Source organism: Pteronotus mesoamericanus, unplaced genomic scaffold (assembly GCF_021234165.1).
Source record: "Pteronotus mesoamericanus isolate MK-2021 breed Mesoamerican mustached bat unplaced genomic scaffold, CSHL_Meso_final contig_74, whole genome shotgun sequence".
Classification (NCBI taxonomy): domain Eukaryota; kingdom Metazoa; phylum Chordata; class Mammalia; order Chiroptera; family Mormoopidae; genus Pteronotus; species Pteronotus mesoamericanus.
Window position 1 is genome coordinate 44,153,024 of NW_026555247.1, and position 275,841 is coordinate 44,428,864.

A 275,841-nucleotide genomic window follows, 5' to 3' on the forward strand; every position below is an offset into this window, starting at 1 on the left:
GTTTCCTTATTTTTTATTTATTTTTAGAGAGAGGGGAAGGGAGGGAGGAAGAGAAACACCAATGTGTGGTTGCCTCTCACGCGCCCCCTGCTGGGGACCTGGCCCACAACCCAGGCCTGTGCCCTGACTGGGAATCGAACCGACTACCCTTTGGTTCGCAGGCTGGCGCTCCGTCCACAGAGCCACACCAGCCAGGGCAGAAGCGGTATTTCAACAAGCATTTCCGACACTGTCCAGTCGGGCTGTCTGGGAACTCTGACCTACGACAGAGAGAGGCTGGGGCGGGGCCTCTCATCCAAAACCCTGAAGAAGAGCCAGGCTTGGGCGCCGCTCCCCGAGGGCTGGGGCCACGCGTGACCCTCAGGGCCCTTTTCTCCTGTTGATTTTCTGTCAAGAAACAGCACAGAAAATAAAACAAAACACAAGCCACGCAGCCCCCTTCCTCCGGTGGCCCGACGGGCTGAGGCTGACGTCGTGGGGGCGTGAAGTTGCTCCTCATGGCCGTCCCTGCCCGAGTCGCCTCCTTGCGGAGCCACCGATGGCAGGTCCCTTCCCGACGGACGACTCTCTGTGCCCAGCCCGTTCGGCTTCTAAGGGAAAGAAAGGGAGCCCCGCAGCTGGAGGGCGGAGGAGCTCGGCCACCGCGGCACCTCGGAGCTCCTCTCAGGAAGCCAGGCCTTCCACTGCCCTCGTTCCTCCCGCCCAAGACGTGCCCCTGGCCGAGCTGCCGTCCACCGGGCCCTCCCCCACCCCGCGCTCCAGCCCCGTCGCCTGCCCCAATGGGGGGGCTGCAGACGGTCGCAGGAGGTGGGGGTCCAAAGGCGGGGGTCCCCAGCGAAGGCGCCACGCTTGGTTCACGGTTTCATTCGGCTCACGGGGTTGCTGCTTGTCCTAGTTGCTGCCTGGCACAGTTAGGGTCTTCACGGTCCCTGCCACAGTAAATAACTAAGGGGTTAAGTAGCTGTTTTGACTGATAAGAAACACACTTCCATGGCTGAACACGCACATTTTAAGGCAGCGTGTGAGCGAGGCACCGGGAGCCCCAGCGGGCAAGTGCTCAGGAAGGCAGGCCAGACCAGGGCCCTGTGCCCGGGGCGCCCCCGCGTGCCCCGCCTCCCTCCTCTGCCGCCCCAGGAAGGAGGCCAGCGGGCTGCGGGGCCTGGACGCGGGGCCCAGGAGCAGAGTCACACGCTGTCCTTTCCTGAGGTGAGAACAGGGACGTGCTCCCCTTTACAGAGGCGGACACGGAAGGACCTCCCTGGCTGCCAGGTCAAAAGGCCGAGGCTGGAAGTCCTTGGCGGAGCCCTGGGGACGTGCACGGTGCAGACGGGTCCCTGCCGCCCGGAGGGACAAGTCAGCGCGACCTCAGGCAGCAGCGGGGCGGCCCCCCGGGCTCTGCCTGCCGCCGCCAGCCCCCCACCCCCCGCCCGCCGGGCTTCCCGAGTTGGGCCGCGCCGCCGCGTCTGTCCCGCAGAGCGCCGGGGCTGCGGGCGCGTCCTCCGACCCAGCCCCTCGCCGGCCGTCTCCAGTGTCCGAGATCTCCAGACGGACGTGCAGGTGGGCGGCTCTGGGGCTCAGGTTCAAGGCCAGGGGCCCCCAAGTCACCACTCTCCGAGAAGGGTCCGCCTGGGCCCGCTGCGGAGACCGATCCCAGACCCAGCACGCGGGGGTCTCTGCTGGGAGGGGCCAGAGTGCCTGCCGCCGCGCACGCATGTGTCTCCTCGGGACAGGCAGACCTGGACTTTGTCACCGTGGCCAGCGAGGAAGGCAGAGGGCTGTGCTGTGCACCGCATGTCCCGTTCTCACTGGGATCCCATGTCGATTCGGGGCCCGGTCATCATCCCTGCCCAGTTCCGGCTCAAGGGTGCACCTGGGGAGCCCGAGAGCCGTCCTCGCGCGGTCGTGTCGGGGGGCGGGCTCCCCGGACCACGCCCTCTGTGCCTTTTCCCGGGGCCCGCGTCGGAGCCCCCGCGACTCGGCGGCTGCCGGCGCCCGCTGGGGACGCCCAGGCCAGGAAGGACGTGGGTCCCGGGCGTCTCTGGGTTTGCCGAGTCCTGGCGGGGACGGGCGGATGTGAGCCGTGGGGCCGCAGCGGCGCTGGCCACTCTGAGGCACCGTGACGCCGCCGGGGGCACCGTGAGGGCGGTGCGTTCCCTGGACCCTATCGGCTCGTCGCTCTGTTGTTCCTCCCCTTTCAGCTCCCGCCCTGGCCACTTGCAAAGACCTGCCGCCCGGCTGCGGGGCGTGGAGCCGCCACCCGGTGCGCGTCCTGGGCCAGGCCTCTCCCAGCTTCCCAGCGGGCGCAGCAGGAAGTGGCGCGGGGCTCCGCAGGAAGCCGCTGGGGCGCCCTCCTCCGCGAGCTCCCGCAGCCCCGCAGTCACAGCCGGGCTCGGGCGGCCCTCGCGGGGGCCGGCGCTGCTTCCGGCCCGGAAGCCAACGCAGTGGTTCTCTCGGGCCGCGTGGCCGACGGTCACCTCGCGGCGGTCAGCACGCTCCTCGGTGTCCCCGGTGCGGGGTGGCTGTCGCCGCGAGGCCTTCGCCAGGTGCCGCCCTAGTCGGGCACCGCCAGCCACGCTGTGTCCGCTTCCCGAGGAGAAAACCGCAGGAAAACGGATGTGGCCCCGCACGCAGCTCAGACGCGCACTCGCGTCCCCTGGGCCGCCGGTCGCCTTGTTTGCGTGGACGACGCGTGAGTCCACGTGACGCCCCGCGCGTGTCCGTGCGGGGGAAGTGCTGTCCCCTCCACCCGGACGCCTGGGGCGAGCGTGGGGACACCCAGGTGCCGACACAGGCGTTTGCAGCTGAGGTGGCCACGTGGTCTCGGGCGGTTGCTGCCGCTTCAGCCCACAGGTCCCTCACACGCCCCTGCGGGTCACGGGCGGGAGGGGCGCCGACCCGAGGTGTCGCGGCCGCGCTCCCTGCGCACGGGGGTTCCCCTGAGAAGGAGCGTTTCAGGGCACAAGTGTCTGCTTCCAGCGCCGTTAACAGTGGGGGGCGGACACCGTGCCTGTGGTGTTGCTACCAGAACGCTCTGCAAACACCCGGGAGAGGGGACGGAAGTCCCTGCCGCTGAAGTTTGAGGGCGCCTGCCGCCCCGCGGAGACTCGGGGGTCCCCTTCCCGGACGTGGCGTCACGGGGAGGCGACTCCCGGGAGAGGGGGGCAGCCCGAGGTTTCACCCAGAGGCGTGGGGCCCGGCTGGGGTGGTTTCCCCGCGGACGTGGCCGGTTCCCGTGACTCCTGCCGCCACGCTGGTGCTGTCCCCAAGGGACGAGTCCCGCGAGGCCCTTCTCCCGGGGCTTGGAGAAGCGGTGCCGCGCCCACCCCCATGTGCATACGCTCGTGTCCACTCAAGTCCGCCATTCGCTTCCCTGCTTTTCCTTGACGTTCGTTTCCCTAAGGGTCTCTCGCAGCCCCAGGACCCCCTGGACCCCTCAGGACAGTAGCTGTCGGGCAGGCAGGAAGCCCGTCCCCCACGCCCACGGGGCGTCTGGGCTGAGACGCGGGGGTGGGCCAGAGGGAGAGGAAGGCCCAGAACCAGCGGGAATCGAGACCCAGCCCGCGCCCCGATGCCTCCGAAGACGCTGCTGGGTGTGGTTGGAGATGCGTTTGGACGTAACCTAGCGTGGCCTAAATATCTCCGACCTGTTGACACGAGCAAGAAGGTTGAACAAGCTTAATCCGAGGAGGAGGATAAAGGGCCATTGGCTGAGACCTATCCCCTGTAGGACCAAGGACCAGCGAACAAGGGACACGTGGGAGCAGAGGTGTGGGGACCCGCTCGGGGAGCCGGGGAGCTCCCACAGGGGCCTGGGGGGCACACCGCCCAGAGGCTTGGGTCGGAAAGGCCGGGGCCCCCGCCGGCTCGGGGTTGTTGACACAGGCCGTGTGATGCAGCCCCGGCTCCGTGCGCCCCCAGAGAAGTCCTGCTCGGGGAGCACCCGCGCCGGCCTCTCCCTCGGCGCTAGGCTGCTGGTTTCTGAATTGTCACCGTGCAAAATAAAAGGCTTAGGGCCCCGCGCGCTGCCTTTAATTAAATTGCCAAGCTTCCCATGGGGGGTTATCTGCCAATTATGCTGCTTTCTCTTTTATGTGAGATGAGCATTGTTCCGTGGGAAACGCCGTGAAATCCGGGGCCTGGTAAGAATCACACGTGTCCCTGCTGCTGAGACTCCGCGCCCGCGGCAGCGCAGGCAGGCCGGCCACCAGGCAAGGGGGCCGCTGTCATCGGGGCGCGCGGGCGCCGTGGAAACGGGGCGCTGTGGCGGCGGCCCCGTCGCCGGGGGAGGCAGAGGGGCAGGACAGCGATCTGCTGTCCCCGGGGGTGGGACGTGCTCTGAACGCCCGAGGGGGTCTGCCTCCTCCTGGGTGGCAAACGTGACACGAGCTAAAGCGAAGTTACAACATTTTCAGGATGCAACGTGTGTGCACGCACTCACGTGTGTGCGCGCATCTGTCTGCGTGCGCTCCGGTGTGACTCACTGCTAGAGCCTGCGACTGAGGCCCCCAGGCACCCCTGCGGGCGCGGGCAGCGTGGGCGGTGGCCCTTCACTCAAGTGCAAAACACCCCTCCGAACGAGCGCACGGAGGGATGGTCCACGTCCGCGGGTCACAAAGGCGCCGTCTCGCTAACATTGGCCTGCAGGCCCCGGCTGCGCCGGTCGGACGCAGCGGGCTGTGTCGCAGGGCCGGGAGCGGAGCCCAAGGCCGGCCCGGGCGGCCGGCCCGCTCCAGCCACGAGGGCCTGAGTGTCGTGTGGACGCAGCCGGCGCACCCAGGCTCCGCCCGCGAGTTTCTGAACTATCGCCACATTCTGGGCGTCAGCACGATCAACGTCACCGCCCCGGCTTCGCTGCCACTCGTCCCAAATCTTTCTCTGCTAAACTCTGTGCAGGTAACCAGGTAAGCACAGGGCGAGCACATGGGGCCGTCCCACACGGTCCAGAATTCCGTTATGGCCACAGGTTTGTGGTCAGAGGTCAGCCTTTCTGTCTTGGGCGGATTCCATCCTCTAGGAACGCACCCCCAGCCCTGGCCTGGGCCGCCGCCCTGGGGTGACGCTGGGCTGCTTCCTGGGCGGCCCTTTCTCTCCTCGCCCTGCGCTCGCAACGGCCCGTTTGGGGTCACGTGTGTTTCCCCACAAGCGTATCTGAAGTTTAAACTTTATTTTTAAATGTGTAGTTAAAAAAGCAGAACTTCCCCCTCAATGGAATTCCATTTGTAAAAGTCTTTTCCTTCAGTTTTCAACATCATGCCTGTTCGTAACAGAAAATGTGGCAGCTATAAATATGCACGTACAAAGGGAAATTCTCTCCAACTCCCGTTACGGTTGATTGTTTTCGGTGACGTTTCGCACACTTCCTGGCTGTCTCTCGGCGTGCACACCTTGCGCCCACCAACAGGCACGTGCGGACGAGCCCGGTCTCCGCCGGGCCTGCAGCTCGGGCCTCTGGTGCTGAAGTGCAGGCGGCCGCCTGGCCGTAGCGACGCAAAGGTCCCCGTGGCGTCTGCGGAGGCCTAGGCATCGACCGGGACGCAACCTGCCCCCCCGGCTCCCGTGGTCACCCCGAAGGTCCTGGTTTGTGTGGGATCCGGGATGAGGTGACTGAACCCCTGAAGTTAAAATCACACGGTGTGAGTGCCGCGTGGCCCAGCGGTCCCCCTTCTGGGGCTTTATCCGCAACACCCAAAACACTAAGTCGAAAGAACATACGCACCCTCTGTTCCTTGCAGCGTTATTTACAGTCGCCCAGGGGTGGAAGCAGCCCAAGTGCCCACCAGGAGATGAGCGGAGAAAACAACTCCGGGACAGCCACACAGTGGGATTCTACCCGGCCGCCAAAACGAAGAAAAGTTTACCCTTCGCAGCTGCGTGGAAGGACCGGAGAACGTCAGGCTAAGTGACCGGCCAGGCAGAGGAGGACAGTCCCCTGCGGTCTCACGCGTAGGCGGGCTCTCGCGAACACGCTGAACTAACAAGCAAATGAGAGTCATACCCAAAAAATGGAGAGCAGGCTGACTACCCTGGTGGTGGAGGGGTTGAGCGAAAAAGAAAAAAAGAAGGGAGGGAGGGAGGGTCCCCCAGACACGGACCACAGAGTGGGGGTGCGCGGGGGAAGGGCGAGCGGGAAGCACAGGGACCAGTCGGCCAGGACTGAGGCCGAGGGAGCGGCCCTCTGGCGGCGCTTTGTGCTCCAGCTGCTCTCGCGAGAAAAACTCTGTGCTTTAAATACTTAATAGAAAGTCGCACCTACGGCCATAGGTGCATTTTTTCCAACTTTTATAAACATGTCTAATGATAGACGTTCGGTCCACAGGTGTTTGAGTCAGTCCGTGCCGTCACGGGCTGTGAGGTGCACGTCGCGTTTTAATCACAAGGGAAATCGCTGGGCCCAGCAGGGCCTCTCGCGCCGCGCGGGGAGCGCGCCGGCCGGAGCCCGCGGGTCGATTTGCTCATCGGGGTCGCTTCACACCGTCGTTCCTTTTCTCCTGGGAAGGGAAGCACGATCAGGATGGGACAGTGGGTTCAGCGTCGCACCAACATGTCCCCGGGGTGCCTGCCCACGTCCTGCGGGCGTCCCGGCTGGGACTGGGGGCCGGTGGCCCTCCCTCCGGGGGGCTGCCCCGGGCAAGCCCGGCCGGGGGCCGCACCCCCCGTTTAATGGCGCGGCCCTTCATACATCTCAGTGGACAGAATCAAAGGCTAATGTGGATTTATTCCAGGCAATTGCTCCCTTTGTTTTTCTTAATTCATGAGCATTAATATTCTTTAATGAGGGATGTTTTATTGTTGTTGGTTTTTTTTTGAAGGAGCTGTGCTTTGCTCCTTTCTGGAGTGTCGAGCATTAACAGGCTCTGAGTCGCGGAATATCCACAAAGCGTGCGCGCAGCTCCCTGTACCGGGAAGAGGCGGGGAAGGCGCGGCCAGGACTCTCCTGTGAGGGCTGTTCCTGTAGTTCTAAGGCTCCGCGAATGTCAGTGCGGTCCCGCGATTACATCGGTGTGAGGCCTGTCTTGCGATCTCTGTCTCTCGACAGGCAGACCTGGTGGGCGCGCGATTCTCAGCCTCCAAAGTCTGAGCCAACGGAGGGAAAGACAAGCAGAGACACCGGCTCTAAGGCCGAGTCGGATGTTGTGAAAATCTCTTCTATTAGGTCTGTGCGAAGTGCTTTGTAGGGTTCTCTGCATTAACTCTCACATAATTCTTTTGGCGCTGATACTATTATCATTCCCATTCCTCAGGGAAGTTGAAAACTTGCCCAAGGTCATAGGTAGGTGACGGAGAGAAGACGTTACAACCCGATGTCCTGGGACAGAGCATCAGACACTGAGCTGCTTCCACTCTTAAAAGTTAACGAAGTTATCACCACAGCTTAACCTACATTGGGCAATAATTTGGCCACACTGTAGGATGGGTGTTAAATTTCTACAGTCAAAAACCTCTGCCAGATATTGGAAGTAGGAAGAGATGTTAATAAAAATATAACGAATGTGTAATCACGATAAGCATCTGTGTCATGCGCTTTTACAAAACGAAGTTGCCCTGATGGAAATGTGGGCGTCGCCAGTGCTTCTTCCCGTGAGGAGGGCCGGAGAGAAAGAAGGACAGGCCTGCAGGGCGTGCTTCCACGCTGGGAACTTTGGACACGCCCTGAGCTCCACGAAGACACGAGCGGCCTGTCGGCTCAGTCTCGCGCAGCCCTCCCTGGTCACGGCGTCCACGGTGCCGGCTGCCGCAGGCCGTGGGGGAGCAAGGCGTGGGCCATGACCGTGACCCCGGGCTGGAGCAAGCGCTGGGCCACAGGACAGCCCGCCTGCCAACGAGGCGCGGCTTTGCTCAGCCCAGGGTCCAGCACTCTGGCCATGTCCCCACGCGCGGCCCGGCCAAAACAGGAGAATTGGCGCACGAACCGACCTGAGGCCATTCAGAGCCATCGACCTAGAGACAGAAGGTGACGCACAGTCACAGTGGAAAGTTAGACTCTAGCCCGTGTTTTCCTTACGTGAGCGTCGTACACGCAGAGAGCATCTGGAACGTTTTCTCGTGAAATACCCGAATGTGACACAGCAGGCCTTTTAGTTCTAAGACATGAAAGCCGGCGAAACATGTCTGCGTCCCGACGTGAGGGTGATGTTCATGTGTCTGTGCGCTCTCGTGCACACTCAATGCGAGCGTTTAACATCTCCCGTAAACTTGCTCCGCGGTGAACAAACAAACCATCAGGGAGATGGCAGCAGATACTCCGCTCGCTGGCGGGCCGCTGGTAAATAATGACATCAAAGGAAACCAGAGCCCCAGATGGCGGGCAGAAGGGAGCCTTCCCCCGTCTCCGCCGAGGTATAGATTACACACGGAAGAACTCGCTCCCTGAAAGTGTACAATTCGGGGGTTTTAACCGAGCCCCAGAGTCAGGCAGCATCGCCACGATCTAGTTTGAGGAGATTTTCTCCCCCCGGCCCAGGAAGCCTGGCCCACCAGCGCCCCCACCGCAGCCCAGGGCCACCGCCTTGTGCCGCCCGGGGATTTGCTAGCGCCGGACGTTCCACATAAATGGAAGCAGACGTGTGGTCTAGGAAAGATTCTTTTTCACTGTAATGTTAATTGCTGCAGACCCATCTTAGGAACTGTTACACATCGCAACTTAAGTTGCTGCTCCCAGTGAGGAGCCGGAACGCAGCCCTGGTGGAAGGGTCGCGCTGCCCGAACAAGGCCCTGGCAGGAGCTCCTGTGGCTGTTGCAGCGAGAACGTCCATGTCCCAAGGCAGGACGCTCACAGGCCACCTCCCCGGCGCCCACGGCGGGGACAGGGGGACGCCATCCGGCTCCTCAGAGAGTGATTCACGCCTCGGTCAGCGGCCGCAGGTTCCCACAGTCCCGCGTCGCTCGGCACACCCTGAGCGCGTTTTCTAGGTGAAGGCTGGCGCTTTCCATTTTGTGTGTGTGGCATGCTCACACTCGCTCTCTCTCTCACACACACACACACACACACACACACACATCCCTTCAGTGCCTTGGTTCCCGCCGCACCCGTGTCTGTGATAGGGTGTCCTCCACGGAGCCTGCTGCATCGGCCTCGTCTCAAAGATGTTCTGCGTCTTTTATGACATGAAACTTGAGCTCCAGAATTAACCGAGCTAATAAAGTTACCACGGGCGCCTCCTGCTGCTCCGCTCCTGCTCGCGCCACGAGCTCGGGTGGGAGGCCAGGCCGTCGGGAACAGGCGGCGCCCGCGGGTTCTGAGTCAGGGGACAGCGGAGGCAGCGCCGCCCGTCTCCATGGAGGTCGGCGGCGGCTTCCAAAGAGCAGTGGCATCGGTTATGAGACCGCACGCACTGCTGACTCCGAGATCGGGCGGGACGGGCCAGACGCGCAGCCTTCAGTGCGTTGCAAGGTCTCCGAGGGCCCGCCGCTCGCAGCCCAGGCCGCGGGAGGGACTGGGACGGGCGCTGGCACGGGCTGGAGGCGGGAACGCGGCGCCTTCGGGTGCGAAGGGGGAGGCCGGCCGTCTACAGTGGGGGGGGGGGGAGCCGTGCCTCAGGGTGACCTGGAGGGCCGCTCGTTCCAGCAGCATTTGCTGAGAGCCTGGTCCGTGTCCACACCGCTGAGACTCCGGCCGCTCATCCCCAGTAACCAGGGCCGGACGGGAAGGCGGCCGTGGCAGAGGGAGGAGAGGCCCGGCCGCGGGTCCGGGGCGCGGCCAGGAGGGGAGCCTTGTTCGGGGACAGGGTGCCGGGTGCCGCGTTGACGCCGGCGGCGGAGGCCCAGCGGAGAGTGGCCCCGAGCGCAGGGACGAGGGGTGGTCAGAGGCGGCTCCAGCTCCCGAGGGCTCGTGTCCTGTGGACGGGGCCCCTCAATGCGGGGCCTTGGCACGGAGCAGGGAGACAGGCCCGCCGGGGACCAGAGGGGCTCCAGGAGGTGTCCCAGAAGCTGGCCGTGGACACAGGCGGCAGCCCGGGGCAGGGCTGCGGGACCGAGGGCAGCAGGCCAGGACCGGCCAAGGGGCAGGGCCGTGGAAGGGCGGGCACAGCCACGGCGCGAGGAGCAGAGGGGGCCTGGCCCCGCCGTGGGGCCTGCAGGTCCGCAGCAGGGCTGGTGTGCACCCTCGCGCCCGCGTGCAGGCTCGGTCTGGGGGCCTCCACGGGGATCAGTCTCCCCCTTTTTTCTGTGCAGTCGCCGTGTCACAGGCAGGGCCCCTGCAACGCGGGAGCGTGACGGCCCAGCGAGCTGGGCGCCAGGCCCCAGGAGGACTCAGCCAGGCCTTGAAAGGAGTCGCGCCTCAGAAGGGGAAGGGGCTGCCGCGTGCATCTCTGTCGGACGCGGGACGAGGCGGGGGAAGGGTCCCCTTTCTCAGGGTGCGCGAGAGCCGGAGGCTGAGACTCAGCAGTGCGCACGCGTGGCGACCGTCAGGCTCGCAGCAGGGACGCCGCGGGACTCCCGCCGGCGGGGTCTCTCCGGGTCCCGGAGTGCAAACGGCTCCCCCGAGGTTAAACGCCCCAGGGCCCAGGGAGAGAGGCCCCTCTCCCCCTTTCACGGGGACAGGCACAACTTCCCTTCCCCCAACCTCTCCTGAAGGGAGGACGGGCGGGGCACCTCCCCGGCACCTGCCCCGGGAAAGCCTTCGGTCTGCGAGGCCGGCCTGCAGCCCCCCTCCGCGGACACGGCCGTGTGCCCGGAACAGCTTCCGACGCCTTGTTTCCCGTGCTTTTCTTAATGCAAGTGCTAGTTTTACAAAAGGAGCTATTTGCCTTGTTCCAAAATAGTTTATACACTGTATATATGTCTTTATGGAGTATGTAAAATATTTTAGATACAGAAATTTCTGTGCAGAATTTTCTGAGGATAAAGTTATACGTGGTGGTACTTGGTATTATACTGTCTCAGGAATTTTCAAAGTTTTTTTTTTTTTTACATCATTATAGAAAATATCCCACATTATAACTTGTGGACTTCGACAGTTTGCGATAAATATAGTGAGCACAAACAATTTTATTTCAAGAAGTTTGAAGGATTTTGAAGCGATCCGCCGCACCTGCCCAAAGTGGTCGACACACAAGCGAGACGTCGGCAGAAGATCGCAGGGCCTCCGAAGCTGCGTCGGGGGCCTTGCCCTCGGCCGCCGCCGGGACGACGGCCCCGAGCCCGGAGGCCGTGCTCCGGTGTTGGAATGGCAGCTGGAGGACTTCCGGCCGCACGGCTGTCGCCAGAACAGCCTTCGGGACTCCACACCCCATCCAGCCATCACGAGGCCCCAGTGGGTGCAGTCGGATTCCAGTTTGGTGGGTCATTAGGCGACGCTCCGCGACTCTCCGTGAGAAGCTGTTAATGACACGTTTCCACTTCGAGAGAAGAGTCGCGACAGCCGTGCTTCCTTACAAAGCAGTAACTGAACGAATGGTTTAAAGAAAACTTTGACTCCTCCAAAGACATTGCTCTTAATGCACCGCAGCCCGATCCTAAGCAACAGAAAACTCTTCCTCAACTTCTGGGGCTTTCTAGGGGTCTGACTTAGGTTGCACGTGTCACGTAGATTCCATGTGTCCAATGCACCCACTCACAACATGCACGCACACATGCTCACATGCACGCGAAATTTTGTATTTGGCTTAAATTTATAAAATGAGAACTCAGAATAAATTACTGCAGAAGTATAATTTGTTTGTAAATGATGAACTTGCTCTAATGAACGTGGGAATATTGTGTCACCAATTGACTAAAAACCTCATTCTATTGCAGTTACATTTTTCTCCTTTATAAACAATTCAGGCATCATAAACCTGGAAGGTACTTCATCTTTCCCTTTTCATTATTCTTTCTTAAAATCCTCACCACAAAGTATGCTAATTGATTTTTAGAGAGAGGAGGGGAGAGACAGAGAGAAAGTGATGTGAGGGATAAACATTGACCGGCTGCTTCTCGTATGAGCCCTGACTAGGGATCAAACCCACAACCTAGGCATGTGCCCCGACTGGAAAGCCAACCCCACACCCTTTGGCGTACCAGATGATGCTCCAACCGACCGAGCGACCCAGCCCGGGCAATCTCTCCCCTTTTGAATATGCTGCTATTCAAGGAGTAAAATATGATGTTGGGCATCTTGTATTTGTGTCCATGCTATGATGTTTTTGAGTTCAGATATATGGAAGACAGCAGTAGGGATAAAGATAATTTCTAGTTAACAACATACAACAAAGACATAGCATCTGCCCCATGGGAGATTTTACCAGCAGAGACAGACACATTTGCAAACTGCGATGTCTTTGTCATATTCCTATCCCCACAACACCTGTGCCTCACCTGGGCACAAAATCGGAAGGAAGACTCTTTGCTACACTAAATTAGCAACGCAGAGAATAAGAGGTCCGAGTGTGGAAAAGACGTGAGGTTTTTTGTTTTTTGTTTTTAGTGGACAGACTGTGAAAGAGAATTGTCCGAGGGAGAGGGCGTTCACAAAGGAGGAGAGGGGATGACTAGTCTCCAGCTTGGCACCCAGGGGAAGATGACAAGCCCCTGATGTTACAGTGTCAGCTGTCGAGTGAGGTGAGGAGCTCGGTGACAACGTCAGCGTTGAATGACTTTAAGTTGCTACAGCGTCTGCTGCTGAGCCGGGTGAGGAGCTGGGTCACAAGGTCAGCTGCCACCAGGGGTATGAGAGAGGGAAAGGATGGGCAAAGCTCCTTTCGCGATTCGGTCCCTGTGTCCTTTGAGACCAGTGTCCATGGAGTGGCCTCTGTTCAAGCCACATAAACAGCATCTCAGTAGCCAACTGACAACCCGAATGTGGAAGCAACCACCTAAGAATATTATTTCAATGAGTAAGTTTTTAAGTGAAAAGAAAGTACTCTATGAAGATATTTAGATGTTTAGACTCCACAAATTTAGGCAGAACACGTTGTTCAAGCACAGCGATCATGGATATATACATTATACAAACATAAAATAAAAAAGACAGAGCGGGGCTTAAAAACAACGAAGTTACTGGACTAGAAACAGGGGCCAGTGACTGCAGTCCACAGGCTCCCCACCTGGGAGTCAGCAGCCGCCGCGCCCACCAACCACCAGCCGCGCCGCTGCTGCCAGCTGCCCGCGCAGTCTGGGGACCTTCCCCACGACCTGTGAGGGGCGCCAGCCCATTTGGCCAGCTGCTTCCTAGAGCAAGTGGGGTGACTGGGGCGCCTAGAGGACGCGCCCTCAGGAGACGCGGCTGCATCCCGCGCGGTGTCTCACCACAGACCGCACGCACGTCTTTCCGAGTCCCCGTGGAACATCTGGAAAAGGACCGGCCGCTGGGGTGGGCGGAGGGAAAACTCATGAACACCCCTGAACCTTTAGCATTTTAGATCTTGGCATAGAAGCCTATTCACTGAATATGTAGTTTGGAAATCTGACCACGTATTTGGCCAGGAAGAAAGCCCCCAATGGGGAAAAAAAAAAGTTATCCATTCGGACCAAATTCCTGAGCTATAAATCAGTAATTCTTACATTACTATCGTGATAGCAGAGTTCAGAACTCGGAAGCCTAGACCACTCATTGAAGGCAACTTAGATGGAAATAATGAAATCTTAATAAATAATGCAATGTAGGGAAAACTTTTTACGTATAGGAGAAACCTAAACGTATTTGCATACAGAAGACTGAGTGAGGAAGTAGGAATTAACTCTACCAGACGTTTGAAGAATGGTGGAGCAAGGACTCTGTAGAAATGAGCCCCGGGGATCGATTGCTTCACTCCCCCGGGAGGAGGGAAGAGGACCCCGGAGCAGGGGAGGGAGGACTCCGTCCCGGGAGGAAAGTGGGAGCCAGCCGATACAATTGTAAAAAGTGAAATGAACGCATGTGTGCAGAAGCTTTGCAGGACCGCACGGATCACGGCGCACTCAGGGCGAAGCCGAGGCTTTCCTTCCAGGGCAGCTGCTCAGGCCGGAACAGCTGAGGACGCCGAACGGAGGCGGCCTTCGCCGAGCGAGGGGGCGGGGCCCCGCCCCGGAGGGATGCAGGTCGCCGCCGGCTTCCCTAACCTCGGCTTTCTCACCTGCGCGCACTCTGACCGCGCAGCCTCGCACGGGCGCGGGCGCGGAGCCGCGTCTGCGGGCTCCCTGCGGCGCAAAACCGCCCAGCCCGGAGCCACGTGCGGCCGCCCGCCGCTTGGCCTCCACCTCCTGAAAGCTGGGCGGACGTGCGGAGCGCGCGTCGCGCGGGGACCCCAGGCGCCCGGGCACGACGCTGGGACCCAGGGGAACGGGGCCCCCATGACACGCCCCCACCAGCTTTAGAGAGGCTTCGGGGCGGGCGCGCAGGCCCTTCCGCACCGGACCCGCTACCAGCACGCGCTCCATGGAGGCCTGCGCGCGGCGCGTGCGCATCCCGCCCACACCGCCTCCGCCGGCACCCTTGCCACGCGGTGACGTCACCAGCCCCGCGGAGCGGGGGCGGAGCCTCGGGACCTCCCCCTTCCGCCCTCGCGCGCTGTCGTCATCGGTCCCGGACGCGCGGTGACGCCATCTGGCGCCGACTCGCGGAGGGCCGGGAAGAACCCGCGGGCGGAGCCTCAGCCGGGTGGCAGCTGAGCGGCGAGGGCGGGGAAAGGCGGCTAGTGGAGGGGGGCGAGGAGGGACGGGGAGGCGGCGGCCCGGACATGGCGGACCAGATCCCTCTGCACCCGGTGCGCAGCGCGGCCGCGGCAGCCGTGGCCAGTCGCAAACGCGCGGCCTACTACAGTGCGGCTGGGTCCGGGCCGGGCGCCGAGCGGCCCAGCAGGTAACGACGGCCCGCCCCTCCTCCCGCCCTGCCCAGCGGGGGCCCTACCCAGGTGGGTGCGGTACGCCTGCCTGGGAGGGCACCGCCCTCCTGGAGCGGCCCGGGGCAGTGTCCGGGCTAGGCGGGGCCGCCCCAGTCCTGAACCCGCGCCCCGGGCTGCCCTGGACGCCCGGTCCATCCGGAGAGGTGGCTGCGTCCGATCGGGGAGCTGCTTTCCGAGGCGACGCGCGCGAGAAGCCCCGCGCCCTGGCCACAGGGACTGCCAGTGTCCGAGACTTAGCCGGGGTGCGGGCCGGGAGCGCTCGCTTGCCGACGGGGAGAGCACGTGCGGGCGCGTCCTCAGCCTCCGAAGCGCGCCTGCCGGCTCTGTCCTGTCGCCGACAGCGCCTGCCGCTGGGAACGAGGAGCCGAGACTTGGGTGGACTGGCTCGGCGGGCCAGCGTTGGATTAGAGTTCAAACGTGCGGCCCGTTGACTGCACATGAAAGGCTCACCCCCTGCCTGGTCTTACTTAGCTCTTTTATTTCTCACCACAAGAGAAGAACCCTGCAGTCCTTAAATGAGACAATAACTTGAAACAGAAACTTAGAAGAAGGGAAAATACCGCCTTTTGGACAGTAGTGACCGAGGTTTTATTCCCGAGTCTCCGTAGAAGCAGCTCACACACAGGGAGGAGCCGCAGCTTTCGGGTCCACTCCCGAGGCGAGTGGTGGCCTCGCTGCCGCTCCGGCACAGGGGATCCCAGGCCACCCACTCACGCCGTCCTATCTCAGACCTTGTTTGGCAGGGACACTGGCTTCCTCAGCGGTGTATGTGTGGGGGGAGGGGGTAGTAATTTTCCTCGTGAGGTTGCCGGGGGTCAGGGGACAACCTAGGAAGCTGCCCGGGGCCCGCGCTGGGCCACTCGTGCCACTTCTGCCGGCCTCCCTCTATCCCCGACCTGAGCACGGCGTCCGTCGTGGAGGGGCCGCCTTTGCGAGGCTGTCGTCTGGAAAGACGCCGCCTGGTTGGCCTTGCGTTTCCGGAACAGGAACAGTTTGGGTCTGTCGGTCTTTGCCTCCCATTTCCGAGCTGTGTCGTGTGGTGGATACACGTTTAGGGCCCTTATGTCCTCCAGGTGGGTGTCTTTTGTTGTGCAAGTCCCTCGTCTCTGTAGTTTTCTTCGCTCCGGAGCCCACTGAAGGCTGCTGTCAGAGCAGTGGAGCCACCCCCGCTTTTGGGGGGTCACGGTGGCGCGGTGTTGGACTGGAAGCGAAATTGTTGTGGTATCGTGTTCTTCCAGCGCGCATTCCGTCGGTCCCTGTCTTTCGATTGGTGTATTTAAACCATTTACATTTAAGGTAATTACGAGGGGGGACGCCAAAAAACCAGAATTGATTTATAAAAATTGTGTATTTACTCTTACACGTTTAAACTTCAGTCCCCTGCGAAGCGCGCTCCCTTATGCAGTGCAGCTGTCGAGACGTTTTTCCCACTGCTCAGTGTTTGGACACGTCGATTTTGATGCTTTTTAGTGCTTCTGCCTTTTTTTTTGTTTTACTTCTTCCACATCAGCAAAACGCCTCCCTTTGAGGACTTTTTTCCGTCTGAGGAAACACACAAAAAATAAAGTATATCTGGGCAAGATCGAGTGACTAGGGAGGGTGGCGTCCGGGGCTCACGCCTTTTTAGTCAAAAACTGCTGAACACGCAGCGCGGTGTGGACAGGTGCGCTGGTAAGTCACCTGTCATGAAATGGGCACACGTCTCTAAAAAAATTCACTGAAGCCGAACGCAGCCCCTCACAACGACGCCCGCTGGTCACTGATGCAGGTGGGTTCCCAGAGCACCCCCGTAGCGGGGGAAGCCTGGACTACAAGGGGCCCGCCCTCAGGAGGTAATTCTGGTTTTGGGGGGGGTTCCCCCTCGTATAGATAAGTTAGAGCGTAAGTGGTGTGCCGTTTTCTTGTGTTCTGTTATTTATTCTTTTCCGGTTCTGTTTTTATGCCGCCCCTTTGGATTGCTCGAGCTTATTTTGTTGCCTCTGCAGTGTTTCTGAGTGTAGGTCTTTGTGTGGCTTTTGTGGCGTTTGCTCTGGGCGCACGTGTGAGCTCCTGGCGTGGAGGCTGGTGTCAGCGTTTTCGGTGTGGGGCCGAGCGTGGAACCCTGACTTCCATTCCGGTCCCTTTGCCCACCTTTTGCCTCCACACCTTAAAATTACGCTGGGGATCAGATGGTGTCACTACTTCTTGTTGAAACCAGCAAATGTGACATGGAACTCTCACTGGTGAGCCGATGCGCGCGCCCCTGCTTAGCTCTTCCTGTCCTGCCCTTCCTTCCCGACGCTCCAGGGCGCGCGCTCAGGTTTCCTTTCCATCGGAAGACCTTCCTGGAGCCAGTCCTGAAATCTCTCTTAGAGTGTCTTCATTCCATTCCGGGGTGGGGGGGGGTGGCGGAAGTAGGCTTCCTGGCTGCCGAGGCGCGGCTGCTGCGGGCTTGTCTCACGTCTCCCCTCCTCCGCGGCTCCAGCCAGGAGTCGGCTGTCACTCTCCCCCAGCTGCCGCCTCCGCGCGCTTCAGGCAGCTTTCAGGTGTTGTCTGTGTCATCAGTTGTCAAAAGTTTGAGTGTGGCTTTCTTTAGGCTGGTCGTGTTTGGCGTTCATTAAGCTTCCTGAATCTGTCGGTTTTTGTTTCCCCGCATTGAGGTAGTTTTTAGCCATTATTTGACCCACTGCTCCTTCATTTATTCCCACCTCCGAGCTCCGGCGCCGCAAAGCGGGGTCTGCATCTCCGCTGCTCGGTCGCCGGCCTCCCTCCTCTCCGTCTCTTTCCACCCGCCCTTGAGGGTGTGCAGGTTCTGCCTGCTTGTTCTCAAGCGCCCGAATTCCGTCTGCTGGCACCTCCACTCTGCTGTGGATTCCACCCCGCAATGTTTGATTTTTACTATTTTATTTTTCAGTTTTATAATCCCGGCTTGTTTCAAGAGAATGTGTAACTGATCGTTAAAGCGTTTCTGTGTTTTCTGCGCAACATGCTGCAGCGCCGCCTCGGTGTCTGAGTGAACCTTCGCTCTGGCGCCAGGGATGGCCTTTCCCGATTCACGCTGTCGGGGTCCTGGTTCTTGGTGTGACGGATGCTTTTTGCTTGAATCCTGGACCCTTTCTCTATACTGTTAGGAGAACGTGGGTCTTATTTGTATCTTTTCTAGTGGGATTCTGCTGTGGTTGATGAACCTACTTCATATGATTATATTTAAATTTGGTGCAGTTTGTTTTGTGATTGAAAATACAGTCTATACTGGGGAGGATTCAAAGGCCCCCGAAAAGAAAGCGTGCCACGTTGGTGCTGGGGGAAACGCCCTGACGCGCGGGCTCGATCCTGTCGGTTAACGGTGTCGAGCCGCCTCCGTTTGGCTGGTTTCCTGTCCGGTTGTTCCTGTCCGGTGGTTCTCCCGGCTGTTTGGAGTACGGTGGTGAGGACTCTGTAATCGACTGTAACCGTGCATTTGCCTGTTTCTCCTTTTAGTTTATTAGTCTGTGCTTTGCTGGTTTTGCAGGTCTGCCATTTGGTGCGTACACATTTGGGATGGCTTTGCGTTCTTGATGGGCTGACACTGGTGTCATTACGTAATTTCCCTGTTTCTAGTAATTTTTTTGCTCTAAAGTTTACTTTTTCTGACATTATTATAACCACTCCAGCTCTCTTTTGATTAATGTTTGCCTAGCATATAATTTTCGATCCTTTTACTTGTAACCTATTTATCTTAGAAGTGAACTTCTCGCAGTCGATGTATGGTTGATTTATATTTTTTCCCACTCTGCCAATGTTGGTCTCAGGATTGACATATTTCGAACGTTTACATTTGGTGTATGATTGGTGAATTGGGGTTTATTCAGCCCTTTTACTTTTTTTGTCGTCTGTGTGTTTTGTTTCTCTTTTCTCCACCTTCTTACGGGTTACGGGAACTTTTTGGGGGGAGTTCCATTTTGATTGCTGTGTGGTGTTTTCAGTGTGTCTCTGTGTAGATAGTTAGCGGCGTGTCTGGGTATCCTTCATACATGAGTTGTCACAGCACAGTGGCCTCGATATTTTATCAGTTTGAGTGAAGGGCAGAATCCTTACCTTTTTATGTCCTCCAGGGCTCCCTGTTGGTGATGTGACTGTCATGTAAAAGTATACGTAGACCCGGCCGAGTGGCTCCATTCGCTGGACCATTGTCTTGTAAGCAAAAGGTTTTGGGTTCTGCCCCCGGGCAGGACACGTCCCTAGGCTGCGGCTGTGGCCCCCAGATCGGGCCCCGGAACGGCAGCCGATCGTGTCTGTCTCACATCAGTGCTTCTGTCTCCCTCCCCTTCCTCTCTCTACATCAGTGGGCGTCTCAACGGCGAGGATCTGAGTATACGTAAATTTTACATACATAAAAGTGCATGAATGTTTCTCTTACATACAATTAGAACCAAAGAACAATGTTATAATTTTTGTTTCATCTTTCAAACATAACTTATAAAATTCAAGAGGAGAAGGAAAGTCTATTGTATTGACCCATATTTTTTGCTCTTTCTGTTCTCTTATTTCCTGATTTCCCACAATTCTTTATTTTATCATTTGTGTTCTGTTTTAACAATTTCTTAGCTATTCTTTTAAGGTAGGTCTGCTAGAAACAAATTCTCTTTATTTTTCTTCATCTGAAAACATCTCATTTCCCCTCTATTCCTGAAGGATAATTTCAGCAGACATTTGGGGGTTGATGGCGCTTCTTTCAGCCCTTGAAAAACGCTGTGTCCCCTTCCGCAGCTACCCCCGCCTTCTAACCCTGAGGCCCTGAGGCCGGGGCCTGGGGAGCATGCGGTTTGGCTGGGACGGGCAGGTGCCGTCTAAAGGTGCCCTTCCTGCCGGCTGCTCCCCCCACCTCCCACCCCTGCCCTTGGCTGGAGGGACTGGCTGTTCGCGGGCAGTGCCCCTGGTTTTCCCTGGCTGCTGCCTCTGGCACATGTGGTGGCAGTGGCTCCGAGGCCGCAACAGAACCTGACCCTGGGAGCTCCTGAGGGCTGGCTCCTGGGCACTGCTGCCCTACCGGCCGGCCGGCTTCCCTCTCTGCCCTGTGTGGCCCGCCGCAGGGGGCGGTGCTGAGTGGGGGGTGGGGAGGCACCTGCTCAGCCTGGTCTGCAGCTGACTGACCCTTGTTCGTTCTTCCTCTCCTCTCTCTATTCTGAAGTCTTGTTCGCTCACTCGCTCACAGTTCTGACACAGTTCACATAGCACACAAGCCTTTCAGTGAAAGCAAAAGAGGCAGCGTCTTCGTGCCGCTCTCACGGGCAAGTGTGGCCGTGACCTGTGACCTGTCCGCGGTGGCAACACTTCTGTCTTCGCCAGGAGCCACCTGCCCCTTGTAGCTGCCTCAGAGATTTCCTTTACTGTGGTAAAATGTACATAACAAGACTAGCCAGTTTAAAGTGCACTTTTGACTCGTTTCAAACTTCACAGCTGCAAAGTGAATAAACTTTTATATAAAAAGTACGACTGTTAAAATATTTATATTTTGAGAAATGTGTGCTGTATATTAGAATACAACTAAAAATGCAAAGTAGAAGGTAGAGTAGTTTTTGTTTTTTATTAAATTTATTGGGGGTGGCATTGGTTAATAATACACAGTGCAGTCTTATGTGTCCAAAAACAAAAGTGTGCCTCCTGAGGCCTCTCCCCTCGCTGGCGGAGGAGAGCGGACGCGCGGTCAGGAGGCCGGCTCTGCCCCGCGCGCCCACAGCCTCTCCGCGGCGGCAGGAGCTGGCGTGCCGTGCTCGCTGCACGCGGGAGCCGTGGCCGTGTGTCGCAAAGGTTCTCGGGTTTCCCTCGAAGTGAAATTATTTTTGTTCCATTGTTATCATGCCAGGTTAGGGCACCGTATGTTGAGAATGTAACGTCGGTGAACGGTGAATGGTTACGGTCTGTGAAAGTTTTCAGCCCTGGGTTTGTAGGTTAGGAAGATACCCGGCCGAGGATTCGATGTGATTCGAGAACAGTTCGATAGGTGTCAGAAGCTCAGTGTCACGGTGTCCCTCTCTCGCGGGGGCGGGGGGGTCCTGGGCACGCGCGCGCGTGCGCCCTCGGGGCAGTGAGGTGCCGCGTGCCCCACGCAGCCTCTCCAAGCCCCCGGGGGTGCCGTCGCTCATGGGGGTCGCCTTCTGCAGGGCTCTGACGCGGCGCCAGCCTCCCGCCTGCCCCGGCGGCCCGCGGAGGGGTAGGGCGCCCGGGCGCCTGGCGGTGCTGGTTCTGTCCTTCCGTCGGTACCGGTGTCGCCCGCACGTCTTCCCCGTGGCGGGGGAGGGGGGCTGCACGGGCTCTCCTGCCTCTCCCCTCCTCTCGTCGCCCGCCCGCCCGCCCGCCCGCCCGGGTGTGGGCAGTGGCACCGAGTGTGCTCTTCGTGCTGCGGGCGGGTGGCTCGTGTCTGGTTATCTCTCAGAGGTTTCTTGGTCGAGGCAACACAGGCTGTTGGATGCTAGTTTTCTCATTCTGAGTGTCTAGGTACAGTTCTCTTTGAATCTTAAAGATTTTGTAACTGTGGTGAGGACCTGGAAGCACGTTTCCAGCTGTGGCGACGGGGCTCGCTCTGCTGGGATGGCCTGCTGGCGGCAGGAGGGTCCCGGAGGCCGCAGCCACTGGAGCGCCCGGCCCGGGTTCCTGGGCGCCGGGACGCGCTCCTGAGCGCGCTCCCTTGGCGTGGCCTGCAGGTCGCCCAGGCCTGCTGCGTGGAGACGTTTCACCCAATTTTCTGCGGCTGACGGTGGGTCCACATGGACTGGTCGTGGGCCGCTGTCCTGGGGTTTCTGGACTGGCACTGACACCACACTGGGTTCTGTGCCATTAACTCCAGGTTAGAGGTTTGTCTCAACTTACATGGAGCGTGGGTGTTCCGTCCTGGGTCCAGAAGTGGGTGCTGAAGTTTCTTACAGAGTGTGCACACAGGCCCCTCGAGGCTGGAGGCACCGCTGGGCCCCCGTCCCCTGCGTGGCGTGCCTGCCGAGGGCCGGGGTGCATGCCCGCCTGCCTGGCCCTCAGCCGCCACCGCGGGACGGGAAGCCTGGTCCCTGCGGCCGGAGTGGCCTCGCTGCTTCCTGAGGGCGCCTCGCGCCCGGCTGCACTTGGAGGCTGCGTTTGATGAAGGAGATGCTCGTTTCTCCACCGGACGGTGTTTCCTCTTCACTAACACGCAGGCAGAGGGGAAGATGTTTACTTTTCTTCAAGAAGGCTTAAGCATTGGCATATTTTAAATGTATTCTTCCCTTAAATATCAGTTGATTTCTCAGAAATGTTTCTCATCAAAATGGAAACAATAAAGCTGTTACACTTAAGATAAAAATGGGAGTTTAACCTAGTTCTTGTATTGACCTATTTTTACCTAGATACATGGGAATAATGCATCTCCCGGTACTTGAGTGTTTTGTTCACACTTCCTAATTTTTTTAAACCTTTTTAGGCGGCAGTTAAGACAGCTGTCTTTTCTTATACAGCAGGACCCTTGGGTTTGGTATCATCCATTTTGTCGTCTTTGTTCACATTGTTTTTACTCGTTTTAAAAATATGATTCCAGAATTATACTTAATTGCTGGAACGCTGGTTTTTCTTGAGTGACAAACCAGTCAAGTTTGTATGACACCGGGCAACAAAGACACTTAATATTCTCTGCTTAGCCCGTCTCTGGAAAAATCCATTATTCATCGTCGCATTGTTTTCAGATGCCGAGGTGAGATCTTCGGCACAATAGGAAAGCCGCTGCGGGAGCAGGAAGGTGCTCTCCAGGCGGAGGCCCCCCCGCCCCCCGCACCCCCGCGCTGAGGCCCGCGCCTTGCAGTCTCACTGCGCCGGACACACTGTTCCCAGCCGGCCCCTGCCCCGCTGTCCCGGTGACAGCGGGAGGGATGTCCACTTCGGCATCCAGCCACGCCTGACCGCCGGCAGGCTTCCCGCGCCTGTCGGGCGCGCGCTCACGCGGCGCGGCGGCGGTCGTCTCTGTAGATGAGCCTTGCATGTATTTTTAATGTTTGTGGGACCGTCGGACCCTGTGGTCAGAGTTTAAAAGGAAAAAAGGCATCTGCTGTGTCCTCACACGCTCTCCTCTGGTCTCTTCTCGCCTGTAACCAGGTTCCAGCTGGAAGACGAGCCTGCCCACCTGGACGAGGTGCCGCTCATGATGTCTGAGGACGGCGGCGAGAACGACGAGAGCGACTACCACACGCTGCCCCGCGCCAGGGCCACGCGGCGGCGGCGGCGCGGGCTGCGGGCGCTGCCGGGGCTCCTCTGCGGGGGCTGCGCGGCCCTGTGCTCCAGGTGCGTGGCCCGTGGCGCCGGCCCTCCTGGCGCGCGGGGCAGGCGCCGGCCGCAGCGCGCTCGCTTCCGGGCAGGCTGCCGGGGCGGCCGCCGGCCGGTGTCCCGGAGGTCCCGGGAGGCTCGGGGAGCCAAAGCCGCCTGTTCACGTTCCTCCTCATTCTGTGTGAGTGTCAGGCGCACGGCCTGGTGGGCAGAAAATCACGCACTGTACAGACGCGTTAATGTTGGAAAACGGAGACGACCTGTGGTTTTGTCATTCGCGCGTGGTGAAATGAGCTCCGTTCCCGAGTCGGCATTTACGAACTGTCTTCTCTTCCGAAGCACAGGCAGGGGCCTGTGGGGTGCCGCGGGTTGCGCGTGGCTGTGCGCTTGTCTGGCTCTGTGCTTCGCCAGGAGGAGCGTCCTCTGTTGATTTAACCGCAAAGAAATGAAGAGAAGAACTTCTCATGTTCTAGACAAGGTCACGGGTGGTTGGGATGAACTGACCTTGTATGTGGCACGTGTGAAGCCGGCTCGCCTTTGGCCGTCGCGTTTGGTGCGTGGGCGCAGGCCGTCCGTCCATCCGTCAGGGACGCGGGGCGGGCAGGCTCGGCTGACCGGGCCGTGACGACGTCGGCGGGGGCGTCGCAGGAGGCCCTGTGTTCGCCGTCTCCCCGCTGCTCCAGCCGTGTGGTCAGTGCCTTTACTACCCGGGTGAACCTACATCCCTCCGCTCAGAAAAGGAGTGGAAATAACTGTAGAAAAATACCCTGTTCCTTGTCCTTTGCACGGACGTTTCCACGCCGGTCCCGATTTCCGGGCCGGCCCTTGGAGCGCTGCGAGCGCCGTGTTCGGCGGCCTGCCGGGACCGAGGCCCTCGGGGTCAGCGGAGGAAGGGGAGCCGGGGTTGAGGCCGCGTGAGCTGTGGGCTCGTCGCCCCGTCCGCGGCCAGCGCAGCGGCCCCAACCCAGGTCTTTATCTGTGTGTGAGCTGCTCAGACGAAGGAGTTTCATGGCTAAATAGCATTTTAGAAGTTGCTGGCCTGTGATGCTAACCTAAAACTTCCTTTGTCTTTTAGAAAACGATTTTGTAGGTTAGACAGCCAATATTCCGGGAGTGCTCTCCGTGGGTGCAGGTTCAAGCCCGGGGTCACCTCTCTTCGGTCCTGGCGGGCCCGCGCGGAGAGGGCCCAGCAGTTCCCTGTGGGCGGCACGGGCTCCGAAAGGGCAGAGCGGGGCCTGCCCGCACGGCCGGAGGGTGGCCAGGAGCTGTGGGCTTGGGGTGTCTCCTGCCTCTTCACCGTGCTGAGCACGTTGTTAGGTGGCTGCTTTGGGTCTTTTTCAGGGTTCTGTTTGCACCAAATGGAACATAACCAAATTCTGGTTTTCACTTACAATATATTTCTTTTCTTATGGAGAATATTAAGAACATTTGACAATGTAGATGTTCGCAGAAACACCCATGTTTGGGGGATGTTAAAATAGCGCAATAAAATACACAAGGCACATATAAAGACTTAAGAAGTTGTGATTGTGCGGAAAAGCTAACTGCACCCCCGCGCAGGTGCTAGTCAGTCCACCTGGCCCTGGTGACCCAGACGAGGCCACAGCCTTGCTCGGCAGTGTCTGCGGCACCGAGAAAGTGCCACGCAGTGAACGCCGCGTCTCCCAGACCAAACTGTCCTTAGTAACCGGGATTGCTCTTCCTCTCTTTACTTCTTACACAGTTTCAGTCTTGAATGTTTGTCGCTTTTTAATACCCTAAACACCAGGCGTGATAAAATTTGATGTCACTGATATTATTAGGGATGGATCAAAGAGTGGAAGACACTTGAAATCGTGGGGTTCAATGGTAGGAGGCCCGTTGGCGGACGCCGTGGGGCGCGGGTGGGCAGCACGCAGGCAGCGAGCTGTGAGCGCAGCCGTGGGGCTCCTTGGCACGCCCTGCAAGGAACCGGGCTCAGGCAGAACCGCAGACGCGTCGGGGGTCTGGCAGGCTCTGACTTCCTCACGGCTTAGGAACTGCTTTCTCGATTTTATTATTGGGCAAAAAAATCCCAGCTCTTACACATCGAAACTCTGCTTCTGCTGTCTCTCTGCTGAGACTCTGACTGTCCTTCCTGTGTGTGACGCTGAAGCCTGGGACGTGCGTGGTTCTGGGGCACGTGGGCCTTCTCACGAGATTCACGTTTCACTCTCTTCAGAAACCACTGTGTCCCCAGGCAAGCGAGGCCTGGCTGGCATCTCCCCGGGCGGGGCGGGTGTCGAGTGCGGGCGTGTTCCGGGTTCTGAGTGGCTGCACACGGGTGGTGGATGTGCCCCGGGGAGGGAGCCGCAGCGGGGGTGGGAAGTGCGGCTTTTCACGGGGCCGAGCGCTGTGCTGCCTTCGGCTGGGAGCCAGAGGGCCTGCTGGGTGTGGGGACTGTCTGATTATTTTTACAGTTGGCTCTCGATTTGGGGCGTTATTTAATTATGGCTAGGTAAAATTTTAGAAGACAGGACTTGGGGGTATGTAGTTACAGGTGCGTTAGGGAATATTAGAGCACCACTGTGATGATGGAGGCATTCGTGGCAAGCTGCTAACCCTGAAGTCGTTTAAGAAAAAGTACAATTTGTGTACTGTTGGATTCAGGTTCCATTTATGAACGGTGATTTCCGTGTAGATGGGAGTCTTCTGAATCATCGACACTTCGGGGACTTCTGAGCAGCAGAGAGAAGCCGGCACAGGCAGCCCTGGCTCTGCGCTTCCGGAGACGCGCGTCCCGCCTCGCTCCCCGCGCTGGGCCGCCGTCCCTCCTGCCCTGCCGCCCCGCACGGCCGCCCCCTGGTGGTGCCGAGGGTTTGTCCCGGGCTCAGCGCCAACGGCTGTCAGCGCTGACGTCGTCGCCTGCCCTCCTTCCGGTCACGTTTAACGTCTCAGTCCTGTGGCCGCTGTAGGGGAGGGTCAGGCTTCTGAATCTGCAGCCTGTATATTCACTTGGTGGGATTGTTTAAAGATTTTTAAAATTTATTTTTAGAGAAGGGGGAGTGAAGGAGAAAGAGGGAGAGAGACATTCCTGCGTGGCAGCCTCTCGCACGCCCCCTGCTGGGGACCTGGCCGGCAACCCAGGCCTGGGCCCTGACTGGGCATCGCACCGGCGACCCTTTGGCTCGCAGGCCGGCGCTCGGTCTGCTGAGCTGTACCAGCCGGGGCTCATTTAATTTTTTGAAGTGGTGTGTGATTTGGCTGTGGCTCTCTGACCACTACTTGTTTCTGTTTTTACATAAGGAAATAATCAGAAATAACAGTTTTATTTGTTAATAGTTATTAGTAGTCTTGTATTATGGATAATTTAGTGACATCTTGGAAGTCCAGGGATCTTTGTTGCATAGGAGTCACAGTAAGGAGTTAATCAGCCATGGAACGTGCGCTTTGGGCCCTTGCGCGACCTTGACTTCAGAGGGCGGGGCCTCGGGAGCAGCCGGAGGGAAGGCGTTTGCTCCTCAGACCCCTCGGCAGCCGCTGCTGTGGAGCGGCTGAAGCCGCACAGGGCACTCCCGTGGGGCAGACCCGGCCTCATGCTGCCGGAGCCTTCCGCCCGAGAGGCTGCGATGGGACCGCGACCGTGAACTCTGTCAAATCCATGTTCCTAAGTTTTGTGGTTTTTCAGACACGTATTTTGCCTGTCATCTTTATCATCTTAGATTTGTCTGACTTTCATACATGAAACCACCCAGTTAGGCAGTTGTGTGTCTCAGAAGAAAGACTCACGTCTGAACGCAGTGCCGGAGGCTCTTGCCGTGTTGGAGGCGCTCGGGGAGGCATGCTGCGCCTGCCAGCGTGTGCGCCCTGGGCTCCCGCCCGGCTCGGCAGCCCTCCCTGTGACGGCGGCCGCACTCTCCACCGAGGGGCCGGGGGGCGGGGGGGTGGCCTCTAGCCCAGGTGGCTGCTGGCGCGAGCCGTGTGGCTCGTGTGGCTGAGGAGCTGGACTTCCCGTGTCACTCACTGTTCATCACTGAAACAGCCGTCCGTGCCCGTGGCTGCTCCTGGGGCCGTGGGGGGATGTGTGCAGAGCTGGCGCGGGAGGCTGGGGACCTGTGGGCTGCGGCGCGGCAGGCGGACCGTGACCGCCGCGCCCCTGAGCGCTGGCGGCGGCGGGGCAGGGCCCTCCCAGCATGACTCCAAAACATGACTTCCAAGTCCATACAGTTTCCGGGAGCCTGGTTCCTGCTCGTGACTGTCTTTCGTGTCTGTCGTCTGTTGCCTCGCGGCTGCCCTGTGGCCGAGACCGAGGCTGGCAGCCTAGGCACGAGAGGAGCTGCCCGACTGCCGTTGGGGATGGGGGGCGGGCTCTGGTGTCCGCTCTGCCACCGCTCCGGGCCCCCTGGGGTGACTCGGGCCCTCCGGCCTCCAGTTTCACGGGGGGGGGCGGCGCCCGGCACGGAGCGCAGCGCCCTGTGTCTGGGCGGCGCTGGGGCAGCTGGCGGAGTCGCCGGGGCAGCTGGCAGGGTAGGGCCGAGCCCCCAGAGCTGGGGCGTGCCGCCGCTGCGGGGTCCTCGCGCCCAGGAGCCCACGCGGCCGCTGGGCAGGAGGTCACAGTTTGGAGCTGCTGCCGTGCACCCTGGCAGGGGCCGCCCTGGCGCTTGGCGGGGGTCGCCCCAGGGGAGCGGCGGCGGCGCTCAGCGCGGTTTGCCCACGTGTTGGAAAGTGGCTGAGGACAGGGAGGCGAGGGGCTAAGGGGAGGTGGAAGCTTATTTTATTTGAAGCCTTATTTAGTTTTTGCTTGATTTAAGCATAAACAAGATAAATATCATTAACCTTCTACCAAAATGTACTCGGCCAGTGCCTTCCCACCTGACCCAGCAGTGGGGGCGGGGGGTACTGCTTTGGCAGCCCCAGGCCCTTCACTCGCGCTGTGCCCGATGCTGCTGGGGGCTGGGCGCGCCCTGCGGGTAGGGAGGCCGTCCGCTCTAACTCGCCGCAGAGCGGTAGCAGGCTGCGGCGGGACGCTGCTGTGCGTGCGGAGCCGGGTCTCTCCATGCTCGGCTACGCTGGAGACGGGCCAGCCGACTGGGAGCTCCCCCAGGGCAGAGCCCGTCCCTCCCGGCGGGAGATGCTCTGGGCACAGCCGGAGCTGCGAGGACGGGAGGCGGGGCGTGCCCTCCTGCTCGGGGGCGCCGCCGTGGGCGGGGGCGGAGGAGCTCCCTGCACTCAGTCTCCGCGGGTCTGGGGAGCGGCATGGGTGTGGCTGCAGAGGCTGGGCCGTGCCCCTCAGGCAGGTGTCACGCTAGCTGTCGAGCCTCCCTGTCACCGCGGGAGGTGAGGATGTCTGTCCTGGGCGCTGGCTGTCGGCCCAGTCCTGGCTACAGTCAGAAGATGAGGTCTAACAGCTTCTCTTAATGAACCATTCTGAGTGTTTACATTCCAGAAATTCACATGAAACCAAATCCTTACTGCTGACATTTAAGTTCACAGTTATTTTATTCTTAACCATGAATTTGTTACCTTTCCTCATTGTCTGGAGTATTTTAAGAAAAGTAACCTGCTGGGAACCGGGTGCCCTCTCGCCCGAACGCACAGCTGGGTCGCCCCGGCCTGGCCGCGGAGGCACCGGGCCGGGACCGACAGGGTCTGCGCATCGGCCGCGGAAACGTGGGCAGGTGGGCGACGCCGAACCATCTCCGGCGCGTTAAGTGCGGCCTCGAGCCCTCACCTCAGGGTTCCGCTAGGTCAGTGCTCCTGGAGCACCGTCTTCTGAGAGAGGAGCGGGGGCTCCGTGGCGGGCGGAGCCGCGCGGAACCACTGAGCGGGGCCCTGGGAGCCGCCCTTCCCCAGCGAGCCTTCCTCCGTTAGTGACATTTATCTTGTTTATGCCAAGCTCTGCCTGCTCCGGAGGCCGGTCCTTTTGTCGTGCCAAGACGGGGCCCACGCAGGGAAGGTCGCTTCCTCGGCCCCAGCGTCTCCCGTCAGGTGGCGCTGCTGTGACCGACCTGTTGTGGGGACGCCGGCGGCCGGCATGGGATGCGCGCCCGGGCCTGCTGAGTGCCGACGCTGCCATCGTCGGCCTGATGTCGGTAGAGTTAATTAAAAAAGAAGACCCACTGTGTGTCTTTCACGTCTCGCAGTTGCAGCGACTGGCTGGTAAGCGTTTGCCGGAGGAAGAGGGAGCTGAAAGCGCGCACCGTGTGGCTCGGACACCCAGAGAAGTGCGAAGAGAAACACCCCAGAAACGCCATCAAAAATCAGAAATACAGCGTCTTCACTTTCCTGCCCGGGGTGAGGCTCTTAAGTTCCTGAATGTGGGTTGCCCGTCATACCGCCAGCTTCACTGTTGTCGTTTTTTACTTTTTAATTTTTTTTCCTTCTTAATTGCGTCATATTTTTTTTAGCCATGTTTATATTATTATAAAATAATTCATATGCATTTTTGATGGACATATAGAATTCAATGGATGAAAATTTATAAATAGTTTATTACTTTCAGTTCTAGATAAACATATTTGTATTATTGTGGAGTTAATCAAGTGAAGCTAAGTAAAATGATCAGAAAATAAGTGTATATTCTGTTTTTCCGTTGGAAATTTGTTCGCAGGGAAAAGTGGAAGGTACTGTTGAAGGCCTGCCCAGGAACTTCACAGTTGAAGTGTCACGGTGTTTCAAATTCATGGCTCAGTAACAAAATGTTCGTTAGTGTGTGTGACAATTTTTTATTCACGTAAATAAATTTTACTCCTTGTGTGGTTATTGCAGTCCTCTTTAAATAGGTATTATCCTAATTTTAAGTTAGTTTAAATGTTTTATTTTTTATTACAATACTACATAGCTGAACACCTTTTGCTTTTGGTGTGTCATGCCCTGTTTTAATGACAGACTTATTTACCTTTCTGAAGTCAGAGGGAAGCTGGTACTGATTATATCCCCACGTCAGAGCTCCTGACACGTTCGAGGTGTTGGCTCTGGTGCTGGCCCGCCAGGCAGTGTCCTGGTGACGCCACGTGAGGGTGGCTTTGTCCTTCGTGTTTCGTTTCCGTTGTCATGCTGCCTCTACGCGGGCACCGTGTCCCCCACCCGTCGGTCCGCCCTCCCGTCCGTCCAGTGGTCGGCAAGTGCTTGGTCAGCACTATGATCCTTACTAAAACACACAGGACTAATGTCTCCGGTTAGGAGTGTGATCTTCTGCCAGGACAGTAAAGGGCAGAGTGCCTCTCAGACGGGTACGTGTCCCATCGTTGATGAACTGTTGTCTCCTTAGGTTTCTTACTAAATACCCCCGGATTGGCTGAGCGTCGTACACGGCCCTGAGGTCGCCAGCCCCTGCAGTGCGCAGCAGAGCACCGATCACTGCGGCTCGCAGCCGCGGAGCGGCCTCCCGGCCCGGCAGAGCCCGCCGCGCCCGCCGGCTGCGCCCCGGGTGCCTGTCGGTGTGTCTGCACAACTCTCACCGTGTGGAGGGTTTTTTTCTTAGGTTGTCTCTTAAATTAGTCTTTTCATCTAAAACGTAGTATTTTAGAAACATTTGGTAATTGCACAGTAGGAATTCTATTCCGTTTTTAGCATGAATGGCAATTTCTGAATTGCTAATAGGTATAATTTATGCTAACTGAGATTTTAAAGAAATCACTGAAGACAGAGAGGGCTTTCTGTCCCGCTGAGATTAATTTATGAAATGATTCCAGACATTTTCAGGCAATAGTTGAAAATGACGAGGAACATAAACGTGTTACCATGTAACCGGCTTTCCAGTCACACGCACGGCAGTGCGGCGGTGCGGGTGACTCACGGCGCGCGGCTGGCGGCTGCCGACTCGCTCAGTCCGCGCGAGCTCTTCGCCACGGCCCCCCCGGCTGCAGGGACAGTGGCATCCAAGGGGCTTGCATGTGCGAGTTGCAAGTTTTAACAAGTTTCATTGTAATTGTTATGTGCTGTGTTTGTGAATTATTCTCATCTTTAAACATGAGTTTTGTTCCATTTGATTTTCAATTTAAATCTATTAATTTGAGAATTTGTAAATAGAAGTCTATTAATATACTACATCTTGTTTTTCTACCTTAAAAATAATTCTGTTTGAATTAAGCAAAAACAAAAAGTTACAGAATTTTATTTCTAACATCTTATTGAATTATAGTAATTTTATATCTGGAACTATTGTTGAAGATCAAATACCAGGGGACTGTAAAGAATACGTAGGTGGCTGTCTTCCTGAAAATCGGTCTGTAATTTACGCATCGTCGTGCTCTGTCGTTTCGTACACGTGGAGGGAAGCGAGTCCTCTGAGGAGCTTAGGGCCGCGCTGGAGAGGCTCGCCCCGCACGCGCTGCCGCGCCCTCGGCCTTCGAGAGGCTGAGCAGGCGCCCGCGCTCCGAAGGAGCGGCTGTCGCATTTTATCTCTTGTCACTGCACGAACAGAAGGGTGGCACGGCTTTTCCAGCCCCGTGTGTCTCTGCTGACCGCTCAGCCCTGGGGAGGCCCGGGCGCCCGCCTGCTCGGCCGTGCGGCCGAAGGGCCACAGGGCGGACGAGGAGTTGAACGCGGGAAGCTGCGCGCAGGAGAATCAACAGCTTTTCGAGGACGCTCTTAATGTAGTTGAGTGTTCTGATGGCCTTCTTTTAAATACAGTTTGGGAGCAATATCGCTTTCTGTATATATGGTTTACTTATTGGAAAACTAATGTCAAAACTATTACGTTGATTCGGACTTAGGGTGTGTGTTTACTATTTCATGGAAGTGCAGCTTATTAGGTGTTATGCTGATTTTAATTATTCAATGAGGTATTGCAGATTTTCTTTGGAGAGACTTAATTTTTTTCTTTTCCTTTTTAGGTTTTGTATGAACAATTCAAGTTTTTCTTGAATCTCTATTTTCTGGTCGTCTCCTGCTCCCAGTTCGTGCCGGCGTTGAAAATCGGCTATCTCTACACCTACTGGGCCCCTTTGGTAAAGACCTTTGAAATTAACTGAATTACAGAACATTTAGGATATAGTTTGAAGAGTTGAACTGGATGATAGATCAATTGGCCAGGTTTTTAAAAACCTGACATCGTCACTGTGTGTCATTGAGCCTTTTTTTGAAAGACGTTAAGGGTTCTGTCGCCGAGAGCTTCGCAGCCCTTAGCCGCACGCTCCTTGGCGGGGCGGGGCCGTTCCAGAGCCCCTGCTGGCGCGGCCAGGGCGGCCCCGGCCGCGGGCCTCTCCCCAGCGCCCCTCCCCGCCCGCTCCCTCCTGGGCCCACGGAGCAGCTGGGGATGACAGGACGTGGGGGGCCCGCGCCCCAGCTCCTGACGCCCTGACTGGGGGGCAGTTTTTACCTTTAGCTGAAGTGACAGTCAGCCCTGAAAGTGCCCAGTGAGTCCAGGCGGCTTCCGGTTGACAGCTCCGTGTGTGCGAATGCTTGGAAGGCAAGCAAGGCTTACAGATACTCCCCTGTGAGACCTGCTGTCTTGCTAGTTTAATGCCATTTGCAGATAACTGTGTGCCTTCTTCCTTTTGCCTTGAAGGACGTACTGCTTCCGCTTGCCGGTTCCTTTGGGGCAGATCCGCAGTGCAGGTGGGCAGGGCCCGCGTGGGCGGGAGCGAGCACGCCCTCTGGGGAGGAGCCGTGCAGAGGGCCTGGGTCCAGGTCTCCGGAGACCCTGCGGCCCGAAGAGCGGGAACCCCCGCTGGTGCGCGGGGGCTTGCCTGCCGGGGTCTCCGGGCCACGCCTCACAGAGGGGGATGGGCGCGGGGGTCTGGTTTGTGGGCAGGTGGAGCTGAGACAGCCCCCACCCCCCACCGCCGCCGTGGCAGGCCATTCCCGTAGACAGGTGACTGGGAGCAGCGGAAGTCCCTGTGCAGGGAACATCAGTGCGGAGTGACAGAGCGGCTCCGCTCTCCTCGTTAGATCGGCGAGACTGAAGGGGACGTCGGTGCTGACGGCGCAGGCGTCAGTCTGTCCTGCGGGGGGCGGGGGGGGGGGGCGGGGGGGCGGGGAGAGTCCCAGGGGCCGCAGAGACGGGCGCAGAGCCTGCACTTGAGGGCTGTGTCCCGAAAAATAGTGATTTACCATCCAGTCTAAAGAATGCCTGTTGTTACTTTAGATGAAAAGATTATTTAAAGAGTCATGTCTGACAGTGGACGTTTTACCTCTGCTATATGCAGAAGTAAACATGTTGAAATACTGTCTTACTGTGCAGCTTTAAAAGTGATGTTTAGGAGAAGTGTTTAATAACATTAAAGGGACGCACGTTAGGTAAATGGGGAAACGTGGGTCAAAACGTGGACAGAAGGAACTGCACGATTCTTGGGTCAGCGGGCGGCGGGGGTCTGCGCCCCCTGCGGCTCCGAGCAGCGCCGACGCCGCCCCGCGTGAGGCCGGGCGCTTCCGGCCGGAGCGCAGGCCCGGGGGCGGCGAGCGGGATGCGGCGACCCGCGGCCGAGAGGACGCCAGGGAGGACCGCGCGGGCCGGGGGGCGGGGGGCGGCGGGCGCGGGGCGGCGAGGGCGGGGCAGGGCCCGCGCGCAGGGCGAGGGCGCGGGCGCGGGGGCGGCGGGGGCGCGCCGAGCGCTCGGTTTCCTCCTGAGCGGAGCCGGGAGCGGTGTGTGTGAGGGGGCATTGCATGTGCCAGGAAGGGGGACACTCATACTTACACCCCAGTTTTAAAAGCGGGGGTTGACGCCCCATACCGGGCCGAGGGGGTTCCTCCTCCTCCTCTTCGCTGCCTGTCTTCCCGCTGCGGGCGGCCTCTGCTCGGAGCTGGAGGTCATGTTTGCTGCGTCTCTTGGTGATTTTTGTCCGCACATTTGTATCATTAAACAATGTGCAGTAGTGTTTTGCATGCTTTAGGGATTTTACATAAAGTTTATCTTAACTCTCTGTATCTTTTTGCAATATGCTGTCTTAGCTTAACATTGGTTTATAAAATTGATCCACATCAACACATACAGATCTAGTTCTTTTTTTTAAAAATCCTCACATGAGGACATTTTTTCATTGCTTTTAGAGAGAGGGGAAGGGGAGGAGGGAGCGAGAGACGGAGAGAGGAACATGGATCTGTTGCCTCTCGTGCGGATCCTGCCCGGGAATCGAACCCTCGACCTCTCGGTGCAGGGACCACACCCCACCTGAGCCGCACCGGCCCGGGCTGGTCCGCTAAGCTTCCCTCCTCTGAGGTTCTCCACCACGAGTCCGTCACAAGGGTTCTTCCCTCCCCCGGCAAAGGGGAGTGTAAGGTGGCTGCTGATGGTCCGCAGTCGCAGGCTGGGCTGCGGCGACCGTCCCCGCCGCGCGGGCCCGGAAGGTGCGCGTCCGAGCGCCGTCCGTGTTTTCCTCTCTCGGGAGCAGGGAGTCTCTGCACAGGGACTGCGCCGTGAGCCCCCGCGCTCTTGCTCCCCATCCACCTGCGTGCGGTCACTGCAGTCCCGTGTCCAGGGCCTGTGGTGGCCTGTGGTCTCACGCGCGCGGGGGTTGTGCATCTTCTCACCGGCTCCCCCTCCCCCCCATTTCTGTAAGGTTGCTCCCCAAAAAGGAGCCCGTCAGCATTTCCGTGGCTCTCCCGGCTGGGCCCGGCCTCCTGCAGCCGCCGGCTGTGAGATCGCACGTCCAGCCTCTCCTGATGAGACAGCAGACGGGTGACCTCAGGCGTCCCTTTGCTCTGGCCAGCATGGGGGTGCTTCTGGGAACACCGAGAGCTGAATTAATCCTTTTCCTGTCACGCCGGCTGTGTTATTTACCAGCTTCCTCTCCGCACCACTCTCTGCTGTATTTCCTGGGTAAAGAGGAGTGGACTGAAAATAAAGGGACTTGGATGCACTGCTGGGTCGGAGCGATTGCCCTCCCTGCAGCCCAGTGCTCCGAGCCGCCCTCCAAGGCAAGGCCGGGTCCTCAGAGCCCCAGGGTCCAGGGTAAGGAGGGGCCGGCCCTGTCCGTGCCAGAGGCTCCGAAGGGAAGGAAGCGGGGCTTTGCATCTGCGCCTCCGTGGAAGCTCCCGCTGGTGCGCTGCGACGGCCCGGCGCTGACCTGGAGCTGTGGGCCGCCCGCGGGGCCTCCCTCGCCGCCGCGCCCCCCCCCCCCGATCACGCACGTCTGCCCCCCGTGCCCCTCCGCCCAGGGAGGGGGTACAGCCATGCGACAGGAAGGTCGCTCGTTCCAGCCGCACAGAGAAGTGCCTGGCGGGCAACAGCCCCTCCGAGGGGAACTGGCGCCGGGACGCGCCGACAGAACTTGCTCCCTGTCCCCACAAGGACGCACGCTGTCGGGAGCCTAGCTCGCGTGCCCCTGGAGACCGGGGGGAACAGGAGGAGAGGCTGCCCCGCGGGACTCGGGTTTAGTCACTGGCCGTGGGCAGGGTGCGTGAGAGGAGCCTGTCCCGCCGTCTGACTCAGATCACGCCTGCTGCCAGCGTCACTCTCGGACGCCCTGCGCGCAGCCCTGCGGCTCCTGTCCCCAGCCTGGCTGGCGCCGAGTCCTGGACGGCCCGGCCGCCCCTCTGCCCTGCGGGGAGACTGGCCCACCCACGTCAGGGCCCAGGTGACACGGCACAGGACTGGGGTCCCGCGGTTCAGAAGCGGGCGGTGGCATCCGCTCGGCTGTCCCCTCGCCTGCCCCGTGGCTGCAGGCTGGCTGGCAGGAGCTTCCCAGGACAGCACGCTGGCCACGGGCATGCGGCCTGGGCGGTGCCTTGGGGCTGTGGCTGGCCCCACGACCCTGGGAGCCGCGGCCCCGTGCGTGCCCAGGAGGTTTCCCCACGTGTGTCGGCCTCTGGTTTTCCGGGTGGAGCCGCTGGTCTCTGGGGCGTCTGCTCGGACGGTCCTGCCCGGTCCGTGGGCCCTTGCTTCCGCTCCCTGACTTGCTGGAAACGCTGGGAACCAGCGCTGCGTTGTGGGTCGTTGTTACTGAGGAATTCACACCCAAGGTTTGCTCTGCTGGTTTGTTTTTTGTTTTTTTTTAAGATTTTATTTATTTTTAGAGAGGGGGAAGGGAGGGAGAAAGAGCAGAGAGAAACATCAATGTGCGGTTGCTTCGCACACCCGCTGCTGGGGACCTGGCCTGCGACCCAGGCCTGTGCCCCGACTGGGAATTGAACTGATGACCCTTTTGTTTGGAGGCCGGCGCTCAATCTGCAGAGCCACACTGGCCAGGGCGGCCATAGGTTTAAAGGGGTAAAGATTAGATTCGTCTGGCAAGTTCAGCTGCCATGTACGGGCCTCCGGCCTGACCCCTGAGGTCAGTTGTGAGGACGCACCTTCCAGGCAGGGCCTGAGACCCTCTGTGTCCCCTGATGAACAGCCACTCCTTTAAAAATACAGTGGCGTGTCAGGGCGGGGAGTTGCTGGAGCCCTTCCCTGGAGGAGGCTATGGCTTTGTATTTGCCAAGTTTATATTGTAGGAGACGCTCTGGAGACGTGGGAAGGATGATTTTCAGGAGGATGAGGCTGGAGGCGGGAGACCGGTCCTGTGGGTGAGCCCTGCGGAGGGTCTGAGCCAGGCCCCATGGGGCGGGGCCGTGGTCCACAGTGGGGGGTGAGCGGCCCCGGGCAGGCGAGGACTGGGCCTCGACGGCCCCGCCTGTGTCGGCTGGCGGGTGAGTGGGCGCTGGGCCGGGGCGCGCGCAGCGCTCTGGGGCGCACGCAGTGCTCGGGGGCGCACGCAGCCGGGCCCCAGCGGCCCGCTTCATTCAGCCAGTCGGGTGCACAGAAAAATCTAGAACGAAAGACAGTGGTCCCTCCGTAGAAGCTGCGCCATCACGTTCAGTGCAGACAGGGCCCGGCTGTGGGGAGAGGCTCCGCGCGTCCTGCAGTGGCTGGGCTCTCCAGGCACGTGTGTCCGAAGAGGCATGGGTCACGGGCGGCACTGGGGCAGTTCGCGACAGGTGACAAGCACAGACAAGCTGCACTGAGGCTTCCACCCGAAAAAAGAGAGCCAAGGCGGCCGCAGCGGCGCTCTCTGGGGCCGCGCCCGTGCGGGCTCTGGAGGGCCCGGCAGCGGCACCCCAGGCGCTTCCGCTCGCTCGGTCGCCTGAGGCTGAGGCTCCAGGGCGGGATGGCGGGGAGGGCCGTCTTTGACAGTTGGACGTTTGGCTGCTTGAGTGTTCCAGGTCTGACATCAGGAAGTTCGCTGCAGATTGTTTTTCCTTTGGGTTACTGAGTATTTTCTGATAATTAGCTTGAAGTACCTAGTATGTGAATTTTCAAATTCTCTTGGGATAGTGAGAACTGTGAATCTATTACTGTATTTTATTCCTTCTACAGTGTTTCATTGTTATTTTTGTGTTTTTTCCTTTGTTTTCATTTATTTTATATTTTAGAAGTAATACACAGGTGACCCCTGAACAGCATCGGGGTTTGGCCCCCACGGAATCAAAACTCTGCATGTAGCTCTTGACTGCCCCAACTTCGGTGGCCCGTAGGCGCCAGAAGGCACGGTGCTCAGACCCCCCTGGACTGGCCGAGATGTGTGCATGCCCCCCGACCCCGTTCCCACCCACAGACCAGAACCAGCGCAGGTGTTTACTGAAAAAGCCTGCACCTGCGTGGACCCGTTCAGGCCGTGCGCGGGTCATTCAGGGGTCAACTGTAAATTGAGGGGAAAAGCGTAAAACTAAATAGTAAAATAATTTTTCTTACTTTTTTGTTAAAAGTCAAGTTCCCTCAGATTCCTGCCTTCATTTTGTTTTGTAGGGATTTGTCCTGGCCGTCACCATCATGAGGGAAGCGATCGATGAGCTGCGGCGGTTCCGACGAGACAAGGAGGTGAACTCGCAGCTGTACAGCAGGCTCACAGCGAGAGGTCAGCAGGGCGCTGTCAGTCCCGCCTGTCGATGGTTCGGTGGGGCCGTCACTTAGAGTTCACCTGCATGAGCAAAAACCTGTCTCAGTTCCGTTGCTGCGGGTTGGAGTATGTGATTGCATGAATTCATTTTAATTTTCTTACTATAATAGGTGCATATAATTTCAGGGTAGAGTTTCATTTATTTTCTAGACACGTGGAGGTATGCGTGTGACAGTAAATACACATGCACACTGCATGCGCACGTGCATGCACACACGGGTCAGTAATTGCCCCGTGTGCTCTGTCCCGTTTGTGTCCTTAGACATGTGAAGCTGCCCCGTGTGTACATGTTTTCCGTGAAGCGTCACGTCACTGCATTTAAGCCTCTGCATGTCGCACTTGACACACACAGTCGTGGGGCCTGACGTCCAGGCCCGCGGCTGTCCTGGGGGGACCGTGAGCACCCAGAGTAAGCGTCGGACCACGGCCGGGGCCGATGAGGGCGTCTGTCCTGGGCCTGCACCCGGGCCTTCACCTCGGCTCGGTGCATGCTTTCCAGCAGCTTGTTCGTGTGGATTTTAAGTCCCAGTGAAACAAAGCTCCGGGCTGGGAAGGGCCTGGGTGAGGCTGCTCCCAACAGGCACCGAGACAGGAGGCCACGGCCGGCGAGCCCGCCGCCAGGGGTGCGCGGCGGGACGGGCACGCAGAGCGCGCGGTGTCCTCTGTTTGTGGGCGGACGTCGGCACAGAGAATTATTAATGTGAAATGATCCTGTCCCCAACAATCCCTTTTTATACCTTACGGGGGTTTATTTCGTATGACGTACAGTCCTCTGTTTCGAGTGTACAGGGCAGTGGTTTTGGGTACGTTCACGGAGCTATGAAACCATGGCCGCCGTAACTGTCGAGCATTTTTAACATCCTAGGAGGAGCCTACGGCTGTGTCAGCAGTCAGTGCCCGCTCTGCTCCTTCCCGCCCGGGCCCGGCCCCCGGCCCTCGGCGCCGCTGACGCACGGCTGCGTCTGCGAGGGGCTCCTGGGGCCGCTCCGCGGAAGTGGGGCGCTGCAGCGCGCGGCCTTTCGTCACCTCGGCCGCCGGCCCTCGGCAGGACCGTCCACAACCCCCCCTGCGGTGGTGCGCGCGCTTCACTTCTCTGCGTTGCCGGGCAGGGCTCCGTGGAGGGGGACACCTGGGCGTTTCCCACGTGCAGGCTGTTGGAGACAGTGCTGCCACAAATGTCCGTGCGCGCGTTTTTGTGACCGTTGTTTTCACTTTTTTTATATATTCCCAGCAGTGAAGTCGCTAGATGAGGTAGTAGCTCCATTTTCGATGATGCGCGGAATGGTTGTGCCAACGGGCCTTGCTCTTCGCCTCCTCGCCCGCGTCTCCCCGTCCTCACCGGCACGGCTGTCGTCCGCCTCTAGCACAGGAGCCGTCCGGTGGGGCGCGCGGGGGCGCTGGCTGCGCTCTCGGTTTGCATCTCTGACGGCTCACGATGGGGAGCCCCTGGTAACGTGCTTATTGGTCAGTTGAGTATCTTCTTTAGAGAAATATTTGTTCAGATTCTTGGTCTTCTTCTTAACTGGGTTATTTGTCTTTTAATTGTTGAGTTGTACAAGTTCTTTATGTATTCTGTATTTAGGTCTCTTGTTAGATACAGGATTTGGAAATATTTTGTCTCCTGTGGGTTGTAGTTTCTCCTTCTTGGTGGTGTCCTCTGATGCACAGAAGTTTTCAATTTTAATGAAGTCCAACTCATCTCTTTTTTCTTTTGTTGCATGTGCTTTTGGAGTTGTATCTAAGAATTAATCTTCCAACCCAAGATTACAAAGGTTTACTTCTGTATCTCTTAGGCGCTTTATAGTCTTAGTTGCTTCATTCAGCTTTATTATCTATCATAACTTCATATTTTGTCTGTGGTGAGTCCACATTCTTTTGCGTGTGACTCTTTAAGTTGTCCTGGTACCATTTGTTAAAAGGTTACTCTTGATTGAACTGAAAAAAATTATTAAAAAGCTTTGATGCTTCAGGTAGTGGCATGGTAGAGGACAGGCATGTAGTGGAAAAGAAGGTTCGTTTTGGGAAAAAGAATTCCCAGAATGGCCAGGCAAATTAGGTGTAAGTTTGATTGTGTTTTTTAGTATACGATCTAAATCCTGGCTAATTTTAACAGTTGTGTCAGTTGTAGTATTTGGGCAGAACAGAAATTTTTTTCTGTGCATCAACTGTGTCATTCAGAAATGAACGGCGCAGCGATGCCCGCGAATGTGGCAGAGTGTGTGGGGCCCCCCCACCCCCCGTCCTTCCTGCCTCGGGAGCCGTGACCGGGTGGCCGGCGCTGTGAGCACGCGCTTCATCCGGCTCTGGAAAATGGTCGGAGGTCTCCTGCGCCCACGGGCCATTGAGCCCGGGGAAGGGCAGGCGGCGCGGAGCAGAAGGTGTGCCCGTGCCGTGCTGTGCTTGCCCTGCCCCGGCGCCCCGCTTCTCAGCCCCGGACGCTGCGCCAGGCCCCGAAGTGGGCAGAGCAGGACTCGCTTACGGAGCCCGGCGCCGTCCACCCAGCCTGTCTGAGGGCCGCTCGGAGGACTGGTGCACGGTGCTCGTCTTTTTTTACCTTCTTGGAACCCACGCAAGGCAGAAAAGCCAAAAAGCAGCCGGCGTTTCTCACACAGGTGCAACTCTGGCACCCGGAGCGGAAGAAGCCGTCGAGGCCGACAGTGGCGCCAAGTGCTGGCAGAAAGGGTGGGCGAGAGAATTTCTTCGGGAAATCAGGGCATTCACAGGTGCCCGCGCTTACAGGGGAATTTTGAAACAGTTTTCAAGGCTGGAGCTGGACGCATGCTCTGAAAAGCCCCGGGAGGCCTCAGCCTCTGGCCGGCCCCTGGGCCCGTGGCGAGCAGGGGGCAGGCTGGGCAGGCACCGCAGCCGTCGCCCCCGAGGCCGTCCGCACGGGCCCTCCTCTCTTCCCTCCTCTCTTCCCTCCTCCCCGCCTTCATTCCTCTCCCTCTCTTCCTCCTTTCTCCCCGCAGCGCCCTCCCTCCTTCCCTCCTCTTACATGCAAGGAAATCTCTTTCAGAGACCCCAGATGACAGAGAATACACACGTTATAAAGTGAGTCTAGAGAAGTGACTGCACATACGGCTACCACATGTGCCACAAAGTGCGGCCCATTCCCAGGAGGCACCCTGAGGACCCATTAGGCAAGGACTCCCATCGGCCACCTTAAATAAGCTCCCGGAGCTAAAGGAAACGAATTGATGAAAGGTGTCAGGAGAATGATGTAAGAACAAGTAGAGAATGTCAGTAAATGATAGAAATTATTTGGAAAAAAACAAAAGAAAAATCTGGAGATGAGAAGTACAATAAATTAAAAGGAAAAAAAAATCACCAGTGCATTTCAGCAGCATATGAGAGTCAACAGAAGAACTGGCGGTGAACTTGAGCCTGGGTCCCAGGAAATGTCCCATCTGCAGAGCCAGGAGGAAGAGTTAGAAAAATAAATACACGGTCTGGCACAAATAATGCCCCCGTGTCATTACATAAAAATGTTTTATTACAAAATCACAACCATGTAATTCTGTAAGATAACAATATCACACTGAAGTACAGCATCCGACACTTTAGGTGAAACGTTCAAGATGCTGTCCATCTTGGGCGAGACCCTCGCGTGCCCCCCAGCCGCGCGTGGGGCACTCCTGCGGGCCCGTCGACCGAGCAGGCTTGCAGGGGGGGCAGGCCCCCGAGGGCGCACGGGCTGGGACGCTGGAGCCGAGGAGGAGGAAGGGCGGGCAGACCTGAGGGAGTGATGGCTGTTGGCCTCCTGCACCCCACAAGGGGCGTGAACCTGCAGAGTCAGGGAGCCCAGGGAGCTCCCGGAAAAGCAGGTGCAGCGGGAGCCGCCCGGGGTGCACGGCCGTCGGGCCGAGGTGCAGCCCAAGGGCCGAGGGAGCAGTGGGCGCAGCCGTGCGCCCCGGGGAGGGTCTGCGACGCGAGGACGGGACGCGCGCAGGAGAAGCACAGCGGCGTTTCACAAACAGTGAAAGAAGCCCCCGTCCGGCAGGAGTTCCGTAGCCAGTGGAGCTGTCACGCAAGCCCTGTAGCCGAAAGGCAGTGGGTCCGGTGCCTGGTCAGGGCGCGGGCCTGGAGCTGGCGTTTGGGAGCCGCAGTCTGGCCGCTCACCAGCACCGGTCCAGATGTGCACGGGAGGCAGCCAGCCAGTGTTTCCCTGTCCCTTCCCCTCTCTCTAAAAGCAGTGATGATATGTCCTTGGATGAGGATTAGGAAAACAAAAAACTACTGTTCAGAAATGAAGGAGAAACTAAAGCAGCCACAGATAAACTTAGAACTGGAAACAGGGACGCAAGCGGCGCCGCACATGTCTGGGCTCGCCGCAGCGCCACTGACAGCGGCCGGAGGCAGCAGCCACCCCAGCGCCCGCCCAGGGAGAAGCAGGTAAACAGAACTGTGGTCCGTCCGCGCGCTGGGCTGTCGTTCAGCCAGAACGTGTAATGGACACAGCGCGGCGTGGGCGGACCTCGAAAACACGGCGCTCGGCTGAGCCAAGGGAGGGGGGCACGGAAGGCCGCCCACCGTGCGGTCACTGAGAGGCGTGCAGGGCCGGCGAGGTGACGGGAGAGCGGGCCGTGGCCGCGGGGGCAGGGCGAGGGCCCCTCCGGGGGACGGCGCCAGCGGTGCTGTGCGTGGCTCTGTGGCACCGGGCACGTGCTGGGTGCCCTGGAATCGATTCATTTTAGGGTGGCTGGCTTCACCTCCTGTCGATTCCCCCTGAAAATGGTGTGAGATGTTGAGGAAGACATACTGATGGTATGTCCTTTCACTTGTGTGCTATTTGAACTAAAAATACTTTAAGAAAAAACATTTTGTGCTGGTGATCTATGAAATGATTGTTTACACGCAGTTGGAAATCTTTACTGTTTGTGAATTCTCGTGTGCGTCAGATGACACTCGTAACACACATCTGCGTCACCGCCACCCCAGGCGGGCTGGCGGCGTTGCCACGTTACGGAGGAGACGCCTGAGGGACACGCTGAATAGCCCACCCTCAGTCACATGTCTGGGGGATCCCAGGCTGCACCCTGGACAGTCTGACCCCGCTTCCGCCTGGGGCGCCTGGCCTGCGGCAGGTGCTTCGGATGCAAGCCGGGGACGAGGGAAGCCTGGCATAGAGGCGGATCCAGGCCTGCGCTTACCGGGCACGGTTCAAACTCTGTTGTGCTGTTGCTGCTGCTCAGCGCTGGTTTCCAGCGTTCCCGACGCCCGCTCCTCGGGGGCGTGGAGGCCGTGCCCTGTGTGGCTCCTTGCGTCCTTGTCACGGCGCTTGGGAGTTCCCTGCTTGGCTTCTGCGGCCCGCCCCGCAGAGGCTCCCTGGGAAAGCGGTCTGTGGTTTGCTTCTCGGGCTTTTTCTTTCTTTCTTTTTTTTTGAAAGCCGCTTCCTCTTTCAAGTTTGCTAAAGGCACTTTGTTTGGAAGTGGAGGATATTTTGACTGATACATGATCTCGCTGAACACCGGACGGGTTTAGTTAGCTCTTTGTTTTGCTGCCTGAGCAGCTTCTTTCTTGTGTGGGCATCTTTCACGTCTGCTGCCGCTCCTTTCCTCCCTGTCTCTGAGCTTAGGCCCAGTGGTGTCCTTCGCTGTCTCCTCGTGGGCAGTGGGGGGCGGAGGCGGGGGGCGGGGTGCAGCGCTTCGGCGGGGTGCAGCGCTCCGGCAAGGTGCCCGCCCCGGGAGGAGGCATTGGGACTGCGCGGCATTCTGTTTTCAGGTTCCTGGAATCAATCCTGAGTTTTTCTCCTATTTCTACAGAGAGGTGTATAAATTGTATGCCTTGGTAATTATCCAGTTGGCTAGTTCACAATTCAATTCCACAAATATTTACTAAGTACTCACTGTGTGTTAGGCACTGTGATAACCTCATGGGATTCAAACAGGAGTAAGTTTTGAACTGGGCTTCCAAAGAGCTCATGCAGCATCCATTCTAACAGGACGAACTTGGAGGTCTTTGTTTATTTGTTTTTATTTGGATCCTCCACCAGATCTCAGCCGTGCTGCCACGTCCGCCACTGTGTGTGTCTTGCCCCGTTAAACCCGAAGCCGCCATGAAACGTTGTATTTAGAAATGAAATTTAATTAGAAGTGGAATTCTGTTCTGTGGTTTTTTGTGATAGATGTTATTTTCCAGTACATCTTAGGTATTTCTCTGAAGAGTTCTGGCATTTTCTCGTTTATTCTTTGTCAAGTATTGAAACGTAGGGGAGAGAGAAGAAGATCTGCTGTCTTGAACCTGACGTGGATCCAGTGTGTGGGAGGGAACGTGGGAGAACTTCCCGCAGTCGCCTGTCCCTGGCGCTGCAGTTTCCTGGTGCGAAAGGTGCCTTCCCCACGGGCAGCACCGAGTGGGGCTCTGCCCCGCACTCCTGTGTGGCCGCGCGTCCTCCGCCTGTGCGGCCGGCCCTGTGTTGTTGCGTGTTTGTGATCCTCTCTGTTGTTTCTCAGTGAAAAATTTATAAAATGTCTCTGAAATGCTGTCATCTTTGCGTAAAATTTACTTCGTTTGTGAGCCGTAACTATTCCTTTAAAAACGAGGAGATTTTTAAACCCCCCTTCAGAGCCTTCCATGGATTTTCTGTGCATCGCACGCACTTTCACAGTGGAAACGGTGCACGTAGCCGGCTCCGTGAGCGAGTCTCTCCTTCTGGGCAAGGAGGGTCTGCGACAGCCGTGCCCCCAGACGGCCCCGCCGCCCGCGTGCCAGTGCGCGGCACCTCCCGCCGGCGGGGCCGACAGCCGATAGCTGCGCCTCGTGCGCACAAGCCGGGCTGACGCGCTGTTGTCTCCGGTCCGCCCGCGTGTGGCAGCGTGGGGAACTGCCGTCCTGGGCATGTGGAGTCACCTGTGGGCGTTTGCGTCATGTGGGCAGAGCAGGCATTTGGGGCACCTGCCCGGCTTTCACGTGTCCATCTCCAGTCGCCCCTGTTCCGAAGCCGACGGAAGCCCTCTTTCTTGCCTGTGGTCTCAGCAGCATTTGACGAGAGTCCATTCCAGTGTCCGTTTAGGAATGTCCAGCATATGTTACTGTGTTCCTACTACACGGTGGCGCTCATTGCCTGTCATACACGCCAGGCACGGCACACGCTTTAGATTTCTCATTTCACCTGTTCCGCCCTTAGGACCGGGTGCACGTCCTCAGGACCGGACGCCTGCGTGTAGGCGTCCAGGGGTAAACCCAGTGCCCACGTGGCGCATGTCCTCTCAGTCACCCTGAGAGGGCTTCTGAATTCGTTTCCTCATGGTGTTTGTACAGCTGGTGCCTTTTGTCACATTGTTTGGGGGTGACAGCCTGGAGCACGTGAAATAGGACTGAAAGCCGGCTGGCCGACCCGGGCCCTCTCCGTACACACAGGAGAGTCGTGCGTGTGTGCACGCACGCACGCGCGTGTGGGGCAGTGCCCGGCCTTCCCCTCAGGGCGCTCGATGCCTCTGGGGTGCCGTCGGCCACGGGGCGGCGGGCTCCGCGCTCCGGGCCCTGCTGTGCCCAGGCTCAGCAGCGCTGGCTCACGGAGGCACCGGGCCGGCGCAGAGAGCGAGGCGGCGAGGAGCTCAAGGGGCGGGTGCGAGCCCTTGTCGGCCTGCGGGCCGCGGTCAGAGAGCAGCCAGCTAAGGCCCCGTGGCGGGCGCCCGCGCCTCTGCTCCCCACCCCGGCCGCTCAGGAGGCAGCGGTGTCGACTCGCCAGCCTGGCCAGGGGAGCCGTGCCCGCTGTGGGTCGCTTTGCTGCTCACCCAGCAGCCTTGCTGCTGGCCTGGCGGGCTGCTCATGCCGTCCGGGGGGTGGAGGGGGAGATGCCTTTTGAGTCAGGGTTTGTGTGGGGAGAAGGTGCGGGTGTGAGTGCTTTTCTTGCATGTGGGCACCCAGGTGTTTCTGGCACCAGTTTTGGAACTAGTAATCCTTCCCCCTGCATTGCCGTACACTTTTGTCAGAAATCAGTTGTTTTTCACGTGTGGGTTGAATTCTGGATCCTCTTTCGTCCCTCTGGCCTGTTTGCCTGTCTTTCTGCTCATTCCATGCTCTTCTGATCACTGCTGTTTTGTACTAGTCCTGGAATCAGGAATTGTTCTCCGCTTCCGGGGTCGTCTTGGGTAGTCCAGGGCCTTTGCGTTTCCCTGTGACCTAGAATTCATTTCCATAACAGAGCCGCTGGGCTTGGGATTGGGATTGCACTGAATCTGTAGATAAATTTGGAGGAGAATTGACATCTCAGTAATTATCTGGCCCATAAATGAGACATCTTTCCCTTTATTTAGGTCTTTTAATTCCTCTTAGCGATATTTTGTTTTTCCTTCAGAGTATAGATCTCTTTTTAAATAGCTTATTTGTGTATGTAAATGAATGTACTCATCACTCATTTCCTAACTCTCCATTTTGCATCATCATCTGTGTTAAATTGGGCTCCTCCCTCCACGCCCACGTCAAGAGTGGGGGGGGGGGGCCGCTCCTGCCCGCGTGACAAAGGTCAGCCAGGCAGCCAGCGGGCGTGGGGCTGGGCAGTGAGAAATCCCTACGTTTCCATCCCACTCGGTGAACCTTCGTGCAGTCAGGTGTGTCCCGCAGGGTATGTTCTCACCGCCGGAGCCGACCCCGGGCGGCGTGGGCCCGGCACCTCCTGCCGCTCTGACGTGGCCGCGTTGGGGTGTGCGCCGGGGGCTGCAGACCGACGTCCTCCAAGCACGTCCAGCTGTGCCCCCTGATGAGGTGCCGGCGATGAGAGCCGGGCCCCGTCTCAGGCGGTCGGCGGTCCTCGTGCTTCGCTTTGCGTGGAGGGGCGCGTGCCGTGCTGCCCGCGGGGCGCCCTGGGGCACCATTCGCTGTGCGATCCACGAGGCCTGGGGAGGGTGCGGTCTCAGGGAAAGGGGGGCGTCTCGCGTGTAGGGGTTGCCTGCCGTGCGGTGGGGGGCTGGCGGCTGGGCGCAGCTGCGGCAGGGACGGGAAGCGCAGACGGCCAGTGCAGCTGGCCGGCTCCTCGGGGCCGCTGCGACGAGCCTGCACGCAGCGAAGCAAGTCTGAGCGATCTTCTACGTAAGGGTCCCATTGCGAAGGCTTCTGGTGGGGAGACTCGCCATCCGTAGTCTTTTCAACCAGTTAGTTTGAAATCCGCGTTGAAGGAGGGAAATGTTCAGGCTGGAGACCACCTTGTGGTGCGTCCTCTTTGTCCAGGCGCCCAGCCAGAGTCACAGTGAGCGAGGCGCAGGCAGCGCTGGTCCGGGGAGGGTCCCCTGCACCTCGGCCCCCACGACGGGGGACGTGAGCGCTTCCTTTCTGTGGGAAGAAGCTGCCAGGCCCGCCCGCGGTGGCCGGGAGCCCTGACGCTGGGTCAGGAGCTGATGGAGAGGCTTCTCTGGGGCAGGTTCGGGAGGGGCCTGCTGCCGCCTCACTCGGTGGCACTCACCCTTCACGGTTGTATCCGAAAGGACAAGGCTGGCGATGCGTGACCTCCTGGGAGGGTGCTTGGCAGTGAGCTGTATTGGATGTGTTTAAGAAGCAGTTAGGGGTTTAAACACTGGCATATGTGTCAAAGTGTGATTGTTACTATATTTAGAACTTGCTTCTAAATGTTGTTAAATTTTATGTGCCCATTTCATGAACACTTGGGGTTGGTGGCCCTGTTGCTTGGTGGCGGTTGTGTTTCATATATGCTGCGACTCGTCACACGTAGGACTTTCTGTTGTTGCCAGTGTCCCCCAACTCTGGTACCGGGGTTTCACCGGGACCAGCGGGTGGCTCGGCTCACGCAGCGCTTGTGGCGGTGTGGCCGCTCAGCGCGGGTGGAGGAGGGCGGCGGGCGGCGCGCGGGCGTCCCTGTGGGCTGCTGCGCGAGGGCGGGCGGTTCTCCTCCTGTTCCCCGCCCAGTGCCCCGGTCCTGGGGAGACAGAGGGAAGGTCCGTGCGCCCTTGCGACAAAGGCCGTGAAGGACACAGGCCCCCCTGAACGCAGGGTAAGTCGTTTTAGGAGCGCGTGCTCCGAGCGCCTGTGTGAAGCTGACGGTTGAGCTGGCCGGCCTCCACACTGTGTGGCCTTCTGTCTCAGTCACGGGACGGCATTAGCAGGGAGGCCTTTCCGCAGTGCGCTTTCCCGCGAGCTGTTTTCCTTACCGGAGAATTGCAAGTGAGTGGCATTGAAATGAATAGCAATCACTACCTAATGCCTGAAATTGAAGGCTAGTAAGTATAAATTTTGTTATCACGTGAGGATAATAACTTTCAGAAATGTAAAATCTCGATTAAGAAGTCAAAAAAGGATATGTTTTCTGTTTCAAAATACTATTTAAAAAGTCATGGCTGCTTCTTTGGTACTTGTCTGTCTCAGGCAGTGGAAGAAGCAGGAGGGGCAGCGGGGCGGGGGCAGGAGCAGAGGAGAGGCGAATGGCCAGAGGGGCTCTGCGGGCGCGAGGCGCGGTCTCTGCTGCCCCGCGCTGCACCCTGAGCGCGCGGGGCGGGGGCAGACAGGAGGCTTGAAGTGGCCCAGGGAAAAATGAGTAAAACAGGTAGTCTTTCGTGGCTGTTTTCTGCCTGTTAATAGAGACCTGCTTATCAGTTGCGGACTTAAGACTTGCTGCACACACAGTCCTGAAGAACATCGCTGTGCTGTGACTGGAAGGAGCTCCAGCCCTTCGGTGTTTGTCCTGTCATTGAGGAGCAGGACAAATATGGCAGTATTTACAAGGCACATCGAGCGATGCCTTCAGACAGACTTTAGGACAGTTGGATGTCGCTGCGGTTCAGCTCCTGGAGGCGGCATTCGGGAGACCAGGCTTCCTGACACGAGAGTGGTCTGTCTGAAGGCCCCTGGGGGGGCCGTGACGCCAGGTGTCCAGGGTGCCGCGAGCCCCTCGACCCCCCCCCTCCCCATTAGCTCTCCGGGCACACTGAACATCAAAGACACGGGCCCCTGCTGCTACTGAAGCAGCAGGGACGAGAATGTGAAGACCCACGAGGCTGTTGCTGGTCCCGGAAGGGAGCCGGGCAGGAGCAGGGACGGAGGGACAGGACGCAGGGAGCGGGAACCTGGGGTCCGGCCGGCCCAGCGACGCGCCGTCCGCTCTGCGAGACGGGGCCCGTCTCCCCAGCAGGCACTAGACATAGGTGGAGAGCGCGGTCAGTGCGTGCGGGGCGGCACCCGCGCAGCAGGTCAGGCGGGGGACCTCCGTCGGCCGGGAAGCCGCAGCCTCGCCTGCATCCCGCCCGTCTGTGATGCTCCTGGGGAGGGCGGCCCCGTCTGGCTCCCTTCGTCCCTCTGTCCTGTGAGCTCTCTGCCAGTCGGGGCCGTTCAGTGTTGATGTCGCGACCTTCAACTCCCTGCGACTGGCTGTTAGTCCTCAGATTGTTGCCCTGAGCTGTGTTTCTCATCCCTGTAGCTTGGCTCACACCTGCAAGGGTGGCAGGTTGGTAAGAACCTTCCGGGTGGAATCCCCTTCCGCATTCCCAGGGGGGTTTCTGTGGGGTCGTTACTTGTATTTGGGAGCTAAGGGAAGTTCACTGTTAGTGACTTGCCTATCTGAAATAATTTATTTTGAAAGTATAGGTAGAGATAAATATCTAAAGTTTTTTCCCCCCAAAAGTTATTTCTAAAATATTGTTTATCGATTGAAAGTTTAACTCTGGTGCTGTTGTTTCCTTAAGTTGATTGTACTTCTTCTTTTTTTTTTTAAGGTAAAGTGCAAGTTAAGAGTTCAGACATACAAGTTGGAGACCTCATCATAGTGGAAAAGGTTGATGCATTTTTAATATATTTTCGACATGTATATGCCAATTACTGCCTTTCAGTGTCATTGCAAGTAACTTGTGAAGATGAAGGAAATGGTGTATCTGTTTTAAATCTTAACATTGTTGCGTAAGATTTGCTGTACATGAAAAATAATCAAGAGTTTTTGGTATGATCTTATTTTGCTAAAGTACATTTCAGTGTGTGTAGGTGAAGTTATGTTTTGTCTAGAAAATAAGACGTGTTAACCACTTAATGTTGCATTATCAGAATTCATTGATTTTACCAAAAAATTGTATTAGACTTTATAGTAAGCAGTATTATTTTTACTGTAATAGTATAGTAAATAGTATCTATAGTAAAATACAGTTCAGCTTTTAGAACTTCCTTTTACAGACAGCAACATTACACAAAAGTATTGGGTAGTAATTCTTACGGTTAATAAGAGTTAATTTTTATAGTTAGTAATGTGTAGAGAAGGAAAGGTAAACGGAAGTAAAAGAGGATCAGAAAAAGAAAGGGTAGGTCAGAGTGGGAAGAAACCATCAGAAAACGCTCACAGCAGCCAGAGGGGAGGCCCTGCCGTGGCTCAGGGCGGGGCAGCCGGGGCCGGGGGCGGGGCAGCCGGGGCCGGGGGCGGGGCCCTGCCGGGGGCGGGGCTGGGCGGGGCTGCGCGGGCCGCTGGGGGCCGGCTCGCCTCTGCACAGTCTTCCCTGAGGAGCAGCGACCCGCGGGGCAACCGCTCCCTCATTGTTAAGGCTCAAGTACAACTTTGTGAAGTTATTAAACGGCACGTTTTATCAAGGCCTCCTGCCGAGCCGCTGAGCCCTTGGTGCCAGCTGGCGTGCGGGTCCCGGGGGCGCGAGGGCCGCGCTCGCTCTCACGGAACTGGGTGGAAGTAAACGCTGGCCCGCAGCGCACGTCGCCGGCCTCGGCCCTTCCCGGCCACCGCTGCCTCCGCGGGCGCTTTCGGGCCGCGGCCGCACGGGCTGGGGCGGCTTTCCTCAGGCCCGGCCCGCCGGCTCTCTCGCAGCCTCTGCGGTCGCGGCCCCGGGCGCCGCCGCCCCGCTCCGGGCGCCGTCGGCCGCGGGCCCCACGGGGCCGTTGGCAGCACGCGGGCCTGAGGCGCAGGGCTTCGGGCCGAGGCCTCCGCACCCCGGGCCGGCGCGTGGACGCTGTCTGAGCGGCTGCCGCGCGCCGTGTGGGGCTGGAGGCCAGGGTGGAAGCCGCGCGGCAGCCCCAGGCCGCGGCGCCACCCGCGGTGAGATCGCGGGGTCCCTGCGGGGCGCACCGCGGGGCCGGGCCGCTCCCTGCGCAAGCCGGGCGCCCGTGGCGCGGAGCAGCGGCCTCGGCGGCCGCCGGCGGGACCGCCCTAGAGCCGGCCTGCAGGCCATGCGCTGCTGTCAAAAGCGCGAGGGGGTGGTTTTGTGAACAAAATAAGCGCGTTCTAAGGCCGGTTTGGCCAGGCCCAGGCCCTACGTGGCGGAAGCGGCCTGGGCGGGCGCGTGAAGGGAGAAGGCTCTGTCTTCCCCAGGCCACGGCCGCTCCGTGGAGACGTGCGCAGCGCGGGGGAGGAGGACGGAGCCGCAGCGGGACCCGCCCAGGCGCGCCCCCGGGGTGTGACCCCGCGGAGCGGTTCCGCGGGGTGCGGGGCCGCCTCTGGCGGCTGGGCCGCCCGCGCGGGGCCTCGTCAGTTCAGCCGCAGCAGGTCTCGGATGTGCACGTAAACCACAGAACTGTGAACATTCTAGAAAAATCTAGGAAAAAATGCTCGGCCTCTAGGCCAGGAAATTAGCCGTTAGACTTCACACCAAAAGCACAATGCATCAAAGACTGAAAAAGTTTGATACATTGCATCTCATTAAAATTAAAATCTCCGCTTCGTGAAATACATGTCAATATAACGGAGGAACAAACGACAAAATAGAAGAGAATATTTGTAAACTATGTATCTGATGAGGATTTGTCTATAGAATATATAAAAACTGTTAAAAGTCAACAGTAATAAAAAATCTAATTAGAAAATGGTCAAAAGATATAAAGCGAATTTCACCAAGGAACATACACAAGTAGAAAATAAGCACATGAAAAGATATTCTGTGTCGTTGATCTCCTGGAAATGTAAATCAAATACAATGAAACGTCACACGGAGCAGAATGACTGCAATGAAAACCGGTGCCAACACCAAATACCAGCAGTGATGTGAAAGAAGAGGGGTCGCTACATTTCTTGTGGGAGTATCAAGTATTACAGTTCTGGAAAATTATTAGTCCTTTTAAAAGCTAAATATGTAAATAGCAGGTCACCCAGCAATTGAACTCTTTAAGTCTTCATCACAGAGAGATGTTACTTTGAGTTGGCACAAAGCCTTTGCGTGACTGTTTGTACCTTCATTATTCAAAATAGCCAAAAATCAGAAACAGTCCAGGTATCCCAGCTGGTGATGGTTGAAGAAAGTCTTGCACCTCAGACCCCAGTCTGTCGCGTCCGGAATCCTCTCAGGTTGTCCACAGCCTCGAGAGGAGGGCAAGTAAAGGCATCCAATGATTATTTAAAGTCACCTCGTTTATTTATGAGTGCCTCATAGAAAGTAAAACATGATAAGAGGATAAAGAGTAATGGTTCGAACGTGAAATTAAGAGAAGAATTTCATTTACAATGGCATAAAAAATACTTACAAATAAAATAGAAGTATTTTTCAAGAATAAACAAAAGAAGTACAAACCTTGTATTTGAAAGCTGTAAGTATTGAAATGCATTAAAGAGGTTGTAAGTAAATGGAAAGACGTCCCACGTTCATGGACTGGAAGTGTTGCTGTTGTCACAACGTCCTCCGAAGCTGGCCTGCAGGTTCAGTGACAGCTGTCCGGCCCCCCACCAGCCCCTGCCCCATTCAACTACCCAGCTGACCTCTTTGCAGAAATTGGCAAGGTGCTTCTAAAGTTTATATGGAAATACAAGGGACTCAGCAGTAAATATAATTTTTTAAAACTGAGCAAAATTGGAATATTGGCATTTCTCCATCTCAAACCCTCATGCAGAGTCCTGGTGATCCAGAGTCGAATGTCCAGAAGGAAAGCCGTCGACTTAACAGTTAATGGGTTTTTGACCTGGGCGCCCAGAAAACCCCATGGACTGGGGGTGTGAGTGGTGGGTGCTCTTCTGTCCCACAGCCTTTAATGAGGTCCTCGCGTTCTGTTGTGCGCAGCTGCACATCATTGCTTCGTGGTCCCATAGTCCCCCTTGTCGGGTCTGCTGTTGACAGGCATCTGGGCTGCTGCTGCGTTAGCCATTAGGGCTCCCTCCTGTGCGCCCACAGCTGCCGCATCGGCACCTGTGTGGGGTTGGGGCTTGGGGGGTGCACGTGTTCCACGCCACTGGATACTCTGCCCAGCCGTGTGTAAGATCCCCATTGCTCCCTCTGTCTGCCAGCGTGTCCGATCTGTGCACAGCAGGTGGGGCTTTGTTGTGCGTTTCCTCGAAGTGGATGCAGTTGGACGTCTGTCTTACGTAGGAAGGGCCGGTCGCTGTCGCTTGCCGTCTGTCCCCTGAGTCAGCCCCCCTTCCCTTGCCAGCTCGCGGGTCTGTGTCCTGGGCGCGGGTCCTTCCTGTCGCAAGCGTCTTTCCCTTCCTGATATGCTTTGCTGAACAGAAATCCTTAATTTTAATGAGGTCTACTTTGGTAATTTTTTTATTTATAGTTTTTAAAAATATTTTTGATGGTGGGGAAGGAGTCGTCTTCTTCCCTTCCAAAGTGTGAACATATTCTTTATTATTGTTTAGGATTTTTGTTATTTGGACTTAGACATTTAGAAATAGAATTCATATAGAATTGATTTTTGTTTTTAGATTGAAGCAGAGGTCAGATACCCTTTCCCCTACCCACCGTGAGCATCTAGTTTTCTCAGCACCACTTCTTGAGAAGGCCACCCGCTCCTCACTGGTCTGCGGGCTCGTCTTCCTCACAAATCGAGTCCTTATGGAGCCTCTGCTTCACTTGGATGGAACGAACGCATTCTCTTCCTCAGGGAGACCCGGCCTTGTCTTCCTCGCCCTGAAGTGGTCCTTTCATTTTGCTGTGTTGTCAGTTCAGCTCTCCATGTTTCTTGTATTTGTCTTGGTTGTTCTTGGCCTTTGTATTTCCCTGTAAATAGTAGCAACACCTTGTCAATTCCCACCAGAAAACATGGCAAGATTTTATTGAATATATAGGTCAATTTACGGACACTTGACATTTTTGCAATACCGTATATTCTAGTTTCAGAACATGATACATTGTATATTTTTAGGTTTTATTTAATTTATCTCAGTAATATTTTACAGTTTTTTAGAAGGCTTGCCCAACTTTTATTAGTTTATTTTATCATTAGTTTTTTCTTATTACTCAATTGGGCATATTTGAGAAATATTTTCTTTCTGTGTCATTAATTTTTGTGCTTGTATTTGCTTATATCTGGTACTTTCTCTGGCTCATTGGCTGCTTTTTTTTTTTTCTTTCCTGCTTTCAAATGGATATATTGTTCTTTGATTTCTGTATTTTTAGCCTCCCTTTTCTAGTGTGTGCATTTTCCTCTTGGCGTTTTCCTGGCTTTGGCTGTGTTCCACATATTTCGATGTGTTGAGGTTCTATTACTAGGTAGTTAACAGTATTTTCTGATTTCCTTTGTGACTTCTTCCCTGCCTCGGAGCGGGCTGTTCTTTCTTCATGTTAGAAACAAGTAGCTTTGTCCCTTTACAACTTATACTTGATTTTTATTGCTTGCTGACTAGACAGTCCGTTTAGTTTCCTTTTTATGGAACTAATTGGGGTGACATGGGGTGACGGAATCATACAGGTTTGGGGCGCACAGTGGCACAGCCCGTCACCTGTGTGCCGTGCGGTGCGTTCGCCCGAAGTCAGGCCTCCGTCCGCCACGGTTTACCCCGCTTCTGGCCCCCGCCCCGCCCCGCTGCTGTCCGTGCCCATGAGGTTCTTCTTTCTGCTCAGTCCGTCCGGCCTCCCCCTCCACAGCTGTCGGCCTGCTCTCTCTCTCTCAACCTTTGCCACAGCCTGGGTGAGCGTGGGGAGCGCTATGCTAAGTGGCATGAGTCAGTCCGAGAAAGACAAGCACCACGTGATCGCACTCACAGGTGGCCTCTGAGGCACAAACGGAGCCAACCGGCAGAACAGACAGACAGTCCATTTCTTACATCGTGTGTAGGTAAATCTTCGTGGAGGTCTCAGAAAGTATAAATGATCCATGAACTTATGTGAGATATCTTTAATTATGTACTTTTCTTCAGTTTGATGCAGCTTTCCCACTTGATAGGTTATTAATAATAATGATTAAATAAATGTTTTTACATGCCATACAGTATGTTTGAGTTATTTTTCCTTTTCTGCTTTATAAAAGACTGCCTCCTCAATTTGGGGGAATGTATCCTTGGTTGCTCAGTTGAACATTCATTCTTTCAAAATTTATTAAGTGTTTTATTTATGATAGGCTCTGTTTCGTATGAGGCATTGGAATAATGTGGTCCTCACTGTCTACGGTCATTTAGTGTAACAGGGAGGAGGCAATTTTTTATAAGGTAGTAGGTGCTATATTATGAGTTAAGGTACAACCGAGGCCACCGAAATGGCAACATTTAACATTTCTCAGAAATGGAGCAGTTTTTAAGCCATCACTGAATACCATTCCCCTGGTTCATTAGTGGGGAAAAATCTTAAAGGTCCAACTAACACATGAATCAAAATATTCATTTTTAGTATGTTATAAATGTGAATTGCTTCAATATAAATTTTAACATTTTAGATGTTTTTATTAGCTATTTCTGCTTGGGAATGAAATAGTGTAAATTTATAAACATTCATATAGATAATTAACATTTTCTGTTCTCTACAGAATCAAAGAATTCCATCGGACATGGTGTTTCTTAGGACGTCAGAAAAAGCAGGTATCTTTATTTTCATTTACATTGTTGGTGACTTGGTATTTTGACATCTTAATTTTCATTTTGAAAGGAAAAATATAAAAAGTTTTCTTTGGTAAATCATTAAGTTCATTAACTTCTAAATTACACTTAACTGTTGATATTTAAAAGAGTGATGTTACTATGTGTTTGTTTAAAAAATAGACTCTTTTCAGAACCTATGTATCAGATGAGTGCTTTCATTCATATCCCTGTCGCTATCTAAGTACTTAAGTGATGTTACTGGAAATTTGATTGCTATTCTGCATTTGCAATTTTATTCATTCATTCAGTCCCCATTTATTTACCACTTACCACGCACCAGGCACCATGTGGCGCTGAGGGCACGAGAGGGGGCAGAGCCCAGTGCAGCCGGCAGAGCCCCTGAGCGGCGTGTCCGTGGGGGTGCGTGCGGGGGCGGCGGCCGTGCTGTGCCGTGCAGACACCGGGGAGTGAAAAGACATGTGAGGGAGGCGGGCGGGGCCCAGTGGTTTGCCCAGGGGAGCTGGAGTGGGCTCCCCAGGAAAAGGGACGTTTTCCTGACCCGAGCTTTAACAGGTGGGTGGAAAAGGGGAAGTAAGAGGTAGTGAGACGGAAGCCTCATATGGTCAGAAAACTGTTGCTGGAGATCGAAAACCCCGCAGGCCAGTCTGCCGTGGCCCGTCTTCATTACAGGACCTCGCCAGGAGGTCACACATTCCATCGTCCCTAAGGTGACTGGAGCCTTAGCAGCCGCTGTCCAAAGTTCTCCCTGCCCTACGTTTCCCACTGTGTTGAATAAATGAACAATATTTTTATAGGAAGCTCAGCGTATGTATTATTATTAGCAGCATGAGACTCTACAAAGGACATGGTTGCATTTTCACGCGGTCGGTTCCCTTTTTCCTTGTGGTGTATGGACGGTGCTCCAGCCAACGGAGCCACTCGGCCAGGGCTAAGTGGCAGGTTTTGAAGTGACATTTCAAGTCACGAGAAAGAGGGAAAGTGCCTCTCCGTTTCACCACCTGTAGTGATGGTTATCCACGCTGGTGGGTGAGGCTGCCAGCAACGGCCCAGCTGCGCTGACTCCCCGGGCAGCCTGCGTGCGCTGGCCCGCGTGCTCCCTCACGCGATGGTTCACGGGAGGTTTCGTCTCCCCGTGGGGCACAGGCCAGAGGGCTGCATTTCCCCTCGGTTTCCCTTTAACCCTGTCCCGGCAGGCGGTGCCGGGCCCTGCAGGCTGGCTGTAGGGGCGGCCGGCAGCCGTGCGGCCCATTCCTGGCCGTGCCGTTACCCTGGCAGCCCCCTGCCCTCTCTCCCCTGTGCGGCCGGGCCCACGCCCCAGGTGTGAGGGCACCTGGGGAGCTGCCTGTTGAAATGGCAGAGCCCCTCTGCGTCTGGTGCCGGATGGACTGTGTGTGCGAGAGAAACACCCTCGAGGGACCCGCGCGGCAGGGCTTCTCTCCCCAGACAGCCAGTGTCCTCCTGCCGCAGGCCGCCCGCCCCCGCCTCCCCTTCCTGCGCCCGCGCACAGCCTCCAGGCTGGCCAGGGCCCCCGGGCGCGGGCAGCGCTGCCCAGGCCCTCGGCCCTCGGGGCTGCCGGCACCGGGCAGGCGCTTTCCACAGCCCCTCTGTCTCTCGGTGCCCCAGCTCTTCCAACGTTTCTGTTGGGCTTGTCGTTTGCCCTGGCGGTATGACCGCCTGGGGCAGCTCCAGCACTAAGCAGTGGCCACTGATTGTTCTGACAAACATCCCAGGGGAAAGCCCGGCTGTTCTCGGTGGATGACCTCTGCATCCGGTCAAGTCTAGGCAAGTCCTGCCCGTTGAGGGGCCACAGCTCCCTGTCGCGGGGTTTGGGGCCCTCAGTGGCTGCTGGACTGTTGGTTCTCTCCGTGGGGCGGAGCCCTGGGAACGGGGCGAGTCAACGCACAGCCACCCGACCCCCCTCCCCCGGAGCTGCGTTTGTTGCTTTTCTGCAATAACTGCACCTGGGACTGTCAGGCATCTCTACCATATCCCAGAATGACTTGCTTTTGGCAGTTCTTGCTAATGTTCTCATAGAGTGATGGGGAAACGGATTTTCAGAGATTTCCTTACACTGCCATCCCTGCTGATATTACATACTTAAGATTTGCCTTTATTTCTCCATCCAATATATTCATTATAATGAGTAACAAAAATGTGTCCATTTGGACGGTGCTTTTATATTCATTGCCCTTTTAATGATTGTCCTGAAAATATACATAAGATAAGAATATTATCCTACATATGGAAATAGTTTTAGATAATTAAAAAAGACATTATATAGATTGTGTTAAGACATAAGAGATGAAGGAAGTTCAGCATTCTAAAGCTGGAAGGTGAACGTGTCCGCTTTTCAGGGGAGGAAGCTGAGGGCCAGAGAAGCTGAACGCTGTGCAGAAGGTAGTACGATGGTCGCAGTTTTGGAGGTTCTCCTTTGGCCTCTTACTGGTCTTTCCACTGTGCCATTGTTACGCTGTTGTTAAGAGAGCAAGACAGGAACGGAATAGAGCACATAGGGCAAGTGAGACACTCTGTTGCGTTAACTCCAGGTTCATCATAGTGTTCTGTCTGAATTGATCGTGTTTCAAAGACGTCTTCTTTTTCTTCTTTCCCCTATAATTTTGCTTTGTGCTCTGTTTTGTGGGGACAGTTACTGGGCAGGGTGATGATGCTTATTAGTATCTCCTTGAGAATCTTAGAATTATCTCTTTTTTACCCACAAACATGTACATAGTATACATATATGCTAAATTTTTTATTTAATGTATTTTTGGAAGGTTTAGGACTTTACTGTAGTCTGTTTAACCTATGATTCTATTATATTTCTCAGGTTTTTTTCCTATCAAGTTACACAAAATAACTACTAGTTACTCATATTAAAATGTCAGATACCTGTTTCATGCCAATTTTTTTTTTTTTTTTTTTTTTAAATAGACCAAAAGCTCCCCCCGTATAATATTTGTGCCATAATATTGCTTTTAGTTACGGATTCTTAACTTTGGAAATTCTATTTGTATGACTTTAAGTAATTGTGTTTTATTTGCCTAGTTTTCAGAAGTGCACATAGTCAGGATTTTTGGTGTGTCTACCTACACTGTTCCCATTATTCTATGACTGCTTTTCAATTTGAGGTCAGAAGACCCCGGCAGCCTGCTCTCTGCCGTAGCAGAACTGTTGAAGCCCTAGCAGCGTGAGGGGCCGAGACCTGCGCAGGCTGTTCGAGCTCAGGCAGTAGCTGCCGGCGCCTGTCCCTGCGGCTCAGGGAGGCGCTTCGTGGCGCCATATTGACTGTGTATTAATACAGGATATTCTATTGGGCCGTCAGCTGATTGTTTAGAATGTAAATGAAGCTGTTGATGGATCTGGTGACTGATGGCTTAAATTCCAATTAATCAATTGCTTCATCAGTTTCTTAATTCAGATCAAATATCTCCTGAATGTGCACAGTTCTTTTAGTGGTATTAAGAGAAATTAATGCTTGAGAACCAATTTTCATCAATCTCTTATAAATGCCAATATCTTTTTCACTTGCCTCCTAAGTGATGGCATTATAGTTTAAGTGTTTGGGCCGTATCACAATAGCTCAGCTGTCACTTGTTAGTGGGGCGAGGGCAGGGACGACACCACTCATCCCCATTCCCTCCGTGGTGCTATTCATCTTGCCACCGGCTTAAAAATTTCATGCAGAGTCATTAAGTCATATAAATGATTTAGAAATTAAGTTTGATGGCGCACGATCTGGTATTATACATGCACAGTCAATGTCTATTTTTCTTTTGTTGGGCGCACACTGTGGCCCACTCCTTCCAGAGCTTTTGGCTTCGGGAGCTCTTGCAGGCTGCGAGCTGCTATCACGGGGAGACTCAGTACAGGGAAGGGCAGGCCCACGCGCTGCGTCCCATGGCGTCCGCGCAGCCCCTGGATCAGCGTCTGCTGCGGCTCTCCTCCGCCAGACACACGCTGCTCGATCTCGGTTTGATTGTCATTAGACCTGTCCTTTCCTGTCAACTCTTGTCAATTATACAAAATAAAATCCAGTATTCATAAGGAGCCCGTAATAGGATATGAGCGGACCGATTTAATAATTCATCCTTGCCGAGCCCTGGCTGGCGTCAGCTGAAGCTCATGGCTCACTGTTAAAAAATTAGTAGCTACAGTTTGTGTAAGACAAGTCCAGGTGGCCATGTTGTGATCACTGCCGCTCCGTCTCTCGCTCTCCGAATCCTATCAGTCACTGCAATGGCAGCAATGCTTCCTGTAATCGAAGATAGATAGCACGTCAATTTCTTGTAAATTTTTAAACTAGCACATAATTATTTAACGTGAGGCAAGTCCTTTTCTTGAAGAAAGGCAACTATATTGTTTCCCTGTTTCATAAGTTACAGCGATCTAGAGAGATCGGCTTTCTCCTTTAGAAACACAAGAGTGTCTGAGATGGAGGCGCCTGTAGAGACGCTCACATCATCCGGAGCCACCGCCCTGGGCCACGTTAGAAAGCGGGTCCGAGCAGGGCGAGGCGCCGACCTTCCAGGGTGCCTGTCAGGCAGAGCCTGGCCCCGCCCTTTTGCCAGCTTTCAGGGCTCGCATCGGGACACACAGGGACGTAGGATGATCACACGCATGTGCATTGACAGCCGCACAGAGATGTCTCGGGCAACAAACGAGGCGATCGCACAGTCGGTGCTGCCCGGCCTGGGAAGGGGGCCTGGCCGCGGCGAGCCTCCTGGGTCCCGGGGGCAGAGGAGACGCCCGTGGCGGAGGCTGGTTTACGTGGAAAGGTGCAGCTGGTGAGGGCTCGGGCGCGGCACGCTTCCGGCACAGCTGCGGCCGTGTGAGGGGTCGGGAGGACGCTGGTTGGCGGAGCGCAGCGTCTGGTACTTGGCACGTAGGAGAGCAGAGCGTGCCGGCGGCGCACAGTGGCCCCTTCTGCAGTCCCGACATCCACGGGGTGGGAGGGGCAGGGATTGGCGCGTCCGTGTCAGCGTCAGGATGCGCACAGGGTGCTGGCTAAGCCACGTGACCGTTTCTTGTGACTCTGCCCTGTGTGTTTCTCCGAGTGAGAACCACCATCGCCCCAGTCAGGGCCCCCCGGGGGGGTCAGGCCGTGCCTGTGGCATGTGCTGTCCTCTGAGGGGGGTTCCAGGAGTGGTCCCGTCGCACCGCCCGGGGGTCAGAGGGCTGTTGGAGTGGACACCTCTTCCTGCCCCCGGTTGCAGAGGGGTGTCACCATGGCAGTGGCTGTGGTGCTAGCATTTTACCGGCGCCTCTGTTACTGACCCTGTGCCGGTGCCCTGGACGTTTTATTAACAGTCATATCTCACATTACTCAATATTTTTTATTACTTGCTTATTGTTTTGTTATCAAAACATGAATCAAAAATAGAAATGATCAGTGTAGTTTTTCTAAAATAAAGCACAATTAATACTAAACCTTGATAAGAACACCAAATAGGAGATAAGGATTAAATCGTTAATGACCTGTATCTCTTCAGCAAACTCGTTTTGTGAATCAGATAAATAAAGGCTTTTAAAGGATTTTGTGTATGGGACTCTCTAGGTATATGGTTTCGGGGTCTGACTATGCTGTGTGATTTTGGTTTTTAAGCACCTCTAACTCAGGAACTTTTCTTCTCCACTTCCAAGGCTCGTGTTTCATTCGCACCGATCAGCTCGACGGCGAGACGGACTGGAAGCTGCGAGTGGCCGTGAGCTGCACGCAGAGGCTGCCGGCGCTGGGGGTGAGCGTGCCGCACGGCCTGCCCGTTGTATGGCTGTGACTTGCTGTGTGTTCCAACCGACTTACCAAGTGCACTGATAATTTTTAAAATACATTATTTTTTACTAAAGAAGGACCATTGAAAATTATGCCAAAATAACTTCTGTGCTGTCTTAGCACATAACCTGTTTTGGGTGTAGTTTTGAATGTTCCTACTGGCCTGACACTGAGGTTTCCTTTGTTTTCTTACCCTTTCTGTTTTTACTTGTAAACCCTCTCCATCGAGTAATCTTTACAACACAGAACGCTGATGAGGGTTCGACGGGTCTGTCTACTGCTGACTGACCGCTGCCGCCCCCGCCCCCGCCCTGGTCTGGCTCGGACCCTGCTCTGCATGGGTCTCAGCCCCTGGCCCTGCGGCCCCGCTGGCGCACTCAGCACGTCCTCTGCGGGGGCGGGGGCATCCTCTTTGGTTTGGAGGAAGAGGAGTGGCCGTGTCTCTGAGGGAGAGGAGGACACGCTCAGACTCGCCTGGGCCTCTGTCCCCGGAGAACGGCAGGGGTGGGATTAGGCAGAACAGGACTTGGGGTTTGGGTGTTTTCAGCAATGTCTGCTACAGATCTCTCACAAAGGCTAAGAATCTCCCCCACTGGTAGACGTCTGTTTTTATTTTTTTTAACAAAACCACAGTTGCGGTCATTTGGTGTTTATTTTGTGTTACATGTAGTATTTATCTGAATGAGGGAAGCTTCATTTTCTGTGATTGGCTGACGTTCAGCGGACGGTGAAGAAGGGTTGAGAGCCTCTGAGAAGGCCCCTCTGCTCGGGTCCACGTGGGTCGGGAGGGAGCCGGGCGCCGCGGGTCTGACTGACCCCTTGGCCCCGGCAGGCGGCTTTGGGTGGGAAAGCCTGCTTGTGCCGCGTGCACCGCAGGCGGGGCCGCCCTCGGCGTCCGGGTCCCGGGGTGGGACTCGGGGGCGCTGGGGTTCGGCGGGCGTGTGGGGCTGCCTGCGCGTTAGGCGGCCGGACCGTGTCCGGTCGTGCCCGTTGTCCTCTGCGCAGGGTCGGCGTCTGGCTGGCTTGTGTTTGCGGGGGCTTTGGGGCCTGTGCACGGGAGGGGCGCTTGTCCCCGCTGCGTCGGTCACGGGGCCTTCACCGCCAGGCGGGTCGCGCGGCCACACTGACTGGGTGGGGGCGGCTGTTCGTCTCCTGTGCTTTGTTGAAGGACTCGGGATAAGAGCAGTGTTATTTCTTTTTTAGATACTGAACAAAGTCACCCTTAAACTATCCGGGCTAAGAGCTTATTTGTGAGAAAGTGTTTAATTGTTGGATTAACTTTCTGGAGTTAGTCAGATTTTCTGTTCACTGGAAATTTGTGCTTTTCAGTGAATTAATTTGTTTTATATAAGTTGCCCAATTTAATGGCACAAAATTCATACTGTTGTTTTTGGTGTTTGCAGGTCTCAACACTTCTTTCATTCTTAATATTGGTAACTCACATCTTTTTTCTTGGTGAGTCTAGCCAAAGGTTCATCAGTTTCAGTGGTCCTTTCAAAGAACTGCTTTTGGTTTCATTGATTATTATCTCTTCATTTTCACTGTTACTGATTTCTGTTCATTTCCTTCATTCTACTTAGTTTGGGTTTAATTTTCTTGCTTAATTTTTTAAAAAAGTCACAGAAAATAATAGCTATTTCTCTCATGGAAAGGCAAGCTGCAGTTTTAGTGTGGATCCAGGCAGGGCAGTTTGGTGCTCATCTAAAGCGGTCACGCCCGTAGCTGTCCCTCCTGGGGACCCCTCCCGGGGGCGTTGGCTGTCGGTCCCATCACCAGCGAGCGCCGTGCCCCCAGCGTGGACCCCAGCCGTGAGGACGCCCACACACGTTAGGGCTTTTCTTCGTGAACGGAGGACCCGCCAAGAGGAGCCTCCCGGGGGCTGCGGCCCGCAGAGCGGGAGGGCCCTGCAGGCCTGTGGCGCCCGCTCGCTGCAGCCCGGCCGGGAAGGCTTGCGCCTCGGGCGCCCTGCACTCCAGGAAACGTGTTTCTGGCTTTTGTGATCCGGCAAATTTATTAACAACAATGAGTCACAGTAATTTTCAATAAATCATGACTTGCTGATTTATTTCAAAAGATCCATATAGCAGTAAACAATACCATTTACATTTAATGAGTTTTATTGAACGAAAGGCAATTTTATTTGTAATGAACCACATGTTATGATTAAGGATGTATTTTAATGACCTTTAAGTAATGCGAACAAATGTTGCCCTTGACCTAATAGCAGAGGCTTTTCCACATGATGGAAAACTTCAGAATGGTTTTTAAATTATCATGAAAAGCTTCGACTCGCATCCTCATTATTGTGCCATTACTCCGTCATTTGATGTCTAATATACCAGATGAAGCGCCTTCCCCTAAACGTCCACGCACTTGTCGGTGTGAGGTGGCTGCCAGCCTGTTCTTTATTTCCATGTCTCTGAAGGTGGTGTGTTAGGTGGGCGTTGTATTTTTTGAAAATTGCAGTGACGGTGTAGTACTTGAACGGTGCATGATTCTCAGACTTGCCTTATGCTGGGCGCTAGCCGTTGGCTGCTTGTTCAGCATTCTAGTCATATTGCATAGGTCTAAAATTATTATACAGCGCATTTCTTCTTGTGTCAACTGGCGTGACTCAGTTACCTTGGAAATACGTTGTATTGTTAGCACAGAGGCCAGGCCACGGTTGGAGACCCGCAGCGTTGCGCTGGTGGGTCCCCCGTTGCCTGGCACGGCGACCCCGTTCCCTGGGAGCCCAAGAAGCCATCTCTGTGCGTCTTCCTACGTGGCCTCCCTGAGGCGTGGGAGGAGCCCTCGTGGGGTGAGCGGGCTCTCCGTGGGCGCCCACGGCAGGAAGGGGATGTGCTCCCCTTCTGCCAGCAGCAGCGGCTTGGCGGCAGGCGCCTCACGGGAGGGGCTCCCGGCCTGCGGCCCCGCTGCGCTGCCGGGTCTTGAGTCGACCGTGGCGGTGCTGTTGTCGGTGGAGGGTCGTTTTGCTTTGCTCTGCAAGTACTTTCTGGAGGTGGGCCGGGACCCCCTGCCCGCGGTTCCGGAAGCGCCTCGCCTCACGTGCGCAGCCCCGAGGGCTCTAAGGCCCCGAGTGGTTTCTGTTTCCTGTGCTGATCCACCCCAGCCTCTAGGGGGGCGGGGGGCACGGGAGCATGTCCCAGGCTGAGCAGGCAGCTCTCTCACCCCCCATCTGTGACTCTCCACTGTCGCACGTGTTTGCTTCTGGCCAGCCAGGCCCGTGGGAGGGGAAGGGGCAGGGCACGCAGGGCAGGCACCCTTTGCTGCTCGCCCCACCTCCCCGCCAGGTGAGCCCCCAGGTGGGCGGGGGCTCTGCGGGGACCACGCCTGTCTGGTGCTCCCAAGTTCTGTCCTGGAGGACGCGAGAGGCGGTGGACAGTGACCTGCGTCCTCCCGCCCCTCATTCTGTCGTCTGCGGGGCTTGCTCTGATGTCCTCCCACGGTTTTCACAGGGGGCACTGGGACTCCAGGACGCTCTTGTGGCGGATTGCACGGCCCTCAGGGTGGGGCACCCCCTCTAGGGTCTTGTCTTGATCACCGTTTGCCCTAGAGGCCATTGTTTCTCACTTGCTCTTGAAGGAACGCTCAGCAACGTGAAAACTTGACTATTCTTCAGCAGCCTGGATTAAAGCAGGAACTCAAATGTAAACAGATGTCACCTGCTTCCTGTGAACAAGGACGGGAGCGGCAGCCAGGCTCCTGCTCGCGGAGGAGCCGCGGGGAGGCTGCGCGCGCAGCCGGGAGCCCGCTGAGGGCTGCGTCCATGGGAGCTCCGCAGCAGGAGCAGAGGGACCCAGTACAGCTCTCCCGTGTGGTCTCACGGTGTCAGAGGACCGGCGCCGAGGGAGGGTGCGGCGGACATGCAGCCTCCTCGACAGATGTGACTGTGGGAACAGAGCCCAGACCCCGGCTGCGGACACCGGCACTGCTGCCGGGAGACAGCAGGTGTCGGCAGGAGCCCACTGCCCGTGTGGCCAGCAGGCCCTGTGAGCTGCTCTCCTCTGGCATTGGCGGGAACCCCCAAATCCCCGCCCGGACCCTGGCCCAGGCATCTTCGCGGCAGAGGCCTGGCGTTGTCCTAGGCCCTCACCCAGTGGCGGGGAGATGCCCACTCTGCTGGTCTCAGGGACACCCCGGGGGGCCCTGGCTGCAGCAGGCAGTGGATGGCGCCCATTCACCCTATAGCCCACACAAGAAACGCCAGCCACCCCTTGGAGTTTTGGGCCCTACATGCTGGTAGCCACTCTCCAGGCAGCAGGAGAGGCGTTTGCAGGCCATCCTGAGGGGCCAGGGTGGCCTCGCCCCCTCCCTCTGCCCACAGGGACCCTTCTGGTCATAGCAGCATTGTCGGGGTCAGGCAGCCATCCCGACGCCCAGCCCTTCAGTTGCCCCCTGAACAGATGCCTCCCTCCCGGGAACAGCGGCACTCGGTAATTCAGCCACCCGAGCGAGGCCCGTGTCCCCAGGGATGAGGGGCACAGGTCAGGCGCTGTCCCCTGCTGGGGCTGGGCTGCTGCGGCTCTGGGGTGCCAGCCACCAGAGGGCAGCAGTGAGACACCCGGCGATGCGCCTGCCGGCAGGGGTCACTTGTCGGCCCTTGTTGGGGCTCCATTTCAGGTGGCCCATCAGGCCCGGGCAGGTGTGCTCTCTCCTCCGTGTGTGAGGGCTGACGCCAGCCTTCCCAGTCAGGCTCCGCCCTCTGGTCAAGGCGGGTAATTCTAAGTTGCATTGGATTCACCAGCTTCTGGTAGCCAGTTAGAAGTGTTTAAAAAGAGAAAACTAAAACAAACGAGTTAAAAGACTCTTAAACCTTTACCCCAGGAAAAGCTCCAGTGCGGGCAACCCCCATGTGCGGTCGTGTTGGGCGCAGTATTGGGTCCCTGTGAGTCAGTCTGACAAGGGCACTGGCACGTGCAGGTCGTTGCTGCTTCCCGTCGTGGCCTCGCCCGCAGCCTCGGTCTGAACTCGGGTGAGCCCACACCGCGCGCCAAGCGTTTGTCTCTCTACGCCGAGCAAGTGTGAGGCTGGAGTGCAAGGTCGCCCTTCCCAGGTTGGGCCCATGCGGACGTGTGTTTGTCAGGGTCCAGGCAGACGAGGAGCTTTGTGTTGTGAATTCTTGGTGATCTAGTGAAAGTCATCATGCGTTGTTTAAAAATTAAGACATTTTATATACATGGCTTACAATACTATAACTTCTACTATTTCAATAAAACTAACTAAACCTTCTGGACCAGCGAGCATACTTCTATAATTATCTTAAAGTTCTTGAGACCTCTTCCCTGGAGACTTGCCGTGTAGCCCTCAGGTGTGGCCGGGCTTGGTGATCTGCGGCGCGTGTCTGTTCTGCTTCCCTGCTGCCCCGGAAGGGGTCGCGTTCCCTGAGGTCAGGCCAGGCTCCGGAGGCCTGCACCCTCGGCTCAGCTTCGAGGGCGGCGGCAGCTCAGAGCGAGTGCGGCAGCCGCAGACGTCTGCACAGATCTGGGCGTTTACCAAGCGATCTCACAAAGCGTAAATACCGCGGAACACTGAGGGCTCTGGTGCTCCTGGAGCTTCTAAGCCCTCAGACACAGCCTCCCCTGACGCGGGAGGCCCGGGGCGCCCAGGCCACACGCACCTGGCCCCCCCTTCCCAAGGCTTTGGACACACACCTGTCGTCAGGTAGCAGTTGTCCGTCAGCATCAGGAGAACTCACCACACCTCCGTTGAGCTTAACAGTTGTTGCTTTTAGTTTTTGTCCATCCTGATTCAACTGTTGGCACCCAAAATGTAAGAAAGTCAGCCACGACTTCGGGGAAACAATATATAAACGTAATAAGTGGTAAATGAAAGGTTTTCAGGGCACCCTGCTGCCTCGCAGCGTCACTAACGCGGTGGCTCTGCGTTCCAGGACCTCTTCTCGATCCGCGCCCACGTCCACGCCCAGAAGCCGCAGCTGGACATCCACAGCTTCGAGGGCACCTTCACCAGGGTGAGTCACGCCTCGGCCTCGTACAGATGTGTGTGTTGCGTGTGCAGGTTAGACGTGGCCAGCCTTTATTTGGAAGGAGTAAGTAAATAAAAAATAAATTGATAGAAGTTTTGAACTAAAATGAGAATGCCTCGAAAATGCTTCACATTTTTGAATTTTATAGTGCAGCCAGTGCACTATAATCAGCATTTCTTTGGGATACATTCGGTACATTTTTTTTAAGCATATTTACTCTTTATAAGATCTTTGTCCCTTAAAGCATTATGAGTCAGTAAAATGAAGTAATTTAGCTATTTCAATTCTGACTTTGAAGAACAGGTAATATACCACGACATCCACATCATTTCTTTATTTCTGTGGACTGGCTGGAGGGGCGTGTGTGCGCGTGTCTCTTCCCTTGCGCACACACGTGCCCATCGGATGCTACGTTCTTCTCATTAGTGTGGTGGGAAGTCCCCTCTCCTCCCGACTTATTTCTGGCACCTGGACAAAGAACTTGATTCCAGCAGCTTACTCTGATGTTGTAAATGCTGGGTGACACCGGGGGGTCTGAATGTGTGACTGTAGTTCATTGTTAGTTGCTGCCGTTAGTTTGGAAAGATTTCTGTTGGTGCGGCCGCTTTATCTCACCCTGGGTCACATGCAAGGTGTGGCGAGCAGTTGTCCCTTGAGAAAGCGTGCGCGAGGTGTCCGCTCCTTGCCAGGCAGTGAGAAACCCCAGACAGCAGGAGGAGCTGTGGGGGATGGGCGTCACTCGGCGCCTTTGGCAGGAGGGCCGCAGGGACAGCGTGGGCGGGTGCCGGTGGAGAGGGCGGACAGCGCTGTGGGGAGTGCCCGCCACGGGTTCGGGGGACAGCGGGTCTTTCGTGCTGTGCAAAAGTGTTTCTGGAAAAAGCAAGATTTTGTCAAAGACTGTTTGGCATAGTGAGAAAAAGTCTCACAAAAAGGCACACTTAGTACAGTGAACGAAAAGTTATTACTTTACCCATTAATATTTTGGAACATTCTTTGCTGCTTCTCCCGGTTCCCCAGATTTTATGGCCTGTCCCTTGCTGAAGGCTGGCAGGGTTTGCCAGGCAGCACGTGAAGGCACAGGGATCCAGGCTGCAGGCCGTGTGGGGTGTGCGGGCCGTGCGGGTGCCTGAGCCTGAGCCTGAGCCTCGGAGTGCATGTCGCTGAGCCTGCAGGTATGCGGGGACCTGAAGGTCTTACCAAGAGAAGGGAGAAGCCCTTTAAGGGTTTTCGGCCTAGGAGAGAAATGATCGTACTGGTGTCCAGGGAAGATTTCTCTAGGCTCCGCGGCTCCCTTCAGGTGATGGCCGGGACCGGGTTCAGGTCCCTGTCTCCCCAGGCGCTGTAGGCCAGGGCCGCACTCAGCGCACGGCCCCAGAGGGAGTGACGGGCCAGCCAGGGGCTGGGCACCAGCGTCCACGGGGAAGGGCAGTCCTGCTGCCCCGCCGCCTGCCCACAGTGGGGATGCCCGGCCCGCGCGGAGCCGGTCGGCCGCCACCCCTTTCCCTGTAGGCGTTTTGCAGCGCACGTGGCCCGTGCCGGTCTCTGTGCCATTTCGTGCTTCTCCCTAGGCTTTGTTTCGCTCGTTTTAAACATATAAAGCTTGTGTTCTGAATTACTTACATGATAAATCTTCATTTGTGTGTGTGTTTTAAAAAGGAAGAAAAACTGCTAAATAACTAGTTTTGTCACTAGAAAATGGAATTCAGTTTAATTACTGAAATATTAACTGAACATTTAAAGAAGTGATATTTGCTGATGTTCTTTTTTATAGTATAAAGTATATGGTATATAAGAGACAAAATATGTGCTTCCTTTGTGTTAAATAAGAGTCAGAGCAAATCACGTCGAGTGTCCCAGGCGATAGGCGCAGCGCAGCATAGGCTGCCCGCGCAGGGCAGTGCACGCAGGCCTGGCAGCTGAGACCGCGCCGGGGGCCTGCCTGGCCAACTGTACGACCTGTCCTGTTACACAAACAAGTCGCATTTTTATTGCTGCGTTAGGCTCGTGCTGTTGAAGCCCTAGCGGCTCTCGCTGAAGCTTGGGCGGGACCCCTGGCCGCCTCCACCGCCCTCTGACGTCACGCCCCCGTTTCCCTGGCCTCTGCCTTGCCTGCTGTCATCTCTCCTGCAAACCGCTGCACACAGACCGCCGTGCACATCTTTTCCAATCAGAGGCTCTCCTTTTGAAAAACAAATCTCTGTTGTGGGCTAAATAGGGCACACTGCTGAGAAAACAGCTTGGAATCGTAACATTTTGCATTCTCCCTCCCCAAAGCAAATTCTGTCTTTTCAAACTCTATAACATTAAGGAGAGGAAACCCAAGGAGAGAGTTACTTGGAGATAATTTCTTTCCCATTTTAATGGCAGCCCAGAAACATTTTTGTAAATGTTTCTATGAATGTAACTATGTCCTTGTTAGAGTTTTCATGCTTCCCAAGTCTTTATTCTGTACTGTATGAGATTGGTAAAGAAAATGCTTTTACAACAATTTTCTCAATAGAAGTAAAATGTTTAATGTCTGAAGTCCATCACTGTTATTACAGAATTGAAAGGAAATGGCATCATGTGTGTTCTTCAACACACAGTTGTGTTAGAAACAGACAAAAAGCGTTCACACTATCCAATGGCTGTGGAAGAGTCATGGGAGACCTGGCTTAAATTTCTGAAACTAAACAGGGTAGAGCCTATTATTTCCAGTTCAGAAGGCCTTAAAAATGTTCACACTTTGTCATGCCGTCAGTTCTCTGGGAGTTTGACACGGTGAAAATACTCTCCTGAGGACACGACCGTGTCAGTCAGTTCAAATCTCCATACTAAGGGGCTGCGGGAGGGTTTTAAATGAAAGGGATCGCGCTCACCGGCGGGCCACGGCCAGGTGGGGAAGGGCGCTGCCCTCGGCCGGGCCTCCCGCTCCCGCGAGCGCGGCCGCGGCCCCAGGGGCGCCCTCGGGGCCTCCCGTGCACCGGGTGCAGAAGAGCGCTGCTCTGTGTGGGGTGCCCACAGCTCGCAGTGCGGAGACAGGTGGACGCGTGACGCGTGTGCCGCGGCGGAAAGACTTCAGGGTGCACGTCAGAGAGGAGTGTCTGTTGGTTCTCTTCCTTAAAGGGTGACTGTGGGAATCAGCAGTTGGCAGGGTTGATCCCAGTTGTGCAGTGCGTTTGCCCGGCCATGGCCAAAAGTCCCCGCACAGTGGTGGGCATGCCCCAGGGCGCCCGCCCTGGAGGGCAGCAGCGCTGACCCCGGGTGGCCAGTCTCTCCAGCAACATGTTTAACATGTGCCTGCGTGACAGTCTTCCTGGCGGCAGAGCAGGAGAGCAGAGGCCCCGCCTCCCTCGGGGGGCAGGGGTCTGCCTTCCGGGCTCCGAGAGGCGGGAGGCGGGGCGGTTCCTCAGAGCTTCGCCCCAAGTCTCGTGCTGCAAACACAAGGGGCCCGCTCAGCGCTGGGCTTTCTGTCGGAGGCGCACGAGGCAGCTGAGAGCCAGACCTTTTCCCCGAACTAAATTTAACCCACAACACTGTGTTTATACGCATTTTCAACACCAGGAGAAATATTTTCAGAAACTGTTAGGGCGGGTTCAGATTTTGTGACTCACAAATCAGACAGTGAAATATATTAGGGAATCAAATGTCTAGCAAATATCTTAACAAGTAGTTAGCAAAACAGCCAGAATTTATATCATTTGAAAACAGCGAAGAAAAATATCAGCACAAAGGTCTATTTCTTACATGCATTTTTGAAAATGTTTTCAGTTTTTTTCCTCCCCAAATTATTTGATTTCTTTGTTACTTTAAAATATATCCTGATAGCAGGTTATCAATTTTTAATGCACTCTGATTCTGCATGGAGGTGACATTGTCTTAACGGAGACTCGTACCAGTCAGGAGAGAGCCTGGTTTGTCATCCGCACAGAGACACAGAGGTAGTTTCTACCCTGCTTGATATTTTTCCCGTGTGTCTTGCAGACTCAGTTCTGTGGGTTTTTGTGACCCTCTGGCCTAGAAAGTTCTTCCTAACCAGATTTGCAAGGGATGCTGTATGGTCTGTGACTTCAGATTAAGACAGAACATTCTCTGCTTTTACGTAGTTATTTCTGTCTGAGCATAAACATTGTGAATGTAAAGATCAATGTAGAGTGCACTTTATTTGTGTTGTGATAGTTTGATGTATGGCCATGTTTGATACCTGTACACATAATTGGCAACATACCACTTATATTTGAATTTTTGCTTAATAAAAAGTACCCAATATAATAGTAAGATATTGTAAAGAGAAATTTAAGACACATGCCGCCTTTATAGACAGATGTAAACACAGGTACCTGTTAGTTTTAAAATATTACCCTGGGGAGCATTTCCACTCAGGAGCACACGCATATTTGAAAAGCACACCCCTCGGCCTCAGCGGCAGGTGGGTGGCGGCAGTCGATGCCCTTGCCTGCGGAGGGTCAACGCGCGGCCTGTCCTTTGTGGGTGCCCGCATTTCACACGCCCCGAGGTCACTGCGCCGGTGTCGGTGCACATGCTGGATGGGCTGTTCCACTGTGCTGAGCCGGAGCGGCAGTAATGCTGGCTTCTAGAAGGATGATTTTCCTTGCCTTTTGCTTTAAATGTATTCATCTGTTAAATCTCAGGTAGTTTCACACCAGTGTTTCACGGACGCCCACCTTTGCAGGCGTCAGCGTGTTTACCGGGGTTGAGACCTCCGTTTCCCCGGCTGCTGTCCGGGCCCCTCGCCCCCGACAGGATACCCTGAGGGCCCCGTGCAGGCGGGTCTCGTGCTCACAAGCAGCTTGTGTTGGGCTTGCGGTGCTTTGGTTTCTTTCTTACTTCGGGAGGATGGTTTTGCTGGATGTAAGATTCTCTTTCTTTTAGCCTCTGGCCGTCATGGTTTCTGAAGAGAGGAGAAGCCTTCAGGATGTGCGTGGAGGCTCTTCGCTCTCTGCTGCCAGGACCGCGCGCTCGGTCTCTGTCGAAGCTTTGATCGTGCTGCGTCTCTCCTGGGTCTCTGAGTTCATGGCACTCAGGTGGTCTTAGCTTTGGGATATTTACATTTGCGTCTTTCATCAGGCAGGGGAGATTTCAGCCATTATTTCTCCAAACACCCCCCAACTCCCCCCCGCCCCGCCTGTGTCCCCTTTTCCTTCCCAGGCTCCCACACGCAGTGTCGCGATTGGCTCCTGCTGTCCCGCGGGCCGCCGGGTCCCTTCGCTTCCTCCATCCTTTCCTTCTGTTCCACAGACGAGATCGTTTCCATGGTCCTGTTTTTAAGCTCACTGATTCTTTCTTCTGGCTGCTCAAATCTGCCTTGAATCCCTTTGGTGAATGTTTTTATTTCAGTTACTGTACTTTCATATTTTCATCTCTTGCTTTTTTGGGGGGGAGGGGTTTCTGTTTAGGTTTTCTATCTCTTTATTCGTAGATCACGTTTTTAAATTTTCTCCACATCTTTATTTCTTCAAACATGTTTAATTTTTTACCTTTGAAAGTCTTCTTCTAGTAGATCTGCTATCAGGTCCTTCTCAGGGATGGTTTCTGTTGATTTCTATTTTTCTTTTAAATGGGCAATACTTTTCTTTTTTTTTTATGGCTTTCTTTTTGTTGAATGCTGGAGATTTGACTGTAAAAACATGGTGAGCCTAGAGGTCAAGCTCTTCCCGGTCCTCAGGTTTTGCTGCCTTCGCAGGCTGGCTCTGCCAGGGATCAGCCTGCCGCGGAAACGGGATGTCTTCCCACCTCTCTCCTGCGCGCTCCTGCCAAGCGCCGCGACTTTGTTTTTTCTCGTATGTTTTGCTGGCCTCGTCTTTAATGTCTGGCTCGCAGGAGTGAAAAACTGGAAAAATGAAGGTGTGGGAGAGCCCTTGCCTTTCCATTTCCTGAAGTCACTGGAGTTGGGGGCGCGACACAGCAGCCACCTCCTCCCTGTCTGCAGCCTGTGCCCAGGGGCCAGGCGGGCCGTGGCAGAGCGGGTGGCGTCGCAGTGCGGGACGGGCCCTGTGGCCGGTCGACCCCTGCGCGCTGTAAGCTGCTGCTTCAGGACACCTGCCGTGAAGCAGGCAGGGGAGAGGCAGCCGGGCCTGTGCCGAGACCGCCCGCCCCCACGCTGCAGGCCTCCGACGGACTGCGGCCCCAACACAACTGCATCGCCCGCCCTGCCCGTGGTGGCGGCCGGTGGGGAGCGGCTCCGGGCGTGTCTGCTCGGAGTCTCTCCTCTTGGTCCCCGGTCCCCGGTCCCATCCCGTTTGTGGGCCTCTCGCCGCCGGACGTGCCGGGAATGCAGGGAGCCTGACTGCTGTCCTCTTCTCTCCCCGGGCAGGAGGACAGCGACCCGCCTGTGCACGAGAGCCTCAGCATAGAAAACACGCTCTGGGCCAGCACCGTGGTGGCCTCAGGTAAGAAGGGGTCGAGCCTGTTCTGGCAGGTCGTTCTCGGGGCAGGGTGGGGGGTGCGGGGGAGGGCCTTGGTTTTTCCGAGTGACTCGGAGCGAGCAGTGCCCCCAGCGCCTCACGCCCATGGGCACTTCCCCGGGCGCACCCCGCGGGTCAGGGCCGGCTGGGGCCGCGTATGGCCAGACACGGCACCTGAGACACAGAAAATGGGAACAAACGCCTACATGGCTCCAGCTGTGCGTGAGGCCATTTACTGGTCGAAAGGGTGGGGGCATATCTTTTTTGTTTTTATGTTGTTTCTCTCGTTAATTTGTTGTTGCGGTATTTTACAAAACTAGCCCTCACGACGCAGTATTGATTTAAAAATCAGAAGTGGCCCTCTGTCAGGCCCCACTGCGGGCTGGCCCACGGCACAGGGTCAGTCCGGGAAGTGACCCCAGGAGGCCGCCCCAGGGCCTGGAGCTGACGGGGAGCGGCCCCCAGGGCAGCACGTGCTGCGCGCCCGTCTCCCAGGCAACTGTGGGGACAAGGGCAGGGTGCTGCTGGGGGCGGGGCGCAGAGCCAGCTGCCTGAGGCTGTAGTGGGTTTGAGGCTGGTCCGAGGCTGGTTCGCAGCTCCCGCTGGGGCACTTGGCTGTGCGGGGTGCTGTGTCGTGCGGGGTGCTGTGTCGTGCTCGCGGGTTCCCTGTCCCTGCCGTGTCTCCGCACTGCTCAGCACTCTGTTTCTGCCCCCCTCCCCGGGGCACGAGTGCGGAGGCTCTGCCCTTCTGCCCTTGCCAGGCTCCTGCTGGGGAGAGGGAGGGGGGCAGCCTGGGCCCATACCTGGGATCAGGAAGACTGGTGGCTTGACAGCTCTCTCGGTCTGTCTGTCTGTCTCTGTCTGACATCATGTCTTTCTCATACACAGTCTTTCCTTAGCCTGATGAATGTGTTACATTTTGTTGCCTCATGTCTCATTTTTCAAATTAACAGGTAACCCCCTTCCGTATTTCTTTTTGCCATATATACAGGCTTACTCAATTTTTCAGCCTATAAATGCATGCCCTTTGTCAGATATAATGGAGAATATTTCAAATATGCTGTACTGACTCTAGTAATTTTAGTAATTAAAATGCATGAGAGACTCAGGAAAAAACGCATTATTCCGACTCCAGCAAGCACTCACTTTTTAGTAAGAATCAAATGAGAACACCGGAGCGCCTTTGCCAAACATTAATAGGTTACACACCCAGAACTGCCGAGGCAGCCTGCCCACTACTGACCTGATGCGTGTTCTGGGTAACAGGCAGGTACTGGTTTTAGTCCACGTCCATCGCAGGAGGCGCCTCCTGGCAGCCTCATCGACTTCTCAGCGTGCACCTGGGACCCGGGGCAGCGTCTCGCTGCTGAGGGGCCAGCACGGCTCGTCAGCCACCTGCACGTCAGACGCTGGCGTCCAGCGGATTGATTTTAAAGTCTTCTCTGAGACTTGTTCTTCTAATGTTGAAAATACACTAATTCTGCAGTTTACCTTGTTCTATTTTTATGCTTATTTCACGTTAGTGACGCTTCTGCATTTCGATGAAGTTAAACTTGATTGGCCAATTAGGAAAGATTTTAAACAAATCATTACGTATTTAATATTCTGCATGCGGAGTGCAGAGAGGGCCCTGGGCGTTCACTGGGATGACGGCGAGGGCCCTGGCGTGGGCAGGACACCGGTGCGGACGGGGCCACTCTGCTCTCAGGAGCACTGGAGAGTCAGGCCTCACAGCTTCCCCAGGGACACACATTCTTCAAAGGTTGGGGGGACAGCTTAGTCTGAAAAAGATAAAAATATGTGGCTCCTGCAAATAGTACTGCTGAGCAGGACCCTGCGCATCCAGGACCCTGTGGCCACACTTCCTCACTGCGTCCTGGCTAACAACTCCCTAAGGACCACTGTGAATTATTGTGGCGTTGGAATTTAATTGTCACTCATTCCGCACTGGCCGCGGACTGTCCCCCTCGCCTTTATCACAGCGCTCTCCGTCCCAGCTCGCACAGTGGGGCTGCGGGCGACGCCCAGCCGCCGCTCTGGGACCAGACGTCCCCTCCTCCCCTCGTCCCCTGAGCCCTTCAGAGCTGAAGCCTCTGGGCCTGTGTCGTTTGTGGGTTATTCTCGGGGTGTTTGGCAGTTCTTTTGTCTGCAGTTTAATAGTCCAGAGGATTATCATTTTTCTTGGCATGTTCAATTAGGAAACCAAACTTTCAGGAGACAGGACTAGAAGAGACTAATCACATCTAAATTCTAAATCAAATACCCTTGGATACTGCTTCTCTTACTGTTTTAATTGTGCGTGTGCTGACCCATCCACAGAGGCATTTGTGCCTTAGGACTTGAATCTTCGCAGTGAAAATGTGCTGGTAAACCCTTGTTCAGAGAAGCTGGTGCAGTGGGGGGTTTCAAGGTCACATGGTGACTTTGACAGGTGAAGAAGGCGGCCTCTCGTAACTTAACTTCGGTGTTAGAGTTGCCACCGTAGCAGACACGGACTAACGGACGAGCCACCCTTTCTGTCTTCAGAAAACATTCACACGTATTCTAATGGTGCGTGGGGGTAACTTTGTGTTGCTGTAGAAACCATCGGAGTATCTCGAAGTTTATTTTAAAAGTTGAGATCAGGTTTTAAGTCAAATTAAATATGCTGTTAGATAAATTTATATAAAATTAAACGGTTTATTAATATTTTCTATCCAAAGTTTTAATTAGAAAGTATTACCTGTGCTTACCTTTTAAAGTATCTCTGTAAGGACCGCTTTCGTGTTTTTGCAGGTACTGTAATAGGTGTTGTCATTTATACTGGAAAAGAGACTCGAAGTGTAATGAACACATCCAATCCAAAAAATAAGGTAGGCTAGATAAGGAACCACTGCTTTCCTGAACTTGCTTTTCCTTCCCGCGAGAAAGTGCATGTAGTTCTGGACGGCCCGCTCGCTTTAGCTCCTCGCGCAGCATCAGTCGGACGTTCAAAACTGCGGGCGGCTGGGACACGGGTTCTCGGGCCGCGTAACAGCGCGCTTGTGCAGAAGGGCTTCCGAGCGTTTCTTTTCTGATAAATCAGAATGTTACGTCTTTAAAGTTTCATTGTTGGATATATGATTTGCCCATGATTTGACAGTTAATTGTAGGTCTCTTGATTTCAATCTATTTACAATTTGCAGTCTTTATGTTGATTCATTTTAAAAGAAGAATCTGTATTAATGTTTTTAGAGTATCTAATCTGATAGCGTTACATTGTTTAACCTAGTTTTGTATAAGTTATTTCCATTTTAGAAGTACATTAAAAACCAGATTTTAGTTTTAAAGACCGCTTGAACCTATTTCTAAGTTGGTTATAGTCCTGTTGCCGTGCAAACACTGCGTCTGCCCGGTCGCGGGTGTGCGAGGTAAGCACCCCGAGTTCTCAGGCGCCGGCCCAGGTAAGGACCCGGGCCCTGGAGCTGGACGCCTGGCCGCCGTCTGGGCGCCGCCGCGGCGTTCTCGGTCCCGCTGCTCGCGGGGCGTCGCCCAGCGTCCCCCTCCCTCCGTAGAAGGAATCGGGAAGCGGGCGAGCGCCGCGGGGTGAACCAGCGCCCCTGTCGGCGGGAAGGCAGCTCTGAGCAGGTCGGGCGGGGAGGTGCCGGGCGGCAGCTGTCGCCCCGCACTGCCCGCCGCCCGGTCGAACACGGCCTCTGGGTTTGCGTGGCGCTGGCCTCAGCGCCTCCCGCGGGACGGGCGCAGCCGCGCTGAACCCCGCCCTGGGCCACCAGCCCGTCGCACACGGGGAGCGCCCATGCCCCTCCGGGGCCCGCCCGGCCAGCCCCTGCTCCGGGGCCTGCTGGGCTCGTGGGGGCGAAGGCAGGCTGCGCGCGCGGGGGCTGAGCGCTCCGTGCGTGGGGTCACGTGTCTGCACGACGCCGGAAGGGCAAGTGCCGCGTCCCAGCTGCAGGGCCGGGCTCCCATGTTTTCAGTTTCATAAAACATATTTTTACACTTGGCATTTTACTCGGCCGATGTCTCAAGTCTTATTATCTCCAGTTCTCTTTTTTATCTTCATTTTGTTCTCTTTCAGCTGCCTTTAAGGATTTTACTTATTTGTTTCTAGAGAGAGGGGAAGGGAGGGAGGAAGAGGGAGAGAAACATCCGTTTGCAGTTGCCTCTCACGCGCCCCCTCCTGGGGACCTGGCCCGCGACCTAGGCCTGTGCCCCGACTGGGAATCGAACCGGCGGACCTTTGATTCGCAGGCCGGTGCTCAGTCCACGGACCACGCCAACCATGGCTTTAGCTGCCTTTTGAAAGAAAGCCTCAAACAGGAAAGTGTGGTCACTCCTAGACCTGGAGCCTGGGGTGAAGAGCTGTTGTTCCACTTTTTTTCCCAGGGCGCGTTTTTCTCTAGCTGCTGCTGCAGCCGCCTGTCTCATTCCGTGACCAAGGTGGCCCTCGGCTGGTGGCTTCAACGTCACAGCTGCCTGCACAGCCCACCCCCAGCGCCCACCCGAGTCGGGCTGAGGATGGGGTTTCTGACGTACACTAGACGCAGAGCCACTCTCGCCACTCAGGTCACAACAGCCTGGGGCGCACAAAGGGTCAGAATTCATCTCTTTGGACCAGCCTTTGAAACTGGACCTTGAAACCCAACTTGCTCATCGTAGACCCTCAGAATACACAGCATTCTGCATACGGCCGAGGTGCATCAGTCGAGGGCGGTTTCGTCGGACCCGGGGTTAAGAACACGCCCTGGCGCTGTTAGGCAGGAGGGCCATTCTGAGGGGAGGAAGTGCGTCGAGCCGCATCTCCAGGGGAGCCAGCTTCCCCTCCAGTGTCCCCACGGCGGCCGTAAAGTGTGGGGACAGGTCGAGACAAGTGTGAAGGGGTTCCTTTAAAGCTTTGAACAAATCAAAAGTTTTTATTACTAAGCAATTACTTGTACAGTAATATTTGGTGGAAGTTTAAATTATAAGGAGTGCAACCTGAGTAATGGACTGCTTTATAAAACCGAGCTTGAGCTATATTTAATAAGATGACACTTGATTACATTTAAGAGGGAAGATATTCTTGCAGGAGGCTAAGACGAATCCACTGTGACAGGCTGCCATTTTCACGCCCTTCATGACAGGACGTGGCTCAGAGCAGCAGCACCGGGATGAAAGGATAATGCAAACCGCCGCAGGCGGTTACTGTCGTCCCTTGGGCATATTGATCTGTGCCCCTAATAAAAAGATGCTTTCAGACGTCCCCCTGACAGACAGACGGGCGACGGGCGCCATTGTGTGGGCCGAGGCTGGGCGGCGAGGGCGCGCCAGAGAGCAGGGCGCCCGAGGGCCCGCGGCGGGCGCGGCGCTGGTTGAAATGTCAGGGCTGTTCGGAGGCGAGCTGCTTACTCTGGAAACGACAGTCTATTAATGTTTCTTAAGTTGTGTTGATTTCTATTAAAACACTGCAGTGGAAAAACTTTCTTTTCTCTTTGCTGGGGTTGCATTCAGGCAGAGCAGCCCTTCGTCCTTTAAATAGTTGCTTTTTGAATAATATTTTCAGATTTCAGAGCTGGTTTAAAAATGGGAGCACGTGCTTCCAAAAGAGCTGCGTGCTGGAGAGCACAGCGTTGCGCCATCCGCGTAGAGAAGGGGCTTTGGGAAGGCGTTTTTAGGTAACGCGTTAACATTAACAGGCCTTGCCGGGAAGACTGACCAGGGCAGCCGCCGCACAGTGAGGTGCACTTTGTATCGCAGCTGCTCGCGGTTCCTCAGCAGTGTGACTAGACGTGAACGGGTAACCTCAGGAGAGCGATGAAGAGGCACGGGGGCTGAGGGTTGCAGAGGCAGAGGTCCGGGCGCCGGCCAGCGGTGGCCCGTGTCAGACCCAGGAAGTGGACGCAGCCCCAGACGCCTGCGCGTGTGTGTTTGCAGAGAGGCATTCTGGGCCGGAGCGCCTGTGTGTTTATGACTGGAAAGTTGGCACCTCGAATCGAGAGACTGAGAGCTTCACGTGAGGTTCCGAATAAGAGGGGCCCAAAGGTCGTTTCTTGCGCAGTAAACAAGAGCGGTTTGGTAGCGAGTCATCAGCCCTGGTCAGTATGGCTGATTTCTCTGTAATCAAAACTCTTTAACAGTGAAGTATGATTTATTTAAGGAGCAAGTAATTATTTCAGTAATTGTCTTTGTTTTTGGAATTCTTGATCCCTTCCCCCGAGGCCATAGAAACTGTTAGAGACCGGTGGGACTTGGGATGACTTATCTGTCGTGGACACTTTTATCCTCGCTGGTACGCTTAGAGCCGAGCCTCCATGGTAAACAGAGCTCCGAGGCGTTTCCGATGACAGCCTCCTTGGGGGGCGAGAGCTGCGGCCTCCGGAGTCTCGCAAGATCGGGGTGAGGAGGGCCCGCCTCACGGCCCCAGGTGGGGCCGGCCGAAGGCGGGCTCGGGTGGGCGCAGACGCTGTGGGTGAGGGTGGGGACAGGGGAGGGCGAGGCTTGCCTGTCGTTTGAGATTCTCAGAGCAAGCACTGTCTTCCCGGGCGGGCGCTGTGAGTCACTGGTGGGCCGGGTCTCCGTGCTGCCAACGCCAGGTTCGCGCGCTGTGTGGCCCAGCGCAGACCCGGCTCGGGGGTCCCAGGCTGGAGGGTGGCAGCAACGGGACAGCCTCTGGGTCCCCTTGCCGCGCCGGGGAAGGCCGCATTGGCGAGCCCTGGGGACCCGCCCTGGCTCCTCTTCCCCAGACAGGAAGCCGGGCCCCTCGCAGCACCTGGAGGGCATGTGGGGGCTTCTGCTGGGGCTGCGGCCTGGCCGAGGACACCAGGGCGGCGGGAGGCCCGCTGGGGAGAGGGGCGCCCGGCCCCAGACCGCCGGCCGCCTGCGCGGGGAGCCCCCAGCTCCCGGGCCGCAGGCCCCGCTCAACGGATTCTGGTCCTGGCCTCTCACACAGGCCTGCCTCGCTTTTCAGCAATTAAATTGTTTTCCTTAAGGGGCAGCTCGCATTTTTAACCCTCCATAGGTACTTTTTTGTAAGCAATAATTAAAAAAAAAAAAAAATTCCTCAGAAACAAATCTTAACCATCTGCTTTCCACTTACTTCTCCTGTCCCACATCTAAAATCTATTCTGGGGGCTCGCTCTTGTATATCATTTGTTGACAGAGTAGCAACTGCACCAAACTTTCTTTTTTCAGAACTGCATTGAAACATGTGTATAATAAATTTAACATGAGATTCGGTAGCTTTCCTTCCCCATGTAATTAGCATTGTCAGCTAATAATTACCTTTTGCGAATCATTCAGCCGTGTCACGTGCGCATGAACTTGCCTCGAGGGTCGGCCGGGGCCCCCTTCTGGGGGCAGCAGCCCTGGAAAGGCTCTTTCCTGCTGCCTGGCATGGCCCCCGACACTGCCCCTCGGTCCGTGAGCTCTTCGAGCTCGGCCGCCGGGCACGGTGAGGACGCGGAGTCGTCTGGGACGCTGGCCCCAGAGGCACCCACGCCGCCGTGCAGGGCAGGCTGGGGTTGGGGCACCAGGAAAAGTTCCAGACAAGCCAGACGTGTCCATGAAGGCGCATCACCCATTGCCCGTCTGGCGCCTTCCGGTCAGAAAGCCCCGGGGCATTCGCTGCAGTGTTGACTGTTATCACTCGGCGTGGGGGGCGGCGTGGAAGGAGCTCCGAGGCGGGTGGTGCGCCGTGTCCCTGCGGCGCCTGCGCGCCCCCCATCCCCGCGCTGAGAGCTGCGCCACTGGGGGTGGGAGTGCAGGGTGGCAGGCACTCCCCTGTCCCGAGGGCCCCCCCGTTCACCAGCACGCAACCCCCGTGGCTGTGGCCTGCGGCACACGCCGGCCGGGGAGCCCCGCAGCCCGGAGGGCGGGCGCCCCGTGTGCCCGTCCGAATCTGCGGAGGCGAGGCCCGATGAGAATCCCCTTGCGGAGCCCAGCGTCTGTCCTGCTGCAGGCTCGTTCTTTCCACTGACCAGGGCTGACGAAGCGCGACCAGACTGCTCTTGTTTACCGCGCAGGGTTGGGGGGCGAGGCCTGCTGGCGTTCTGTTTGGACGGCGCGGGGACGGGGTGGCGGTGCCGCGCGGGGCGGGGCGCAGTGGCTGGCGGCACCCGGGCCCCTGTGTTTGCTGGAGCCTGGAAGCCGTGCGTTTGCGAAGCAGGCAGGGGGACACTGTCACAGACCGGCAACGAACAGTCCTTTCGGGTTTATCTGTATTTTTTAAAATAAACCTATTAGGCCACAAAAATGTACACTTTGAAAACGTAAAGCAGAGGAATTATTTATAGTGAAAGTGTATAAGCTTACTGAAAAGGGCTCACCTTGGCCCTCGTAAGGAAGCGTTCCACGTCCATCTCACGTGGACCCGCGGAAGTGGCGGCTGCTTTGGCAGAAGCGCGGATCTCACACAGTTCGGGTCCCTGAAAATGTCCGCCTGTGTGTACCGTCGCTCCGAGTGGCCAGCTCCCCGGGCACCGCGTACTGGGAGCGCTGGCTGGGCGGACGCGCGCTGTCACGGGGACGCTGCACCCGCCCTCCACTGCCAGCCTGCTCGCCGGACGGGGTCGGGCAGGGGCGAGGGTCCTGTGGCTGCGGACGGTCCTTAGCCTATGGCCACAGGCAGCTTCTGCGCAGCGCAGCCCAGAAGGGGGTTGGTTTGGTTTGGGTTGATATTTAGTCATTCAAGCAACAATTTTCTTAAGTTAAAGTCCATAATGTTTTTTTATTACAATTACAAAAATTGTTTCATAGCCTTAAGATACAGACGGTCTGAAACACACAGTAGAGAACAGAATTTTCATAATGGATCAATTTAATATGTTTTTAATTCCAAACAATATAAAGAAAAATGACTGCTCTCAAGGTTTCATTTTGACGGGAGATGAGGCGCGTGCCCACGCTGCGGGGGGAGGGACGTAGCCGGGGCACCACAGTGGCCTCGGTCCAGGAGTAGCATGGGCGCCTAGTCGGGACCGAGGAGGAGAGCCACCCCACCGGCCTCCCTGCCGCCCCCAACCGGCAGCCAGCCCTGGTCGGAGATGCCTGCGGGCCACAGCGCTCCTGGCGTCGGGTCCTAACGGGTTTAAAAACGGTTGTGGTTGCTAAGGAACCAAAGCCAGAAAGGTGGGTAAGTGGGTTCTTGGACCTTTTGAAGCATCCATGGTTTTTCGCAGCATTTCATTCACTACACGTTTGGATCGCGTGGGGCTGTGAGGGCCCAGGGCGGTGACCCCAGGTGCTGCTTCTGTGCGGGCCCTGCGGCGGGGTGTGTAGGGAGGGAGGCCTGCGACCCGGCGCACTTCCGCTGAGCCAGGCTCGCCTGCTTTGGAACGCCACTCCGCGTCTCAGTTTTTGGAGTAAATAGGGCAGTTTAATTATCTCCCCCCCCCCGCCCCGCTTAAAATGTACACAAGCCACTCAAGAAGTGTGGAAGTGAGCGCGCGGTGATTGTGCAAATGCCCCAGTGGCAGGCGTCCGGGAGCCGAGGGGATGGTGTGGCGGCCCTTCTCTCACAGTGAGGAGCCGCTCCGGCTGGTCCTCTAACATGGCTTCCCGTCTCTAGCCTTTGACACCGTTTCCGCGTATCCTGTGTCGTGCTGACGGGTGCAAGTTCCCATGTCCTGTTCGTCCTCTTTCCTGGGGGGACCCTGGGTGTGACGCCGCCTTCCTTCACCCTCTCAGGGAGCTGGGTTGGGTTTGGTTGGGGACCGGCCCAGTGAAGACAGATGCAGAAACGTCTGTTTCTCGGAATGCATATGCTGACATGTAAACAGGTCATTTTCAAACAAGCGCGACCTTGCCACTTCCGGATTTGCAGGTGTTTGGGGAGCCCTGAACATGGCTCCTGACACGCCTGGGGCTGGGCAGCAGGAAGGGCGTGGCCGAGGGAGCGGCAGGGGGCGCCACCACCATGGGGAGCCAGTGTTGTACCCCAGGGCGCAGTTCACTCACGCCTGAAACGCTCCTTCCTCGTTTTAGGGCGCTAACTGGGATGTGACCATGTTACATCTGTTAAACTGAACATTTGGGAACTCACTTTACGGAAACAAAGCCGGGCTCCTCACGCCACAGCCGTGTCCTGTGACAGGGACGTGCCCACCGCGGGCACGGTCTCACCGGGGCACCTGTGGAGCTCCTGGCGCTGCAGGCACGCGCCCGCGTCCGCCCGGAAGGTGCCGGTGCAGCTGAACGCGATTCCATGTCCCTGGTCACACTGGCTTTGTACGGTAGGTGCCGTACCATGGGAAGGGGGTGACCTGGGCCCCCCAGGAACCAGGGTCAAGGGACGGGGCCCCCAGGGGGCAGAGGGCACGCGTCAGATCTGAGGACGGTGTTGGGACAGAGGGGACAAAGGAGAGTGGCACAGGTGGCAGCAGGCACGCAGGGACCAGAGTCTGGCTCAGGCGCCCTTTGATGAGCACAGAGTCCAGAGCTGCCGGGGCGTCCGCCACAGGGCCCTGAGGAGGGAGCACAAGGCGACCGCGGGGACTCCAAGGGCCATCCTGTGGCTGGGCGGGTCAGTGACGAGCCGCCCCAGGCTGGCCAGGGGAGCAGGAGCTGGCGTTGCACCAAGCTCTCGAGCAGGGAGCGGGGTGCCGGCTGTGCCCAGCACAGCAGGGTGGTCAGGGCCGGGAGGCCTGGCTGCAGCCGGGAGCAGGGCTGCCCCCCAGCGCTGGCCTGGTGAACCGGACAGGGACCTGTGGTGACAGCAGGAGGCCAGCGCAGAGCCATGCCGACACACCTTGGAGAGGGATGGCCGGGCGGGGGGGGGCGGGTGCAGGAAGGAGCCAGTTATGAACAGTGCACACCCCAGGTGAAGCTGTCCCGGGCAGGGGGTCAGTGTGGGACTCAGCTGTGAGGGGAACTGATCAATAAGCCTCCCGGGTCTGAGTGAGGCTGTCGCCTGAGGCTCCCAAGCCTCGGGGTGGGGTCATCCCGGGGTTCTTTGTAGCTTTAGCCACGGTTGCCGCAGGTGTAGCCTGTTGAGTGTGTTTTGCCGTAAGACGGTTGGTTCCCTGCTTACTGGGATTTTGGCTCCTTCCGCCGAGGGCGCCCTCCCTGTCCAGCCAGGGCCTGTGCGTTTGTCACAGTCAGCACACGCGGTTGCATTTAGAACAAGCGTCTCCAAGTGCTTCGACCACGCTTGGGTATTAGTGCTCTGACCCAGCCGCTGTCTTCTGGTGGCTGAATAATTAATTTGTGTCTAAGAGCTTTTGAGTGTGATATTGTCTAACACAGGGTCTCCTTGTGGACGGTTTGCTAGCTTCCAGTGACCCTTAGCTGCCATCTGGTGCAAATCCCATGCTTCTGTCATCTGCTGCTAATTGCTGTCACCTGCACATTCAGCCCTCCCAGCGGAGGACTGGGAGTGGGGACCTCGTGCCTGCACATGTGTACCCCCGAGAGAGGAACCGCAGGCCGTGGGCTTCCGCACAGGAGCATTTTAAGTTCGCCCGTACCTAATATGCAAGGTGGTATGAAAGATGGCGGCCGTTTGTGAAGGTTATTAGTTCACTAAATCCCAGTGTTGTCTGTTTTATGATTTGTTTTCCTGGTTCCAGCACTTAGTGGCCCGTTGAGGCCGGAAGGTCGTCCCCACACCTTCCAGACAACTCCGTGCGCGGGCGAGCTTCACCGGGTCCGCAGCCCGTGGCGCCATGTTAATAGGCCTCACTTGTAATTCAGAGAACAAGAAGGCTGCCCTGATTGGCGGCTAAACGGTGCCCCGTGGCACTGGCACAGCTGATAATCGCGAGCGAGAAAGATGTGTATATCAAATAGTTTACAAAATGAAGCCAGCTGTGTTTCCCTACATACTGCGGCTTCCTGACATGCATCATTAAACCTGATTAGCTACTTCCTTTTACAAAGATTCTTGCAGTCCTGAACGTTGCATATTAACATTTTCTGCCCCTCCAACTGGAAATGATTTGCTTTATTGCAGAGTGTCAACTTGCTCTAGTTTCTGACGCGTTCTAATTGGTACTTCAGAGTATAATCATCGGGAGATACCACGCCACGCATTTCTTTATTTGGAAATTAATACAGACCTTTTCACTTTATCTGTCAATCTGGGCAACTTTTCACACAATTCCCAACTCTTGGGAGTGCTTACAAGCCATTAAGTATGAAATGGTTCATAAAATGTCTTTGAAGACACAAAAATTTTAGATGGCTTAAAATAGTGTTACATTTTGCGAAGATACCAGTAATAAACCTCTTAATAGATAGTTTTAATAATAAAAAGCAAAATGAAAAGTTTATTCAACCCTATTATGCTCATCATTTAAATTTTTCAGGAAAGCTGCTAAATTCTGTTTGTTACAAAACGAAAGTGCAGATCATGAGAACCATAGGTTTTGAAAATTAACATTGAGTCGGAGTTTCCTTCATCCGCTCTCCTTGCCGCCATCTCGCTTGGCTCCCCTGGGCCTTGCCGTGTCCACTGCGGCCACCGTGGCCACCGTTGGTTAGCAGCCGCTCGCGCTGGCATGTGGGTGGGACAGAGCCCGCTCGCTTTGTTCCCGATCGCAGTAACTGAGGTGTTGTAAACCCTGTTCAGCATGTATGTATCTCCACGTGTTTTCAATATAATCAGCAGCAGGCGATGTGCATTTCGTTACAAGGGAATCTGACGGACTCAGTGCCTAGCAGTGGAGATGCGCATTCCAGCGGGTACCCTCGCAGTGGACCTTGTCAGGTCGGCCGGTGACGCTTGATTTAGAAGCCCTGTCGAGTGGTTTTACGCAGTGATAGGTGCCAGATATCGGGAGATTGGGGTGAAGACCTTCTATGGTCCATGAATTCCCACATATTTATGCAATAAACCACGGCACACTAAAGGCGATGGTGGCACATTACTGGGCCTCTCTCAGCCTTTGAGACACTTCTTGGACTCCCTGGTCCTGTGCGGATTCTGGGGGAGCCGCCCACGGGAAGTGGGGATGCGGGACACGCTGAGCCAGAACCGTGCACAGCAGCACAATTACGCACTGTGGGATTTTCCTGCTAATTGCCTCCCTCCCCCACCCCAAGATACCGTTACTGAGAACAAGCAGTTTCATAATGTTGTGTCTCGTATTAGTCCTTAAACAGACCGGACCTTGGCATCTGTCGTTGAGGTCCCGCTCACGGACCGGGAAACGCTCACACCTGCTGGTACACGCAAGGTAGACCTCAGACGGCAGCACCTTGAGATGACTCACCGAGCAGATCTCTGACTTTAGGATAGACGCTCACCTGTGTCATGACCTCTTAGGAGAATCTAGGGCTGGACATTAAAGTTACGTTGTAAATTAATGACGTTTACTAATAAAAACGTAGCCATTACCTTTTCCAAAATGTGATCAGGGCATTAACTACGCAGGTGGAAAGGAGGTGATCCCTGTCCCGCGTGGCTTCCCTGTTGAAAACAAGTCCCCTGGGCTGTGGCCCAGGAGGCAGCGGACAGCGGCCGCGGCGCCGCTCTGCGTGGGAGGGAGGCTCGGGCGGGGGTCTTCTGGCCCGGCCCCGCCCCGCCCCTCTGGCGTCGGGGGCAGCGCCTCGGAGCCCAGCGCAAGAGCCGTTCCTCCCGCGTCTCGCGCTCTGGGTGGCAGACGTAGGAACACTCGTAGCTCTTTAGCAAGAACTCAGGGGACTCCCTGGAGGGAGACGCTCGCTCTACCCCGGGTTCCAGGCCGATGGCCTTGGGAGCCCCGGCCACGCCCCGGGAGACTGCGTCCCTTGAGGTCGGCGCTGAGCACCGGCCCCCCTCCCCCGCGCCCGTCTCAGCCGCAGTGTTATTACTGCCCACACTCCTTGAAGGGACGAGATCATTTTCCATCCAGCCGTGTATTTTATAAATTATATTTAAGTGAGTGTTTTTAAAGTGTATTTTCAGGGTTATACAACACACAAGATGCTTAACATACAGGACTTGCTACTGGAGAAAGAGAAGACACAGGTGCACCTGCCTCCCAAAGCAAAGAGTCTGCGAAACAGCTGGGAGAGGGGCGGGGTCGGTGGCCTGTCCGCCCCTTCCTCGCTGCATCGGCTAGAAATCCTAGGGTTCCTCATAAAAGCCTCCCTTTAAAAATATTGGGACCCTCAGAGAAACTAGATTAGAAAAATCTATTGTTCGCGTGCCTGGGGATCAGAGGGCTCCCAGGAGTCCGGAGAAGCCCCGGGCCGCCGCGTCCGCGGACTGTCCCGCAGGCCTGGGCGCCCTGCGCTGGGGCGGGGGAGGGAGCCGCAGTTCAGGAGTGTCTGTCAAAACAACAAAGTTACCACGTAAACCGCTTATGTATTGAGTTAAATGGGAATCCAAACACCTGGCCTCCGTGTCCCTTATGTGAGGGACCTGGATGTTGAGGTTTCAGTGCCAGAGAGCCACTCAGGTCAGTACAGTAATTATTTTAAATGGGCCGGTCGTCTTGCAAAACCATTTAACAGGGGCAGCCTCCTGCCTTAAGACAGTAAGGTGAATGTACACGTGTATAGGATCTTGAAATCACGAAAGGGAGCTGTTAGAGTTTTCACGACTTCAGGAACCTTCAAAGCTGCAGCTCAGTGCTCTTGTGGTGACCGCCTGCAGGGCCGTGGCGGCCGTGGCTTTAAATGCGTTTCAGTCAAGACAGTGGTTTCTATTCAGAACGTTTCCCCCCATGTATAATCAAGCGTGTGAGAGTCTGAAACATCTGTCGTGAATTTTGCACAACAAAATAGATATTTAAGGTTACTCCTTATGTTTGAAAAATGTGTTAAATATACTGAATTAGTGGAATTAGATCTAAGGTCGGCTGTCACCAAAAGAAGGTTTTCACAATTTAGAAAAAAGAAACATCAAAACTTGAGCGCCCTCTGCTGGCTAGGCCACCACATGCCGCCTTTGCCTTGGCTTTCTCTCCCTAGCCTGAGAAATGTTCCTGTAAAAAATGCAACAAAATACCAACACAAAACGTGGCAGTTGCACTGACCACAAACCGTATTCCACGTAGTGTTGGAATGGTAATTACTTGCATGGTTTGGTCTCCTCTCTACCCCTGATTTTCAAATAAACTGTGTGCACTGTTGTGAAATAAGATCAGGAGTACAACACATTAGAAAGTCTTGGAGTTTTCTTAACAGTCAGTGCTGGTTTTAGTGTCATTTGTGCACAGAAAGTACAGATTAAATTTCCACGTACTTTTCAGACTGTTTTGCATATTGGTGCATATTTGTTTTTGTTTTAAATTTGACTTTACTGTGGAACAGTTGAGAATATATGAAATAATTTATAATAATTAGTAAATCAAAAACTAAGTTGCCACTTACTTTTAAATCACTGTGTTGCTTTACATTTGATGACGTCTGACACATTGGTTGACCTCTAATAAAGGTTTGGATGTGACAGAAGGGCCCTCAGGCAGTAACTGGCCTGACCAAATTGTCCTGCATGACAAGTAAAGTAAGCCTGCATGCACAAAAGCAAATCTGAGACGTATGTGTGTATGGATGTGTTTCTAGAAACGTGCTATTTTATGGGGTTTTTTTTTGACAATTACGGAGAATATTCGGTCGCGTGGATATGTGTCCTAGAAAACACAGGGGCCAGGGGTGAAACCTCCCGAAGCCTCACTCTGCATTCACAAAGCCTCATCAGACCTAGCAAGTGGTACGTTTGCGAATTAGAGGAGTCATTTCGCCCTTTAATAGCGTGTTTATCATAGGCCAGCCGACCGAGTGATCTGACTATACATCGTCCTACGCAAGTGGAGTTGAGCAGCACCCACCTGTGTGACCTGGGCCAGGGTCTCACTTTGCGCTTCCTGTCTCCTCTTTAAGCCTCTCACGTTAACATGGGAAGTGGCTTTACTTCCTTGTTGAGTAGCAGTGCTTGAGTAGCTGTAGCAGTGCCTTGCAGTGCTACATTTTTGTTGATGTAAAAATATAACAACTCTATTTTCTTTTAAGATATTAAGTGTTCAAAGAAAAAGATCTTAAGTAATAACAATATAGTAAGCAAGAAAAAAACCTTAAGTGCTGAATGTAGAATAGTTGGGCAGAATTTGTTGGTAGATAAAAATGTGGGGTAAGAAATATTCTTTCATATTAGACTTTAAAATGTTTACTGTGTAACTATAGATTGCAATTTTTAAAAATTAAGGTGATTTATTGTAGCATTAAGAATTGTTATACCGATACCTACATAGGGAGCATTTAAAACACAGGTTATTGAGCCAAGAGCCGAGAACAGCTCAATGCAACGCCTATTTCGCACTTCACTGAGGGCAGAAAAGGATCATAGCTCAGACAGGCTCAAGTGCGCGCAGCACTTAGAGGTTCATATCCAAAAAGAAGTAGAAACATAAACTCAAGAAAAGGAAAACGACTATATAGCATCACTTTAAAAAAAATACTTTTAATTTGAAAAAGTGATTGCTACAAGATTTAGGAGTTATTTAAGGGTCTACAAATTACTTATTTTTTGTTGTTGTTTTAAGATTCTAGAAAAGTGGAAAATACGGGGCTGATTTGTTTCAAAGGTGTTTGAAAGGAATGCGCTTTGGGGATTTCCGTTAGGGCGAAGTGTGGCCCTCTGTCGGTTTCGGAGTCGCAGTCCAAATTCTGCGTGACAGCCGCCAATTCGCCAGCTGAGAGCAGCTCGCCTGCTGAAAGATAAACAGCCGTAGCAGCGACAGCATTTTCCCCTGAGTCATCTTTCATTAGAACGCTGTGCTTCTGCCGTGTGGGGTCCTCTTGAGTGAGTTAGCTGTTAGAATGAAGGCTTTTCTGGTTTTCAAATTGTAATGTATTTACAGGGAAAATAGAAGACAGTAATACTCAGCTTTTTATAAGAGTTTAAATTGGCTTTCTGACATTTTGCATCGTACTCTTTTGCTATTCAAAAATACTTCATGTAGCAGATAGGTTAAGTGAGAGTTCTAAGAGAACAGTAAAAGTCTGTTGATGTTCACACGTTACTGCGCATGACGTTACTGCCGTCGGATCAGCAGCCGGTGGTGTGCGTGCCTTTGTCCTAGGCAGGAGTTTCAGAGAGTTCACACCCCAGGAGACTCAGTTCCAGTTCAGTGTGCACATTGATCTCTCAGGGACTTGGCAGCAGGTCGAGGCTCAGCTCAAGATGGACAGGCGCTGTGTCCCAGGCACAAGGTGGGGCCTGGTTCCTCCTGCTGCGTCCAAACACCGACCTGACCTTTTCTCGATTAAGCAGGAGAATACCGTGTTTACCCTTTATTGTTGGTGCAAACCATTATTTTCCTGAGCACCATTAGCTGTTTAAAACTTGGTACATAAATTAAAGAGGAGCTAAGTGGATTTGTGATCGCTGCCATTAGCGGCATTTTAGATTATACAGGCAATTATTGTGTTCATTATCCTAGAACAGCCCCTTCGCAGAACCATTGTGGTGTCTTAGACATTATGCACAAATTTTCCCTTAGAGATTAAAATTTCCAGTAGCGTATTTAATTTTGTTATCACAGTTGTTTCAAATAAAACAAATATTATGACAAGTATAAGATCATTTCCCTTACTAAGAAATTACAATAAATATTGAAAATTACTTCCTAGTGTACTTAATTTACCTTTTCTTATACAATCATAATTACTTCAAGTAATTATTAATGTATTTTATGGGTGAAAAGGTTTTGCAGTCATAGCAAAAGATATCTGGTCTGTTCGGTGCTCCAAGAAATTTTTTAAAAAGAGATTTCACATGAAAACCCAAGTTATCACCTTCTTTACAGAATCTGTAACTTTATGTTAATTAATTTTTATATTGAATAGTTTTCAAGAGTCCAGATTGCATTTTAGACGAGTTGAAGAAACTTTTAAAGGTGCTTTAGAGAAATGAGCATAAAAATTAACTATTAATTGAAATTGGACTTTAAAAAAAAAAATAAGAGCTCAAATGTATCCTCCTGTCACTGTGCGGCGTTAGAACTGGCAAGAAAAAAAGAGGGCCACCCAATGTGCCGCAGCTCCGTTGCGGTCACGTTCCAGGAAGAGCCGCCCCAGATCAGAACCTGGGAAAGAACCGCAGGGACCTCCCTCCACGGCCCGGCCCGCGGTGGGCAAGTGCAGGCACGGGACTGTGGCCCGGAGTCTGGACTGCGGCCCCGTGGGCGCGTCTTCCGAGGGAACTTCGTGCGGGATCCCGGCCGCTCGGTCCTGCTCTGCTGCCTCCATGGCTCTGCTGCCAGGAAGGTCGAGCTAGTGGGTGTATGCTCTGCAGGACGGTGATTCTTTATTTTATTACAGAAAAGACCAACTCTGGAAGGCCCAATTGAATCATTCCTTTCACTTTTTAATGGGATTTGGATGAATAGAGTAAAACATGCACTTTGCATTCATTGATAGCATCTTTAGGGCGAGGTAATTGAGTCTTTTTTCCTGACTGCATGAGTAATGGCTCCATCTGACCCTGCGGCCGAGAGGCGGCCGCCTTTGTCACCGTTCCAGGATCCGGGCTTTGAAACATGCTCTGCTTCCCTGCCTTAATTTTTCTTCATTTTAATCCAAAACCCCATTTTTCTCCATAATTCAAGCATAAACTATGCAGCAGTTGAAGGAGCGGAAATTGCAAGGTGTTTGTCCCCGCCACTCCACTTTCAGTGGAGTTGATCCGCAGGATGCAGGGCCGCGCGTGGGTCCCAGCCAGGCGGCCGCCTGCAGGTGCTCCAGGTTGCGCTGCAAACTGCAAACTGTGGGAGGAGGGCCCCGCCTGCTGTCGCAGGGACTGGACGTTCAGCGGCGGAGCCTCAGGCGGCGCAGCTCCCTCGCCCTGAGTTGGGGGTCTGCAGGCGAAGTGACCCAGGAGACTGCCTCTCCAGCCCGGGGCGCCGCAGGGGGCGGGGCCTGAGGAGGGTGTGGCCCGGGGCGGGGCCTGCGCCGCCCACACTCGTCTGGGAAGGTCCCAGCAGCTCCCTCTGCGGAGGGAGGAGGGGAGCTCCTTGGTCACCTGGGGTCGCATGGCGCTTCCATCGTTTCGGCCGTTTTTAAAGCCCACGACGTGCCAACCAGCGGCAGTGCTGGTTGTTGAGTCCTCAGAAGTGAAGCTGTAAGCCTGGTTAGAAAGGAAACTTTGATGGTCTTTTATAGTATTTATTAGTGATGTTCGTCTTATTTTTCCTACTGGATTGGCTTTTTCTTGTGGGTAAAATCTCACAGTTTATTCATTTTTCATGACCTTAAGAGTTTAGCGAAATAAAATATATAGTAAACATTTCCATTTGTGTAACAAATTTTCTTCACAAGTAAATGGATTTTTTGACAAAGTTCTGTGTTTTCTAACTACAGGTTTAATGTTCTCATGAGAGGCTGTAGTAAATATTAATCCAAAACGGATATAAACTAAATACACGAAATGTGGAAGAGGCCCGCTTTTATTGGCCGAAGTTTTGGATTTGACAAGTACTCCAAAATAAAACAAGTTAACAGTTCAGTAATTCTCAAACTTTTAACTTTGAGTATCTCAAGTTTACAGTATCTCATTTATTTTATCAAAGTTTTGGCAATTGTGGTTTTTTAATTACTTTTTTTCAAAATGTGCACCAGACTCAGGAGAAACTCAGCCTGATGGGAATGCTGTCCTCTGCCCAGGCCAACAGGCCAAGCCGAGCAGCTGCGTTCGGGCCACTGTGCCCCTGGTGGGCCCTGGGGAGCCCACAGCCGGGCTTATCCATAACCTCTGGTAGCAGCGGGGTCGCGCAGGTTTACAGGCGAGAAAAATGAGGCTTAAAGAGCATAAGGACATCCCCAAGGTCACACGGTGTATAAGTCAAGACTCAGATCCACAGTTTTGATGATGATGATGATGATGATGATGATGAAATAACATGTATGTAATCTTGCACTCTTCCTGGAGCTGTGTGTCATGTCATGGAGCCTGTGTCCTGTTAGCAAGGCACTGCTTGAACCCGTTCCCAGCTCGTCCAGGCCGTGCAGCCAGGGTTACTGGGTGGCCTGTGTTCCTCTGCCTGGCTGCATGGTCCCTCCACTGTGCACACTACCCTGCATGGTGGTCTTTCCATGGTGACACTGAGTAAGGGGGGAAGATACCATCCCCATTGCTGGAGCTCAAAATGTGAGTTGTGCTCCTTGAAAGCACTGTGTGCTCTTGGGTTGTAGAGTAGACAGCGTTTGGGCTGCTGGTTCTACGCAACACACAACCAAAAGGGAGCTGATTCTTTTTTCTTAAAAATTTTATTTATTTTTAGAGAGAGGGGAAAGGAGAGAGAAAGAGGAGGAGAAAAACATCAATGTGTGATTGCCTCTCGCATGCCCCATACTGTGGACCTGGCCGGCAACCCAGGCTGTGCCCTGACTGGGAATCAAACCGGTGACCCTTTGGTTTGCAGGCTGGCGCTCAATCCACTGAGCCACGCCAACCAAGGCCAAAAATGAGCTGATTCTCATTGATATAATTTTCATGCACTTCTTGCTCCACTTGTCAATGGTCTGTAGAATGAACATGAGTTTGGTGTGCCTTTCTGGGAGACTCTGAAGTGTAGGATTTGTGCAAATCACAATACAAAGTGTTTCATTACAGGCTTGCCACTCTATTTGTTGCTTTTCTTAAGAGTTCTTTTCAGAGAGGCTCTTGGCAGACAGGGATGACAAACATCCTGTCCTGTTCTTGGGGCCTGGAGCTGAAGGAAATCAAAGGAGGGGTGGTGCACATGCAACCCCGATGCCTGCCAGAGCGGTGCAGGGAAAGTGCACGTCTGCTCTCACGAGGTAGCCGAGCCCCCAGGCCTGCTAGGTCTGTCACCTCCTGTGCCATGTGTCCCCGTGAGCTGTCTCAACATTACCACACAGAGGAGAGTCTGAGTCTCTGTGGCTGGATGCATGGACTCACAGGTTCTCAGGAGCGCCTGCCTGGACTCTCTCTGGAGCAGGACTTGTTCCCAGGAATCCTGCCTCCATCCGTCTCTAAGGGGCTTCTCGGGAGAAAACAGAAATGAACACGATTTTGTATTTCATTCTAATGAGGGCTGGTGCGAAAGACAATGTACAGATGTCACTCGTGTTCAGATGTGTCATGTTAGGGGCATTATGCTTCTGCTCTAACTCCCTGTTTGCCTTTCAGGTGGGTTTGTTGGACATTGAGCTCAATCGGCTGACCAAAGCACTGTTTCTGGCGCTGGTTGCCCTCTCGGTCGTCATGGTAACCTTACAAGGCTTTGCTGGCCCCTGGTACCGCAATTTTTTTCGGTTCCTCCTCCTCTTCTCCTATATCATCCCCATAAGGTAGGTTGAAGACTTATGGTAAAACAAATGTCTAGTTTAATTGAATGTGATTTTATGGAAATTTATTTCTCAGTGTGAAAGAAATTGTCCACACAAAGCTCAGAACGAAGGAGCCAATCCTGCTGAATCCTCGGGAATCCTTCCATAGAAAACAATATGGGGGAGGGTCAGTTTTGTTAGAATAATCTAGAAATCTGATATTTTATCTTACATAAATGTATTGATAATACAATCTTCAGCAGTTGGGAGATACAAAACATAAATCTGAATCCAACACGATCGTTGGTCGCTGATAGACTTCTGTTTCCATTGCCCTTGGGTCTGCATGTGGTCACTGAGACGTTGACGTCATCTGTGTTTCAGAGACCATGTAATGTATCTGTCAAGTCAGATAAAGTGCTCGGTAAGGCCATCTTCTAAGTATGAGAACCCATCTCACTTGAGATTGGGATACAAATAGTTAATACCAGATTTCTTTCATACAAAGACAAATATTTGCAACAAATGTGTATAAGTCCATTTTAAAATATTTCCACAAAGGATATTTTTTAATACATATGATTGGAAATTTCATATGATTGAGCAATTAAGCCCTAATAAATCATGCATGAAGTTTGAGTCCAGAATAGTGATCTTCTGTAACAGAGAATGGAATAAAACCGTGCACAAGTATTAGGCGCAGGGATAGAAGCATGTCTTTATCTACAGATAAAGACTTTCTCTAACTGTCTGTGTAAAGGCCAAGTCTCCTCTGTCCCCTGCATCACGGTGATGGTGCTTTCAGCCATGCCCGGCGCAGCACACGCAGCTGTGCACACCCCCTGCTCCCTCAGCTGCCAGTGTCTCCGGCACCCCTCGCTGCAGGGCAAACGTCTCTTCTTCCGTCTTTTTTCTCTTCATTGCTGCTGCTTCTGCCCATTCTGCCACCTGTGTGATGTCGCTTTCATGGCTATGTCACGGCAAGATGCAGAGGCTCCAGGAGAACTCTGTGCCCCTCTTCTCTAGGGCCCTCCTCCCTGCACCTGGTAGAAGCCATTAAACCGTGTCCATGTCTTTATTGCAGTTTTTGAATGAAATACTTTATTTCTATGGACTTTCTCCAATTTCTTTCTGCAGTAAAACGATAATATGAAGAGACTTGACATTTTCCCCTTTACCAAATTAACAGAAAGAATTGATTAGAGTTAGGACAGTTAATACAGGAGCATTTTAAAACTAAAGCTAATTTTTATTGTTTTTTTTAATATTTGAAATATATATAATAAAAATTAGACAATACCTAATAATAACAGAAGGCCAGAAGTGTTGTCTCGCTGACTCGTGGGCTCTCAGATGTGCGCACGCAGACTTAGACTCACGCGTGTGCAGGTGTCCACGGAGGCAGACCAGCCCACTCGCATGCCTTCTTAGCCTGTCTGTGAGGAAGGCTTTCTGTGAGTCTGTCTCACTCTGGTTTTTCAGTCTGCAGTTTCATGTCCAAGGAGCTTGAGTGTGGGGAGACTTGCTAGGCAGAAGGGCAGCCGCTTGGCCGCCCAGCGTCTGGGCGCAGTTCGGGGGGCTCGCGCCCTCCTGTCTGAGGCCACTGCGGGAGCGCTGTGCAGAGGGGACCAGAGCCCTGGGGTGGGGGAGGCGCGGCACGCTCTGGAGTCAAGGTTCACGTTTGGTTCAGCCAAGCGTCTTTTCCTTTGCACAGTTTCCATAAAATAACAAATAATAACACATTCTAATATTTTGCTAAATATGCTCTTCAATTTAACCAAAGATAGATTTTTAAATATTTTTTTGTTTTGCAAACTGCACAATTGTAGGAAGTGCTTTTTTTCTCTCCTGACCCACCACTCCTAAAAGGCTTTTTAAAGAAAGTGAAGCTGTTTTTATAGGAATTCTTGTTTACAGAATAAAATACATTTGAGTGACCTGGTAGAATTTACTTTGTCTTTCAAGGAAAATATGACAAGATTTAACTTTCTTTTGTAACTAAAATGGATCTACATCCCCTGAATCATCTGTGTCAGTCAAGCAAACAGCCGACGGACCAACATCTGAGTCCTGTCGAGCCAGGAGCGGCAGTGCCTTGTCCCTTTAGCTCCTTGTCTCTTTAGTCACGTGCCCTTTGCCTGTGCGCTTTAAAGTCCACTTACAGCCCTGGCTGGCGTGGCTCAGTGGACTGAGCGCCGGCCTGCTAACCAAAGGGTCACGGGTTCGATTCCCAGTCGGGGCCCCGGCCTGGGTCGCGGGCCCGGTCCCCAGCAGGGGGCGCGCGAGAAGCAGCCACACATGGACGTTTCTCTCCCTCTTCCTCCCTCCCTCCCCTCTCTCTAAAAATAAATTAATAAAATGTGTGTGCGTTTGTTTTTTTTTTAAATAAAGTCCATTCACATTCTAGCGGCCTCGTCTTGCGCGCCCCGTGGGTGGCAGAGGCGCACAGTGGCTGGCGAAGCGGAGACTCAGCTGCGGCGCCGCTGTGCAGTTCGCCTCCGAGCCCGTCCCCCCGACTCGCCCGAAGGGACGTCCCGAGGGCTCCCGTCAGGCGCCCCCAGGCGGCGCCCTGCCCGCGGAACGCGCCCAGAGGAGCGTTTGCGACCCTCGCAGACCCGGGAGCGACGCCCATGGGCCCGCGGTGCGGGACCCGGAAGGAGAATTTTAACGGTGGAAAGTAGGTTTTCGCGTGGTGTTTTCCGCCCGGGTTGCCTCGGCGCCCTTCACCGGCAGGACTTCTGCCCCCGGGTCGGGTCGCCTGCCGCCCCCTCTGCCCCTTGGCCCGCGTGCGTGTCGGTTCCGCCGTGGCGACGGGCTGCCCGCCTCCCATCCCGCGGGAGGGAGCGCGTGGCAGGGGGCGGGCCCTCCGTACGCGCCCCGAGGACCTGGCGGCGCCCGTCACAGACACCCCATCCCCCGCGGACCTGGGCGCCGCGCTCGGACGCTCGCGGTGCCCTGCGGGCGTCAGTGCTGAGGCCCGGCCCCCAGGACGCCCCTTTTCTTAATGTACGAAATCCTTTTTCACAAAGTCACGAGCACGCCGTCCCTGTGACACAAGTGTCACGCTCGCGCTTTCCCTGCGGCACCTCGGTTGAAACGTCAAGGTGCCGCCCTGCCCCTCAGCGAGGCCTCAGCGCGCCGCCGGCCGGGACCCGGGTCCCGTGCGTTGGTTGCCGGTCGCCGGCAGTGCGGCCGGTTCCCGGAGTGACGAGGCCCGGCGGTCCCCGAGGCCGGCGGCGGGCCGTCAGCCGAGCCCGCCGGAGCTGGTGCGGGCGGCCGCCCCTCCGGCTCCTGGCCCGTTCCCTGCCGTCCTCGTCGCTGCCGCACAGGTTTCCGTGGGACGGGAAGCAGAAGCGGTGGCCGCAGACGCCCCGCCGCTGAACGTGCCGTCGGGGCTCCCGGCCGCCGCCGCCGCCGCCGCCGAGGGAGGCGGCCTCTCCCGGTTTTGCTGGAAGTCCTCTCTGTCCCGGGGGTAGTTTCGAGACTATTCCTGCTAAACCTGCGGAGGTGGTTTTTCATCTTGACATTGGTCTTCCCTGGTACCGGCGTAGGATAAGCCCGCCCTGCTGACTGCCGGGTGCCTCGCCGGCCTCGTATATCGGGGGACAGGCGCAGCCTCCGCCCGGCGCCCCGCTCGCCCCCCACCCCGCCCCCCCGGACTGATGCAGCGGCCGCCTCCTGGGCCGCTCAGGCCGCGGTTCCTGTCGGGAGCCCATCAGCCTCGTGAACCAACCCCCGCCATGAGCCTCCTCCCGTGACATTGTCTTTAAAATTATACGTATTTTGGGGACGTTTGCGCGGGGCGGGAAGCCACGCGAGCCTGAACTGTTTGCTGCGGGGAGACGTTCGGCAGAGGCGACTCTGGAGGAGCTTAAATACGTCTCTTTAAGTAGTTAGAGTTTAAACAGCAGACTTCACAGAGTTAGAAAGGTTGGCTCCGTGGTTTTCACGTCTTCCTGAGTCAGTGGCGCGAGGTTTGGCTTTTCAGAGACACGCCCGCCGCGCCGGCGCGTGGCAGCGCGCGCGCGGGAAGGCGGCTCCGGGCGGCCGGGCACCTCCTCCTCTTGCCCGCGACCGGCCTTCCCGTGGGTTCGCCCGCGCCGGCGGTTCCGAGGCGCCGCTGCGCTTCGCTGCCTCCGCCTCGTGCGGGTCTCCTGGTGCACGAGCGCCTTTGGGCTTCCTTCCCCCCTCCCCGCCCCCCCGCTTTGGTTTCCATGTCTTGTCTTGTCAGAGCAGGTGCTGAAGGCGCGCGTTCCGCGCGCTCTTCTCTTTGTGCGGGCGGTTGGGGCTGTAAGTGTCCCTGCGAGCCCTGCGTGGGCTGCATCCCGCAGGTTTTCGTGTGGGTATTTTTGACAGAATGCTTACTCATGCCCACTGTGATTTCTTCTTCGGCCTCTGGTTCTTACAGAGTGGCTTGTTAATTTGTAAACAAGTCGGAGTGTTCTGAGCGAGCCCTGGTTTGTCTCCGTTGAACCCGTGCTTCTCCGAGGACGCGCCTCTGGGTATTTCCGGCCTGGGAGACCTGGGAGACCGGGCGGGGGCCGGAGGGTCGCCGAGCCTCCCAGCCGCCCTGCGGGGACGCGGCTGCGCCGGCGGCGGCCTCCGTCCGTGTTTGTTCGCTGCGCCGAAACGGTTGACCCTGGTTCTCAGGTGTGCGCAGCCCAGTGCATTTGTTCTCTGCCTTTTCTAACACTTGTTCAGCGTTCTAGCAAAATCTCCCATCGGTATTGTGAATATGTCTACTTTTCCTTGGAATTCTGTGTTTCTGTTGTTACGTATTTTTGTGGCTTTGGTATTGGGTTTATATAAATTTAAATTGTTGTATATTTCTGCTGAATTAAGCATTTTCCCATTATAAAATGACTCTCTCTGCCAAAGCGCTTTGCATTAAGTTCTACTGTGTGTCCGCTGCCCGCTGGCTTTCATTTCCTCGGCCTGTCTTGGCTTTGTACTGTCAACTCCTCTGGGTGTTTATATGTATATACTTATATATGTCTCTTAAATAACATGTAATTTTTATCTACTCTGGTAACTTTTGACTAGTTCATGCACAATAACTATAATACTGTTATATTTTTAGTTTAAGTCTGTCGTTTTTATCTTGCACTTTTAATATGACTGGCCTTTCCGGTATATTTCTAGATTCTTACCCATGTATTTTTGTTTTTATAATCTCACTTTTTTCTCTAGTAGCTTGGAAGTTTAAAAAGTTTCTGTTCTTTTAGTAGTTATCCTAGAAATTAAAAACATTTTTAACTTATCAAAGTCCAACGTTAATCATTTTCATTACGTATCACCTTACAGTGTTCAACTTCATCTACCACTTCTGACTTTCTGCTGTTTTTGCTATTTACGTTCACTCTAGTTGCTCTTAAACCCCACAAACATTCATTTTCTATTCATTTTAGTTTTTCCGGGTGTGTGTGTTTCGTTCTCTCTCACATTTCAGACCCTCCACGTAGAATAGTCTTTCTCCTGTCAGGTGTGGTCTGTAGCGCCTGTTCGGTGCCGGTCCTCGCGGGGAGCGCTCGGCTTTCCGCTCGGCTTTCCTCCCGGAAGCACCATTGCACGGTGTTCGGGTTTCTCCGTCGCCCCATTCGTGTCCCGGCCGTGCGACTCCCGTGTGCCGGCGGCGGCCTCGAGGTCCCTCCGCTCGTCCGCCCCGCCCCCCGCCCCGCCCCCCGGCAGCGCTGAGCCGGCGGCTCTGGGTGTCCTCGGGCTTCCCGAGTCTGTAGGCGGAGTCTCCGTTCATTCTAGAAGGTTTTCCGCATTATCTCCTCGGACCCCGCGTCCGCCCACCGCACCTCCCCTCCCGGGGACCCCGTGCACGCCCCGCGCGCCGCCGGAAGGGGCGCCTCTGTCGGAGCCTTCGACCGCCCGGCCCTTCGGCGCTGCGTCCCCCGCGGGCGGACTGCGGGCGGGCGGACTGCGGGCGGCCAGGCGCCGGCGCCGCACGCGGCCTCGGGAGGGACTTTGCGTCGCTTCCCTGCCTGGGGACTGACTGACATTCAGCCTGGTCTGCACTGTCTACTCAGTTGTTCATTTCCCCTGAGAACTGAGGAAATATTTTACATGGTAGGTCTTGCTGTTTTCATAGGGCACATTGATTCACATAAAATAGCCTGCTTTTTTACCCGAGGTCACAGGGCTGTTGTGCAATTTTTATAGAAAGTAAGTTACACAAATGTGAATAAAAATTTCTGATTAACTTCCATGGCAGTACTTGCCAATGGTAAAATTTTGAGTTCCCAAATGAGATAAAACGGCATCTGTGCCATTTCTGTTAAATGACAACTTACAGAAGAGCTTGCGACAAAACTTGTCATGAAAATGGCGGGTGCTTCCTTTCTCTCAGATGAGGGTCTGAAGTCCCGACGCAGAGGGTGCAGGTGAGTGGCCTCGGGTGGGCTCCTCCTGAGGAGCGTGGTGGCGCTGAGGCTGCGGGTCCGCGGGCTTCACCGGGACAGGCCAGAGCGCAGGCGCAGCGGCCGCGCGGGGCGCCACGGGGCGGCACTGCTCGTTCTCGGGAGAGACACCTCAGGTTTGCTGAGGGTCCCATGTACCCCTCACACACTTTTGAAGGTAGAGGATGAGACTGGCAAGAAAGTGCCACTGTGACAGTGATGTCACGTTCTAGACCTAACCTGTGCTGCCTCGCCTGGGTGAACATTCCCCAACACACCCGTTCGTCCAGAGAGTTTGCTTTGGCTTCTCACTGTGCGGCAGGGAGGTCCCAGCTGCCTCTGGCTCCGTGACCACAGAAGGTTCCAGGGGATTCTCGCTTCACTGGGAGCGGGTCTCTGGGTGACAATGTCACAATTGCTAAATGAGCGATATAATGAGTGGAAAATGTGTCTGATATCTAGTACTTTATAACCTATTTCTATAACGCTCAGAGTACTAGGCTTAATATACTTTTTTATTCACAAATGTTATAAAGTACAAGTTGAATTGATGTCTGTGTTTTCAAATTCTATAAAATTAAAACATTACTGAAAAATAAATGTAGTTGCTCTGTCCACTTAGTGTTTGAAGTTTGAGCATCTAGAAATTTTTAACATTAAAAAGCAACTTGCTGCACTGACATTGGATCACAAGACACCGTGTGAGTCAGAGCCCGCTCCCTCCTGCGCCATGTTGTCTCAGGCCGTCTCCTGTCACTGTGGGGGTCGCCGGCTGCAGCTCAGCCTGATTCCCATCAACCCAAGGTCTCCTCCGTCCCTTTTTCAGTCTTTGAAGGGTGTTTGTAGCCCGGTGGTATTCAGTTACGCCGCAGCACTTCATGACATAGTGAATTTTTACCACTCGGTAACCTTGGCAGGCGTTTTATTAAATGTCTGTCCTTCATGGCTGGACAGTAAGGACAGGGGAAAACCGGGCCAGGGAGTTGCACAGGCGTGTGAGGTGAAGTGCGTGGGGGACAGCAGGGGATAGATGCACACAGCACCCTGCGGAGACCTGGGGACATGCCTGACGCCCACATAGACTCTGGGCTCGGGGAGGTGCTCTGGGTTGGGGTGAGATGGGGACAACGCGACTGCAGTAGCTCTGCCTGGGGCCTGAGTCCCCCGCCACGGCCTCACCTCCCGGAGCTACCCACCCAGGGGGAGTCACTGGTCCTAAGACACATGCACTTAGGAGGCTGCTGTTGCCTCGCTCTTGAAACGCCTGTGTGGAGCCCCAGCCGTGCTGGAGCCGTGCGTACCACACCGGCCAGGGTCTGCGCTGGCCCACCCGGCCCCGCTTTCCGCGCTTCCCTTCCGGCCGGCAGCTGTCTGTTCCCCGCAGCCGGCCAGCACATGACCTAGCTCAGCCGCTGCACACTCCCCCGCCCCCAGACAACGTTCATGTCCCTCATTGAAGCCCTTCACCGTGAGAAGGTGTCTTGTTTGTTGTCATGAAACAAGACCGATTTCAGGTATCCGTTCCCACTGGGACACTGCCTGGTGCTCCGCCCCGTGGGGCACTGGCAGCGGCTCCCTCTCCCATTCAGCATCACGGGCCACGAGTAACCCCTCAGCATCTCCCAGACACAGTTTGGGGTATGGGAAGGGTTGTCGACTTCAAGCACAGTAAATTCACTTACTTTAAAGTCTAGAATTGAATGTTACTTTATGTAAAATGAAGGATAATGTGTGTAAATAAATACATTTACCTGGCTGCCTTGAACTTGGAAATACTCACAGGGTTGGATCCCACTAACCAGGCGGCGGTTTTATTTGGCAGTTTGCGTGTGAACTTGGACATGGGCAAAGCGGCGTACGGGTGGATGATGATGCGGGACGAGAACATTCCCGGCACCGTCGTCCGGACCAGCACCATCCCAGAGGAGCTGGGCCGCCTGGTGTACCTGCTGACGGACAAGACAGGTACCGCTCGTTAGCATCTGCCCCAGGGTGACGGGAAGTGGGGGGTGGTGCGCACACAACAGTATAGGTCCTGTTTAGGATTTCTCAGGCTCTGCTCTGGAAAACTGGCACACAACTCGCCTTCATTTTCTAAAATGCACAGTATTGTCAGAATTAGCAAAATATTAAGTTCCTAGAGACATAAATGGTATTTCTATATCTTGAAATTTTCTACAGCCTTACAGTTGTTTTTGTTTTATTTAACTGCCTTTTTACACCTCTCTACTGTCTTCATAAGAGCAAAAGTTGCTTATTTATTATAGAAAAGAGCTATTAGAAGAAACTAAAATTAAGATATGTGAATCTGATGTTTTAAGAACAACATTCTCCTAAGGAGCTTTACTACAAAAGATACAGCTCATCATGAAGTTTCATGCCCAAAATTCTATTTGTCCTTATTTTGTTTTTTTCTTTTTTCACCAAAGAATTCTTGTCAACCTGTAATATATTAAATAAAAAACAAATGGAATCCAGCACTACAATAAAAGCCATACCTAAAGAGTTAAAATCCTTCCTTGACTTAATGGCTTCTGACTTAAATTCCAAGTAATTGTTAGTGAATTAGAAATAAAATTTTTCTAAAAATTTGTATAAGTAGTAGATAAAATATATATGAAATAAACTTCAGCATTTTAAATGCAGTATCAAAAAAGCCCTCACTGTAGTTAGAGAGAAGGAGGAATCCGCTAACAACCGATTGCTGTTGCAAGAAGCTGTTGCTTCTAGCCATTGCAAGAAGGCAAGAACTAGAAATAAGGTAATACAAGCAAAAGAAGAAACAAAGGTTTGCAGACGTAGCGACCAACCGTGGGCATCCCTGGTGGGACAGCCAGCAGGCGACAGGCTCCCGATGGACCAGCACAGGAGCCCCACATGTGCCAAACAGGCAGGCAGGCAGGCAGGCAGCGCCATGCCTGCAAGCCCAAGTCCACGCAGGGCACACCCGCTGCTGCTGAGGGCACCAGGGCCCCATGACCGGACGTCACAGAGAAATGGAAAAGATGACCCACATGTGCGAGACGCCCTGTGTCCCCCTGTGAAAGCCCCATGTGCTCGGCCATTCAGTCAGGCCCAGGGTTGGGCTGTGGTTCTCCTTCGGGCCTGCCCGTGGCAGGTGCTGTGGCCTGAAGCCGCAGGCAGCACTCAGGAATCACAGTCACTGGGAAATAGCAGTGGAGGGGGAAGGGCCTTCCGAGTTCCCCCACTGCATCCGGCTGGCAGGGAAGAGTTTGGAGAATAAATCTGTGACAACATGGGAAGCAAGCAGACTGCATCCGAGGCTCCAGAAGTGGAGCTGTTGCTGGAAACGGTTTGAGAGAGCAGCTGGAGCAAAGCAGGCCTGATCTCGGAGCGGCTCTGCCACGTAAGAAGAGAAGTGCTCAATGTAGAGCTGGCAGGTGCGCGGGGCAAGGCCTGAAGAGTCCTCGCTGCTTACCACTCACAGAAGCCACCCACCTTACCCACCAGGCGGCCTGGATGTTGTTGACAAATATAACTGGAAACCAACAAGCTTCAGCAGAAATCAAGGTATCAATGTGAACAAGCAAGCTGTTTTCAAAGAAAACAAATCAGTGGTTTTTACAAAGAAATCCAAAAGAACCAGGCCTGGCGACTCAGTTGGTTAGAGTGCTGTCCCGATACACCACGGTGGCAGGTTTGACCCTCATCAGGGAGCGTGCGAGAATCAACCAGTGGGTGCACCAGTAAGGGGGACAGCAAATCGGTGTTCCTCTCTCTCCCTCTCCCCCACTTCCTTGCTCTCCCTAAAATCCATAGGAAAGAATTTAAGAAAAAAGAATCATCAGGAAAATGTTTAGAATTATAAAGGAACTTAGTTACACATATAATCTCCGTGTCAAAATTAAGCTACATTTCTATGTATCCACAACAGTTGGGACACTTAATTGTAACAGTGCCAGTTAGAAGGGCAACAAAAAGTATAAACTAATTAAAAATAAATTGAAACAAGAAACATATAGGGGTGGGCTGCCAGCTCCCCTAGGGCGCGTGGCTGCAGGTCAGGGCCCTGGGCACTCGGGGGATGGAGTGTCGCAGCAGCCATTCGTCTGGGCCCCACTGACTGAATGGTAGGTATGCAGACAGCACAGGGATTGCCCTGTCGCTGCCAGAGGTGACTGAGGCTCAGTCCCGTCCCCACCTGAACGCTGTCTAAGCACCTGTGCGCACAGTGGGGTGGTGGCAGTGGATAGACCTGGGGTCTCATTCTGCTCCCTTGGGGATGAGCACACCGGGGCAGCTTCCCACCCCTATGAACGAACCCTTGTTGGGGCCGGGCTCTGCGATGGGATCCGGGCAGCAGGAGGGGCTGGGATGGGCACGCGCCGGCTTCTCGCCCGTACACGCCCCAGCTGGGCTTCGGAGCCTCCTCTGCCCATGAAGGGGGCGCACACGTGGTGTACATGCATGTGCATGGCCTTCCCAGGAATGGAGGTAACGTGCTCTGGTTCTGTGCCTGCCTTTGGTCACCTAAAACAGTCACCTAAAACACCCAGGTGTTCACGGTCACTGAGGTGGCCTCTCTCCAGTAGCAGCAAGGGGTGCGACAGGCAGTGGTGGGCGGGGACAGGTGCGGGGGGGGTGCAGTTGACAGACCCCTTCCAGCAGCCAGGACAGAACGGCAGATCCGGGGGTGCCACGCCCTGGAGCCACATTACAGTTTCCCCCTCGTGCCCAAGAAGGCCGGGTGCTATCAGTAGGTTTGACAGGAGTGCCCATTCCCAGTAAGATATGAAGCTGATGGTGTCGCCATAGTGATGTGTCTGCGGCCACCAGTGCAGGAGGAGAGGCAGCTCGCTCGGCGGGAAACGGCGCCAAGCATCTGTGAGCTACCGGAGCAGGGGCCGCCCGACGCTGGCCCGGGGCAGCTAGCACATGAGCAGCAAACCAGTGGGGAGGGCCGCGCGCTCCCTGCTCTGTCCTCGTGCAGGACACACCACTGCCGAAACCACAGGTCTGTCTGGACCCTCACTTCAGCAGCAGCAGCATCCGTTACCCCAAATGCCATGTGGCTTGGACTTGAGTCCCACGTGAGCTTTGCAGGACAGAGCCCCTGTGTGGGGTGCCTGCTAGCCAGCACTTCGTGGTGCCCTCCCTGCCAGCAGTGGGGGTGGGTCTTGGGTGCGCGCATGTGCGAGTGGTCATGCACCGTGGTGTACACAAGTGTCAGCGTTGTCGCTGCGCCTCATGGTGCGGCCTGGCGGGTCGGATTGCACCCTGTGTGAGGCCATACCCGCCATATCAGCTGCGTTAGAGTCGACGCACACTCTGCAGTTTGATAAATTAGAAGTTTTGTTCATCCTTTCACTGTAAGCTCTAAATAACTTTGTGTTTTAATATCATCATTGACCTCATAGCTGACCTAGAACCTTCGCAGGAAGTGACGCACAGTCTAGAAGCTGCCAGTCCTGTGAGCTGGGGGCGGGTGGCCTCTGTTTCCATGACAACCACCCATTCCTCCGCTGCGCAGCTCCAGTTTTGGTCCAAGGCCAAATCACCAGCCGGGAACATTTGAGCAGAAAGCTCAGTGCCTGCTTCTCCGTGGGGCGGGCGTCCCATCTGGCAGCACCCGCCAACGATGCCTGCAGGACTTTTTCCTCAGAAATTAATTTCCTCTTTGCCTATTTGGCTCACTGCAGTCCAAAAAACTGCTTTATTGAAGAGCTACTTCATAAAGCTACTGCTTTATTATTATTATTATTTTTTTTTTTTTGCATGAATCACAAACTTTTGTCAAAAGACAGTTTCTGTTTATGGAGCCACCATCAAGACCAGGTCCGGCCGGGTGGCTCGTTGCCAAGGCGGGCACAGCGAGTCCCGCCCCTTTGCCACATTTCAAATTCCAGACATACTAGCTTCTGCCCCATTGAAGTGAGAGGAATCGTAGCAACTACCCATTGTTTGAAGTCAGGAAAATGAGGCCTGGGACACGGGTTTGCCTTGCGGACCCCCTGCAGCTGCTGGCCCACAGTGGGACGCAGCGCCAGCCGTCCTGCTGAAAGTCAAGAGTCAGATGTGGAGTCCAGACTTCCTTGAAGTTTTGAAAAACATCATTAGGACTCATCTTAAAATGTGAGACATTACATACACCACTCTCAGAGACCTGGCCGCGTAAACCCAACAACACGTGAACGCATTTATCCAAACAGCAAAATTCAGACATCAACATTTTGTTTTCATCTGAGCAGTGCTAGTCACTTCTTGGACTGTACCAGTTTCATACACTTAACGCATGATTTATAGCAAGCTGAAAATTTTAGGAGTTGCGGCTATTATTAGTGTTTGAGTCAGATGATGAACCTTTAGGACACATTGCTCTCAGCACTTGGCATAACCGTCGGACACCCTCACCACAGTCAAGTTCAGAACATTCCAGCACTGTACAAAGCTTCTCATGCATACCAGCTGCTGTCCCTTTCTCCTGTCCCCCCGCCACCCATGCCAGGCAACCCCTCATCTGCTTCCTGCCTCAGCAGAGTTTCCGTGGAACTTGTCACAGGGCCAGCTTCTCTTGCACTGCGTGATGTTTGCGAGGCTCATCCGCATTGTAGCAGGTCCTGCTGAAGCACCTTGTCCTGTTTCATTGCTGAATAATATTCCATCATGTGGACGTACCATGGATTGTTTACCGTTTATCAGCTGATAGGCATTAGAGCTGCGTCTGGTTTTTGCTTCTCCTGAGCAAAGCTGCTGTTTGAACGCTCAAGGTCTTTGCCAAGGCAACTAGTCAAGAACCCACGTGATGCAGCGTTTACATAGGAAACACTAAAGAACCTTCTAAAGATGTGTTGGAACCAACAAGTGAGTTCAGTAAGGTTTTCAGACACAAGAACAATATGGAAAATGAGTTGCATTCCTATGCACTAGCGATAAACTGTACAAAAATAAAAATAATTCCATTTACAGTGGCATCAAAAAATAAAGTTGATAGTTCATAGTGTTCAGCTGCAGCAGTATTCCCCACATTGATCTACAGCTTCTACATGACTCCTTTCAAAATCCCAGCTGCCATATTTGCAAGAGTTGACGAGCTGACCCTAATGTTCACGTGGAAACACGGGCTGGCTCCAGTGCCATTCCTGGAGTGAGGGCAGAGCTGGGAGACTCACGCCTCATTTCAGAGCCACCATAACCACAGCAGTGCAGCCCTGGCAGGGGCAGATGTGAGGCCAGGCCCAGAAACAAACCCTGACTAAATGGGCAGCTGGCGCCAGCAGCGGTGCTCGACCCCTCGGGGGGAAAACAATGGTCTCGGCAGCAAGTGGTGCTGGAACAGCGCTCAGCCAGGCGCAGAACAGGAAGGCACTCGCCCTGCTTCATGCTGCATGCCCTGGTGAGCTCAGAGTGGAGCAGCACTGAAATGTGCATCTTTATATTGCTCCATCTCCAGACACTGTTCTGAACTCGTTTTCCATTTCATTCTTCCCAGCTCTGTTAAGCGACAAATAAAGGCCTTTTAGGTACCCACCTAAATACAAAGCTTTGTAAACACAATCCAAGAGGAGAAGGAAATAGTCAAACCTGGGCTTCAGGGATCTTTTCAATTATTTTAAACTGAATGTATAAATGCAATGGTCTATTCAGCACTTTAGCCTCTGCTTCTATGTACCTTTGGTATCTGGGATTTTTGTGCATGTGTAGAGTGACTCCAGAGATTTCTACAAATGGCAGCAAGAAGCAAAGTAAAACAGTATAGTTGGAGTTGGGGATCTCAGGAACTGAATTACTGTCACCAGGCTGATTGAGGACAGCTCGCTGGAGTGATGTAGTGACATGACCGTCACTCTGCAGCCTCAGATTTACTGTCTGGAAGTCATGCCGGATGGAGTCATTGTGACGCTGTGCCTCTAGTTTGGGGAAACATCTGGTGTCCACAGGATTTACTACGTTCTGGATGCCAGGGTTTCGTCTTCTATGATCTCCTGTAAAAGATGCTCTGGAGAAAACCATCAATCATGTGACTCAGACATAGGAGACTTTCCACCGACACGAATTTACGGGCCCAGGAGCGGGTCGCCGACGCCAGTTGCCACTCCAGGAGCAGGTGGTGGATATCGTGCCTGTTGACCGAGGGTCTGTGGCGCCTCGTCTCTGGCCTCTGTCCTGCCTGGTTGACTGCAGGCCTGGAGCCAGCGGACTATGAACTGCTCTGCGCCCAGGACAGAGGGCAGCACTCAAGTCCGTGGTCAGCTCTTCAATGAGCCGGGCGCAGGGAGAGACAGAAGGGAGCCTCAGGGCTGGGGAGCAAGACCTCAGCAGGTCCACACGCAGCCAGTGTGAGGAGGCAGCTGGGGACCGTGGCCCTGCAGCCAGACACAAGTGTGTGCGTTGGGTCACGTGTGGGAGCTCAGAGGTGGGCACTGTCTGTCTCTCGTTCTGGCAGTCGCTGGCAGACAGAGTGGATGGGCATTTGAGGTCCTGCCTTTTGTTTCTCACAAATTTTCATGGGAGTTTCTTGCTGCCTGTTTGGCCCCGGATGCAGGGGTGCCTTGTGTGTGCATCCCCCGCGCCCCTCACATAGCCAGCATGGTGCCCACATGCCAGGGCGTCTCCCAGGCACGCCAGCTCACACGTCAGGTGCTGCTGTTAATGGCAAAGTGGGACCTTGGCAATAACAAGACATCCAGAGTCGACATTTTTCTCTCCAAACCAATTCTCTAACTAAAGCAGAACATCATGGGTGCCAAGGGAAATAGAATTAGTGTTTTGTGGGTGTTTTTTAGCCCTGTGAAAAGCCCAACCTCCGTTGTCATGCACTGGCCGTGGGCCCACTCCTACCCACAGTTCAACCCCTCAGTGTCAGGGTGACTGTGCAGGGGAGCATGTGCCGAGAAGCCCAGGGCTGGAGAGCAAGACCTGCCGTGCATCCTTGTGTGCCAGAGCTCCCGCGGCCACTTCCCTTTTTTGAAGCCGGGCAAGCAGAAGTCATGCATCCGTCACAGCGCATTGTTAGGTGAAGCGATGCCAAGAAAGTGTCTAGGGCCTCCCTGCAGAGCCCTGAGTTGCTCAGCGCCTCAACACACCGGATTCTGAAACCACAGCAGCTTCTCTGAGCCTTCCCCAGCGTCTGCGCCTGAAAGCATCTGCTTCTGCCCTTCTCAGAAGGAAGCCGAGACCACGCACTCGCAGCGAGGCGACCTGCCCTGTCACCTGTGTGCACTGCCTCCCATGGGGGCCTCGAGCTCACGCTGGTAGTGTCGGCAGGACCGGCCACCCCGGGGTGGCCACAGGGCCGCTGGGATGCCATCTGCGTCAGCCGAGAGGCCCGTGAGCCCCCAGCTGCTTGCTCAGCTGACGGGCACACGCGTCTCACTCTCCTTCAGCGGTTAAATGCGCTTGCTTCTGTTCAGTGAAAAATGCTTGATTTTTCAGAACAGGGTTTTTTGAAACCTATAGGCACATTACTGTATTTTGCCGCGTATAGTGCGCATCCACGTCTTTGTGTGCGTTGCACACAGGATTATTGTGCCCATGGTATGTAATCATTAAACCCATGCGCAATGCACATCTTTATTTTCCCTCAAAAATCTGGGCAAAGAGTGCGCACTGTACACAGCAAATTCCACAGGCTGGTTGTCCTACCCGGGCAGTGCCCTGTGACCCCGTGTCACGGTTTTATGCCTGTCTCAGAACAGAACAGCCAGAGCCGCAATGCACCAGGCAGTGGGGTTTGAGCCAGAAGGCACAGAGGGACTGTCGTCACAGAGCTGGGGCCCTTCCCAGCGCCCCCACCATTGGAAAGGGGGCCCGGTGTGCTCTGTCTTCACCAGTGAGACGCAAGCAGCAGTCACTTTCCAAGAGACTCGCATCACAGGGCGGCACGTGTAGGCGGTGGACACGTGTTAGGAGGGACAGAAAGTCACAACCTGATGAGCTGCTCTGTGCCTTTGTCCTCTGTTGCAGGGACCCTCACCCAGAACGAGATGGTGTTTAAGCGGCTGCATCTGGGCACTGTGTCCTATGGGACAGACACGATGGACGAAGTGCAGAGCCACGTCAGGAACGCCTACGTGCAGGTGAGCTGGCCGCTCGCGGCTGGTACCCGCTGCTCTGCACAGTCACGGGCTCCTGCTGCCTCTCAGGGCACCGTGTCCCCCGTTGTCCACCCTGGTTTGCAGATCAAGAACCAGACTCGGGCTACTTTTAAACATGCGTTTCTGCGCTGTGGCATCCAGCAGGGCACAGTGGCCTCTACACAGTTACTCCTGTTAAAGTTTTGGCTACTTGTGAAAATTAGTTAAGGGTGTTTTCAGGATACTGTAGAATAATGCTTCATCACATCTCTTAAAAACCCCTCTGTTTTTCTTTAGTGATAAAACTTCCTTATACATTTTTTGTTTTTTCACCTTTTCAATAAACAGAAGTAGCGTAGGCTCGGAGCCCAGTGCCCCTGCCACTCATGTCCACGGGCACCGTGCACTGCAGGCCTGTCCTTCCTCTTCCCCCAGTGGCCTCCCAGTGACACTCACGCGCCCTGTCCTCCACTTCCTCACTCCACGTCTGCTCAGGCTGGATGGACGTGCGTGTGGCTTTCCCACCCTGATGAGGCTCCAGGCGGTCAGCCCGTCGTCGGCGCAAGCGCACCTGCGCCCCCTGCAGCACCCCGGTCAGCATGGGTTACACCGCACGTTCGCACCCTCAGAACTGTGTGCTTCGTCAATTCAGGGGTCGTTCGTTGCCATGCGGGTGTGTATTAATTCAGAATACTTATTCATGGAGAAAAAATCTAAAAGTCTTTTCTCCTGACAGTCTGTGGTGGGATGGAAGGTACCAAGTGACATGTACCTTTTTAAAAACTAATTTCTATTCTTCATGGATACGAATATGATTGTACCAGCTCTAAATAAGTGATTTTGTTAGGAAAAAAATGCAAAAAACATAGCACATTTTGTAAAAATACAAATGTGTAACATTTTATCCATTTAAGAGGACCTCAAAAATTCTGTGTACTGAAACCTATCTTGATTTCCTGGTTAGACCGTACATTCATGTGAAATGGACATTACTGCTCACGTTCTTCATTATTGAGATGACAGCAGCCTACTAGGTCAGCTGTAACATACGCAAATGTTTTATAACGTGATTACATTCCCCCACTGGAAGCATTTGGCAATAGCGGGCATAATCCGTAATGGAGTTTGTGTGAAATGAAGTTATGCCGCCATTGGTAAGCTAGCGTGACTCTGAAGGCGGGCGTCAGCGAGCCCCCGCTCAGCGGCGGCGGGAACAGGGCGCAGATGCGGGCTGACGTGCTGACGGGCGCCAGCTGAGCGGAGGCGCTAAACCCTCCATTAGCAGCACTGCAATTTGATGGGCAGAGTCGTCACGGTTCAGTGGCTCTGCACGCCCCATCCAAAAGCAACAGACTTGGTTTCTAAGAAGGGTTGTCACGAGGGAGCCTGAACTGACTGAAGAACGTCTGACAGTCCTGTGGGGTCAGGGGGCGTGTCCCCTCCCCCTTCCCCAAGCAGGAGGCAAAGAATGGAAGTCATCTGGTTGGCTGGGCTGGTGGGCCGAGGCCCTGAGCCAGCCGAACGTGAGGAGAGCAGAGCAAATCCCTGTGCTAGGTGGGCGCGCGCTTCCGCAGGGTGCAGCGGCTCCGTGTGCGGCTGTTCTGACCCACAGCCCTGGACACCGGCTGTAGAGATGGTTGCCAGCCGGATTGACTTGTGTCTAGTGAAGGTGTCTACCACCTTAAGTAGAGCATTTGTGAAGAAAAGTCAGAGAGGGTGTGAGTATAATAGGCCATTCTACTTGGTCTTCAAACTTACCCTGCTTTTAGAAGCAGCAAACAAGTAGCAGCTATGAAGGACTTAGCAAATAGCTCTGCACCACGGTTCGAGTGACCCAAGTAAAAGGACACTGTCAGATGCTGAGCGTCAGTTGCAGCGAACACCTGGGTGTCCTTGGCCGGTGGGGACGCCCACAGTGCTGTGTGCGGTCGGACGAACCCCGACCCTCCCGGTTGGGGGCACAGGCGTACGCCAGGACCAGGCCAGGCAAAGCCCGGCCGCGGTCCTTGCCCTGGCCAGTGGGCTTGTAGAAAGGGTGCACGTGTACAGAGCCTGTGTCAGCAAGGCCTTGTCTCTGATCCTGTGACTCTGTGTCTCACAGCTGCTCGCTCAGCCTGGCGGAAACACCACCAGTTCAACTCCACCAAGAAAAGCCCCGTCTTCCGGCCCCAGGGTCAGAAAAAGCGTGAGCAGCCGTGTCTACGAAGCAGTGAAGGCCATCGCCCTGTGCCACAACGTGACGCCTGTGTACGAGTCGCGAGCCAGCATGACGGGGGAGACCGAGTACACGGAGGCGGACCAGGACTTTAGCGACGAGAGCCGTACCTACCAGGCCTCCAGCCCTGACGAGGTCAGTCGGCCCCGTGTCCCCGTGGCGGCCCCTGCGCGGGCGGGCGTGCCCTGGCGTGGGCTGGAGGCAGTGTGACAGAGCCTAGTGTGGGCCTGAGCGACGGGCCGTAAAACAGGGTGAGAGCCCTTCGTGGCCGCGTGTCTGGTCCTCGTGCGTCCGCACAGCTCAGCACGCCTGCTAGTCAGTCCCAGCCGCAGGGAGGCAAGTCGGCGCTGTCTGACTCCACCAGCTGGGTTGTGCCTGGGTCGGATTCTCTAGCACAGCTGCTGAGGCTTGGACCCGTCACGAGAGGCAATGCCATTCAGTTTTTTCTTGTCTCCAAGTGGAGTATTGGGTCTGCCAATTTCCAGTTATTTTTGCCAGAATTTTAAAATGAAATAATTTTTAAAATCTACAGGAAACAGAAATGATAAAATCTCAAGTATGGTAAGATTTCAAGTTAAAATGTAGTTGTATATAACTTTATACTATTTTTTGATTTTTAGGTTGATAAAAATTTATTATTAAACTAATTTGCCCAATTCCTATACAGTCTTAGTATTTTTATATAGTTTTCTTGCACACTTTTTCTACCCTGGGTTCTTCAGAATTCTGTAAAGTAATCTAACCAGCCACAGAAAATACTTAAAAATACTTATTTCACATGTACTGTGTTACCTGCCAAAAATCAGTACAAATTTTGTTGAAAGCACATAGGATTTTTATATGTTGTGACACTTCGAGTCTTAAACTAGGAATTCACAGTAGAGAGGGGTTTCCATGACTCAGAGATCATTAGAACTAAGTAGAAACTGCTAATCTTATATTTAAAATTGTGCTGTTTTAAAATTTCTGCCTACTTTGGAAATTCTGCAGTGACTAAAATGTCGCAGAACATTATGAAGTCCTAGTAACCTGTAGGAAGTCCCTGACATGAATTTTCTTCTCTGAAAATGAAAAGGATGATTGTTCTAATTTTTACGGAGCCATGTGGACACGCGCGGCATTTGCAGGGCCCTGGAGCCTGTGGGCAGCCGTCTAAAAACATTGGATTTGTTGCTGTCTGTAGAGGTTACCTTCTGGAAAAGGAGAGCAGAGATATTACTGAAATAGCTCACAAGATAGACAGCAGTACCGATTTGCCCATTTCATACCCTTCCCACGGAAGTGGGGGAGCTGAGCTGCCGGGGCACAGGGGAGGGGCAGGTGTCTCCCAGCGCGGCCGCCTCCCACGGGCGGGCAGCCCAGCACACGGCCGGGCCGGGTGAGCGGCAGGGCCTGCGGCTTGTCGGTGGGCTGGGCATGATCTTGTCTCTCCAGAGGGTTAGGGTTGCAGCCTGGGGAGCACGTTTTCACACTGGACCAGTGGTTTTAGGTCCTGAGCAGAGGTCCCCTCCACGAGGACACCTCTTGCCTTCCGTCCCCCCCGACAGCCACGGAGGGTCGCCGTTAGAGCCCCCTGCAGTGGCACCTGCTCGGCCGCCTGCTGGGCCGGGAGGACCCGGACCCTGGCCCTGCGTGGGCGGCTCGTCTGCAGTGAGGGTGCCGCTTGGGGCCGGTGACAGCAGCCCGACAGCCCAGGCTCACAAGCCAGCTGATGGCAGCTCTGGCGACGGGACTGGAGCAAGTGTCCTAGAGGAGGGGAAGCGCGGGCGCAGCACCGGGAGCCAGGCAGGCGGGTTGCAGGGCAGACGGGGTGGGGGCCGTGGCTGTCAGGCCCGCTGGGAGGTTCGGGGGGGCAGTGGGGCGCAGCTCAGGGAGTCAGACCAGAGGAGACGTGGCAGGGGAATGACCGGTGCACCGTGGCCGAAGGAAGTGGCCGCTCTGTCTGTCCTGGGGCGGGTTCAGGTGGGGGACCTGGGGTGGGGCAGAGTCGCTGGAGGGCCCCTCCCTAGCCCTTCCTTACAGGGACTCATTCCTGACTTTGTGACCAAAGCCAGTAAAAATGCAGGAGTGCTGTCATGATTCCACTCCTGCTTCTCTGAAATGACCCCTTCCAGCAGCCAGCTCTATTTGGTGAACTTTCAAAATAGCGGAAACTTATAGAAGGTGACTTCAGGGGCACTGAGTGCACACAAGAGAAAGGGAAGTTGCAGTTTGAAACTGTATAAGCAGGGATGTGTCTTCAGCACAACACAGCCGTCCTGTTCCCCTCGCGACCTTGACAAGGCTCCAAAAAGCGTGTAGGGAATGGAGCCCCCTGGGCGGGCAGTGTGCACTGGACACGGCAGCCGAGCAGTCAATCCGCAGTTCTTGGCTCATTTTAGCAAAAGGCCAGATGGACAGAGGGAGTCCGGGGCCATCAGCAGGGGCCTTGGAAAGCCTGGCCCCATGCTCGGCCCACCCCAGCCCTGGCCCCAGTGGCCAGCTGAGCTGCCTGCGCTCCCCTGCGCCTTTGTCTTGGGAAGCAAGAGCAGGGCCTCTGTCACTCTGCTTGCTGTGGGCCTGCAGAGGTGGCACTAAACGAGAGTGTGTGACACGGCCGTGAGAACACCCATGTTCTCGGCGCAGTAAGCGTGTCAGCCGGTCACCTCGCGGCAGCTTTCTGGCCACCAGCCTGTTGCCCCCTTCCCGGGAAGACGGTGGCCTCACTTCTCGCTGGCCTCCTCCAGGTGGCCCTGGTGCAGTGGACGGAGAGCGTTGGCCTCACGCTGGTCAACAGAGACCTCACGTCCATACAGCTGCGGACGCCCTGCGGCCAGATCCTGACCTACCGCGTCCTGCAGACGTTCCCCTTCACGTCGGAGAGCAAGCGCATGGGTGTCATCGTCCGGGTAGGTGCTGCCTGTCCCTGCACGGGGCTCTTCTACACCAGTGACGGGCGCTGCGAAGCGGGCCCTCGCGGGCGGCAGCAGAGGTCCTTCCTGCGACAGCCAGGCACGGCTCTCCCGGCCGCCACTCCCCAGGTTGCTTTGTTCCCAGCGGCGGGCCCATGCCCGTGACTGGAACATAGGAATGATTTGTGGCCATAGAGTAGCTGAAATACATCACCGTTCAATTTTCCAACAAGTGCCAAAGCTCTGTGTTGGAAGTTGGCTAAACAAGGAAGCTCATTCAATCAGACTGTGAAACGTTGAGAGGGTCCACGTCGACCTTGCAGCCCAAGGCACCTCCCAATAGCATGTTATTCCAAGAGCAGCGCGGCACCTCGGGGTGGGCGGCCGCGTCCCCGTTCTCTGCCGCCTGGGGTCGAGGACGTGGAGTGGCGTGGAAAGGGGTGGCTCGGCACAGAGGGCAATGCTCCGGGCCTGCCTGAGCCGCTGTCCCTTGGGCCGGGGGGAGTGGGCAGCATGGCCTGAGCGCACCTGTGTGTTCTCCTTCCCTGGCAGGACGAGTCCACAGCCGAAATCACCTTCTACATGAAAGGCGCCGACACCGTCATGGCCGCCGTCGTCCAGTACAACGACTGGTTGGAGGAGGAGGTAGCACTGCTCCCTGGCGCCAACGTGCGCGGCGGATGGGGGAGCCCCGGTGCCCGGGGTGAACCGCAGCGCAGATTTCAGACCTGGGCGGGTGGGCCACAGCCGTGCTCCTGCACCGAGCGGAGGGCGGCCGGGTCTCCCGCCTCTTGCAGCTGAAGGTGGGGGTATGGGGGCTACCCCGTGCCCAGCCCTTCCCTCTGCGGGGACAGCTCCTGCCCCGGGGCTGGTGGGGGTGCTGCCCCCGCCCCGTGCAAGCAGATCCTTGAGGGGAATTTTGTTTTTACATCAGTGAAAAAGTAGACGGCGGTGCTAACCACTCATTAAGGATTCTGAAATAATTATGTACATATAACCAAAGGTACACTTTCATACCTCCATTTTATAACGTAAGTTATTCACAAGAAGATTTTAATCTACTTCTAATTTGTATGTGGGATTTGCTTTAAAAATGGAAGGTGAGATAGAAACGTGACCAAGGCGGTGTTTCATCACATTCCCCTGAACAGACACGGTTGGCCTCAGCCCCCGAGACTCTGGTGGGGGCTGTTTACGTTGCATAGGGACCGGAAGCTGGGTTTCGGCAGCAGGAATGGAGCCTTTGGCGAGTGCGCTCCTCCCCCGCAGGATGCGGAGCCTCTGTCCGCCAGGGCCACACCCTCGCCCTGGTATTGGCAATATGAATCAATAGCTCCTCCGGCACTGGAATTTAATCAGGGACATGAATAAATTAAATTCCCTGAAGACCTAGCAAAATGCCATAAAAATTACTTTTGGTCATAATGATGTGCAATTAATTATAAAATACTTGTTTAATTTATTTAGCTTTATGAGGTCAAATCAATAAATGCCTTGCGACAGACAGATAATGTCAGATTGCCTTTCACAAAGATCACTTCATTAACGACCCTTTGTGCATTTACCGCCCCCATGGCCGCATCTTCCCGGGACGACTCTGACCGCCACCCAGTCTGTGTGTGAGGCTCTCAGCCCAAAGGCTCAGCCTGCTGGGGGCCCGTCCGGCCGCCCAGGCTCCTCCACCTCAGACACACCTGCCAGGGCGTTGGCTACCCACTTGTATTCTCCGAATATTTAAAAAACAAAACAACCACCAAAAAAAACCCACAACAACAGAAGGCACCAACACTTCTCCCCCATCCAATACCGAGAAGGGCCGCCCTTCACAGCTGCGGGTGGCGTCTGTGCAGACGCACAAGAGCCGCATCCTGGACGCAGAGCAGCGGGCAGTCAGCGCCTTCCGTCCAGAGGCAGGCTGGCCAGGCACCCCGGACCTGCCACTAGGAGTCAGGAGTGAGGGCGGGGGAGCAGGAGGGCGGGGGCACGCCTTGGGGACCCTGTCCCCCAGCCGGGACCCGCCGTCAGCTCTCCCTGCCATGTTTCCAGTCACGTGTGTTTTCGTAGAAACATTTTGCAGCGTTCGTCCTTGCTGAGACCTCACTGCCTGTGGGGGCTCCTGTCCGTCCCCCCCCCCACCCCGCATCAGCCTCCTGTGCTGCACAGGCAGCTGGTGGCTGGCATGGGGACAGTGTGGCTGATGTGCTCACAATGCCGTTTTAAAAAACCCTGGTTTGAGGCGGGCAAGAACGGTGCTTGTCACCAGGAGAGCCACACTGTGACGCTAAGCCCACGTGCAACCTTGTTCCTGTCCCCAGAGGTCAGGAGGGCAGGGACAGCATGTGGGCTGGGGTGACCGTGTGTGGGACAGCAAGCCGCCTCCCGATTCCAGGCGCCAGCCCGCGGGCCGGGGACCCAGGGGCTGGGAGCAGAGATGCGAGTGCGGAGGACGGGGCCCCAGCCCTGCAGTGGCCCTGGCCACGCAGAGGCCCCGGTGACCTGCACCTTCTCTTCCAGTGTGGGAACATGGCCCGCGAAGGCCTGCGCACCCTTGTGGTCGCGAAGAGGGCACTCACGGAGGAGCAGTACCAGGACTTCGAGGTGAGCAGGCTCGGGCTCCCCGCACGCCCACGGCACGTGTGGCCCTGGAGCTGCTGCCAGGATGGCCCTTTCTGCCTGGGCGGCACCAAGGCCCCTGGCCGCAGCAGGGGTAGCAGGAGCTAGGCCCCGCTCTCTGCTGCAGCCGCTGGGAGCAGGCACCTCTCAGGCCCTGCGTGTCTCCCAGTCCCGAGTCCTGAATCATGGACAGCACAGCCCGTCTGTCCTCAGAGCCGCTACACGCAGGCCAGGCTGAGCGTGCATGACCGGGCGCTGAAGGTGGCCGCAGCGGTGGAGAGCTTAGAGCGTGAGATGCAGCTGCTGGGCTTGACGGGCGTGGAGGACCGGCTGCAGGCGGACGTGCGGCCCACGCTGGAGCTGCTGCGCAACGCGGGCATCAAGGTACCAGCTTGCACCTGCTGCCCGGTGCTTCCTGGTATGGGGCTTGGTTTCCCAGAATGCACCTAGGGGGCCGGAAGCTCAGTCACCGGTGGGGAGAGCTTTCCCGGTGCCACCTCGGAGCTGGGGCTGCCCCTTGAGGGAGTGGGAGGCCCAGGGGCGTTTAGAATAAGGGCGGGGGCGAAACAGCAGCGACGGGGGCGTGAGCTCATGGGCAGGGGTTCAGTGAGCCGCTCACTCTCAGACCTGGCGGGGCCCCAGACCTGGCTGCCAGGGGTGAGGGGACGGGGCTGTCACCAGCGGACCCTGCTCGCTTTCTTACGCGTTTCCAAACACTTCCGGCCCGTCCTTTCCCCGCTGTCCGGGCCGGGCCCTCAGGAGGTGAAGGGGCGGGCGCTCCTCGTGCAGAGACCTGAGCGTTTACATCAGTTCTCGCTCAACCGGGGAAGTCTCCCTTATTTTCTCTTCTGGTTGAAGGGAGCATCCTTCCTGTGACGCCCCCTGAAACCCAAGTCCCTGCTCCGGCCGATGGGCACCCCCGGGCGGCGGGTGGGCCCCCGGCGGGCGGGCCTGGCTCCCGCGCCTCCACCGCAGCCTCGCGCTCCCTGCACGTCCAGCCTCGGGTCCGGGCTCAGGACAGGTGCATGCTGTGCGGGGCACACAGCACACACCGCAGGGCAGGGAGGAGCCGCGGTGCATCCGGAGAACTAGCGTGCGTTTGACTTTTCTGTCTCCGCTTCCAAAAGCGCATGTCTGTGTGTGACGGGTGAGGCGGCTGAAAATTCAGGTGATGAGAAGTCACTACACGTTTTTGCTGTTACAAAAATAAACAGACCATTCGCGTTATACATTAAAGTCCTGGTTCCGCTTTCTTTTCACTTACTCTAGGGACGTTTATATACATGACATGTGCGTGTGTGTGTGATTTAAAGGTTTTATTCGATACAGCTTCCAGCCTAGCTACGCCTGTTCACCCACTTTGAGCCCCAGTTTCTAGCCGAGAGCCAGGCAGCTGGAAGAGGGCCTGGCTGCAGGGCTGCGTGAGCGCCGCCCTGTGATGCGCCCCGGGTCTCGGCCCCAAGCCTGCACGTCACTCTGCGGCCACTGCTTTTCTGAAGCAGTGTGACAGGGACTTTGCTGCCGTGGCCAGCTCCACCACCTCGCCGTGGCCAAGTGCCCGGCTCGCTGGCGCACACGTGCTGTGCTGCTGTCCCGCTCCAGAGCTGCTCTCCCTGCCAGCCTGGCACTCTGTCCCCATGAAGCCGAGCTCCCGTCCCCTTCCCGCAGCCCCTGCTCCCGCCGTCTGCCTCCTGTCCCCGTGGCTCTGACGGTGCCAGGGACCTCCTGCAAGGGGAACGGACCGCATCTGCTCCTGGCGGCTGGCTCCCTCCGCCCCGCGACGGCTCGCTCTCACTCTGCCCCCGGTGGCCACTCGGCCGCGCCCGCGAGTGCTGCAAATGTGGGCCGTGGCGTCCCTGGGAGGGACACAGGAAGGGGGCTGGGGGTCACCGGTGTGAACTGTTTCCTAGATATGGATGCTGACGGGTGACAAGCTGGAGACGGCCACCTGCATCGCCAAGAGCTCGCACCTGGTGTCCAGGGCACAGGACGTCCACATCTTCAGGCCCGTAAGTCCCTGTCCCAGATTCTGAACGTCTTACCCGACGGGCGAACCCCAGTGCGCCTCCGAGAAGGGGGACGCTGCTCCTCACACATGACCAAGTGTCCGTTTTAAAAGAGAAATACTGGGGTTTTCTTACTCAGTGTATGAAAGCATTAGAAATTGACTTCTTCTAGTTCCATTAACTGTGATCAAAAGCGGCCTTTTCGATAGGAGCAAGGTCTGCCTGAACACACGCGCACGCTTCCGCTGCCCCGTTGGAATTGCTCGTACAGCCGCCGCCCGCTTCCGAGCAGACGGGCTGCGGCGCGTTTCTGTCCCGCTGGAAAGGCGCGCGCCCACGAGAACCCCGTCCCCGCAGTCGCGCGCGTCACACGGGTGCGGAGGCTCCCGACGCAGACCAGGAGCGCGGCTCCGCCTGCCACCGCTGTCACAGCGCGTGCTCTCCCTCGGTCGGCTCGAAGAAAATTGATAGAAATGATTAAGTTTATGTGTTTACTGTACGCAGTACTGACGACTACATTTAATTCCAATGAAAGATAAAAGTTCCCGGGGTCTTGATGGATGGTGGGTGAGCAGACAGTGCCTGCCTCTGCGCCTGCTCGGAATGCGGCATGCGCACCTACAGACGCAGTTATGGAATATAATTTACATGTAAATGCAGTTTATGTCGAGGCATCAGAATCGCAAATTAGGCCCTGCAGACGACTATTTGCAATTAAATTATTAACGATTCTGATAAAACTTGAGATCAATTTTTGTTGACTTTTCAGTGTTATAGCACCAGAAATTAAGATTTCCACAATAAAGCCTACCTATTTAAAGACAAATCTGAGGTTAATTTGGACCACATATGAAACTTTTAATTTATTTCAGTCCTCTAATATATCATTTTTTTTATGCCCCATAAAATCTCCCCAGAAAGAATGTCAAAACCAGTATGTTGGTGTCTAAAGTGTGTCCATGCTAAAGTTAATGGACACAGTGACTTAAACAATGACATTGAAAAGCTTGATTTGACGCTTTTGCCCTTTGCCAGCCCGAGCGACCTGAGAGGAGGAGCCCTGTGGCTCGGACCAGGGACGCCGCGCGGCTGGTGGAGGCCTGGCCCGGTCGCCTGTCCCTCTCTCTGCCCAGGAGCTCGGCTCCCAGGGCCCCGCGTCACCGTGCGGCTGTGCCACAGGCTCTTCGCTAGCGGGGTGCTGTGGGGACAGGCGGGGAGGCCGCCGTCAGCACGGGGGCCTGGTGTCTCTTTCCAGACAAGCAGGCGACCTCTGTGCACTGTGGTGCATCGCGGCTGCGGTGCTTCAAGTGCTGCAGGTCAGAAAACGTGACTTGTGTGTCCACGGGGCTCCGCCCCCTGCCTCACGGGCCGAGCGCCTTTCGGTTTCCAGGGCCGTGTCTGAAGGCGTCAGTGACGCGCAGCCAGGGTCTGTGTGCCGGGGCCTGCTCTCGACACTGCGCCCCCCCCCCTTTGGTGCAGGTGGCCAACCGTGGGGAGGCCCACCTGGAGCTAAACGCCTTCCGCAGGAAGCACGACTGCGCGCTCGTCATATCTGGGGACTCCCTGGAGGTGAGGCTGGTCCCAGTCCAGCATGTGTGTGTCCGCCCGCCCGCCCGTGTCTCTGCCTGGCACGTGCCAGCTTTACCTCCCGGGGCGGGGGCCACCTGGCTGAAGGCGCCTGCCTGCGCACCTCTGACTGTGTGACCGGCCCCGCCGTGCGGCCACGTGGCTGCGGGCGCGGCGACCGGGCCGTGTTGCAGGTGTGCCTGCGGTACTACGAACACGAGCTGGCAGAGCTGGCCTGCCAGTGCCCGGCCGTGGTCTGCTGCCGCTGCTCCCCCACGCAGAAGGCCCGCATCGTGAGGCTGCTGCAACAGCACACGCACAGGCGCACCTGTGCCGTCGGTGAGCACCCCTTTGCCAGCCCCCCCAGCCCTGTGCCTGGGGCCACACCCTCGCGATCCCCTTAGAGTTTAAGAGAAACTGGTGTCCTGCAGTTTACAGGCAGAACACCCTCCCACCCCGGGTAGATTGCATCTCTTTGCCAGGCGTCCTGACACAGCGTCTGCTGGTGGCAGAGAACAGGACCTGTAGGTTTTCTCTTTCCCCTCTACTTGCTCCTGCTTCCCAGGGGATGGAGGAAATGACGTGAGCATGATCCAGGCCGCAGACTGCGGGATCGGGATCGAAGGGAAGGTGAGTTCGTCCCCTCATGGTGGCGTCTCGAGCGCATCTGGGCAGCACAGCCCGAGAGCCCGCTCCTAGCCACTCCACGCGCGGAGGAGGGTGGGCAAGCCCCTTCACGAGAGGCAGGCAGGAAGCGGAGCCGGTCAGGGCCGCCCCCTCCCGGGTCCTCACTGTCATCTGAGGACCTGCGGGTCCCCGCGGACATCACCACATCCTCAACGACCATGCCTGGAGCTCACGGGACCCGCAGCTTCCCTTTCATGCTTGGCACACGGTCGTTTTTGGATGGCGCGTCTCCCAGCTGGCTGGGAGCCATGGCGTGGCGTTTGTCTCCTGCGCTCACATAACAACACACCCGGAAAGACCCGGGGCTGCAGGACAGCTCTCCCGGGGCTGCCCTGCTCCTGGTGCCAACCCTGGTGTGCCGCTGTCGGGGCCTCCCTCCGTGACGCCCAGCGGCTTTGTGAGGGGACGGGCGGGCGGGGGCGTTCAATGCAAGAGAACTTGGGCTGATGGTCGTCCTGGAAGTGCTGAGAGCCTCGAGGTCCCAGGCCAGCCCCCAGGCAGCACTGCGCTCCCGCCTCTGCCAAGCTTCTCTGATACCGAGAGGCGTGGGAGGAGTGGTCCCCTGGCCCCGGCGGCCGCCCTGTGCCATTGGGCGGGGACCCCAGCCTTCTCTGGTGGCCCCGAGCCCGGCGGTGCGCCGCGGAGCGCGGTGTGCGAGGTGCCTGTGCGTTGCAGGAGGGCAGGGCGGCCTCGCTGGCGGCCGACTTCTCCATCACGCAGTTCCGGCACATTGGCCGGCTGCTCGTGGTACACGGGCGGAGCAGCTACAAGCGGTCAGCGGCGCTCGGCCAGTTCGTCATGCACCGGGGCCTCATCATCTCCACCATGCAGGTGCGCTGGCAACCGGGCCCCACGGGCGGCCGGACACGCGGGGGTGTGGGAGGGCCTGTGGCTGACGCTGCCCCGTCCCCTCCCAAGGCCGTGTTCTCCTCCGTCTGCTACTTCGCGTCTGTGCCGCTGTACCAGGGGTTCCTCATGGTGGGGTAAGTGCTGGCGGGGGCGCTGGGGCCGCCGCCGCTGCTGCCTGGGGGCCCAGCACACGTGGCGTGTGGAGCGGTGCCGACACAGGAGCCGCGCTTTGCTGGCCGAACGTGGCAACGTGTCCCTGTCTGCCGTGCCTCTGGTGCTTCTATCGCTAAATTAGAATTTGTTTTCACGGCAGAGCCATTATATGTGTCGTCAGGAGCTATTGGGCCGGCCAAAAAGTTCCTTTGGTTTCCTCCCTGCTGTGGTTCTAGTAGTGCTTAGTTGTCTTTAACTTCATTTGAAACAATTTTGCTTGACTGTATCATGGCAACTGTCCTATCAGCTTGCGTTAAAAAAAAACTTACCAAATTGGTGAGTTTTTGTGTAGCCCTTGTAATATAGAAGGTGGAAGAAAATATACAACATTTTCAACATATTGGGCTTCATTATTTCAAGAAAGGTAAAAATGCAACTGAAACGCAAAATAAAAAGATTTGCACAGTACATGGAGAAGGTGCTGTGACTGACAAAATGTGTCAGAGGTGGTTTGTGAAGTTCTGTGCTGCAGATTTCTCGATGCTCCGTCGGCGGGTAGACCAGTTGAAGTTGATGGCGATCCAGTTGGCACGTTAACTGAGGACAGGCAATGTTACCCCAGGCAGGAGACAGCCGATACACTCAGAACGTCCAAATCAATAAAGTTATTGGTGAAAATGAAAAATATGTCATTTACGGAAAAAAAAAATACATGGACTTTTTGGCCAACCCAATTACGAGAAACAGGGAGTGACCCGGATTTCAGTGACCAGCGGGTCACGGGAGGTGGTACCGGCACAGCCGCAGACAAAGGAGGGACGTGCTGGCACAGCAACACCCAAGGCCTCTCCAGGGAGTCGCCCGCGTGAAGGCGCCACCCCCACAGGCTGCCTGCGATGTGACGCGTGCAGGCAGCCTGACGTGATGAAAAAGGATAAGATGGCGCGCGGATCCGCAGTGGCCGGGCCTGGGGGCGGAAGCGGAGTGGCAGCAGGAGGGCCGGGGAAGGCTGCCCTGGCTCAGCCCCAGGTGCCCGCCCCGTCCCGGCCGAGGCTGGGCTGCCGTGTGCGAGATGCCACCGCTGGGGACAGCCGGTCAAAGGGCCCGGGCTCCCTGTTACATCTGACCACTGCACGCGAAGCCACCACTGTCCCAAGGTGTTTACTGAAAAAGGGAAACCGGGTCCCGCCACCTGTGTGCACGTGGGGCCTCCGACCGTGTTGCCACGTTGGGGGAGAAGGGTTCAGATTGAGGGAAAGTCGTGCCGGGTGCCCCCAAGTGTTTGTTCTGCTTAGTTTTTGAACCTTTGGCCTCTGACCCCAGAGGCGAACCCCCAGTCATGCGGGAACGCTCATCACACTGACCTCGCTGTGCTCTGGGTTCTCAGCTACGCGACCATCTACACCATGTTCCCGGTGTTCTCGCTGGTGCTGGACCAGGATGTGAAGCCGGACACAGCCATGCTGTACCCGGAGCTCTACAAGGACCTCACCAAGGTATGGGCCGAGGCCGGGCTGCCCCCAGCCCCTTGTGGCTCTCCGGGTCCTTCAGAAACAACGCACTGCGAGAAGCAGGGTTCGTGTGAGGCGGTTTCCTGCAGGTTTTAAATCTTTTTTGGTGCCTCCAGACATGTTTTTATTTCCTGCGGTTATTTTTGGTATTTTCCTTTTGAGTTAAATTTTAAGAAGGGGAAACATGCCGGCAAACACACGCGCATTTCTCGGGCATTGGCAAGGGAGCTCGGGTTTCACAGTGCAGCTCGGCCTCGGGCCGCGGCGGCTCTTCCGCGGACTTAGCCAGTGGGTCCTGAGCCCCCGCCTGCCGTCCGGCTGTGCGCCCTTCCTGTGTCTGTGTGGGGGTCTCGGGCTGCAGCCCCCGGGCCGCACCTCGTGCCTGCCTACAGCGGGGGCCGCAGAAGCACATCTGTGTGCGCAAGTGGTTCTGCCCCCGAGACCGCAGACCGTGGCTGCGGTGACGTTGCGGAGGAGAAGCCCACCCCAGAAACTGCCAAAGATTCAGCCACTTGCCCAACGCTGTGCGTTAAGGTTACAGTGTTCGTGAAGGGAGTTTTGAGTTTGTCACGTTTTTATGAACGCACATTTCTGCAGCCCCGAAGACACGCTCTGTGGGCGGGGCTGCTCAGCCCTCCCAGCGCAGGCCGTGGCGGCTCCGGGACCGTCCGGTAGGCTTGCGTTCCTTGAACCCGCACAGAGAACAAAGTCCTCGAGCCCCGAATACGCTTAGACTCACAGCTGAGAAGCCGGCGGCCTCGGCCTGGCCGAGGTGTGAGGCAGCGGTGCAGGCCCAGACGGAGCACCAGCCCCGCAGCCCAGAACCCCTGCCGTCGGACGGCTTCTGTCCCAGGCTGCCTGCCTGACGGTGGCAGGGTGGCAGGGAGCCAGGGTCGGGGCGGTCACCAGGCCGAGCCCCTGAGCCACTGGAGGCTCGGCGCTGACGGCTCCCTCCCTCTCTCCCCAGGGCAGATCCTTGTCCTTTAAGACCTTCCTCGTCTGGGTCGTGATCAGCATTTACCAAGGTAAGAGGCGGTGGCTCCATCTGTGGCGGCGCTGTGTCTGTCTGCCCCTTCGATTCCAGCGGCCGAACTGGCCTTCGATCCCGTAAGCCCTGTTCCCGAGCGGGGCTTCCGGCCTCTTCACAGGGCAGTGGGTTGGCACTTCTTGGAAGTGATGATTGTCGCGTGGAAACCCACTCATTTGTAGTTAAATGTGCGTCTGGGAAAATTGTGACGCACGCTCACCACATGGCGCGCGTTTGTGGGCGGCAGGGCTGGGGGGGCTGGGATGTGGCGTCGCTGGTCGCTGGCGCCCGGGGTCACGCTCCCAACACACGAGAGGCCTCCCAGGGCGTGAGGACCAGGCCGAGCCGACTGGCCGCATCGAGAGGCTCCGTTACGTACCCTCCGGGAAGCGGGGGTGGCTTCTGCTGCAGATGCTTATTCATGACCTGCTTTAAAGGAGTTGGCAGTCCGTGGGCAGCGTGGGGCAGCCCGCATGCCACGTCTCCACGTGCTGTGGATATCCGTTTGCCGTGTCTGTCCTCGCCACGGGGCGAGGCCCTGGAGCATCCTGTCCAGACCGAGAACGCTGCCGCCTAACATGCCGCGCCCCCCTCCCGCTGTGTTGCAGGCGGCGTCCTCATGTACGGGGCGCTGGTGCTCTTCGAGTCTGAGTTCGTCCACGTCGTGGCCATCTCGTTCACGGCCCTCGTCCTCACCGAGCTGCTGATGGTGGCGCTGACCGTCCGCACATGGCACTGGCTGATGGTCGTGGCCGAGCTCCTCAGCCTGGGCTGCTACGTGGCCTCGCTCGCGTTTCTGAACGAGTATTTTGGTAAGCTGCCTTGGAGTCGTTCTGGGGTAATTGTCTATTAGTGGACATTTTTTTTATTACCTCTTCACACATTGTCTTAAATCATAGATCACAGTAAAATGCACACCAGAAAGCTTCAAACACAGAAACTTATCAGGGGAAAGATTCAACCCCTTGTAATAGTAAAATTAAGATACTGGCTTTTAGAGAGACACTGAGTATGTGGCATGGAGGCCCCTACACACCCGGTGCCCACGGCAGCCCCTGCGGGTCCCGCGCACCCAGCAGCCGGCCACATGCCAGCGTGGAGCTCCCTCCGCCCGCGTCCCCGCCACTGCCATCTCCCCCCCCCCCCGCCCAGCTTGGCCAGCACCAACCGGGTGACACATGATGCTGCACGCGAGAGCTGATAGTGACAAGGCCCTGGGCGGGGTCAGGCGGTGGCTGTCCCACGCCTCCAGCACAGGCCTTTCTCCATCTCGTTCCGATCCGCCCTCACCTGACACCGATCAAACCCATCGTCACTCTCGTGCCCAGTGTTGTCCTTTGCGGCCGGGGTGTGGGAGTGGCTTCTCTGTGTCGCCCCCCAGCCAATGCACGTGGCTGCAGGCCTGCATGAGACTGTTCAAGGTCTTTATTTATTTTTTCAGATCCTATTTATTTAGTTTTAGAGAGAAGGGAGGGAGACAGAAGCATCCGTATGCGGTTGCCTCTCATCGAAGGCAGCTCCAGACGGTGCGCGCGCAGCACGGTGGTGACCCCAAGGCCAAGGGTCAGGAAGGATGCGCCCTGCTCTGCAACCACACAGCCACCCTTGAGGGCGGGAAGGTGGGCCTGGGCAGCCTGGACATGTCGTGGGGTCCGGCCGCCCGGTGCCCGAGCGGCTGCCCTGGCCGGCCTTGGGTGGCCGTGGTCACACCCTCTCTGAGGTTGGGGTTGCCTGCTCCCTGTTGGGAAAACTCATCACCTGGCACGCAGGCACGGCCGGAGGCCCACGCGGGCCGCCTCCCGGGCCAGGCAGTGCCTCCAGGGGGCGCGCAGCAGGTGGGCGCCGCGGCCTCCCTACCCGCCTCTAGCTCCTTCCTGTGTCTCCCTTACAGACGTGGCCTTCATCACAACGGTGGCCTTCGTGTGGAAGGTGTCGGCCGTCACCGTGGTCAGCTGCCTCCCGCTCTACATCCTCAAGTACTTGAAACGCAAGCTGTCCCCACCCAGCTACTCCAAGCTGACCTCGTAGCGCGAGCCCTGGGGCCTCCCAGGGGCAGCTGTGCTGTGGCCACGGGACAGAAAGGCCGGTGCACGGAGCCTGAGGCGCGTCCCCCGACGCCGGCACTGTGGCAGGAGTGCCTCCGGGCAGGGCCGCCTCCCTGTCCCTTCCAGTTTTTTAAATTTCATTGTCATATCAAACCAGCTTCCGTTTCTGTAAAGCATTCCTCTCTCCCCTGTTCCCGAGAATTGAAGCGAAAGTGCATCGATCGGGTGCTCTGCGGCGGCCTCCCTGCTCGGGAGCTGCTGCGCCGCTGTGGCAGGGCAGCTCTGGCCCAGCCGATAAAGCCCTGCACTGAGGCCGCGCGTGTGCGTGTGCGTGTGCGTGTGCGTGTCCCACCCGGTCCTGTGGCGCCGGCTGTGTCAGGGAGCTGGTGTGCAGGGTTCTGTCCTCACACCCATGACATCGCCCTTGACTGCAAAGCCACATCTGCGTGGACACTGCGTTCTGCGAGCACACAGGCCAGCGGCCTGTCCCCGGCTCTCCCGCCTGCTCAGGTTGCAGACACAGACGCTCTTGACCGAACGTGGGAAGGCCTGGCCCCCAGCTGCTGTCCTGGCCCCCACACTCTGCACCTGCTGCCTGGAGCCTGGGCGTCCTTGGCGGGTCGTCAGGCTGCCAGGCCCTCCCTGAGCAGGAGGCTTAAGGCCTTGCACCAGGCACCTGGGTCTGTTTGCGCCTTTTCTCTTAGTTTCCCACTGAGTGTCACGTCCCCCAGTCCCCGGGAGGTCGGGCCTGGACCCCCAGAGGTGCCCTCGGCCTGCACAGGCTCCCGGCTACACTGGGGCCTCCCGCACCTGCCGCCTGACCGCGCATTCCCGCAGGTGCTCGCCAGCCCAGACCCGAGCCACTCCCGGTGCCGCCCACACGGTGTCGCTGTGCCCCGGGCTCTGCCCGGAGTCACTGCTCCCGAGGCCCCGCTGGGCTGGCCTCGGCCTCCCGGTCCCCAGCCACCTGGCTGAACGCAGTGAGCGGCGGGGCCGCACTTGACCCGGGCTTCATGGGCTCCTGCGAGGTGCACCCTCGTCTTCCTAAGCCCCACCCCGTTGTGACACACAGGAATCGGGGTTGGGAAGCCTGGTGCCAGGGGACACGCTGAGACTGGCGGTCTCAGTTGGACCTGGCTGGGCAGGCATCTCCGTGTTGGTGTCGGGAAGTCGAGGCGGTTTCACCCTTGAGGTGGTGACCGCGTCCGCCCCGCGGGAACGGAGTCCGGGCGCAGCAGGTCCTCACGGGGAGGCTCCGCCGGGAAGGGCCAGCCTGTGGGCTGCGGGCTGTTCCCGCTTTGGGGGCCAGAGGCTGGGGCAGCTCTAGCCCCGCGCGACCTGAGGCTCGTTTCTGTGCGTGGACCCTGGGACGTGCGTGTCCCCCTCCGCCGCACGCTCCGCGGGCGCCCCCCAAGGGGTGCAAGGGGAGGTGAGAGCGGCCGAGCACGGGGGCCAAGCGGCCGGCGGGGCGGCGCTCAGCTTGGCGGCACTGCCGGCCATCCCCGCCCCCCTGAGTCGCGGGGCGCCACACCGACAGCCCTGCAGGGGTTGGTGTGCGCGTTCCGGGGTGGGGGGGGTACGGTGGCGGGTGCCCCCTGTGGCTCGCGGGCATCGGGCTCCGGGCTCATTGCGCGGGGACTTGAGCTGGGCGGCCGTGTCGCCCCGCGCACCGAGGCCCTGGGTTTGGCCGCCGCGGACTCCGCGCGTCTGCAGCGGAGGGAAGGCGGGCGGGGCGAGTTCAGGAGGGAGGGACGGAGCTGAGCCAGTGTCCCGGGACCTGGCCTGAGTGGAGGGGCCTGGACGCCAGGAGGGACAGAGGGACGGGGGGGGCGGATGGGTGGCCAGAGTGGGGGATGCGCGGGCCGCGTCCTGGCTCAGGGGGGCGGTTGTGGGCCGCCTCCGGAGACATTGGAAGGGCGGTGAGGATCGGGGAGAAGGAACGGGACTCTGGCGCCGCCGCTGTAGCTGCCGAGGGTTCCAGCAGGTGGCGCTGGAAGCCAAGAAATGCCCGCTGGCCGCGCGGCTCCAGGCCGGTTCCGTCCAGCAACCTCGTTGGGCCCGGTCCCTCGCGTAGAGGACCCCCCGCCGTTCTCGGGTGTGTGCAGTCACGGGGTCCCTCTGCGTGACGGGGAACGCGGGGCGCTCAGGGTCCCCAGGCCCCTCTGGGCAGACCCGCCATGGGCGCCTGCAGCCCCTCCCGGCGCCCTGTCCTGTTTCCCCGTTTGCACGAGGACCCCGCCCCCGCCCCACAGGCACCCAGCGCCAGGACGGGCTCGTCCTAAGGAACCGACGTCTCCAGACACCGCCCCACCCCGAGGTTCTGGGTGGACGTGGCCCTGGGGTTGGCCGAGCCACCCTGTGCAGCAGGGTGACCGCTGGACCCCCGAACAGTGTGCGTGAAATTATTTCACACCCAGCCCAGGGGTCTCCATTCCTTCTCACCTGGAGGTACAGGCACGTCGCCCACCAGACACCGAGGTGGCTCCGCTTTACAGGCGCTGAGTGCCTGGTCCCTGGGTGTCCCGCAGCCACACTGTGCCAACAAACCTGTCCCCAGGGGACAGGCTCTGAGAAGGGTTGGAACCCCGGATGTCTGTGTGGCGCTGTGGTTCCAGCCTGGCTCTCGGGCCGCTGGTGGTCAGAGCCCAGGGCTTCGCAGGACGCAGGGCAGGGCGCACGTCCACACACACACCAGCCAGTCGCTGCATCCGCCCGGGCTCCCAGCTTGTGGTCTGCGCGGTCCGAGTCCTTCTGTCCCGAGTCCCTCCGGGGCCAGTGGCCAGGACTCGGTTCCTCTGTGGCTCCTGAGGAGAAGAGTCTTGGCTTTGCCAACACGGGGGAGCCGGCAGGAGCCTGTCAGGAGAACAGCCCAGGAGCAGGGCACTGTGCCCCCTCTGTCCCCTCAGAGCAGAGATGAGAGGTGCTGGCAGCCAGGCCCGCGCTGGGAACTCGCCCTCTCACGGCCCCTTCCCCGAGCACAGCTGCCCTCACTGGACAGGACTCGGCCTCCCCGACCCGGGGCCCAGGGAGGCGCCTGCTCCAGGCTGGGCGGTTCCTCGGCCAAAGTGAGCAGCCCGGGGCACACGGACCACACTCCTGCCGTCAGGGCGGGTCCTGCGGGGACTCACCCGGGTCCCCAGGCCCCGTCCCTGCGCCACGCTCTCACTCCTGTGTCTGTGGTTCTCACGCTGCCCCCACAGGTACAGGGGACAGTGAGGCCTCCGGAATGAAGCCGTGGCAGCTGTGTCTGTCCTGCTCCAGGACGAGCTCCGCGGGTGTCGTCGCGAAACCTTGTGACAAGGGGCAGGCGGCGAGACAAAAGGAGGTGGGCTGAGCGAGCACCGCGCTCCCCTGGCCGCTGGGGGCCTGGCCAGGGTGTGCGGCGACACCCGGTCTTGGGGTTAAAAGGCAGGCAGGCCGGCCAAACTCCGGCCGGGGCTCTCGGATACGAGGTGGTTCATTTAGGAGCCAAAACGCCGGGGGGACGCGGGTGTGGGGCATGGGGCGGCCGCCCAGGAAGTGCAGGGCCCGCAAGCCAAGGCGAGCCGTGCGCCCTGGGGCCCGCGTACAAGCGGGACCGCTGGGCGGGCTTGGACGCGGCATCAACAGGGGTGAGAGGCCTTGGGAGCCAGAGGGTCGCCTGGGGCAGCCCGTGTTCGGGACCGTCCCCAGAGGCCGCCTGGCAGCCGCAGCCTGGAGCACCCTGCTCCCTGGGGACCACTCTCCCCCCGTCTGCAGGGCCCCCCCCCCCGGACCCCAGCCACAGGCTACTGTGGCCTCTAGGACACCCCGTGGCAGAACGCGTGTCCTCAGCCCAGGGTCCGTGCGGTGCGCAGAGGAAGCCGGCGTGGCAGGGATGGGAGACGGTCCGCGGCCGGGGCTGTGCGGCCAGTGTGCCCGTGGGGCCTGTGGCTGTTTCAGGGACGACATCCCTGCTGCCCTGTGACCCCCAGGCCACCCCAGCCCATCACACCGCCAGGAGGGTCCACCAAGGCCTGTCCTGGCCCCACAGCCTGGCCAGCTGTCCACTGCCCGACCATGAGGACCGGAGGTGACAGCACATGGGGTCATTCGGTCCCTCAGAGGCAGTGATGGGCTCCGGCCACGGGCCCCGGTGACAGACAGCAAGGCCCCATGACTTCTTAGTCGCCACTGAGCCTTCGAGCGTCACGGTGGACCTGACTCAGCCGGTTCAGGAGGCCGATGGAACTGCCATCCGGCAGAGCGGCCCCCAGCCCCCCGGGCCCCGCCCCGCTGCGTCCCAGCCGCCCGAGGCCCCCACAGGGGACGTTCTGAGTGCCTGCCCAGTGCCGGCTGCGACGTCGCTGTGGGGACTGGCACGGCGGGTCTGGAAGAGCCGAACACGGAGTCCCCGCCTGACCCAGCAGCCCGTCCAGACGTCCGTGCCCTGGAGGACCCAGGCGGCGTCCGAAGAGACACCCGCGGCCCCGCGGCCCCGGCGTGACCCACAGTGGCCGGTGGTGGGAACGTCCCGAACCGGCATCCACAAGGGGCGGCGGGGAGACGCGGAGGGGACGGTGGCGGGGGGCTGCTCGGCCCACAGGGGAGGGGGCTCTCGCAGGGACGGGCCTGCAGGCCGCTGCACTCGGAGCCCCAAAGGCCCGGCGCCGTGCGGTTCCAGCCGAGGGCGGTCCCTGCACGGTCAGGGTCGCAGGGACAGGCCGAGGGGCCGGGGCAGGGGCGGCGACCAGAGCCCGGTGTGGGAAGATGAAGAACGCGGGCGGCGGCCGCCCGGCCGTGCGGCTGCCTCGGGCGGCTGAGCTGCGCCCCCGCGGCGGCCCGGGTGGTCCATTCGTGCTGCGTGTGCGCTACCGGTTTTTAAACACACCCATAAGGGTCACTGTCTGAGTCCCGAGGTCCAGGTGCGGGGAGCCGGGGGGGGGGGGTCGGTGCCGACCAGCGCCCACCTCCCAGCGCGGGGCCACCCGCCCACCGCCCGCGGCTCCGGGGCCGGGCCGTCCGGGGCCCTGGCCGCCCTGTGCGCGCTGGCCCGGGGTGGGAAGCAGCGTCGTCGCCGAGGGTTCCCGTTCATTCACACTTTGGCGACGAGCCACGTCCTCTGCTGCTCTGAGGAGAAGAAAGGCTTTGGTGGCTTGTAAACGGTGGCCGTCTGCCGGACATCAAACGCTCCTGACACAGCCTCCTGATGATTTACTGTAATGAATCAGAAGCACATGGACCAAATTTCCCTTGAAATTCACTCGGGTTTCAAATGAATGGAAAAAGTGCCTTGCAGAACTTGCTTAGCGTTAAGACCTTTATTAAACCAAACACATTTCAGAAATAGTTTGGGGAGCCGTGGAACCCAGTCTTGCGCCGCCCCGTCCACCCACGGCCAGAGCCGCCCGGACACTGCGTCCCGGGCACAAGCCAAGTCACCCGGGTCCAAAAGGGACGACCCGGAGCGCAGACTCCCTGTCTGAGGCCAGCAGAACAGGCTCAATTCCACAGACTTAGATAAACCCACCAGTTTAAGGAAAAAGCTACCATGCTGCCATTAGAAAACTGCTGTCCCTATTATTGTGCAAGAAGAAAAAGTTCATTCACAGGTGCAAGCCTCAAACCTTGCCAGAAACGAAATGGTGTTTTCCAAGAGGTGGCGACCCGCCCAGCAGGGGGCCCCCCTGTGAGCCCAGGCCTGGGGGGGCTCCAGGCCACGCCCCCTCTCCAAACCGGTGAGGCAGGGAGCGTGGCCTGAGCAGCCCTTGGTCCCTGCGCGCTCAGGAGCATCAGGGTGGGAGCGAGGGGCCCGGCCAGGCCCCGGGGGCGGAGCCGCGGGGCAGGGGGACGCAGCCTCCACCCGTGAACGTTTCCAACCTCGTGGCAGCTCCTGCCTGTCTCACCTTCCCGCGAAGCCGGCCCCTCCCGTCCTCACGGAGCAGGAAAGGAAGGGCCCTTGGGCGGGGGCTCAGAGTGCGGGCTCCTGCGTGACCCAGGGGTCCCGCAGCTGTGACCAAAATCCCAGGTCCAACCAGGCCGAGCAAATAAGGGAGGCTGTCCCCTCAGCGGGCGAGGGCGTTCAGGCCCCTCTGGGCGCAGACACGCAGCTCACGGACCCGCCTGTGGACTTGCTCTCCTGCCCGTGGGCCCCCCGCCCTCTCCCACCTCCACCCGCGGAGGAGTCGGCCTTGCCCAGTGGCTGCAGGCCCGCACCCCGGTGCGGGGGGGGGGGTGTCCCCAGAACCCCGCCCTGGAGCGGAGGGCCCCAGACAAAGGCCGGCTGAGGGACGTGAGGGACGCAGTGTTCGGGGGAGCGGCCTGGAAGCGAGCGCTGGCCGGCCGCGGGCTGTGACGGCGCGTCCTTGGGGGGCGCGGGGGCCGAGACACGGGCCCTGGCGGGGGTCCAGCCCCTTGGCGTTTGCGTTCGGTTCCCGGGGACCCCGTAGCAGGTGACCGCAAAGTAGGGAGCAGAGCAGCAGAAACGCTTTCTCGCAGAGCTTCCGAGGCCAGAGGCCCAAGGTCAAGGCGTGGGCCAGGCCGCGCTGCGCCCGAGCCCCTCAGGGGAGGACCCTGCCGGCCTCTCCCAGCTGCTGGCGAACCCCGGAGGCGGCGGTGACGGCCAGGGCGGGGAGTCGGGGTCCCGCAGAGGTGCGGCCCGGGCCGCGGGAGGAAACGGGACGGCGGCACGTGCCCCGCAGGGCAGAGCCCGCATCCGGCGCGGGCCTCAGACCGGTCCAGCCGGAGCCGCGGTTTCGCTGGGTCCCGCTGCAGGGGGCCCATCCGCCAGGGCGTCGCCGGGAAGAGCAGGGCGACCCTACCCGTGCGGCTCATCGGTGGGGTGCGGCCAAAGAAAGAGGGGGTCCCATCAGCACCCCCACTGTGGGGGTCCCCCGGGGGCCACGGCAGGGGGTCCGGACACCCGGGGAGGGGAGAGGCTTCACCCAAATAACCCAGCCACTGGCTAAACAAGGAAACGAGCGAACAGTAACAAGCCCCAGACTGTGTGTGTAGGGGGACCCATACCAAAAATTGCTATAATGTATTGTTTAAAATGTCTAGTTTCCACTCAAAAATTATGATACATGCAAGAAAAGCAAGAATGCGTGGCACATATGTCCCCAAAAAGCCTGCAACCGAAACTGCCTGGGAGAAACAGGCCAGATGTCGGGTTCCCCAGGGAAGCCCTTAAAGACGCCCGCTGGGCCCATGTTCCGAGAGCAGAAGTAAAGCCTGACTGAAGCAGCAAAGGGGTGTCCGGTGATGACATCGCACCCAACAGGCACCGGGGGGAGAGGGGGGAACTACGAGAGCCCCGCGGAAGTCCCGGAGTCAAGAAGCAGGGTCGGCGGCCGGGGCGCACGGGCGGGAGGCCGGCGTGGCGGCCTCGGTCGCAGACCCAGGTCCGCGCTCCCGGCCGAGAGCCCAGGGAAGCCGGAGCGAGGAAAACAAAGGCGGCCTCAGGGGAGGAGAGGCCCGTGGATGCATCGGGGGCTACGGAGGAACTGGGGGGGGGGCGGTGGAGAAAAACGGCTCAAGGAAACAGTGGCTGAAAATGCCACACATTTATGGAAAAACAACCTGCACTTCCAAGAAGCTCAGTAATGAGAAAGGCAGACACCCGCCAGCTGACACATCGTGGTAAAAACGCTGAAGGTCAAAGACGAGGGGAAGAGCTGAAAGCGAGCGGCAGGAGCGCAATGGTGTGTCACGTACGAGGGACCCCGGTGAGGCCCACGGGGGCCTCCCGGCAGCCACGATGCCGGCCCAGGGCCGTGGGCGCCCGGGAGCCCCACGTTCAGCAGAGCCATTTCTCAGGAACAGGCGGATGGAGACTTTCCCACGACAAAAACTGAGAGTTTGCCGCTCGCAGGCCCACCTCACAAGAAACACTGAAGGAGTCTCTTCAAGGTGAAAGCCAGCGACCGCAGACAGAGACTGCACCCGCATGACAAGACAGAGTTCCAGTAAAAGTGATTCTGTAATTTGAAAACGTAGTACAATTGTATCGTTTTTGCCTTCTCAGAACCGAAAGAGCAATTGTACAGAATAATGCATATATAGTGTAACACTGGGATATAAGTAATAGAAATACAGCAGGTTGTAACGCATCTGCCAGTCACAACACAGAAGCGGCAGGTGGAGCAAAGCCACCCTGGCACGGCAATGGCGGCAGCCGGCAAAGCAGTCGTTGGTGCCACTTGTCGCGGGGTTAGGGACCTTGCTGTGTGCAGTACGTCTGATGCAACACCGTGAACGGGGTGGGGGGGGCCCTGGAGGACTAACGTTTGTATGGATTGTTGGCGTGCAGCTGGCACAGAGCTGAAGCTGGTCACGGAGCTACTGTACGTGATGAACCTGGGAACAAACGCTCAGGAGGTAAAAAGGAAAAAAGAACAGTCATTAATTCAAACACTCCGTCAGAAAAAAATTCCTTTAACATAAGAGAAAGCAATAAAGTAGAGGAACAAAACGGACGTGAGGAAAATAGAAAACAAAAACGTAAAATGGAAGATGTGCATCAATAATAGCAGTAAATGCAATGGATTAAACAAGCCAATCAAAGGCAGAGATTGTCAAACTGGACCAAAAACATAACCCAACCCCAAGCATGTTACCGGAGGCGCACTGCAGCCTCAAAGGTGGAAAACACAGCCATGCAAAGAGCAACTACAGAAGACCGGTGTGGTTGCACTAATATCCGACGAACTGGATCTTAACCCAGAAAGTTTTAGTCCAGATACAAAGGGATATTTCATAATGATAAAAGGCCAATCTGTCAGGAAAACAGAGCAAGTATAAACACACGGGCCCCTAATAACAGTAGTCCAAAATATATAAAGCAAAAATGGAAGGAAGGAAGGGGAAAATTGGATAGTCCTATGATAATACCCACGTTTCCAAGGCTCCAGCCCAGTTTCCATAATAGGTGTGACAACCAGACTGAAGCTGAATGGGAACCAGGGACCTGAACACACCTTGCAGCAGCCGGGCGTCCACGGCAGCTGTGGACCCGCCCCCCCGCCCCCACGGCAGAGCTGACGCCGGCTCAGGCCCCCGCAGGACGCGCCCAGGGCCAGGGGCAGGAGGAGGTTTACAGCGGCTCCCGTGGAAAACAATGCAATAATTAATAAGTGACAAAACAGGAATAAACTGTGTGTCACGCACGCAGACGTGTGAACCTGCTTTGCCGCACTCTGTGCTCGGCTGTCAGGGGCCACCGCACTGGGGGGCGGCCGCGGGCCAGGGAGGCCGGCGAAGGCTCGTCAGAGCCTCGCCAGGGCCGCGGGGAACCGGGGTGCGCGGGGGGCAGTGGCAGAGTGGAACGAGCCTCTGGTGACGGACTGAGTCAGCAACTTGCAACGGCTTTCAATTTTTACAACATTCGGTCCCTGACTGTTGAGTGCAGGGCACTGACCTCTTTTCCCTTAGACTGTCAAAGAGAGAAATATGGGAGTGCATCGAAATTATACTATTTTTTGTCAGATTGGCAAAAATATACACTTTTTGGTGCGCTGCAGAGTTTTAGTGAGGCGTCTCCATGCGCCATGAGACCGCGAAGGTTGAAAGTCACGGGTCTAAGGGGGGCGTGGGGCGATGAGGCCGTGGGGGGGGGGCGGGAGGCCCCGCCCGGCTGCCCCAGGTCCGGAGGCTGAGGGACCTCGGGGTGGGGGGGGGGCCTGGCCTTTCTCCAGAGGCCCCAGCACGTGCTCAGGGGAGGGAAGCCGGTTGGCTGGCTGGTTGGGGTCCCAGATCTGGGGGTTGGGCTGACGTTAGGCAGGGAGGCCGGTGAAGGAGGCCTTTGGAACGACCATAGCGGGGACGGGGGGGGGGGGGGGGGGGGGCGCTGATGAGATAATGCACAAGAGCAGGGTGTCGGATCTCTGAACCCCAAACTCATGGGTCTCTAAGAACACCCCAAACTTGGAAGTCTGAATGCGTGGACACAGGAGCATCATCCAAGGGAACCCTTTCTTTCTCAGCTCCGGCCACAGCTGTGAGACTGACTCTCCCTGGCTTTTTACAAAGTCTCAGCAGTTTACTTAAAAGTAATTAGTCTCGCCGCCGTTCTTACTTCTTAACGAACGCTCAGCTCCACACTCTGGCCGAAGGCCCAGGTCCCCGAGCGCATGTCCCAGCACCTCTGCTCAGCCAGTGCGCTTCCTGCCCGCGGGCCGAAAGGCGCTGTCGGGCGGCGCCACACCTGCGGGCGGAAGGAGCCCGCAGCTCCAAGGGACCCTAAACGGAGGAGTTTGCGATCGGCCCGCTCGGCGGCTCGGGATGCGGGCACCCCCAGCACGAACCACGTCCGCAGTTCCCTCGCGGATACGTGCGTGTTGCTCCTGAGCAACAAGTGGCCCCGCGCGTGCCCGCCGAGTACCGGGAGGGAAGCTGGGGGACCGTGGCCAGGCACCTGCACAGCGCCCGGGGAGGGCGGGCAGCGCCGGCCAGGTGCGCCTCGAGGTCCCCTGGGGCTTTCGGGGCAGGAGGCCGGCGCGCTCTCAGGTCCTCCTGACCCGGCCTGCCGCCCACACCACGGAGGCCCGGTCTCCATAGCAGCTGCGCGGAAACACAAGCCCAACCAGCGCGACTGCCCGGGTCTCCCGAAAATGCTGGGCCGGGCGGCGCACCCCGCGCGCGCTCCGAGAGAGAGGCCCCGGCATCCAGGGGGACTTTGGAAATGGTAAGCTTCTGGGGTGTATTCGCCCCAATAATCCGCAGAAACAACAGTAATCTAAAAATAGCCTTGTTTTCTGCCCTAAGCTCCTTTTTAACTTCGTTAGTCATCACCCATTCTTAAAATAAAATCCGTGTCACGTCTCTCCTGGTAGCGGTTATAAACACACCTCCCGAGGAAGCGGGAGCCCGGGCGGCGGGAGGGGCGCGCCGGGGCCGCGGCTACAGGACAGAGCCCCGGGGCCGCGGGGGCCGCAGGACCCGCCGGGGGCCGGGGGCGCGCTGGCCGCGGGCTGCGCCGCCGACGCCGGAACTCCCTGCGCCCTGGCGCGTGGCCACCGTGGTCCCGGCAACGGCATTAAACAGAGGGAAACAGACGGGGATTCCGTCACCGGGCGGAGGAATAAGGAGGGCATTGAGCGCAGACAGGAAAGAGCTTTTCTGGATGGAGCGCACATTATTTATCGAGGGGGAGGGGGGCCAGCCGCCGCGGCCAACGCTCCCGGCTGCCGCCCCGCCCCGGCCGGGGGCGCCTCCGCCCCTGTGGGTCCCGCGGCTCCGGGCCGGGGGCGCCTGCGCGAGAGAGTGCGGGCGCGGCGCCGGGCTCAGGCTCGCCTTTCACACGACCTGGGGGACCCGCCTGCGAGCCCCCCAGCTCTCGGCCTCCTCCCGGCGCTCCCCAGTGGAGGACGGGGGGCGAGCGGCAGCGGAAACGCTCCCGGCAAAATCCCGGCGGGGGGCGGGGCGGGAAACGGAAACTCTCGGCGAGGCCCTGGCACCCGGGCCCGGGGACACCAGGTCTCGGTGCGGAGCGATCTGGCGAAGCGGGAGGGGGCGGGGCGAGGGCGGCGCTGCCCTGGCGCCCCCTGGCGGCCCAGCCCCGCGGGGCGCGCGCTCCCGGCGGGGGCATCCGGCATCCTCGCGGGGTCCCCTGCCCCCCACCCGCAGTGCCCCCGCAGACCTCCGTCCCTGCGTCTGAGAGCAGAGGCACAGAAGGGTGGCACCCTCCCCGACACCCCTGGGACACCCCCAGGACGAGACGGCTGGGGTGGGGGGCAGGCCTGAGCCGGGCAGATCTCAGTTCTGCCCCGTGGGCGCCGCTGGGCGGCTTCCCGCCATCGGCTGGGGCGCCCCGCCGGCCGCCTGGGTCAGCGCCCCCCGCTTCCCCGGGTCCGGGGGCCTGGAGTCAACGGCGGACGCACCGGCGTCCCGCGGGCCGCCTGGGTCCCCGCAGCAGACACGTCCTCTCTTCTCGGGTTTATTTTAAGCCCCGTAAGGGTGTCGTGCCGTAGATTTATGGGTTTGTACACCAGACAGTTTCGCCGCCCTAACGCTCCAGCCCTTCCATCCACGGCCAACGAGAAAACAGGGTCCCGTTTGGCAGCCGCGCCGCGCCGGGGCCGAGAGTTTGAAAGAGGAAAGTGTTACGTGAACTGCGCGTCGGCTCGGGGCTCCGGGACCGGCCCCGCCCGCGGGTCCCGAGCGTAGCCGGCCGGTAGCCGGGGAGGGGCGGCGTGGCCCTCGGCCCCCGCCCGCGGGTCCCGCGCCCGGGATGGAGGGCCCGGGCATTTGCAGGGAAACGGCAGAGAGGCGAGGTACCGCCGCGCAATCTGTTAGTGATTTGGCGGGGTGGGAATTTCCTTTCTCGGGCCTGCCAGGGGGAGAGCTTTTCCAAATTTCCACCACGGGGAAGCCTGCGATTTTACATAATGACTTCAGCATGCCGCGCTCCGGAGCCCCTCGGCCCAGCTCCCCCACCGCCCGCTTCGGGCGGAGAGCGACTCCCGGGACCCCGCTGGGCCCGGCCCGGGCTGGTCCGTGCGCCTGGCGCCCCCGCGCGCACCCCTGCCCGCTGCCCTTGCTCCCAGGCCCGGAGAGGGGCGGCCCCGCGGGGAGGGGCCGGCGCTCGGCACCGGTCCCCGCGCCACGCCGGACAGGCGGGGGCGTGATGTCACGGCAGGGAGGGGGCTCGGGAGCGGCTGGGCGGCGGGAGGCGGGGGAGGTGTTTTCCAGCTTTAAAAAGGCAGGAGGCAGAGCGCGGCCCTGCGTCAGAGCGAGACTTTGAGACTCCCGAGTCTCCGCGAGGGATCCGCTGCCGGCGCGGGCGCACGCCTCCGACCCCGCTGCCGCCCCCCGCCGCCCCGCTCGGGTCCCGGCCGCAGACGTCCCGCCACGCGCGCGCACACTCCCCTCGATGACATTTCTCCGGGGAGCGCGGCGCTGAGCCTGGGCTGCGCGCGTCCGCTGGGGAGTCTGCCGCCCCGGAGCCCGACCCCGGCGGTGCCCGCTCCTCCTCCTGCTCCGCGCCGCCGCGGCCGCGTGGATGCCAAGTACCAGTTTTCCAGTCCCTTCCAAGTTTCCACTCGGCTCTCCGGCTGCAGTCTGCGGGAGAGAAGAAACTTTGGGGCCCGCGCCGCCCGCCGGCGGCACCATGAAGTCGGCGGAGGAAGGTAAGCCGGCAGCCACCGCCCCTCAAGCAGCCCCCAGCCCCGGCCCCGGCGCCCCCTGCCCCGCGCCCACCGCCCCCCGCCCCCTGGGCGCCTGTGCCGCCCTCACGCCCTGGGGATCCGACCCCAGGAGGGCCCAGCTGGCCCCCGGCGTATGCGCACGGGGAGGGGCACGGGTCCCCAGCGCGCTGCACAGATTGGGAAGCGGTGTCCCCCTGGTGTTTCCCCGGAGAAGCCCTGATCTCGAGCGCGCCTTCTTGCCAATAGGTGTCTCCTCTTCTCTAGCGCTAGTGCGCGCGCACGGCCTTCGCGGGTGCAGCCTCGCGGTGAATCCCGGTTGTAAAAACTCATTTCAAATGCGGGCGGTTCGGGAACTGGGTGAAGTGAGGGCCGTCGGAACCACCAAGGACACTTTGGGATAAAGCGCCGTTTGGGGAGGACGAAGGGCGGCCTGGTTCCTAGCGCTGTGCGGCAAGGCCGCCCTGTGGCTTCGAAGACCAGCCGAGGAGAGGTGTGGGGGCCGCGCCCCTCCAGGAGCGCGCCCTCGGAGCGCAGCCCCCACACCCGCCTCCTTGCCGCGGATCCCGCTGGGGGCCCGTCCGCGGGAGGCCGGTCAGCAGGGCTGTCGGAACGCAGCCCCAGATTTTAGCTGTTTTAATCCTGTGGACACGGGAGTTCCAACCGTAGAAAATGTTTCAGGACAGTTTGAAAAGTGACCGCCAAGTTTCCAGCTGCTTGTTTATAGTCACAGGATGGCACGGTGTCTGCCCTGCAGCCGGGGGATGGCGAGTCCCCTGCTGACAGCGAGCTCACCACCCCCCCCCCCGGCCGTCACCTCTGTCCCTAACGAGACCCAGCGTGACCAAAGCAGCAGGGACCTCCCCCGGGAGGCTCCCTCAGGTGTCCAGAAACCAGGGAGAGGGTGGCCACCCCGCCCCCCGGGAGGAACGGAGGTGACAAGGGCACGGGGAAGCAGGCGACACCTTCCCAAAGGCCCTCTCATGCTGAAGCAGTTTATTTAGATTATTTTAAGGAAGCTGGCAAACCTGCCCATGCCTAACGAGGACTCACATTTTATAAGGGCGGACACCCTTCTGCGAGCGCTAGAAAGTGCAGGCTGCTGCTTCCTGCCGGGTCCAGCCAGCGCCAGGCCTCCGAGCGCGGCTCCCAAAGCCGGGGAGCCCCGGGGGGCCGCCTGCCCTCCGCAGGCGGCTCAGGCCACACGCTCGGCACCGGCCCCGGTCGGCCGCGGCCTGCTGCCTCCCGCGGCTGAGTGTGGTCTGTGTCAAGGAAGACGTGTCTGATGTTTCTTGCCATTTCATCTCAACTGAGAGAATGTTAAAAGGCAAATGTCAGGAAATGTTTACTGGACCAGCTCTTGCTATTAAGAAATGTTTTTAAAAATTGTTGAGGGTTGGATTGTACACCCTTGGACACTTATTTCAAAGTTTCCCCCACACATTTCTTATCACTGTTTAAAAAAAAGAAAAGAAAGCCACAGGCCTTTCAAAGTTCAGATTTTCTGTTTTTTTAACTTGAGCCGTCAGGGGTCCGTCCTGCGGCGAAGTCTCTTGCTCTGACAAGAGGAAAAACCATCGTGGGGGCGGTGCCGAGTTTTCCTGTTTCCTCCCGACGAAGCTGTGGTGCAGAAGTGCCTCCGCGGAGAGGCCGCGTGCCAGGTGCAGCGCGCCCTTGCCTGAGCGAGCGTTGCTGTTGTTGTCTAAGGAGGGCGAGGAGGCGAACCGGAGCGTGTGCCCTCGCCCGCGGTGCACACGGGCCCCCCGCCGGGCAGGGCCCCGCAGGCCAGCACCCCCGCGGCTGAGGCCGGGGACGGCCCGTCCTTCTGGCCTCGAGCTGGGCCCACAGGGCCTTGGGTGCTGTCTCCAAGTCTCAGCCCCTCACCCCTGCCCCGGTTCAACAGCCTCTGGGCTGTGGCCCGTGAGGTGCCGGTGTTTCCGAGGCCCCCGCGCGGAGTGCCGAGGTGTCCCGTGGCCTGTGAGGTGTCGGCCTGTAGGTAGCCGCCCACCCACCGGTTCAGAGGCTGCTCCCCGCGGAACATGCCCCCAGGCTCCCAGAGCAGAACAAAGCCGCCCTGTTCTCCTGCCACTTCACTTTGTGGCCTTGTTTCCTAACCCAGATGAGCAGGGCGCTGGACCCCTCGGTGTCACCCCAGGGCCGGGGTGCTGCTCCCGGGAACACCCGCAGCCCCAGGAAGCGCCATACCAAACATCCCGTCGAAGCCGAGTGTCTGCTCCAGGGCAAGACGGAAGTCTCGGGGCGCTGGGGAGAGGGGCATTTTAAAAAGCTGCCGCCTGCCGGTCCCCTTGGTTGGGGATCTGAAAGGAGGTGGAGACCAGCTCCGCCTTGGGAAGGGCAGCCCTGAGCCCGCTGGCCCGGCCCCGGGACCTGGCGGGACCCCGGCCCGAGGCGTGGGCCCACCCCCTGCGGGACAGCGGAGCAGAAAGTTTCGGTCTAAGCAGAGGATCAGGGCTGTTGTCTGTGTGTCGGGGTTTCGCGGAGATGAGAAGGTGGCTGAGGTTAAAAAACAAACCCAGAGAGAGAAAACGAGACGGCGCCGCTTCTCGACCGAGAGCAGAGCTTCCATTCGCCTGAAGGTCAGCAGAAAAAGCAAACTAAAACAAAACAACGCTCCAACATACATTGCGAAGTGAGAACTATTATTAGAAACTAAATCAGGCCAAAGTGAACTATAGTTTATCACGGGAGAAAACCAGCCCTTTGTAAAGGGTCACGGGAGACACGCGTCTGGGGGGCGGGTGGGGCCGCGTGACCAGCGGGGTCTCTGCTTCTCCGGCGGGAGGGCCGGGGCGGCGGGAGGCGCTGCCTGAGGGCCTGGCACCTCCCCCCTCTTGCCCTCGGACCCGCCCAGTGCGCCCCCTCTGCAGGGTGGCCTCCGCCACCCTCTCCTGCTGGTCCAGATATTGGCGTGCAGGGCGCCAGGACGCTGGGGACAGGCCGCACAAACAGCTGGAGGGAGGGCAGAGGGCCACAGCAGAGCGCCCGGGCCTGGTCCTCTGCACTGGGCGCTCGGGCGCGCTGCTCGGCGTCCCCGGCCCGGGGTTCGAGCCCGGGGCCTCCCCGGGCGCCGCGGTGGGGGCTACTCCGGGCGCCCAGGAGCCAGCCGTGCCATTCGGAGGTTGGGGACTAGAGCAGGGGAGGCGCGATGGAAAGAGTGGGTGCCCCAGAGGCCGGGGCCTGGGAGTCAGGCGCAGACACTGGAGGCAAGGAGGCCGCCAGCGCGGGGAAGCGGGTGTGGGAGCCCCGGCCCGCCCGCCGTGCAGGGGGCGCCCTCCCCGGGGAGCTCCCGTGCCCGGCACTTCATCGCGGTGCTGTCCCGAGCCTGGGGCAGGCGGTGGCGCTGGGGGTCCAGCCGGCGCGCGCGCTTTAACAGCAGCCAAGCCGCGGGCAAGCAGATCGTGGGCCTGGAGACAGTGTCCCGTCGCTCCGGCCACAGCCACTGCTCCTCGCGCCACTCGGTGTCATGAAGGAGTCAGCCGGGCGCGCGGGGGTCGCGGGCGGAACCGTGTCCCCTACGCCCAGGGACCCAGCGCAGACGGGGACACTCTGGGGTCCCGCCCGCGGGCGGGGCGCTGAGGCGGGGGCGCGAGTGACAGGCGCGCGCTCCGGCTCCGGAGTTTATTTAAAACTCGGGACGCAGCCGCGGAGTCTTGTTTGTGTGAACCCGGAAACGCGGGGGAGGGGCCGGAGCGCGGGCGGGGGAGGGGCGGCCGGAGTCACGTTACCGGGACGGCCGAGCGCTGGGCGCAGCCGAGCCGGGCGGCGACCACAGGTGCCCGCGGCCGGGACCCTGCCGAGCCCGGCAGCGCCCCGCGCCGCGCCCCGCGGCCCCCCATCCGGCCTGGCCCTTGACCCCGGCCCCCGGCCCGGCCCTGACCCTGGACCTCCGACCCTGGCAGTGACCCCCGATCCCGGACCCCGGCCCCGGACCGAAGCCGATCCTGGACCCCGATCCCCGACTCTGGACTCCGACCCCGGACTCCGGACCGGCCCGTCCGACATGACGGGGCCGGAGGACCAGGAGTTCGACTTTGATTTCCTTTTCGAATTTAACCAGAGCAACGAGGGCGTCCCTGGCGTGGCCCCAGGTGGGTCCCTGTGTGCAGGGGTCAGAGGAGCAGGTCTCAGGCGACCCGGGTGCAGGCGGGGCGCACTGTCTGGGGTGCAGGGTCCCGGGGCACAGGCATGGGGTGCAGACCGGGGTGCAGGGTCGGAGGCAGAGCGCCCAGGGGCACAGGTCCGGGGTGGAGGGTCCAGGTCCCACAGGACAGAGGTCGGGAGGAGCCGGCTTGGGGGGCAGCCGGGGACCCCAGCAGCCCCTCCCCTCCTCTCTACCCAGGAGCACCCCCACCGTGTCCCCTGGCCCCACCCCCGCCGGGTCAGGGCAGGGCAGCACCCACAGCGTCCCCACCTCCTCTGTCCTGCCCCCAGGCGCGGTGCAGCGGGTAGAAAACAGGTCACGTTTAATGGCCAGCGGGCGGGGAAGCCCCTGTGAGGCCCTCGGTGTCACCGCTTAGCCTCTGGGGTCAGAGCCCCGGGTCCCCAGCCTGCAGTCCTGCTTGTGCTGGCCCCGGAGCCTTTCCGTGGAGGGGCCTCTGCCCAGCGCAGGCCAGGGGACAGACGCGTCCAAGGCCTGGCGTGCGCAGAGCCTGGGGACAGGTGGCGAGTGGCCGCCGCCAGAGGGCAGGGGGGCCGGGGAGCCCCCCCATCTGTCCTGGCCTCAGGCTCCGAGCCCCTCCCGGGCCCAAGTTAAAGTGGAAGGAGCCCAACGGCGGGGGCTCAGACGGCAGGGCCTTTTCTTTCATTTTCTTTGTTAGAACAAAGGGAACCTGCTTCCCCCCCCCCCCCGCCGCCCGCTGAGCGGGGCTCTTGAGTAAGAAGAGAGCCACTGAGGAAGTCCCAGCCGGGCCCGTCTGTCCCCTCTTCCGGTGGGTCTCCCACTGTCGTCTCCCGCGCCCACGTGGCGGCGGGACGGTGGGGCCCTTGGCCCGGCGTGTCTGCAGCAGTTGTATCATATTTTCCACACCGTGCACCGCTCCGCACCGGGCCTAGGCTGCCTGGTCTGCGTTCCCCGCCCTCTCGGTCCACCCTCCCGTCTCTCTGCCGGCGGCGGCGGCTTCCAGGCCTCAGCCGTCACGGGAGCCCTGCCGACAAGGGCAGGCGCCTGCGAGGCCTCCCCGTCCCTGCCGCGTCCGGCGCCTGCGGCCTGGGGCCTGCAAGCGGCTCTGTGGGCACCTGCCGGGCTCACTCCTTCCCAGCTCGCGCAGCCGACGGCCAGTGGCAGGTGCCGGCTCCGACGGCGCTCCGGCCTGTCCGTGGCGCGAACCGGCGGAGTGTCGTGGTAGGAGTCGCGCCGCGCGGCTGCTCAGGGCGGACCCTGCATCTGGCAACGTGCACCTGAGGGTCCTGGGGTCTCTCGGTGGCTCGACAGCTTGTTTCTCTGAGGAGGTGGATGCCCGTCCGCCGTCCGGGTCGTGCGTCCGTCCGTCGCCGAAGGATGCTGTGGTGCCTTCCCGGTCTTGGCAGTTTTGAGTGAAGTCCCTCCTTCTCGTCCTTGCTAATTTTCACATTGCATCGGTTGGTTGGTGAATTATCGCCTGGGGCTCTTGCACGGTCACGTTAGATTCTCCAGCTCTACAGGCGGGGGCCTTGCGTGGCCCCGGGCCGGGCAGGACACCGAGCTCGTCCGGGAGCCGGGACACGGGGCTGCGCAGCTCACGCCGGGCACGCCTGCGGGCGCGGAGCCCGGAGGCCGGGCCGGTCGCACGTGTCGGCCCGAGCTCCCTCTGACCCGAGAGTGCATCCGGGGCGCCCCGGTCCCCGGAGGTCAGGGATGGGTCGGCGCTGCGTCGCCCCGTCACTTAGACCCCTTGATATGTGCCTGTCGGCCGGGTGGGTCCATCGGGTCAGGGGAGGGGCGGGGGCTGGGGGTTCCCAGGGTGCTTAGCAGGTGCAGACAGACAGTCAGTGAGCATTTGTGGGAAGAAAGGGAAGAAAACGTGAAACACCACGCGCCCCGGGCTGGGCAGGCGTGTGCTCCGCGCCCACCTTCCTGTCCGCGGCCCCGCCCCTCGGGCAGCGCCGGCCGGGCCCTCCGCGGGCTCAGGAAGCAGCGGCCTCCGTCAGCTGGGAGGCGGGCGTGGCCCAGCTTCCCGCCAGGGCTCCTGTTTGCTCCCTCACTGTGGCCGGCCCGCGGCTGCCAACACCGTTGCCGTGGCAACTCGGAGGCACTCGGCCAGGCCTCTGGGGCTGGCTGGAGCCTCCCCGCAGTCCCACGCCTCCGGCTGGGTGCGGGTCCGCCGGCGCCCCGACGTGTGGCGGGCGGAATCTCCCCGCGCCCAGGAGAAAGGGGCGTCGCTGGAGGCGTCTCTGTTCCCAAGGGCGTCCTTGGGCGCAGGGAGGGCGGGGCGAGAAGCCCGGGAGCCCCCGCGTGGGCAGGCCAGCCCGGCAGCAGACGCCGGGCGTGGGTCCTGGCCTGGGATCTGTCGCCGCCCCCCCTCCCCCTCCCCGCCAGGGCGGCCTCAGGGCCTCGGGAGCACTGGACACGGGGCGAGGGGCCGGGACCTGCGGCGCGTCCGCGCGAGAACCTGTGTCTTTAAAGGAGTGTCTCGCCGTCCTCGGGGATGTGCCCAGCAGGGACAGTTGTTTGTGTGGAGGGTGTTCTGACTGTGTCGCGTCCGTCGACGGGAGCCCCTAGCGAGTTAGGAGCAGGCAACGGCTTTGGCTCCTTCGCAGCAGGGCCCAGGGGGGCGGGACGGGGGACTTTCGGGGGAGCCGCCTGGGCTCGCCAGCGTGTCCTCTGGCACGCGTGCCGCGGCGTGGAGGCCGTTCTGTCGGCCTTCCTGGAGCCGCCCCCGGGCAGCCTGCGGGGCAGGCGGGGTCCTCAGGGGCGGCGTTTGTCACCCCCGGGGGCCTGCAGAGTCCCCGGCCCCCAGGTGGCTCCCCCGGCAGCTGTTCAGTAAACAGGTTCCGGCTCAGGCCCGGCCTGGAGCGTGTCTGGGCGTTACTTCATTTCGTTCCCCCTGCTTGCAAAACCGCGACCGGCCCCTCGAGCGCCGGCCCTGCCGCCCTGTGGGCCAGGGCCGGCCGGGCTGCAGGGAGCACGGGCCTGGCGGTGACCCATTCCAGGGCGCTGTCTGGCCTCGCGTCCTGCGCTCAGCCCCAGCCCTGGCCACGGGGCGGCCCTCCAAATGAAAAATCAAAGTCGGGGCGTCCCTTGGGCCCTGCGGCGCGGGCGCTCCGCCCGGGGCGCAGAGGTGGGCCCGCGCGCAGGGACCTGAGCCCCCCGGGCGGCAGCGGCGGAGGCAGCCCGACCCAGGCCGGGCCCCCGGGCGCCCAGCGCATGCAGGCGCGGTGCCCGGGACAGGAGCCCCGTGGGCACGTTTCTCGGGGGGTGGTTCAGAAATAATGAAATTGTACGGCCCTGAAATAAGCTGTGCTCAGAATGAGACGAAGCAACGCGGACAGCCCGGGCGTGGTGCGTTCGCCGCGCGTGGGTTTGCAGCCGGCCCTGGCCCGGCCGAGGAGCCGGGCACGACGTCCCCGCTGGGGGCGGGGCGGGCCGCGCGCGCCGTTCCCTGCCTTTGTGGCCGCCGGCCGTCCTGGACAAGCTCTCCGGACGCTGCCCGAGCTCCTGCGGCCGCTTCGGGCCCACCTGCACCGTAATCCACTGAAGCCTCCTTGGCAGCTGGCCAGGGGGCAAGAGGCAGCCGCCGCAGCACATGACTTCTCATGGGTGTTGTCTTCATGGCCCTGGCGTGACAGGGATCGGCCCGCACGTCTCGGGACTGTTAAGAAAGTTACTGAAAATCCCGCCTCGTTCCCTGTAAACGGCGTCCCTCTGAGTAGTTACATAATTCCGATTTGAACAGGGGCCGGCGGGGGCCGAGGCCCAGGCCGCGGGGCGGGGAGGGTGCGGCCCCCGCGGCGGCTGCCCTGAGGCCCGTCTGTTCGCGGGGGGACCTTCGTCATCGCCCCGCTGGGCCTTCCGCGGGGAGCCTCACGCTGTCAAGGGCTCGATTTCGAAACGTGTCTAATTAAGGAGAATCGCATGTAGGTGATGAGTTCTTGTTTTCAGAGGAGGCCTTCCGCTGTTTCCCTTCCTCCCTGACAAACGCTGGTTGAAATAAAGCCCCTGCTTGGAACGTTCTGGGTGCCTGTGGACGCCACGCAGACGTGGCGGACCCCTCGCTCTGCCGCCCCTCCCCCACCGGCCGGTCGCCCCCCCCGCCCCCCCCCCGCCGCCCCGACCCTCCCAGGGGCTGAGGCCTGTGGGTGCCGGTGGGGCGGCCCCCGGGCCCGCTCTGTGACTGGCTGGAATGCTTTTTTTCGAATTCTCGCAGTTGCCTTCTGGCCCACACACGGTGGCTCGGCCGTGGGACTGGCTGTTGGCACACGCCATGCCCTTCGGGCTGGGCGGGAAGCGGAGGGTCTGCCCTCTCCAAGGCCCCGGCCACCCCGGGGGCAGGGGCGGGCAGCAGGGCCCCCGCCGGGGTGCCCAGGGCGCCCCGCGGGCAGGACCGGCAGTGCTGGGGCCGGCCTCGCGTTCGCCCCCCGCGCTTCCTGTTTCCACCAGCGCACGCTGCGGCCTGCGGCGGCGCTGGGACGGGATTTCTCTTCGCCACGAAACTTTGTTTTCTGTAAACTGTCAGGTCGCCTGTGGCTTCGCAGGGACCTAGGCTCCAGGCAAACCGAGGGGCCCGCGTGGGGATCCGCGTGAGGCCTGCTCCCATGGGGGGCACGCTCATTCTTGTCTCAGGGATGGTGCCACCTCGAACAGAGACCGAGCGTCAAGAAGCTGCAGTCGAGCCCGGCCGGGGCTGGGCATTGTGGTCGCCGCCCTGGTGCCTGCGGCCGGGGGCCCCGGGGACTGCGGGGGGCGGAGACCACAGCGGCGGCCCAGCCCTGTCCCAGTGGGCCCCGGAAGGCGCGTGGCGGGCGCGGGGACAGGCCGCGGGCCCCTGTGGCAGGCAGCGCAGGGCTGGCCGCGGCGTGCGGGCTGCGGAGGGGCCGGGAGGGAGCCCGGGGGCCTCTGGAGAGCCGGCAGCTGCCGGGGAAACGTGCGTGCAGGCGGCTGGCGCGTTGGGGCCGGGGGTAAAGGAGGCAGCAGCTGGGCCCGCGCTTCCTGTGGGAACAAGTCGAACGTAATAAGGCTATTTGTTGAAGTCCAATTACTGAAATTCTTGCCCTGAAGGTCCACAGTGCGGTTCCACACTTGCCTTATCAATGCCCTACCTACCGATCGTTTACCGGTAACGGCCGTGATCACGCAGTGACAGGGTGGGGCGGCGCACGTTGCCCACGGTCGGACTGGCTGACGTCCGGCCTGCGGTCACGAGCCCTGGCCTCGGGACACCGGCCTCCTCGCTGAGCCGCAGAGCTGGGTGGCCGGGCGCAGGCCGGGGGCCGTGCAGGCGTGTCCCCGCAGCGCCCACGAGGCGCACGCTGACGTGCACGTGGCTGTGAGGAAGCCGCGTCTGCCGCGGCCGATCCTGAGCCTCGCTGTGGAGGAGATGCCGCCCCCCGCCCCCCGGCCTGGGCGGAGGGCAGGCGCGCCCCCCGCAGCGTCTGCCTCGCCCGGCGCCTCTCACTCGGGAGCCGCCGTCCTGCCCACAGGCCCCGCAGGGTCACCGTGTCCTAGCCAGGTCCGCCCGCGGTGTCGGCCGCGGCCTGCGGTGGGGAGGGCCGCCCCGGGTCCCGGCCTCGCGCCCAGGACCTCAGCAGCCGCCGCCCCCGTGCCGCCTCCCCTGGGGGCGCTTGGTCCCCACCAGGAAGTGTCCTCCGGGGTTATTAACCTCTCATTTGATTTTTACAAATATCATAATCACACGTTAACAGCCAACTTCAGCCTCTGTGTTAAACGCGTCGGTGGGCGCAGACGGGTGTTCGCGCCTCTCAGTCAGCGGGGGTCGCTGATGCGGGCACGGCCGTCGCAGGGCAGGCGGCAGAGCCCAGGGGGGCTCTGAGTCCGGCCCCGCCGTCCCGCTGGTTCCTGGGCGACGGACACACAGGCGGCCGAGGGCTGCAGGAGCCCCGCAGGCACATGGCCGCCCCGGAGTCTGACTCCCTCAGCCGCAGCTTTGTTTTCGCTCCCTCGTCACGGCTCCGTGTCCCCCGGGGCCTTCTGGAACCCGGCACCGCCCGGAGCATCTGGCGCCTGCTGTGCTCTCCCCGGAAGGCGGGGCCCGCCCGCCGCCTCGGGAGCAGGCGGCCGCGTCCCCCTCGGGGTCGGCGCCGTCAGAGCGAGCGCTGCCCGGTGCCAGGATGACAGGCCGGGGCCGTGAGGGCGGCTCGCGCGGCTCCTGGAGACGGTGCTGCCTGTGGGGGCCGCACGCCCGTCCCTGCGACGGAGGCCGCGGCGCAGACCGGGGCCGGTTGCCACGCGCGGGTCTCCGTCCCTCAGCGGCCTGGAGGGCGGCCCTGGCCGTGGGGGGCACAGCCAGCCTTTCACACTGGAGACTGGAGTCTGGCCTTTCTGACGAAAGTGGCTAAGGACCCGGGGAGTGGTTTTTTTTTTTTTAAGAAAAGATCTCTTTTCTTGTGTCGTTTCTTTTGCTGCCTGTTGTAACGAGCCCCTCACCACCCACCCATCCACCTATTGATTCCTCCACCCACCAGCCCGCCCGCCCGTTGAACAAACGGAGGGCCTCGCGGCGCCGGCTCCGCCGAGGGCCAGCCGCCGCAGACAGGCCGGCGGAGGCAGTGGGAGCTGAGCCTCCGCGGGTCAGAGCCGAGGCCCGAGAAGAGGCTGAGTTGGAGGAGAAACGCGGGGGAGGCCATGCCTTCAGGACTGCAACAGGGTGGGCGGGCGGGCGCTTCGGAGCAAAGAGGAGGAGGAGGCGGGGCGGCCGCGGGAGAGGACCGAGAGCCGCGGGCTGGCCGTCGCGCCGCGCGGGGGGCGGGGGGGGGGCGGGGGGCGCGGGCCGCGGGTTTGCCGACGGGCCCTCATGCCGTCGCCCCTCTCCGTTCTCCCCGCAGAGCACTACAGCTACGCGCCCGCCCACGTCGGGCCCGGCCTGCCGCTGCCGCCGGCGCACCCCTCGCTGCCGGCTCCCTGCCACGACCTGCAGACGTCGGCCCCGGGCCTCCCAGCCGCCGCCGCCGGCCACCCCTCGGGGTACGGAGCCGCCGTGGATGGCGGGCCCCCGGGCTACTTCCTGCCTTCCAGCCACGTCAGGCCCAACGGCGCCCCGGCCCTGGAGAGCCCGCGCATCGAGATCACCTCCTACCTGGGGCTGCACCACGGCAACAGCCAGTTCTTCCACGACGCGGACGTGGAGGACGTGCTGCCGGGCCCCAAGCGGCCGCCGCCCACGGCCACGCTGAGCCTGCCGCACCTGGAGGCCTACCGGGACCCCTCCTGCCTGAGCCCGGCCAGCAGCCTGTCCTCCCGCAGCTGCACCTCCGAGGCCTCGTCCTACGAGTCCAACTACTCCTACCCGTACGCGTCCCCGCAGACCTCGCCCTGGCAGTCGCCCTGCGTGTCCCCCAAGACCACGGACCCCGAGGAGGGCTTTCCCCGCGGCCTGGGGGCCTGCGGCCTGCTGGGCTCGCCCCGGCACTCGCCGTCCGCCTCGCCCCGCGCCAGCGTCACCGAGGAGAGCTGGCTGGGCGCCCGCGGCTCCCGGCCCTCCTCGCCCAGCAACAAGCGCAAGTACGGCCTCAACGGGCGGCAGCCGTCCGGCTCGCCGCTCCCCTCGCCCGCGCCGTCCCCGCAAGGCTCGCCGCGCGTCAGCGTCACGGACGACACCTGGCTGGGCAGCGCCACGCAGTACACCAGCTCCGCCATCGTCGCCGCCATCAACGCCCTGAGCACCGACGGCGGCCTGGACCTGGGCGACGGCGTCCCCGTGAAGGCCCGCAAGACGGCCCTGGACCACGCGCCCTCCGTGGCCCTCAAGGTGGAGCCGGCGGGCGAGGACCCGGGGCCCGCGCCGCCCGCCTCCGACTTCGCGCCCGAGGAGTTCCCGCCCTTCCAGCACATCCGCAAGGGCGCCTTCTGCGAACAGTACCTGTCGGTGCCGCAGCACCCCTACCCCTGGGCCCGGCCCCGGTCCCCCACCGCCTACGCCAGGTGAGCGGGCGGGGGTGGGCTGAGGCGGGGTCCGCGTGCCGGGGCCGCCGCCGCCTCTCCCGCGCTGGGGCTTCGCCGCCAGGTTTTTGTGTTGGGGTTTGTTTTTTTTAAAGATTTTATTTATTTTCTGAGAGAGGGGAGGGAGGGAGGAAGAGGGAGAGAAACGTCCACATGTGGCTGCCTCTCGCGCGCCCCCTGCTGGGGACCCGGCCCGCGACCCGGGCCTGGGCCCCGACTGGGCATCGAACCCGTGACCCTGTGGTTCGGAGGCCGGCGCCCGGCCCACGGAGCCGCGCCCGCCGGGGCTGCCACCGCCGGGTTTCGGTGTCTCTCCTGCTCCGCGGCGTCCCCCCAGCTCTGCCCTCTGGGTCACATGGCTCCCTCCCTGGTGTCCCTGTGTCCAGGGTCCCTTGTTGTAAGGACACAGGATGCTGCCCACGCGGAGGCCCCTCTTCGCCCACTCAGCTCTTTGAAGGCCCGCCTGCCACCGAGGCCACTCGCTGAGGCGGGGCCTCTAGTCCGTGTCACACACGTGAGATGAGGCGCGAGGCCGAGTTCACAGGCACGTGCCCGCAGCGCCCGTTCTGGGCGTCGTGCCTGGCAGAGCCGGGGGTCCCTGTCCTGTGTGTCCGCCGCCCACCTGCCTCCGCTCAGCGGCTCCCTGGGGCCGCGCCGCTCCCGGCGGCGCGGAGAACAGCACGGCCGCCTCCTCCCCAGGGGCAACGCCGTCCCCGCCGTCTGGCGACAGGGAGCTGAGCGTGCTCCCAGCGCCGCGTCTTGGGCTGTTGGTTTTTCTTCTCGACGCTGTGTGAGGCCCTGGGGGCTCCGCCGGGTCCGCTTCCTCAGCCCGGCGTCTTTATTTTTAACTGCACAGCCCTCCCGACGGGCGGGCCCCTGAGGACCCCCGCAGCGAGCGCCCCGCTGCAGGCTCGTGCCGGGCGGGGCGGCGTCCACGCGTGCCTCCCTGCGCGGCGCCGGTGGACAGGGGCCGTGGCCGCCTCCGGGGGGAGCCGTGTGGCCTGCGTGTGGTTTGGGAGGCGCGAGCCCCGCGGGGGTGGCTGCGGACGGGAGGGCTGGTCCCTGCGGGACCCTCTGCTCTGCTCAGGCCCCGCCTCCCGCAGCTGGAGCCTCGGGCGGGGCCGCAGCCGAGCTCAGGCCCTGGGGGCCCAGCTGCCGCTCTGCGTGGTACCCTTTTCTTTCTTTCTTCTTCAAAAAGATTGTATTTAGTTAGAAAGAGGGGGAGGGAGGGAGAGAGAGAAACATCAGTCTGTTGCCTCTCACTCACGCTCCAACCGGGGACCAAACCCGCAGCCCAGGCCGGTGCCCCAACCGGGAACCGAACCTGCGAGCTGGCGCTTCGCGGGACGCCGCCCCACACGCCGAGCCGCCCCGGCCCGGGCTCTGCGCCCTCTCGGGCAGAGAGTCTCGGCCGTTTCTAAGGCCAGCGGCTGGGGGTGGTGAGGACTCGGCTCAGGCTCAGAGCGAGAGCAAAGCCGACCTCCGACCGTTCCCGACGGCCGTGTGGGCACAGTCCCCGCGGTGGTCCCAGCGTCTGCCCTCCATGCGGTGCAGTTTAAAAAGCTGGGATTTTCCAGGGTGTCACCCCGTGTATCTCAGAACCCGGGGGTCAGCTGTACACGTGGGAACGTAAAAAGCCGTTCGGAAGCACTTTCAGGAACTCAAGAGCCGCTGCCTTGGTAACTTCACCGACTATGCGGCTTCCCCGCCTGCGGCCCAGGGCCACGCACGTGCCGCCGCGCGACCCGCTCCCCTCGAGGCCCGGGGCGGTCGGCGGGGCCGGGCCTGCGCTGAACCCCGGACCGGAAAGCGGGGGCCCGCGGTCGCCACGAGACGCCCGCAGCCCCTCCGTGGCCACCTGCCCGCCCTTTATCTCGCGGTCGCAGGGCCCGAGCCGGTGACACGCCTGGCATTCCTGTGGGCGAGCGCACACACAGCCTGGGAGGCGGCCGCTGCCCCGCTTGCTCCGGGCTGACCTTTCCCACCGGGCCGGCTGCGCGGCCCATGTGTTTCCTGCCCACGTGTTTCCACAGGGTCCCGTCCGCGGGGGCCTGGGGGCCGCGGGGCAGCCGCGGGGCGGGGCGGTTCTGCCCGGGGAGGGCGAGCAGGCTTCCTTCCCGGGAGGAGGGCCAGCGCGCGGACGTCAGCAGGACCCCCCACGCCGCCGCCGCCGCTCTGACTGCGCGACGTGAGGTCTGAGCAGCGAGCCAGCCCGAGCCCCTCCCCCCGCCGGGCCTCGGGGCCTCTGTGCCCTTCCGTCCCCCAGAAAAAGGAGCTTTAGTGACGAGGGTGCCTGAGGCATGTGCCGTGGCTTCCCTGCTGGGGTCTTTCCTCGGCCTGGCGTTTACGGCCCCTCCCCCGGCCCAAGGGGTCCAGATGCTGCTGACTTCTCGCCCGTCAAAGAGCCTGTTGGTGGAGCGGACAGTGTGTGAGGGAATTTCATGGGTCTGGAGGTCAGACTGCGTTCGGGGTGTAACGGAGCGACGCTTCTGTTCTCCTCGATGAGGCGGGCACAGACGCCGCGGCGACGCGCGAACCCCTCCACGGAAAGAGCGGCATCCTGGTGTCCAGGCGACGGGGCGATGGGGCCGGCAGCGTCCAGGCCCAGCCCGACCCAGGGCGCGGCCGCACGTGGGCGCGGGGGGCCGCCCGGGGCCAGGGCGGCGGGCGCGTTGGGCGCCCACCTGCGATTGTTTCTGGGCGGTAGTTTGCAGGTGGCGTCTGCGGCAGGTTCCGTGTTAGCCTGAGGGAACGGGCGTTTGCACGGCTGTCAGCGCGTCGGGTCGAACAGCTGGGCCGAGCGCCTGTCACAGGGGCCGCCTGTGAGCGGGGACCTTCCTTTCCCCGTAGAGCGGGGTCGCGGGGAGTCCCCGCTCTGGGGGCGTCAGCGTCTGTAGAGGAGTAGACGTGCACTGGCTTGGAAAGACCCGGAGCGCAACGTGAGCCCGTGACGCCGGCGGGGCCGCCTGGTCCGACTCCTGTGAGCCCGGCCTGGCCCCCCGACTTGCGCACGGAGAACTGGGCTTCCGGGGCGGGGCCGCTCACCCCGCGGAGCGGAGGGGGTCGGTGGCCGGGGCTGCTGGCCCAAATCTGTGAGTTTCAGACGTTGCTGCTTTTAGGTTTGCGGCTTTGCCGTTGGTGATTTTAGGAATAGTTGTCGCTTTTGGGCTGCGCAGCAGTGTTAGCTTCCAGCATCCGACAGACCTGCTGACCTTGGTGGCGTTTGGAAGTTATCTGAACGCTTCAGGTTGATCCTGCTTTGGACTGAGATTAAAGAAACCTGCAGGCGGGTCGCCCACCCAGCCGGCAGGTCACTCGCGAAGGTCTCCGCTGTGCCCCTGGAGCCAGGCCCGGGCCATGTGCACCCACCCGGGGCCCGGGGCCGCCCTCCTGGGTCATTTGTCTCCTCTCGACCCAGCGGCAGGCGCCAGCCACCTGCCCGTCACAGGGGGAGGCTCGCCGAGCTGGAAGGGGGGAGGGGGGCCGGCTGGAGTTGGCCGTCCCGGCGGTGACCGGCCAGCCCCGAGTCAGGGCCCAGGGCCGCCTCTCACGGGGCCCCGGCAACCAGCACCCCCAACGGGGCAGCTGCCTCCCAGGAGCACCTCCGGGGGCAGGCGGGACGCCGCACGGCGCCCCCATGAGGCCCAGAGACGAAGCTCAGCCGCGGCCCGACCCAGAGGCTGAACTCGGGGTCTGACGGGCAGGGGGCGGGGCTGCGTGCGGGCGCCCGGGTCGCGGGGCGGTGTCCCCCTGCGCGGGGGCCGGGCACCCGCAGAACCGAGCCCGCTCTGCAGCCTTTGGGGGGCTCGCGGGCTGCCGCCTGGGCAGCCCCGCGCCCCCCGTCCCACCCCTTTGCTTCTGTGGTTTCTTCTGGCTCCGCCGAGTCGCTGCTGACTCTCAGGAGGCACCTGCCAGCCTGACCCAGGACGCGAGGGTCCAGCCCGACGCCGGGCGGGGGAGGGGGGGCGCCGGGGGGAGGGGCGGCGGCAGCGCTCTGCCGCCCAGGCCCGGGCCGGCCGGGGGCCCCTTCCCCTCGGTGAGGGGCTCCGTGAGAGCCCGTTGTTGGAAGAAGAGAAGCCCCTGTACTTCCGCGCCCTGGACGGGACAAAAGCCCGAACCTCGGCGGCGCGGCGCTCAGACTGTGAAGTGGCGCCGTGCGGAGGGCGCGGCGGCCTCACGTCCCCGACTGACCCAAATGCCAGGCTGGGTGCAGGCGGGACACAGGGCGGCACCGGGCCGGCTCTCGCCCACGGAGGCATGCGGGGCGGCAGAGGCGCGCAGGCCCCGCCCCGGCCGGGGCACCTTGGCGTGTCCGGTGCTGACATTGCCCGAGCCGCCCGGAGGGCCTGCGTCAGGCCTCAGAGCGGCGGCCCGTGCGCTGACCTCTCCCTTGGAGCCGGGCAGGCGGGCGGCCCTGCCTGGGAGACTGGAGTTGAACCGGGAGGCGGCGGCCTCCGCGTGAGGACCGGACCTTCTGTGTGATCCGGGGGTGCGCTTGCCGGTGTTCCTGGGCGTCGTGGGGCGGTTTGCCGTTTCAGCGACCCGTCCGAAGTGCTCTCTGAGCGCTGGGCTGATGCGGATTCGCAGGTTTTCAGTAGGGACAGCGACGAGACCCCCTTCAGACCCAGGCTGCTCTGTGCTCTGATGCCACCCCTGCGCGGGGGGGGGGGGGGTGGACCCGCGGCACCGGCGAGGCCGCCGCGCCGAGGACGGGCAGGCCGGCCTGCAGACGCCGGCCCCGCCACGTAGCCTAGAAACCCGCGGGCATGGACGCCTCAGGTCCTCCCTCGAGCCCCGGCCGCCGGCAGACGTGACCGCTCTTCCCAGAGGCCGATGACTCACCCCGGGCGCTGGTGACCCGCGGTGCCGTCTTGCCCCGGGAGGCCATGTGGACATGCCTGACTCCCCCCGAGAAGGCAGGCAGCCCGCGCCAACCCCCGCTTTTCCTGGGCAGTGACCGGCCGTCGGCAGCAGGCTCTGGCGGCATCTGAGGGGCCTCGGGTGCTCGGGGCTCTGCCGCCGCCGCGGGAGGGTCGGGGTTGAAACACGGGGACCACACAGCGCTGTTTCCCATGGGGTCTCACCCGTGGCCGCCCCCCCAATGCGCACGGGTGGGGCAGGCCCCCTCTGCCTTCGCGGGCCCGGCTCCCCAAGTGTAAGGGCCGAGAGAAGGCAGCGTCCTCCGGCGCCTGACAGTGTGGTCTGGGGACAGAGGGGCGAGGAGGGGAGGACCCCCTGAGTCAGCGGGCTCCAGCCTCTGGCGGGAGGAGCCCCAGCAGGCGAGCCGTCAGTTCCCCCAGATTCTGTCCCTGGGCCCCCCCGTACTGTCAGGAACGTCTGAGGTTATCGGATGCTCCTTCTTTCGGTGGGAAGCGCCCGGCCTGAGCGTGTCCGAGGGGGCGGCTGAGCTGGGTGGTCCCGGGCGCAGCTCTGCCCACGGGCGGCTTTGGGGGGCCCAGAGTCCCAGCCTCAGGCACCGGGAACTGTACTGATGGCCTTTTTTTAAATTAGAAAAACAAAGCAAAGCGCTACGTGTTCTCCACCACAGAAGGAGCTTCCTGCCCACAGGGTGCCCCTGAGGCTTCTGAGTTTTGCTCCGCGGGTGGGGCGGCTCATGTGAAAACGGGTTTTGGGTGATGTGAAAACGGGGTCTTTCCAGGCACGGGGGGCCCCAGAAGGGCCTGGGGCCCGAGGTGTGGCCTGTCACAAAGCGGGGCCTCTGGGTCCGACCGCACGTCCGCCGGCTACAGGAGGGCCGGCTCCCGGAGAGCGCGCCGCTGGCGGTTATGCGAGGGATGGGCTCCCCTGCAGAATGTTTACAAACACACACAGAAAGCAGCCCGCAGGTCTTCCCCGCCCCCGCCCCTGCCCCCCGCCCCCGGTGTGGGGCCGCCCCCTCTGTACGGCACCGGACACGGCTGTGCCGGTCGGCTGCAGGGCCCCCAGCTCAGGTCGGCGGGCCTTGCGGCCCAGCCCCGACTCCGGTCAGCGCGCTTTTAGAATCGCGGGCCTCCCTGCGTCCCCTGTGTCTTCTCGGATCGGTGCCGTCGGGGAGCCACTGGGACCGCGGCGCCGTGTTTCGGCCACGTGGTGCGCGTCCCCGGGAGGCGGCCGCCTGTGTTTGTCTCCAGGGTCACGGACCAAATGGCCTAAAGGTGGTTTTCAGCTTTAAGCCAAGGCGCTTTGTTTGAAGTCTGGCCTGTGCCCCTCGACCCGCCCTGGTCCTGGGATGTCAGGGGGCGGGGTCACGGCCGGCCCAGGGCCCCAGAGGAGGTGGGGGGGCTCTGAGCCCGGGCATTGCGGTCAGCAGGGACGCACCTGCGGGGCAGCTGGGCTTGGAATTCTCCGGGGACTCCTGCACGTCTCAGAGTTTTCCCTGTGGGGACAGTGTGTTGGGGCGTGGGGGTCCCCTGTGCGGATGGAGGTGCCGGGAGTCTCGGGGGACAGAGCTGAGGGTGCACCTGCGGGGACCGTGGCGGTCGGCGTGCGGCCCGCACAGAGCAGGGTGTCCCGTGAACCGGCAGGGGCTCCGCGCACAGCCTGCCCGCGGCGGGGGCTGCCGAGTGACTCCGGCAGCTCGTGACGCCTTTGGGCTGTAGGAGAGCGGCCTCTTCCGGGGCCAGACGCGTGCCCGCGGGGGGGCGGCTGGGGCCCTGGGCCCCCGGCTCCAGGGCGGCGGGGCAGCCGGGCCGGGGAGCGTGGCCGCGGGAGAGAGACTCAGTCGGAGGAAAACCCTGTGTTGTTCTGAGTGTGGATCGCGGTGCGTAGGTGTCTTGCTGCTGTGAACAGTGTTAAAAAAAGTCCTTCACACTTTCTTTCTGTGAAGAAAACACAGAAGCTCAATGAAAAATGGGAGGGCGGTTCTCGTGGGAACCACGGGTCCAGCAGCCCCGAGAGCAGGGTGATTCACACAGGGCGCCCCGCGCCTTTTTCCAGCCCGGGCCTCGCCCACACGCAGCGGGGACGCTGGCAGCGTGCGACTCGCTTGCCTTGTGTGGTCGCACACGGCAACCCCGGCGAGGAGGGCGGGGTCGGCCGAGTCCCTGGCAAGCGGGGCGGCCGGAGCCAGGCTGCCGCTGACCAGAGCGGGGGGGGGGCCGGCGGCGGCGGGGGGCGCGCGGGCCAGCGTCCGTGTCCCGGCCGCTCCGCGAGGCGACACGGCATTAGTGGGACACGCGGGCTCTGACTGTCACGTACCAGGCCCAGCAACAAGGGGTTAGAATTTTTGTTTTGCGAGAATCCCAGACTCACCCCGGCCGGGGTGACTCAGCGGGCGGGGCGTCGTCCTGCAGACCGAAAGGTCACCGGTTCAATTCCCGGTCAGGGCACAGGCCTGGGTTGTGGGTTTGGCCCCCGGTTGGGCTGCATATGGGAGGCAACCAACCGATGGATGTTTCTCTCTCTTACTCCCTCTCCCCCCCCCCCCAAAATCATAACCGTGTCCTCAGGTGAGGATTTAAAAAAACCAAAAAGAATTCCAGATTCACAGCAAGTGGCAGAGGAATCTTCCGCCAGCCCCAGACCCACAGCTGCTGCTGGTGGGCGCTGCCCCCCGTGCCTGGGAGTCCCCTGCAGTTTTGTGAATTTCTGAAGTCCTCACGGGACACGCATAAGACCGCGTCCCCCGTTCATGACAGGGTTGGGCTTTACGTCATGGACGGCCGTCCTGGGCCCCAGGAGCCGTGGTCGCCGATTGCCCGGTGGACTGCCAAGCCCGGCGACGGTCTCTCCCAAGTGGCCTTTGTGGACCCCACAGGGCGGCTGTTTGCGGGGGGCGGGGCGGGGCCTCCACGCAGGACAAGAGACCGGGACACGTGGAATCTGAGGTTCTCAGGGGTGTTCCTGCCGGCGCTGCGGACGTATTTGCTCACATTTATTGTTCACACGTGACGATGTGCGCCCTTCACGTCTCGGAGTCACGCGCCGCCGCCGCCGCCTGGAGGCCGCCTCGGGGGGACGCGCTGGTCTGGGGGCAGCCCCCGGGCCCGGCGGTGCGTCTGCCCGTCGCGGGGCGGCGAGCACCCGGGGGAGCCTGGCTGTGCGTCCCCGGGCCTTCGATGAGGCCGTGACTCTGTCCGAGGACGGGACCAGGAAGGCAGCCGGCTCTCGCCTGGACACCCGCGTCTCGGGCGTCGACCTCAGCAGCGAGGCCAGCGAGGGGCTCCCGGCGGATCGTCGGCGCGGCCGGTGCGAGGCTGGGGGCGGGCCACCCCCAACAAGGCGCCCCAGTGCTCAAAACGTGCTCTTTAAATTTTAAAAAAGCCCACGTACCAGGTTACCTGTTTTATTGTGTTGGGGTCTGACCCTTTTCATATACAGACGCTTACAGAGGTACAGCCAGTTGTGCAGATTGGAGACACGTGGGGGTGTGGGGTGTAAGGCGATGTCATAGCTCCAATTTGCACCCCAGGTGACTGTCCCGGACGGACCTGGCCACCTGCTGTCCTCGCTGTGGCGAGCGAGACCCTCGAGGACCCGAGTGCGGCTGCCGGGCAGCCCAGCGCCGCCCTCGCCCGCTCTGTGCAGCCAGCAAGGCCGGGGGCTCGGGCGGGGCCCCCCGGCAGCTCGGGGCGGGGCGGCGCGTGGGGGGACCCGTCACGCCCGGCGGGGACTCGGCCAGGCGGGGCTCTTCGCTCCGAGTCAGACACGCTCGCACTTTGTGTGGAGCTGCCAGAGTCCCGCTGAAAATTTCCGAGCAAAAGCGATGCTTTTAATCCTCTGTGTTACAATATTTATTTTGTGAACACTCTTAACTTTAAACTGTGCACACAGTGTGTTGCCAATTCTGTCAGCGATTCAAGAGCAGACTGTTTGCCCGGATTTATTCTGTAACGTTCGAGTGCAGCAGGGTCTAGAGGATACATCGCCCTTAACCGGCTGGGCCCCCCCGCCCCCGCCCGCTGCCCCCCGCCCCTCGCTGTCCCTGCGCTCTGTTTTCAGTTTTCTGGGAGTCGGACGGACCTTTTCCTTTCTTCTCCTCCGTGTAGTAAGAGGTGCCAGACCCGTTGCCCGGTTACGTTCGCACCACAAGCAGAGGCAGCACGTGGGTGCCCTGAGGGGGGCACTGTCCTCGGGTCCCGGGGGCACCGGCTGCCCGGGTCTGTCCGGGGACGGGGGGCAGGGAGCCCCTGCTGCGAACAGGCGCCGCTGACCCGGGACCTGGAGCCGCCGTGGCCTGGCCGGGCTGCCCCCCGCCGCCCGCACGCATCGCAGACCCCGGGGGCCAGCCGGCGGGGTCTGAGCCCAGCGTGTGTCCGTCCGGGCTGGAAAAGACCGTCGACGGGCTCTGGGGCCCGTGACACGTGGGAGGCTCGGTCCCTCAGGCCGGTGGTGAAGGAAGGAAACACTGAGAGGCCGTTGGTGGGAAACGTCCCCCTTTGACTGAGGAGGCCGCGAAGAGCAGCGGCGCTGTGGCCACGCGCGCTGACCGGACAAGCTCCTCACGTCCGGGGGGCCTCGGGGGCAGCGGGGGGGCCCAACCCCAGGCCGGCGAAGGGGGCGGGGCCGCGCTCGCGCGTCTGACGCTCCGCTGTCTCTTCCAGCCCGACGCTCCCCGCCCTCGACTGGCAGCTGCCGTCGCGCTCGGGACCCTACGAGCTGAGGATCGAGGTGCAGCCCAAGTCCCACCACAGAGCCCACTACGAGACGGAGGGCAGCCGGGGAGCCGTGAAGGCGTCGGCGGGGGGCCACCCCAGCGTGCAGGTACCGGCGCGCGCCCGGGCGCGTGGAGCCCGCAGGCGGCTGCGGGGCGTCTCCTCGGCGGGGGGCCGGCGGCCGGGGCCTGTCGTTTGGGAGGGGCGGGTCGCCGGGCGTTCTTCCTCCATGCGGACACGGTCCCCCGGGCCCTGTGTCCCCCGATCCGTCGTGCGTGACCCAGAAAAGACGGGAAGGAGGGTGACGAGAGCCGTGGGGACAGCCTGGCTGAGGGGCCGGGTCGCGGCCGCGGGGGTGGGGCGTGTCCTGCGCCTTAGAACAGAAAACTCAAAAGAAAATAAAGAGAACGGTGAGGTAAAAATTACTTACTCTGAGGACCTCTTTGGTAACAGACCTGCAGAAAGAGGTGCATCAGGCCCGGGAGAGAAGCGTGTGTGCCCGGTCGCACTGCCTCCCCCGGACGCCCCTGGAGACCCGCGGGGGTCAGCCCGCCCCGGGCGCCCGCCAACGCGCCGTCCCCAAGGCGGACGGCGTCCTCCGGGGGCGGGAGCCGCGGGGTGTCGGGGGGCCTGGTGCCATCCCTCCAGCCCACGTCCCGGGCAGAGCCCGGCAGAACGGGGTCTCCGGCCACCCCTGCCCCCGTTTGCCCTGCCAGCTCAGAAACCAGGGCGACTCGGAAGAGCCTCTGCCCCTCCGGCTTTCGCCCTTGAACGGTTTGCCCCGAGGCCGCCCGGCGTGCGGCGCGTGGCGCGTGGGCCAAGGTCCTGCCGGCGGCGTGGCCGGCAGGGGGGCAGCTCTGGGCACCGCGCCCACCCCTCAGTGCTGGGCGGGGGCGGGGGCGTGTCAGGGGCAGCGCTGGCCGACGCCGGCACCTCCCTCGGGGGCCGCCTGTCACCTGAGACGCTGTGAGCCCCCAGGCCCGGATGTAACTGTTTGACAGTCCCTGCGGTGACAAGAACGCCCCCCTCTTGGCGCCCCCACCTGCTCTCAGGAGCGACGCGGGGGGCCTTCCGTTTGTGTTCCGTGAGCAGAAGGCTGGGGCTGGGGGGCGGCTATCAGGAAGCCGCTGGGAGGGCGGGCGGCTGCCCACTCGGGACCGTAGGTGGCACTTGTGGCCGTGCCCTCGGTGACCGTGAATCCCGCCTTGGTCAGCCCCTCCGCTCAGCACCGCGGCCAGGGACATTTTCAGTGGCCGCCTCCCTGCGGAGCCAGGACCGGGGACGCTGGCGTCCAGCCCGGCCGGCGGCTGCGGGCGTGGACTCCCTTTGCGGCTGCGGTTTTCGTGGAGGGAGACTGCGTGGCTGCTGAGCGGGGAGACGTCGCAGCGGCGGAAGCGGAGGAGAGGGCGCGGGAATGGAGCCGCCGGCGATGGCGGGGGCGCAGGCAGCCACCCGGGCGCAGGCACGGGCCCCAGTGGCCATCTCCCCGCACGGCGGCCGAGGACCGTCCCCAGCGGAGGGTGCGCAGGCGGCGGGTCCACGCCAGCCCGCGCCTGCGGGGCCTGCGGGCGTTCGCCGTCAGGGCAGACGACACGGAACGCTGAAACCTTTTGGAGGAGATGGGAAGCTAGAAAGTGTTGGAAACATCTTAAAAACACGTCCTCAGCAGTTACTGCCCGTTAAAGGGCGGTGAACTGGAGACGCGGGTTCTGCGTTTAAACAGAGTGAACTGCACCCCCCTCCCCCCGACATCACCGCCCGAACTCCGCCCGCCAGGCCGCCCGCCCGCCGCTCTTGCGGGTCGGAAACCGGCCGCGGGGCGTGGCTGACCCTGTGGCTTCGTGGGTTTGGTCTGCGCAGGGGCAGGTGAGCAGCGGAGAAGAAGGGGTTTGGGGCTCGTTCTCTTTTTGGTTGGTGGAGAGCAGTCAGATGAGAGCAGCACTGACACGTTTTTACAGAACGAACGGAAACGGAGAGCGCAGGAGAGCGTGGAGGCCACGGCCCCGGCCCCCCCACTGCAGCCCCGCGGCCGCACGCTCACGTCCCTCAGAAACGGCCGGGCGGGGCCGCTGTTCTGCGCGGACCCGCCGTCCCCCGGCGCGTCCGCGGTGCTGACCGCCGTCCGCACCTCCAGGAGCGGGGCCGGGGCGCGAGCCCGCGGGTCCCCTGCTGAAGGAAGCGCCCGGGCGCAGGGACTCGGCCGTGTTCCGGGCCAGGACGTGGGAGAGCGGCCCCCTCTGCTCTGCGCCCCCGACAGAGGCGAACTGAGACGCCCGACCTTCGTCCTGGGGGATGGGGCCCCCGAGCCACGGGCCTCGGCCAGCGTTCGTCGGCAGGGAGCGCCCCGGACTCAGTCACCGCCGTCCTGGGGGGCCGTTCCGGGGTGCTCAGGGCCGCTCATGCCCGTCCCCCGCCCCCGACCGGGGCGCCTGGCAGGCCTCTGTGGTGCCGGGGCGGGGGGCGGGGGCAGCAGGCTGGGCCGGGGCGGCGGCGGCTCTTGGGGCGGGGCGGCTGCCAGCCGTGCTCCGGGCCAGGGAAGCAGAGGGCGGCCGTCGCGCCTGCCAGGGAGGCCGCTCCCCGGGGAGAGGCAGGGAGGCCGAGCTCCTCCGGCGCCTGACGAACGAACCAGAGAACCACGTCCCTAAGGAGCCCGGGGTCCCCTGCAGCCGCCGCCACCGCAGGCCGACAAGAGGGTGGAGGCTCCAGGAGGCTGATGGGGCCGCCGTCTCACGTCTGCCTTCTGCTCTGTGTCCCTGGTGCCCTGTCTCCGCCCCTCCCGGCCTCGGTCGCCCGAGTGCCGCTCCTGTGCACCCGTGGTGGGTGTGCGCCCAGACAGCCCGTCTGGGGCGCCCTGCGCCCCTGCTCTTGCGGAGGCAGAAGGAGCCACCTGGGGACGTCGCTGCTCTCTGACCCAGGGGTCAAAGGATTAAGCTCCGTTTACCAAGTCGAGTCACCGAAGTAACTTTCCCGATAGCATCTAGCCCGTCACACAGGAGGCCGGCGTGTGAATAATTCATGGGTCGCAGAAACACGAAACACGGCCTTGGCCCTGCCCATTCCTGAACAGCGCTGGGTCTGCGGCCTGCGCTCTGCTCTGCCCGCGGAGGGGCCTGGGAGGGCCCGGCGACCGTCTGCGGGGCCCCGGCCCAGGGCACCGTCCCGGCGGCAGGAAGGGTGGCTCAGGCTCCGCCTGGTTACCAGGGACCCTCTTTAATTAGGGTGCACGGTTTTTAGGCTTAACATGGCCCCCACGGAGCATGACAGATACTTTTCTGTCGTATGAGACACTGGAGAGCTGAAACCGCAGACTGACCACAGCAGGAAACAACTTGCTTTTTGTCAGAGGGTTCAAGTCGGCCTCCAGAGCCGGGCTGTTGGTTACCGTGTTCGGCTTTCGGAGGGCCCTCCCGGGCTCGGCGGGGCGGCTGGACATGCAGGCCCTGGAGGGGCTCGAGCGCTCGCCATCCACCGCACGTTTGCCTTACCCAGAGCCCGCTGTGCGTGCCATTTCATTTGTCTGCGCTCGGAACACAGTTATTAACCTGGACAGCCAGGGTTTCCACAAAAGCCAGAGAGAGAGATTATCATGAGAGTAAATTACGATTTGATGGCAGACCCTGGGCCCACCCAGGAGCCGGGCCGAGGAGGCGCGGGACCGCGCCCAGCGTTGAAAGGCAGCTCCGACCCTGCGCAGACCCGCACGGGGCGCGGATTAATTTTTCATGGGGCAGCCTCCGCCGCCCGGCATCTACTCTTTCACGGCACCCAGATGGGCCGGTTCGTGGCCGCGCCCGTGGGAGGGGCCCGCGCGGGTGCTGTCCGGGCCGCCGACGGGTGGGGTGCCCCCCCCCCGTCCCCCACCCCCGGGTCCGGCCGCGGCTCCCCCGCTGGGTGGAAGACCGCTCCGCGTGTGAGAGCCAGGCTCTGGCCGGAGGCCCCCTCCCCGCGCTGCAGTGACGTCACCGCCCCCGCCCGCCCCGGGCGACGCGTCCCGCAGCAAGCGCCTCTGGCTGTTGGGGAAAGATGCAAGTTTTGCCCCTGGGTTAGGCCTCCTTGCTCAGCTTGCGTGTGAACCAACCCGGAGCAGCCGGCTGGAAGCAGCTCGTCCTCCTCTGCGAACCGGTTCTGGGGTCACAGCGACTGCCTCCCCCTCTGTGTGTGGGCGTGTGCGCGGGTGTGTGCGCTCATGCATACGCGTGGGCATGGGTGGGTATGGGTGCGTGTGTGTGCGTGTCAGCGCGGGGGGTGCGCGTGGCCGTGTGCGCGCGCGTGCGCCGGGTTACCCAGGCCTCTGCAGCCGCGCCCGGGGAGCTGCTGAGCTCAGCACAGGGGCTAAAAACAAACATCCTGTGTGTGGAAAACTCCGTAGCTCCAGGACCTGGACACAGAATAATGTGCTTTGTTTAGCGGAGAGAGGTCGTCATCGTGACAGGTGACTTTATAAATATCGACTTGACAGAAACTGTGACGTGCCAGGGGCAGAAAACCGTGCAGTGCAGCCAGCGTGTGAGGGATTTAAGTGACTTTCCTTAAAATGAACTTCATAATTTAAATACTAGATGTCTACCTCCCAGGCCAAGCCTCACATATTCCCACTTTCCCTGAAATGACGTGTCTGTGAAAGGCTGCAGTTGCGCCCACAGTCCGGTGCATCCCGCACCCCGAAGGTCTCCGCAGCGGGGTCCTGGGGGGCGTTCAATGTCCAGCCGCAGCGCGGCCCACGCGCTGGGCTGTGGGGGCTGCCTCCTGAGCCAGGGAACCCGCCCAGGCCACACGAGACACGGTTTGGGGCAAAGACTCGTTCGTTGTATAGGTTCTTGCGTCACGTTTTACAAAGCAGAACACAGAACGGCAAAACTGGTCTCTTAATCCGTCCCGGATTTGATTCCAGTGTTTCCCGTTATAAAGTGCAGGTTGGGTCCCTGCGGGGAGTCAGGCTGCTCAGCAAGTTCACTGAACTGGCAGAGCCGGGAGTCCCGGCCCCGTCCCGGCTGCAGGCGGCGCCCGCTCCTGTCTGGGCCGGGACAGAGGCCCGCCGTCCTCCGGGGGCGGGGAGGGTCGCGGGTGTGCCCGGCCCTCGCACGTGGTCTCGCCCTAACGTGTCAGAGACCACAGGGTCCGGATGAGACGCGGCTATTTCAGTACGGAGGGACTGCTTTGAAGACGATCTCGCCCCGATGCTGGGACCGCGTCACAGCCAGACGCTGGCACGGGGTCGGGGGGGCGGGCGGGGGTCGCGCCACAACCGGGAGCGGAGTCTCCCCGCCAGTCACAGGGCCACAGCGGGGCCGGAAGCGTCTGTGAGTATGAGCTGTGTGTGTGCCCGTGAGCGTGTGCGCGTGCAGACTGTCCCTGGCGGTTCCCGCTGGGGACTTTGCGACACCCTCTGTGCACGCCGCCCTCCTGCGGCTCCGTCACCCTCGCCACGGACGGACGCTCAGAGGCTCCGGGGGCCCCCCAGCAGCAGGCGGCCAGTGCGGACCATCAGCGTTGGGGGGCGGGGGCTGCCACACGCCCACCCAGATCCACAGACACCAGGCCCCCGAGCCGTCCGCACGGCGTGCGAGGTGTCGCGGGGGGACCGTGTGGAAGGAACTGCGGCCCCCGCTGCAGGCCCCTAAGGGGCGGCCGAGCCAGGCGGGGAGGCCCTGCCCTGTTGGGAGCGTGTCTGGTCCTTGGCGCTGCCCCGCCTCACGGCCGCCGGCGGCACGGGCGGACACAGGGGCCGCCGGCTGGGGTGCACCCGGCGGGGGACGGGGTCGGGAACAGACCAGCCCGGCGGGAGGAGCCGGCTGCGAGGGGCCGGGCTTGCCCCGCAGAGAAGCCGGCGCGGCCTGAGCGCCGTCGTGGTCAGCGTCCTGCGTGCGGGTCCCGCGGCGGCTGTGGCGGCATGCGCGCACGCGTGTGTGTGCCGTGTGCAGGTGGGTGCGCGTGTGCATGCGTGTGCTGGAAGGCAGCACGCGGCGCCCTGCGGCGCGGGGCAGGGAGGTCTTCGCAGGCCCAGCGGCGCTGTCCCCGAGGGGCGGGGCCGGGGGGGGGCGGCCACCTGAGCAGCGGTCCCGCCGCGCTGTCCTCGTGAACGCGCCGCCGCCCATGGGCGTCCGATCGACCGGCGCGGCCGGACGCGGACGCTGAGCCGGTCCCCTCTCTCGCCAGCTCCACGGCTACCTGGAGAGCGAGCCGCTCACGCTGCAGCTGTTCATCGGGACGGCGGACGACCGCCTGCTGCGGCCACACGCCTTCTACCAGGTGCACCGCATCACGGGCAAGACGGTGTCCACCACCAGCCACGAGGCCGTGCTGTCCAACACCAAGGTCCTGGAGATCCCGCTGCTGCCGGAGAACAGCATGCGCGCCATGTAAGCCGCCCCGCGCGGGCCGTCCCTTCGGCCCTCCGTTCTGCAGCGTGAGGCCCCGCCCCCCGCCCCGTGCCCGCCTTCCGCTCCCCGCCCGTCACCGACTTAGAGGGGCAGGGCGGCCGTGCAGACCGGAGGGGCGGCGCGGGCGCTGACCCGGGTCGCCGTCTCTCTGAGCCTCGGGTGCAGCCAGCGCCGGCGCCCCCGCTGGGAGGTGCATGCGTTGTAAACGGAGGCGGACGCTGTGCTCGTCCGAACGCGGCCCGGACGCGTGGCCTCACCGGGCCCTCGAGTGAGTGCCTGTCACGCGCTGTGTGTGCCACGCCCACACGGTGGGCACACAGGGGAAGACAACACGGTCACCCCCCGGGACCTGCGTCCCGTGGGAGCCCAGGGCCATGTGCCAGGGCGCCCGGTGGCCACTGGAGGTCAGGGCCGCGTCCCCGGGGCGGAGAGCAGGTGGAGACAGGGCGCGGGAAGGTTGGGGCGGCCGGGCCACGCCGTGTAGGGTCTGAGTGGGGTCTGGTTAAGTTCTGTAACCTCAAACCCTGCGCGTGGAAAACAGAGGGAAAGCGTTCTCTCCACGCCGGCCCCTCCCGATGGGGGGTTCTCGGGCCTCTGAGCTCCCGCTCAGCCCTTGGCTTTGCTTCAAGCTGCAGTCAGCCCCGCAGGGACCATCCCCGCCAGGTGTCGGGGCCCGGGTCCCCCTCGCGGCAGCCGCCCGTCGGCGGGACCTGCGCTGGCTGGGAGTGCGCCAGCCGCCCAGGGGCAGGGCCCCGCGTCTGACCGCCGGGCCGGGCGCTGCCTCCTCAGGCTTCCTGAGAGGAAAAGTATCGGTTTCCACCCACAAGCCGTCCGCAGCCCGTGCGGCAGGAGTCTCGAGTTCAGCGGTCAAACAAAAGCACGTGAAGCTGTAGAAAACGCAGGGTCTCGGGCTGAGCAGTGGGCGGCTGCCAGGACCTTAAACAAACGCGCTTCGGGGGCTCCGCAGGCGCCGGGCCCGGAGACACGCGCAGCCCTCGGCTCTGGGTCCCTGCGGCCGTGTGGCGGGCGGGGGTGGGCACCGTGGCGGCGGGACGGGCTGCCAGCGCGGCGCCCCCCTTGCCGGGCCGCTCAGGGTGCCGCTGCCCCGGACGGGTGGGGGGCGGCGCCGCGCCCGCGGAGGAGGGGCCCGGCAGGCAAGCGCCCTCTCGCTTCGCCCGGCAGCATCGACTGTGCCGGGATCCTGAAGCTCCGGAACTCGGACATCGAGCTGCGCAAGGGGGAGACGGACATCGGCAGGAAGAACACGCGCGTGCGGCTGGTGTTCCGCGTCCACATCCCGCAGCCCAGCGGCCGCACGCTGTCGCTGCAGGTGGCCTCCAACCCCATCGAGTGCTGTGAGTACCGCCGGCCGCGCGGGCGGCGCCGTCAGCCCGGCCGGGAGCCCGCGTCCCGTCAGACACGCGCGCGTGCTGGCGGCCCCCTGCGGCGGCGGCAGAGCCGGCTGGGGGCCCTGGGCCGGGGTCCCGGCACTGACGGGAGGCGGGGGTTGGGGGGAGGGTAGAAGTGAAGGACGCTTGTCCCTGAGGCACAGGGGTGTGTGGGGGCCGCATTTGCGTTGTCCCCTCCCAGCTCGGGCGCGTTGGAGCCCCCGACGCTCCCTGAAGTCCGGGTCCCGCGTGGTGTGGGTCCCTTCTCTTGGGCAATGACTGTGCTAGCAAACGGGGTGCCCCGCACCGCACAGCTTCCACCCCGGGCTGAGGGAGGGACCCAGACTGGGCTGTTGGGGTCCCACCAGGAAGCTCTGTGGGCCCGGCTGCCCCCAGAACCACCCCTCGCCCTGCGGCCCCACCTGTCCCCTCCCCTTGGAGTGACCCACCCCCCAGGGCAGGGCTCTCGGGACGCCCACCTGTCCCAGCAGGGGTGTCTCCGTTCGGCTCCCTGCTCGGCGACGCCGCCCCGCCCAGCGGACCCGCCCCCTGCCCCAGGCCGTCCCCACACACCCTCGCGCAGGCACCTGTCCGCACCCGAGTCCGCTGGGCGGCGCGGCCTCCTCGGCGGGACGGGGGCGCGGGACCCGCAGGGCTCTGTGAGGCCCCGGGGCGTGGCTCCTGCCCCTCGGGACAGCGTGGCCACGCCCGGCGTCGGGGAGGTGTGACGGCGTGTCCTCCCTTCAGGGGTCACGCCGTGCCCACGAGGCACCGCGGAGCCGTTTGACGCGCCGGTCCCCGAAGGGCTGGCCCCTGGGTGGCGTGGGGGCAGGAGGCCGGCGGCCTGTCCTTCACTGTCACGCCTGTCCCCGCAGCCCAGCGGTCGGCCCAGGAGCTGCCCCTGGTGGAGAAGCAGAGCGTGGCCAGCTGCCCCGCCCTCGGCGGGAAGAGGATGGTCCTGTCCGGCCACAACTTCCTGCAAGACTCCAAAGTCATTTTCGTGGAGAAAGCGCCAGGTATTTTCCTTGAAAACGGCCGTCTCGGGGTTTCCTGTCCAGCGCGCGGTGGGGGGTCCTGGCAGCGGAGGCGGGCGCCCCGCGCGTTGGTCCGCGGGGGCCGGGCACGGGGCCGGCCGTGCGGCGGGGGTCGCGTCCGGCCGCCTGCGGTCCTGCCCGCACAAGGCGGATCCCTGCAGAGGCCGAGGCCCGTCCGCACCCACGGCCGGTGTCGGGGGGCCGTGCGAGGGCCACCTGTGGAGTGCTGTGCTCTCCCCGGCGGCGCGCGGCCCTTTGCCCGGGCTGGGTGGGGCGCCTCGGGCGGAGCGGGGCTCTCTCTCGGAATCAGACTCCCGGGGACGGGGTCCGGCGCAGCGCGGCTCACAGACCTCGGTGGCCCGGTCGCACTCCGGCTGCCCCGCTGGGTTGGTGCCAACGTGCAGCCACTGTCTCTGTGCCTGGCGGCCCTGGGGCCCCAGCCTCCTGGGTCTGAGCCCGTACTGGCCGCTGTGTGCACACGCGTGTGGGCCCGTGTGCGGGACCTGAGAGGGAGCTGTGGACGAGGCTGCCGTGGGGCGAAGGCAAAGGGTGTCTGTCCCTTGAACTGTGGGGAACCGGGCAATGAGCCGTGTGTGCAGGGCGGGTGGAGAAGCCGCGGGTGCCCAGGCGAGTGACGTGCGGGAGCCCAGCCCAGGTCGGCGGAGCCGCCCGCGCCCCGAGGTGGGGTGAGGGGCCTGCAGGTGGCCCGGCTGGTGGCCGGCGTCTTTTTTGTCACATTTCCCAACTGGAATTTTCCAGAGAGCGCCAGGGCAGGACTTGTGTTAATTGCTGAAAACCACCGAGGCATTCAGCCTCCATAATGGGCCTTGATTTTGTACAGTTTGCAGGAAAATTAAGTGCTTCAATCAGAATGGGCTTAAAAGTCGGCCCCGTCTAACATGGTCTGCCTGTATAATCATGCACATAATTGGAAAATATGTCTTAAATTACGGAGAAAACCCCACTAAGTATAACGTGAGGACAGGCATTCGGACTTCTGGAACGCCCTTGTTCGGAGGACGTCAATTTTGAAATAACTCAACCTTCCGAGCTGGAGGCGTGCGCGTGCTGCGGAGGCAGGGCCTCCGGGGGCTTCGCTCGGCGGCGAGACCCCACTCAGGGCAGTGGCACAAGGGGAGGGTGGAGCGGCTTCCTCTCTGTTTCCTGCCTCGGGACGGCACCTCGCCGGGGGCGGGGGTGGGGCCCAGCCCCGGAGGCGCGTGGCTGCCCAGCGGCGTCTGAGCACCCTGCTCCCGCGGCCGCGGCCCGGTCCCGGCCTCTGCACACTGTGGCCTCACAGGCGCCCCGGGGCGGGGGCCGCCTGCCCTCCGTGGGGGGGGCTTAGCTCAGGAACGTCCCGTCGTCCCTCCGGAGGCCCCCCTGGATGGGAGCCAGGCTGCGCCAGGCGTGGGGGGCGCCCTCACCCCCCGCTTCCCGCAGCAGCCGAGCGGCAGGCAGACGGGACTTAAACATCCTGCACCTGGGGCGTGGGGAAGCAGACGTGGCGGCCCCACGCCGTCACACGCGTGGGCGTGTCCCGTGTTGGCGGACGGGCGCGCAGTGCACGTCCCCCTCCGGGCGTGAGTCGGCCCTGCCCCCAGGGCATCCCCAGCTGAGTTTTGGGAGAAGCCAGGAAGTCGCTCAGATGAAAACACCGCTTGCCTCTCAGCGTCCAGGGAGGCCGCACGGCCTGTTTTAACACCGTCTTTAATCCGCTGCGGGGGGGCCCAGGCCACGTGCGTGGCCCATCCCGGCTGCCAGCATCGCCGTGGTTGGCGTGGACACCTCACCGAGCGGCTCTCATGGGCGTCACCCTGCCCAGGACCCCCGTCCCCGCAGGGACCCCTGTGCACACGGCCGCCTGGCCCTCCCCGGGCCCCGGGCAGCAAGGGGCTGCGGGGCCTCAGAGAAGCGTCACGAAGGGCTGAGCGGCCTGTCCCGGAGCTGCTGTTGGCAAGAGTCCCATGAGCTCCCTCAGGCCTTTCCTGGAGCCGCACAAAAGGCCCCGGTGTCGGCACAGCCGTCCTAACGGCCGGACGACTGGCCCGAGGACTGGAGTCCAGGCGTGGGGCCTGCAGGGGCAGGTGCGGGGCGGCGGCCCCGGGGGCCAGCCGCGCGGGCGCACAGATGCCCCGCGGCGAGGAGTGGGCCCGGCAGCGTCTTCAGCCGTGGCGAAGGGCACGTCTGCGCGTGCACAGCCGCTGAGACAGGCGTGGCGCCCGCCTGTCCGAGGTCCAGAAGACACCCCGGGGGGCCGGAACGCGCTCGCCTTTCAGACGTGGCCTGAGACAGAAGAGAAGGCCAGGGTTCAGAGGTGGAGTTGGATTAAACGTCATCGAACTCCTGATGCAAAAGCTGAAATGGCTCTTTTCAATAAGGTCACTCGTCTGTCTGTCTTGTTATTGGAAACAACAGTGAGGGAAGCCTGTTCTGACTCCTTTTGCTGCCAAAAAAAAAAAAAAAGCCACCGAGACGCACAGGGGCCCAAACTGCTGTCCCTTCACGTGCGGACGACGCGTGCGGGCTGGGCCCGTCGCAGCTGTGCCTGTGGCCGCCACGAGCTGGCAGGTCCGTGGGGGCCGGCGGCGACCTTCCCTCTGAGGACAGCGTCCAGACCCCCACCCCGCGCTCCCGTCGGCGTCCCCGTGGGTGCCGGGACCACAGAGGGTGCGTCCCCCACGCCTGGCGTCCCCTCAGGTCCCAGCCAGCCCGGGGCGCCCCGCTGACTGTCCCCCCCTCCCCTGCCACAAGCCAGACCACTTCCCTTTCGGAACCTCACCAGACGGTACTGAAACCCTGGACCAAGGTTCCAAAACCCACGTGGCCAGACTGCAGAGCCAGATGCGACACCGGCCGGGCCCCGCCCCAACCCCGCACGGCCGACCCGACTTGCCCATGTCCCCCCCCCCGCGGCCCCCGCTCCGTCTGTGGGTCGTTCCCGTTTGTCTCTCCGGGCGAGGCCCCTGCCCCTGCCCCTGCCCCGGGCCCCGGCGTAGCTGCTGCCCACCCGCCCCGTTCAGGGAGCCGGGCTCCCGGCTCAGCCGAACCGCTGAGGACTGAGGCCGCGGCCCCCGTGGGGCGGCCGCCGCGTCCGGGGCCTCGGGGGCCGGACCCTGCCCTCGTCCAGCGGTCGGGCAGGCTCCGCGCGGCAGCCCTCGGGCGACCGGCCGCGGGAGCGTGTTTGCCGCCCCCGGGACACAGGGAACTGAGGTGGGCGTCCGCCAGCGTGGGGCTTGCTGAGCCCGGGTCGCTCTTGTTAGCAACGAGCCGCGGGGACACCCCGACCGGCGGGCAGGGCCTGTCGCCGGGAGAGCCGGGACCGGAAAGGCCAGCTCAGAGCAGCGGGTGCAGGGGCGTGAGTGCGGCTGTGGGCGTGCCCGGCTGGGGCTCAGGACGGGAGAGCACGTGAGGACCCCCCACCTCGCCGCCTCGGGCTGCGGCCCTGCGCCCCGGCCGCGCTGGGCGGGCAGTGACCCCTGGCGGCCCGGGCGCCCCGCGCTCCCTCCGCCCGGCGCCCTCCCAGCTGGGCCCGGGCCCAGGCGGGTCCTGTTTCGCCTGCTGGGTCATCCAGCTGGCGCGGGGGCGGTGGTGACGCCCCGGCCAGGGCTGCCCCTCCTCCGGCCGGCGGCCCGGCCCGGCCCGGGGCCGCACGGAGCCCTGGTCTTCGGGGACTTAGGACGGCCCCTGGGCCGGCGCCACAGGCGTGAGCGCGGCCCCCACACCCGGAAGCCGGGCTTGGGTGGAGGACAAGCCCGCTCCCTCCGGACTTGCCTGGTGCGGCCCCGGGGGAGGGGCGGGCGACGTCCGCGCCCCGGAAGCTGTGCCACGCGGCCTGGGGGGCTCACGGGGCCGAGGGCAGCAGGGGCCTGCCCGGGGCTGCTCTGGGGGTCACACTTGTCCCCAGCGAGTAAGGGACACGCGCAGCCAGGCCCCCCGCCCCTGTGTCCTGGGCAGGACTTTCCTGCGTCTCTGGCCTCCGAGTGGAAAGACGACCTGGCAGCTCCAATCACACAGGCTCCGGAGGCCTGGGGCGGGGGGCGGGTGGGACCCCGGCCGCGGCGGGGGGGCGGGCAGTAGGGTGGCAGGTGGCGTCAGCGGCGCCCTCGCCCCGTGTGAGGGGCGTGGCTTCGGCCCAGCTCGGGGGGCCTCCCTCCCGCAGGGCTGCCCCGCGGGTCCCAGGCTGGCCTCCGGGTCCAGGCGAGGGGCCTGGGAGGGGCGTGGGCGGACGGGCTCGGCGTGGCCTCTCGCTCTCTGGACCCTCCCCGGCCCCAGAAGGCGCCTGCCCCCAGGGCACGGGGAGGGGAGAGGGGGCCTCTCCACGCACCCACGCGGCTCCGAGAGCCCGACCTCACGGGGGTTGTCGCCGAAACCTGTCCCTGGGCGCACGGCTGGCCATTCTCTCTGATTTGCCCCAAAACACATCTCTTCCTCTAGGTTCTGCCCCCAGTCAACTTCCGGAAGGTGGGCCCTGGTCCCCCGGGGGGGTCGCCTACTCCCAGTCCCACTGCCCATGGGGAGGGCGTGGGAGGGGCCACGGCGGGCGCCCCAGCTTTTGTCTCCTCCTCTCCCCGGTGCTTCCGCGCCCCCTGGCGCGCCCCCCGCCGCCCTGGGAGAAGGGACTTTTTGCGGCCGCTCTGAGACCTAGCGAACTCTCGGACCGCACAGCTCGCCTGCTCCCGTTCCGCGTTGGGTGAGTCGGAGCCACGCGCCCTCGGCAGCCACCCCAGACTGTTTGCATCGCCCCAGCACATTCGGGGCGCGTCCTGCGGGGCCCCGTGCGAGAGCTGCGCCCCGTGGAGGCCGACAGCGCCCGTGGGACACTGGGCCGCGCGCTGCGTGTCCCCTGTCGGCGCGTGGACGTCGGGGCAGTGTCCACGGTTTGTCCACGGTGCCCCGTGCTGTTGTGAGCATCAGTCGGCGCCCACGTTTCTGCGTGGAAATCCCCCGTCCATTTGAGGAACCACCGGGCCGGGTCCCCCACCAGGGGGGGATTTCCTTCCCACCCCAGTCCCCCCGCCAAGCAGGATGGTCCCAGGGGCTCTGCAGGGACGCCGCCCGCACGTGAGGCCTAGGGGGAGCTCGGCGGGAAGGCGGCGGAGGCGACCGGCCGCCTAATGCGCCCCCTCGGCCAGTGCGGAGCCCCTGGGACCCGCGTCCCCACCCCTCCCCCTCGGGCCCTCCGGGCGGCCAGGCCCTGTGCAGGCCTCCCGGGGTCTCCGCGGCGAGGTGACCGCCTGCGTGCAGGTTGCCCCCGCGCAGCCAGCTGCCCGACGACAGCACAGGCCTCACTCAGCCGCTCGGGCTCCGCTCGCCGGGTGTCCTGCACGTGTGTCGCGCAGATGCCGTGAACAAGCGCGCGGCCCACTCCGGAGGCCGGCCGACCGCCAGCAGGACGTGACGTGCGTGTGGCTGACGGCCTGAGTTGCCGGTTCCTGGGAGCCAGCGTCGCGCCAGTGAAGCCCAGGACCCTCCCTGCCTTGGCACTTGGTTCTCTCTACGCTGATTCGTGATGCTCTCGGCTCTGAGTTCACACCGAGACTCTCGGCACCTTCCCTGTGCGGTGGGAAGCCAGTCACGTGGCCCGAGAAGGCCAGGCCGGGGTCCCGGGGCGTCCGGGGGAGGTGTGGGCCCCGTGCGGACCCTGCCTGGCCAGGGCAGCCCAGCCTGTGGGCAGGAGGAGGCCGCCGCCGTGGGAGCCTCCTGGCGGGCGTGGCGGGGAGGCCGTCCCGGTGACTCAGGCTGCAGGGAATTCCCTAATGACTGGGAACATTTTTACTTCTGGGCTTGTGCACAGTTTCCTACTGAGGGCCCAGCGAGCCCCTGATAAGGCGGAACACAAAGGCCCGTTCAGGCCGGCTTCCCTTCCCAGCAAAGCCACCGCGCGCGCAGCAGCCTGGCCTGGCCAGGGCCCCGCCCGAGAGGGCGGCCCCCGCTGGGCGTGGAGATGGGAACCGAACCCCTGGCTCGGTTCCGGAGAGTCCGGAGAGCTCGCAATTAGCCCTCCATGGCCGGCCTGGGGCCTGGGCCCTGCCTCCCTCAACAATGGCCTGTGTAAACAGACACCGGTCTTTGAAAGCAGCTCCTTCAGGGTCAGCTCAGAGTGGATCCTCCGCCCCTCGGGCTGGGCTGCGGATCAGCCACAGGCAGGAAGACCTGGTGGGGGCCGGGGGCGGGCAGGCACTGCGGCCCCGGCCTGTGAAAGGGGCAGGCACGGGGGGCGGGGGGGGGGAGTTCCGAGAGCTGGGCCAGGCGTCTGTGTGCGGCTGCCTGTGCTGGGGCGCGGGGGGGGGGCGGGGGGGCGGGGCGGGGCGCGACCCAGGGGACCCGCATCTGCAGAAAGCTGCGATGGGGCGGCCGCAGCCGCGCACCGGTCGCCAGGAGGCGAGCCGCTCTCGAGAGCCGCGAGCGTCCGTTCCGTTCCCATCGTTTCTCTCTGGAGGCGATGTGGGCGGGGACCCCGGGGACCGTGTCTGGTCAGCGCGTGGGTCCCACGCACCAGGCCGGCGTCCCCGGAGCCTGGTGTGGCCCAGCGTCCCGTGACTCATGTTTCCTCTCGTCCCCACCTCCACCCTACCCAGCAGGCACTAGGAGGGAGGAAAAGGAGACTTGGTCTAATTTACTTGTGACTTAGAATTTGAAACACACGTTTCTTCTTTGAAAACAAAGCCTAAGTAGAACCGGATGCGTGTGGACGAGCCGGCTTCAGAGAAGACAAGGGGGTGGAGGCCTCCAGGGGCACGGGCATCGACGGGCTCGGGGTCTCCGCCGAGCCAGCCCCACGGCCGCCGAGCGCCTGTGTCAGGTTTGCCCTGGGGGCCGTGGGCAGGCGGCCGACCTGCCTCCCTGGGCACCCGGCCCTTCCACCGGCCCCTTTGGGAGGCTTGTGTTCTTTAAACACGTGTGCTTTTTAAAAACATTTCACCTTACCCAGTGGGTAAGGTTAAAAATACCGTGGGTGTGCATTTCTGGGTCCTCACAGAGAGAGGACTTCCTCGTCTCCCCCGCTCGCTGGAGGAGCTCTGTGCCCCAGACGCGCCCGGGCTCTGCAGGCCTGAGGTCGCTCTGCGCCCCCGAGGGGAGCTGGCAGCGGAGAGCCAGCACGGAGCCCCCCGCGGTCCTCTCGGGCCCGGGCCCCCTGTGGATGGGCGTGCGCAGACCCTCCCCGGGCCGCCGCGGGGCTGACGCTGCGCAGAGGGCGATGTCTGGGGAGCCCCCACAGCGAGGCCGCGTCCCGCAGCGCCCGGCGCTCAGGCTCCGCCAGCGTCCCCCCACCCAGGTGTGCTGGGCGTCTGCGCCCCCTGGGCACACGGGCTGGACGCCCTGCTCTGCTGGGTCACAGCCGGGGCAGTCAGGCCTGGCAGGGCCCGCGTCCCCGACGCTGAGCCCGCTGCCCCCAGGGCCCGTCTGCCTGGCCCAGACGCGCGTTTTCGGGGGGTGCGCTTCCTCAGGCTGCGGAGTAACAGACGTCTCGCACCCCTTTCTTCCAGACGGCCACCACATCTGGGAAATGGAGGCGAAGACCGACCGAGACCTGTGCAAGCCAGTAAGTATCACGTGGCGTGCCCACGCGGGGGCCAGGCGCCCCGGGCCCGCCGCGCCCCTGCCGGGTTCCTGCTGCTTTGTTGGTGTGAGGACGGCCGACAGGAACAACAGAAAGAGCACGGGCGCGAGGGCCAGGAGCGCGAGACAGCACGGTGCCCTCCGGAGGCCCCGAGGGGGGCAGGGCCCGCGGCCCCCCGCGTGCGTGGCCCGGGGCTTTACTCCGCCCCCCGCTGACATGGCCCCCCGGACCTCCAGGCCCCCGGGGGCCGCTGCTCCGAGCTCCGAGGGGGCGCCCTGCCTGCCTGGGCACGCGGGCGCCACGGTTCCCCCGCGTCCTTGGCAGTGACACCGCGCCCTCCCTCCTCAGAGAACACCCACCACGTCGCAGGCTTGTTTTCAACACGAAAGGGCTGCCCTGGGCCTCCGGAGCCGGCCTGTCCCAGTGACCGACCGGCCACTGGGCGGGGGCTGGGGAGCCTGCCCTGTGGGGTCGGGGGCGCGACCTGGGTCTCGGGCCTGCGGGGGCCACACTCAGCTTTTTTTGGTCCCTAAGGAATAGCCACTGTTTCTTTGGCCAGTTGTTCGTGGAGAGTGTGTTTGGTCTGAAATCACGGAGCTGTCCTGGCTTCCTCTCGGCTCCTGTTAGCCGGGGTGTCTGCGTCCGCCCGTGACCTGTAACCTGGGGGTTTAGGCCTCAGGGGTGCTCCCGGCAGGCGGCCAGCCTAGGTCGCGACCCACGATGGGGCGACCGTGTGCGCGGTGTCTAGGCGGCTGGCCCTCAGAGGGGTGGTAGGCAGCCACCGTGAGCGTGCCGCCCGCCCGTCCCCGGTCCTGGAAGAGCTGCGGCCCCTCGGGCCGAGAGGCGCGCCGTGGCCGCGGGAGGCCTGCGAGGACCGTCCCACGGGGGGCGGCGGCGGGCTGGCCGACAGTGGCGGCGCTGGACACGGGAAGCGCTGCTCGGCTCCACGCACGGGGGCCTCGGCTCTGAGACGTAACTCGTCCCGCAAACTGTTCCAGGCGGTTTGTTCAGACACCGAATCTCCTTGGTTTGTCGCTTGAGAGACGCAGGTCGTCAGGTAGAGAATCAAGCCCCAAAGTTTCGTTCGACAACCGGGACATTTTTATCGGAGGACAACTCGGTGAAAGGGTGCCTGATGGGGGTGCTCTGCGCCGCCCCGTGCGGTGGCGAGCGGGCGCCTGGGCGGCGCGGCGGCCCGAGTAATCTCGTCTCTTCACTGCTCGTCGCCCGTAGAGGCGCCGGTGTCACGACGGGCCTCACAGTGGGGACGCTCACGGAGGCGGCACGACCGCCGGGAGCATCTTCCCCGGGACTCAGCGCCCTCTTCCAGGCCTCCAGGGCTGCGGGGGAGGGGGAGGCCCCGGCCTGGCCGGGCGGGCAGCGGGCGGCGGCGTGCTGGCTGAGGGCCTCGCGCGCTGACTGGGGGGCCCGGCCACCGCCCCGCCGCCCTGTAGCCCTTGCTTCCCCGAGGGGCCAGAGCCCGGCAGCGCCGCTTCCAGACGGCGCCCCCGGCCCGAGCGGCCCGTGCGCGGCACAGTGGGCGCAGGCGCGCGGTAAGCAGACAGCGGCCCGCCCCGGCCACGCCCCGGCCACGCCCCGGCGGGCCGGGCCCCGCCCCCGCCCCGCCCCCCGCGCCTCCTATGGAGACAGCTCCTGCCCAGTTTGCCGTCCACGTTTTCTGTCGCTGGCGTTTCTTTCTTTACTTTGAGTACTTAACGCGTTTTACAGGAAGTGTTGCAGTTAGTTGTACGTTTTAAACGGAAGCGTAATATCCAGGTGAGCGACGGCCGGCGCCCTACGGTGTCGTCCGCGTCTCTTACGGGAGGTTCGCCTTTAAACCTCTAGTTAGAGGAAGGACGTCACGCTCGCGGCGGTCGCTGGTGCGGGCGCGCGTCTGCCTGGAGCTCCGCACGCGCTCGCCGCGTTCCGTTGTCCGCCCCTTTAAGCAGAGCGGGGTTGTGCTGTCGCTTCCGCACGGTCAGGAGCAGCGTGGGCGCGGTGTCCTCCCCGCGGGTCGCGTGCCAATCGGCGTCGCGGACAACCCTCGCTCGTGGCGCTGCGCCGCCTTCCGGGCCTCCCTTGGCGCGAGTTTCGGGCCGGTGCCCCCGTGGGGATGGTGATCTGTCGCAGGATTTGTCTGTTTAGCGTTGCAGCATATCCGCCTGTGCCCACATCAAAGCACGACCCTCCGAATTTTCAGGAAGTGACCACAACGTGGAATGGTTCCGAGAGCCCTGTCCCCAGCCCCACCCCCAGCACCGGGCTCCTTGCCGCTGTAGCCTTCGGTGCCCCCCAGCGGCCTCCTCCTGCTCTCAGCCTGGGGGGAGCCCCGGCCCCCATGCCTTCTCCGGACCCCCTCTGCGGGGCAGCCAAGAGCCAGGCCGCACCCCACCCACGGGATCTCCTTCCTCACGTCAGGACCCCCCGGGGGACGAGCCCTGAGGGGCGCCCTTGTCCCGATGCCCACCTCTCTGGGTCAGATGGGGGGCCAGGCAGGCCAGAGCCGGGAGGAGCCATGGGCGCCCACGAGGACTCGGTCAGGGGCCCGGCTCTCTGCCAGCCCTTTCGCTTCGGGGTTATTTTTGGTGAGGGGACTGCAGGCCAGGGCAGGAGATGGTGCGCTTTTGCTTCTTCTGAATGACAGGGAGGTGGTTAACACAACAAAACCTGTGGCCCCTGGGCCAGTGTGGGCCCAGGTGGAGCCCCGCCTGCCCCCCGCCTGCCCCCCGCGTGCCCCCCGCCCAGGCATCTGTGCCCCAGTGTCTTTGCCTGGGAAAGGAAAAGGCGACCTGGACTCCTCCTCAGTTTTCCTTTGTAACGTTTTGAGATTTCATTATGAACACGGTCCAATCAATTTCACTATTAACCTGGAGAACAGGCTCCAATTACTTCAACAGAACAAAGCACACAAGGGATTTTTCTGATACATTTTCCCTCCTTGTTAACTGCCATGGGTGACAAAAACGGAAAGAGCTTTTTGGATGTGCAACGTTTCCCGGGCCCCAAAACCCAGAGCTGCGCCCCCTCCTCCCACGGTGTTGGGGCGCGGAGGGAGGGAGGGCGTGGCGCTGACTTGCTTGGGGACACCCGCACCCCACAGGCTGCGGGGCGTGGGCGTCCGCCCCCACCCTTCCCCTCCCCCGCCACGCCACGCGGCCTGGGCAACGTGCTTTATTGCGTCTGCACGTGAAGGAGCAGGATGTCGTGAAACTGTTGCTGATTTTTATTTTGAAACACAGAAAGGTGACAGCAGCCGCCAAAACCACCCTGCTCCACCTCAGGCTCTGCCTCCCGGCTCTGCCAAGCGCCCAGCTCTCCATCGTCCTCGGCTGCGGGGAGTCCAGGCGTCCACGACGGGCTTTGGGTCGTGGTCGTCCCACAGCCTGTCCCCAAAGACCTGTGCCCAGAAAGCGCCTCCCGTGGGTCTTCATTGCCTGTCACCTAGACAGGCGCTCCTGGCTCCAGTGACAAGTCAGCACATGGGGAACGGGGGGCAGGGCATTTTATTTTCAAAGGCCCCTGGTCCGTGGCTGTAGGGCAGACAGGAGCGTTTGGGGCCAGCGAAGCTAGTCCCCTCGGCGTCTGCTCTGGCTTCTCTCTGCGCTGGGTCCGCGGCATCTTAGGGGAAGCCCTGGCCTGCGTCCCTGTCACACGGCACCTCCAACCGCCTTCCAGCCCCGTTGAGGGCCCTCTTCCTCACGAGCCCACCTGTGACCGGCAGGCCAGCTGCACATGCGTGTGCCCGCTCACATGCAGGTTCTCCACGGGGAGCTGCCTCCACACGGACAAACGCGCTGCGGCGCAAACCACTGTGCGGGGGCGCGTGAGGCGTTAACTGTCCCTCCTCTCTGCCTTCTCGCTCCAGAACTCGCTGGTGGTTGAGATACCGCCGTTCCGCAACCAGAGAATCACCAGCCCCGTCCAGGTCAGCTTCTACGTCTGCAACGGGAAGAGGAAGAGAAGCCAGTACCAGCCCTTCACCTACCTGCCTGCCAATGGTAACGCTGTCTTTCTAACCTTACACGCTGCCGACGACCTGGCGGGGTACTTTTTCTAAGAGACGCGGGCACGACGGGCCGCTCTCGCTGTGCAGACCCGTGGCCGCGTGGCGCCTTTATGCTGGGTCACCGTCCTGCTAGCGCGACCCTGTCCTCAGTTCCTTAAAAAAGAAAAAAAAAAAGTGAACCCTCCAGAGTATTTTCCTTTATGGCTGGAGGGGGCGGGGCAGCCCGCCAGGGTGGTCCCTGCCGTTCTGCTGGCGGCTTGCAAACTGCCCGGGGAGAAAAGCGGGCCCAGCGTCCTCAGAGCTGCCTTTAGGTTCCGTAGATGTTGACCGGGGCGGGAGGGGGGGCGGGGGGGGAGCAGAGAGCTGTAATTATTTTGCAGGTGCCTTTAGAAATAAGCCCTTGCTATTAAGCCGAAAGGCTGCTGCCTGGTGTGGTCGTTAGAGCACATTGATGTTTTTTGTGCTCCTGCTGGCAAAGATCCCGCCTGACTTTCTTCCGCGAATATCGCCCTGGGGCCCTGAGGGGCTCAGCTGCCCCGCGCCTGCCTCACCGTTTAAAAACATCAGTTTACTTGTCAGCTCTTTAGGGCGTTTGCCTAAAGAAAGCATTGTTGCTTGCGCCTCCGCCCCCTGCCCTGGTAAAAAGCGAGAGCGCGTGGGCCGGGCTGCGGCTCGGCGACCCCTCCACCCCTGGGGGCGGCCGCGGTGGCCAGAGCGTGGCCGCAGGCTCCCGGGTTTAACTGTGTTCTGTGGAAGCTCTGCTGTGCAAATGGCGTGTTCACGCTGCGGCCTTGGTTCTAAAAAACCCCGGGGGCGAAGAGGGAAATCGCACCCCAGAACTGACTTCGAGAGCAGCCGTGTTGTCACTTAGCAGAAGGACGACTTTTGGGAGGTGTGTTTTCTCTGAATGTAAAACGCCGATTGCAATAGACTGGATCACGGGAAACGCGAGGCTATCGGTGTCCACACCAAACAGACGGACCGTTTTGGCCGCAAACGCCTCGGGAGGCGGGAGGGATGCTGTTGTAAATTGCCCCCCGTGAGTGTGTGCCTGTCTCGGCTCCCGGGCCCGGGGCCCCGGAGGCGTGTGTGTTCCGTGCTCCACGCTCCTGTGACCTGGGCTCCATGGACGCCGTGAGCCCTGCCTGCCCTGGGCTGGGATAAAATATCTCTTAAAAAGGAACTACTCGGTGTTTTTTTGAAAATGTAATGATTGTCTCCTAATGACGCTTCAAGCACAGCGGACCAAACATTGAATGTTTTACAGAGAACTAAGCCTTATAAAGAAAACTTCCTTGCGAAGCCGTTTAGGAAACCGCTCCGCGGGCCCTGCTCCAAGCCCACGAGCGCCGAGCGATGCACACGCACACATGTCGGGGGAGGGCCTGTCGTGAGGGCACGTCCTGGTACGGGGGGGGGGGGGCCGAGGGCCCCAGGACCGGGGGCTGCGATCGCAGGGGCGCGGGCTGCCCGCCGGCGAGGGCCACTCCGTCCTGCGGCCTCCCCCCCGCGGGGTCAGAGCTGCCCCTGCGCCCAGCTCCAGGCCCAGGCTCTGCACGGCCCCCGGCCCCCAGCCCCCCGACCCTGGCTGGCGCCCCAGCCGCACCCGCAGGGCCCGGGTCTGTCTCGTCCACCGTGACCCGCGGGGCTCGGAGCCTGGGCTTCCCCAGCCTTCCTGGCGGCGGGAGGTCCGCGTTCGTCACCTCCTCTCATCGCTCGTCCCCGAACGTGCTCCAGCTCCACGAGCCCGGGGGGCCCACGCTGCCCGGGGGGCGCCCGGCCTGCCCTGCCGTCCCGGGCGGGGGCGCGGGGCCAGGCTCCGGGGGTGGCGGTCCCTCAGCCCGTCACTAGCCTGTGAGCTCCCTGAGAGCAGGGACTCCACCCGCGTCGGACTCTGTGCCCGAATGGTGGGACTGTCCTCACATGGTTTTCAAGATAAATAAAGGAACGAATGATCGACGAGCCTGAGTAGCCGTTTCGTTTGCTGTTTTCCTCGCCGCGCTGCCACTCCCTGGCCTCGGGACTGAGCCCCCTGGCCGCGCTGAGCGGGTGTGCCGGGCACCGGGCTGCCTCACGTCCTGAGGGCCCCCGTAGACGCCCGCGCCCGAGCGCCGCACTGCGCGGCGGCTATAGACAGAGCTCTGCGGCCGGCGCGGGGCGTGACTTGGTCGAGGAAGGCCCGCCGGCCTCAGGGCAGTGGGTTCGTCCCTGCCCTCGGACCTCAGCAGCCAGGGGTGACGCCGTGGCCACGTGACCGCGGCGGAAACCCGCCTCGGTGGTGGTTTTGCTTGCGTAGTCGGGCAGATCCGTTTTAAGCTCATACGCACATGCTGTTGAAATGTACACAGCGATGGAAACGAACCCAGTGGAATCTTCCCTCTGACGTTTGTTTCCGGGTGCAGATGTGTAAGGTCACAGCTCGTTTTGGGTTTCTCCTCCAAACGGGGGGGAGTGAGGAGAGGGCGCGGCCCTGCCGCTCTGGCCTCCGGGACGGGGCCTCGGGAAGGGGGCCCTGAGCTCTCCCCCAGATCCACCTGCCGGCCGGGGCCCCTGCCCGGGCGGCCCCTGGCGGTTCAGGACTGGACCGGAAGGGCACGGCGTGTGTCGGTCAGAAGAGGGCGGGGAACGGCCCTCCCCTTTCTCACTTCTCGTCTGAGCCCCAGCCTCACCTGGAGACCGCAGGCGAGCCTTCTGACCACAGCTTCCGGGGTGGTGCCCACCTTGGCCCCCCGCCCCCGCCTCCCCCTGGTCATGTGTTTGAGTCAGTGGCTCGGGTGGAGGGAGGGCGCGGGGCGCGGGGCGCGGCGCCCTGGGCCGGGGCTTCGGCGGCTGCCTCCCCCTCGGGGGCGGGGGAGCTGCGTGTGTAACAGGGAGAAGCTCCCGGGTGCACGTCGGGCCGGGAACGGGCCCCACTGTCCCCAGCGCCGTCCCCGGGGGAGCAGCCAGGGCAGAACAGAGGAGCATCTGGGGCGAGGCCAGAAAACGCCGCCAGTGCCCACGCACACAGGCCGCGGGAGGTGTCCTCGGGGCCCTCGTCTGTCACAGCTGGCGTCCGGCGGGCGAGCGGGCGGCAGCTGCCCCGTCGGTCCAGCCCCGCGTGTGGGCCGGGGCGCCGGCGCGCGCCACGACCGAGAGGCCACCAGGCGCAGCCAGGGCCCTGAGAGAGCGCCCACGTGCCCCAGGAAAGGTGGCGCGGGCGGGCGGGGGCGGGGGCGGGGGGCGTCCCGAGGCCGCGGCTCCGGCTGCTCACCCTCCAGACGGCCGCCGCCGGCCGGGGCGCGCAGGGCAGGGCAGGCCAGGGCTCCGACGAGGACAGCACTTCCAGGCGTGGCCTCAGAACTGCGTAAAATGAGGAACGTACCTCAGGACGGATCGTGGGGTCTTGGAGAGTTTGTCTTTCCTCTGAGATGTTTCTAGGTGGTTCCCCAGAAACACCCGAGGTAGCGGGGCCCTACCCCCCCGTCCCCCGCTGGACGGGCGTCCTGGAGCTTCACCAGGGAAGCCAACCCACCTCTGCTGGGGCGTCCACCGGCCGGGACTCCCCGCCCGGGGGTCCCGTGGGGACAGCCACACAGCCCCATAGAACCTCTGGACCACGGGGAGCAGCAGCTGTGCCCCCGGGGAGGCCTTGACCAGGTCGCGGGGGCCCCAGGGTGGCCCTGCCTGGCGGGGAGGAGGGTTTGTGGACGCTGCCGGCGACCCCGAGAGGCGGGGACCCTCCGGTGTCCTGCTCTCCGGTCGTGGTGCGGGGGCCCCGGCGAGTCAGCGCCGCCGTAAGGCGACGGCCCGATGGGGACGCACTGCCGCCCCCCGGCGGGGGGGCGGGGGACGCAGGCCCGGGGGCTCGTACGGGTTACTCGGCCCAGAAGTCGGAGCAGAGCGAGGAGAGGCAGGAACAGGCCCGGGCCCCACGCAGCCCTCGCCGGTGGTCCGCGGGGCGGGCGGCGGGTCTCTGGGGGCCCCAGCGCAGTGAGGCTCCGTCTCCCGTGCATTTGTCGCATTAAAGTTTAACCCCGAAGTGGCTCCCGTTACGGACTCAGAACACACCCCCTCAGTGGCTTCAGGTCACCGCTGGCGTCCGGGAGAGGCGTGGCCATTCGGACCTCAGCTCCGGCCTCCCCCGTCCTGCCCGCAGCCCCGGCCCCTCACCCCAGGGCCCACCGGGGCCTCGACCCGCAAACGTCCCTGTTTTGTAGACAAGAAACGAGCCTCTGCAGCGTACGCCGCGGGCCCCAGACACGCGCTGGCCCACCGCGGGGCCTGTGCCACCTTCAGAAAGGCTGCGTGCGTCCCTCCCGCCGGGGCTGACCTCGCCTTGTCGGACAGGAGAGGCGGCACGGAGGGGCCCCAGCTGCGGTCCACGCGGGCGGCCGGGCCGGCGCCGCGTCGCGGAACCCCGACCGGCTGCAATGGAGTGGAAGTGCCGGCGGGTCTGACCCCGCCGTCCGTCCCGGGACCTTCCCCCCAAAGCCCAGGGGCTGGCGGGCAGCGGGCGGGGGCGGGGGTAAGGAGAAGATGCTGCCCAGGGGCCAGCCTCCTGCGGGGCCCCGAGACCCCGGAGCGCTCCACTGGCCAGCTGCTTGGGTTGGGAGCGTGGCTGGTCCTGCAGACGTTCCGGAACCTTCTCCTCCAGGGAGTGGGCTGGTGTTGGGAGCGGGGCCGGCTCCTGGCGGACGTGCTCAGGCTTCGATGTCCCTTCTCGGTCGAGGCCCACAGAGCCCCGCGGCCTTTCTCTTTAAATGCCTGGCTGTACGGGCCCTCGTGCCATTCCAGCCGGAAGTGGGGGGCGAGCGGTTTAGTCTTTCTTTCCTCATTTTAAACCTCATGGACTATAGGTGCCCCGGCGCCAGGTGACGTCCCGGGAGGGGCGTGGGGCCCCGCGTCAGACCCCCCAGGTGGAGCGAGGCCGAGGCCCCGTCAGGGTGTGGCAGGCACAGGGGCGGGGAGCCTGGCCGTCCACGCGGGCTTCCTCCACGCGCCCGGCCTGTGTCAGGGGTCGCAGTCGGGGCTGGGGAGCCCCCAGGTGTTAGGAGGAGGGGAACGGGACTCGTACCTGCGGTCTGTGGCTGGCCCTGCCCACCCCCGAGCCCTCTGGCTGCTTCGCAGAGCACAGGAGGGGACAGGGGTGGCTTTTCAGGAAACAGGCTGGATGCCTGTGCCCAGGGCGGAGGGTGGGGGCAGGCGGGGCTCCCGGGACCTGGGGCTCCACACCCGGACCCCTTCACAGGACCCGGGCTACAGCGGCCCCGGGCACGGCGGGGCGGCCGGTTCAGAAACCGGAGGGCGTGGGCTGCCCGAAACAAGGGAACGCACGCGGGCGTCGGGGGTGAGGCCGGGCACCCAGACGCTCGTGGACGCGACGTGACGCGGCTCCGTGCGTCCCGGGCGGGCGGCCCGCCCCACGGCACCTGCTCGGGCCCCGTCGCGGCTGTGGGGAGCGCCGCCTGCGCTGGCGCCGAGGCCGCGGGCCTCGCTGGGCCTGGGACCAGGGCCACAGCCCTGGGAGCACAGCTGCTTGGAAGCAGCCGCGAAGCGTGAATCATGCTCCTTCCCACGCAGCTCTGGCAACTATCCGGCGAAATCCGGCCGGTGTGCCTCTGGCCTGTGTGGTCTGTTTTGACCGTAGCCTCCACCGGCGCAGTTGGGTGACAGGCAGGCCCCACGTCACCGACCCTGGAGGAGGCCGCTGGGCACGCCTGCAGCCGAGGGGCTGGCGCCCGGCCCGGGATGCGCCGGCCGTGGGGGCCTGGGCCCTGGGGGTCACCCCCACCGCCCGCAGCGCCCCCCCCCGCCCCCAGGGTCCCCGCTGCCTTTCCTGCCTTGTTATCGCCAATAAGCCGTGCCCTGCGGTCCTGGCCCTGGTGTTTATGTTGATGGTAAAACGCAGGTCGAGCATTTGCAACAAATAGGAGACAATCTGCTCTTTGTTTCCTGGGGTTTAGAACAAAACTTCTTTTGTCCAGCGCTGCGGAAGGGGCCTGGTAAAGCAATTCCAGCCGAAACAGTTGCGGTCGCTTAACACCGCGCGCTGCAGCGAGCAGGGGCGAGCGTGGAAGGCGAGCCTTGGCCGGCGTCCAGCCCCTGCCCTGCCCCTCGGTCCCGTTACGAGCCGGTGAGCGGACGCCACGGCAGACAAACCGGGGACCAGCCGCCGGCACCGCCACGGCCCACGGCTCAGGACGCTGAGGCCCACGGGGGTTGCCGGCAGGGCAGGACCCGTGGGGACCCCCCCAGGTGGCAAATGCCACCTCTTCTCGTGTGGTCGCGCGGCAGGTGCACAGAGTGGGCTCTCGCTCCCTGTTGAGGCCGCAGCCCCATCGGATGGGACCCCCCAGGACCCAGTTACCCTCAGTTCCCTCCCGAAGGCCCAGGGGCCGAGGGCCTCAGCCTGTGGGTCTGGGGACACAGTCCGGCCTGAGGTCTGAGAGCTGGGCCCTGCTCCGGGCCGACTGCGGCCCCACAGCTGTCGGAAGCAGGAGGGGACCCAGCAGGAACCCAACGCGTGCAGTCGGCCTCATTTCTGGTGGCGCGGCACCTCCCTCGCCGCCCCGTAGGTAGATGTCCTCTGTGTTACAGCAGGGAAACTGAGGCCCGGGGGTCCCGTGACCATCCCCAGCACAGCAGCTCGCGGGCGACGGCGGGGCCCCTCCCAGCCCCGCCCGTGCGGTGGGACGTCCCGGGCGAGGCCTGTGACTCCCGTCCCTCCTGGGAGCGGGGTAGGGACCCGGGGTGACCTGCCCAGGTCCCTGAACGGGAGACACACGCGAGGGTGCCCACGGGCGGCACAGGGAGGCGGGGGCGGGCCCTGTCTCAGCAGGCGGCTTGCAGCGCGCGCTGCAGCCGTGTCGGCCTGAGATTCCCTCGTGGTTTTCTGACTAACACACGCCAGTCCCCAGGCGTCGCCGTTACAAGCGCCGAGACCACCTGTCTTCACGCCCCTGGGCGGCGGGAGGGGCCCCAGCCCCGGCGCACAGGGGATTTGGGGGGCGGCCCAGAGGCCGGCTGCGCCCCGCCTCCCGTGCCCGAGCCGCCGGTGGTGGCCCCCGCTGCGTCCGCGCCCCCACGGCCCAACGAAGGCGGCCAGGCCGCGTGCTCAACGTGTGACGGTGGCAGAGAGGAAACGTGCTCGGCCTGGCGCCCACAGGCCATGGACCATCTGCCCCGGCCTGGCGGGGGGCCCATCCCCTGGCCGCTGACCCCCAGGGAGCGGCCCCGCCCGGCCTTTTCGTCCAAGCGGCAGCTTTGCGCCCAAAGCCAAGTTGTGGCCAAACTGGTTTCACGCCTGGAACTCGCCGCTGCCCGGGGCTGAGTCTCCGCCAGCTCAGCCCCCACTGCCCTGTTCGGTCCCTCGACTGAAGCAGCCGGGGGCCGGGGGGGCGCTTGCCAATGCACCGAACCCCTGGGTGGAGGGCGGGGCAGACGTCGGCTGTCCGCCCGTGTCCGGGGGCCGAGGGTGTCCGCTCGACCCAGAGGGCAAGCCCCGAGGGGCTCCCACGCGGTGGGCGGGGTGACACGGCGGCCGGACCCCAAGCGATGGGTCCCGCGCTCCTGCGCACGCGGCACGGCCCCAGGAAGCCAGGGGCCTGGGCAGCGGCGGGCTGCGGGGACGGCCCCGCTGCGGTCGCCGAGGCTGTCGGGGTGTGGCCGCCGCCTCGACCGTGCCTCCCGTCTGTCAGCGCCCCGCGGGGACAGGAGCCCACGGGCCGGCATTTCTCCGTGCGAGGCCGGGAACGGGCCTGGACGCCGTGGGCCGTGGACGGCCGTTGCGGAGGCTGCGTGCGGCTGAGAAGGCCCCGCGTCGCTGCGAGGGACGTCCCCCAGACGCGGGGGCCGCTGGCGTCGCCAGTCCCGGGACAGGAACGGAGGCACCTTCAGGTGTCAGGCGCGCGCCGAGCTTCGGCACAGCCTCCGGCCACCGCCCTCCCGTCCGACGAGCGAGCGGCAGCGCCAGGAGGACACCGGGCATCGCATCGCGTGCAGCTCGGGCCTGGGAGGCATCGGCTCCGGCGTGGACGGCCCCCGCCCGCGGCAGCGAGACGGCGCCACTGCCGCGGAGGCCTCCCGCCTCCCAGTGGCTCCGACGTGCGGAGAGCGTCCGTTTCCTCTGAACCCCACGCGGGGAGTGCGGCTCAGACGCCGCAGGAGCCGCGAGCGCGGGGCATCGGCCTCCGGAGCGTGTTTCGTCCTCGGCTGTCGCCCTGCCTGGCCGCCGGGGGCGTCGGCCTGCGTGTCGCGGAGCCGGTGTCAGGCGGCGGCCCTGGGGCCCCCGGGTGCTGCGCCGTTGGGGGACCTCAGTCCGGGCCGCTCCCCGGGCTGTGCGGAGCCCCCAGAGCAGGTGGGGGCGGGGACGTTGTGTCCGTGCCAGGCACTGAGTCCGTTCCCAAGGGGCGCCTCTCGCGGTGGCCCGTGCGGAGCCCCTGGGCGCGCCGTGTGGTGAAGGGGAGCCGGCCGCCAGCGAGCATCTGGCCGCCTCGTGGGTCCAGAGTGGCTGCGGCAGCTGCCGTGGGGCCCGCTGAGCAGGGAAGGCCCAGGTCAGCGTCCTGGGCAGGCTGGACGGGGCCGGGGTCTGGCCTGAAGGCTTCAGCCCTCTGTCCACTCTGCTCTCCTGGGGCGAGAGGGTGGCTCCTGAAGCCATTGGCGGGTGTTGCGTGTCCTATGTTCCCTCTCCGCCCCCAGCCCGGGGGGTGGGGGACACACACAGGCTTCCAACATGTCCTGTTGTAGAGACCTTCCCAAAAGGGGCCCCCGGAGCAGAGGGTGTGGGGCTCAGTGCCAGGGCCCCGGGGCTTTGACAGGCTGTAAGTGGGCCTGTGGCCACCGAGCAGACAGACAGCAGGTCACTCCTGGCCGCATGGAGGGCAGGTCGCGGCCACGCTGCTGGCGTTGCCAGGGCCGCCCGTGGGGGCCGCCCCTCCAATGCCGTGCGCAGCAGACAGGGTGAGGGGCTTAAAGAGCTCAGAGGACGCGTCACGAGAGGGAGACGCTGGCCCCCGTGCCGGCCGAGACCCCTGCGTCAGGCCCACGAGGGCCTTGAGTTAACGCGAACCCCGAAGTCACCAAACTCGCGTGGAACGCGGCCGTGGCCGCTCTGGGTGCCCACGTTCACGCGGCGCCTCTCCAGCGGGGGACGCGGGCTCTGCCAGGGACGCGTGTGTTCGTGGGGCCGTTTCCAGCGACCGCCAGCCCCGCATCCCCGGGCCGGGGTCTCTGGGCCCTTTCTGGGTCCACGTCGTGCTGGGAGTGGAGGAGGGGGGATTCCGGCTGGAGGGGCGCCGGGACTCTGCTCCCCGACCCGCAGAGCTGGCCCCAGGGACCGTCCTGAAGGGTGACGCCGGCCGGCCCGAGGACGGGGCCGCCCGGGAGAGGCTGCCGGCCCGCAGCCCCGCCCCTCCCGGCACAGGAGCCCAGGCCGCCTCCCCGCGCCCGGCTCTCCGGTGCGGAGCAAGCAGCTGCAGCTGTTTCCTATTAACTGTGAGGACGTCACCGCGGCCTTGGCAGCCGGGCCAGCACCGGCGCTGCCTGTCTGTGGACGTGGAACGCGTGGCGGGGGCTGTACCACGAGGGGGCTGGGCCCGGCAGAGGGGGGCCCCGGCTGGGGGCGCTCGCAGGACCACGTCCCGGGGGGGCCTGTGGGAAAGCTCGGGGCCGACCCCGCGGAAGGGCTTTCTGAGGGGCCCCCTGACGGAGCCAGGAGTCCTGCATGCGCCCGGGGACACGGGGCCCGCAGACACACGGAGCCCCGGGGACTGCCCTTGGGGGCCTGAGCGGCGGCGGCCGTGGGGCGGTGGGCGCCGCAGGCTCACGTGCCCCTCAGGAGCCGCGTCCCCCGCCCGGGGCTCCCAGCCAGACCGGGGGCGTCCCCGGCGACATGGGCCCGGGATTGCCATTTACTCCGAGAACGGCCCACTCTCCTTGTCCCCCCGGCCCCGCGGCCCCCGCAGCCTCCTCTGGACGGCGGTGCACGGGCACGTCCAGCCTGGCCTGGGGAGCAAGGGGCGCTGGCGCTCGGCGGGGTCAGAGTGGCTGCTGAGCGCCCTCCCCCCGGCAGCGGCGTGAGGCTGCCGCCCTCGGCCAGGCCGGCTGCGCGGGGCTGGTCGTGCCCCGGACACGGACCCCCACGCCTTCGGGCCTCGCGGGCACGGGGCGGCGTCGGAGAGCCGTGGGGCCGCGGTCGCCGCAGGGGCTGGCCGGAGGCCTCGGCGTCGCTGTGGCTGGTCCGCACCACCCGGGCCCCGGGGACTCCACACCACGCCCCGTGGTCTGTGGGCGGGGGCGGGGGACGCCCCACGGTGGGCGGCCGTGAGTGCTGGCTGGCCGCTCCGCTCCGCTGCAAACCACCCGGAGCCGAGCTCTCGGGCCGCGGGGGTTCTGAGGGGCCCCTCGCCCGGCATGGGCCGACCCGTCTAGTCTGAGCGTCGCCTTCCAGTGACAGACGAGGCGCCAGGCCCAGGGCCCACAGGGCGGCTCCCGCGCCGCCGTTCCCCCCACCCGCTGGGGGCCCACGGGTGCCCAACCGTGAGGCGGGGCAGGCGGCGCACCTGTTGGGGCAAGGCCTTCCTCGGACATTTTGTCTCAAGACGCAGGTCCCCTTTTATTCGCTTACGGAGGAGGCGGCCCAGCCTGTGCGTCCGTCCTGGGCGCGGGGGGCTCGGCCGTGACGGAGGGGCGCCCCTCCCCCGTGCGCGGGAGCAGCCACGGGACTCGGAGCGCGTGATGGCAGCGCGTCCCCGCCACAGCCGCTGAGGCCGGAAGGGCGTCCACGGGGCGTGGGCGTGCTGTGTGGGGGAGTTCGGCCCCTCTCAGAATGCGGGCGTGGCCCCCGCGACGCCCCTGCAAGTGGGCGTGAGAGGCCCGGAGCCGCCAAGACAGCAGGACCGGGCGCGAGCGAGGGCGGGCAGGGCCCGGGGGCGAGAGGGAGCCGAGCGGAGCCAGTGCCCGGCCGCAGCTGCCGTAGGACCCTCTCCTCCTCCACCGGCTGCCGCCTGCGTCCCGGCCCCTCCTAGGGTTCGTCCGCTTCCCAATGCGGGGGTGACGGGGGGCGGGGGGGGCCCAAGGTCTGTCCCATCGGCCGCTGCTGCCCTCCCGGAGCAGAGGCCGAAGGGCAGGGAGGAGGAGGGCGGCGGCGCCTCTCGTGCCGAAAGCGCCTCCCACAGGAGAGGCCGCTTGTCTATGCCGTCGAGCCCCCGGCTCCTGGAGGCCGCTGTCCCCCCGCCAGGCTCCCCGCCCGCGCAGACGCTGCCCCGACGGGCGTCGGTAGCACACAGATGCCGTCGCGCGTCCAAGTGCACATTTGCGCTTTGATTGCTACAAATCCGCGGGCCCTCGGGTCCAGGGCTCCTACTGCCGTTTGCAAATGGATTTTTATAGCACATCAGGGCTGCGGGAGAGTCCAAGGAAAACAAAGCCGCGCTCTCGGCATGAGAAGCAGCTGCAGCTCGCGGAGCCGATGACTCATGGCCGCCTCTTTAATTGGGTGGGAGAGCCGGGCGGGAGACACAGGGACTCAGTCAAGGCGCTGTTTGTTTGCGGAGGGTGTCCTGGCCGTGGCCGCCCCGTCGCACCCGCCCGCAGCGTGTTGACTTGACTTTTTTTCCTCCTCGCAGTTCCAATCATAAAAACAGAGCCCACCGACGACTACGAGCCGGCCCTGACCTGCGGTCCGGCGGGCCAGGGCCTGAGCCTGCTCCCGAAGCCCTGCTGCAGCCCGCAGCTGGCCCTGCCGCCCGACCCGGGCTCCTGCGTGGCGGCCGGCTTCCCGCCCTGTCCCCAGAGGAGCGCCCTGATGTCGCCGCCGCCCAGCGCCAGCCCGAAGCTCCACGACCTGTCCTCCGCCCCCTACAGCAAGGGCATGGCCGGCCCCGGCCACGGCCCCCTCGGACTCCAGCGGCCAGCCGGAGCGGCCCTCGCCAGCCCTGAGGCGCCGCGGCCCGTGGGCGCGCACCCCGGCTCCCCCCCGCCGCCGCCGCCCGCCCTGCTGCAGCCACAGGTGAGTCCACAGCTGAGCAGCAGCCGCCCCCCGGGGGGCCCGCCAGTGCTCTGTCCCCACAGCCCCGCCTCCGCGCTGCCGTCTGGCGCCCACGAGCCGACCTGTCTGCAGTCCTGCAGCGCAGCCCGCCCACCCGGGATGGGCCACCAGCAGCCCCGCCTGCCGAAGGTTCCGGAAACCGAGCCTGCAGCCGCCCGGCCTCTGCCGCTGCCCGAGGTGCGTGAGGACAGTAATCAGGGTCTGGCCCCCACTCCCGTATCGGTCAAGCGAGAGCCTCAGGAGTTGGACCAGCTCTACCTGGACGACGGTGAGTGCCCGCGGCCGCAGGCGCGCGCCGGCCCGTGCGGAGTGAGTGCTCGAAGGCGGGGTGCGCGGACTCGCTGCCTGGCGGGGGAGCGCGCCCTGGCGGGTCTGGGCACGCGGCGCCCCTACGGCTGCGGGGACCCGCTCGGCGGGCAGTGTCCGCCGCGTGACACGCGGCGCTGCTCCGTCACCTCGGCCACCCATGCGGCAGGTGCCTGCGGCCGTGGCCCCCGGGGGACGCTGTCCTGGTCACTCTGGCCAGAGCCTCAGAAGGCCTGGCGTGCGGACCAGACCACACTGGGCACTGCCGCGCGTGAGCGGAGCTCCTCGGGAGGCGAGACAGCCCGCCCGGGTGCCTGGCGGTCTCGGCTCGGCCGCGCTGCCGTCACGCACGGTGTTTGAGTGATGGCTTAGCCGAAACAGACGCCACTTGACCCAGGGCAGCTGCGTGAGGAGGCCGAGTGTTGCGAGGGTCTCGTCAGGAGCCTGGTGAGGGGGCGGGGCCTGGAGCCCCCGCAGGGCGCGCGGCGCTCTGTGCGGAACCGCCGGATGGCTGGGCAGGGACGTGCCCTCCGCACAGCCGCACTCAGGCGCGGAAGCCCCAGTGCCGCGTTCCTCTGCGCAGTGGCAACGGGAGACGGCGGGCGGGGGATTCTCGGCGGACTCACCGTAGAGCCGCGCTTTTCTTGGGGCTGTGGCAGCAAGCGCGTCGCGTGTGGAGCCCCTTCCCCTCAGCCGGTCCCCAGACCTGGACACAGACGGGCGCCCGAGCAGAGGCCCCCGTCATCCCGGCCAGCGGGCCCAGGGGAGCCCGAGGACCAGGCCCGGTCGGCGCGGGCCGCCTCCGGCCGGGACCGCTGCCTCGCTGCGTCTGCGAAGGTCGGGTTCTCCGCACGGTCGCGCACCCTGAGCCTCCCGCGGCCCCTCTGTGCGAGGGGCCCGGGAGCCGCCATTCCTGGCGGGCGGCGTCGCCCCTCCTGCGCCTGTCGCAGTCCGGGCGCCGGTGCAGCGGGCCCTCGGGAAGGGGCGACGTCCCAGCTGGGCCCACACTCCCCGCGCCCCTGGGTTCTCCCCTGCCCCCGGCACCTCCGCCGCCCCCCCTCCCCCGTGCTGTGTGCTGGCACACGCGTGTCCCGCGACTGCTGACCTCCCCACCGGGAGGCCCCTCTGCGGCCCGCGGCCTCCCGCCCTCGGAGGTGCCCCCAGCACGGCCGCCCCTCCCGCGGGCCGACAGCCGGCCCGCTGCCCACAGCTGCTCGGAGGGTCCTCACGGCCCGGGAGGCGGCCCAGGCCGTGGGCAGGACGGGAGGAGCCGCGGCGTCCCTGTCACTCCCTCTGCCGACGCCGGCTCGGTCCTGGCAGCGCCGCCTCAGAAGGCCTTTGACGCCCCTGCACCCGCCGCCGCCCCCCGTGCCAGGCTGATTGCATCCCGCGGTCTGAGTGGACAAGCCCCCCGCGGCCACAGGCGTCAGGGAGACAGGGCCTGGCTCTCCCCGCACCCCCAGGCATCCCTGGCTGTGCCGCCGGAGTGAGCAGCACGCGCCCCGGCCGCCCCCACCGAGGGCGGGAGAGCCGCCTGCCGGCAGCCAGGGCCCGTGGGGGCCTCGAGGCTGGATCTTGCGCCGAACTTGATTACTGAGCACCTGGAGCCCTTCTCACCAGAGGGGCAGCCTCCACACAGGTCGGAGCCTGGGGAGGCGCCAGAGGCTGCCTCTCCCCGAATTCTGAGGGCGCGGGGCTGCGTGGTGGTTCCCTGACGTGGACAAGAGTGGCCGCGCTGTGGGCGGGGCGTGGGCGCTTCCCTAAGGGTCGCGGGGGGCGCGAGTGCCGTCACCGGGGGCTTCGCTGGCCGCGTGTTAGGTCCTGCGTGGCCGAGGTGTTTGGAAATGGGCTCTGCCCGCGGGGACTGTCCGCTCGGTCTGCGGAGCAGAAGGTCTTCGAAGGCGCTCGGCCGGCAAACGAGCGTCGGCTCTCAGTCCTTCCCTGGCTCAGCAGCAGCAGTTGTGAGGTTCTGGCCCTGAGCAGAGGCTCCCCCGTCGAGCACGGGAGCACGTTCTTTAAAAGGTTCGTGTCGGGGACCTCACGCGACTTGAAACGCAGATCTTCTCGTGTGCCGTGGAAGCCGTCCGCAAGCCCCTTCTCGGGCAGGTCCCTGCGGTCGCGCCGCTGAGAGCTGGCGGGGAGCACAGGACCCCGGGCAGGGCCCTCCGTCCCCGCGCGGGCCTGCGCCATTGCTTGCGGCCCCCCTTTCCTACGTGGGCCGGAAGCGCGTCCTCGACAGGCCTGAAGCACACGGAGAGCATTCCAGAATGTGTGTGGCAGGGACCTGCACCCCGTTTTGCGAAGACAGGGCCCCTCCTTCAAGCTTTGCGGCCAGAGGGGCGGCTCCCACGGCCTTGGCTTGTCTGCCGCCACGGCCCCTGTGGCCGCCTCGCCCTCCCTGCTGCCTCCGCCGCCTCCACAGCCGGCACTTTCAGCCCCTGCAGGCGACCCGGGGCCCCCACAAGCGTGCGTGTCATTGAAACAGCAAGCAGGTGGGCCAGGCGGCCGGGACCGCGCCTGCCCCACGTCTGGGCCGCACCCCCCTTCCTGAGCTCAGGCTGCTCTGGGAGACAACAAAAGGCTTCCCTCATGGAAAGTCTTACGAAGCTGGCGCCGCGCCCAGCTCGGAGGCCTCCCCGCTCCCGACGGTGATTGAAAGGGTCTGTATTACGGGGACCGAGCATGCGGCGTCGTTAACAGGGTGGACGTGCTGCCACTCGGCGCGGAGGAGAGTGAGCTCAGCCGCGCGGGCGGTGCGCCAGGCCTGGCCTGCGTGCACGCGGGCGCCTGCGTGGCAGCTGCGAGGCACAGAGGTGCCCCCTGGGCCACGCAGGGTCGGGCACGGCCGTCGGCGTGGGAGCCCGGCAGGCTCACGGGCAGTTCTCGGAGACCTGCCGGCGGGCGTCCTCCAGGTCCCAGCAGGGCTGGCGCTGGAGCCGGACCTTGAATTGTCCCTTCTGGCGCCGAGGGCCTCGGAGGGCAGGGCAGGGCAGGCCTCCGTGTGCCTGTGCCCCGGACATCAGGGCCTGCACGGAGACCTAGAGCCAAGCCCCCGGGGCCGCTGGGCCTCCAAGGGGCAGGCAGAGGGGCAGGCGGCGGCTTAAATGTCTGAGTGTCGGCCTAGACAAACCCCGCCGTCGCCGGGAGCCGCCGGTCCGGTGAGGACGTCCAGCCCGCCTGGTGGAGGCGGTGACAAGCACGTGTTTCTGCTGTGTCTCAGAAGGCGTGTGTGTTCGTGTTGGAAACCTGTTGCCATGGACGCCCGGGCGGCAGCAGGTGGTGAGGACGTGGAAAGGCGGGCAGCAGCTCTGCCTGTCCGCTGAGCAAGGCCGTCCGTCAACAGGGCGCGGCGTCCGCCCGGCGCCCTGACGTCAGCGTGTCTTCTGATCCTTCCCCCGCGGCCGCGGGGGGCGGAGGGGGCGCCCAGATCGCAAGACCCCGGAGCTGAGGCGTCTGCGAGGTGCTGTGCAGCCTTCTCCGCTGCCGGGCGCGCTCTGAGCACAGAAAGCCGGGCTCCCCACGCCCGTGCCCACCGAAGCCCCCCCCCGCCCCCAGCGCCTTGGCTGCTGTGCGCGCGGACGGGAACCGGTGGGGCCGCTGGGAGCCGACCCACACTCTTCCCTCTCCCCGAACGAGAGGCCTCGGCTCGTTCCCTCCTGTAAGTGGAGAGGTGTTGGAGGTTATCGTCCGGAGGCAGGGAAGTGGGGAGGAGCAGAAGGGGACGAGGAACAAGAGGGGTCTCCTGGGGTTTGCACGGTTGGCACCACCCAGAGCTATTTGGTGCCGAAAACACGTGTCACCGGGAGGAAGAGGGAGTGGCCGCTGCTGTTCCGCTGTGACTGCCTGCGGGCGAGCTGGGGCTCGTTTGGGACTTGCCCTTTGTCGGAGGAGCTGTGAACAGCAGCGGCGCGTCCGCGTGTGAGCCCGTGTGCTGGGGCGGCAGGCCTTCCTGTGCGGGCACGCCGCTGCCACCTGCGAAGAGCCGAACGCCGTCCCCGCAGCCCTCCGGCGGCTCTGTCTTCATTTCAGATTGGCGCCCGGCGTGTTCTCTCGCTAATGCGCCTGCTTAAGGACGAGGGCCCTTTGCAGACGCTTCGGTGTCTGCGAGCCAGCAAACAGCACCCGCTGCTCCGTGTCACCAGAGTGCGAAGCCACAACACGGGGCGTCTGACAGCACAATAGCCACATTCACAAAGCCCAGCTGTTGACAGACCGTCGGGCTCGCGTCTCGTTGGGGAGCGCGGCAACCGGGGCAGCGCGGGGCTCTGTCTGCGCCGGTCGGACAACTGTGTTTTCGCAAGAGCAGCCAGGGCCCCGTAACTGAAGCCAGGCGCTTGGCCCCGTGCCCCGGAGCTGCCGGCAGAGCGCCAGCCACTCGCCGACGCCGCTGTGCGGTCCTCCTGATACAGGAGTGCGTGGGCCCCGAGGAGCAGCGTCCCCCGGCCCTCGGATGGCCACCCAGCCCGGGGAGGGGAGCACAGACGCTGGCAGTTGTGCCGGGCGTCCTCCCACCGGGGCGGAGGGAGGCGCGACGGGGCTGACAGATGGGAAACTCGGGCGGCAGCGGCCGTGGGTGCCGGGGCCGGGCCTTCGTGCTCCCCAAAGGGACTTTCACGTGCGTTCCCTCTTTTACGTGCTCGAACAGTCCTCTGGGGCAAAGTGGCCAAGGGGAAGCCCACCGGACAGAGGAGGGAAACAGGCGTAGGCAGAAGTGCCACTCGACTGGCTCCGCGGAGTCTCAGTCGGTGAGTGGCCGGCCCGGGGACCCGCCCTGATCTGCCGGCTCGGAGCTCAGCAGGCCCGCTCCCCCGAGGTGTAGCTAAACTGCGGAGTGTTTTCCCCACTAGAGATGCGATCAGCAAAGATTCCTTCCCGAACGTCTTGCTTTCGAGTGCGAGTCGGCCTTTCAAGCCAAAGAGGGGCGTGCTGTACGTTTAGCTTTGTCACAGGAGGTCCGGCCACTAAATGAGAAACACTCGGTGACTCGAGCAGGGCGGGGGGCAGGTGGGGCTGCCCGTGGCGGCAGGAGGGCCTCAGAGAGCCCCGCCCCCCGGAGGCAAGGAAAGCACCGGCAGGGCAGAATCTGGGGAGGAGCTGAGGAGGCGCGGAGGTGAAAAGCCTTTCTGTGTTCACAGAAAACAGGGCCTTGGAGAACGGGGGCCCGCAGTGTTTCATCCTGGGCCCCCCAGCTCCACGGAGCACGGCTGGAAAGCAGGTGGCTTCGACGGCCTTTGGGGGCCGCGTGGAAAACCCCGCCCCCCAGCACGGTGTCTGTCGCGACGGGTCACGAAGCTCCCTGGGAAAGCCACGGCCTCGGGCATCGCCAAAAACGGCGGACGGAGGAGGCACGCTCGCTGGAGCCCCGCCGTCGGGGCAAGCGGGGACCCAACAAACAAACGACCACCAGGGAGCATGAGAAGCCCTGACGTGCTCCCGGGGTCCAGGAGACGCGCGTGCACCCTCAGACGCGCACACTGTCGGAGGGGCCCGGGGAAGAGAGCACGCAGGCCTGCTGCTCGGGGACCTTCAGACCCCACACAGACGAGCGCCGGCGAGAGCCCCGGCCGACGGGGCTGCCACCCACGGGCCCCTGACTCGTGCCCTGGCGGCTGAGAAACCTTCCCGCCGCCGCCCACCGGCCGCCCACCGCACTGGCCCAGGGCGGCCCCCAGGAGCCAGAGTTGAAACAGAAGCCAGAACTTTTTTAAGGGGGACAGAGAACACAGCAGCCACACAGTTAGTTCAGAAAAGTCACATATCGAGTAAGAAGCAGCCGAGAGAAACCAGGGCCACGGAACAGCGAATCACAGGAGAGCTGACTGCGCTCCAGTTTGTCGTCCGTAACGTTCAGTTTCAACCAAAACGTTGGGAGACAGGCCGAGAAACATGGAAATAGCTCTCGCACGGGAAAAAGCCAGCCCCAGGCAGCTGGGTCCCCCAGAAGGCTCCGGCGTCGGACCCGGCAGCTGAGGCCTCAACTCAGCTACTGAAGACCCTCTCGAAGGACCAGAGGAACCGGGTGTGAGAAGCTGAGGGAGAGTGTGACGCCTGTGTCTCCCCGAAGAGAGACGCTCAACAATGGGGCAGGAATATTGTCTTTAAAAGAGTGGAGGAGCCCCGGCTGGTGCGGCTCAGTGGGCTGAGCGCCGGCCTGCGAGCCAAAGGGTCCCCGGTTCGAGTCCTGGGCCGGCGTGTACCTGGGTCGTGGGCCAGGTCCCCGGTGGCGGGCGTGCAAGAGGCAACAGGCACCCCCACGGGGTGTTTCTCCCCCTCTCTTTATCCCTCCCTTCCCCTCTCTCTAAAAATAAATACAATCTTTTTTTTAAAAATCTTTAAAAAAAGAGTCAAGTAGAAATCCTAGAGCTTAAACACACAGTAAATGAAATGAAAACGTCGTTAGAGGGGGTGAACAACGGATTGCAGCCAGTAGAGGAAAAGAAATGGGACGGTCAATGGGTTATTGAGCCTGAGGAATAAAGAGAAAAAAATAAAGAAAAATGAACGTAGGGACATCATAAAGCCCACAGGAGCCTGAGCAATGGGAATCCAGAAAGAGAGGAGAGAGAGGGGTAAAAAATGCACTTGCAATGGCCAAAACCTTCTCATTAGCTGAAAAACATTACTTTATACGTCCAAGAAGGTTGACAAGTGTCAAGGACGGGGACGTCAGAGCCCCACCTGGACGCGTCATACCCGCTGTCAAGAGTCAGAGGACGTGGGATGGTCCTGAAAGCAGCAAGACAGACACAAGGCACCGCGTGGGCACCGCCCTCCGGAGGGCAGCCGCCCCGGGCCGCCCTGGGGGCCGGAGGGCGGGGGCCGGAGGGCAGGGGCCGGGCCAAAGGGTGGGCGGGAGAGGCCCACCGACGACCGCAAAGTCCGCAGGGAGCAGAACCGGCCCTGAGAGAGAGGGGACGCAGAGCTGCTCCCAGGGGAGCGAAGATGTGGAGGGTTTGCTGCCCCCAGGACGGCCCCGGGCGCGCACAGGCCAGCGCAGAGGACGGCGCAAGCGTGTTTTTACCCTTTTTTCTTCTAACTGACTTTTTAAAAGCACGTCAGACAGTTGGTACGAAGCTGTGCTGACAGGCTTACAACGTACGCTCACGTCACCTGTGCGGCAGCGCCAGCGCCAAGGAGGGGCCAGACCCACGTGTCTGCATGTGAGTAGAGACAGGGGCATTGATGTGAAATTGTCTCACGTTAAGATGCACACACACTGTAATCTCTAAAGGAACTGCTAAGAAGATGATTTAAAAATGCATAGTAAACAAAACAAGACCAAAAAGACATTTAAATGATCCACCAGAAGGTATATATTTAACACCAAAGAGGGTGGTAATGAAAGATCATAGGAACCACAACCACTACAAACAGAAACACAAAACCACGAGACGTGAAACGCAAATACCGAAATGGCCAACAGGAACCCTGCCCTCGGTCCCATGAACTGTAAATGAGCTTAACACTCCAATAAAAGGTGGAGCTTGTGAGACTAGACTGGGGAAAAAAAACCCCACAGGATCCAATTATACGCTGTCCACCAAAGGTGCACTGTAGAGGAGAAGCACACATACGTTGAAAGTAAAAGGGTGGAAAAGATATATCACGCAAACAGTGGCCAAAAGAGACCCAGAGTAGCTATTCTAATATCAGACAGAGTAGATTTAGGCCCCCAAAATGTTACTAGACACAAAGAGGACATTTCATCATGAGTAAAACGTAAATTGAGCAGAAAGATATAACAGTTATGACTCTATTTGCACCTAACAACAGAGCCCCATAATACACGAAACAAAAACCTGGCAGAATCGAAGGGATAAATTGAAAGACAATTAGATAATAGTAGCTGGAGAAGAACTCAATAATGGGAGCGTCAGTAGACATCAACTCAGCAAGGAAATAAAGCAGTGGACCAGCCCCGCCCACCCGCTGAGCCTGGAGGACGTCCACAGAGCGCAGGCTGGGAGCCTGCCGGCCGTGCCGCGGGCCCGGCTGAATCGGAAAGATTGAAGCGGATCCCGTGGGGGTTCACTGTAGCACAGTCCCTTCCGACATTTTAGCGGATTTCTTTTTCAAAAACTGACAAAACAGATCCAGAGTAACCGAAGCAATAAAGATCTTTTGGGTTTCGGTTATTCAATAAAGAATAAGCAAATCTGGGAATTGAAGCAGATTCAATAAAGAATAACCAACACAAAAAAAGATCTGTCGAAATTTTGGCTATTCTTCCAGAATAACCAAAGCAATTCTGGAAAAGAGAAAAAGAAAAGTTGGGAGGCTCGCGCTTCTCGTTCGAAACCTCAGTGCAGAGCCGCAGCAACCCAGACAGCGCGGCGTTGGCGCAGACGTGCAGATCGGCGGGGCGGACTGAGAGTCCAGGAGTGAACCCTTCTGTGTACGGTAGGTTGACTTTTGACACGTGTGCCGAGCCATTGAATTGGGGCAAAGGATAAACTTTTAAACTAATGGCGCTAGAACAACTGGAGGCACACATGCAAAAAAAAAAAAAAAAAAAAATGAACTTAGAGTCTTACTTCGCACCATTCATTGAAAAAGTACCTTGAGGTTGATCATGGAATTAAATATAAGAGCTAAAGCAATAAAGCGTAGGAGATAATATATGAGAAAATCCTCCATCCTTGGGTAGGCAAAGATTTTTTAGATATGACACCAGAAACACAGTCCATAAAATTAAAAAGTTGGTGTTTGACCTCATCAGAATGTCAAATGTTTGTGCTTCCAAAGATGCCCCTAAGGAAACAAAGAGACAAGCGAGAGGCCGGAGGGCTAGGTCTGCAGACACGGGCCCCATAAAGGGCCGGTCCCCAGAGGTCGTGTCCGCACAGCAGGCCGAGCAGCTCAGTCGGGCGCTGGCTGAGAGGCGTGGACGGACGTTTCTGCCGGAAGGTACACGAATGGCCGCGAGGGCGTGAAGGGAGGCCCCACGCCGCCCGTCACAGAGATGCCAGTGGAACCCAGCGGCGCAGGTGGGACCCTGTCGCTGGCCCGCGGCCGTGGCTGCAGCGGCAGCGTTGGGGGAGAGGGAGGAGAAATTGAAACTCTCGCCCATTTCTTGTCATTTCGGCAAAGTCTTAAAAGCGAAACAGAAGTTCACCGCCCGTTCCGCTGTGCGCTGTCTGCCCGAGGGAGACGGGCCCCCACACCCACCAACACTCGCACCCGAACGTCCTCCGCGGAGGCGGCTCCGGCAGCCCAGCGATTGGGGCGCCCAGCACGCGGGTCGGCGGGTCGGCCGCGCCGCGGAGCCTCCTGCGGCCAGAAGCAGGCACTAGGCGCTAATTCATGCTGGGGTGTGGGGGGACCCCGAAGACAGGGGCTAAGCCAGAAGAGCCAGACCCAGGAGACCACAGAGCACATGGTCGCCCTTCTCTGAAAACGTCCAGAAGGGGCAGATCGCCAGGCGGAGACGGCCCGGCCGCCAGGCCTGCTCCCCTCCCGCCTCCGGGCCTGCTCCTCAGGGCGCGCGGGGTCGGTGCGGCGCTGCCCGTCGCCCTGCGAGCCGGCAGGAGGCCGCACGCCAGAGGGGGCGTGGCACGCGTGGCGCTGGAGGCCTGTGTGTGCCCCGACCCCTCCTGCTTCCTCGGGCACACGTGTGGTCGCTGGGCTCCTTGTCTGCAGCGCGTTAGAGGAAGATTCTCATTCCGTTCACGCGTGACATGAACCCCGTGCTGATGGTCGAATTTCTCGTAGGGACTAAGATGTGTGTGCCTCTCTGTCACTTGCTGGGCAGGTCAATTAAGGGCTGGCTTCAAAGCGGGGGCCCCAGAAAGGTACCTTGTGGCCGCCGCCAGGACAGAGGACGGGGCCCTGGGGGTCTCTGTCACGTTCATGTGCGTTGGGTCCTTGGAACTCTGAGTCCCTTTACCCTTTTCAGCTTGAGGTTTGAAACAGGGCTCTTCCTTCCTTCCAGATTACAGCGTGAAGAACAAAGGCGGCCTGTGCCCCTCCTGAAACATCCACCCTTATCGGGCCCAGGGACCCCGCTAATCGCAGCCCGATACCGGGGACAATAGGCCAGGCGGCGGGGCCCCTCCCTGCGGAGCCCGCTGACGGCTCCCAGAGCCCGGGGGCCGGTTTTCTTTTGTCTCCCACCAGGGCAGACAGTGCAGGATGCGGTCGCCGGTGGGCAGCGGGCCGGGTGGGCGTTATCGGCCCCCAGCGCCCCCGCCCGCCCTGGGGGGACGGCTCGCGGGCGCCCTATCGGCCCCTCACAGCCGCTGTTAGTGCAGATACGGCAGGAAGCGGCCTCGGAGGGCGGGCAGCTCAGAGCCCTCAGGACAGCGAGACCGTCTGTGAGTTACTCGAGGCCCTGGCTGCGCTCCAGCCCCTTGCGGGAGGGAAAAGGAAGGAGCACAGCAGAGACGCTGTCTGGCCTCGCAGCCGAGCTGGGGGCCGGGGGCGGGGGCGGGGGGGAGCTTTGCCTTCGCTTCAGGGCCCCGGCGGAGTCCCGGCGGCGGGGCCGCCCGCTCGCTCGACCCTGCGGGGCGGGACCCCCACGCGGGCAGCGCCCCTGCGTCCGCGCGTCTGACAGCCCCTCGTCCTCAGCGCATACGGGTGGCGGGTCTGCGTTTTGTCCTGTGGGTCCCCGCGGCGACTTCGGCAGGGCTGGCGCTTTGCCTCAGAAGGTGCGCGCGGCCGGACGCAGGTCCTCTCCCCCCGGTTCCGCTGTCTGAGGGGCTCGCCCGCTGCACACCCCCGTCTAAGGCGGCCCTGCCCCTCCCCCGCCCGAGCGCCAGCCTGGGGACGGCCCAGGGGCCACAGGGGCCCCGCGGCCTCGCGAGTGTTCAGGGAGAGGGACTGCCCGTGAGGACGTTCCCTCTCCGCTGCGGCCCGGGGGGCTCGCGGGGGAGGGGTCACGCGTTGGGCCGCCGCCGCGCCCTGGGGAGAGCCGCGCTGTTTGCTGCTCTTGGCGTGGCTCCTGCTCCCGCGGCGGCGAGCGCAGGGTCGCCTTCGTGTGCACTTTCCTTTTTTCCACAGTAGCTGCTGCCAGCAGGCTGTAAACTCCCGCATATCACTCAGATTTAAGAACCTAAACTTTAAAACAAATTAAACTCTTGTTGACATTGTAATAAAAATCAGAATGGGACCGAGCGGCTCGGTAGAAGCGACTTCAATTATTTGTGTGGATCTGAGGTTGTTTTCTGGGATTCCCAGGCTCCCAGCGCAGCACAGTTATTTCCTCCTGGCAGGTGGCTGGGGAGAAGGGCGAGGGGTGGGCGCGGGGGGGCGGCCCCCGGGCCCGGCTGGCCCGTGGGGTGTCCGGGGGGTGCAGGGGGCGGCCCTCTGCCACCGGAGCGTCTGCTGTGGCCTCGGCCGGAGCGTCTGCAGCCACAGTTGAAAAATCAGCCACAGAGCAGCTCTGCGTGTTGGGGGCTGGGGAGCCGTGGGCCGGGTTTTTTATGCGTTTTAACGTGAGAAAGGAGCCCAGAAAACGTTTGCCAGCGTCTGTTGCCCGTGGGGTGCCACGCCGGGTGCCCGCGCCGGGCCGAGCACAAGCCGGCTGTCCTGCCAATGCAGTGCCGGGGCCCCTCCCCCGCTTCTCTGTCAGCACAGGAATCGCGCTGTTGGACGCTCTTCGCGCAATCTCTCCCGCTCCCTAAGATGGAAGTGGTGGTTTCCAGGGGATCGGAGGCCAGCTTTCGGCCCGCGTGCAGTTTCCTGCCGGATAACGTAGAATAAAGCGGAGCAGGTAGCAGAGGGAGGGCACCAGCACCCTCGGGGGACGGTGGCCCCAGGAGCCGCGTTGGACCCGGGCCCCAAGGGAGCCGCTCCCCAGCTCCGCCCGGCCCTGCCGCCCGCAGCCTCCGCCCTGGCGGCACCCTGTTGCTCCCTGACTTCAGGGCCAGGCGGGCAGCAGGCTCCGTGGCCTCTGGTTCAAGTAAGTGCCCATGTCCACTGGGCACGCTCCTGCCCGGGATCCCCGCCGCTGTCTCCCCTGCGGAGCCTTCAAAGCCCCGGGCCACCGGGGGCGCGTCCAGCCTCCGACGCGGACGGACGGCCGCCGCAGGTGCGGGTCCCGCTCGGGGTCCCGCGTCCGCAGGGCCGGGGGGATACCGAGCAGGTCAGAACCTGAGCGCGGGTCGCGGGAGCGAGGCCTGCACAGGCAGGGGGCGGAGCCGAGGGCCCAACCCGCGGGGGCGGCGTGGGGCCCCCCGTGCCGCGCCCGGCGAGGGCCCGAGGGCACCGTGGGCGATGGCGAGAGAGCACAGAGGGGCGCAGGTGGTGTCGGAGCCCGGGAGGGGAACCCAGACCCAGGCCGAGGGCACGGCCGCCGGCCCTGCTCCTGCGTGGGGCCCCCGCTCGCGCGGGGGCTGCGCCAGTGCCGCTCCAGGGAGGGGTCCCCGGCTGCCGGGTTTGGGGGCAGGGCGACGGGGGCAGGCCTTTCCCCGGACAGTGGGGAGGCGGCCCTGCCGCGCCACAGCCCCCGTCCGCGGCCCCGCGCGCCCCGCCCGCGCTCCGGGAGGAACGCGGCTGACCGCTTCGCCTGCCTGTCTGGTGTGGCCGGCCGCGCCGTCCCTGCACCCGGGCTGGGGGGGGGCAGGGCGGGGGCCCCCGGGCCGCTGCTCCCGGTGCTCGGCGGGGGCCTGGCCTCGTTACGCAGCGTCCGCGCGCGCACCAGTCCCGCTGATGCGATTTAGGACGGCGGAAGCCCAGTAACGTGCAGTTACGAGGACTTAATGGCCCTCGGCACTGCATGCGCCCCCGTGGCACCTCAGGCGCTGTGATGAGTCGCTCGTTGCGGCCGTGCTGGAGCGGCTTCGGTGAAGATGAGTAACCGGGTGATCGATTCCGATTTCAGTCTCTGATGTTTGTTTCCGTCCCGGGTCAGTGTGTCCTGGAGGTTAGGGGGCCACAGTCTCACTTGCCTGTAGTTTTTGGATGCGATCTCTCTCCTCCCTTCTGTTTTCCACATTAGGAAGTTTTAAGGGGGCCTGACCAGCTGGACGGCTGCGCCCACGTCTCTTCACGCCTCCGCAGGTTTCTCTGTCCATATCTTCACGGAATGAAAACGCGGGGTCGGCGGGAAGAGCGGAGGCTGCCCCGAGGCGAGAGCCGGTGGCCGAGCGGGCCCGTGGGCTCTCGGGTCGTCCGCAGGACCCCGTGGGGACAGGCAGGACTCGGGACCCGGCAGGGAGGCGAGAGGCGAAGGCAGCCGCGGGAGGAGGGGGCGCGGAGCGCGGGGAGCTGTGGGCGGGGCCTGCGGGAGAGCTGGAGGCTGCGGCCTCGTCTGTGGGCGCAGGGCACGCCCGGGGGTGCCCAGGACAGACGTGCGGGACCTCCGCTGCAGCCGAGAGCCGCCCCGGCCGGCGGCCTCCTGGCCCGAGCGGGGTGCGCCCGGCTCTTCGGGGGCCGCTGTCGGGGGCCTCGGCCGCCCCCGGCCTGCCTGCACTGCGCACCGCGGGCCTCGGGGTTTTAGGCAATCCTCAAACCTCCAGCGTGGGCCACTTGCAGCGTTACGGTTTCAGTAAAAAAAACCCAAAACTAGCACAGTTCCTTCTCAAAGGTTTGAGGGAGGCTCAAGGTGTTTTGAAGGGGAGCAGCACTCGAGCAGTGAACTAAGGACAGAATTCTCCCGAGGCACCAAAATGGCCTCCTCTCTGCGCCTCCCGGGCGTCCCGGTGGGTGCGGGTCCGACCCTGGGCTCCTGTTCACGTGGCCCGGGTCCGTGGGTCTGCTGGGGCCTGGGCCCCCAAGTCCTCCCAGCCCCATGTGGCGCCGCCCGTGCCGGGGTCACGAGGGGCAGGGGCCGCCCCGGCACATCTGGGCGAGCCCCTCGGCGCCGCCGGGCCCGGGCGCCCTCCCCCGCTCCTGGGAGCCCAGAGAGCCGGCCCCGCCTGGGCAGCGCCCCGGCCAACCACCCGCTTCCCTTGGGCTCCAGCCGCTCCCTGGAGACGGTGTTGGCTGGTGATTGTGAAAACGTCCAACACCCCCAGAGCGGCGTGAATCGCGCGACGGGTCCGCACGCCCGCCCCCGGGCTCTGCACCGGGCCGGCGGGCCGGCCGCCTTCCTCCGCGCCCTGCGGTGGCGGCTGCGGGGCGGCGACCCTCGGCCCGGCCTCGCCCCCGGCCCTGCGCCCTCCCGCGCACACGTCTCTGCAGCGGCCGTTTCCTTCCGGGGCCGCAACGCCACGGCCTCACCTCCCAAAGTCCCTAACACCCCTCTGCTGAGGTGAGGGTTTTGTGCAAAGTCCCATTTCAAGGTGAGGGGGCGGGGTTTCACTTCCCGTGAGCCCAGGAACGGTCACTTCCTGCCGAGCGGCACCTCCGGACCCAGGCCTGGCAGCTGGGGGGCGGCTCCCGAGCAGCCGGCAGGCGCCACCTGGGGGTGCTGGGCGGTCGGGGGGGCCCCACGGCCGCGCCACGTCTCCCACCAGGGCCCGGAGCAGCCCCTGGCCTCAGCCGCCCCCTCAGGCCCCACCGCCAAGGAAGCGACCCTCTGTCCTTGCCGATGACCTTGAGTCCTGATCCCGCGTGTGGACGGCGGCGGAGGGAGGACCCCGCACGGGGGGGGGGGGGGGGGCGCCGACTGACCGCCCGCCCCAGCCTCTCCCTGTGCAGGCCCCGTCGCTCACTTTTCATCTTTCAGTCCCGGGGGGCGGTTACGATTTTTATTTTTCTTCCCGTCCGGTTCCTTCTCTTTCAATAGGCATTTCGCGATTTGGGGGAACGAATTTTACAGGGACGCAAGGAACACCCCGGGGAAACGCTTCTCGGCGGCCGGTGGTCCCGGGGGCGCCCCGGACGCCGGGGTCCTGCGGCTGCCGCCCCCGCGGGCGCGGACTTCCCACCCAGGGCGTTCGCGTTATGTGGAGAATTCAGGCTAAATCAGGAAGCGGCACCGAAGGCAGGGAAATTATTCCGTTTTAATGGGTGGCGGTGCCGTGCAGCAGCAGAGTTCGTCGGCCAGCCCCACGTCCAGTGGGGAGGGTCATGTTTTATTAAAACTGTGACTTGTTGTCACTCAGTCCCACCGCTGTCCCCTCCTCTGCTTCCAAAAATAGCAGGCCCCGTGGCAGTGGCTGATTAGGATTAAAAAGATAAAAATAAGTGAAGGCTGAAATAGGTCCAGCACACGCGAGGTAACACGAGAACTTACTTTTTAATGAAACTTGAGCGACTGTATTATTTTCCACCGCTTCACAAAACATCTTTGGGGGGGAAAAAAAACAGCAGAAAGTGAAAAAGGAGTTTGGTGATGTTGCGACTCTGCATTTCCAGAGCCGCAGGGGCTGCCGCGCAGGCGGGCGGGTGGGCGGGCGGGCGCCCCCGGGAGGGGCAGCTGCTGACCGCGGGGTCCGGATGCGGCTGCCGAAGACCCTGAACCCCCGGGAGAGACCACGTCACGTTCCTCAGCGCTGCCCCCCGACCCCCCGGCCCCTCCTCCCGGCCAGATGCGCTGTCCCCGCGGAACAAGCGCGCGCTGCGCCTCCTGCTCTCCCGTCCTCGCGCCCTGGATCTCATCGTGGAGTCTCCCTTTCCTCGGCTCACGGCGACTGTCATTCCCTAAACGAGAGCCCGTGGAAAACACGAGCGCTGGGCCTCCCGCCGTCCACCCAAACCACAGACGCGTTCGGGTCGCAGCCGTGCCCGCCCCCACCCCGGGGAGAAGGCCACCGCCATCCCAGAATCGGTGGACAGGGTCGAGGCCTGGGGTGGCCAGCAGTCGGGACCCTTCCCGGAAGCTGCTGCTTTAAGGACAGATTTGGCCCGAGGTATTTCGGTTTCCTGTGTCCACCTAAATTGCTATGCTCTTAGGTTACACTGCTAACTTTAGCGGAAGGTGTACTTTCTGGGAAAGTTAGAAAATACTGTTTAAAATTATCTCCTAGTTCTAGGAATGAGAAAGAATGTCCTTCCTGTTTGGTTTTGCTCCTCAAAAAAGCCATTTTGACTTTCCCTTAAAAACGTGGATGACGGGGCGCGGTGGCGATGATGCCCTTTCCGTGCCCCTCAGGGGGACATGCAGTAGGAAGAGCGAGCTGCGCGCGACCGGCAGCTTTCACACGGAGAGGCCGTGGGGCGCGGCCCCGTGCGGGCCCCGTGGTGGAATCGTGACACCTTTTTGTCTGCCCTGTTGCTTTTGTTTAAAGGACAAGGATGGCTTTTTACAAAAAGAGTTCTTTTTGTGGAAAATCAGCCTTTCAGCATGTCACAAAACCGGGAGCGGAAAAACGGCAGCGCCCGTGCTGGGCCTGCTGACCCCCGACGTGGCAGGTGGCAGACGCTGTTCCCGCCCCCCGATTCCTGGCGCGGCAGGTTTCCTTGTTGCCTGAGTATAAGCGATACAGTTCTGGAAAAAGAGGGAAGTACTTTCAAGTGTTTATGTAATTAAACTAATACGTACCCATGTCGACAAATGGGGGTTTGTTTTTTTTAATTGATAAATGTATTTATTTGCAAAGTATGGTCCTTCTCCATCTTTTCTTTTCTTTTTTTTTTAAACGCAAGGAGGAACAATGGCTGAGTTAACACTTGGGAACCAGATTTCTTGTTCTCTAAGCCCAAGCCCAGTTCCTAAGGAATGAGGGTCCGTGTCTCTGTGAAAACCCACCTAGAAAGTTCGAGTGCCTGCCTCCCCCGGCCCTCCTGCCGCAAAGGCCACAACGCCGGCAGGTCGCAGAGCTCGGGCCTGCGCGGGGGGCGCGGCTGTGCCTGGCCGTCACTCACTGGTGCGTCTGAGAGGGGCCAGCCATGCTGCCGAGCCTGCGTGACAGAAACGAAAACCTGCACAAGCGTGTGTCCTGGTAATAACCGGGATGCACACACGTGGCAAGAAATGCGGAAACTGAAGGCGCAGCGGACGAGCCCCCACCTTGTCCCCATTTTGTGCCTGTTATGAGAACATGTGCACCTTGTGGTTGAGCTCAGACTTTGCATTAATTTCAGACCACTGTGACTTTCACTCACATGCCTGATAATTTTCATCTTTTTCCGACAATCAGTAAACTGAAAGTTTACCAGAAAGGGCTGGGGCGTGCACACACGCCTTCTCTTGATAGAAGCAGGCGATTCGAGCCTTTGATGGAGCATTTCAGCAATTGTTGCACCGTTTAGAAAACAGGCCGGAGGCCAAGGAAGCCCCAGCCTGCAGCCCCGCCCGCCCCGCGCTGCTGACATTTGCGGAACCTGCCGCCCCGTCCCCACCCGCAGGGGCCCGATCCCGCCCCCGGTTCGGTTTTCCTGCTGTGAGGACCGGCTCCTCTCCTGCGCTCTCGGGTCCTGTTTCCACAAGAATGAAGTCCGCCTCCCAGAGAGCTGGGGGAGAGGCCCTGAGGCCCTGGGCTTTCTATTCCCCGGCGCGTGGACCCCGGCCCTGTTTGCTCCTCCGTTTGCGATGACTGAAAAGTCCCCAGTTCGTGAAGCAGGAAGACGCTTTGACCAAGCCTCCTGCATACACAGATGGGGCCCTCAGGCCCCGCCCTGTGCGGGAACCACGTCGTGCGGGGCTTCGGGGGCCGGGTGGGAGCGGGACCGGGCGCAGCGACCCCACGTCAGGGCGGCCGGCGCCGGCTGGGGCTCGCGCTTCTCTGAGCGATGGTTTGAAGGCTGCGCCAGGAACGCGGGGAGAACTGGGTCTGAGGAAAGTGGGGAAATCGCAAAGTTTCAGGAGTTCGGCCCCAGAGTTCACCGGTTGCCACTCAAGAAAGGGTCACGTGGCCTGGGCGCCATCTTTAAAGACAAACGTGCCCAGAGATGCTCTCCTTAGTTCCTGCCCCTCTCGGGAGGTTCCTTCTCCCCCGGGGGGGTCTATCTCTTCTTTAACTCGGGCCCCCCAGTTCTGTGCTACGGGGATCTAAGGGACGCGCTGACCGCCAGGCCCCGGGCCCCCCACTGTGCTCCTTCGCTCCGAGCCCCTCCAGGGAGGCGCGCTGCCGCGTCCTCAGGGAGCGCGGGAAGCCGTGGGTGATGCAGCCTCGACCGATGCGACCGTGGACGCTCACGGACGTGGGCGGGGCCGTGCAGGCTGCAGCCGGCGGCCTGGAGGCCCAGTGCCCTGAGGGGCGCCCCCGGCCGGGAGGAGGCGCAGGCTGGGCGGCTGCCGCCGGGACGTCCGCTCCTGAGGACGCGCACGGCAGGTCTCCGGCCCTGAGGCGGGTCCGCCACGCGGCCCCCCCGGCCCCCGGGACACAGCGCGTCAGGGGCCTGGCCGCGGGGATCCCTGACGGAGGCTCGGTGGCGCGCGGCCGCCTCTGGGCCCCGGGACCCGCGCGGGCCCTGGCTCACGGGCCGTGAGCTTCAGAGCGAAGGCAGTGCTGACACCGCGTGACCCCGGGGCGGCGGCGGCGAAGGACAGGCCCCGCGCCCTTCCTTTGGTCACGTCCCTATTTTCCTTTTTCACAAAAAAATGTTAGAAGCACATAGAGGCTGATACAGGAAAAACAGCTGGAAAAAAACATTTCCAGCCCCAGGAGAACCCCGTCTGTGTGTGGGGGGGGGGGGGCCGCTGTGCTTTTCGGGAGAGACGCCGCCTCGGACCGGGGAGGGGGCCGGCGGCCACACCGAACCCTCCGTGGCCTCCCCGCGCACGGGACCCACGGTCGCGACCTCTGCCTTTCCTTCCTCGCAGGACGCTGCGAGCGCCCGGTGCAGCGTCCGTGCCGGCGCCGAGGAACTGGGGGGCTGCCCGGGCCTCGGTGAACAAGCGCTTTGCTCCGTCCTTAAAATGGGATTTCAGGTCCTTGGCTGCTTCCAGAAACCAGGGATTCAGAAACAGGGGGGAACTGGGGCTCAAGGCGAGGCAAGGAGCGGGCCGGCGTAGTAAGCAGCGTTCGAAGGCGGGCGATCCCCTCCCCACCTGGGCTGTGCTGGGTGGACCTCGGGCGCTTCACTGCAGTACGAGGCCTGTGGCAACCTTTTTTCAAAGTCATGATCAAAATGAAGAGACTTACTATATGAAAGTACAAACATTTTACTTTAAAAAGCACACTTCACCTTCATTTGCTCAGCTACTTGTGAAGAGCTGGGAGAGCGATCGTGTTGCCTTAGGAAGAATTTAGTTTTTGTTTATAGATAATGTACGTACAGGTCAAAAAGCTGTATATTTTAGCTTTTGTATTTAAAAAAAATACTCTTTCCCTTTCACTCAACCTCCGATGTGTACACAGAGGTGGACTGAGGTGTGTATCACACACACACCCGCATACGTGTCCCCGGTGAGAACAAGGCTTCACGCTGCCACAGAAGTTTTAGAAAAAAACAATAGTTTCCACCTTAGGAGCATTTTAGAGAAAAATTAAATATAAGGGAAAAAACCCTTCTTATTAAATCAAACTGTGGTGTAACAGCTCCCCACATCCTGTTGAGGGGCATCTGACGCGAGGCGAAGCGCGGGTTCCGCTTTCGGGTCTCTGACGAGCAGCGGGGGTCACATGTGACCTGCAGTTCAAAATACTTCTGTAAAGAAGAAACCTCGGTGTAGGTGGAAAAGCTGAATAAGAAGTGGAAACTGTCAGCAGAGAGAAGACAGTGTGGGAACGCGTGGGCGTCCTTGGCAGGGCCACATCAAAGAGAGAGCCACTCCCAAAATAGCCCGCGCAGAGCCCGGCTGCCGTGGACTTGGAACCATGACCTCATGGAAGACAGATAGGAAGCGGTGGCAGGAGCGGCGCGGGGCCGCAGGGTCCCCGGCCCTCGTCACCGTCCACCGTGGCCCGGGGCGCCGCGCGGGCGGGGGCCGGGCAGGCGAGGGCAGCCTGCGGTGGTCCACCTCGGCTCGCGGCCCCGCCCGCCCGGCCCCCGGGGGCCCTTCGGGAAGATCCCGGAGGCTGTCGGCACCTCGGGGATCCTTCTCGAGCAAGTTCCCAAGACGTCCACAGCGTCATCGTGGCCCCAGCTTGATCGTCCTCGGCTGGGGCCGAGCAGGATCTGATGACCCAGCACTTCCAGCCAACACACTGCTGGGAGGGAGGCCGGGACCGTTGCGCGTCAGAAACCACCAGACCGCAGCGACACACGGGGCGCCTTGCTCACTGGGTGGGCCCTCCCAGCCTCCGAGTCTCCCGACGGCCCCGGGCGGTCGGGAAGGAGGGCCGGCCCCAGAGCAGCCGCCGGTGGGAGCTAGGACCGCGGACGGCCCAGGACACGCCGAGGGGCACCCCCCCGCGGGTGCCCCGCCGGGCTCAGGTGCCCCGTGGGCCGGAGGGGAACCCCACTTCTGAAGTTTCTTCCCCTTTTATCTTGTCACACAGGTGTCATTTTCCTGTGGTCTGTGTAAACTTGAGGAACTAGAAGGTTCTGGCCTCTCCGCGCGCTGCCCCCCCTCGGCCCTCCATCGCTGCCGCCCCGGGCTCCCCGTCGCCGGCACGCGTCCTGCGCCCGCGGCCCCCGCCCCCCGGTACTGCCATCGCCCCCAAGTCCGGCCGGCGCCCCCCGCGGCCCCCGCCCCTGGGCCCCTCCGCCCGTCGCTGTTGCCCCTCGGGACTCGCTCTCCTCTGCCCTCACGCCACCTCGCAGGGGTCCCTCTCGGTGCCCGTTCCTGCGACAGCATCGAGCCCGCAGGCCCCGGAGTTCATAAACTTCGGACGCCCTTCCACGCCCCAGACCGCAGCCCCTCCTCGGGTCCAGCGCGGCCGGCCACCAGGAGCCCCGGGGCGAGCACCTGCGCCCACGCCGGCCGCCTGCGCCACACAGCCGTCCCCTCCGGGCCCCCCCGGTTCTCCGGTCGTACGGCCGCTCAGGCCCCCGCATCGCGATGGCCCTGGGATCCCCCCAAGTCCGGTGACGGGGCCCCTGGCCTCCGCCGAGGCTCCCGCGTTTGCCCGCCTCCCGCGCGCCGGTCCCATCTGGAATCGACCGCTGCTCTCAGTCCCCGTCACTGGTCCCGCCCCGGCGCCCCCACAATCCACCACGGCTGCACCCGAGCCTCCCTCGTAGTGTCTGTCCGTCACTGTCGGCCTAAAACCTCCCTCCCGTTCTCCATCCCGCCCCCTCGGCCTCCCTCCTGGTCTCTGTCATTTTTACGCTTTACGCCTTTTCAGCGTCCCTGTCGCTGATCAGATGCGTGTTGTGGGGCGTGATCAGCCGTGATCATCGGATGCGAATTAAAACCCGGCTCTTGCCGTGGGTCTGTCACGTCCTGTGCGGTCCTTTTCGCAGCTGTCCCATCCGCGAACTGCCCCGCCTGGCAGTTGTCGCTGGGTTCCCCCTGGATAGAGACTCCCCTGCCGCGTCCGCGTCCACCCTGCCAGGAGCTCCCGCTGCCCCGCTGGGGGATCGCTGACCGAGCAGCCCAGCGTCGCCCCACGGGCCCCGCACCTGCCAGGCATCCTGACGGCCGTTTCGGACGATCTGCGGGGCCCGCGGCCGCGGTTGGTTCTGGAGCAAACCGACAGCAGCCACGAGCCGCTGCGGGCTGGGCAGGGCTCCAGAAGGGATGTGGGGGCCGGCAGCGCCCGGAGTGCGGTCGCTTGCCCCTGTCCCCTCGCTGGGGACTCCTCTTGCTGCGCACGGGCTCCCTGCCTTTTTGAGTGTGTCTTTCGTGTGCTGGCACAGGCGCGGCGCCCTGGGGGAGCTTGCGATTTCTGACTTTGTTGTTGTTGTTGTTGTTAAAATGGCCTTTGATGTGGCAATGTTCTGCCAAATGAGAATTGGACGTGTGCCTCTTAAACCAGCGAGAGTGTGGCCCGTGACGTGGGGGGAAGGGCGCCCTCCCCTCGTGCCCCGGTGCCCATCTGTGCAGCAGGCAGCGGGCAGCCCCGAGGCCGGGGCGGACGCCAGGGGCACGAGGGGAGCCGCCGGGGCCTGGCCCCGTCCCGGGAAAGCCGCCTGCCTGCGCCCAAGGAGCTGCCGCGTGGCTGCTCGCGGGCAGGTGTCGCCCAAGATCTGCCCTGGGCCCTGGGCATCTTTACGCCCACGGGCAGCGCGAGGAGCCCCTCAAGGAGGGGGAGTCCCTCCCCGTGCCTGCGGCCACCCCCCTGCCCCCGGCGGAGAAGGTGGCTGCCGGTCGCATCCGTGTCTCAGGCAGGGCCCAGGCCTGTCGCGGGCGGGCGGGCGGGCGGCGGGTGGCCCGGCCAGAGGCCGGACGCCACGACCCTGGGTCCCGGCCAGGCCGCGCCTTTGGGAAGAGCCGGGTTGGGGGTGGCAGCGCGGGTCCCTGGCTGTAAACTGGTGCCAGCGAGTTCTGTTATCAGGTCCCATGACACAATTCCTGGTTCCCGACACTGGGTTTTATTATTGTTATTCTTCAAAACAGGCGGGGGGTGGATGTTGAAAGGGAGGGGAGGGAAGGGAGGGGGTGATGAAATGCGGCCGCCCGGTTGCTCAGGAAGCCGCCCTCGGGCGGGCCGGGGCCTTTGCCGCAGCACGTGGAGCTTATCTGGGCGGCAGAGGGGAGCCCGGCAGTTCCGTGACGTGAGCGTGTGCTCCCCACCTCCAAACTCGGTCAGGAAAGGCACCGTGGTGACACCCCCCGGTGACATTTCCCCCATCTGGGCGCCCGTCGGGGGTGGCGGGGGCGGTGCAGCTCGCCCCCGATGGCCTTTGCTCACTTCCTCCCTGGCTGCCAAAAATCACAGACTCACAGTGGCCGTGGACGAGGAAACAGACGAAGGAAGAGCCCGACCGAGGCCCCCGCCGCCCGGCGCTGGCCCGCGCGAGGCCGGGGGCGGCCACACACGGGGACGTCCCCGCAGCGTGTCCGTGTGGGCGCCGGCTGTCGAACCCGTCAGCGGCGCTCCCCGCGTGGAGCACACGCGCCTGGGGCGCACGGCGCACAGGGACGGCGGGGCCGCCCCGGGCCCGTTTGCGGTGGGAGCGGCGACTGCACCTCCATCACAGCAGCCGGCCCCGCGGCTGCGCCGCTGGCTCGGGGCGCCTCGGGGACGCGGCCAAGGCCACCAGCCGCTCCCTGCGCAGGCCGCGCGTCCCGTCCAGGCGGCACGGCCGCCGGCCTCTGGCCGCTCACCCGCGGCTGCGTGCGGAGCCGCGCGTCCCTAATGCCCTCCCTGTCTTTGTTTTCTTGCAGTAAATGAAATCATACGCAACGACCTCTCCAGCACCAACCCTCATTCGTAGTTGGCGACGCCGGAGCTCGCCAGAGGCTGCGTGGTGTCGACCCAGCGGGCGACGGTGGCGGTTCGACACGCAGGCTTCTGGCGGAACAAACTGAACACACCTGGTACCGCTCAGAACTTCCAACTCACTGAAGGGTCACTGCACATGCAGAGAAGTAGCCCTTTAACAGGAAGGAAGGACCACTCCGTCTTCTGAAGGAAAAGTCATCTCAAGAAGAAAATACAGGGGTGGCGTGGGGTGACGGCAGGAGACAGACCCCCACGGCCGTGGCCCCGGGCGCCGCCGGACCCCGGTGCGCCCTGGGGCGCCCCTGGATTCCAGTGCTGGAAGTGCCTTATGTGACCCCATCGCAGCGTCAGGGCATCATAGACGTGAGCATTAAACTTGCTGCCAGGAAAGTATTTGTAGGAACAAAGCTATCACACCCTTTCACCATGAGGCTTTATCAAACTCTGTATAAATGAAGAGAATCCTGGCACTCTAGGCCTTGTGAGGAAAACCTAACACGTTTCCTACTTTTTCCCGACTTCCTGGGCGGCTGTAACATACAGTTTCGTTGCCTCATTCAGTGCATTTCAGAAATCTCCCAGTTTGTCATCTCAGCTCTTTCTCGTGTCTTTCCCTCCCTTGCGTTGACTAAAACCGTAGGATTGTTCATTGTAGCTAGGATTTTGTTTTTATCTGGCTTTGAACATAGCACAAGTAGGTTGAATAGCACAAGATAGGTTACTGGACAAGAAAAGAAATCTGTTCGCTGCAGGACAGGTGTTGCATTTGCATGTATGTACATATATAGGCACATATTTATGTATAAATAATAAGTAGCAGGTGGTCTTCGGTCTTCGCCCAGCAAGGGCTTCCGAGCCAGCAATAGCCCATGTCCACGGGGGGGGGGGGGGGGGTGCGTCCAAAACCCAGACCTGGCTTCCCAGCAGCTCCCCCACTGGGGCCCCCGCCGCCCACGGGCCGGCGAGCTCTCACCTCGCGCCCGGGGCCGAGCTCTTCAGAGGCCGGGGAGGGCGCGCCGAACACCCTGCGCTACCAGGTGGCGAAATCGGAAAGCAACTGTAAATAACATCGCAGAGGGAGTGTAATATATTCGTCCAGCTATAAGATTATTATTTCACAGAAGCCTTATAACGCTGCTTCATATAAGAGAACGATTACCAAAAAACAGCGTTTTACCACGCAGCGACTGGGGTAGGTTTCAGATGAGTCACTGTTAACAGATAGGGTAGGGTCAGCTTCACTGCTGCATTTTGTACACTTAACAGCTTCTCACACATAACCGAAACGCGCATGGTTTGATTGAAACATGTTTAACCTGATCCTGTGCCTTAGGAAGTCACGCCCCCTCCTGGAACCAGCCTGAACTGCAGCCTGGGGCCCAGGCCGACACCGACAGCAAAAGGGGGTGGGGGGAGCTCGCCTGCCGGAAGGATGCTTTTTTCAACCTCCTTTTCTGTATGACTATGTCTAGCGTTTTTAACTCAGAAAAAAAACAAACCAAAACCCCGAAAGCCATATCGTCCCATTTGCACAGGACTGTGAAGAACGGAAGCTCTGGCTGCGGGCACGTTCGGCCCTGCCCCCGGGCGCCCCCCGCCCTGTCCCCCGGAACCTGCCATGCGTCCAGCGTCGTAGGCCTGCCTGCATGAAACATTTCTGACGGCTGTGCTCCGGCCAGGGAGCGTGTGATGTTTGTGTCAGCTATCTTTGTAGTGAGCAAATAGTTGCAATAAAGCGATACTTTCTTGCGGGACGCGCTGGGCTGAGAGTGAGTCATTCCGCTGCAGAAACGCTGCCGGGCTGGGAAGCGTGTTTGCAGCTGCAGGGACTTGTCCCTGTGAGGGGAGCTTTGTGTCGTGAAGCGGCGCCGATACGATCGCTCGGCCCGGAGGCGCGTCCTGTCGGCAGAGCTCTCCTCTCTCCCTCCTGCGTTTGGAGGGAGCCTGTCGTGGACGTGGGCGGGCGGCGGAGCCAGATGCTGTGAGCGCGGCATCCAGCCTGGGGGAGACGGGCACTCGCGAGTGCCAAGTACCTCTGCTCGCAGAGACCGCCGGGGCGAGGCTTTGGCCACACACACACCCGCATGCCATTTGACCATTGTTTCAGCAAAACAATGTGCGCACGCGCGCTCCTTCCACTCCCCGAGCCCCTCCCCCGCCCGCCCAGCCTCCCAAAGGCCTGGGTGGGAAGATCCTCTTGGTGCAACCGGGAACTTCCCATCATTGCCGTTGGCAAGTGTCAGAAACAACTTTTCCTTTCAGGACGTTTCTAAGGCAGGCGTCCCTGGGCCCTTTGCTCAGAGGTTGGCACGGGGACCCTCACTGCCGATCGCAGCGCCAGGCCGGCCGGGCTTCTACGCTGTGCCCGGGGGAGACGCGCAATCCGCCGGGAGCCCCTCCGGCACCACGGGCACAGAAAGGGCATCGGCGGTCGGCCGCGAGGAAGAGGGCCCAGCTGCTCACGAACAGGCAGCGAGCGCCCTCGAGCCCCGGGCAGCGCCTGCCACAGACCCGGATGCGGGGCCCCCCAGGGCGCCCAGAGCCCCCGACGGAGAGCCCCCCGAGAACTGGCCGCTGGGCTCCAGAACGAGGCTCGGCCCCGAAGACGCCGCGGGCAGCCAGGAGTTCCAAAGCAAGGTTTTATAGACGCGTCTCCCCAGATACGAAAATACAGACCTGTAACGTGATGGATGGGTCCTGCTGAAGCGCGTGCGCCCCGTGGACGCCGTGTCCTCGGCGGCTGTTTCCTCCAGGTTGACCCCGAGGGACTGGGAAATACGCCCGGGCGCCGACCTCCCGGGCGGGGAGGGGATGTGTTTCCCCTTCAAACCAAGACTGCATTTCTCTGGGAAGCTGAGACAGATGGCAGCCTAACCTCCGCTGGCCGGCCCTCTGCGGTGTTGGGGGGCGGTCACCGGCCCCCCCGTGGCATCCTGGGGGACAGAGCACAGGGGACCTGGGCCCAGGCGCCTCCGCAAGAGCTGGGAGCCGCGTGCGTGCCCGGGAGGCACATGCCGGCGACTCCGCTTCACCCTCATGCCCCTCGGCCTCGCGGGTCCTGCCCTTCCAGAGCCTGAGGCTGTGGGCTTCTCTTGTAACCCGGCGCAGCCTGCGCAGAAACGGGGGCACATGAGCATGAGCACCCCCTCGGTCTCCTCCTCCGAGCAGGTCCCCGGCTCGTCGGGCCGCTTTCCACGGCCCCCGTCCCCCTTGGGGGTCCCCACCGCAGTCGGCTGCTCCTGCCCGTCTGGCCGCGTGGCCTTGCTGCGTCCCCACCGGCGGGGTCCCCAGGAGGGTGCCCGTGCGACGTCATTAAACCTTCCGTTAGAACCGTGTTTGGCGCTGGGATAAGCCTGTCTGGCCGGCGTGTCTGGAGCGGAGGCCCGTCAGGGAAGAGGACGAGAGGGGCCGAGACGGGGGCCTCTGCGTAAGAGGGTCCTCGCTCAGCTTTTAAAAAAATGCACGGTGAAGTGAACGATTTTAAAGTAGGCAGTTCAGTGGCATGTAGTGCATTTCCTCTGTCGTGCGACCGCCGCCTCTGTCAAGTTCCAAAACATGTTCACCCCCCGGAGGAATCCCTGCTCCCCCGCAACCGCTGGCGTTGTGCCACTGAGCATCCGTGTGCCCCGCATGGTTCACGCACACGGAATGCGCTGAGCATCGCGGTTCAGGTGTGGCCACGTCATAGAACTTACCAGAACTTCATTCCTTCCTAAGGCCGAACGCCGTCCCGCTGTGTGGCGGCCTCCGCCCCTCGCCCAGGGACGTCCGGGCGTGTCCCTGTGTGTCCGCTGGGAGCGTCCGTGCGGCGGCCTCGGCTCCGGCCCCCGCGCCTGAGCCTTCGGCTGCGCCCTGCCGGGCAGGACCGCTGGGAGGCACGGTAATTGTGTGCTTTACTTGGTGAAGAACTGTTTTTCCCTTGCCCGCTGTTTAAATTACACATCCCTAAGACAGACACGGAATCGCTAACCTAATTTGGAGTCACATATGAGAAGCACATCGTATTTATAATTCTTCATGCCGAAAAAATCGAGTTAGCTCTCAGATGAGTGAGGGCTCATTTGCACCCGCGCAGAAAGCAGACCTCGCCCGCGCCTGCTCTGCTCCCGCGGGGCCGGCGCCGCGGCTCGCAGGGTCCGGCTGGCTGGGGCCGACAGAGCCTGGTCGCACAGTTGCACTTTACTTCGCACGTACAAATTAAAATAGCGGGGCAGCGAGCCTGGGTGGAGGCCTTCCCTGCTGGGAGCTGGGGACGCTGGGCCGGGAGGGAGACGAGCCGCGGCGGGTCCCCGCTGCCCCCGCTCAGGGCCACCGGCTCCGGGCGCTTCTGCGCAGGAAGCCGCACGGCCGCGTGGCACCGTCTTCACGGGGCGGCCGTTCCCATTTGACCCCTCTGGGACCAAACCCGACGGCCTCTGAACCGCGACAGAGTCGGAGCGGCACTGCCGCGTCCTGGGAAGAGCGGAACGGCCAGGGCACTTTTGTCCCCTGTAGCCGCTCGTCTTTTATCCAAAAAGAAGGAGGAAAAACACCGATGAGACTGCTTTGGAGGAAAGTGTAGTCGCGTGTGGGAAGGGGGTCCCGGCGAGCTGGGCCGAGCTGCCGTCCCCCCGCCTCTGAGGCTCCTGCTGCGTCCTGGCCTGGTCCCCCGGGAGCCTGGCCTCGGTGGCGATGCCGTCCCCACGGCCGGTCACCCTACTGCTCCTCCCTCCAAAGTGCGCCCCCGCGCACACAGCGTCCAAAGGGCCTGCTGGCCCCACGCTTCCCTCCTCTGCTCCCGCCGCTGCGCCCGCTCCTGTTGAACGAGCGACTCCCTCCCCGACCGTGAGGGTGCCAAAGAGCCAGTCGCCTACAAGGGGGAAGGAGGCACAAGACGGTCAGTCCCAGCCCCTCGCAGCGCCTGCCCAGCGCCGCGCGGGCTGGGCCCCGGCCGCACTTTTGCTTCAGCCTCTGTGTGCGTGGAAACGCTCTCCTTTCACCTGTCTTTTACCTTTTTATTTTAAAATAATTACAGATTCACTACAAGTTGCCAAAAAAAACAAAAGTACACGGAGGCCCAGGGAGACCAGGGAATGGACGCAGGCAGAACTCGTGACGCCATCTGTAGGCGGTTTCCTGAGCCCGGTGTAGCCGTCAGGGGACGTGGACGGCAGTGAAACGCCACTGCGCGCCCATCGGGGTGGCTGAAATGCACAGACAAAGCAGAACAAACCATTCACAAACATGCCGCTTCTCCCCACATTGTGGTGCCGCGCAGCTCCCTCGGGGGGGGGGGGGCACGCCCCTGGAGCCGCGTCGAGCCGGGAGGGCCCGTCGCCCGGCCTGGGCCGCGCGGCCTGCGCCTGCCGAGGGCCGCGGGGTGCGGGGTCACCGCAGCCCGTCCTGGCCGTCCCCCGCCGGCCCCACAGGAAGCGTGGGCTTCAGTCTGTTGAACCCCCCACCTGCTGAAGGGCATCTGGGCTCCCCAGGTGGTTCGTTGGCTTGTTTGTTTGTTTGTTCGTTTGTTTTGCTGAAAAAAGCCCCCCTGTTCCCCTGTGGTGTGATGCCCGGGTGGGACTCTGAGCTGGTTTGAAGGCTGCCTGGTGGCTGCAGGGAGCGGCACAGGCGGGAGCCAGGCACCGGGGGTGCGGGGGGCCCTCGAAGGCCTCGGGGCTCCCCAGGCTCCTGGCCGTGCCTGAGGGGGAGCCTTTCAAAGACACCTGCCCGGCGCAGCGGGGGCCGCCAGCCTGCGGGCGGGAGCCAGGTGCGGCCCATCTGGCTGGCGCGATTCACCTGCTCGCCCAGGACGCAGCTCTCCAGGGAGTCCCGGGGCCCAGGCTGGGCGGGCAGCACCCGGGCCTGTGGGCCCAGCGGGGCCGGGGACCCTCCCCAGGCCCAGGCGGCCGAGTGTCCCCCACATCCTGGGACGGCTGCCGCACGTCCCGGAGGAGGAGGCGGCTTGGGGGCTTGAAAAGCCACCGGCGCCCTCGCGCTTCTGCTCGGCCTCCCAGGGAAGGAACAGCCCAGGCCCTGCAGGGCCACAGCGTCGCCCGGTGGAAGAGGACCCCAGGAGGTAGGCGGGGGAGGGGAGGCCACGACGCAGGGCAGCCAGGCCACCGCCAGGCCGCCACCTCGCCGCCACCTCGGGGTGTGACCCTGGCGCATCTGGGCGCTCAGGGCAGCTCCGCAAGGACAGGCGCGGCCCGACGCAGTGCCGGCCGCTCTCGGGGGCCGGGGGCTCTGAGGTGGTCCCGCAGGCGGCGACTGGGAGGGGCTGGGGCCGTCGGGGGCTGGAAGGGGCGCGCCCCCAGGCCTGTGCCGCCCAAACCCTGTGGGTGCAGGGGGCGGATTTGGGGGCCGCCGCGGGCGCCGTCTCCCCCAGTGTGTCAGCCACTGTGAATAAAGGTGCCGTGAACATTCAATGCCTAAGTTTTCATGTTGGGTTTCGGTGAAAACAGCTTTCCACGTTTTCTAGAATAGAGGCCAAGAAGGCATTGCTGGGTCAGGTAGTAAATGAATGTCTTGTTTCCTGACATGCCCAGCTATTGTCTTCAGCTGCTCTGCCGTTCTATGCTTTTGCCAACAACGCGTGAATGGTTTGTTTTGTTTTGTTTTGTTTCGTTTCGTTTCAGCCACTCTGATGGGCGTGCAGTGGCGCTTCACTGCCGTCCACGTCCTGCCGTCCTGACGGCTACAGAGCTGGACGTGCGCGTGCGAGAGGCCTCTTCCTGCCGTTGCCCATTTTCCAGTGGGATCGCTCTGTCCGTCTTTCTGCTTTCGGTCGGGTCTCCGGAGCGCGTTCCATGTCCTTAAAGTCTGCTGTCAGATGTGCGGTTTGCCAACGTTTCCTCCCAGCCTGTAGCTCGTCGGCCTCGTAAGAGGGTCTTGGGGAAGAAAAAGTGTTGAATTTTGATGAGGCCAGATCTGTCGGTTTTTTCTGTTATCGGCTGTGCTCTGGGGGTCAAGCCTGGACCGCGCCCTCGCCCGGAGCACCTCTTTGTTTTTTCCTCAATATTTTTTAGGTTTGTGTTTTAACGTTTAAGCCGTGAGCCCCTGTGAGTGAATTTTTTGTCTCAGGTGCAACAGGGGGTCCTGCTTCGGTCCCCCCGCGTGTCCGACGGTTCCCGCACCACGGTTCTAGCCTGAGCGCGCTGGTGGGGGCCCCTGCCTGGCCCCGATCGCCGATCTGCGCGGCGTCTGCCCGCCCGCCCGCCCGCCCGCCGGCCCACGCCGTCCCGGCACCGCAGCGTCTTGGGTTCTCCACGTCGCCGCCAGGGGTCTGCCCGCTGCGTTTCTCACTCCCAAACGGTGCAGCCCTTCTAGACTTTGCCTTTCTGCGTGAATTTTAGAACAAACTTGTCCATCTATAGGAAGCCTTGCTGGGGGGTTTATAGGAATTCTGTTTAGCCTGTGGGTCAGTTTGGGGAGAATTGGCATGTTTATTATGTTGAATCTTCCGATCCACAAACATGGCTTGTTTTTCAGATGCTTTTCAATTCTTTTTTATCCTAATTAAGATCTTTTTAATTTCTTTCACCGGCACTTTTTATTTGCAGCGTTGTTAGGTTTACACCCTGGCATTGGATTCTCTCTGCATCAGTTATAAATGGTGCGATAGTTTCATCTCTGTCCCCTCGTGTTCGCTGTTGGTGTATGGAAACGGGGCCCGTTGTGTGTGCTGACCTTCACCCTGAGGGCTTGCGGATCCCACTTATTCATTCTAGGACCTTTGGGATCTTGTGGGGTTTTTTGTAGATTCTGTGGGATTTTCTACGTAGATAACTACGGTGTTGCGAGTAGCGAGGGCGGGCACCCTGGCCCTGTACCCCATGGTCGGGGGAAGCTCCCTGCCGCCCGCCGAGTGTGCTGTGTGGGGCGCGATTCGGCAGCTGCGCCCCCCAGCGGAGGACCTTCCCCTCGGGCAGGCGGGAGGTTTGGCTGATGCTCTTCTCCAGGAGTTGGTAGGATTTCTCTTCTTCAGCCCCTTGATATACGGTTTACCTTCACTTTCATTGTTTTAAGAGAAACATTGATGTGAGAGAGGAACATCGGTTGCCTCTCACACACGCCCCAACCAGGGACTGACCTGCAACGCAGGCACGTGCCCTGACTGGGCATCAAAGCTGTGACCTTCTGGTGCACAGGATGACGCTCCAACCAGCCAAGCCGCACCGGTCGGGGCCACTCGCTTTTAAGAGAGATTTTCAGGGCTGTGGAATTCTCAGGGCACGGCAACGCTGACCCTCCATGCCCGGGTTGCGTGGCCTCTGATGGAGCCCCCGCCCCCGCCCCCGTTCTCCCGCGGGCAGCGCGGGCCTTTCCTGGCCGCAGAGAGGGCCTTCTCTCCAGCCCTTGCCCGAGGCAATTGGATTATGTCACTCGGTGTGATTTTCTTCATGTCTCTTGGGGTTTGTCGAGCCTCCAAGATCGGTGGGTTTATAACCCTCGTCGCATGTGGACATCTGGAGCCATGACCCCTCCCTGGGTCCCTCCCCGGGTCCCTCCCCTTCCCCGGGGCTGAGTCACACACACAGGGAGGGCGGGGCGGGCAACATGCAAGCACACGGAACACGCGGGCTGCTCTCGCCTTCTTGCTTATTAGTTGCTGTGTTATTTTCCACACGAGCGACGGTGAACCTATGTTTGCCCCACCCTGTGTGTGAGGCCGTGTGAACTGGCCCACCGCTCGCTCCTGCTCTGTTATTTCAGGCTGTTTCTGTGTTTTATTTTACATAGTTTCTAGTGCTATGTATTCACGTTTAGTAATTTTTCTTTTCCGCAGCATGAAATCTGCTATTAATCTAGATAACTCCAACACTGTAGTTTTCAACTCTAAAGGTTTGCTGAGAGTGGTTGGTTTTTGGGGTTTCGTGTGTGTGAGTGTGTGTGTGTGTGTGTGATATCTTGTGTTCAGCCTTCCCTCTGACTCCCTCAATGTGCAGAAGACAAGTGCAATGACCTTCAATTTGCGCCTTTGCTCCCCGGTCACCCCCTTAACCGCAGGTGGTTCCGATCGGTCTTCGCTCCACGGAGGGCCCTGTCCCCCTGCCCTCGCGCACGCCGGCTTTGGGTCAGACGTGACGCCCTGCGAGTGCCACCCCGTTGAGCAGCGGGCCTGGCCTGCGGTCGTACACGGGCCAGAGCGTCGTCTGAGACGCAGTGACGTCCCCGGGAAGGGGTCTGAGGCCCCAGGTCCTCCTGGCCTTGAAGCTTTGTCAGTTAGGAGCGGCACCGCGTTTGGTCTCCGGCTGATTTTTCCCACTATTTCCCCTTCTGAGGACAGTTCCTGTCGCCCCTGTGGGTGGGCCTTTTGCGACGTCCAAGTGCCGGTCCCTCTGACCCTTCCCGGTGGCTCTTCGCCCGCCGGGCGGGGTCCCCCAGGCACATGGCCCCGGTCCTTGGTTCCCCACAGGCAGACCACCGAGCTCCCCGCAGAGCCCCTCTCTCCACGGTGACGACCCGGACGCCCCCCCGCGGCCCCAGCCGCCCTGAGCTCCGGCCACGTCTCTTCCCCACCCCCGCCGCCCCCCGCCCCCGCTGTGCCCAGCACCCGCCCCCGGCCCTCCTCGGGCGCCCAGAACCCTCCCTGGGCCGTGAGCGGGCGCAGCCACGGGCTCACCTCGTGTGTTTCCCTCCCGGGGACCACAGTTCTTTGTTGCCTGACGTCTAATGTCTAACACATGTTTCTTATATTTTTTCCATTTTTCACTTGTTTTGGTAGGCGGGTAAATCTGGTCCCTGTTAGTTCCTCTGGCTGAAGGCAGAAGTCCTGATGCTTGATTTTGCAGTGTCGTGGGTAGGCCCAGCCGGAGCCGGAGCAGCAGCCAACCCCCCGCTCCCCGGCGTCTCCCACCGCACAACAATGCTGCTATTCACGGGGCGGCGGCGTCTCGCCAGGAGAGGGCTTGTGATCACCACCTGGGCCCTGGGGCCCCATATAATTTTAATCGGAAGGGAAAGCATCAAACAGAGGCTGAAAAACAGCTTCGGCTGCCAAATACGCTTTTTCACCTGGAGAAAGAACAAAAGAATCCTGGGGAAGAGACAGGGGTTTTCACAGGTTTGTAAAAAGCACCAGAAGGCAGCACGTGTCTGTCGAGGCCGCGCGGGGCCTCCCCACGGGGCTCCGGCGTCGCGGCGTCGCCGTGACGGGGTCTGCACTGAGCTCCTCGCCGCGGTGTCCACCGTCGGGGGCTGCCAGGCTCGCGGCCGCGCGGGGACAGCGCTAGGGCCTCCGGCAGGGGGCGTGGACCGAGACACACGGGGGCCGGGCGCAGAAGGCGAAGGCGGCTGAGCGAACGTCGCGGGAGTTTCTACCTCATGTGTCTTCAGTGCCTGGAGCAGCCGTTAGCCACAGCGACCTTCACCCGAGAACGGAAATGCTAGATGTTAAAGACACGGGTCCGAGGCAAGTTCCCTCCGGGACCCCCTAGTGAGAAGGGGGTGTGGAAGCAGAAAGCGAGAACGGAAGCCTCCCTCTCCCGGGACAGCCCGCCGCGCGGCCAGCCTTGCGGTCCCGTCGCCGTTCGGCCGGAGGGCGCGTCATGCCCTGGCCCCAGCCTCCGCGCACCCCGCACACGGGCACCGTGGTGCCAACGCCGGCTGCGCCGTCAGCTGGGCTGGCAGAGGCAGGAGGCCCGGGGGGTCTGGGTGGGAGCCCAGCCGACCCGCAGCCACAGGGAAGAAAGCGGGGACCCAGGGCCCAGGCACCGCGGCCGCACGGCGGGGCCGCGCCTGAGGACGGAGCGCAGCCCTCCCGCCCGCCGTGCCCGGCTCTGCTCCCGGCCTCGACGGGGCGTCCCGAGCACCGGCCCTCCCCGCAGGCCGCCCTCTGCGAAGTGGCTGCCTGTCCCCCAGGTGTGGCCCTGCACGAGGGCAGTTTGCTCGCAAGCCAGCGGATGGGACAGACAGGCTCCCGGAGAGGCTGGGGCCGAGGAGCGGCTCCTGGGGGCGCCAAGGGCCGCAGCAGGGTCAGCCCGGCCCGGCCTTGGGGAGCTGACCCCGGAGGCCGCCGTGCGGAAGGGGCGGAGCCGGGCCCTGCCTCCGTGTCCCCACGCAGCCGCGCGGCCGCCCGGCCCGGCCCTCACACTGCAAGTCCCGCCCGGGCTCCAGGCCCCGGGCTCCCGAAGCGGGGTCTCCTCTCGGGCTCCAGGGCCCTCCCGCCTCCCACAGGGGCTGCGCGCCCGCCTGGAGGGCGGGCACCGTTTATCGGATGGACGCTCGGCCCCGCTCGGCCCGTGGCCGGCCGCCTGCGTTTCTCCTGGGTCTCAGCCCCTCCTGGCGGGACCTGCCAGGGGAGGTGGGCAAACTGGTTCCGAGCCACACGCCCGAACCCCCACGGGCCCCACTGCCCGTCTCACCTCACAGCCAGGCCTCGTCGGCCGAGAAAGGGGGGCAAGCGGGGAAGGAAGGGGGCAGAAGGAAGACGAGAAGACGCAGGGATTCACTTGCCGCATCCCCGGGCACCAGAGGCACGTCCCCTCCCTGGCAGCTCGAACACCAAGGGCGGGGCCTGCCCAGCTCCGGGGCCGCCTCGGACCCTGGCTCCCCGGGCCCTGCCCCCCCGCCGCCTGCCCCCACATGCCCTTCTCCAAGCCCCCCGTTTACAAGGACCGCGCCGCGTTGGCTGAGGGCCCCTGACCCCCGCTCGAGGCCGCCTTCACTAATGACGTCCGCAGCCGCGTCCGTACTCCCGGGTCCTGGGGGAGGATGTCAGTGTTTGCGTTTGGGGGACGCAATTTGACCCCCGGCAGAGGTCTGAGGTCAGCCTGCTGGGCCTGCTCCCCACGCGGACGCCGGTCGGTGCCACGCGCGAGAGGTGGGCAGCCACCCAGGGCTGCTCTAGGGACTCACGGAAGTGAAAGCCGCCCTGCTGCTGGGTGCCCCGGACACGGTCCCCGGCCGCCGCCCGGCCCGGGCCGGCGGGCCAGAGAGACCACGGGGGGACGGGCTGCCCGCGCTCTGGCCCTGGGCCGCCTCGGGCTGCGACCCTGCGGGACTGGCTTCAAACCCCCCCGTGCGCCCCCCTGGAGGACGCGGCCGGCTGCGCCCACACCCCCGGGCAGCCCTTCCCACCCTCGGCTTCCCCGCAGCCTCGGGGCCGGTCAGCAGGCAGCCCGAGAGCACGGGCGCCCGCCCCGGCTGCCGGAGCCTCTGGCGGGTCCTCGAGACCTCAGGCCGGCTTCCCACGCGATGCTGGCCAGCAGCCACCCGTGCAGGTCACGGTGTCATCCATGGTGTCCCCAAGCCTGGACGGCAGGCCACCGGCCCCGAAGAGCAGTGCCCGTGACTCAGCGAGGAGGAATGTGTTGCTTGGCACCCGCTCCTGAGAGTGGAGCTGGCATCTGTGTCTGAAGCCGCCCTGCGTGCGGGAGCTGTGGCCAGGCAGGCCCTGCCGCCGTCCTCTGTCTCCAAGGAGGGGGTGGTGGGAGGGAGGAGGGGCCCGGAGCCTCCCTGAGGAGCCGGGACAGGGCTGGGGCCCCGGGGACCCTCGAGGGCTCGGGGGGAGACGCTGTGATGCCGCAGCAACACTGGGAGCGGGGAGCGGCGAGGGGTCCATGGCAAACTCCCCACAGGCCGCTCGGGCCTCGCCCGGTGACCGCGGCGCCAGGTGAGCGGGGCGCTGGCACCGCTGCCTGCTGGCGGGGCCACCTGCCCGTGGGTCGCACACCTGGGAGACGCCGGCCGCGGAGCCCAGAGCGCCTGGGTGTCGGCTCGGTGACTCAGGCCGAGCACCACCTACTGAGTCACCTGCCTGCGCCCCACACCTGCCCGGCCTGGGAAACCCCTCTCCCGTGGCCGGCCCCGCCCGGCCAGTGTCCCGAGGAGCCGCAGAGAGCACACAGAAGTGGCCGCGGTGGCTCGTGCTGGTTTCCAGCCTCCGCAGCGAAGGCTCTATGTCTCATTAAACACCCGCCAGGCGTCCCCGATCCCTGAGTCACTGAGCGAATAGATAAATAAACCAACGGGTGAGCGAATTGTTCCTGGGAAAGGAGAGGGGACGGGGCCCCACCCCGTCCCCACCCCCGCCCACAGCTGAGGGGCCGGGTCAGGCCAGCGAGGCCCGTGGGCCATGTGACCAGGGCCCCCGGTGGCCAAGCACTGTCCTCATCGCTGCGAGGGCCGACGTCCTGAGCTCCGTGGCGGGTCTGGCCGGGGACCTGAGCTGGAGCCCACACGCCCCCAAGGCCACGTCTTGTCCCCTTCTGTCCCTCGGTTGCCCTGCGGCCTCTCACCACATCCCCTGGCCTATCAAGGCCTCCGGCCACACTGAGATGCGCGTGACTCACGGCTCGACTGTCACTACCGCGAAGACTGGGTGGGTTCCCGCAGAATCACGCCGCCCGCGCCCGCGCCCGCCGCAGACCTCGCTCATCGAGCGTGATCACAGCGCACTCGCCCACGGAGCCCGGGCGAGGCCAACCCGACGCCGACACGCCAGCCCAACCCACGGGATGGGCCTCTCTGCCCGTCGGCCTGAAGCCCGTGGCGAGAAGACACTGTGGGTGGGACGTCAGGTTCGGCCAGTGCGGAGGGGACGTCAGGGCCGTCCGGCTTCGCGGGACCGCCTGCCGTGCTGCCCCGAGGCAGGCTCTGTCCTGGGAGTGCCCTGGGCACCACGGACCCACGCGGCAGCTCTGCGGGTCCCGACCAGGTCCTAGGCCCCGCGGGGCGTCCGCCGCCTCGCTCCGCGAGGGGGCGCCGCCCACTGCCCGGCGGCCGAGGACAGGAGGCCACCCCGTCCCTGGCGGTCCTCACTCAGGTTCGTGTCTGCGCAGTCAGGCTTCAAACACCAGCGAGAAGTCACCTGCGTCCCTCGCGCGGCCACGGTGGCCTCCAGGCCAGGGGGGCCGGCCGGGCAGCCGGCCAGGCCTTGGCAACCCTTCTGGAAGGCGGCCAGTGGCCTTGGGAGGCTGGCCGCGGTCTCCCCCAAGGGCCCCGGCCTGCGGACTGACAGGGCTTCGCCAGGACTGCCCCCCCGACCAGCTCCTGCCCGGTGGGCCCCGCCCTCTGATGCCCTCGGGAACCCGGGGGTATCACAAATCGCTCTTTAAACCACACCGTGTTCACCTTCCTTCACGCTGCGCAGTGGACGGTTGCACACCCCAGACACTTGATGTTCGCACACGCCCGGCCGCGCTCTTGACCCGCTCCCAGCCTTTGAATCGACCGTCCTTTTGAGGTCGCCACGAGGTGGGGTCATCCCGGGGTGGGGGCAGGGCGGCTTCCACACGGGTCGTTCCATCCAGCCCCTGGACGTCAGCCGTGAGGCAAGTGACTTCTCCCTCCTCCCTCCTCTTTTTTGCTGCAGGAAAAAGCTGTGTTGTTCCCACGTGGCGGGTGGAGGAGGGAGAGGCTCCAGTGGGCAGGGCCCCCGGCGGGGCGGTCGCCTGGCCCGGTCACCAGAGTGTGGTCTCCAGGGCGAGCCCCACCGCCGGGCTCGGGATGGTTCCGGGAGGTCGCGGTGCTGGGGTCGCGCAGGTAGGAGGAGGACCAGCAGGGCCCACCAGGCCAGGGCAGCTCCAGGGCGCTGGGCGCCACCCGCCCGACCGCGCCGGCTCCGCACCCAGCGGGGGAGGCACGCGGCGCCTGCCGCAGCTCCGTTTTCCAAGGCTCCCAGGCGCCGGAAGAACCAGGGCTGAGCCCCCGCAGGGTTGGGGCAGGGGTGCCCCGGCGGGTGTCAGGGCCCCGGGCCGCCCGCCGGTGTCGGCACCTGTACAAACGCCCTCCAAGCCGCGCCGCCCCTTCCGCATGCTTGGCGGCACGTTCGCTACCCGCGCCCCCGGCCTTGGGCCCGCGGTGGGTCGGCCCCTGCTGTGCTCCCGCGGGATGGGGTTCAAGCTGCTCGGCCTCTCTGCCCCCTCGCGTGGCCCCCGCTCTCCTCAGGAGTCGGAAACCGTGCCAACGGTGCAGAAACCCTGCTCCACGCTCAGCGCCACCCACGGCTGCGCTTCTGCCGCGAGCAGGCCAGGCTCCGTGCCCGCGTGACCCCAAGGTACCACCACCGGTTTCCGTCCTCGGTCCCCCCGAGCTGCCGGCCACGGACTTCTCGCCCGAGGCGCTCTGGGCTCCGGCGCTCGAGACGGAGCCCCCGGGGCTCGGCCGGGCCAGGAAGTCGGGCCCGGACGCCGCGGGGCGGGGAGCCGCCGCGAGGCCACGGACCTGCCTCTCAGAGGGGCCTTCGCGGGGGCGAGAGCTCGTCGCTCGTGCTCCACGGCAGCTCTGGGGGCTCCGTCCTTCCAGCGTCCACGCAGCGTCACTCGCGTGGTGGCGGCCGTGGGCGGGGTCCCGGTCACACGGCTGAGGCTAAACAGAGCAGCCCGTTGGCAATCCCCTCGACTGGGGCGAGTGACTCCTTCCGCACAGCAGGGTGGGCTGGGACTGGGCGCCCGGCGCCCCCCGCACGTCAGAAGCCAGCTTCCCGGAGGCCCCAGCAGACACCCTGCCGGCCACCGCGACGTCCCCGGGGTGGGCTGCAAAGGCCTCCGGCCCCTCGTCCGGCGTCCCGGCGGGACGGCGCAGCGGTGGACACACGTGACCCCGCCCCGGCCCCATAGGGGGGAGACGGGAGCTGGCAGGAAGGGCCGGCGCCCGAGCGCTGCTGTGGGACCCGGGTGTTCTGTTACTTCCTCCTGAAACTCCACTCATGTCACCGCCAGGACAAAGGAACCAGGGAGGGGGTGACCGTTGACAGGCAGGAAACAGACGAGGGACGTGGCAGCTGGGCTCCGCAGAAGGGCCGGGGCCCTGCGCAGGGATGGCGTTGCCAGCTCCGAGAGGCAGCCAGCCCCACGGGTTCCCTGCCCGACCCGCCGGCCGCCTGAAGGACCGTGCGCCCCGCCCCGCGGCAGCGTACCGCGAATGCACGGACCCACATAAGGCAGGGGACACCCCGTGGACGGAGCCGCGAGACCCTGCACCCCTTCCCCGCCCCCGAGAGCTTGCCGGGCGAAAGGCGGGCAGCCGACAAACGCCGGGGAACTGAAGTGACATCAGGTGCCAAGTAGCAACGCGGGACCCGCGGGACAGGGAGCGACGTCTTGCTGGTTTTTAGGGGACTGGGTCCCACCCCGGAGTTCTGTTCCAGCCCCTGCCTCAGGCGGGCATAGGGCAAAGGTGCTGCTCAGAGAGACACAGCGGAGGCTCCGCGGGGACGCACACCGCCCATGCGGGAGCAGAACCGCAGAGCGGAGGCCTGGAGCTGGGACGCGGGGCCCTGGCGACCGTGGCCCAGGACGTCCTGGGGGCAGCTCTGCAGCGGCCAGATGCGCACACGGGGCAGCGGGGGGGCAGACGGGCGTACCCAGAACTGAAGCCAGTGGATGCCGGTGTGTGTCCCCGCACCGCGGTGCGTGACAGGGACCCGGTCCTCCCTCCCGGTGCTCAGCCATCCTTGTGGGGGGGGCTCACCTCATGGCCCAATGTGGCTGCTTCGGCACCTGCCATCAAGCCCACATTCCTGTCTTGGGTCCTACCAGGAGGTTGCACGCGTCATGACCACTCAGGTGCACAGGTGCTGGTGCAAAGGAGCCTGGGAAATTTACGCCCTCCTCCACGCTGCACATGGGGGCACTTTGGAGGAAGTGAGAACCAGAGGACAGTGAGGCATGGAAACGATGCACTGGCGACGCTGGAAAAGCAGGAACCCTCCTCCTGAGAGGTGCGAGCCGAAGTATTTGTGGGGGAAACGGCACGTGTCACCCGTGCAGCCAAGGAGTCCGTAGAAACGTCAAAGGGTTTCTGCTCCGCCGCCTGGAGTGGGCAGCCGCCCCGCGCCTCCGCCGGCCGCCTCAGGGAGTCCGCAGATAGCGCCGCAAACCTGGAAACCTCCCGGCAGCGGAGACACGCACGTCGTCGAAACTGGAGGGAAAAGCGAAGAGGCAGTTGAAAGAATGGACAGGGCAACACAAGGGGCCGGGGGCCCCCGAGAATGCTGCGCTGCTGGGGCGGAGGGGGTTTGAGTCTAAGAACACGTCCACGTTTATGAAAAGCGCTACTTCAATAAAAATAAAAACTAAGGAAAACAAGAAAGCGACAGAGGAAAGTCTTGCTACGTAAAGCGAGGGACCCTGATGTGTGCTCAGGGCAGAGCCGCAAACAGAAACCAGGGCACGGGAGCCCGGCGCCGCGAGCGGCCTGTTTCCTGGAGGAGCCGCGGGCCCGCCCCGCCAGGCGGCAGTTCCTGGACCGTCCGCGCGGAGCTTCTGGACATTCGATACCCCAGGAGCGGGAGGGAGGCCGAAGCTTTAACCCCTAAATGCTTACGGTTTTAAAATGGGATCTGGCAAATGATTAAACTGAATTGCAGACCTAATTGCTTTCACTTAAAATAATATTAAAGCAAATGTGATATTGTGTTTAACTTGGAGGAACACCACCTTCAGCAGCGCGGCGTCGCCCCGACCTCTCACAAGGGAGGGCTTTGCCCCACAGACCGTGTGTGCAAAGATCCCGTAAAATGAGGACCTTGGTGTTTGTGACGTTAAGGCGTATTTTTAAATGGAGCAAGTGGCCACCTTGGGGAATTGTTCACCCCGTGTCTGCCTTCAGCTCCGAAAGCAAACAGCACGGCCAAGGGAGGGAAGAGTGAGGGGCGCACAAGCTCTTGTCGAAGAGGCCGAATGCCACGTGAGCCGTGGAGCCAGGGTCCCCGAAGGCTCCGGCCGACTCCGCCAGGGGGCTCGGGGGCCTGGGTGCGAGCGATGGAAACCGTGACTCAGAGGGGCCTCCAGCCCCGGGCCTGGCTCCAGGTGGCGGCGGCGGCGGCGGTGTCTGTGCACGGGCCTGCGGGCGGCCGGGCGGGTGCTGTGCGCACTTCTGGGCAGCGAGCGCAGAGCGGGCTCTGGTACATCTGGGAGCCGCGGCTGCGCGGGGCCCAGTGGCTGAGATGGAAAAGCCTCTGGAAGAGCCCGCGGCCGGGGTCCGAGCCGCCCCGGGGGCTGCCTGGGGAGCAGCTGGAGCAGAAAAACAGCGTTGGACGCAGCTCGCCTGCCTCCGGCCTCCGAGTTCACGCTCAAATTGATCTTTGCTCGGAGTTGCCAGAACAGCTGTTCACACGGCAGGGGCGGGGCTCCGGGGGCCTGAGCCCCTCCGGCCCCTGCGCCCGCCCACCGCGAGCGGCCACGGGCGGCTCCGGGGGGAGGGGACGGAGGGGCAGCCCTGGTCCGCACAGCACGCAGGCCACTCCGTGCCCTCCTTCAACAGTCCCGCCGCACAGGGGAAAGCAGCGCGAGAGCGAGATGGAAACACCTGGTCTCGAATCCGGGATCTGCTGTTACTGGTGCCCCTGCTTCAGAGTCTCCGCCGGAAAAAGACTTCTTTACGCGTCCAGGAGACCTCTGGGATGGGGGGCGCACGGCAAACGCAAATGTGGGCGGAAGAGCCCCCTCAGGCCCAGGAGAGCAGGCCCGGTCCACAGCCGCGCCTCCAGGCCCAAGCCCGGCCCGGCCGGCCAGTCTGTCGCTGTGCCGCTTCCCCGGGGTCACCAAGGCACCTGCCCTCGGGGCCCCCTGGACGCTGCCGGAGGCTCCGGTGGGGAAGCCGCTGTGTGGGAACAGCTGGGGGGTGTTTCCCATGAACTGGAGTGAAAAGCGTAAGAACATGCCAGGCGCCCTGGACATGACAGGGTCCCCGGGCTCCCCGCCGGTCTGGATGCACCGGTTCCCCTGCGCAAGACCTGCCGTACGGGACGCGGAGTCTGTGGGTCAGTCCTGCTTGGACGCAGCCGGAACCGGGCAGCTTCCAACATGGCTGTTTGCCTCCCACCAGGCCACAGAGAGACGGTTCCCGCCACGCCGTGTGTGTCTGTGTGCGCGGCGGGGGCGCCCAGCTCTGGCCGCCAGGACGAGGAGGTGGGTTCATCTGCTCCAGCTGTGCCCACGACGGGGGTGGGGATCCCCCCAAGCAGCTGCCAGCAGGTCCGCGTGTAAACCGAGCGCAGACAAGGCGGGCGACGCAGCCCCGCTCACGCCGCAGCCCCGGCACAGCACCTCCCTGCGCCCGGCCGGCCGGCAGTGGCGGGGACGCGGTGGGCGCTGCGAGCCCCAGTACTCTGTGCGCGGGAGGCCGGCCGGGCCGGCGCGGGCGCCAGCGACACCTCCCGCTGGCCGGCGCTCCTGGCAGCTGCGTCCCCGGGATGACGCCCCAGTGGGCGCGCTGCGTCCAGGGGCCCCCGCCTCGGCGGCTGCCCCAGGGGAGTGGTGGCCGGAGGGAGCCACCCCCAGCCCCAGCTGGACGGGGCAGCCAGGCAGGGAGCCGGGGGACGCGTTCCAGCGGTTCCATTGGCACGGACGTCCCTGTGTTCACTCTTTCTGCTGGAAATTGTTCAAATGATTTTGCTTCCGAGACTTAGGCACAGGCCACCAGGCCCTTCTGGGGGCGAGGCGGGCAGAGGCCAGACGGGGAGCCAGGGCCACGGTCTCTCTTGCTCACCAGCGTGTGCGGAGGATGCCGCTGCGGGACGCACAGTAGGTGCTCCGCGCCGTGTGCTGGGTGAAGAAGATGAAGACCCTCCGCACGGTGGCCGCACAGGGTGGGCGGGGGACCAGGGAGCTGTGGCGGGGGCGGGGGCCGGCGCTGTTGGCCCGCATCTTGCCCCGGCGCCGCGCGGCCCCAGAAGTACCAGGAGGGGCCCAGAGCCGGTGCTGGCCTTCGGGGGAGGGGGTCGGACGGTCCGCAGTCAGGTGGTTGGCTGCCGGCAGCCCCACGGGGCGCGGCCCGTTCTGTGGACTCGGAGACGGAGGCACGCGAGACTCAGCCCTGACCGGCAGGCGTGCCAGCCGCGTGACGCACACAGGACCGGGGCTGCCGGGGTTGCCCTCGGTCGCCGTGGCCCAGGCGTTCACAGGCGTGGCCGCGCCCTCGGTTCGGGGCCTCACGCAACTGCGGCCGAGGCCGGGGCCAAGCCCGCTCCTGCCGGGCATCCCAGCTGCGGGGTGTCCCAGCTGCGGGGCGGAGGCCCCGCCCTCTGCGCCTGCCACCTGCCCCCCTCACGCTGTGCCCCCCACGCACCACAGTGCCCCCCAGCGGGCCCCTTGCTTCCAAGTTGCCTCTGACGGCAAAGGCCCAGCCAGGTGGCTGGGGCGAGTCCCATCCGGGGCCACCGCCTGCCGGCCCAGCCACCAGGTGACGCTAGACCCAGCCCTGCCCCCGCCACCAGGCTCCTCCCAGGGAGGACCCACGGCCAAGGCCAGGCGCCAGGTCCTCCCTGAGACCCACAGGGACACGGAGGGTCGCACACCTGTGGGCCCCGCCCCCCATGGTGACCGAGCGCCCGGTGGCCGCGGCCCCGACCCCCAGCGGACAGGACGCGGGGCGTCTGCGAGCTGAGCCGCCGGCCCAACACGCGCCCTGGGTTTTGAGGAGTTTACGGGGAAAGAAGAGTATGACATATCTATTAATTGTTTACACTGGTCACAAAGTGAAATGATAATATTTTTGACAGACAGGGTTAAATAAAATGTAATATGAAAACTGTACCTCCCTATTTTTATTCCTTTAATGTGGCCACCAGAAACCCTAGCACCTCACATGTGGTTCCCATTAGATCTCCGCCCGACGTGTGTGTCTAGAAATCACTGTAAAAGTTTCCACCTCCCGCCGGCTTTATGAGAACCGTGTACGGTCCACACGTGTGGACGTGTGGTCTGGGGGCTCGCGCACTTGTCCCAGTTGGGGTCTGGGCAAAACGGGTTTGATTTTTGTTTTCTTATGTTCCTTTTGTTTTCCTGTGAAAACACAATTCGGTGAAGAAAGCCTGGGAGACAGCACATGGTCTGGAATTATTTTTCTACCCAGACTCAGGACAGAGCGCCCGACACCCGTCTGTGTGACAACAGAGGCCCACAGGACGTGTGTGTGCATGTGCGTGTGGGTGCGTGTGCACACATGGGGTGCAGCGGAGCACGGCCTGAGGGCACCTGATGCCTGGCATGTGTCTTGTCTGAGGAGGAAGTGACACAATCTGTCCACCAGGACGCGTCCCCAGATGCGCAAGGCGGGCAGCGGGTGCACCCGCGGGCTGGGGCACATGCACCGCATGTGTGTGCGCACTCGCACGCTTGCACAGCTGTGCATGGAAACTGCCGTGCATGCAGATGCTTGCATACATGCACGCTCACACGTGCACGCACCACACATTACACAGGTGTGCACACAGTACACACAGGTGCACACCACACGCACGCTTACATGCCTGTGCACACCTACATGGGCACCCATGACACAGCAGCGCACGTACCCCATGCTTGCACATAGACACATGCTTGTACGTGCACGCTCACGCACGCACGCTCACCTGCACTGTGCACACTCCCTCCCACTGCCGGCTCCACCCCCCCTTAGACCCTCCTCCAGCTTCATCTTCATCTGGGGAGCCCTGGAGCTGAGGACACACTGACCTGCTGTCACTCCAAGTCGGTGTCAGATGCAGGTTTGGTTCCGCCTCTGCCCATGTCCCCAGCGAATGTTCTTCATTGAAAGGAAGGTCACCCGAGAGCACTAAGCAGGAGCAGCACATCGTCCTGTGGCCTTTCCCGAGCCCCCGGAGCCCTGAGCGCGGCCGCGTGGCTCCCTCCCTCCCTCCCCGCCCGCAGCGGCGGCCGCAGCCCTGTGGCACAGCCCCCGACGGTCCCGCTGCCCCGCGCCGACCGCACCGACGCCTTCTGCCCCCGAGACCGCCTGCGGCGGTGACGCTGCTGTCACTGTGAAGCTCGCCGGCCGCGGGTCCGGCCCTCAGATCCACCCTGTTGCCCGTGGACGGAAGTCTGCCCGGCGCCATTGGGGCCCCAGCCACCGGAGCAGCCCCGGGTCCCCGAGGCCCTTGGATGCTCAGGGGTCTCATCGTCCCTGAGGGCTCCCAACAGCTCTGCCCAGGGCCCCCGGGGCCCCAGCAGCGGCAGCACAGCCACCCGTGAGGAACCAAAGGAAGCTGCTACTTTGCCGTCCTCGGCGACCCGTTTCCTGACAACTCCCAAAACTGTTCCCCTCTTGCTGTGGCCCCCGCCTGCCATGCCGCGAAGGTGCCCTCTCAAGACCACGCATCCCGGGGCAGGCGGCTACCAGGAACCGCCCGCCGCCGAGCACCACGCGGGGCTCCCGCAGGCCCCAGCCCCGGCCACACGGGGCCCTGGGATGCGTCCCGTCCCCTTCGGACCGAAGCGTGACGCTGCCCGGGAGACCTGCCTTGCCCTGGGGACAGCCCCAGCACCGGGCCAGTGGGTGTGCGTTCGAAGCTGCAGGCCCCCTCGTCCCGCGGCGCCAACGCTGTCCTGGCCACGGGGCCTTCTGCCCGTTGTGCGTAAGTCCTGTCGTGCTCATTTCCTTTTTATTTTTATTAGAGAGGGGAAGGGAGAAACAGGAAACAGAGGGAGAGAAACGTCCATGTGTGGCTGCCTCTCACGCGCCCCCTGCTGAGGACCTGGCCCGCACCCCAGGCCTGCACCCCGACCGGGCATCGAACCGGCGACCCTGTGGTTCGCAGGCCGGGGCTCCGTCCACGGAGCCGCCCCCGTCGCGGCTCATTTCCTTTTTTAAAACCACAGGCACATCCCAAAGGCACAGCCCCAATCACGACATTTCAAACGCCCTCAGTGCTCGTGGGGCCAAGCCGCGTTCCCCCGTGGCCCCCCACACCTGCCGAGGGCTGTGGTCACACCCCCACCCCACAGAGCCACCCGCACCACAGCCTGCACGGCCCCGCGCCCCTGAGACTCAGAGCGCCCGGTTCAGGGAAAAATAAATCAGCCCCCGCAGGCCCGGCGCCGCTCGGGGGTCCCCCCGCAGAAAGGGAGCCCGCGCTGGGGCAGCCGCGCGGCTTCTGGACTGAGCAGGCTCGGCATGCGTTCCCAGCGATCCAGACGCCGCGGCCGGGAGGCCACACGGGACCGCGTGGGCGGGGAGGAGCCGCGCGTCGCCGGCGCAGACAGGCTGAAATTTACAGCGGTGACCTGGGCCTCGTCGGGCCCCGGTGACAGGGTGTCGAGTGAGTCGCTGCTTAGTCACCCGTGCGCGGGGCCAGGTTGGGTGGATGAGGAAGCACACGAAAGGTCAGACAGTAGGAGTTTGTCTAGACGCTCTATTTCGGAGCCTGCCTGGGGAGTTTCTGTAGCAACCCTCGCAAACACCAGCGTTTCAGCGACGGTGCGGAGAGCGCTGTTCTCTGTTGTCGGCTGGAGCCCCTCTGCCCGCCAACCCCCGGCGGCCATGGCGCCGCACCCCCGGGACCCGATCTGGGGGCGCAGGGAGACCCCTGGGGAGGCCCGTCCCCTCCGGGCCTCTGTGGCAACGCCCAGCCGCAGGACAGCCGCCAGCCCTTCGAGAAGTTTGTCCAAGGTCCTCGGGAACCAGGCCCAGAAGCAGAAGGGGCTCATTTTTCCTCCAGGCCTGATGGGAAGGCTGGTTCACGCCCATCCCTCCGTCTCTCCTCCTGGGTCGGAAGCAGAGCTTCCGAGCGCCGAGGAGGAGAAGTCACACGTGTGACCTGCCGGGGACTGCGGGACACGGGCGGGCGGAGAGGCTGGGGCAGGGGGCGGGGCAGGCGGAGGTCCCGGCGGCGCTCCGTCTCCCGCCCGGTGGCTCTCGGCATCCGGGACCACGGCCGCAGGGGGCCGGGGGTCGGGGCGCGGCTCCGCACCCCCGGGCACGGGACGCCCGCCGCTGAGCCGCCGGCTGCACGCCAGCGGCCGGGGTGCGGCTGCTCCGGAGAACAGGGCCGCGCAGTAAGAGGGAAAAACAACCCGGCGAGTGAACCGGTCCTGCGGGCTGGCTGCGCTTCCGACGTTCTCATTGTTCCTGGTTTCACTGCCGCCAGGCTCCCTGCTCTGCGCGCCCCGCTCGGACGCCTTCCCGCCGGCGCCCGCCACCCGCCAACCGAGAGCCGACGGGCATCCGTGTCGCCCGCCTCACAGGCCCGATGCGTGAGCACACGCCCGGACACGCGTGCCCGTCACTCGGGAAGCAGCCTGCACGGGGCCGCCGGACGCCCCAGGCAAAAGGCCGGGCTCAGTGGTCACACCCCACGTCCGGCCCCGGCGGAGTCTCAGGGGTCTGGTTCCCCTGAGCGGCTGTCACTTGGCACGGCCCAGGGCTCCCTGCCCGTGTGGCCGCAGGAGTGGCAGAGAGCTGGTCCCCAGAAGCCCCCGGGGCCCGGCCCCTCCGTGGGCTCCCTCGGGACGTTCCCAGGCCAGGACGTAGGGAAATGTCCTTCTCTGTCTGGAAGCCAATGGGGCACGGGAACCGCAGCACAGGGACCGGGGGTGGGGGGAGCGGCAGGCCCTGCGCCGGAACCCCTCCAGCACCCGGCAGCCCTGGGAGCCGAGGCCCAGGGCCTGTGGGCACAGGGCCGCCCGCCCGTCGCAGCCTGGACCGCACTGGAGGGGCCAAAGCTGAGGCCCGAACCGAGGCCCACCCGGGAGGCGGCCCCACGGGACACCGCGGGGCGGGGCGGGGGAGAGGGCGGCGGAGGGGGCGGGGCGACGAAGGCGGGCGCACTCCCCGCACCGGCGGCACCCGGAGGCAGCCCGGGAACCGCTGCTGTCGGCGAAGGCCGGGCCCCCACGCGGACGGCCGGGCCCCCGCGCCTGCGTGACGCCCACACACACCCTCTCACCAGCGTCGGCCAAGACCACGCACCCTCCCTTGACGGCCGCCGACCCAGGGCCACCGGTGAACTGGACGTCCCTCGGGGAAGAGCACAGACACGAGCGCCGGGCCTGGAACAGTGAGATGCCTCTGCCCTTGGTCCTCCCCGACGCCATGTGGAAACAACAGGGACCCGAAGAGGAAGAGCAAGCATCCTTTTTGGCCAGAGTTGGAGACCCAGGCAGGAGAGCCCATGAGGTCACAGGGAGCCGCGGGGGGCCGGGGCTATGGGCGACCGGAACCCCTGCCCCGCAGTGGCCTGTCGCGACCGGGCTGCCCCTGCCGCCGGGGAGAGGTCCCGCCGTGCGCACCGAGGGGCGGTGGGGGGCGCTGCTGCGCAGCAGGGAGCCAAGGACTGTCTTCCGCGCGAACGTCTTGCAGGTGGGAGGTCTGCGGAGAAGTCACCGTGCTCAAAGACGCTACAGGAATCAAGGAAACAGGAAACAGGAAAAACAAACGTCAGAGAACACACAGGATCAAGGAAACACCCAGGACAGGTGACACGGTGCTGACGCAGGGTCGTGAGCGCGCAGACACGAAGGGGCCGTCGCCCCAGGACGCGGGACCGGCCAGCGCTGCCCCGCGTCAACACCGGACAAGGACGCCACAGGACGGGGAGACCACAGGCCAACATCCCCGGTGACCGTGGATCAACACCCTCAGCAACTGCGAGGGAAGCGCGCTCAGCAGCCACTAAAGGGGTCAGACACCAGGACCGCGCGGGATTCGTCCCGGGAGGCGGCGGTGGTTCGGCCTCTGCACACCAGCCACTGCTGCGTCCCATCAGCAGACACAGAAAAGCACCGACAGACCCAGCACCCGCCTGTGAAGCACACTCTCGGCGAAGCAGGCACAGAGGGGCTGCCTCGCACCGCGAGGGCCCCCGTGACGAGCCCGCCCTTCACTAGCGCCGCATCCCGGGCGACTCGCTGAAAGCTTAGCCTGCAGGATCGGGACCGGGACAAGGAGGCCGACCGTCACCAGCTACTCCACACGGTCACGGACTCCAGAGGAGCCGCAAGCTCCGCGCAGGTCACGGGGCCACCCTGGGCCAACCCGCGGCCCCCACCCCCCGACACACACGCGCGGGACTCGGGTCGGGAGCACACGGCCACTCTGCGGCAACAGCCGCCTTCGGTGGGTGGCCTGTTTCACTGGTTCTGAAGATATTTCATTTTCTCCTCAATTCAGGGCCGAGCCGAAGCGGCAGGGGAACACTGACCAGCATCGTGACTCCTGGCCTGCCCGTCCCTCGTGGCGGGGACAGCTGCGCGGCGGCCCTGGGCGCTGGACGGGCCCTAGACATCAGCGCCTCTGCGCACCTGGCCTGCCCCGTCCTCACGCTGGCTTCTCTGCGGTGCCGAGGCCTGTCCTGTGCCCTGCCTGCCCGGTCCCTCTCCTGGCCTGGCTCCCGGCACCTCGCAGGCGGCGGGCGGGCCAGTCAGGGAGGACGGGTCCCCGGGCATCGGGCACCCTCCCCGTCGCATGTGAGATGCCCTGCGGGCATCTGGTTCCCCACGTCCTGGCCCGGACCTCCTGCCCGCGAGCCCCTGCTCTGCTGCCGGGTTGGGGGCCTGCTTCCTGGAAAACAGCGGGAAATGGGGCTCAGCCACCTGGACGGGCTACGGTCGGGCCCGCGTTTCTGAGAACGGTTCATCCGCATTAGGAAGGAGGGGGGCGTGGACGCACGCAGCTATGCTGACCGAGCGGGCCCTTGGGAGCCTGCCGCCCGCCTCAGCCGTAGGAGGCCCGGCCCCGGCCCCGGCCGGCTCGGAAGCGGCTGAGGACGCGAGGCATCCGCACACGGAGCCCTTCCTTCCGGGCCGCCGGCCCCCCAATCCTGGTGGGGGTCCGGCAGCTTCAGTCCCGTCTCCGCACTCGAAGGCTGGGTTGTCACCCGTTCTGTGACCATCAGAACAAAGGGGAAGGGGCTGTTCTTACGAGTTCACAGTCCAGAGGCAGGGATGGCTGCCCTGGGCGGGCGGGCGAACCCGCTCTCCCCGGGGACCCTGCGCTGCGGGAGGCTGGGGTGGGTCCTCAGGCCACTGCCCCCCTCCAGACCAGGGGCCCTGCCCCAGGGACGCCCCTCCTCCTGCTGGTGCTCCAACCCCTCCTTGTCGGGGGCGGGGAGCCCCCCTGCCCCCGAGCCTGTCTCTCGGCTCCCGTGAAGGGACGCAGGTGTTCACGTCAAGGCCTCTCCTGAAGAAACGAGTGGGAGGCCAGGGAGGGGGGTGGAAACAGCCCAGAGACACTGAGCGCCCGGGCTGCCAGGCCGGCGGCCGGCCCGGCAGGGAGCAGGGCGGGAGGGCCAGCCGTGGCCCGTGAGCCCGGCGCCAGGTGCACGCGCACGCATGCCCCTCCCCCCTTCCCCGCAGGAAGGCTCCGCTGGGGGCTGCTGGCTCCACAGGGCTCTGGCAGGCTCAGCCCAGCAGCTGCCCCCCGCCCCGGGCCGCTGGACGGCCTTACAGCTGCTGAGACCCCAAAGCCCTGACGGCCCCCGGGGCCCTCCTCGCGTCACCAAGGCTGAGAAGGGCAGCAGGGCACGTCCTGGGGGCCCCAGCCAGTCAGTCACAACTGCCCAGGGTGCCCGAGACTCTGGGGCTTCCCTACGGGGCCCCCCTGCCAGGACCCGGGGTCCCCTGCAGCCCCCACCCCCCCCCCCAGAAGGACGGGGCTCCCTGCAGAGGCCACCCCGGCCGGGCAAGGGGGGAGGCACAGCGGGCGTGGGAGGGGAGTGGGACCTGCTGAGACGCGGCTGGGCCCTGGGCGCGCAGCCCGGCCCTGCCTCTGCTGTGGGAGGTGGTGTCGTCATGCAGCCGCCACCGCTCAGCCGCTAATTAGTGGTGGCCCCGGCTGCGTCCTGGCCTGGTTCCCTTCCATGAAAGGGGGGGCGGGGGGGGCGGGCGGAGGGAGAAGCCCAGGCGCAGGCCGGCCCCGGGGCCGGGTGTCGCTGCGAAGCAGGGACCCAGAGCAGCGACGCGCTGGCTCCGCAGGCCCCAGGCGGACCTCGGCCGGGGTGCGTGCCGTGGCCCCGGGCCCGCGGCACCGCGCCGAACCCCGGGGCCGGGTCTCGGCCCCCCGTGCTGCCGCCGCAGCCCTCAGGCCTCCGGGGCGCGGTGTGGCCCACGCGCGCGGCGAGGGCAGCCCAGGCCGGGCCCAGGGCCGGGCCACACGATGTCGCCAGCGCCTGACACAGGCTGCGGGTCACGCCTTCCGCTGCCCTCGGGCCGCGGCCTGGGCGCGGGGCTCTGGGACGCGCCGGTCCCAGCGGCAGGGGTGGCCGTCCACGTGGCCCCCGAACACACGCCGCCACCTCCTCACGTGTGGAGACGTCGAGAAGCACGTCCCAGGGGTCTTTCCAGGAAAGCTGACAGACAGGAATTGGACCTCGGCCCCGGGGCGCGGGGGGGCGGCCTGTAGGCAGGGCTGACCGCACAGGCCCTCCGCCCCGGCCGCGGCGTCGCCTCCCCGTCAGCCCGTCCTTCCCGCCTGCCCTCCTGAGAGGGGACTCGCCCCAGCACCGCACGTCCACGCGTCCCCGAGGGGCCCGCTGTGTGGGGGAGCCCTCGGAGTCGGCGGGAGCCCCCCAGCCTCGGGGGCCGCGCAGGCTGCCTGCCCCGGCGGGCGAGGTGCCTGTGCCAGGGGCCTGGGCTCCTCCGTCCAGACCCCGCCGGGAGGCTGCGTCCCTGAGGGTCTGGCCGGGTCGCCACCGCCAGCCCTGCCCAGCCCCTCTCCTGCGAGCCTGCCACCCAGGCAGCGTGGGGCCCCGGCCAGAGGGCTCGCAGGCGCCCGGTGGGTGACGGACGGGACAGGCGGCTGGTCTGCCGCTCAGCCCTGCGGGGGCGGCAGGAACAGGGACAAAGGGGGTCCCCCCAGTGGCCAAATCGTTTAAATCAGATTTTTAAATAATCGGGATCCCACAGCGAATGTAATCAAATCTGCCTCCGCGAGGAAGGGGACCTGAGGCTGAGCCGCGTTCACAGTGTCCGCTGCGCCCCTCTTCTGGGGGGAGCTGAGTGCCCCAGGCCGAGCCCCTCGTGATGTGCCTGGCGGTGGTGCCCCGGGCGGCTGCTCGGCTCTGCCTCCTCATTTCCTTCCACAGCCCCCGGGCGCGCGGCCGCAGCTGCTCCCTGGCCCTCTGACCACAGCACAACGCAGCATGTCCGAGGCGGCGGCGGGGACCCCCCTGCCAGCCAGGTGCCCGCGGACGCACCCCCGGGCAGGCAGAGCAGCCCCCGTTCCCCGCTCCGGGGGGCCAGGGAGCCACTGGGGATTGTGTTATTTTGTGGGGTTTGCGTTCTTTTGCGCGGTTTTTTAACCATTGAGGAGTTTCTAAGGTGCAGCTGGGAGGTCCCAACAGCCCACTTGAGCCCCGTGCTATTCTGGAACGTTCCCTCTGACGGATGTACCAAGAAGAACCCACCGAAAGTAACGCTAGAAATTCCGCAGCCATTTCCATAATTGGCCAGGAAAACCAACCCTCAGGAGGGCGAAGTTTTGTTTGAACTGTGCCTTATTCCACAAGAATTTCATTAGAGCAATTACACGTGAATGAACGTGGCTGCTGTAAAGGGCCCTGCGTGTCTCGATAGGCCGTGTGCGCCGCGGCAATTAGCAGCCTGCAAGGAGCAGCAGTGCGCAATGTTTTCATTAAGGAGTTACAAATAATCTATTAATCTTCTTCTAAACACCCGGCAACACGCACGCATTCCTCCCCCGCAGGGCCCGGGCCGCGGAATCGCCGTCGGTAAACAAAGGGCCTGCAGGAGGCAGCTTGTCCGAGCGCGACTCGGCGCACGTCCAGCCCCAGCGTGTGCGATGCACGTCGTCGCTCGCTGCCCCCGGGGGCCGGTGTCACAACACCGCCAGCTCTGCCCCAGCCAGGCCAGCCGGCCTCCCGCGGAGCCCCCGGCCCTGGGTGCGCCCTGCCCCCGCCGCCACCCCGACCCCAGCCTGGGGGCTCCCCGGGGAACCGCCCCAGCGCCTTGTTTAAGGGAGGGTCTTCTCCCAGCGCGGGCAGAGCGGAGAGCCGAGGGCAGCGCCGCCGGCTCTCCTCTCACCCAGTGTCTTCGGCGGCGCAGCTCAGGCCGTGCGTCTCGCTTGGTGTGGGGCCTAAGGAACAACACGCACAGCGGAACGTGCAAAGCCAAACTGGGGAAGCTGCGCAAACAGCGCAAACTTGCCGGGAGGAAAGGGAGCCCGGCCCCGGGGGCCACCGACGTCCGCACGGCGGGCCGTTGGCTGTGGCTCCCGGGCCGGCCGGCGGTGCCCTGGCCTGGGGCCCTCCCGTTCCTCTGCGCTGTTCGGCGCGCTTCCGCCCCATACAGCTGTTTTAAGATGCATAATTTGTAGTAGATGTTTTAACACAGAAATCGCATTACAGAATTGGCTTGGGGTTGGAAGCTGGGGTACGGGGTCCCGGCGCGGAGCCAGGGGGTACCCATGGCGGCTGCTACCCTGAGGAGCCCGCTCTCAGGGGCTGGACAGAGGCGGGACCACCCAGCGGACCAGACCCGCGGGGCACCCTCCGTGAGTCGTCAGAAACAGCCCCCTGCAGACGCACCTGGCTGCGGGCAGCCGGCCCCGGGGCAGCTGAGCCGTCCGCGGCCGCGGGTGCTTTGTGCCTTGTCTGCTGGGAAGCTCAGCCCCAAAGGCCCGGCGACCCCTGCTCTGACCCGCCGACCCTTTCTCCCCGCTGTGTGTCCCCCGCCCATGGACTGGAAACGGATGGGCAGTAACCGAGCCGCCGGGGCGAGGGCCCCCGCCCCCTGCACACGCGCTGCGCCCAGTGCCTCCACGCCCCGGACCCGCCCCGGGGGGTGACTGCGGGTGCGCGGGGCCCGCGGGTGGGGGCGCCGTTCCACGAGCGCCCCTGTGAGCCGGCAGCGTGTCCTTTCTCGGCCTCACATCGAGCAGCAGGGCCGTGGCAGCTCTCAGGGGGCCCTGGATCCCGGTGCCCGACGCAGCCCGCGGACGCGGGCGCCTCTGCCGTCGGCGGTGAGCGCGTGCACACGACCCACCGTGCGGCGCGGGAAGCTCCGGGCACCCCCATCTCCGCCCCGCCGCGCTGTGCCCGGCGCCTGCTCCCGGGCACGCAGGGCGCTGGGGGCCGCCCGACCAGGGCCTGCAGCGGGGGCGCCAACCCTCACCCTCACCCTCGGGAGGCCACGTGGGGCCGGGCTCCCCTGCAGCCTGGCCCCCGTTCACTGTGTCCCGACTGGGATCGGGGTGCCCCGGCACCGGGGGCGAGCGTCGGGGGTCCTCCCACTGCTGCAGCCTCCGGTGGCGCCGGCCCCCAGCCTGCGGCTGCGTGACCCCCGCCTCTGCTTCCCCGGGGTCACCAGGGGACCCCAGAGAGGGAGGCTGCATCGCGAGACTCCCGGGGCCGGGGGCTCCCTCGGGGCCTGCACAGCGGGGCGCCCGGTGGCCGTGGCTCTCAGGCCTGGGTCCCGGGAGCCAGGAGAAGTTCGCGAGGGGTCAGCGCTGTTGGGGGGGGGCCAGGCCGTAATCTAATCTCTCCCTCTGACTGCACGGCCGCACGCGAAGCCGCCCTCCCTCCATTAAGCTCCGCTGCCAGACCCTGCCTGCCACGCAACTGCAGGAGCTCGTGGCGCTTTCCGAATTAGCTTTGAACCTCAGAATAATGAGACAGCGTGTGTTGCGCTAATTCACTTACCGGGAGCGCAGAGAACTCATTTGCAGGCTGTTTGATTTTTTCAAAGGGAGGACACGGCTGCTGCTCTGGGGGGGCACCCCCAGCCCGCGGGGTGTGGCCGCGGTCCGCCCGCCTGGGCCAGCTCCGCAGCCCGTGGCTGATCCAGGACGACCCACAGGTTCTTCTCCACAGCCGCTCCCGACGCCTGTTCAAGTGTCAAAACGAGTAGGTGATCGGCGGAGCCGGAGCTGCCGTCCCTGCGGCAAGGCCCTGGTGTCTGACCCTCTAGCCTCTGGAGGTGAGAACAGGGTGAAGTGGCCTCCGCTTGGGGCCTAAAGCTGCCTGCGCCCCGGATAACTCTGCGAAGTGGAGACAGGAAAGCAGGGGTGTGACCGTTGGGCTGGCCGCTACAGGCTGCAAACTGGAAAGACCGTTCGGAGTCGGCGCCACGGCGCCCTGTCCTCTGCGCCCATGGCTCCTGCGGCTGTGCCCCCGCCCCGGCCTCCGTGTGCCCTTCTGCCTGAATGAATGATTCCGGAGTGGCTGTTCCTGCTGATCCCAAATAAACGCTGTGGCCTCTCGCCTTGAAAGGCCTTTTACTTTTCGGTGAACATATTGGGGACTGCACAGCCTGCGGGGGCCTCCCCTTCGTGGGCCGCGCCCCCGGGGCCGGCAGAGCCCCGGCAGAGCCTGGCTGTGCTCACGGGCCCACGGCCGGCCGGCCCCTCCCACGTGGGGCCCTCCGAGGTCTGGGCGTCCCCCGCCTGGTGGAGGTCAGCGGTTGTACCTGAGGCCTGGAGGGGGTCTTCCCTCGAGGGGCAACCACGGCAGGTGCTGAGGGAAGCCACAGAGCGGGGGAGCCCCAGCCCCTGCGCCCCTGCACCCCCCCACTTGCTGGACTGCAAGAAAGAGGCACCATATCTGAGTCGAGTCACAGACCCGTGGGGAGCCCTGGCCTCAGCCAGCTCCCAGGACGCTCCCACCGGGCAGGCAAGGCCGCCTCCCTCGCCCGAGCGGCTGTCCCCGGCGCAGCCGGGGCCTGTCCTCAGCCTTTGTTACAGGCCTGGTCACCCTTTCGCCTACAAGCCAGAGGCAAAAACATGTCTGTCGTATTAAAAAAAAAAGAAAGAAAACAGAAAGAATTGCTGCAACATGTCTATGCGCCCACATACGCACGTTGTCTTCAAACAGAAAACACGTTTTATTCACATGTATGCAAACCCCTATGTAATGTGCATTTAATGACATATGTTGTGCACGCGCATTAGGAAGTAACTGCCCGTGTGTGGTTCTGGGAGGGGTGACACCCGGGGTGCCCCCCGATCTGACCTGTGGCGCTAGGGCGGGGAGACCCTCATTCTCACGGCCGGGGGTCTGCCACAAACCCCCTGGCGGTGGCGAGCAGAACCAGCCCCAGGATGAGGGGGAGGAGGAGTCAAACGTGAGCGTGTGCTGTCACTGAGCGGCGGGGTCCCCCGCCCCCGAGGCCGGTGGGCGGGCAGGGCGACAGGCGCCCTCATCCGATGGCCGCGTGAGCGCGGACTGACAGCGGCCGCGCCGGTACCAGAGGCGCAGGCTGGGAGGCAGCGCTCAGCTGCACGCAGACCGAGCGGAGCGCCCGGTGGGACCACGAACAGACGCTCTTCCACGGCCTCTGTAAAGGTTCGCCAAGACGGACCGGAGCCTTGGGTGGCATCACAGACGGAGCTCGCCACCTGGGGGGGGGGCGCTGTGTCCCCTGCCGGAAGGTCGGTTTGGGGAGCTTTCTTTCTAAAGCCTAACTCTCCACGTTAAAGAGGCTGTTTACACGAACAGGCCCGGCCGGTGCGGCTCAGTGCATTGAGCGCCGACCTGCGAACCAAAGGGCCGCGAGTTCATTCCCAGTCAGGGCACAGGTCTTGGCTGGGAGCCAGGCCCCCAGCAAGGGGCGCGCGAGAGGCAGCCACACAGAGATGTTTCTTGCCCTCTCTTTCTCCCTCCCTCCCCCTCTCTAAAAATAAACAAAATCTTTTTTAAAAAATAAATAAAATAATAAACTATGCTTCAGAGAAGAAAGAGTGCCTCCAGCTCCTATTCAGGGGGGCCAAGAGCCAGGGTCGTGCCCTTTGACTCGCCGACCTGTGAAGGAGGTTGAAGAACAAATGGAGGACCGGCCGGGACACTGGGGGACTTTCCGGTGTCTCAGTGTCCGGCGGGCCGCGCTGCCATGTCTCACCAGCAGAGCTATTTCTGGGGAAAGCAGAAACAGCAAACTCACTGAGAATACTCATGATCGATCCAAGCTTCCTCTTTCAGAGAAAACTCGGAAGTTTCCCCTTCCGTATTCTTGTGGAAACCCTCCCAGGTGCTGGACACGAGGCCCCCCAAGGCCCCGCTGCCCGCTGACTCACAGGCTGGGCCCTGCCGATGAGTGATGTACAGTCACGTTTTGGTCACCGGGTGCTGCGTGCTCACAGGGGGAGACAGTGATTAAAACCCGAGCGAGTTCCTTCCTTTGTGTTGGAATTTGAAAAAAAAGCCATGTTTCCTCTTGGAAAAGCACAAGAGAAGCAAAGCAGAATAAAACAAACACCCTCCTGCTGTAGGCGGTGTTCGCGCTACCGACACACGTAAAGATGTGCGAAGATGCAGCCGCAGAAACGGAGGGACGAGCTCGGGGCCGCGACGAGGGTGCGGAGCAGAGGGGCCACGGTCGGACCCGGGGTCCCTGTGACGCTCGAGTATTGCACAGGGACATCCCAGTGGTCGGCAGAGATGGGGTCCCCCGTAAACGGCCGAGGGGCCACTGCGAGACACGAACGTGTGACAGATAGCGTTTGTTGAGATAAATTCCAGCCAGGCTGCAGCTGGCTCTGGGGCTCTCAGTACGGACCGGCGGGTGCCGGCGCGTGACCCGGCCACCCAGCTCCCTCCACGCGGGGACCTGGGCCCCCCGTGAGGCGCCTACACGGCTCCCGAAAGGCCCCGCACGGGCAGACCCTCCCCACCCCTAAACGCAGGGCGGCTGGCCGGGCCCCCACCCCGGACGCTGGGCTCTGCGCGGAGCTCACGCCCTCTGGAGTCCTCAGGCCCTGCGGGGGCGCCTTCCAGGCAGGCTGGGGGGTCCCGCACCCCACTCTCAGCGTGGCCGCCTGACGGGGATCCAGCCCCGCGTCCGCTGGGCGCTTGTGAGGACCAGGGCTGCGTGTGGGGTGCCAGTGGAGCCCGGGACTGAGGGGACAGATCCTCCCGCGTCGAGCGCACGGCTGCGGCCGCGAGCCCCTCCCCCGGCCAGCCACTGCTCCGCCCGGGCCTGGGGTCCCTGTGCCGTGCTTCCCCTGGGCCCAATTTAAACCTGCTACCAAGCTGATCCCCTCAGGCCCGGTGAGCCCACCTTCCTGCAGTCCCCCTCGGCGGAGGGGGGCAGGCTGTGAAGCTCCTTGCAAGCAGTGGGTGGCTTTTTGCTTGTTTTGTCGCTCGCTGGGTGCACGCAAGGTTGGTGAAACGCCCCGTGATGTCGGAGGTTCAGGCGCAACAGTGCCCGGCCGAGCGCCCGCGGCGCCCACCCCGACGGCGCGGCCAGGCCGGCACCAAGCATAGCCGCCCCCGCTCTGCGGCCGCAGCGGTCAGGAAGCCGCCGGAGTTTCCCGCCCACTTCCGGCATCTGCGTTCAGGAGAAGCCTGTGTTTGGAGGGTCCTGACAGGCGGGTGGCAGGGTGGCACCCGCTGGGCCGCAGCCCCCACCCCCAACATGCAGCCAGCGCGACAGGCCCCGCGGGTCCGCACTGGCCATCTGGCCACAGGGGCGGCTCTGGGAACTCGGGGGAGGCGGGCGATTTTCGAGGAGCGGGTGCAGGCACCGTCCAGCTGAATGCGTTTCTAACACCCAAATGAGCAGGTGTCCGCCCTCCCGCGGGAATTCTAAATCGAGCTGCAGGCGTCCATCCTCTGCCTGAAGGGCTGCGGCCGGGGCTCGGCCCCCAGGGTTCAGGTGAGGTGACGCCATGCAGGACCCACGCAGGACGAGCTAACGGGGGTGGGGGCAGGGTGGGGGCAGAGCCGTCGGAGACCCCTCCCAAAGCAGAGACACCCAGGGCTGCGGCCCACACCCCCTCCCAGCACGAACGCCTGGCTCGGCCCCCCCCATGTCACCAGGACGGTCCTGAGGCCCCTCCACCTCAGGACTGACACCTAGTGAGGGACACACAGGCATGGAGGCGCCCAGGGCCAGGCCGGAGGTCAGCCTGGGCCTGGGGTCACGCTGGCGCCCGGCCGAGCCCGGGACGGTCGGGGCGGCTGCCCGGGAGACTCGCTCGGACAGCTGCTGGCTGACCGGCACGAGCGCCCTGGCCTCTCGGGCCCGGAGCCTGCCCGGCACCCGCTCCCTGCCGGCCGGCCTGGTCGCTCAGCCCCGCGGGCCCCCTGTGGGCAGAGGGGGGCGGCGCCGCAGATGGGCCTGCGCCGCTGCCCGACGGGCGTGCGGTCTGGGAAAGCCGGGAGAAGGGCTGGGCGGCGGCGCCCGGCGGCCACAGCTGGGAGGGGGGGCCAGGCCGGTGATGAGACGCAGGCCAGCCAGCTCCGGAGCCTTCCGCCCGGCCCGGAGCCCGCGGGGACTCACCAGGGCCAGGGAGTGGCTCAGAGAGAGGGTCCCCCAGAAGACCCCGGGGACCGCGGGCTCCCGCCTCCAGGCAGAACGGACCTCATGGCATCAACCCCACAGGCCCGAGCGGGGCCCGGACAACAAGCCTAAGCTTTGAAGGGGGGTCTCCAAAGGTTCCGAAATTTGGGGTGGGGGCGGGGCCCAGGCTTCCCTCGCGAGGACTCTGGGGTGGCCTCTCCGAAGGCCTGGGCCTCCCCGGACCGGAACCCGAAACGCGCAGAGAAGGGCCGTGGGCTGGGGGCGCGTCGGCAGCGGGACTTGTTTCCAACCCATGAAAAGGCCCGTCTCTGTGCTACGGTGACGAAGTCCGGCCCCGCCCCCCACCCCCCCCCGCCCCCCCCGCCCCCGCCGGCACCCGCGCGGCCGAGGTGAAGTGTGAGTGGGGAGCTCCGACCCCACACGTCTGTGGCCGGCGACGAGGACTCTGCCTCCCCGGGCGGGCGCGCTGTCTCAAAGGGCCGGACGCCCCCGGAGTGGCCAGTGGCGGGGGACACCGTGCGGACGCGCCTGCCGGGGGCCAGAGGACCACCCCACCAGGAGCCCACGCGCGAGAAGACAGCTTTGGACCGCGAGAGCAAGGCTCACTGGATCTGAAAAAAAAACAGCGCCACCCATTGTGATCACGTGCCAGGCCCCTTGCGTGGGACGAGTGGAGCGCGGTTGGCCATCGCCGGGAAGTAAAAGACAGGACAGGGCCAAGTCCCCGGGGCCCGCGCCCACGGCGGCTCCACCCCTCGCGTAAGGTGCGCACAGCGCCTGTCCCCGCGCCCGGCTCCTCCCACTCAGCACACCGGCCTCAGGGCTCCACCGCGTCCCAGCGGTGCCAGAGCCTCCGCCCTTTCAGACCAAACGCCACCCCACTGGCATTTCACTAGCTACCCACTCGCGCGTGGCCCCCGGGGCTCACCCGCCCTCGGCTACACGAACGCCGCGTGGAGCCTCCTCGAGGCCCCGTGGTCAACTCTTTGGGGCATATGCGCAGCCTTCACCGTGTTAATACATGACTTCATCTTTCTCTACAGCACTTTTGACACAGGTTTGTACCATTTAATTCATTCAGTTGAGATGCACTGAATCACCTTCAGGGACAGTCACAACGTCTTCTCCAGATTAACATCTGTGATCGGAGGGACAGCCAGCCAGGCAGGCGGACAGACAGGCGGAGAGACGGTCAGGGCGGGCGGACAGGCGGACAGGCACGCAGGCCGACGGCCTCCCGCGGCCGCGCTGCCGGCCTGGCTTTGCGGCGCCTTCGCCGAGCCCTCTGGGGCGGCGGACGCCGTCCTGAGTGTCGCTGCGGCGTCTGGGTTCCTCGGCAGCAGCGACGGACGGTAACCAAGTGCCCGCTGAGAGCTGCAGACAGCTGCCTTCCGCTCGCGCGGGCACCGGCACCCCGGGACACCTTCTAAAACCTTCATCTCGCACCGCAGGTGCAGCCACCCCAGCCCCACCCCCTCGGTTTGGACGGCTGGTCTGCTTCTTGTCGATGGGACGGACCCTGGCGAGGTCCCCAAGATCCTCACCTGAAAACCAGGCGCCCTCCACGGCCGCCACGTCCTCAGGAGCAGGTGGCTCGGCCGTTCCTCCCAGACCAGGGCCCTCCCAGGGCTTGGCCACTTTTGTTTGGAGGACGTTGTCAACACGGGGAAATCAATTTTGCCCGGCACCCGGAATCTTTAGAGGTCCGACTGCACCCCCGTGTGGGCACAGACAAGAATGCCAACCAGGGAAGCTGCTCCGGTCCTGCTGGTGTGACTGCTCGGAGGACTCTGCTTCATGTCCTGCTTGGTGGAGCTTCTCAGCTTCTTAATTCTTTAAGACCCGGTGCCATGTTTATTATCAAATGTGTTCATTAGTTTATTTCCTCAACAAATAGTCCCTAAGACCCTCATACCCCTGCGTTTTAGGCAGATGCTCAACAGCACACGGCTCCGCCAATGCCACACGCCCGCGGGAGGCCACGGCTGCCCTCGCAGCGTCCGTGGGAACCGAGTCCGTCCCCGACGCTGCCGCTCTTTACGACGTGCAGAGGCCCCGCGGCGTCTCGGGCCCCTTCGTTCCAGTGTTTTCCCCACGAGAAAGCTGCAGTTCCGTGACCGAGGAAGGCGAGAGTGCTTGCGTAAGCAGCGGCATTATCTGGCCGGGGTGGAAATAATCCTGGGAACGGGGAATTCAGTGACAGAAAGCCCAAATGCCATCTCCCCGGGGACCCGAGCTGCTGGCTTGCGTCGCCCGGCTGCTCTGCGTGCCAGCCTCCGCGCCGGGGCCGGGGCCGGGCCATCGCAGCCGCACAGAGAGGCCGCCCGGCGCCCCTCCCGCACCGGAGGGACCCGCTGGGGAAGACCTCGCGCGGCGGGGGAGCCGGGGGGGCCCCGAGGGGCTGCCCTGCCGCAGCCCCTGCCCACGCCCCACCCGCGGGATTCGGTGCGCTCAGCTCGCTGGGTGCTGCCAGCACCCAAAGACCTCGCCAGCCCCACTGTGTGCACAGGACCGACTCCCAGCGTGCAGGCTGCTGCGTCCATGAGCGGCGGCTGCTGGCCACACTGTCCACACAAGGAAGCGCCAAAGTGCTGTGGGCCGCCCTCCCCGCGCGGCCGTAAAATAACGCAAACCCCAGGCCTCTTGCGCCAGAGGCTGGGCGAGAGCCGACAGCGGGCAGTCCCGCCACCGCCCCCAGGGCCCCCCGCTCCCAGGGCCCCCGCTCCCGTGTGAGGCAGCAGGTGCCGCATCCTCACCGGGTGGGGCGGGGCCCTGGCTCCTCCCCGACCCCTGTCCCTGTGCCCGACGGCACCGTCCCCGCGTCACTCGGGCCATAGGTACTTGGTGCTTTTATTTAAATCAGTTTTAACATAATACTTTTGTAACTTAACCTTATCCCAAGTAACACAAATAAGAACACGGCTTAACATATTTGTTCTATTACACAAACACAGGTAACTGTATGGTGAGTAAAATAGAAAGTGTGTCTACACACTCCCTAAGAGCCTCTCTTGTACTAAAGCGTCCAGTGTAGCAATTTTGAGAAACTGGAACTAACGTTTATCTTCGGAGCGGCGCCGGGGTCGCGCGCCCCGCCTCCCGCCGCTCAGGCGCGGGCCCGGCTCCCGCGGGCCCCCCCCACCCCCGGCGGCGCCGGAAAACTGGCGGGATGTCTCCATCTAGTGGCCGCCGCTCTCCTTACACCAGAGGCCCGCTCCGCCGTGCGCGGGGTCCATGCCTTCCAGGGCCTGAAAACGTTTGGGACCAGTCGGTGCTGACGGCTGTTGCAGACCTTTGTGAATGTGCCAGAACCCACTGCACTGCGCGCTGTAAAGGAATGCTTTACATTGGGAATTTGTAACTCAATTTTTGAAAAGGAACGACTGTGAAAGGCTTCAACGTGAACAGAAAGCGAAAATACCGTCTGTGCCTTCTGAGAAAGTACCTAAATCGGGGCGAGGGTGTTTCTTCCCTGTGTGCTGGAGGCGTGGCGTTCACATCCAGGGACCAGAAGGCTTAAAAGTGGAAACTGATCCTCTCGCTTGCGTGTTTGTAAGCCACGGCTACCGTCCCTGCCCAACGCAACTTCCCCAGGATTCACTGATCTGATACTCTGTGGAAGGCCACTGACCCCCCAAAAGTGCCTCCAGCAGCAGTTACGCAGACCCGAATGTGCCGCGGTCACCGTGGAGTCCGTGGGCGAAACTGCGACGCTTTCTTCGAGGGGGGGCTGAGAAATACCTGTTCTCGGCGGGAGCCACGCGCTGTCACGAGACACCTGGCCAGGCACGTGCTGGCGCCCCGCGAGCGTGCGCCCCCCAGCTGCCCGACCGGCCGCAGGGAGGCCCCCACGTCGCGGCGTCACACGCCCGCTCCAGCATCCCCCGTAGCTCGCGGGGATGGATCACTGCAATTACTCTGTAAAGTTCTGTGTCACTGGATGCGAAACACCCAGAAACAGTAATTGTTATCATTTAGGATTCAAGCATTAATTTTCCAGCTGAGATGCAGCCTCAGCCACACTCAGCCACAGGTGTAGGAAGGCGAAAACAAAGCCCGCTGAGCAGAGCACATGCGTGGGGAGGGGGCGAGGGGGTGGGGGGGCACCGACAGGGGCTCTCCCCGCCCCAGTGACACGCAATCCCAGCCGACCCGCAGGCCTGCCACTGCCACGCGTGGCCTGCAAGCCTCGGGGGGCGCCGGTGCTGGCCCCTCCAGAAGGCCCTGCTGCCCAGCTGCAGCCACAGCGGTGGGGGCCCCCCCGTGCTCACTGCAGAGCCGCACCGGCCGCATGGACAGCTGGAGGGCCACCTGCGCCCCGAGCCCAGGGGCCAGCCGGGCGGCCTGGGCTGCAGTTCGACTCCCCTCGGCCCCGCCCGCGCTCTCTGCTCTGCTCTGCTCTCAGCACTTGGTCATAAACACCCCTCGCGCCCTGACACCCACGGCAGGTCAGCCACCACCTGCAAAGTGCAGCAGCCGCCCTGACCGGGCGCCCGGGACGCCGGCCTGTCTGCAGCCTGGGCTGTGCTATCGGGGCCCCCAGCGCCTCGGCCACGACGGTCCTCCTGCCCGTTTCCTCTTCTCCTCGTGTCAAAGCCCCACGCACTGTCTCCCTCTTCCGCGTGGGGCGGAGAGGCAGGCGCCCCATCGCTGTGGCTCTGCGGCCGAACTGGGGAGACGGGCGCCCGCGGGCTCTGGCAGCTACGGGACTGAAAGAAAATCCCAGGGAGGGAAGCACAGACCCTGGGCCTCCTGCGGTCAGCGGCCTTTCCTTCCCTGAGGCAGTTCATGGAGTGTGGGCGGAGTCTGTGCCTGAGCTTGTCACCGAGCAGACCTGGCCACAGCGAAGACAAGGCCCCTGGGGGCTGTGACAGGCTGGAGACAAGGTTTTCCTCCCAGGACATCTGCATCCTGCTAGGGAAGCCTGCGGGGCTTGGGGCTGTGCCCGGGCCTGCATGCCCCTGCGCAACCCCCTTGCCGCTCGGAACGAGAAGAAGCACATTCCCACCAGCACGAAGGGCCTGGGCAGCGCACAGCACATCTCACTTGGGAGGTGCCTGAAGCCGAGAACGGGGCCCCACCTGCAGAGGCAGAAGCAGTGGCCAGCGGAATGGAGGTGATCAGCGCCGTGCCGTGTGGCTCCCGAAGCGAGACGGGGGCGTTCTGGACGTCTGGCACGTCCTGTGGACGTTCCGGGGACAGCGCTGGGCCCGGCAGGCCCGCGCAGAAGGGAGCCCGGGAGCGAGTCCCGTGCCTCCCGCGGACGGGAGGGCACCCGGAGAAGTCACGAAGGCTCTCTGGGCGCTGCAGAGCGGCCTCTCGAGGCCTCTACGGCTGTTGGGGGAGGGCGGCAACTGGAGAACTGGCAGGAGCCGCCGAGCCTGGAAGAGTAGGCCTCCGTGACAGCTAGACTGACCGGGGGTGGTCAGAGGGACCGAGTCACCTCCTTTTGTCAGGAAAAGGATTCAAGCACCGGAAAGCACACCCCCTGTGCAAGGCAGACTAGAGTCGGCATGTCGCTGTGGCTCAAGCGACAGCTATCAAATGTCGCTATGATTTTCCACGGGAACAACTGTATGTTAGGGTGAGGGACAGCCAACCGCCCCTCACAGCAGCAACGTGGAAGTTGTGTTGCTGTTTTCTAAGCAAGGGTCAAAGTCACTTTAATCAGAAACAGGTGCTTTCACCAAAAGGGTTAGATGTGTGAATCCCAGAGAAACCATCCTCCTTCGGTGAGAAGCACGTGCTTCTTGGAGAACCAGGGAGAGAAAAGTTAGCGACGGCTGCTGCTGGGAAGGGTGGCTTCCACCAACGCCTGGCCATGCCTCATGAGCCGGGCTTGGGAGGAGCTCGCAGAGAAGACCCTGGGGGCCCCAGGTGGGGCGGGGCAGGTGTGGAGGGAGAGCCCGCTGTGATGGGCAGGCCCATGAGCCTTCTGTAGCCTTCAGACAGTGAGGTTAGTGCCAACTACGAGTTGCAGGCCCACCCACTTTCTCCTTCTTCCATGTCTTTGTTTTTTGTCCTAGGAATTTATCATTTCACCTGACTCATTTAGCTTGGTGACACACAGGTGTCCGTGTTAGTCCTTGAGGATCCGCCTCCTTTCCAGGAGGTCGGCAGTGCTATTTTCTCTTTCCTCCCTAACCGACTGATTCCTTTGTATTCTCCTGTCAATCCAGCTGGTTTTGTCAAGTATTTTAATTTGGTCGAAAAATCGACTCGGGTCCGTAGATTTCCTCTGCTGCTTCTCTATTTCATTCACTTCTGCTCTAATAATTGTTTCTTGTCTGCCTGCTTCGGGTTTCGTTTGCTCTTCCTTTTCTTATTTTTTATGGTCAAAGGCTAGACTGTGGGTTTGACATGTTTCTCTTCCTTTAACTGTAAATATTTCAGCCGGGTACTCTAAGCACTGCACTAGCTGTTTAGTCTATGGTTTTAGTCTACGGTTTTAGTCTATGCTCTTCTTTCCACTCGCATTTTCCTACTCTCCGTGCCTTCTCAAACACACTCGTTACTTAGTGTTCAGTTTCCAGCCAGCTGTGAATTGCCCGCGTTGATGACTGATTGAGCGTCACTGTGGACAGAGAACTAGCTCGGTGCGCTACGCGCAAACCCTGGGGACTGTTTGGTCCCGCCCGAACCGGGGGGGCGCGCCGGCCCTGCGGCCTGTACCGCGGGCCCCGCCTGCGCGTCCTGGTGTCGGGGACCCGACCTCCGCTGCCGGGGGTACAGGTGCTTCCGTCCGCAGCCGCCTCAACAGCAGGAGGCGTCCAGGCCCCGCTGCAAAGAGTGCCCTTTGCGGTCACCACGACGACTTCCCGTAGCTCTCCCTACTAGGACCCTGCCACGACACCAAGGCCTTCCCCAGCGATCACGTGAGCAGAACGGCCCGGACAACACCCCAAACATCCAACACCGGACGACCGGGGGCGCCGATCGCCCTCTGACCCCTGACCGCGCACTAGCCTGCCGGGATTGTGACGCAGAGGCCCGCCTTGCCAGCCGGGACTCGTAGTTCTCAGGGTGCCCGACAGAGTGCGCGGGGCGGCGGTAGGACAGCGGCCCGCGTTGCATGCCGGGACTCGTAGTTCTGAGGCCGAAGGCTGTAGCGACCGAGAGGTCGGTAGGACGGCTGCTCGCGTGGCATGCCGGGACTCGCCGCGTCTAACGGAGATCCGCGGTAAGGCGGCGCGCGGAGCATGCCGGAACTCGTAGTTCTCAGGATGCGCACCTCGGCGGGCGAGAGAACGGTAGGACGGCGGCCCGCGTTGCATGCCGGGACTCGCAGCGCCTGATGGAGACCGCAGTAAGGTAGCGCGCGGTGCACGCTGGGACTCACGGTCGAAATAGCCCCCGGTCATCAGCGCGTAAAGGGACCTGTGAGACAGCGGCGCGCGTTGCATGCCGGTACCGATGTTCACAGAGTAAACTGGGCGTAGCGACATTATCCCCGCCGGGCCCAACCCCACGCGTTTGGTTTGGGGATGCTTCCGGTACCCATGGCTGGTGCAGCGCCAGGCGAGCCCGGCGTGGGCTTGTGTTTACACGCGGGCCCCCTGGCGCACGCACGTGGCGTAAAACGTCACACGCTGTCCCGGAAGTCGGCGAGGACCCGGGCGGCGGGTGGAAGCCGGTGCCGGATTGGGAGTCACAGCGCAGCCACCGCCGCCGCCAGGGCCGGGATCTCCCGCCCGCCCGTCCGTCCGCGATGGGCGCCGGGCCCTGAGCGCCCGCCCGCCGCATCTCCACAGCGACCCTGCCGGCCGCGATGGAGGCGCCGCCCGCCGACCGCGTTCCCGCCGAGGGCACCCCGCCGGCGGCCGTGGCGGAGGTGCGCTGCCCGGGCCCCGGACCGCTACGCCTGCTGGAGTGGAGGGTGGCGGTGGGCGCGACCGTGCGCATCGGCTCGGTTTTGGCCGTGTGCGAGGCCGCCTCCTCCACGCCGCCCGCCGGGCCCGCCCCTGCCCGCTCCGGCTCCGGGGGCTGCGTGCGCGCCGAGCGCAGGCTGAGGTCGGAGCGCGCCGGCGTGGTGCGGGAGCTGTGCGCGCAGCCGGGCCAGGTGGTGGCTCCCGGGTGAGTGTGTGCGAGGGGAGGGCGGACGCGCATCCTGGGCCAGGAGAGGGGCCGGGGCCCGGCCCTGGGCAAGAGATGGGCTAGGGGCCAGGGGCTGTGCTCGTGGGGGGAACTTCCCTCGGTGGGACTCCTCCGCCCATCTGCGCGTCTGTGTGCCTTCCTGAGGCTGCACGGCGGTCACTGCTTGTGAGTTGTCTTTCGAGATGGGTTGTGTTCGTTCTTTTTCTGTAATAGAAGTTTGTACCCAAGCCACCGTGCTTTTAAGTTTGGAAAACTCGGGGCGACGGCGAGTACAGGACGAATTAGCGCGCTGCACGCTTGTCTTCGCGCTGTAAACTCTCGGGGGTGTGCCCTTCAGAGTCTCGTAAACCTTGTGGAACGCGATTGTAAAACCTGCTGTGGTTGTGCGTCGTAGTTCAGGAAGGGGGTGCAGCTGGGCGCAAGTGGGTAGTACAGCATCCTAGGATGGGCTCAGCTGCGGGGGCTTAGTTTTAACGTCATAAAGAGACTTTCTCTTTTGAGGTGTGTGAACTTGTCAGTGCATATACTGTGTGTCCTTGAGGTCGGGTTGAAGTGCGCACAGGTGTGTGTGTGCGCATGGGACTCCTCGCTGTTTTCATTGTCAGGGACAGACAGGCGGGGCAGGTGAGCATTCCCGCCTCCGCCTGGAGTAATTGGCGCACAGCTTCCAGCTTCCCTCCGCGGGGCCACAATGTATCCCCTGCGCTTAGTCTCTTCTGTCCAGTGCTGTATTTCGTTGGTGGGCTGCTTGCTGTGGTCTGTTCTCCTCTGCCCCGGCCCTGCGAAGCTGATGACCCACCCTCCATCCCAGTCCTGGGAGACTCTCCCTGCTCCTCCTCTGGAGATGGAGCCTGGTCCTCAGCCCTTCAGCTCAGGCACCCACGCCTGCCCACTGCGTGGGGGGCGGGGGGCGGTGCTGCCTGAGGCAGGACCTGGCTTCCTTAGAGGGAGGGGCTCACTTTTGTCTGTGTGACACACTGTGGCATGCCGGCCTCACTGTTTTGAAGTCACATCCCAGCTGGCCTCTGCTTGGGGCCCAATGAGCCTGTAAACCTGCCGGCCTGTGCCTGATGCAGGTGAAGCCGGTGCTGGTGTGGCCGTGTGGAACGCCCCTGAACTGAAGCGCTGTCTCCGGTACAAAGAGGGCCGCCGCAGCCCAGGCAGGTCGGGGACCGGCCGCAGCCAGCGACTGAGAAACTCCACGCGCTGTGCTTTGGTGACATCCGCTGGTCTGGCATCAGGGTGACCCAGTGCACCACCCTCCCCGGTCAGCCTGGCCGCTGACCTGAGGATGAGCTCCCGCAGTGAGTCACTGCTTCTCTGAGTTTCTGGTGTTGGAGGTCCCAGGGCGCCTTGCCGCAGCGGTTCGTGCCGGGGCTTTCTGAGAACCTGGCGCTGGAGAGCTTCCCCTGGAACGCAGGCGAGCGTGAGCACGTGACAGCCCTGCGCAGAGCCGGGCGCGCCGCTGAGGTCTCCTCGCTGCCTTGGTTGCCGCTGTCCGCCGCGGTCCCTCTCGGCAGCGAGCAGCGTCGGAGCCGAGGAGGGCTGGCTTTCTCCCGTGCAACCGTTGGCTCGTCAGTGAGGACTCCTGGGCCCTTGTCTTCTACAGGGGCTTGTTACCATTGTTTGTCTTGGGGCCCAAATTACCCCCGATTTGGTCAGCAGGAGCCCCTCAAGCTGGCTGTCCTGACAAGGTCCTATCGGTCAGAGCACAGCCCTACTTTCCAACACAAATAGCACTTAGTCCACAGCTCCCTGGTCCAGTCCTCGAATCAGCCACTTCTCCAAGAAGCCCTGCTTCCTCCTGGTGAGAACGGCATTTAGGACTCGGGATCTGGGCGCAGAGTGCCCTTGCGTTCCTGGGACACCCCAACACTCGGAGCTTGGGGAGGCTAGGTCCCCAGCCCAGCATTTGTCCTCGCTCTGCCAGTGGAGCCTGGAGCACCCAGCCCAGCCTTTGGCTCTGGCTGGTGCACCTGTGCCCCCCAGCCTCCTGGCAGAGCATGCGCAGGGACCGACGAGCATGAAACTCAGGAAAGTTCGGTGGGTGTGTACTTTGGGGGGGAAATATGCGAGTATTTCCTTGGGCCTCGTATGAGTATCAGCGGGGGGAACGGGGATTCCACACATCAGAGTCTTTTGTGACGGCCGCACACTGTCCGCGGGATGTGCTTGGGCAGTGCCGCCTGTGTGCGCGCCCCGCGTGGTCCAGGTTGGCTCTGAGCCTCGGCCATCCTCCCCGAACTGCGGAGGCTCCGGGGACTGGGCTCGACGGGCCGACCGGCGTGCAGACCTCGGGCATGGGTGGCTGGGTGGCACGCAGCGACCTCGGACTCACCTTTAGCCAAGACGGGCAGCTGTCTCTGGGCAGTGAGCACCTCTCCGGCAGCCGAGCGGCAGTAGCGTCCACACGCTGTGCCAGCTCGTGTGTGCAACAGGAGGTTTCTGGGGAGCTGCGGGTGCTCTGGGTCACCCACCCTCTAGATGCCAGAAGCTGGCTCCTGAGTGACGATGACCAGAGGTGTCCCCTGGAGCCCTGACCTGCCCAGTAGAGTGACACAGGCAAAACCTCGTGACCACAGCACAGAAAACGACACGACTTTTAACGTCACCAGCACGTGGAGGCTTCAGAGAGAGATGCGGCTCAGCCCACAGCGCAGGAGCAGACGGGGCGCTGGGCAGTGTGCGTGCCCTCACTGGGGCCTGCCGGCGGCCGGCCTTCGCCCGGGGCTCCGAAGCTCGGCAGGGCCAGTGCCTCCCTGCTCTCTGAAGGACTCCTGTCCCTTGTGCCTAAGTTACGGCAGGGCAGGAGGGTGCGTCCCATGCCACACCCGGCGGGGGGAGCTGGGAGGCCCGGGCAGGAGGCGCAGCTCAGGGTGCCGGGGACACTGGGCAGGGGCGGCCCAGGCGGAGGGAGCCCTGTGCACGGGCACCTGCAGCAGCGCTGGGGGCGCGTCGCCGCCAGCAGGTCGCCAGCTCGCGGGAGCCACGGAGAGGAGTGGTGAGGTCGGGGCCTCGGGTGACAGGCAGCAGCCGCTGTGCATGCCCGTGCGTGGCTCCCGGCCTCCGAGGACGAGTCAGAAGCCAGCAGGGAGGCGGGGCCGAGAGGGCCGTGGGGGCCGGGGGCCGGGGTCCCCAGCGGCAGCCCCCTCCTGCCCCGTCCTGCTGGAGAACCTTTCCGAAAGGCCACCCACAGCCCTCGATCCACAAACCCGATGGCTTCGGCATGTGTGCTTGTGACCAGCCAGCACCTCTGTCCAGACACGGGCTTCCCCCTGGTCCAGACGTGCGTTCGAACCCTGCCTGGTGTCTCTCCGCCGACGCCTGCCGGGGGCCTGGTTCTGCGCCTCTGATGCTGGTGCTGGTTCCACGTCGTCACCCTCCTTCCTGCCTCCCCTCGACCACCGGGACTCCTGGAAGGCCTGGGGCCGTCTGCGCCCTTGTCCGTGGGGGTGCGCGGCCCCCACTCCCGCCGCGCCCGGCCGCGCCGCGCCCTGCTGGTTTCCGGGAGAGCCTGCCAGCCCTGTTTACGTCGCGCCCGCTTCGCGCCTCCCTGCTCCCCGGGTCCCGCCGGTCCTCGGCCGGCCACTGTGTTCGGGGTCTGCGCCCGCGCTGTGTCCAGCGCCCTTCCCTGGACCCTCCAGTCCCAAAGCCACGGCCCTGCGGGGTTCCCACTGGGGCCTCAGTGCTGAAGGCATCTCGCCGGCTCCCTGGCCACCTGTCGTTCCGCCTGAAGAGACTTCGTTCTCAGAGCAGCTGTTTTCACCTGCTGCCCTGCAAGAAGTTTTGAAACAGGCAGCGCCTAGTTCAAGGGGTCGGGGGTGCTGACCCTTTTTCCCCTAGATTGTCAAATACAAGGCGACAGCAAGGCTGCCCGGTGGCTTGTGGTGTCTGCGCCGTGGGGTGTAAGCGGGGAGTCGCTGCGCTGCAGAGTTAGGGGCCCCGCTCAGGGCCCATCCGGCCTCGGGGACCTTGGGCGAGGCAGGGCTCCTGTCAGCGCCCAGACAGCCCAGTAAGTTACCCTTCACCAAAGCAACGAGCTGCGTCTTCAAAAAGCACTGCTCAGAAAGCGAAAGAACAGGGCACACGGGAAACCGCGCCTTGTGAAGCGTTTTGACCTGCTCGTTGGTTGAGCGGGAGACACACACCCAGCCTGTCTTCAGGTGAACGTTTTCAGGGGTGATTAATGAAATCCTGGTACAGCTTTGGGAATTCCTGAGAAAGCCTCCAAGCCATACGTTTTCTTTTAGAAACAAGACAGGTGAATAATGCGAACTTGGGGCGCCCTCCCGTCCCTGGTGGCAGGCGGCCTGTGCGCAGCGCGAGTGGGCCGGTCGCAGAACCGGGGTCGGCGGTCTGCAGCGTCGGCACTTCTGCACCCCCGGCGGGGCTCGTGGCGGGGGGGGGGCCCATGGGCTCTGTGGCCCGTGCTGCCCGCCGCCGGCGTTCCGAGGGGCGGGCGGCAGGCTCTTGCTGGGTTCCGGGCCCCGCACGCTGGCCTCAAAAACCGTTAGCCAGGGACCAAAAGTCCCTTTGACTTTCAGAAGAGGCCTTGGGGCCCCTCTGCTGACTGCCACGTGTGCTCAGGCGAGGGGGGGCCCCGTGGGGGTGGCGCCCGGACTAGAGAGCATTTGACCGGGTCTAGGAAAGTGGGGGGCTGTGGGCGGCGCGAGCTGCAGGGGGGGCGTGTCCTTAATGCAAACGTGGGGGGGTGCGGGCGGGGCTGGGAGATGCGGGTGTGACGAGTGGAGGGTGCAGGCTCCGCCTCCTCGCCTGCGTGGGGGGAGCTGGGGGGAGCGGGAAGCAGCCGCGGCCCCAGGGCCTCCCCTGACCTCTGCGTTCTGCCCGGCGCTCAGGGCGGTCCTGGTGCGAGTGGAAGGATGCAGCCACCCGGTCGTCATGAAAGGCTTGTGTGCGGAATGTGGCCAGGACCTGACCCAGTAAGTGCTGGCTGGGGGAGACGCACTGCCTGTGTTGGGAGAGGCGGGGCGTGGGGGCGGGGCCGGGTGGGAGCTCCACCCCCACCATGACGCGCCGCCCTCCCCGCAGGGGCGGCGGGGCACTGGCGGGGTCGGTGCGCGTCTAACCCCCGCTGAGCAGCCTGCTGAGCACCCAGCGGGCGCTGACGCTGCTGTGCTTGGGGGGCGTCCCGCCAGCCCTGCCTCCCATGGAGGGTGGGTGTCAGCCGTCTTCCCGGGGCCCCGGGGCGGCTGGAACGTGAGTGTTGGCCCATCTCCCATGTGCGCTGGCAGGGGGGCGGGAGGGGGGGTGGTGCGTTGAGCAGGCACCAGCAGCACGTCGACCCACTCGGGAAAGAGCGTGCTGGCTGCGCGGCCACCTCACAGCCTCCCGCCCCCGCAGGCCGCAGAGCAGGAACGGGCGGCAGCAGGTGCCTCTGTCCACGGCCACCGTGTCAATGGTGCACAGCGTCCCCGAGCTGATGGTGAGCTCCGAGGTGAGTCTGCCTGAGGGTCTGGGGCCGCCGGGGGCAGCTCTGTCACTTCAGCCTGTGAAGTGACAGCGGGGGGGGGGGGGGGTCGGTGCACATAGGAATCTTGGAGCTTCGCCGCCGCGTCTGTCCCTCTCGCCATCCCAAGAGCCCCAGAGCCTCTGACGCCGAGTGTTCACGGTCGGGGTCGGGTGGTGGGGCGAGGGATCGTCCCCAGGCCAGAGCACAGGCTCAGACCTGTTGGCGTTTCTGCAAAGCTCGGTGACAATGCAGTTTCAGGGTGTTTTCCTTTGTGCTGTTAAGGGATCGATAACCTGCTTTGTGTTTTGTGAGGCAGACGAGATACCAGGCACACGGTTCTAGCTGCCCTGAGCTCCTGGGCTATAAAAACGCACGTGAGAGTGTGGGGGGCGGGAGCAGGGGTCGGAGGGCGGAGAGGAGAGCGAGCCCCCGCTGTCCCCGCCGTTACAGGCTGGCCACTGGCCGTGGCCCCTTTGGGGACGGTCGGCGGGCCTGTGTGCGCTCTCGGCGGCCTGGCGCTTGCCGGCAGCAGCAACTGGGCGTTGGCTGCAGTGAGAACCGGGAGGGACACAGCCCTGACGTCCCTGTCACGTGCGGTCCCTGTCACGGGCCCAGGTCATCGTGTCCATCCACGGAGCGAGGCTGGGCCAGGCCCTTCCCGAAGCAGCGTCCCCGCTGGCCTGCGAGGAGACGTCTATGCCAGGCCGTCCCTGGACCCGCCTGGGTCTCTCCCGGGGGAAGCCCGGAGCCGCCCCCCACATGTCTGCTGCCTCAGGCCCGGCCGTCCCCCTCTTCCCCCCACCCCCCTCAGGCCTGGGGCCCACGGGCGTCGGTTACACCGCGGCAGCCGGCAGCCGACGGGATTTTTATAGGAATGACCCTTTCTCTCACCTCCTCCTCCGCTGGTTCGCTCCTCTGGTGGAACGGCAGGATGGGGACCCCAGGGCAGGGCCTGCGGGTCCGCGGGGGGCGGGGCAGACGGTGGCGAGGAGCGCGCTCGGCCTCCTCCCGGGAACTGGCTCTTTGTGGGTTCAGGGCACTTACACAGCCGTGTCTTCTCGTCATCTTCCCTCCAGCAAGCTGAGCAGCTCGGGAGGGAAGACCAGCAGCGGCTGCACCGGAACAGGAAGCTAGTGCTCATGGTCGACCTGGACCAGACCCTCATCCACACCACCGAGCAGCACTGCCAGCAGATGTCCAACAAGGTGAGCGCGGCGGCGCCCGCCTGGCTCCGCGGCGCCTGGGCTGCCGGGGCAGAGGGCTCGGGGATGGGCGGTGAGCAGGTCCGTGCCCCCGGGAGAGCCTGCGGTGCTGGGGCCGGTGCCGGGGATGCAGGCCGCGGGGCGGCCGGGCGCCCTGCGCGAGTTCTCCAGGGACGCGGGGTGGGGGGCCGTCGAGGGCGAGCGCTGCCTCCAGGCTGAGCTCTGGGCCCCCCCGGAGGTGTGCAAGCTGCAGGTGTCCGTTCACGGCCGGGGTCGGCCGCAGCTGCCCTTCCCCACAGAGACGACGCGCTGCCGAGGCCGCCCTGTGCTCTGGCCGCGCGCCCCGCTGACCCGCTCCCCCCCCCCCCCCCCCAGGGCGTCCTGCACTTCCAGCTGGGCCGGGGCGAGCCGATGCTGCACACACGCCTGCGCCCGCACTGCAGGGAGTTCCTGGAGAAGGTCGCCAGGCTGTACGAGCTGCACGTCTTCACCTTCGGCAGCCGGCTGTACGCCCACACCATCGCAGGTGAGCGGGCCACCCGGGCTCTGTGCGGGCTGTGCCTGGAGCGCCGGCGGCCTGTCCTGTCCTCGCCCCGCAGTGCGGCTGGGCTGGCGGGGCGGGGCGGGCGGGGCTGCCGGGAGTGGGACCCCTCTGGCACTCCAGCCCCTGGTCTCCTGGGCGGCACCCCCCACCCTGCTGGGACCCCACAGGCCAGTGCAAAGGGACCGGCTGCTGTCCCTCGTGTTCGGCGCGGCCACAAGCCCCTGCGGAAGTTAGGGTCACACACAGGTGCCTGGAAAAGGAAACTTTTTACATAAGGGGACTGGAAAAAAAACGTTCAGTCGGGTTCGAATCCGTCTGCAGCCACTCTGCGCACACGTGTCTGCACCTGACGCTCGAGGTGCAGGCGGAAGGACCCCGTGTCGGGAGCGCGCAGGGTGGCTGCCTGGCGTCGACCTGTTATCCCGGTGCCGACCCTGGCCTGTGCGGCTGAGCTCTCGCCGTGTGTGAAGGCAGGAGCCCTGGGCCCCGCGGCCGCCGCTCAGCTGAGGACAGCGTCAGGCGCAGCATCGCCTCCCGGGGCTCGGCCCCGGACGCTGGTGGGTGTGGGGCCTGCGGCGCCTGGCGTTCGCTGGGAGCTGGTCCCACGCAGCGCATGACCGTCCGACCGCTGCCCCGGCTGGGCCTGGGCTTTTCTTGTTGTTGGAGAAATGAATCCTCCGCCCCCTTGAGGAGACTAATCGCGGACACGTAAGCAGCACGTTAACGTGATTTATCGGGAGCTGGAACGCAGTGCTCCTGCCGGCAGCGTGCGGGGCTGCCCGCGGGGCCTCGGCGTCGCCCTCTCCGGGTGTCGGGTCGGGAGGCGCTTGGCCCAGCAGGGAAGGTGGCGCCAGTGTCAGTGCCTGCGAGAGGTGTCCCCGCGGCAGGGTGACCGTGCCCCAGTCGCCGCGTGCCTGGGGGTGCGTGGGGCGCGGCCCCCAGAGGCCCGACGGCCGCTGCAGCCTCCCCGTGGCAGGCCGCGCTGGTGCTCGGCATCCCCCGCTACGCCGCGTCTCCACAGGCGCCTCAGGGGACTGCTGGGTGCCCCCCCACCCCGGCGTCGGTTGTGCGTCCGGGACCCATGACATCTCCCACCCCGAGAGGACTGGGGAGAGGGGTGGTCGCCCACCGGGCGGCACCGCGAAGCGTGGCGGGGGGGCCGTTGGGCCCGCAGGGCGGGAGTTCTGCCCGGCCGGCCGGAGAGCCTGAGCTCAGCGTCCACCGTGGCGGGCACGGTTCGTGGCTGGACGTTTGATCGCTCACAGCGGGTGAGGGGCCTGGACTCTTGTCCGAGTGCCTGGTCTTGGTTTCTAATGGCGGTTCCTGTAGCTTCCTGTTAAAGCTCCAGGTTTAGTTTTGAAAGTGACTGCTTTTACGTAACATGTGTTTGTATAGCGTAATTGGGCCAGCATCATTTTCGTTAGGGCTTTCCATTTATTTTATTGCAGAGACGTTAGTAACCCTGTTAGTGAGTTTTTAGGCTTAGTGACTGAGCAGTGTTGTTGGTCACGTAGAATTTGTACATTCTTTCTATAGTAAAAGTAACACAATATTTCTTGTTCAAGAGCAAGTATTTTTTGTTAATGACTCGCTGATCCCAAAGGTGTGAACCTGGGGGGCAGCAGGCACCCCATCAGCGGGCGGCAAGGCCTCAGGATGACGGGGCGCCCCGGGGCAGTGCGTGGGGGCGGCAGGCACCCCATCAGCGGGCGGCAAGGCCTCAGGATGACGGGGCGCCCCGGGGCAGTGCGTGGGGGCGGCAGGCACCCCATCAGCGGGCGGCAAGGCCTCAGGATGACGGGGCGCCCCGGGGCAGTGCGTGGGGGCGGCAGGCACCCCATCAGCGGGCGGCAAGGCCTCAGGATGACGGGGCGCCCCGGGGCGGTGCGTGGGGGCGGCAGGCACCCCATCAGCGGGCGGCAAGGCCTCAGGATGACGGGGCGCCCCGGGGCGGTGTGTGGGGGCGGCAGCAGGGGCTTTGGGGGCCCGACTGCTGGATCGTGGGGCGCGCAGTGGGAGACGGGGCTGCGTGTGCCGCGTTTGTGACTGCAGAGATCTGGGCCCGGGGGCGGGGCGTGGGGGGTGTCGCTGCTGGCGCCAGGCTGAGATGCGCGGCCTCCGGAGGCCACGTGCCTGGCGATGGCCTGCACGGCCAAGCCTGTGTCTGCGCCGCGCAGACGGGGTTCCGCCCAGAAAGGTCTTCAGAAAGCCCAGGCTGTGTCGTCGGCCTGAGTTTACTTTATCATAAATATTTTATTGTTTTATTTTTAGAGAAGGGGGAGGGGCAGAGGGAGAGGGACAGAAACGTCCACGTGTGGCTGCCTCGCGCGCGCCCCCGGCTGGGGACCTGGCCCGCGACCCAGGCCTGCGCCCCGACTGGGCGTCGAACCCGTGACCCTTTGGCGCTCAGGCCGGCGCTCAGCCCGCTGGGCCGCGGCGGCCGGGGCCAGAGTGAGGTAGAAGTGCCGCCGAGGCGGGCAGCCTGCCCTTGGCTGCGCCCGTGACGGGGCCGCGGGGCGACCGGAGGCCGCGAGGCCGGCGCCCCATCCTGGGGGGGCCCAGGCAGCTCGGGGCCCAGTGTGTCCAGAGCAGGTGCCCCCAACGCGCTGCGTGAGGGACAGGCCCCGCAGGGAAGCGCGAGACGCCGCGCGGGGCCGCGTCCGGCGGGAGCAGCGGGAGCTCCGTGCTGCGCGGCCTCCGGGGCCTGAGGCGCCCGTGACCGTCCTGCCGGTCGCTCTCCACAGGCTTTTTGGACCCGGAGAAGAAGCTCTTTTCTCACAGGATATTGTCAAGGGACGAGTGCATCGACCCGTTTTCTAAAACGGGGAACCTCAGGTACGTCCCCACCACGTCCCCGGGCTCCCTGCCCCTCTCCGGCCAGACGCTCCCGGCACAGGCCCCGGGGCGGGGGGCGGAGCCGGGCGTGGGGCACCGGGTGGGCGGAAAGCGCCCAGAGCACCCCCCGCCCCCGCCCCGAGCAGGGTGGGCTGGCCCCTGAGTCACCCGCCTCCTGGCGTTTGGCGGCAGCAGTGGCGTCTCCGGGTCCTGTTCCCTCAGGAGCTGACCTGCTGCAGCGGCTGATGCGTGGGGCCATGCGCCCAGCCGCCCCTCTGCCATCAGGCCCTAATCCCAGGGGCCTGGGGGCTGCGTTCAGGGCGGGCCGTGGAGCAGGGCCGACCCCGCCCCTCCCTCTGCAGGCCTCTCCTGGGAGCCGGGGCGGTGGCGTCTCTCCGTGGCCGGACCTGAGGCCCGGGCTGTTCGCGGGAGGTGCCGGCCTCTGAGGGGGGCGGCCGACCCCACCGCAGGGTCCCTGGGACGGTGGGGAAATGGCGCTCTCCGCGGCGCATCCTCGGGAAGCGGGGGCTCCCCGCTGCCGGGCGTCTGCGGTCCACGGGCCACGCGTGGAAAAGGGTATCGTGGCTGTCGGTGGGTGACGGGTGGTTCCAATACGCGTTTACTTCTAGAAACCTCTTCCCCTGCGGAGACTCGATGGTGTGCATCATCGATGACCGAGAGGACGTCTGGAAGTTCGCCCCCAACCTGATCACTGTGAAGAAGTATGTCTACTTCCAGGGCACGGGGGACATCCACGCCCCGCCCGGGTCCCGGGAGCCTCCGGCGAGGAAGAAAGGTGGGCGGCTGCCGTCCGGGCCCCCGCAGGGAGGGGCGTGGCCTGTCTCCTGCTTGTCTTTTCTCTTGGGTTGGCTCTGGGTTTCGGAGTTTATTCTCCTTTCAGTATCGCAGAGCCTGTTGGGTTCGTGTTCTGCTGAAAAGCATGATACCATTTGGCTTCAGTTTCAGGAGAGAAGCTGTAATTATTTTTTTATAGAGAGAGTAGGAAAGAGAGAAAGAGGGAGAGGAACATCCGTGCGTGGTTACCTCTCACGCGCCCCCTGCTGGGGACCTGGCTCGCAACTCAGGCCTGTGCCCTGATTGGGAATCAAACCAGTGACCCTTTGGTGTGTAGGCCAGCAGTCGATCCCCTGAGCCACCGCAGCCAGGGCTGTTTCAGGTTTTTTAATAGTACTGACTGAACGTGTTTGCGAGTGAGTACGATTGAGGGAAGTCTAGGCAGCTAGGCCGTTTCTGCTGCAGCCACCGAGCGAGGACTGAGAGGTCTGGGCTGGGAGGACACGGGGCTCGGTGGCTGGGCTGTGGCGGGGGGGGTGTGGGGGCTGGCACGCCGGGCGTTTTCCCATGTCTCGGAAATCACGGCGGCCTCCTCTTTTGTGTGCACGTGCAGCGAGTCACCCCTCCAAAGGCGCCGACGCTGCCGAACGCGCCCCATCCGTCAAGGACCCCGAGGAGGGAAGGCAGGTTCCGGGGGTCGAGCAGAGCAACGGCCTTGGGAAGCCCACCAGGGAGGTCAACGGGGACTGGGCCCCGCCCGGCCCGGCAGAGGAGAGGGGCGCCCGGCCTGCTGCCCGCACCCCCCCAGCCGACGATCGGGGGCCCCCCACGTGCGCTCAGCAGCAGCAGCAGCAGCAGGGTCGGACCTCGGCAGGACGGCGGCCCTCTCAGGGCCCGGCGGGCAGGGACCTGGACTTCGACCTGTCCAGCGACAGCGAGAGCAGCAGCGAGTCTGAGGGCCAGTCCTCGGCCGCCTCCGACGGCGAGAGCGGGGAGCGGCGGGGCCGGAGGAAGCCCAGGGCTGCGCGGGACGCGGGGGGGGCCGGGCAGCAGGGCGCGCCCGCCGGCCCTGGAGCGGAGAGGCCCGCGGGGGCCAACCACTGCGCGGAGCCCGCGCCCGGCGTCCAGCCGGACCTGCAGGAGGAGGGCGAGCGGGATGGCCTCTGCGGGCTGGCGGGCGGCGCCGCGGACCGGAAGGAGGCGGAGACCGAGTCCCAGAACAGCGAGCAGTCGGGCATCACGGCGGGCGAGTCCCTGGACCAGAGCGTGGAGGAGGAGGAGGACGAGGACGAGGACGACGACGACCACCTGGTGCACCTGGAGGAGATCCTCGCCCGCGTGCACTCCGACTACTACGCCAGGTACGACCGCTTCCTGCGCGGGGAGGCCCGGGAGGCCCCCGACATCCGGAAGATCGTCCCCGAGCTCAAGAGCCGGGTGCTGGCGGACGTGGCCATCATCTTCAGCGGCCTGCACCCCACCAACTTCCCGGTGGAGAAGACGCGCGAGCACTACCACGCCACGGCCCTCGGGGCCAGGATCCTCACCCAGCTGGTGCTGGACCCCGACGCCCCGGACAGGGCCACCCACCTGATCGCCGCGCGGGCGGGTGAGTGCGGCGGCCGGCCCCGCGGGGCCTGGGTC

At 62.1% G+C, this 275,841-nt stretch overlaps 3 protein-coding genes across 5 annotated transcripts in view; all 3 read left to right on the top strand.

Moving 5' to 3' along the window:
• The first annotated feature begins 14,619 nt into the window (after nt 1–14,619).
• On the top strand, nt 14,620–128,972 carry ATP9B (ATPase phospholipid transporting 9B (putative)). Its single transcript, XM_054583795.1, has 29 exons — nt 14,620–14,755; nt 22,872–23,057; nt 29,141–29,291; nt 31,835–31,948; nt 37,666–37,774; nt 49,477–49,535; nt 55,415–55,466; nt 61,128–61,222; nt 67,151–67,231; nt 73,560–73,635; nt 76,426–76,502; nt 94,679–94,839; nt 103,045–103,187; nt 111,147–111,259; nt 113,358–113,606; nt 116,198–116,359; nt 116,915–117,007; nt 118,877–118,960; nt 119,189–119,359; nt 120,886–120,984; nt 122,461–122,550; nt 122,742–122,886; nt 123,113–123,177; nt 123,910–124,065; nt 124,153–124,217; nt 125,624–125,732; nt 126,715–126,772; nt 127,383–127,586; nt 128,666–128,972. Exons 1-29 carry the CDS (start codon nt 14,634–14,636, stop codon nt 128,800–128,802), a joined length of 3,426 nt encoding a protein of 1,141 aa, XP_054439770.1. The 5' UTR covers nt 14,620–14,633; the 3' UTR covers nt 128,803–128,972.
• A 12,747-nt stretch (nt 128,973–141,719) lies between these two features.
• NFATC1 (nuclear factor of activated T cells 1) lies at nt 141,720–221,118 on the top strand. Of its 3 annotated transcripts, none has more exons than XM_054583796.1 (10): nt 141,720–141,904; nt 152,918–154,013; nt 163,574–163,733; nt 169,781–169,983; nt 171,187–171,359; nt 172,268–172,408; nt 179,914–179,969; nt 183,853–183,985; nt 195,597–196,286; nt 219,309–221,118. In XM_054583796.1, the coding sequence occupies exons 1-10, from the start codon at nt 141,778–141,780 to the stop codon at nt 219,356–219,358; spliced, it is 2,829 nt and encodes a 942-aa protein (XP_054439771.1). In that variant the 5' UTR covers nt 141,720–141,777; the 3' UTR covers nt 219,359–221,118. The 3 variants fall into 3 exon arrangements, with proteins under 3 accessions (XP_054439771.1, XP_054439773.1, XP_054439772.1); XM_054583798.1 differs by having other exon boundaries at nt 195,597–195,979; nt 219,309–219,352; XM_054583797.1 differs by lacking the exon at nt 141,720–141,904 and adding an exon at nt 145,675–146,028.
• A 41,907-nt stretch (nt 221,119–263,025) lies between these two features.
• CTDP1 (CTD phosphatase subunit 1) overlaps nt 263,026–275,841 on the top strand; it is a 20,076-nt gene continuing 7,260 nt past the window's right edge. The window contains exons 1-8 of the mRNA XM_054583900.1: nt 263,026–263,330; nt 268,208–268,291; nt 268,713–268,806; nt 269,898–270,026; nt 270,399–270,549; nt 273,312–273,402; nt 274,032–274,198; nt 274,811–275,806. Of these exons, the coding sequence (XP_054439875.1) occupies nt 263,026–263,330; nt 268,208–268,291; nt 268,713–268,806; nt 269,898–270,026; nt 270,399–270,549; nt 273,312–273,402; nt 274,032–274,198; nt 274,811–275,806 (2,017 nt within the window). The remainder of the gene's footprint in view (nt 263,331–268,207; nt 268,292–268,712; nt 268,807–269,897; nt 270,027–270,398; nt 270,550–273,311; nt 273,403–274,031; nt 274,199–274,810; nt 275,807–275,841) is intronic.

What these genes read in the sequence shown, in the direction of transcription:
- ATP9B (XM_054583795.1), top strand. Translation starts at nt 14,634, where the DNA reads ATGGCGGACCAGATCCCTCTGCACCCGGTGCGCAGCGCGGCCGCGGCA. An exon ending in AGGCCTCCAGCCCTGACGAG is followed by an intron (nt 113,607 to 116,197) that starts GTCAGTCGGCCC and finishes GGCCTCCTCCAG; the next exon opens with GTGGCCCTGGTGCAGTGGAC. An exon ending in ACGACTGGTTGGAGGAGGAG is followed by an intron (nt 117,008 to 118,876) that starts GTAGCACTGCTC and finishes CTTCTCTTCCAG; the next exon opens with TGTGGGAACATGGCCCGCGA.
- NFATC1 (XM_054583796.1), top strand. Translation starts at nt 141,778, where the DNA reads ATGCCAAGTACCAGTTTTCCAGTCCCTTCCAAGTTTCCACTCGGCTCT. An exon ending in GAGAACAGCATGCGCGCCAT is followed by an intron (nt 169,984 to 171,186) that starts GTAAGCCGCCCC and finishes TTCGCCCGGCAG; the next exon opens with CATCGACTGTGCCGGGATCC. An exon ending in CCAGCTCTACCTGGACGACG is followed by an intron (nt 196,287 to 219,308) that starts GTGAGTGCCCGC and finishes GTTTTCTTGCAG; the next exon opens with TAAATGAAATCATACGCAAC.